This window comes from Metopolophium dirhodum, chromosome 7, assembly GCF_019925205.1.
Source record: "Metopolophium dirhodum isolate CAU chromosome 7, ASM1992520v1, whole genome shotgun sequence".
NCBI lineage: Eukaryota > Metazoa > Arthropoda > Insecta > Hemiptera > Aphididae > Metopolophium > Metopolophium dirhodum.
In genome coordinates, this window is record NC_083566.1 from 25773542 (window position 1) to 26017334 (window position 243793).

The window sequence follows — 243793 nt, forward strand, 5'->3', positions numbered from 1 at the left end:
TGGCAAGTCCCAGTTCTTGTACTTTCCAGAACGTTGATTGTGTTAAGAACCCCTGATTAGTACATATTTTATTTTTTACATATCTATATATGTTGTCAACATATATAGACAATCATAATGCAGAGTGTGTGTCGTAAGACGCTGCTACCGTGTGAACCGCTGAATAAGGGTTTTTTTATGTGAGACGGAGCACCGTCACGACAACACACAGGGAGTCAGTCAGTCGTAGAATTACCAGTGTTCGATTAACAGTTTGTAGCTATACTTAAGATTTTTACTACCAATTTTAATAAAAATACATTCATTATTTTAATTTTCAATTGGTGCGTACGTTTTATTTTGTGTTGTGCGTAAAATCCATAACATTTTTGGTGGCAGCGTTGGGATTTGAATCCACGCCTCCGAAGAGACTGGTGTTACGCTTAAAGTAAAAATTTATATTTAAGTGTTTAAATAGCTAAGTTTGATCGCGCACTGCGTCTGTGTACTCAAATACGACTCGCAGAAAATTAAAACACTCCAGATCAACTCAGACATTTCAGACCTTTAACATTCAGACATTCTACCGAACATTCCTGAAAATTACGTAAATAATATTCTTTTTATTATTATTACTATCGGCGTCAGCAAATTCTTGAGCGTGGCATTGGTGCGCCGCCTGAAGCCGACATCGGTCGAACCAGTCCAAGCAACATCAAAATCGATAGTCAAAATCGAAATAGATAATCACAATCGACATTGTTATCAATATTGATAAGAGTTGTCAAAACTGATAAGACTATTGATAACATTGTTTACAACAACAATCAACAATAACAGAGCAATAATCGAAACCCACTACCTCGGGGCAAGCGAACGTCCATTCAACAAGAGCTGTCGAAGAGGATTTACGTCGTTTATGATTCTTTTCATTGACTACACTCAGAGCCAACCCGATTCATCCAGACCCTTTCAACAACACACACTTTCAACGACAATACTCATGGTGGCATCAATACAGTTTGCGGTGTTGTGAGTAACAGAACATTTACTAACATACTAACAATTTAAAATTAGTTATTGAACATTTTTTTTTATTATTATTATAATTGTCATCAAACCTAGTAGTGATAACATTTAATAATTTATTTAACTGTTTAGCAACAGTAGTAGTAGTTTGCATAAATCGTTATTGTTTAACACTTAGTTGATGAGTGATCCGGGAGATAATAACAGTAGGACCCCTACCCCTGAATTGGAAGATTAAAAACGTCACTAGAACCCTAGCGAACCACGCCACATCTATATTTAGAACTCTATTCTATCAAACAGAAGAGTGATGAGGACGTCATGACATATTCTTCGCAAATTGAGGCCTTACAGACACTCATATTATAACAAGAAACAAACGGAAAATCCGCAAAGTCACCACAGCATTGGAGGACAGTTTGAAAGCTCAGACCATTCAAGTCTTTATAGAAGGATTGGGAAAATTGAAAGATTTCATAAAGGCTCGAAATCCACCAACACTTGACAAAGCGATTCAAGCCGCAAGAGAAGAAGAAAGGGTGAGAAAATCGCACGAAGAGTTCAAGTGTTTTTATGAACCTTCTGCCAAACAAAACAATGGAAAAACACTCACAAAGAAACCTAGTACTCCTTGTTTTCATTGCAGAAAAATGGGACATTGGGCCAGAGACTGCAGGTCTCTCCAAGTTAAGCCGAATAATGGGCATACACCTAAAAACGCCCTAAAGGCGATCGTTAATACAATTACTTGTCGTTATTGCAAGAAACCTGGTCACACCAAGGAAGAATGCAGGAAACTAAAATATGTGAATTCAAAGCGATCCGCAGAATCTACAGCGACTACCTCACAAAATTCAAAAAACTCTTCACAGTCGGGTGCCGACGGCGGGCGCACGGCAGGAAGCCTGAAAACAGCCGCAATCTCATTCGCAGAAATATCTGAGATAATACAGCTCGCCAGAAAATTGAACAGGATCATGTACAGTGGCAAAATCCTCAGACCATTCCAGCAGACAGCAAATTTTTAATCGACTCTGGCAGTGACTTAAATTTAATCAAACTCTCATTACTGCGCGATGAAGTAATAGTATACGACCATACCGTGTACGAACTCAAAGGAATAACAGAGAATTTTGTGACAACTCTAGGATCCGTCACTATCAAACTTCAAATTGGAGGTAAAAAAAGACGCGTTGAATTCCAAGTTGTTAAATCCGATTTCCCAGTACCCAATTAAGGAATCTTAGGCAAACCATTTATTATTGGACATAAAACCATAATCAACTACCAGTCCAAAGAATTAATCCTACCTCCTCTTGTAAACTTAACAATACAACCAAGAACAGAAACTCTCGTTGCCTTTCCAGCTCCCAATAAAACAGAGGATTCAAACATTTTAATTTCAAGCCAAAGTATTAAAAATGCCATCATCTGTGGAAATTGTGTAACCACAGTGAGAAATCATCTTATATACGTTCCACTTATTAATCCAACCGATAATCAAGTTCAATTGCAAATCCCTCAACTATCGCAACTTGAGCCCGAAGATTTCAACGAAGCTAACGTGCACCTACCACAAATCTCAGAAACTGTTGATGGAAACAGAATATCTTGCTTACATTCAGCCTTGCGAACAGAACATTTAAACTCAGAAGAAAAATCCTCATTGCTTACTATTTGTGAGGAATACTCTGATGTGTTTCAATTGTAAGGAGATAAAATCACAGCAACAACTGCCGTTACTCACGAAGTCAAGACTTCTGAAGCCGTTCACCCCAATTCATGATAAACCATACCGACTACCCCAACGACATCGGCAAGAAATAACCGAACAAATGGAGTTTTTAGAGCAAGAAGGTGTAATTGCTACTAGTGATTCTCCATGGAACGCTCCTCTTTTGGTTGTTCCAAAGAAACCGGATGTTAACGGAGTAGTAAAATATCGAGTATGCGTTGACTTTCGAAGACTCAATAACGTTACAGTGGGAGATGATTTTCCACTTCCCAATATTACGGACTTCCTGGATCAGTTAGGTAAGTCCAAATACTACAGTACACTCGATTTGGCCCAAGGATATCATCAGGTGCCAATGAACTCGGCAGACCGCGAGAAGACAGCCTTCTCTACGGATAAAGGCCATTTCGAATTTTTGCGGATGCCGTTTGGTCTAAAAGGTGCTTCTGGAACATTTCAAAGGATGATGAACAAGGTACTTTCAGGCCTGAATGGGTTAAAAGCGTTTGTATACCTTGATGACATCATTATTTATGCTAAGGACCTCCCAGATCATTCACAAAAACTCACAGAAATTTTGGAAAGGGTAAGACAATTCAATCTAAAACTACAGCCCTTGAAATGCTAATTTTTGAGGAAAGAGGTCACTTATTTAGGACACCAAATTACTGACGAAGGCGTTAAGCCTGACCCAAAATTGGTTGAATGTGTTCAGAATTTTCCAGTACCCCCAAAATGCAAAAGGTCTTAAATCGTTCTTGGGACTCTCTGGGTATTACAGACGTTTTATACACAATTATGGACAGATCGCTAAACCACTAACTTAGTTACTTAAGAGGGATGTGCCATTCAAGATGTCAACAGTCATTCAAAAACTGAAAAACCTTCTAATAAATTATCCAATCCTTCAGTACCCAGACTTCAATTGAAACACTGTGGTCATTAGACCCCCGTGTCTCATTTAGTCTGGGGGGTGTTAAGAACCCCTGATTAGTACATATTTTATTTTTTACATATCATATGTTTGTAAAGCTTTTCTTTGTAAAATGCAATAAACTTAAGTTAAAAATACATTTTTTTTTTTTAATCCGTATTACGTATAACTGTGAGAACATTTTAGAAGACAAACCAAAATTACAGTCTACATACCAGGCGTCTGATGCTGTAAATAGTCTTAGTTGAGCATCTGTTGTAAACTTCCAAACATAACTATTTCTTCGAGCGGCTCTGGACCATTGTCACTCAATAATAGTCTATCATAATAATTAAATGCCCATTCACCTATAAAAAATAATTAGATATAATATTATTTTATATATCATATATTAATTATATGTATTTTCCAATTTTCCTAAATATTATACAATATTTTATACCATGAATAACAATTTCTTGTATATTTTGAGGTTCTTTTGGATCACGATAACTTTGATGGTTTCTAATGTAACTTTTAATATGAGCTTTCTCAGGCAATTCAGCTAAAATATCTGCAGCCACATATTCGATTGCCTCTGAAAATATTTTGCTAGCTGTATTTTTTGACGCTAAGGCTTCATTTTTGGTCTTTCTTTGAATTTTTATGGCAGCTTTAACTATTAATAATAATTATTGTTAATATTTATAAATAGTTACTTATAATATTATAATATGATATTGCTATATAAATATTTATTTATTTATAAATGAGTAGGTACCTTTTAGTAATAATAGTATAGTAAGTAGATTCTCAATTTGACAAATATGACACTGAGATTAAATAATAAAATGTTTTAAATGAGTTAATATTTTTTAAATAATAGAAATTATTTATAAGAAAAAAAAATTGAAAACTGACAATGTCCTCAAACAGCTCAAGAAGAATAAAAAAAAATTTTCAACATTTTATGGTGTATAGAAAATAAAAATATAAACATTCAGTAAAATTTTCATGTATTTACAGTTATTCGTTTTTGAATAACAATAAAATAACAAAGCCGCTACATGAAAAATCGAGTGAATGTCCAATATTATAAAAATATGAATTTCAAACGCTCATAAAAATTAAATTTGATCTGCTTGTATACATTTTTTTTTGATAAAGGTAGAAAAAATTATGGATAATCTTGTATTAAATTTTCAAATCTTAGATTTAAAAAGAACATTTTTTATGAATTCTTAACTAAAAATAATTTGCTAATTTTCTTGATTTTTCCGTATTTTATCAAAATTTGAACTTAAAATGCTTATAAATAAAAACTGTGACTAAGGATTTTTAATATATTTCAAACGTCATAGTAACAATATAATAGAAACCTTGTATTAAATTGTCAAGCTTTTATATCCAACAAATAAAGTTTTAATGACATTCATAGAAAAAAAAGACTAATAAAATTAGAAACAGAAAATGTTCCTAAACAGTTCAAAACAAACCAAAATATTTTGAAAATTTTATCGTGTATATAAAATGCAAATATAAACGACCAGTGAAAATTTCATGTGTATACGTTCATTTGTTTTAGAGTTATACCAAAAACCAAAACCGATTTTGTGGAGACCAACTTTGCGTAAAAATTCCCGTTTTTCCTTAATGTTTATGTTGTTTTTCCTGGCGCTTTTAAAAACTTTTGGGAATTTTAAGATTTGACCTCCCGAATGCACTAACTAAACTCACTTTCCCATCGAACAATGTACTGTTGAAGAAAATTGAAACAGTTTTACTGCCCCAAACCGTGATAACAGACGCAAAAAAAAAAATTATATTAAAAAAAAAACACACACACATCATTGTAAAATCAATAAGTACATTTATCGTTCCACTCAGAATCTAAAATAAAAAATACTTATTTAAAAAAACTAAAAATTAGGTACGTAAATGGTAAATGTATATAATAAATAAATGTTATTGTATATTAAAATATATTTTACCATTTTGATCTGCAGAATGATTATGGTCGTGGATTTCCATTGGGTTTTCAATTTGATGTGATGTTTTTAAAATAGCTGGACATTTGAACGAACTATATTTTGAACATTTCCATCTAATAAAAAACTTGCAATTTTTTTGACGTACGTACGTATAAGCATTAAAACTAACTTTGTCATATCCATGAGTGGATTTAAATATTTCCATAATTACACAGTCACACAGATCAAAATTACTTAGAGACAATAGGTTACCCTCTATACTGCACTACTAATACTAATACCGTCTAAGGTGTAATCATAATAATTTATCATTAGCAATATAGGCGGCTCGCGGAGGGGTAATAAATAGACACCAATAATATTTTACTAGACTTTAAGCTCAAGAGATTTTGTGCCGATATTTTATCATTTTATTATTTGTTGATCATACTATTATAATGATTTCGATACGTCGATAACGTCTTTATCTGTCTATAATGCAATTAATAACAGCTGTTAGGCGTCCTGGACTCAGACCTGAATAGTGAATGGTTTGTACTGCAGTAAAGTTTGGTCAGTCAGTACCTGACTAACGATGTAATTCGTAATCACGTTTATTAAGCGGACGTTACACCGACATGTGTTGTCTCCGTTTAAGATGTAATATGTATTATACTATTGTGTAATTATATATAAGTACGACTGATGAGGGATGACTTACACTGCATTTTACATTTGCATATTGACGATAACGATTTAATAAGAAAACTGATGTGTTTTTAAATTAAAGATAGAACGACCATGACATAGGCTTAATGTACAGATTCAATATCGTTATAATAATTCTTAATATTATATTAATAACGTTATCATACTGAAAGTATTAAGTAACCTTACAGTTTTATACATATTAAATCTTGAGTAGTAGTTATCTAACTACTGAGCGAATTTGGATTAGGATTTAGTTACCTATACTATTTTTTTAAATACAATCACTAGACATTTAAATTACTCTATTACAATTTACAATTAATATGTTCGAATATCCGCACTGAACAGATAAATCGTTTTAATCTCGAAGATTAACCAATCAACTACTGGGGTTCTGGATTTATAATACATAATTATTAACATCATTACTTTTCGATGAACAAAATATATTTAATTTAATATACGTAGGTATTAATTCAAATAAAATACAAACAATAGGTACTTACTATTTTAGTACTTTTTTTGTAGGTAGGTATTGAATGGAGGAACATAATTAGGTTAAATCATTTAAGCTCAGCAAATATAATATTAATTTTAATTATTGGGTTTATAAGCTAGTTTCAAAACAAAAGGTGGAACTTAAATAAAACGTGAACCAAAATGAAAACGAAAATGAAATGTAATTGTTTTTTCGACAGGGAATTGCTATGTGCAATTTTACACTCGAAAAAATTAAATCACCTCATATAAAATAATTTAAAAATCCAGACAAAATTAGTTTACTATTCATGTAACGGTAGACTGTAATAGTTGAATATAGTTATTTATTTTATTTTTAAATATACCGTAATTTAATGTATTTCTATACAACACACTTATACCCTGCACACATAGTCATTCTAAATTGACAATAATTAATTTTCGTCATGTGTTCAGAAATAAAGTTGTTTCAAATTCATTACCTAACCTTGTTTTCTTCATCTAATTAATTTAAAACAAGATAAAATCTTTTTGGCTTTACGATGATACCACTATATTATTATTATTATTATTATTATTATTATTTTGTTCTTTAATTCCAAAATTACTTTTTCACCCTGTTTCCGGTCACAAACTTAGCATACAGCTTGAAAGATTTTCTTCAGATCGTAATTTAGGGTGCAATCTCCTTGAGTTTTCTTTCATAAGCGAACAAAAAGAAAAACACGGCAATGACAGAATTGGTACCTAGCTAAACGTTGTTTTTTCCTTTGTTTGGTCTTTTAAGGAATACAAATTGACTAAGTAAAATTATTATAAATTTCAGAAAATCGAAATTTTCCCGTCGTTTATAACTACTGTGTATACTACTGTCTATGTTAATAACATAGTTTAGGCTTTTACGGTATTGATATTAATATTTAATATTTTTTTAATAATTTATACATATATTATTTTAAATTTATTTTTAAAGAATCGTATTATTTAAACAACAATCTACTACTGATTTTTTAAAATATGTATCTACATTATAAATTAAGCACTAAAATATTATTGTAATATTATTGTAAAATATTATATTGTCTGGTTTAAGTGAATATTTATGACTTTTAGTTAAAAACGTTTGTATAAAATATAATATCAACAATATTCTTCTATACAAAGATTTATCGAACTACACGCGAGTACAGTATTTGATTTGTTGCATTTGAAATGCAGTACATATTGTATTATATTAACGATCCACGTATAAAATGTATTCTCACGATTATGCCAAATGCCGATGGTGGCATTGATACGGGAAAACAGAAACACGGTCGATCGTAAGTCGTAACCAGTGTTCGGATTAGATAAGTATTTTTTTTATCTAGATAGATATAACTCATATTTATCTAGATACAGATTAAAATAAATACTTTATAAGATAAAAAAAAAGGTACAATTTTTATTTAAATGGGTTTTAAATTTAGGCATCTTTTAGTTGGGCACTAGGAATAATAATAATAATAATAATAATAATAATAATGATATAAATAAAAATAATTTCATTATTTATAAACAATAAACTTGGTTTGAGAATCTGTATAAATATTTAAAATGCGTTTGTACAATGTCGCGATATTTAACAATAAAAAATGTATCTATATGAATTTATTTAGATTAGTAAAAAAACTATCTAAGATAAACGTTTAGATACCTTGTAACTATTTATCTAGATAAGATAAAAGATGAACAAATAATTATCTAGATAAGTCCGAAAACTGGTCGTAACATCCACAGTGCCACAGACGTGAAAAGTTTACACTTAGACGTCATAGTGACATACTAATCTGTATTACTATTTACTATTCTATATTATACGTCCAGTGTTGATTGTCGATATCGTTATAAACTTTATACGCTTATCAGTTATCACATTTGTTATAAGTTATAACTTATTTACTTATATGACTGTTATTAAGATTCAGCGACGGTGATTGACCGCGATTCTGCCTTTCGCCAGAAACACCGCTAAGAGTATTTTGTTCTTCTTCTGCTTTACCGGGCACGCGAACGCTCGCGTTTCCAGTCTATTGTTCGCCTTAGTCGGTCAGAGATTTAAATGAGAAAAAAACCACGGTCGGTGACAACAATAGAGACGGAGGCGTCGAGAAGACGACGACGAGGCGTGTGTCGTAAAACCAATTTCGGAGAGGAAAAAAAATAATGTAATAATAAAACCACTCGGCGGCACACACTACAGACGCTCGTCTCACGACAGCAATAATGATATCGGGCGGCGGCGTTGGGGTTCGGCAGGTATAGGTTATATGCGAAACGCCATCGGCCCAATCCGAAAACGATCCGATTGCGTTTGGACTATTTTTTTTCCAAATTTTTTTCCCCATCACTTTCCTCTATTTTGCTCGATGCGTTAGGTAATCGGACGCGTTCCGATTTTGAGTGGCTCGGCCCGTCCGTTTGCGGACAATCGATCCCGCTCCGCCGCGCCCTCGCCACCCGCACAATGACTCGCACACAACAACAATATGCGCGGTGTATATTTTTTGTGTAATACCACTCGGTCGTATTGTATGGGTTTACAATATACCTACAGCACGCCTATTGTGTGCGAGTGTGTGTGTGTGTGTGTGTGTGTCAATCACGCGCTCCGGATTTGATTGATGTAGGTGGCGCACGACGAGTTACTCGGCAGAAATGTGTATTTTTTCCCCCCGGTCCTAAAAAATAAACGATGGTGCTATACCGTATAATGTATGATAATATACAGACATTTTATTAAATCGTTCGTTTTACTCCATAAGGAGTTGGCGATTTTCACACGCGTAACACGGGCACGACACACCTGCTGCAGCGAGTTGCGAGATCCAAGCGAAATGCGCACGACCGCAGCAGTGCTACCGTCTCAGTGGGCAGACTACTACCCGGTTGCCACTCGTGCGTGGAGACTGGAGAATGGTGACGTCGCTCACGAAATATACGTCATTATTCAAACCTACGTGAGAACCCGTTTCAACTGCTAAGCACTTGCGCTAATGATTTGGGTCTATAGAGTCGAACGCATTCCGTACCACGATTAGAGATATAGAGGTACCTAGATGTAACTTTAATCGTGCGTTCCGTGCACAACGAATACGAAATGTCTACGATTTATCAGTGTTACCTACACGGAGATTTAATCGAACAGTCCCCAAAATACTAAAACCATATTAATATATTATTATCATCTACTAACTTTATTTATTTATAGTTAATCACTATTATTATAAACCGTCCGTTAGTTGACGATTATCATAGCATAAAAACGGTTATTTCCGGTCAACTACACAACTGTACGTGTATTAATCGGTGCAATACGATTGCGCACTTATACCTTTTTCCTGGAAAAAAAACACAACATGATTGCACTAAAAAAAAAAAATGTTATATCGGTGGTTTAAATTATTAGTTATAAGTTATTAGTTACTAGTTATTAAGAAATTCACCTATAGCCTTATAGTACTTAGTAATTTACCCACCTATATGTGTATAATATATATAATTAATAATTTTATATTCCTACCACATCGTAATTTCACAATACAATTATTACAATATAATTTATTTTAGTGTTAACGATTAATTGGTATTTTTGGTAGTGCCGATAGTTTGGTATTTCAAATTATGCACCTTTAATTAAAATATTTTAAGTTAGATTCAATAGGTTCTGAATTTGAAATATGCCACTTTAAATTATTCAATTGAAAATTTCAGTCTTCATGAAATATTTCAATAAAATTATATAGGTACGCAGGATGATTCACCTAGCATTCTTAACCCCTTTTTTCTTCAATAATTTAGTTATTCAAAATGTGATTTTGGAATTTTTATATACATATTGTAATTAAGACAAAAGGAGTGTTAATGTGAATCATTTACGAGGGTTTATATAGATTATTGCTGTTTGTGTTAACGTTAAATTCTCAATGTCACCAGGTCGGACATTCATAAACGTTCAGAATGCAAATTTCGAGCTTTAAGAGTTATCTTATTCCTTTACGATTATAATGTATTGTCCGCAATATGAAAATGATTTGTAAAAATTTGTCGAGATAAAACAAATCTATGATAAACACGATTACGTTGATTATTGCATGTGGTTTCTTAAATGAATAATAGTATATAATATATACTGCATACCTATATACATCATATCTCGTTAAATTATGTAACTATCTTTATGGTCTGAATTTTGTATGTCAGACAATTTCTATTATGTCAGTGAGTAAATGTAGAACAATATTAAGAGGAACACGGTTATCCGTTAGAAGGTTTTTTGACATTACCATAGTCCATAATTACTAAGTGTTTATTAATTTATATTATTGTTATTATTGCACTTCACACTATAATTAAATATTTACTATAGTGGTTTATCATTTGAATACAAGGTTCACACAACGTAATAATTACTTATTATTAAAGTCTGCGATTCAAATTCAATACACGTCGTGGATCTCGAGATTTATATGCTTCGAGTTGGTTTTAAAATATTGTTTTTATGTTTTTGTAAGTATTGTCATTTTAATAGTATTATTCTACTTCATTAAATAATACTACACATATCAATTTCGTAAATATTCAATTAACAAATGTTGATTTAATACAAATGGCTAACACCCATTCAGACAATCAACAATAGTCTAAAAATGGCCAAAAAACTATTTTGGCTGGCAAAAAAATTTATTGATTTTACTGAGATAGGTAACATTATACATAATATATTTTTAAAAATAAAATAAAATAATTAAATCATATTATTACACTATTTGTACATGATACATTTTTAAGAGACACCTTAAACAAATTGTAACTACTGACTTACAATAGTATATTAAAATATAATATTTCAGCAGTGTTGGGTAAATTACTACAGCGTTACTGCAAAAGTAATTTCGTTACAATAATGTGTAATCTGCGTTACGTTACTACCCAACATTTTCAACTGCATTTCAGTTATTCGGTGCGAGAAACAAGTTCCGATTGCTTTAACTAGCTCAATTTAAGCCACAACATATGGACGAATACGTTTAAAATAGTAAATAGGTACTATAGATGTACATACCTCACCTGATCGTACATTATAATTATGGGATTACAGTGTGTAATAAATTGTAATTATCATAATAATGTAATAAGTTATAACTCAATTAATTAAATACATTTTTTGAACAAAATAGATAAATAGTGTTTTGCAATCAATGACTTAATGTTTTTTTTGTTACGAGTGGATCAATTTTCAACTTAGGATTTATGATTATGACTCTCCTAGGTTATATTTGGATAAAACAAATTACTTGAAGAGATAGATGCTCTCGCGACGCCATATTTACGCAATGACAAATGGGACATTTGCACCGGGCCCACTCAAAAGAGGGGCCCGCCGACTTCCGACGTGCAAAATTAATTGTATAACTTTGTATGATACTTTGGGAAAACAAAATAGATTTGGATTTGACTTGGATATTCTGGTGGGTTATAATTTTATAAAGTATGATGGGTTTTCTCCGTAAACGATCGCCTTAATCAACATTGCCGATAACAAAGTCGAATTGCCGTTGTTATCGTCGTAAATCGTAATATTACTATTGACGTTATTGTCTTGCGTAGTTGCGTGATATACGCCAGTCGTATTTATTGTACAACTAATTGTAATTTGTTTATTAATAATTTGTTTTTAATAATTTTAAATAATTTAAAATTTCAAAAAAATACTTACCTAAGTAGTCCAATGAAGAGAAAATTAAAGGATAAACGAGCAGAAGATGCAAAAAACCTACATGGTAGTTTAGATAAATTTACGTCAATTTAGTTCCGAACTAGTTTATCTACTAGCGCACAATCGAAATGTTTGTGAAAGCTGCAGATTAGCTGAAATCAAATTCTACTTAAAACATTTAACTTAAAAACATTTAGTTTGATACCTAACTAATGATAAGTAATGATCAAAAATACTATTTTTTAAAACAAAAAAATAAACGATTGCTTTTTAATTTGTATACTTACTTGAATAAAGATTAATATTAGACACGTTGAAAGTGTTAAGTGTTCTTGTATATTAAATAATCACATTTTTAACGATACAATTTTATCCTATGATCCAACAACTTATATTATATTATATGCAACTAATTACACACGACATTAATTTAAAAATACATTATCCGTACATTTTATTTTAGCAAGAAAATAGATATGGACAATTTAGGAAACAAAATTGTACCTAAATTGTACTGGGCCCATGAATTGGTAAATCAGGCCCTGTGCACACGTATAACAAAGTACAGTCGTGTGCGTGAGAGTAGACACGTTAATAATGACAACTGCAGTTTAAATTCAACTTTAAAGCGCTGTAACCGTACACAACCAACTGTGTAAGTATAAATTGTTGTAGATGAGATAAAAAAAATTTCCTTCGGGCCGGATTTGAACCAGCGACCTATGGATGTCTATGATTTTAGCCACTACAGTCCACCGCTCTACCAACTGAGCTACCGAAGGATGTAGATAATTTTGCTCGTTTAATCATTTAAACCATATTTTTTTCTACTTTCACCATCTCGCCAATACCGAAATGATAGCTTGGCATATACCTAACCAATTATTCGAAAGTATACTCGACATTCGGTAATCACATAGCGCCGTGTGGGAGCGTGGCATACCGACTGACTGACTGATACGTATATGTACGTAGTATGTTGAATTTACGTAAAGGAGTTGGTAACTGTTTTGTTTGAGTATAATATTTAGGTGCAATGCTAACAGTCTATAGTTATGAAGCCTATTTTCCTATACGTACAATATAGGTACTATTATATGTATCGTAAATTGAACATTTCACGATTTGCTCTAAACATTTAATAACATGGCTGGGTTATATTAAATTGTATATAAATAGTACCTAGGTATTTTGTGATTATACATCAGTATATGAATAATATCCAATAATTGGTAGATATATATGACATTATATAATAATACAATTTATATAATTATATCAATCAGTGCCGCAAACAGAGGAGGGGGGAACTGAGGGCACGTACCCCCTACCCCCGAAATTTTTTTTTTGCTTATTTTGCTAGTGGTTTTACAATGGTGTTTATTTTTTTTTATTTTTATTATGTATACAAAATTTCTACCAGAAGGAGTGTTTCGATTTCAACATATAGTACCTTATCTTTTAGCAAATTGGATCAAGATGATACTTTAGAAAGGTAATTTTTCAATTTTCTCGACATTTATTTAATGTCACGGGAAAAACCATCTACAAATTACGAAGAACCGCTAAAAATGGGATTTTAATTTCTAATGCTTTGTGTATCACCACAGAAACGAATAAAAAAAAGCTGATAAGTGGATGTCACTTTGCTGTACAGTAGGATACAAGTGGGCCACTGTTTAATGGATTGTATTAAATTTGAATTCAATGATATCATATCATTATATATGAAAACGATTCTGAGCAGAGACGGTTTCTCAGTCTAGATAGTTTATATTGTTATTACTTATTATATTTCATTATAGCCTGTAAGTTAAATTAATATTATAAATTACAACAAAATAACTAAAAATTTTTTTATTCGTTTTTATGGTGATAAACAACGCGTTAGAAATTAAAATCCCATTTTTTGTGGTTTTTGTAATTTGTCGGTGGTTTTTCCCGTGGCATTAAATAACTTCCTGAGAAAATCTAAAAATGACCTCTCTAAAGTAACATCTTGATCCAATTTTCTAAAAGATGAGATACTACATGTTGAAATCGAACCACTTCTTCTGGTAGAAATTTTGTATACAAAATAAAAAAAATATAAAATAAAAAAAATAAACACCATTCTCAGCTCTGCTCAGAATCTAAAATAGTCTAATATATAAAATTCTCGTGTCACAATGTTAGTTACCATACTCCTCCGAAACGGCTTGACAATTTTTATGAAATTTTAAATGCATATTTAGAGTAGGTCTGAGAATCGGCTACTATCTATTATTCATACCCCTAAGTGATAAGGGTTGTCCAGAAAAAAATAAGAATAAAAATAATATTATTGTTAAAATAATAATAGTGTATTATATATTGGTTGCTATTGGTTAATCGGGCATGTTTGTTGATTTGTATAATTATTTGTTGTCAATATATATATATATAAATGAATGTTTGTGTGTAGATTAAACCTCTGGGAAGAAGATAGGCTAATTTAAAAAGGGTTAAATTTGGTTTTTTTAATATCGGATTTTAGTACGGTTAGGTTAGGTTAGGATTTTGTATTAATTGATTATATTAATCCACCGTAGGTGAAATTAAGTAAAAACGACAAACTTGGTATAACTTTGATACTCCAGAGTTAAATCAGATTGCCTACCTGATAATATACTGCTGCGAATCAGAATTTTTATTCCGGGAAACAGAAAAGTTAAGATAAATCTAGAAAATCATAAACCTAATTTTAAATAACGCATTGGACAAAGTTTGAGTCATATACAGTTTGTACATTTAACGGGTAACGAATTGCACGGGATCAGCTAGTAATGTTATAATATTAATTCAACTTACAGGCTATAAAATATAATAAGTAATAACAATATAAAAAGTCCAGACTGACAAACCTTCTCCGCTCAGAATCGTTTTTCTCATAATATAGTCAAGTCTCGATAACTCGAATTTTTTTTTGTCCTTAGGAAAATTTTTTAAAAAAATTTGATTTATGTAACTCATTAAAAAAATACATAAGTCGAATTAATTATTATCTCCCTTGACATTCGAGTTATCGAGACTCGACTGTACAATGATATTATATCATTGAATTCAAGTTTAATATAATCGATTATACATTGACACACTTGTAGCCTACTGTACAGCAGAGCGACATCCACTTACCCGCTTCTTGTTATTTTATTGTTATTAAAAAGGGAGACAATGAAAGTGAGTGACATCCACTATCCCGGTTTTTTATTATATTCTATTATTTTTTAATTTTTTTGATAAAAATTAAAACTTAAGGCTGTTAAAAGCGAACCATTCTTAAGGAAAATATTGTTAATCCGTCGTTATAGTGCTATGTGACTGCGCGTGTAGTGACTGATCATTAGCGTGCGTGAGTTCCCTGAACGCTTTAAATAATTAAAGATGATTAATGAACTATGGCTAAGATTCTTGAAACCCGAAACGTACATACGCGCAGACAAACTTTACTATATTTTGCGATAAAAAATTGTCAACTCCCGTGTGCCACAAAAGTCCCAAAAAGTCGAAGAAAAATTTAGTCCGTACCAAAATCCAGATTGTAATTTTGAAAACATTGATGAATTTCTTAATCTCTTTTGGTTTTTGTAGGAAATGGATTTTTTATTTGTCTTATTGTTTAATATACATAATATAGCACCAAATGAATTTTCTTTTTTTCAAAATTCATTTTTACTTTAGTATTACAAAAAATAAAAAATTCACTTCCCACAAATCAGACAAAAAGCTTAGAAATTCAAATATTTTTCAAAATTAAAATTGGACTTCTGGAAGTATATTTTTTTCCGCTGATTGGTATAAATGCACGAAAAAACGACCAGCTTTCAACAGCCTTAATATAGTCTTGTATTCTTATTTCTTGTTAGTAAATTGTAATCATTATCGAACAAATAATGAAATATCTTGTTTACAACACATATTGATAAAATAATATATTAATATACTTATATGTATTAACGTATACATTAACCTATGGTTCACAATAATGTTAGTACATTGTTATATACTAATATTAAATGTAGGTAAGTACCATAGTTGTTAACATAAATATTATATGGTCATAAAAAGAGTATATACACATTATGAATAATTAAGTATTCTAGCATTGCAAAAAATACAGAAAAAGTCCCCCTCCCCTTAAAAAGAAATTCCTGGCTATAGCACTGATTTTTTTTTATCACTGCATTAATTTTTAGTTGAATACTAAATAATATTTAGTAATAATAATATTTAGTATATTATACTGAAATTATGTTAATAATTTCTAATGTATGAGCAAGTACCTATAAAACTTTATATTAAGCAGATTTGTTGTTTGGTAATATTTGTGGTTACCTATTATATATTTTAGAATTCTAGATAATATTCTAAAACACGGTTTTGTACGGGTACATACTAGTAATATGCTACTAGTACCTATTTTAATATAACTAAGTTACTTACTTTATTGTTCTGGTTTAATTATAATAATGGAAAAAGTAGTACAAGTTTTAACGGTCGTTTAAAGAGTATCTCACGCACAGATAACTTTTTATGTGTACATACCTACAATATACATCAGTACACGGAGGTTTTATAATTTTAAATAATATTTTGCTCTGCGAATTAAACTAAAAATTGCTATGAACCATACAATTATTGTAGGAAAATTGAACTTTATAACTTATAACTTAATATAAATAATAATAAGTTATTATTATTTATATTTATGATTGTAGGCTAGTTATATAATAGATATTTATTTATAAAACGATTTATTCATAACTCCTCTTATTATATATAATTTGGCTTAACTTTTACTAAAGGTTTTATTTTATTTTATTTCTTAATATTCAAACTATTGTCGCTATTAAAAATTAAATATCTACTAGGTATAGGTATTGTTACAATGACGTATAGTATTTCAAATGTAATACCAGTTTCAATAACACAGTTTAACAGAATAGTTGAAAATATTACTTGATATTGATTATTTGTACCAATATAGTAGGCTATTACCTATATTATAATTCATTCACTACATAATATTTTTTACACAGCACAATCATTTGTACATTTTTAGTAATTATTGTGAAAAAAGTTTAATGGACTTTATGGAAGATGTGTTTTTATACATTTTAAATATAACGTGAAATGGACAATATACTTAATAGAAATTATATGATACCAGCTGTATTACCGACTTCACCTGGGATTAAAATCATTCTACTTTTCTATCGTTTAACGTTCTGCTTCAGTTGAAATATATAATACCGTATTTATTATTAATAGCTACAAACACAATTATTACAATAATAAATTTTATGATTTTCTACTTCTTAATAAATTCTAGACATATTTTAGATTCTGAGCGAAGCGGTGAATGTATTGATTTTATAATGATGTGTGTTTTTTTTTTTATTTTTCTGTCCGTCATCAACTTTTAGGACAGTAAAAATGCTTTGATTTTCTTCAACAGTAACTTTGCTGATGGGAAAGTGAATGTAGTTAGTACAAGGTTCCTAGGTTATTGTTTCAAAGGCAGACGAAATACAAGATTATCCATAAGTTTGTCTATCTTTATCAAAAAAAAAAATGTAATTTAAAGTTCAAATTTTGATCAAATTTATCAAATTTAAAATTTAATAATTATTTGTAGTTAAAAATTTATAAAATGTTCAACTTTTATAGCTAAGGATTAAAAATTGAAAACAAGGCTCCATGTAAATAGGTTATATATGAATTACTTTATTTACAATAATATCATCAAATATACTTGGTAATATCTTAGGCTGACTGACCGTTTTCGCTCAGAATCGTTTTTTTATGCAATGATATTATATCATTGAATTCAAATTTAATACCATCTATTACAGCGACCCACTTGTAACCTACTGTACAGCAGAGCGATATCCACTGACCCACCTTTTTTTATATTAACAATAAACTGGAGACAGATGTAACGAATGCTTAAAAGCCGACATAAATGAATTGATATCATTGATATTGGCGTTCGTCTGTAAGGGTATTTACATCAAAAATATGTCCAGAATTAAGTAAGCTAATCATAAAAAAAATGTTACACCATATTTCTACTAATTATTAATCTGTAACCAATCGACAATTGAAACCATTTAAATTAACAAAAAAATATACGATTTTCGTGAGCAAAAACTAAATTCACGTGTGAGCCACAGCCATTCTATAGCATCCTATAGGGGTTGAACGAAAAAGCTATGAACAGTGAACACCCTTTGAGTTTCGAAGAATCTACTGACATAACTTTTATTGAATGCTGCCCTGTAGTTGTTGAGTATAATATATAGGACAAACGAAAAAACATTTATTTTTATATGTAAATATTTATTAATAATAAACAATAGATAACTTATTATATTTAGATTATTATACCTAAATTGGTAAAAACTCGACTCCAATACAACAAAAATGTAATAATATAGCTTAAAGTATTAAATATGGGAAGCAAAACATGAATGACGTTTCAGCTATAAGAATTAATTGTAATGCAATATAATATTATCCACAATTGTGGTAGAATGGAATAATACAAAGGGTAGTTCGAATGTCGTAAAAATCGAACTTAACATAAATTTACTTATAAATCGTATGACTTATTTTATAAGTAAACTATATTATGATTATGATGTTTGTAGATAATGTCATCAAAAATATAATATAATCGTTAATGCTGTGACCTGCACATGAATAAATTTAAAATAAAAAATACAAATTCTCTGATGTATGCAATTTAACACGAGTATATTATTTTTTCGAAGAAAGTTTGCACAGACATTTTGTGGTAATAACCGAGGGATATTTTATTTATTCATTGCTGTGAGATTAAACAAAGTTGTATTTGACATGAACTAGAATATAATTATTGAGAGATACGTAAATAGAATTAAATAAATATGTAACAAACTCTCAGAAAAATGTGTATGCAAACTTTAATGATTTCGTATTTTATAAGCTTGCGTAAAAATATTGTTTTCATAACTAATCTAGGTCAAACTGTATTAATATCATAAACTTTAGTTAACACTTCAGAAATTCAAACAAAATATATGTATATAACAAGGATTGAACTAATATGATATGAAAGCTTGTATATACAATTTAATCATCAATAATAAAATTAAATATGGTGACCACTAATGCTGCAATAATATAAAATCAAAAATGATCAACAATATTTTTAATGGGTTACTAGACGATAACATTACTCGAATAAAGGCAAAAGGCTGTAAATAACTATAGGGAAATACATAGGCATAACATCTTTAACTGAATATATAAATATTAAAAAATATGTATCTATTTCGTTCAATGTATGTTATATGAATTAACTAACAGAGAAAAAAATTAGGAGATCATAAAGTAACATTTTGTAAATTAAGTACGAATATAGTATAGTATACTATATATTTTATTGTTTTACTACGCATAATACAATGTGGTCACTAGTCAGCCCACTGCTGCACAATTACAATATTATTTTCAACATCAAGTTATTTGACTAAGTGTATTATTTGAGTATGGGCTTAAAGTTTAAATACATTTAGCTAACTATAATAGCTCTAAATTATGACAAATTTTATATTATGTAGTAAAATAATTTAATATTGTTAAGTAAAAAATAATATATATAAAAATGTATAAAAGACTGGTTACTACATAATAATATACAATAAATTATTGTAATATAAATTTTTAATTAAAACCATAACAATAGTATTATTACGATTATCATATTCATAATTATTTAAATTTAAATGAGCAAATTGAAAACTATTTGAAGCGTCTAAGAAAATATTATACGTACCTATTAGATAATATTACCATGTATCACCTAATATACAACGTTTATTTTGAATAATATTATTATATCACAAAAATAGTAAACATCTAAAATCACTAAAACCTATTCGTTACAACGGTATAAGCGTTATACATATTAAATTAAATAATAAATAAAACAAAAAAGTTATTAAATATTTGTGAGACGTCGTGTACATAAACGCGAGCGCTCAAAATAAAAATCTGGCCTTCAGTTTATGTTCGTGGGAATGAGGAAGGGGGTGATTGGTACAAATTACCCATTTCACCTTCGGAATGACACGTTGTCGAGGACTTCGGTGGATGTGGTGGTGTTTGAAACTGACGGACTCGCGACGCCATCGAATTGCGACGAAACGGTAGCGAGATCGGACTTGTCCGTCTCGTCTGACGAATGTCGTGATACGGCGGCGGTGGCTGCAGCCACAGAAGCGTCCATGGACGGTCCAGCTGAGTACGACGAGAAGAACGTCAGTGCCTTCATCAGCTGATAGCTCTTCGATATGGGAATGTTGCTGTCATACAACTTCTTGGACGACTTGCAGTCAACGTAGAACCACCAGTTGCACTTGAGTATGGTCTGGTCGAACAGCGTCGACTCAGGGCACAGGAAGCTCTTTTGCGTCAGACCGTCATCGGTGAACGCGCACACGTGGAACACCTGTAACATAATCATAATATTATAAATTATAATATTGTCTCGTTTGCATCATTCACGTTTAACAATACTATTAAATTATAGACCAAACCTACAAAGACACTATCATGAGAGATAATAAGTCACCATGTGCGCCCACTGTTTATTTTATATTATACTATACAGAACATCTAGCCACAATATATACCTATTAATTATATGAATATACGTATCTATATGAATACTTATCACCTATAAGTGAATAATGAATATAAAATGAATACTTAGAATTGAAAACATATTTTGTGTCTAGGATTTTTGAGAAACTCGAAAATAACAATTTTGATTTTGATTTATCTACCAAACAATATTGTAAGCTATAACAATTATTGTGTCAATTAATACTAATATAATATTAGTTGTGTACAGTTTTATTTCTGAATTCTGACAATTCTGATTTTAGTATTCGCTTATATTTATTTTACACAACATTTTTTATTAATAATTTATCAGGTTAAGTTGATATTGTCTATTATCGTTGTGACTTATAATTCATATTTTGAAATATTAAGACCAATTAAAAGGATATATTTAGTGATCGTCGATAAGTAAACATTAATTTTTTAATTTATACATTTTAAATCGGCAAATACAATTATTTTTTGTCTATAATAATATAATATTATGTTCTTTTAGAAAACACTATTGTGATAAAAATAAGTTCATTTATTTCTTTTTCATTTTTGTTGGTCACAATAATTGGAATATTCCTATCTATATTTTCCCGTGAAATTCAACTATCGGTGCTATAAAGAAAACTTTGTTTACGACCTTGTGAAAAACTATACATTTGTATAGTTACCATGTAGACCTTTATCTCCTGCTATATTTTGTTGTCAAAAAATAATGCAAAACAAATCCATGTTATGGTTTTCATATATTTGTTTAACCTTTCAGAATTCCCTTTAGATTCTCGTTTGAACTATTTCATGCTTAGAATAATATGTGTATAAATGTATAATATATTATACATTGATGTGCGTTTCGAATAAACAAATATTTTGTTAAAAACAATCGTATCTACAAAGGTCATATCAAATCAATGAATAGTGAATATTCACCAACACCACGTCTATGATATGACTTGCAGCTAAATAAATTAATTAGAATTTCAAACCGTTCTTGCGATGGATGTACATTAATACATTGTATAATAAAGAAAACAATTGAAGAATATTTTTAAAAAACCTAGTCCTAAATAAACACGGCGTTATGTATATGCAATTTTGATACTTCTACGTCCATGACATATGGATAGTCTCAACTGTTTCCAATACAATATTGTATTAAGAGGACGTCATACAATAATGTTTCCGTCTTACTAATGCGTAAAAATTCAAATTTACGAACGTTACCTCAGCATCTTATCTAGGGTTCCAAATACGATTTTTTTGTTATATTAACTTTGAAGCATGTCATAAGAATATTCTAAAATTGTAGAATATGATTAATATTACCATAGTAAAATTGATTCGTCTGAACAAAAATTAATATGTTATGTGTTAGATGATGACAACTTATATAACGACGTCATCTTAGCAATAATACATTCATATTTAATACATATAATGTGTCCAGTCATAAAAACAACCAATTATTATGAAATTTCAATGAGTTAATTAAATTAAAATATGAACGTTCCATTTGAATGAACTTTAAATTGGTATGATTACGTGTACTTACGTAATGTATTTAGGTATTTAACGCTTAAATAAAATAACATAATGTAGGTAATTGGAAATTTTTTTGTCCCGTGAATAAAGAATTATTATTATTAATAAGTTCTATGAGATAGCATGTTGTAAGAATATAATAAAAATGAATATACAATGTTTTAGATATATGGTGTGACGATTATAAAATTGAACGTCATCGAATTTGGTTAAAAACTTAAACAATATACCGTAAGATTATGATTTAATAATTATCAGTCCAATAATAATAGGTACCTACTCTAAAGTCTAAATGTTGTCGTGTTTTATATACCAAATGTGACTTTTTGTGATCAAATGTTCGTATACTTGTTTTTACTTACGGTTTGTATTTATTCATGATCGTGAAGAAATACGTAAGTATATTAAGCATACCTTCAATGGCTGATTTTCACATACTAGGATATTAATTATTAGCTAAGTATTGGAAATATAATTAATGAATTCAAAAATAACGGATAAACTATTTTCTACATCATGTAATTTGGACTACAAATGTTTGATAAACCGGTACTATTTATATTAATATATTGTTTGTGTAGGAGCGTTTAAATACAGGAATGCACCGCTCATAGTGCGCATGCGCAATATGGTATCGTCCGCATAACTATAGTAACTGATAACTCAGTGATAACTGATAATGTGATATTATACCTATTGAACTTAAATAAAATTATTAATATTGCAATTTGCGAATTTAGTATATTTTAAGTTTTAACTGAGTTATACTGATACAATTTGGTACATTTAGTCTATGGTAGGTACAACATTTTTTAATAATATAGAAATATAATAGTTTTAGTCAATAGTAATATTTGTAAAAAGATATAATATATCATAAAGTACAAAAAAGTTTTACACTAACTAATATAAATGGAATTTTAGTATATCATATTCAGAAATTCCCACCTATTACGTTTTTATTATCTTACTTCAATCAATGTGTTGGAAATAGAACATGTCTAAATACTCTAAATTCCTATGTCATAAGCGTGTTACTGTGTCAGGTAAAATGTGTTTTACCAGTGACCTTAAATAAAATAGCATCATAAAGATAGCTAAAACCTGTTTGGGTAAGAATTGGTAAGTTTTGAATACCACACCATAATATCGTATTTATTCAAAATTTTAGTTTGCCGCTTAAATCACTGATAATCAATAATCAACATGTTATCTAATATCTATGTTATGCAGACGATACCATATTGCGCATGCGCACTATGAGCGGTGCATTCCTGTATTTAAACGCTCCTGTTTGTGTACCTATAACTTTAAGCTACCATTGGCAGATGGTGAAATGAAAAAAAAACTACCCAGTTAAGCTCGAAACAAAATAATATAATCTCACTGTATGATTTGGAACGATACGATGGCAGCCGTTGGGTATGGCTGTTATTATTATTATATAACGTGACGCGACGTTATGTACAAGTACAGCCACCCACAAAACATGTGTGTGCGGATTTTCGTTATCTGTGCAAAACACACCACCACTGAGTGCTCGGCGTGAATATTTCGCTGCGGCATCGACCCTTGTCTGATTTTCCAGTAGTGGAATCGAAAAGTTCACGTCATATTCGTATATGGTTAGGTTCATATACCGTCACATTTTCATTTGCCCGACGAAAGTAGGTACATAATATAAGATTTGAACGTCCAACCGAAATGTCACAAGCGGTGATTTTTTTTGGTCCCAATCAACAATAGGTATCATAATAGTTATATTTGTGTTATTATTTGCTCATAATACTATGCATGGTAATCAGTCATTACTTATTTGAAATTATAAAAAGCATTATAAAAGCATTATAAAAACCTAATCCATAAACAATTGGATACAATATTATACACATTTAACGTAGCAATAATACGTTTTCTGCAAGTACAGATTTTTTCGGAAAATATTATCCGTGTGATACGCTTAATATTGATTTTAAATTAAATACTAGCTTTACAACTCGACTTCAACTGTGAAAAAAATAAACAAATATAAAATACGCGGCTATATAGTATATAGGTATATCTCGGTCTTAGAGTACCTCAATTCATGAGGAATTGGCGTTCGTGAACCTCCCAGAGCTCCTTTTGTAAATTAAAACTATGATATTTTTTTTTAATTTTCGTATAAGCCAATTTATATGCCAACTCACATAACTTCCAAAAATCCATGAGGTAAACTTCTTAAGATATATTAAGTTACAACCTATTTGCTTCCAATTCCCATTAGTGAATTTTTAATAGGTATAATCAATATAATTTTAAAAGGATAAAATGTAAAAAATTATTCTAATGGACGTGAATCAAATATGTGCCTTGTACCTAGATCTTGATAAAAACTTCTTCGGAGATGTAAATCTATTTCTCCAAAACAAAATCGAATCAATCAATTTGTTCGTGAACGAGCACAAAACATGATTACATTTAGAATGTTCAACTCAGTTACATCCTGTCATCCATTTTCATTATAATATACTATTGACTACTACTGAATAGGTTCCCTATCTCCAAGAACAGAATACACTCGTACACGTATCCATTTATTATTTTATTATATGCAGACAACAATACGTTATCGGTAGGTAGTGACAAATAAATGACCATACATGAACTATTAATAAATTGTCATGAAAGAATCATGTTACAGATTAACCATCCAACGAGAAGTAATGACTTAAGATAATATTAAATTATCATGTGTATTAATTGTTATAGATTATTTAACTAATGTGTAGTGTCTGGATTTCTGTTTTGATACAATTTAAAAACGGAAAATGATTTAATAATAGTATTAATATAAATTGTAAATACGTCTCATTGATTTGTTTTCAATTCACTTAACAAAATTCAAGATACTCAATTTAATTTTTGAATCAAATTATAAAAATTATAGTTATAATAAATTATCAAATCATTATGCAAACTGAAAAATATTATAAATAATAGATAATACCTATTATAATGGTCATATTATTTTAGATTCTGAGCGAAGCGATGAATGAATTGATTTTACAATGATTTGTGTTTTTTTTTTTATTTTTTTTTGTGTCTGTGTCATCACCATTTAGGACAGTGAAAGTGCTTGGATTTCCTTCAACAGTAACTTTTCTGATAGGAAAGTGAATCGATTTTGGATTTTGGTGCAACTCTAAAACAAATGACCGTAGGTACATGCAATTTTGACTGAATGTTTATATTAGCATTTTCTATACACCACAACATTTTCCAAATATTTTGACTTATTTTGAGCTGTTTACGGACATTTTCAGTTTCCATTTTTTTTAGTTTTTTTTTCTATAAATATCACTAACTCGATTTCTCATGTAACGATTTTCTTATTTTGTTGTAATTAAAAAACGTATGAGTGTAAATACTTGAAAATTTTACTCAATGTTTATATTTTCATTTTCTATACACCATACAATTTTGAAAATATTTCGACTCTTTTTGTCGTTCGGACATTGTCAGTTTTCAATTTTTTTAGTTTTTTTTCCTATAAATATCAATAAAATTTTATTTGTTGGGTAAAAAAGCTTGAAAATTTAATAGAAGGCTCCTAGGTTATTGTTTGAAAGGCAGATGAAAAAAATGAAAAATCCTAAGTCACAGTTTTTATTTATAAGCATTTAAAGTTCAAATATTGATGAAATACTGAAAAATCACGAAAATGAGCAAATTATTTTGAGTTGAGAATTCATAAAAATTTTTCTTTTTAAATCTAAGATTTGAAAATGTAAAACAAGATTATCCATAAGTTTGTCTACCTTTATCAAAAAAAAAAATGTCTACAAGTCAAATTAAATTTTTATGACCGTTTGAAATTCGTATTTTTACAACATTTGATATTCACTTGATATTTCATGTAACGATTTTCTTATTTTGTTGTAATTAAAAAACGTATGACTGTAGATACTTGAAAATTTCACTGAATTTTTGTATTAGCATTTTCTATACACGATAAAATTTTGAAAGTAATTTGACACTTTTTGAGCTGTTTACGGACATTGTCTATTTTCAATTTTTTTAGTTTTTTTTTCTATAAATATCATTAAAATTTTATTTGTTGAGTAGAAAAGCGTGAAAATTTAATGCAAGACTCCTGATATATTGTTATAATAGCAGCTGAAAAATATTGAAAATACATAGACACATTTTTTTTTATAAGCATTTAAAGTTCAATTTTTACAAATTTTATCAAATTTATAATTTAATAATTATTTTTTAGTTAAAAATTTATAAAACGTTCAACTTTTATAGCTAATGATTGAAACTTTAAAACAAGGCTCCACGTAAATAGGTTATATATGAATTACTTTATTTACAATAATATCATCAAATATACTTGGTAATATCATAGGCTCACTGACCGTTTTCGCTCAGAATCGTTTTTCTTATACAATGATATTATATCATTGAATTCATATTTAACGCCATACATTACAGTGACTCACTAACTACTGTACAGCAGAGCGACATCCACTTACCCACCTTTTTTTAATTAAAAATGTTGAGTGGATTAAGCTATTTTTCTGAAGAAAAAAAAACGATTCAATGCAGTCAAAATAATAATAATAATATTTATCCTTTCTTCAATCGTAAGAAATTGACTCAACCCCATCTGAAGATCGTCATAATTGTAAATGAATTAGAAAATTGACTGTTATAAATAAATTAAAAAAAATAGAATATCTTAAAATTGTCTTTATTATAATGTACCTATATATATAATATATATATATATATAGGTACATTTTCTTAAAACCGATAATGTATACCCATAGTTTATTAATGAATAATGATATGAATTGATTCTTGAAAAACAAATCCACAATTAACCCAATAAATTTAATATAAACCGAGCACCTTTGTCATATATAATTAATACTTATTAATAATAATCTGGCACTCACCATGCAACCCAAATCCTCGTCTCCGTACAATCCGGGGAAATGTTTCTGGTCACCGCAACTGAATGTCGTGTCGGGCAGGTCCACTTTGGACACAAAGTTGTCGTCGAAGTTCTTGTCGTATCCGACGGGATAGTATTCCTTGGGGGCGTTCATCACCTTTTGGCTGGTCACGTATTTCGACTTGTACGGTTTGATGGCTATTTTCTTAGCGACCGTCTGTTGATCGTCCGAAAAGTATGCTGAGGTAAGTACTGGTGGCGGTAGTGTTGTGGTAGTGGTGGTAGGTAACGTGGTAACAGTCGTGGTTGGCATAGGTGTGGTTATTTCGTCGGTGGCTGTCTGGTAAAACGTCTGCTGCTGCCGTTGTCGGAGAGCCATGGCCAGCTGTTCGACGCTCACGTTGTTGGCGGCGGCCACATTGAACAGCGACATCATCGACGCCGGGTCTACTTCGTTTGATAGAGGCGAATTACTGTCGATTTGCTTCTTTCGGTCGTCAGCCACGGGCGCTGTGGGCATCACGATTATCGGTCGTACGTCTACTGAGTTTTGTGGACTTTGGCTGAACGCCTATTAAAAAAAAGGTCAAACATAAAACGTAAAGATGTATAGCCGTATAGGTAATGCAATGTGTATTAGCATTATATCATCACGAGAGGGGTCGGCCTGAAAATGTATAATAATATTTGAGAAATAACTCAATCTGCCGACAATTTGAGTGGGTAAAAACCTACTTTAATAGACGCGGATTAGTAGCACATACCGTGGTGAGCGGTATGGGGTGGAGTGGGACAAAGTGCGAGCATTATATGCAGAGCGTTTTAACACAAAATGGGTGAAATGTTATACGGTCCTGAAATGATGGGAAATTAAAGTACATGTGATACGGCCGATTACAAAGGACTATACATGAATCTAGATAAATTACTGTTATAGTGGTGCACTAATGGACAATCGCTGGTTGGATTATAATATAATAATATAACATGCATATAATATTATTGTAATATAGTTGATGATATGAAGAGAGGCACGGTACGCGTGTAGTGGAGAAAGGATAGTGTCAACTTTATTAAGCACAGGTATATATCTAATATATTTTTGGAGTAGGGTCACTTCGTCACAAAGCTCATGTTAAAATAGATGACGCGTAATATGATGCCAGACATGAAAGTTTCCAACCTTCAGCCTTCTATTTTCACCAAATTGTTGTTCACTACCGTTACAGTTATTACTTTTTATACACTACCTAATATATACCAATATATAAATATTTATGATTGACTCATAACTCATTAGTGAAAATCGTAAAAATGTTTGTATTGATATTAGCTTATATGATTTCAAGTGGTTAATACCTATTCATTTTTAGGTTTTAGGTGATTAGTAAAATAATAAAAAATAAATATTTTATACACAAAAATCCAAAAATCAAATGAATATACACAGCATTGTTTTGTAACGAAAAAACATAAATATACTATAATTTGTAAATGATAACAGTTAAACAACTTAAACTGTGTGTAAGTTTTAGATATCGCAATGGGTCAAACCATATTATTATGAATAATAATATTATAATACGAGTATGTTGTTCACAAATAACTTATAAAAGAATAATAAGTTAAACCTCAGAGGTCACAAACCACAGATTGTGAAACACTGATCTGTACTATTTTGAATTGCATTTCAATAAAAATTATATTTAAAACATGTACTCGAGTAACGATGCAAAATTAGAACGCGTTGCCTACTTACAAGTTATACATAATATTATAATATTATAAACAGTTCGATGTCGGATGCACTATATTATTATAGTCTATACATTGACCAAAAATATGTTTCTAAACTATTAAACACAATAAGAATATATTTAGTCATATAATTTTACCTTAAAATATATGTATATATTATATAAAAACATTACTATAAAAAGCGACGTAATTATTTACGACAAATAGTTATATTTTTTTTAAATTGATTAAACAGCAAATCACTTTGTTTTTTTATTATAAATTTTATTCCATTTAACGTTACTGGAATAATTGATTCCCAGCTATTTTTGCTGATAGACAAAATTGTGACATTTCCGATGATTTAAAAAAACAGGTAATTTAAGTGGTGTGTTTTTACGAATACTATTTAACCAATAAGTTAAGTTATTTTTAAATGAAATACATAATTTAAAATTATTATTCACATTTCATAATGTTAAACTATAAATGAAAAATGTTTAGGGGGATGTCCGCGCAATATATGTTATCCCTCTCAGACTCACATGCAACATAGATAAAACGTTTTCATGTAAAATCACTGTTTATGATTTTCGAGTAAAGTTACCTGTTTTAAAAATTATAGAGGATTATATTTTTGAAATTTCAACATATCGGTTTAATATTTTATTATTATTTTATTTATTTAAACGTTGTGTTATACTTTTAAAAAACAAAAAAAAAATGTAAATAAGTACTATAAATGATGATTAAATTATTTTGAGTATTTGAGACTATAGTTGGAAAATCGATATTTCATACTTTCAACGATATTATTCTCTATAATGTTTATAATGGGTGATTTTACTCTAAGATGCTTTTAGTAAAAACATAAAACGAAATTATTTTGTTTAAATGCTTTTAGTCTATGTTATAAGAGGTCAGAGAGATAAAAAAAAAACAGTGCGCTTCTCTAATTGAGTATGTAATTAATGTTCATCAAAATCTTGTATGTCGATTTCAAAGAAAATTAATGCATTTTATAAATATCTTTATTTATATTACAATTAATTAATTTAAAATCATTTAATTTCTATGGCCCAATACATCATAATCAAATTAACTTGAACAAAAAACTCTTTGTTAAGTACACATTTAAATTTTAATTAATTTGTAAAGTAAAAGACGTATAATATTATTTTATTTAACATTAGCACTCAATTAATATTATTAACATTGGTTAATTTACTGTTAGATTTCAATACAACAATATATTATAATAAATAATAATCAATATAATAATAAATATAAAAGAAATAGTACCAAATGAACCACAAACAATACCTCCGTGGTTAATGCAAATCAATACAAACACAGAAGCAACAGAATATAAAAAAAATAACACAAACCCTAATATCTATAAAAACCTTTTCCATGACATACTACAGAAATACTATGATAGAAACCATATTTACACTGATGCATCCAAAACAGCAGACAACGTGGGGATAGCAATAGTAGCAGAAAACATAACCATAACATATAAACTACCTACCGAGTACTCAATCTATACAGATTAAGCACTAGCAATATACAATGCTGTGTTATACATACTACAAAACAAAGAAACAACACCAAACAATTACCTCATAATCAGTGACTCACTCAGTAGCATCACTGCAAAAATCCAAAACACAACACACCCATCAGACATATCCGAACTAATCCAAGAGAAAACTCACGAAGCACGTAATATGGGGATAGATATATGCTATGTATGGGTACCCGGACACTGTGGCATACATGGCAATGAAAAAGCAGACTTAGAAGCGTCAAAAGCAGCCTCCTCTCCAGACACCCCATTTCTCATTATATACACATATGAAGACAAAAAGAAACAAACCAAACAAGTCCTAAACCATAAATGGCTCTAACTATGGACTAACCAGAATACAAAGTTAAACCAAATAAAAAACAACATACAAACATGGCATAACCCAGGACTAAAGAGAAAAGAGGAAACTATTCTAAATCGTCTACGAATACATGCACCTCATGGAAAAAAACGATACTCCCATATGCGAAATGTGTGGAGTGGACTACACAGTCAAACACATCATCACCGAATGCCAAAAATACGAAGACACGAAGAAAAATCACAACAAATCGGAGAAGCGCTCGGGACCTGACCCTCAATCAATCATCAACATACTACAATTCATAAAAGAAATTCAGCTATATAACTTAATTTAGGCGGCCATACAATACCATAAGTTAAATATACCTTTGTAAACTAATTTTAAGTTAATGTCAAACTAATGGCCATAGAAGCCAATGTTTTTAAAATCAATAAAAAAAAAAAAAAAAATATATAATCATATATTAAATTAAATAATGTAAGTGCACTTTTAACTTTTAAATTATAATAGATTAATAGTTTATGGATTTTTAATATTCAAACACGTTTTGTTATGCCTGTTGACCATTACTAAATTGTTTCATGTCGATTAGGCATGTATTGCAACTTACAAGATTTATTTCTACATTTAATAATAATTAAGACTATTTTTATTTTAATTTAGATATAAAGAATAAATAATATAAATAATTGTAAATATATTATAATAACCGTTGTTGTTGAAAATTAAATAATAATAATACAAAATAGTCGTTAAATAAATAAATAATTTATTAAATGAAATTAAGAGTATATATATCACCATGAAATAAAAATAACGTAACGTAATCACGTGCAGTCGGCTCTATATGTAAGTTTAAAATAACTGGTTCCAAATACTACAGTAAAATATAAAATAAAACTACTACAGATGTAAAAGTATGGTGATTATATTATCATTTATATTTTTGATCGCCGTATTATACTTACCATAACCACTATTCATTATAATAAATATAGTCATTATGCGATGACTTAGATAAATTATTATAGTTAGTACCTATCCTATCCGTTATATTATAATAATTGTACAAACGATTTTATAATCAAATAAATAACTACAAGCATAATATTATAGAATGTTCATTAAAATAATTATAACTCATATCAACTCTCTTCAAGAATTCAATTACTGTGAAATGTTGAAATTTATTGGGTCATAAACGCCAAAATCACAAGGTATCTAACATTCCTGTAATATGTAATAAATTATTCCACAATAAAATCATTAATATTAAATCACTCATACATTTAAACATCTAAATAAATTAGTTAAGGGGCCTGCACGTGACCTGTTTTTTTGCTCAAAAACACGCCTTACAGGAAAAACTCTCACGCCTCGTAGAGTGATCTGATTTTGATATTTATTATTTTTTTTTTTGAAAGAGAAACACTTCTTACATTGGCGCATTGGACTTAGATTTTCAAAATTATATTTATAAACCATATAATACGATTTTAAATATGACCAATTTCCACAAGATTTTGTTATTTTTATTATGTTTGAAATTAAAAATCAAAGACCAACATCGTGACCTGTAGAAAATTCTCCTCTTCTTAACGAAAAAATAATTAACCAAATCAGACCACTCTACGATGAGAATTTTTCCTGTAAAGCGTGTTTTGAGCAAACAATCATGCCTTTTATTTTTGGTGCCGTTGACATGTGCGCACATGCTCGGTACCCGTATCGTAGCAATCATACTCACACTAATCATCATTGACAACTAACACAAATGCCATGGGTGGCGGCCACGAAATTGTATATTGCCTAAATATTGCTCCTTATTATTATTCCTTAATATTCCTGAAACACAAGTATCCATAACCGATACTACAGAAACATAATTAATATTTTGTTTTGTCCAAATAGTATAGATTTATTTTATCTATATAATTATATTATAAGAATATAAGTTATAATATAATATACAATTCATATTTTATTAACTTGCAATTACGCATCTACTATGTACATTGAGTGGTTTTTAAATTTATATGTCAATTAAAATATATAAAAAGGTGTACATGTGCTGTACAGTGACGAATGGATGTGATGTTTGTGTTATTGTGTTAAATTTAAATGAAATGATATAATATAATTGTATAACGATTTTGAGCGAAGACGGTCTATATTACTTAGTATATTTTATGATATTATTATTATTAAAGTTATATAGGTATTTTACTATTTGTAATACAGCAAGTTGAATTTTTTTTTTCAGAAAACATTGTATTTAAAAAAGTCATTGTGTGAATAATATATTATAATTATTTTATACTTTAGAGTTTAGAAGCTTCAAGTACCTACCGTGTTCGTTTAAATATCTAATTTCATTCGAATTTGAACTTAAAATATCTATAAAATTAAATAAAATATCTGTACTTAAATATAATTTATAGATTTTTTTGATAGTATATATTGGTACTGATGAGAAACCTTGTTTAAATTTTCATCTTTAGCTATATAGGTTGAACATTATATATATTTTTAACTACAGAATGATTTGCATATTTCTGTAATTTTGACGAATTATGTCAAAACTTGTACTTCAAAGGCTTATAAAAAACTCATGCCTATGTATTTTCGATTTTTTGTAAATGGTATATTAATAACGAGGAATCTTGTATATTCATTGTCAATAAATTAAGGAAATAACATTTAAAAATCTAAATCTAAAATGTCTACTGTCTATAGTAAAAATCTCAAGAAGAGACAAATTATTTGGAACATTTTATCATTTACATAGAATACTGATATAGTGGGCATTTTTATTTTTGACCCTCAAAAAGTACCAATTACATTCAATTTCCAACCTAAACACTCTCAAAGTAAAAATCAAAGCATTTTTATTGCTCCAATCGGTGATGACAGACAGAAAATAAAAATAAAATTGTATTTTAAAATCAATACATTTATCACTCCACTCAGAATCTAAAATAACTATGATATCTATTTAACTACGCAAATTTTTATAATGTTCTTAAATAACAATAAAAATGATTTTTTGTTCATTGTATATAATTAAGGGTTTTCGTGAATTTAATGGGTCTGCAGGCCGGCCTGTTTTTTTCTCAAAAACATGCTTTACAGGAAAAACTTTCACGTTTCGTAGAGTGATCTGATTTCGATAATTTTTTTTTTTTGAAAGAGAAACACTTATTACAGGATGCATTGGGTTTGGATTTTCAAAATTCAATTTCTAAACCATTTTGAGCAAAAATCACGCATTTTATTTTTGGTCGGCGGTGCCGTTGATATGTGCGCACATTCAGTGCGTGCGTAGATAGCTCGGTACTCGCATACAACCACACTCAAACTAATCATCATTGACGACTAACACAAATTACATGGGCGGTGGCAACGAAATTGCATATTGCCTAAATATTGCCCCTTATAAAAGACACACGAGCAGGTCCCTTAAAAAAAACAAAAATTATGACAAAATATGATAGGGGTTATTTTAGTGGCTAAATAGGAACATTAATGGTATGACCGTGTTAAAATTGTTTCATTTAAAACAAAATTAGCATTACCATTGTATTATCTACTTGCTATTATGTTGTATAGTCGTATTTACGTAGATATAATATGATGCTTATTATAAAATTATGCCCAACTACATAATATGTATACTATATTATAGTATTACTGATTTAACCACTCATAAGCTAGTGTACAATGCGTCATGACATAGTAAGTACAGTTTGATATGTAGATTGAATTCTATATTATTTACTATTTAGTTCAAGAGTTGGTATTAACTTTATTAATATAGTGGAAAGCACGAGCGGCTGGAAAATTAGACGTGTGACGGGATGGATTTGATGGCCGACATACCCAAGAAGAAGAAGTATATTCAGTAAATTATTATATCAGTAAATACAATATTGTTAGATTGACAGATGTTTTTAATATGAAAACAATATTAATAATAATAATACTTTTTTATATATTTAAGATTTAACTAGACGTCTAGCCGTCTAGGGTAGCTTTTAAAACAGTTTGAAAACATTCTTGTTAATAATGAAATGTCTAGTTATATTTTATTGAACAACTTCTTATAAATTATAATATTTGTATCAATAACTATTTAATGTATTTACAATAATTTACAAATCAGAATTTTTAGCACATTCTTTAAAAAAACGATAAAAGACACACTCAAATAATATTTCACGCAGCATGTTATGAATTTATTTACGGTTAGCTCAAACTATAAAATGATTATATTTAAATAATGTACATTTAATGATTGGCCAGAGGGGATTTCTATAGAAAGCCACAGACACATATGTCATTAGGCATATAGGTGTCCGTTATTGTATAATAAAGCATATTTTTTTATTTACAATATACCAAGACTATAGACTGGTAAACTGATCACATTCGTGTCAATGTACACTATCGACGCTGTTAGGCATAGTCACGTCTAGTATTAATATAAATAATAAGTATATAGATAATCATTACTAAAATGGAGTTGTTGTTAACCGAATAAAAATGCTAATTAGTGATTAAAATAGTGAAAAATATATATGAATAATGACATAAAATTCACTTATAGATGGGCGACGCCCAAAAAGGAATTTGATTCCACCTGGTAAAACGTTATGCACAAGCAGTCATGCATATATAAACATCAGCATTAAGTGTTGATCACAAATGATTCAAAATTTTGTCATCTTATAACAATCATACTTTAACGTATTTTAATTATAGGAATTATGTAGGTACTATAATTTCGTAGGTACTCGGAAGCCTGGTAATATTAATTAGACTTCATCTTACGAAGAATGTTCATTCTATGAATCGGGGTCATACAATTTTTACTTTCTCAACAAAATTCACTAATGCACTTACAAATAAATTATTACATTTTTTGGCAATCTTACCATTAATTTAATAGTGACTGGCTGTGTCCATGAAAAAAACGAATTCTATATTTGTTATTTCCACGGGTTGAAAAAAAAAATATGAAAGTATTATACATTTATACCTAAGTAACCTACTACTACTTATATTCTAATTCTTTAAATCGATTATAGTTTACTAGAATTGTTTATGCATTTATATTTTATGAAGACTCTTTGCTTAAGATATTTAAAAAATAAAGGTTTTAAAATATAAAAATATTTTAATATACCTATATTAAAATTGTTCAAAAAAATTCTACTTTAGTTTTAAATGAAAATTTTGATAAATATATATTATAGTATTATACTATATTATATTAAATATATAATACAAGTTAAACCTAAAACAAGAATTTTTTTGAAAGTTTGAGGTATTTTTAATACAATTTCAAAATTATGGAGTGAAGTAGCACAAGAAAAAATATAATTTAAACTTAAACTTGTAAATGCTTATAATGGGTTCAATTAACAAGCTCTTTATATTTATAATATATTCAGTATGCCTACATTTGTAATTACTTTCATCTCCAGGGTCAAAAAACTCATTATTATTTTAAAACATTTATTCAGTGGTTTAAATTTTTTTTTTAATATTTAAAATATAAGAACATTTTATTAAAACATATTATGAATTCTTCACTACGGTAAGGTTTTATTCTTATGTAGGTAATTGGGAAGCGAGTATAATTTTTATATGAACAAAAAAATGTCTGGAATATGATTTCCGTTTTCTACAACTTACAATAAAATACATCTGATTAGAATTCGAGTAAACGTAAAGAGATAAAAACATAATAATATATTATATTATAACCGCGCATAAAGTAATAATATTCCGAGAAAACGTCGTTTTTGTAATTACAGATCACTTTAACAATAATTATTATTATTATTAAAACCATTTACAAACAAACATATCCATCTTAATTTCAAAATCCCTGTTTCAGCAGCCCCCCCTGTTTAAATTTGGTGTTCCCTGTTTAAATTAACCTATCTTCTCCCCGAGGTCTAATCTATCTCTGAACCAAATGTCATCGCAATCGGTTGAACGGTTTAGGAATGCATAAAGGACACACACACACACAATTATTCATTTTTATATACAATATAGATAATGGTCTAACATAATTTGTAAAAAACTCTTAAAATTGTATTATTTTTGAAGACATATTATAAAGTTTGAGATTAAAATATTGAAAAACGGAATTTGATGCAGCCTATATAGAATATTACCCTATATTAGTTAAAAAAAATTATCGAATTTGGTTGATTTTGCAGAGGAGGATCATTATTCCCTTGGAGCGTATTTTTGTGTAGAAAATTACATTGGCACCGGGCACCTGAACTACAACAAACAAATTATTCTCATGTGAGTTCCCGGGCATACGGACATCAAAGGAAACGAGTTGCCGACGACCAACAGCCTAAAATTGGCACTACTAATGCGGTAAAAACGCTTATACCAGGGCCTACCTACGATGATCACATAAAAGAGATAATTAACAATAAATGGCTCAGCAAATGGAAGCTTCAAACTACTAAATTAAACACAGTTTTAAAGAACTACAAACAGGTGGATAAACATTAAACAGTTATATTAAAATAAAAGAAGTACCGGTTCTGAATTGATTTAGAATTGGACACACGTGACTTACACATGGGTACCAAATGGCCAAGGAAGAAACTCCCACTTGCGAAGTCTTTGGGGTCAAACTGACTGTGAAGCACATAATAACCGAATGCCTCAAATACGAGGGAGACCGATAAAATATCGGGATGGTTCCGATCCTTGACGCTGCATTGGGACCAGAAACCAAAGAGTAAGATTATAAAGCTTTCTTAAAAACAACAGACCTGTACGTACAACACAATATAAAAATAATATGAAAACCTATATCATGAGATATTAGTTACTATAAGAATTAGTCTTTCAATAATATTTTCATTCTACTGATCACCTTTAATGTAATTCATATAAGTATAATAATTGTATATTTGTAAATAACTGTAAAATACCTAACTACAAATAATTGTCACAGATGCCGGGTTTTTTGAAATCAATGAAAACAAAAAAAAATTCTAAATTTGAGTCGTACAAATAATGTAGGTACCTGACTAATCATGCACATCTTACCTCGGCTTTTAATCGCAGGGAAATTGGCGACGTGTTTAAGCGGGCTGGAAATAATGCGGTTCGCAAATATAATACCATATAGATATTAATCATAAAATATAGTAAATACCTCCTCCTATATTATCATTTACCATACCTGTTTAAATATTATAATAATACGTACAAGTTTCGTTCCACCTGAATTAATCGCACCGCACTCAATACATAGTGATATTAATAATACGCATTCGAGGAAGACGACGTCATGACAACGGTTTGATCGAGGATCGAGGGGGAAACAGTCCGCCGCCGCCACCGCCGCCGACGACGGAGATGATCGCGTTTTCCGAGTACAACACTCACTGCACTCATTGCTGACGGTGACGCGAAAATGGTTTGTTATGTTATGTAATCGGACGCAGAACCAACGGAAAACAATTCACTGTTGTCAGATCGCGAGTATCGTAAGCTGCTTTATGATAATCACAAAATAGATAAATGTTATAATACGGACGGCGGTCGCGGTACATAAATACTTTCGCCACTCGCCTCGACCGTGGTATAATATTCAGCGACCCCGGTCCGCTATTTGTATACGCTTTGTTTACGCGGTTATACTTTTGATCGAGCAACCGCGGTATTTTCCGACGCAACCTGTCGAAAACAAGTTTGGAAAACGTGAGTGGCCGCGGATTGATATCTTTGCGGTACGCAGTTCGAATCTCGATCATATCGTTTTCGCGTCAACACCTTCGAGTGCGGCATAATAATATTATTGTAAATAGTGGTGTGCAGTGTGACAAAATTCTACAGTGTAACGGGCTTTGCACGTATTATCATGATTTATTATTTTATTGTATTTATAATTAATAAGGTATTATACATTATATAATATTTACGAGCCACATAATTTCTAGTCCGATGAAACGCGTCACCCATTTCCCGAAGATTAGAAACCGAATGCCGCGGGAAAACTTAAAGGATTTTCAATATAATATTTAAAATATCATTGTAACAATATATTAGGAGCCTTGTATTACACTTTTAAGCTTTTTTACCCAACAAATAAAGTTTCATTGACATTTGTAGAAAAAAAAAACCTAATAAAATTTGAAACTGTCCGTAAAAAGTTCAAAACTAATTAAAATATTTTGAAAATTTTATCGTGTATAGAAAATGCGAATTTAAACAACTAGTGAAAATTTCATGTATATTTGTTATATATGTTCATTTGTTTTAGAGTTACACCAAAAACCAAAATAGATTTTATCAAAAACCGATTTCGCGTAAAAATTCCCGTTTTTCCTTAAGAGGACTCTTTTATTTTTTTATATCATTTATATGAAAAATGTTCTTACTGTTTCAAAAACCATTATTGTTTGTGTTTTTCAAACTTGAAAACTTCTTTCATATAAATGATATCAAAAAAATAAAAACAACGTTGCACAACCAAAGCTCTCCTTTTTATGTGGTGAAAATCTCGTTTCTTAGTTATGACTGTAGCTTTCTCGGTTCTTTCCCGCACAAAATAGTTTTTGCTATGTTGTACATTTGTAAGACGGAGACAACACATGCGGGTGTAACGTCCTCTTAATTTCTATGTTGTTTTTCTCGGCACTTTTGAACACTTTTGGAAATTTTAAATTTTAACCTCCCAAATGCACCAACTAGATTCACTTTCCCATCGAACAAGATACTGTTGAAGAAAACCAAAGCAGTTTTAGTGTCCCAAACGGTGGCGACAGACACAAAAATAAAATAAAAAAATAAAAAACACACATCATTGTAAAATCATTAGGTATATTCATCGCTTCGCCCAGAATCTAAAATTAGATAGAATACGTAAAAATACATACCAAGAGAAATCGCAGAAATAAGATCCATTGTAAAATATAGTTTTTTACATATTATAATATAACTGAAAAATTTGAACAAATTCAACAAATAGGATAATAAATTGTTAATTTCTAAATTTCAATAAGCAAAGCAATATGACTAAAATCTTGTATACTCGGAAGAAATTATACACCTGTTAAATCTAGGCCTAAATTATTAATACATTAATAAATGTAATAATATTTCATATTATTATATATAGGTACAACAGAAATAATAAAATCAATTATTATTATAATAGCTAATATGAATTTCAATTTAATATTAACTGAATCACAGTTTTTTTATTTACATTTGCTATAGGATTATCCAGTGGGTAACTAGGTATTTACTGAAAGGTTCATTATAAATAATAATTAAAAATGTAAAAATGGATTTATTACTTATATAAAAGAAAAAAAATGATTAAAAATGCACGCTACAGTTTACACTATCCATAATATAGATTAATTATAATAGGTATGATAGGGTACATTAAAGAAGGACGAATCTTTATTTCGTGGTAACACACGGGTCATTTTATTCAAATACTTTTTTCCATTAACTTTACTGCATGTCATTATTGCATTTTATACCTACTAAAGCACTCAATTTAGAATGTATTATGCTAATATATACAAGACGCTTATAACTGAAAGTTTAGTATAAAATCAAATATACTTTGGTAGTTTTGGTAATGTATAAGCACATTATAAACTAAGAAACGAGGAAAATAAAAAATGCATAAAATATAAGAACCTACCTACCTATAATATTTAATTATACAATATATTATGATAATACATTAATGAATGTGGCCTGTGACCTTTCGAAGTTCGAAAAACGTAAAAGTGATATTTTTTTTAAGCCAATTGTTTGAAAAATAAATAAAACACGTATCTATTAACGTTTTGAAATGAAGGTAACTTATAAATAAAGGTACCCTATTGTAGTATTGTATATAAGATTTAAAAATAATAAAAAACTCAATCGATTCAGTGCATGTTATTTCAGCGGTTATTCCAACACATGACGTGACGTGCGTTATTCGTATAAAATAGTGGAAACAAAGTTATTTGCTCAACCAAGTGTTTAGACAAACACCCACACACCCTAAGTCTTATGCCTTTACCTCTTAATAACCCCACTAAAACTAACTGTTCAATAATTGTAAAAACTAAATGGCGATGACTAGAGAACAGTATAAATGCATAATGTAGGCATACATCATAATATTATATTATTCAGTATCCTCATTGGCGGACAAAGGTTAATTTATTACTGGTGCGCGTACACATTAGACTATTAGACAATATAAAATTATTTACAATGTCAGTTCTGCAGATAATGCAGTAGTTATGTACTGCAGAGAAATGGATGTTGCCAATATAGGTACGGTTATATTATTATGTTACTTATTAGAATATTCGTAAATACTAATTAGGTACATACAACTTCGCCATTTTCTGCTTCACATGGATAATATTATAATATCTACTGCAAATAAAATATTATTGCTGATAACTGTTTCTGCGTTTCTGTACCAACTGCAGGAGTTGAAACTAATGGCTTTTATACGTCATTTTTGAATAACTGTACTATTGTCATTGCGCAAACGTTTGTATTAGGTACCTTTAAACTTAAAACGGTAAAAATAACTGATTATACCTATAACTTATGAAGCCATTATGGTGGGAATCGGAAAGGGCTTGAGGTGGCTTAGCCCCCCCCCCACCCCTCCCACCACTGAAATTTTAACGGATTTCCACTTATGATGTTAATATACTGCACACTTACGTTGAAACGCCTGTTGGCCGCTTGCTGCATGGCGTTGTGGTAGTACACTGGCGAAAGTTGCTGCTGCTGCTGCTGTGACGTGACCACCGTCGGCTGTTGCTGTGGCTGCTGCGACATGACCACCGTCGGCTGTTGCTGTGGCTGCTGCGACATGACCACCGTCGGCTGTTGCTGTGGCTGCTGCGACATTATCCCCATAGGCTGTTGCTGCGACATTATCACCGTCGGCTGTTGCTGCGGCTGCTGCGACATGACCACCGTCGGCTGTTGCTGTGGCTGCTGCAACATTATCCCCATAAGCTGTTTCTGTTGCTGCGGCTGCTGTGACATTATCAACGTCGGCTGTTGTTGCGGCTGCTGCGACATAAACATCGGCTGCTGCTGCGACGGAGTCATAAAAACCGTCGAAGGCATTGTCTGACGTTGCGCTTGCATCAAAGCGACAGGCACAACAGGTTGCATCATCTGTGGCACGGACAGTCGGCCGACCATCGGCGTCACCACAGGAGCCATCGGTGATTGCCGATGACCACCGGCGAATGGCGATGGTTGCGCTGGCTCCACTGCGACTTTGGCTATGGACTCTGGCAGAGCGGCGAACGCTGGCACGGGCAGTGGCTTCAACAAGTGCTGTTGTTGCTGTTTCGGTTGTGGTTGTTGTTGTTGTATCTGTCGCTGTTGTTGTTGTTGTTGTTGTTGTTGTTGTTGTTGTTGTTGTTGCTGTTGCTGTTGTTGAGCGGCCAGTCTGACATTGCGTACCATATTGTTGGCCGCGGCCATCAGTGGCCGGAAAGGCGGCACCGTGACGACGCCAACAGCAGTCCTGCCGTTCATCTTGGCGTAAGCCGATCTATCTTGATTGTCATTGTTGGCTGCAGCGGTCGTCTGCGGAAAAATAAAACGGAAACGTTTTTGTGTTACAATATTATATTCTTACAATATTATAGTGAAGCGAAAAAGTAATTATCGTGTACACGCATGGGCGAGGTTATAAAAAGAGAAGGACTTTTTTTTTAACGACCTAGGAAAATGTTTTAATTGTACAAATATACACGCAAAGGCGCCACATACATTTTTAACGACATTTTTTTTTCACAATGTTAATCACCGTCAGTGTCGTCACCTGTTACCAGACGGGGTTTTGTAGAAATTTTAATTTAAATTTAAAAAAAATGAAAACTATTCTAGACGTGTTTGGAATAAACAATCATTGCTTGCAAATTTAATTTTTATTTTTTCGTGTCGAATACCTGTGACCATCATGTGGAATAATTGTAAAAGTAAAGGTAATTCGGCAGGGATGTGACGTTTGTAATTCAATTAGGTAGGTAGACAATTGTCAATATGCCGCCGTTATTATTGTGCATTTGTGCATATTTATTGTTTTACTCGCAGTATAAAATCAAAAATCATAATAATATATTTGATATTCATATCATATTATTTAAGTCATCAAAACTAAAAAATATGACGTATTTTACCTACTGAATGAAATAGTGTACCTATAACATTGTATTATTAAAGGTTACCTACTTATTAAATAACATTTAATGTATTTGAAAAAATGTATATATTCGTTTAATATACAAAATATATTATAATATAATAATAATAATAGGTATATCCACGTTGTGAAAATTAATATGATGCAAATATCAGGTGTATCACATCATTTATTAGTAGAACGAAATTTATTTATTGATTTTTTATGAATTTCATTAATTTACAAAGATTTTTATCTCTTTACGTACAAAGTATGTGCTTGTAATTACATATTTGTTTTGTATTATAATATAAGAATAAGATATAATATTGTTATGAAACTCGCAAAATAAAATCTTCCAAACGATTGGGTGGTTTCGTAATTCGGTAATCTGATGCGAATTATAATTGGAAATGGTGAAATCATTATTTAACTTAAAAAAATGTTTTCTTCAGTTGAATTTGTACATTATTTTATCATACATATTTAAACGTATTTATGCAGGTATTCTCACAATATATTATGTACAGTGACCAGTGGCGGATCCAGGGGGAGGTACCAATTGCAGTAGTTTTCCTTTGTCTTACACTGTGTATAGCCTATTTTGTAGCCAATTTTAGAACTTTTTGTACTATTACCCCCCCCTCCATGCCCCATGCCCTTCCTAAAATTCAGCCCTGGATCCACCACTGATAGTGACACAGTGTAGATATATGCGTCACTGTGGTAGCATTACGTCCATGTTACACAACAAACTGAACGGCTAACATAATAAATTGAAAAGTAAAAATACACAGACACACGTACAAAATTAAGATGATATATTGATATTTTTGTATAATACGTAGTGGGTTACACGGAACGAGATCATCAATATTGGTAATACATTTGGGAATTTCTTATTTTTTTCTAGCCCAACAAACGACCGAAAACGGATTTGGAATACGATGCAAGAGATTCAATTATAGGATTGATAATATGAAATTCTCAGAAAATGTGACCATGATCCGTGGACTGCACGTGTCGGATATCCGTTTTTCAAGTTTAATTTTGATTACAAAGTGGCTCTTCGCCTTGTAATATTTGAAGGTGTGCGATCTTTACGAGTTTACGACTTAAAATGGCGTACCACTGTTCATTTGGGAATTCCACTTCTATATGAATGCTGTGGAATCGTGTAAATAAATGGTTTCCAAAAGCTTTTACTTTTTAGACATATACTGATAAACATATTAATATATTATAAAACTAAATTAATAACAATTTAGAATATTATATAATTATAATATTGGAACCTATTAAGACAATATTATGTATGGTAATGTGTCAAGAATTTATTGTGTGTACCGTATTGTTCGTTGAAAATTCGATACTGGCACATGGTCACATGGATAGGTAATCACTCCGTATATTATTGGTCCACTACTTTGCTCATTTAAATTTATTTTAAATTCTTACAACTAATTATAACTACTAGTTCTAAATTAGATTGTGATGTATCGAAGTACTCTGAAAACTATTCTACTTAGGAATATAAAATATAAAAATATATATTATATTGTCACACATATAAAATAATTACGACAAAAATGTTTAGAAAATATCTTTTTTATTTTTAAAAATATTGTTTTGCAATGACATCTCATAATATATTATTTTAAAAAAAGTTAAAATTTTTGGAAATAATGAGTGACTGTACAAACCGGACCGTAAATAGAAAGTATTTCATGATTCATGTCGAGATAGGTTTTTTTTAAATTAAGTGAGCCGAGTGCGTTTGTCATAATTATAAATGGTATTATATTAAATCATCATAATGAATATTCCCTTCAAAGTGACACAATATTATCTTATTTAAATTGTATAATACACTCATTTTTAAAGTACTGATGTCTGAAACGTGAAAGGAATAGGTACAGTGACATCCAGTAAATTATTCACATAACTTTACTATATTAGGTGCTAATGTTCAGTGTATATGTATAATACATAAAATAAAATCATCTAAACAAAAATCACTTAATTCGTTCTTCATTTAATATTTACCGTATCAACTATCAATATAAATGTATAATGCATATTAAATAAAGCATATTTTTCACTAATTTTGTTGTTAGGAATACCGTCAACATGAAATTTATCGAGCATCTTTATTTAATAATTATTACCAATTAGACAAAAACAAGTAAGACTGTTCCTATTCGTAACCTGCAATCCATATAGGTATTCGAGGTAACAAAACTACGCTCCACTTATAACCAAACACTGATGAGGATTACAAATATTTGAAAAAAAATTATAAGCAGGTAGAGTTATGTATAAGAAATATTATACAATAATAGGAATTATCAAAACTGAGCAAAATCATTATTATTTTGCAGACGTGTTCGGTTTTACAAGACAAGTGAAATGTTCATAATAATTATTGTTCAGATATTATTATTATAGGTATATAATCATGAGTCATTTTGTGACTAATTTTGTGTCTTTAAGTATTATTTAGGTTATACTGTACATGATTTACAATTTCGTTCATTTAAGGTTTCTTTCTAAACATTAGTTTGGATTTTTGAACATTATATCCCCATTCACTATTATGCCCGTCTGTCAGTTAGTTACCAGCAACAAGAATATAATTATATAGTTACGATTTTTTGTATTAAGGTTTTAAAACGGTTCTATACTTCTATTCAAACTTCCAAGTAAATTCATACTATCCAGTACCTATTAAAATATATCAAAATGTATTTAATATAGATCCATAGCCAACATTAAAAATAGGTACAGAAATAAAAAGGTTACCAAAATTATTTTTAAATTGTGTAGGTATGTAATTTTAGTTAATTGCGTTGTATTAAAATATGTTTATAAACCAAAAATTTAGCACGTTCGTAGAGTGTGGTTCCTAACTTATGTAAGTTTACACATATGGTTGTAGGAAGAAATTAATCAGGTTCTATATTTATTTTATTCTATATTTGTCTGTGACGATTTTTTATTAGTAGTTACTAGATAGACAGTAATAAAGTGTGTAAGTACTCATTTATAAATTTTTTTTTTTATTTTCCATACATTAAATTAAATTCCAGACCAGAAGTTTCTCACGGATTAGCTGACGCCTGACTACAAAATTTAACATACAAGTTATGTAAATCGTGATTTCCGTTTAATTTTTCTACTTTCGTCACAGATATATTTTCAATTAAATTCATATACGTAAAATAAAACCGTAGGTATGTATCAATAAAATACCAAATTATCACAGTGAAATCAAATAAGCAGTAAAAAATTGTTTTAGGATTTAAAAAAAATGTTGAATGTTTAAGGTTGATAAATCAAAGAATTGTTTTCCTAAAATATACATACTATAATATTATTAAAATATTTATTATAATTAAAATGTGACAATTTAAGAAGATTATACATTAATGTTATTATTTAGGTATATATTATATTATTATAAAATAATTGGGGAAGTCGCTCTGCTATATAGTACATTGTATAAGCATTGTTTGATCCCCCTCACCTCACACTTAGATCTAATTTTCTACCAGAAACTACCCTTAGCGCTTAAGATTGTAGTATTTTTACTGATCTTACTGACAGACCAAAATTAATAAATAAATAAGAACAAACGCCAGTGTATAAGTAACCAAATTCCAAGAAAACATTGATATAGTATTTCATCTTCACAATAGTGAACTTCTGTAGGTGTAGGTATTCGTTTTTTTCCTGTGTGAGTGAAATGTGTCTAAAAACAACATTTGAAAATCAGGCGATATCTCAATTTAAATTTTAATATAATCAGAGTTTTTTTTTTTTAAAGAATAAAAAATAATGTCAGAATGAAAAAGTATAATACAACTAAATCACGATAAAAATATTGTAAAACGTATCGAATAATTTACTATGTTAAACATCGATTGGAGACGGTATTTCCGTGTTTCCGTATAGGTACCTCGACAGTATAACATGCAGTGGTATATAGAACAGGCACTAGTCGTGTTTTTTCATAGCCCGTGCCAACTGAATAATTTAAGACATCCCGGAACTTCGCAGCACCGTGACTGGAATATCGGAAGAGAATATATTATATAAAGTATTAGGGAATAATAATAAAAAGTGACAAAGGATTTGGCGAATGATCGCGTGGCGAATACGACATGGGTATATATTATTATCGTGGTATACGTAAATCTATGTCTACATTTCCCAACCACAACCGTTAGGTAAAATACTATCCAACTTATAATTTTGAACCTAGAAGTATGATAATATTTCATACCTATGACAAATGTGCGTATTGTGTTGTATATACTTACTGCGTGATTATTCTTTTGGGGTACGGACTGCAGAGGTTCGAACGATCCCGGAACTGGAAACCCATTGACTGAACGACGTTTACTATTTTGTTCCAGAGTCGAAAGCGACTCCTTGAATCCTAGTTCGTCGGCCAGTTGTATGCCTGAAAATCATAATGTTATACAATGAGAGTTCGACGTATTATTATTTGCCATTTTGTAAGTACGTGTCAAAAACGCAATGCTGACAATCGAAGTTTTGATAGTATTATAATATTTCAAAAACCGTGTACTGCGATGAGAGGATGTGAGCTTATAGTACAATTGCTAATAATAAAAACACATTTCAATCTCATTCAAAAAATAATCCATATTTCAGTTATTGCCATATTTGGACGATCGATAAACCGTTTTACTTGAATTACGAAACCATGTTTTTATGCCATATTTTGTCACTAGTGCGCACTTTTAAAAGTATTGGATGGTATATAATGGCGTTTAGATGACTCTATCAGTCATCTAGAATATCTCGTATAATAGCTTGATCACATAATATCATATACTATATTTCAACGCAATTAAATAGTTTACGAGGATTTTATATATATTATTATTTTATGCTCAAGCTCGGTAAGTACAATACCTTATACAATATTACAATAATTGTATAAACCAAATTATACCTATTTAGTCGAACTAAAGCCAGGTACAACTAAATTTGAGAGGGGATAAAATTGTCTCTTCTTATTATATTTTACTGATAACAACTTATGAGGATCTCTGTATTAAGTTTTTAAATTTTTTGAATGAGAAAAAATTGTTTTACCGACATTTATAAAAAAAAAATCCAAAAGTCTACTTATACAATATAATCCGAAATATTAAAACGATAACATAATATTATGTAGAAATTAAAAATGCTAATATGAACATTTTGTGAAAATGTCAAGTAGGTCTATTTACTCGAATAGGAGTTATGATCCTTCGTAGGTTATTCGTTTGAACATCGTTTGAATAACAACGAAATCATAAAATCGATGTTTTCAAAAACTTGTTTTGTGTGAAAATCTCAGTGTTTTTCTTTTTGTATTTGTATTTTTCCCAATTATTATTATATTTATCAGTCATTTTGACTTTTGACTACCCAAAATACTATCTAGATTCACATTCTTATCAGAAAAGATGTTGAAGATAAATCTAATAATTTTTACTGCTCTAAAAGTTGATAACAGGCACAAAAAAAGCACATCATTGTAAAATGAATACTCTAATCACTCCGTTTGGAAACTAAAATACCGGCTTTTAAATACGATTACATTAAAAACGTAGGAATTAGATATTTAACATAATTATTTCATACATTCCCGTACGGGTAAACTATTTTTGACGGGTTGCCTATCAAAGTATTTGGTATATACATACTTACAAGTATTTGAATTTCAGAATGGTAAAATTATTTTGAAATCTAAAATGCACGTTCATATTTTTCTTTTAAATTGATGACCCAGCTATAAAAGTTATATAATAATATTTGTTTATAAAACTCAATTATGTTTATTTAAATGTAAAAAAAAAATACTTGATTTTAATCATATATAAGCATTTATTGAAGTTTAATATATAGAAGTTTCCCATCTACTTTTAAATATTTTTAAAACGATCAATTTAAAAAATATATATAGCTCATCATTTTAAGCTGCAAGCACTAACAAAGGTAATAGTTATTCAAATATGTATTTTTTATTTTGGTATTACCTTTTGAAGCAATAATAATTCTTCTACAGTTCTACCTACAACTATTGGACGGTTTCTTGTAAAAACTTAGATCCAGTTGATACTTTAGCGAGTCATAACTCAAAAGTAAGTCAAAGGCACTCAAAGTCATAAGTAAAAGAAAAAAAACGATAGACCGCTGTTTTAGTTATTGATGAAAATGATTTTGTTATTTTGTTGTAACTCAATAAGTAATAATAGTAGATACTTCTTTCTTCAAATATTAATATTATAATAAAATTGTCTAAATATTCACGTGATATAATAGGTATTTAAAATATTTTCTAACTTTTCGAGCAATAATATTTATTGACATTTTAAATTATCGACTTATTTTAATTTATGTCGATAATTATTTTTTTTAAATCATAAATTTTGAAAATTCAATTCAAGATTCATTATAAATTTATGTCTTCCAAAATTTAAAAAAAAAACCTTCTTAATGACTGCGTACACTTCAAACTGCTACGATTCTGCAGAGCAATTTACCTGGCTTGTATTATGTATTTATTTCATTATTATTATTTAGACATATTTATAGAAGCATAATACTTTCTAACGATGTTTTATCTAAAATGATTTTTATATTTCATACTCATAACTATAATTTTGAATTTATATATAAATTTTGAGAACTTATAATATTGATTGATTAATGAAATTGTTTGGATTAAAATATTTGTTAATCAATTAATAATGGCCTATGTATTGACCTCAATGAGTTTGACATCACTATGAATTATTCGTGATACATTGTTCCCGATGTATTTGATGTCAATTTATTTATTTAATTTATTAATTATTGGCAATAGATAAAACTTATAATAGTACCCTCTCACCCTTATTAATAATAGGTTTATTACCTACTATTGCTTGGATAAAATGTATATTTAAAAATTATTTCAAATACATTTATAGGGTGAGTGCGCTTACCGACTCCAACGTATCCTTTAAGGCCTCCAAGATTTCTCACACGAAATAATCCAGACTTTTTTAGACCACAGTTGATTGACAGCCCAAAATCAGTTTCGAAAACACATGTTGATTGTACACATCTCCATGTCATTCCTGCAAACAAACGATCATAAAATACAACATTAGTTCTGGAGTTCTTTAGTGCTTACTACTATTATTATAGTAACGAGATGGCATTCATTATGCTAATACAAAAAATGCTTAAAATTGACATTTCAAACATGATTAAACATTTACGTATCCAATTAATTTTAATTACACCGATAATGTAAAAACGAAAGGACATAATATTATTTAGTTATTATGTTTTATGCGAGTGAAAGCTGTCGTACTCATGACCAGTATGAATCGACAATTTATTATATGATTTTCATACTGTGATCAATTTGTGCATATTATTATTCTACAGTTATACAGTTTCGTAGAATAGTAATTAATGTGTTTTACAATACTGTCAAATACTATGGCATGTATACAATGGGTACACAATTATCATTATGACCCATACAAAATACAAATTCTATATGTGCATCTAACTTTCCACACTAAACTTGTGATTACAATATTTATGTATAAAATACGGTACTTAAAAATAAGTGACTACTGATGTTACCTATCGAGTATCATAATTGCTATAATGTTTAGAAACTATCAAAATATAATGTATAGACTCCTGTAATTGTATAGACTCCTAGGCTCCTATAACTACAATAGAAACTATTATATGTTAACTGTTTTTTTATATATTAACTGTTTGCTTCGATAAAATAATATGTAGATGTTTCAATATTATTATCTAATGTAAGCTAATAAACTTGTAGTTGAAGCTCAATTAATAATAATACAAAAATAAACGAAACAATAACGGCATTGAGACTTCTAAAAAATTACATGTCTGCAATGTCATGGTTACAAATGTTTATATCAGAAGTGTTATTAGTTATTATTTTATTACAAGTATAATATTTATTTTTATTTTTTACAAGTAACATTTTTCAATTTAATATAACCATTTGAAGATAAAATTGTTGATAATTGTTTAACATGACGTGTAGAAACATGATAATTATAATAGAGGTATAGGTACTATTCGTCATTAATCAGAAGTCATGCTTTTAACGTGTACCGACAAAGTAGTTAATAATTATTATTAACCTTAAACTTGCATGCCTACACGGTAACAGTGGCATATTTATGGGAGGGGGATCATGGGGTCAGGACCCCCCAAAATTTGCCCCATAAATACCTATCTAAACATCTAATATATATATATTAATATATTCTGTAGCGAAGCCCAACCACTTGAATGTATTTGGAAAATTAGCTGGACCCTCACGAAAAATTCCTAAATACGCCTCTACGCGGTAACAGACTGAAACGTGAAAATATAAAATATTATGTACAATAAGGTTCAAGTCGATGCAAGTTGAAACTATTACAATTATACATATGAGGAGTGTTATTCTTTTGACCTGCATTATAGCCGGTTTAGCCATATAATAATATGTAGGCTGGCGCAAAACATATTCAACTCTATGTTTTATTAGTATTTACTTTTTATAATGTTTGATATCGTAGTCTGACTCGCACGTTAGACTTCTTCAATTAATCTTTTTTATTTAAATATTTAGCATCGAGCAAAAGTACACGAGTCAATAAAATATAACTCTGCTGTTTAATTCACGCTGAATTCATGTATACTATTTTAATGCTTTTACACTTGAAATGCAAAATATTATTTTTGAAAAATAATTTATACATTGGTATTAAGTATATATTTAAGAACATGCTTGTTTGAGTTAGTACACGACCTGACCCAAAGACGTACACGTGAACCGTAAAATTTGTGGAGTTTGACTTTTTCACACGCCTCGGGACAGGACACGTTTGTTGGTTGACTTGCACACACGTACACACATACACAAAATACAAAATCTTTCTGTTATCGGTTAGGTTAGGTTAGGTTAATCAGACAACATCTGAACAACGTGTAAAAGGTCATTCGTTTTGCGATATTGTACCTATTTACGTAGGTACTAACACTATTTTAGTTCATACGTATATCGAAACCGCGGTTAACGTCTTTATTCGTGTGGAAATCGTTCATATAAAGAATCTCTGGAAACGCTATCGCTATGAATACATACATTATAAATAAGTGCACCGATCCGTGTTAAATCTTGTAGTCATTACTATGGTTATTAATTTTTGGGAATCGCGGTAACGCTTGAATGTAGTCTGGTCAAAACAGCATTACCATTGATTATAAATACTAGTATACTATGGTATTACGTTTATTAATAATACCTACGTAGGTATGTATTTGCAAATTTTACTTAATTCGCTCACAAACAACTATTATACAGGTATAAGATATCCACAACCGAATGATAGTATTTAGAAATTGCATTTTTTCACAAAGTATATAATTTGTTGAGTGCTTACGACACGTGTTATCTTTATTTTCGGCATGTTAGCTGTATTATTTATAACATTGTTACGGTATAAGCATAACATAGCCTCCAGTCACATTCAAATGGGTACATTTTAGCGATAAATAAAACGCATAAAATCGTGCATCATTTAATAATAATAATAAAAATATATTGATGTAGGAAGTTTTTATTAATAGCTAAGTGTCTGTTTGAAAAAAAATTTGTACTAATAAACAAGATGTGGGTTTATTACTTAGAAAGTACAAAAATATTATTATACCTCGGCTTCGCCGACAATGTTGTTAAATATAACTGTTAAATTACCTTGGGTCAGTATTTCGAGATCTTATATTATAATATGCTCAATGCACATTAAAATATTTATAAGATTATTAATCGGTATGGCCATATGGCAATACGAATTAAATACGTTAAGCTCTCTTGAAGTGCTAATCGAAAGTAATAATTTTGGTCTGTATTATGCCATAAACCTAACGTGATGAAACACTCAAGACTGTTTAGTTATATTCAAATATAAAGAATAGCGTCGGGACAATCGAACGACACACAAAAAAATATCAGTGCATTAAAATCCTTATAATAGAATTAGGTTGAATGAACATTGCATAACTTAAACCATTTATCATATTAGTCCATTATTAATTTAATTGTGATTTAACTATTTAAGTTTCGGGTGTTTAATATAAAGTTAAACCACAATAATTACACATTACATTTATACATAACATTACATTTTAGAGTGCAATAAAATGGAATCGCTTCACAAGACAATGCTCGTGCAAATGTAATATTTAAATAATACATTTAATAAAACATTTAGAAACTTACTTTTCTTGTTCGAGTAGAACCGCACCGAAGGACTATTCTCGTAATTGGTGCACGGGATATATGTTGGCCAAGAAATTACAAAAACAAGATCGAATAATTATTCCACGATAAACACAATTCGTGTACGGACTATAGTTATGTGAACATGTTTTAACACTTAACAATTTCAATAAATATTTATTGAATTTTAATCTGTATGTTGAATAAAATACAATTCGAAGCACCTAGAGCTAACAAACTAGTACCTATCTCAATGTTTGAATTGTCAAAGATACGGTCACACTATAGGTCTTACTGCAACAATCGTCTCAGATATTGTGTTCGATGTGGCAAAAACCAGTCGCAGCTTTGTAACCTCACCAAAAGCTCGATACTCTTCACAAAATATGTTGAAATGCATCATCTGCAATGGTAATCATACATTATGGATGCATGGTTATGAAAAACGTACAACAACTTCGCAACCAATCACTATCTCAACGAAAGAATAAAAATGTTAACAAAGACAATCTAAATCCCGATAGGTACTAATATTATGCAAAAACAAATTTCTGACATCACGTCAAATTTAAATCATATTTCCTACTAAACTTATTTTCAAGTTACCAAATCGAACACCAAACACTCAAACAATAAACATTATATTATGCATCATACATATTAGTATACAACTTTTCTGTAAAATTAACAAATTAACAAATTTAGAATTCTTATTAAGTTGATAATATCAAACCATTTATCTCACTTCTAACAAATGTTATCTTTTATCAATATTACTATGGATAATAAATTAATGAACACAAAACCAAAATTGATTTAAATATTCATTGAACGATGTACAAAAACTTATTTAACAATAAATAAATTAAAATCAAATTGAGGTGCTGTACCTATTACTTGTTAGTCAACAGTTTCCTCGCATGAGTGTTTATAATTATTTTTTAATTATATGCTTTCTTTTATGCTCAAAAATTACTCATTTATAATAGCTCATTATGCACCGTTACTATAGATTGCAAATATTTTTTAATAATGATGATGATACAAAGTTGCATTAGATTGCACACACACACAGCAGTTTTAAGTTTGAACTATATGGTAATTTGAAATAATGAAAACTGTCATATCAATATTTTTTAAATGTTCAACAATAATATTGTACACATAATCGTATATAGCGAAAACAGTTTAATATTGTCATTATATTGTGTAAATAATTTTAAACACAAAATATTATAGTGTACGTAAACTGTAAAACTGTCAACAATTGAGTGAAAAACTAAAAAGTACTAAGTACACTATCTCAAAGTGGTCTCATATAAAATATAGGGTAATGATAATTTCCACTATAAAGTTTTTCTTTTCTCCTGATGAGAATCCAAACCGCATGACATGCCATATAATTTCACTCGTTTTGGACGTATCTCACGTGTGTGCGTATTATCGAACCATGGTCACCACAATTGGTTTGTCGAAAGTCTCGTACCACATTTTAAAACTACATTTATAAAACGTGCCCGTACCTGTGTGTGTGTATGAAGTGCAGAGAAAGTATACACAAATGTTTGTTTAGTGGTTAAAAATGCTGGTTTTAGTGAATTTTTTCTTCGACCCCCCTCCTTTTATCCGACAACTTGAAGTGAGGATGACAGATTGCAGTTTGGAATTTGGTTCACCAGGATTAGTTAGCGGGTTGGGCGTGTCCATGCAGTACAACTGTGTACTACTGTTCGTGTGCCCCGTATAGGTTATGCTTATATGAGTACGACGCGAGTCGTAAAAGAAAGTAGCGAGATGGGGTGAGAATAAAAATAAAAAATCAACACCGTACCAGTCGTAGGTATATATACAGCTGGTGTAGGGAAACTGTATGTAATAATAATATTATGTATATAAATATATTGTATAATATAATATGCGCATAGGTGTACATTGGTATACCTACCTACTGACTACATATAGGTATACCATGTAGGTGTAGGACATTATACACTAAGACGGCATTGCAGGCTTACAGCGTCAAAGTTTGTTGATGGGTTCATAATGTTATATTATTCTGTACATTTTTTACTTTCCGTAATATTTTATTCCGACGCAATGTCGACGGTTACGGGAATTCAGTAAACTTCAAACCGATTTACTATATTATAACCAGTTTCCGTAAATCGTGTTGAATATTCAAACGCGGGTCATGTATACTGATGTATCAAGTCATTATTATATTATAATCGTACTACAGTATCGCGATACAGATCATATTTTACACTTAGGTACTTATCGTCTATAGAACGTTCCACCGACAAATTTACTATAAAATATTATCCTATACCTGTCCTATTCGACTTTCCTTATTTAAATCTCACAAGCTCCGTACAAATTTACTTTCTATTGCAAGGACGGTAATAAACTAATAAATCATTAGAAAAACTTGGAAGAAAGTCAAATTTGAAAAATATATAGATTATAATATTTGGTATCTATAAGATAAGCACACTATACTTTAATCTTCTTATGAGACTAATCAAAAAACTTGTTGTACAATGTGCATTAAGAACAGAAATGTTAATACTTTTAGTGAATGTATCATTATGAGGTGAAGCTATATAAGTTCTAAAATCACGTGTATGATTAACAATTAACGCAACGATTCAATTAGCTGACCAGATTACCAGAATCGAAGGTCTAAAAACTGCTTTCACAAATGACGAATACTGTTCAAAAACAAGATAGTTAAAAACAAAAAAACCCGTGTCCGCCAGGAAAATTGAATATTTACACAATCGCCAGAGAATAAAATATCGGTTTTTATTATCAAATTAAAAACGTGACTGGATCAGTAATAGAAAGCTCTGATACAATACCACAGTTTAAAATTACATATGTAACTATATTATAATTTATATTTTGTTCTACAAATATATCGAAACATATGCCTTTAAAATTTGAATGCGATTGACCTTAAAAATTCTATGCTTTGTAAATTAATCATGAGAGAACAAACCATAAATGCTCAACTTCTATTTGTATATTACAATGTAGCGGATCAAATTACAACAACATACAAGTATAATATATTTTATTTATATACGATTAATAACATAACAAATATTCATTAAGTTAATAATTATTATTGAATTTTAATATGAAATATGAAAACCATAATTTATTCAAAACACAATATGTTATTATCATATGGTTAGGTTAACCTAACGCAATTATATATTTAAATATTTTTCTGATATTAAATAATATTGCGATAAATGATAATTTATTTTTAGTTGCGATTTTAAACGTATAAGTATATAATATGATAAAACTATTATAGTGATTATACTTATTAATTAATTTATATGTATTTTACTAAGAACGTTTAAAAAAGTTTTGAATCAGTTTACATGGGTAATATTATCAACTGTTTTAGTTGTACCTACACTCACATGGCAAACCAGTTTAAATCAATTGTTTACAATGTCTCTGTGTAAGCCTCGTTCCGGTTATAACGGTATACGTTCAACAACTCGAATTCCAAATTTCAATTTTTTTTTTCCTTGTGGTCCCGCTGCATGGGGAATTAACTGTTTGCACATTGCTTGGCCCAAAATTCCAATACTTAATAAAATAAAACCTAACAGCTGATGTAAACCTAATATTATTAACAAATACAATTAAAGTTATTTTATTTTTGAAACGTACTTGGTAATATGAATTGAATAAACGTTTATTTATTATTTGTTTTAGCAATATTATATTTTGTACCATAAACTATTTCAAATGGAAGACGAATAATAACATATGCATATTATGGTAGGTATCATATTATATGCACCTTAAAATATTCAGTTGAAGTTATAGTGACTTTATCAATCTATCCTAACCTATTATATTGTATACAAACTGAATACCTATAAATATGAAACTGGTTTTCAAATAACCACAGAGAATGAAAATGTTGTTTTATTTTGTCGAAACACTAGCTTTATGCATTATTTTCATATAGCTATTACAATTCACAGTTAGTTTTGAACACTTAGCTATCGCAAAGCCATGACTAGGTTAGTATTTTGTAAGATGCATCTAGAGAAAACTGTTAACCAAGTTATTGGAGTAGGACGGTGCGTACAACGAAATATCTACTAACTTCAGCGCTGCTTAGCATTCAAATAATATACTAACATAGTAACATACAATACGTATAATATATTTAATTATTTACAAATAGGATATTATAACAGATATAAAAAATCATAATAACTATAATTATTGAATAATATAATTAATAGAATATGTAAAAAGATTATTATAAATTATTTTTATTTTTTTAAATACCAAGTTAAAATATACATCTATAGTAAATCCACATTTAATATTAGAAAATAAGAATTATAAATTTTGTAAATTATAGCTATAAACATTTTAATAATACCATGTACGCAAAATAATGATATATTATAATACAAAACAATAATAATATCATTACTTGTTAATGGTTTTACTTTTGGAAAAGTATTTTATATCGCAATCAAAAATGATTTTTTATATAGTGAATCATATTATATTTCATTATTTTTACACGATTATAGTCTATATCCGAAAACCAATCAGGTCTCGTGTACAATGATGTTGCTTGTGAATTGCTATTAGATTTTCAATGTTGAGTTATTTCCAAAAGACGTGTATTATTGTACAAACATGTATCGATGTATCCAATATTTTCTTTTAAGGCTCATCGTATAAAACTGACTGTCCATATATTCAAACTATACTCCAGTGTACGTTTTACTATTACTCTGCAGTCTGTAGTCATAGTATGAAAAAAATATCCAGAACAACATAACAACATCTTAAAAATAAGTACATCAGTCATGACAAATTATATAGGTATTGTCACAGTTTTACTAGTTTCGCGCAGTATAAGCATCTCCTTCGCCTCGGGCTCATGTCGTAGTTCTCCACTTCTCATTGATTGATTTTGATCTATGTTATACAATAAGAATTAGTGGAAAACTGAAGGCGAAGTAAAGAGCGGAATATATGCGTATCAAAATACTGTAATGAATAATGATACCTATCTTATTTGTCATGATTTATATAATATTATGATATTACTTTTAACAAAATATACTAAAACTCATAAAATTGACTTTAATACAATAGGTCTATATTGTATAGACCTATGTATATATCTATGTAATTTGGAAAATATTATAAAGATTTATGTATATAAATTGATATACACTAGACAGTAACAATAATTGTTGTAATTTGTTCAAAAACATTGTGTTGTTTTCGGACATTTTGAGATAAACAGTGATTATTAATAGGTAGGTACTCTACTAGTTACAATTTTATTATTTATTATCTAGTAAAAGTACTATAGCGGCATTCTATGATATCAGTACCATTTAGGTTCACGAGTGACTCGTGACATAAGTGAAGAATACGATTGTATTAACATTGACTATTGACATTGCAGGTTATAGTATTCTGTTTGAAACATCGGAAGTTCGGGCGATCAGAATACAGGTAAAACGCCCGTGGTTATAAATATCTAATAGGATGCTGAATAGATTGATAAAAAATGAACAGGTATACCTACCACGTGTGGATACCATTTTAAATTACGGTACTTTCTCTTGGACTCCCACTAACTCCTGACACACACGCACACGGTAGGATGTATTACAGCTTATATATAATACTATGTATAGGTATTCACACAAGTCTACCGTGTGTGTGACGTATATGTTCACATACGAGCGAAATGGAACCTTGGGTTTTGCACCGATTTACCTCAAGGTTAATATTATGTACATGTTTTTATTTCGAAATTATAATAATAAATAACGACGACGACGACAAAGACGTGCGCCATAATGGTTTATGTCCATTGACCGCACACGCAATATGGGTCATCTTTTGACAATCGATATCATGTTGGACACGCGTCATTCATACAAACTGTTTTTTAAAGAACGATATTGATTACAACTAACTTCAACCAATTTTACTGCAGAATGGTATTATACCACTATTTAATTTAATATTATTTTTTATAATTTATGTTATTTAATACGATTATAATGAAACATTTTATACACGTAAACATAATAGTATAATATAATTTACACCTACACAATACACATATTATACTATATTATATTACATTATCGTGTAGGTATTATGTGTGTTTAGGTTTCCGCAAGTCAGATACTTGATCTAAATATCTAAATATTTAAGACAGTGTGCACGGACAATGTTCAAATTTATATTTTTCTCTCAATGGTTTATCTTCCAATACGAAATGTACAATATTCAAATGTAGATGACTATCTATAAGTTACCATATACGTGGTATGCAGGTATAGTATGCCACCAGAATCGCATGTAAACTCGAACTTCTAGGACAACATTCCGAATACGGTGACCATTATTAATGTAATATTATTGTCTATGCATTTCTAGACCCCCGAGGAAATGACGAGCAATGAATTCGGTCAAGTCGAATTGTTTAACGCAGTCGTGTTCGGTCACTCGTAGAAGTTTGGAAATAATTGTGGAGTTTTTTTGTGTTAATATTTTGTAAAGGGTTTTTTCAGTCATCATTGTCCCCAAATCGCAATGACCAACATTACATATAGCATTATAGCTACGATCGATATGCGCGAAAAGTGATTTGGGTAGCACGTTCATAAGTTAATTTGTCCACGCGTATAAAATACTGCAAGCCGTCCATATTCTTAAAGCAGTATCATCGAGTAGTCACATCAATATTATCGTGGCAGCTGCACTGATTCATAAAAAAACTAATGTAAATAACAACAATATCCGGATATCCGTTCGAAAATTGAACAATGTTTACCGTATACATTCGATTATTAATTATTATACGCCATGTTAAATTTGTGTTTGCGCGTGTTTTATCAAGTTGATTTATTAAAAGTAAATATTATTAACAACAGTTTCAAAAAATATCAAATTAAAATTCTGAGCATTGTGTATAAACAAAAATACATTCTGAAAATAACAATTTCTTAACTGTAAAATAATTTACAGTTGATTTTTAGAAATAAAACGGATATGAAAATGTATGTTTGCTTTTTATTATAAAAGTTAAAAAAAAAAAAAAAATTAAATACTCTAGTTGCATTCACTAAACATTTGATGAATCAATAGTAAGCTATGGTCACTTAAATAACATGATTTATTAGCCCATGATAGGTCAGCTACATTTTATCGGGCCATTGCATTAATAAATAGTTTATACCACGGCTCGGTATTAGTTATGGTACACCAATTAAAATTGTATACCCACAAAATAATGAAGACAATTTTGGATTTGAATCTATACTAAGACTGAACAATTTTACATTCACATTAATATTCAAAGATGTTTTATTTCTGAAAATCGAGTTAAATTCGTAATGTAACCACTAATCAGTGCAAGTTGACAACAACATTTTGATACAGAAAGTATTTATTAAAATTGTTGACCCTTGATTATTATATAAAGAAATAAATATACAAAATAGATCAATTATATTTATAATTATTCACTCATAATACTATGTACTCCAAAGTACAATCTAATTCAACTTTTCAAATAAAAATAAATGTGCAAATATTACATTATAATCTTAACAAAGGTTTGGCTTGGTGCGATGGCTGCTACCAGTCACGTAATGCGACCAAGAGCAAGTAACGCCCGCTGCTACTAGCTCTCGGATGGGTGACCACCCGGGTTCGTAATAGTAAAAACCTTGCCACACATACACGTATTTGCTTACCTACCGTAACAGCCATAACAACACCTCACCGCACCAACCTTACCAACCATAGTTCATAACCCCCTTAACAGCTAATGGCCTTAGTCGTCGGGTTTAAGATCAATAAAAATAAATTTAAAAAAAATCTTAACAAAATATAAATTCAATTGTGCTCATAATTATCATTTATTTTACGGTCGACATAATATTACGGTAACTTTTATATACATTTTACTTAACAGGGTTTTTTTTTATTGTGATTTTCTAAATTGCAACGTCCTGGCGCGTACTTACATTTGTTTGTTTTCTTCATACAATAATTCAAATTTTATGTCATCGAGCAAAGGTTTCTGACTTATGCGATACAACAAAGAATGCCATTGTTCATGAAGAAAATTACGAGTACTTACAGTGACAATTTTGTATCTTAAATTAAACCATTAGGTAGGTAATGTTGGTTATAAAATTGTCATAATTCAAAACATTACCGTGTTTATTGATTAACATCATTGTCCAAATAATTTTCATGGTTACGAATAATTATGCTATTAATTAAAAGGATATAATAACCATCTATATTTTAGTTAATTTTGTATTTATCCAGTTGATATATTTTATTCTAAAGTTCGATTTTAAAAGAATTTGGAATGAAAAACGTAAGTAATTAAAATAAAAATATTGCTTTCACCCAAGGTCTAGTTAAATTATTTGTATTTCTTTCTCCCTGTTTCTTTCCCTCACCCCTCCTGTACATATTACTGTTGTATGTCGTATATATCTTTCTATCGCCCTTCCCTCACCCACCCTTTCTATCACTCTCTCTCTCTCTCTCTCTCTCTCTCTCTCTCTCATTACCCGTTCAATTGTCGAACATACATATTTTGGAATGCATGCTATATGAATGACCGGTCACTTTCTCCGATGTCTTATCGGACACTTCTGAACCTAATTATTAAATAAAATATTGTACTGCCGATGACGATCACTTAAACTTTATCGTGGGACCACCTACACAATTATTGCAGGTTAATTAGGTACGTTACAAACAACTATTAAAATGTTGATAATATAAATTAAAAATAAATTCTGTATTATTTTAATTAAAAAATCAATCATGCAATTTTTTTCTGAATATAGAACCTATAGTACCTAACTAAATATATGTTTTCATATTATTATAACTTGTAAAATATCTATATTAGGTACCTATAAACATATTATTTCTTGGTAAGGCTTATTCCTTCTAACATTCACGAGTTCTAGATTAAATTTAATATAAGTTCTATTCTAATATTGGTTCTATCTGTTTATACTTTATATAATATATACAAACCCAAAGGCCATATGTAAAATATGTTATATTATGTGGTGATTATGCACCGCCAACGGAATTTGCATGGTTGTAAATATATTTATACATATTTGTAACTTTCTATATAATATATCGGTATTATAAGTCATAACCAGTCGATTACTGTAAAATAACAACATACATCTTAATAAAATAAACAAATAAATCCAATTAGATTAAATAAAAACATAGAACCATTATTATATATTAAACTTTTATATATTCGGCATATCCCATACCGATCATCTATAATCTATATCACAATATCGCACAATATATTATATAGGTAGCCGTATAGGTATCATATTGTGACCACGCATATCTGTTAATTGTTTAAGATGGTGCCTGCTAATTGAAAGATTTAAATACATTTAATACATTGTAAAGGGACATATTTTTTACTACGGGGAATTATAATTATCAGATATTATTTGTGACTATTGACTTAGGCTTTATTGGATTAAACATCCCACCATTAAAATATAATAACTATTAAGTACTTAATTAGCATTAATTGGTAATATATTATATACCTAATTGATATAACTCGGTTTTCATCTTTTATATTTTATTTATTTTTTAACATTTTATTTCGTAAATATATATTTCACGGACATTAGGTACTTCTGAACCGTTTTAAAGCAGTGGACTAATTAGATATAATCAGAAAACATTAATTATAATGATGAACTTATCGTTTGTAGATAGGTACGTCGTGCTACTTTCTATTCAAAATCATTTGGGTACGACATAAATAATCTATTACCTTCTATTTCTACATATATATATATATGTGCACATATTTTGTACTATTTTAATTGATACTATTGTACATTGTAAACGAATCTATAACGCGTGATAATATTATATTATATAGGTGCGTACAAATATAAACATTAGTAGAACACTAGAACGTCAGTATAATTTACTATTATTATACTAAACTTGATGCTTTTAGATTCTTGATATTCATAACGTGTGTTATAAGTCAGATTTGTTCGTGGTTATTTTTTCTAATTCTTAGAGTAAGATAAACTACCGATGAATTACGAAAAAATTAAAGACAGTTTAAAAACATTTTTAAATATTTCATGAAACATAATATCCAATAATAATCAAATTACATAAATAAATATACCTATTTTAAATTTATATTTACATGTTTTATTTTTTTATCAGGAAAATGTAATAATAAAATCGTAGCCATTTTTTCATAATCACATACAATCATGTCTGTCGGCAACATTGAATTTATCCAACACGGAAGATACAAATTGTAGTTATGTGTAGAACACTATAAAACTATTTTATATTTTAATAAGTGATGAATATTAGCGAGACTTCAATAAATAAAATACGTTTTATTTGTTCACAACGTTCAAAATTCTTTTATAATCCATGTCACATTTATACATTTTAACGTTTTAGGTTATGCAAAAGATAATCACTATAGTGACTATGGTAGACTTTGCATGTACAGCATTATAAAATCGTTGACACAGTAAATATTGTGATATTAACAACGACACAGCAGAGAGCACTTATTCCGTTAACTGTACTGGGTCGCTTTTTCTTCACATTACATGTGAACTGAATACTATGCACTTTCATATACGAATTGTATTATCGACCTTTAAATCTAAACTGATAAATGATAATAGTCTGTTAACCTAGATTACTAAAACGCTTCTTAAATTTATTTTAAGACTTTTAGAGGCGGCCTTGATAAAAATCACAAAATACAACACATAACAAAAAAAGATTTAAGAGTAATATTATACGGTTTATACATTGTATGGTTGTATGATAAATTCAGAAACAATCAATCATTTTGTCTGTCGAGGTAAGGTTAACGCATATATTTTCTTAACATATACAATTCCGTTTAATCAATCCTAAAAGCGAGTTAGTAGACTCATTTTCTTTCTTCATAATGCATTTTAAGTGTTTTTCATCTTTATTTTAATAATGAGAGCATTATAAATAATATCAATCTTTGGAACTAGACAAACATCTCTATGACTTTGATAATCGCTGATATTTCTCTACTATAAATCACATCAGCAAACCATCTTCTCGGAACGCTCTTAATGCTATATTTTGTAACGATCGGGTGCTCGTATAATTTTTACTTTTATTTTTCATGACAATATAACAAAGTAATGAATCCAAATGTAGTTTAACTATCATAGTTAATCTTATAGGAAAAATTACAGATTCTATTAAATAAAATTTGTATATAAATAGTAAAATCTTGTTTGAAAGTAGTTGATGATTCATGAACGGCTTATAGAAAAATGATTCTGTGGAAGTTTCAATTCATCGGAACACATGTTGTGGTAAAATAAAAAAATTAATATTTCAAGATTATATTATTACAATATAATTTATTTACCATATAAGTATTATATGACGCTGAAAATTATAAAATACTTTAGTAAATATAAATAACCTGAAATTAATCTGTTACATATACTATCAATCTATCAACAGATATTAATTACGCAAATATTTATACAATATTATGTTCTTATTGTACGAATTATATATCAATCTTATTGACATTAAAGTATAAAATAATTATAATAATAATTATAATTATATATTTAATATTTTAAAACCAATAGAAAATAATTTTTGATTGACAATTATTATTATTACTCTTGAAATCATTAAATTAAAATAGTAATTATTATACAATGGTTCCAATTGTTTACATCATTTGTGTAACTTGAATGTTTTTATTATTGTTGTATGTCATTATTTTATTAACTACTAATAATTGTTAGTCGTTAATACGTTTTTTGTGAGACTGACAAATGATTCTTAAACTTACGAAATATCTATTTCAAAACTTTAAATAGTTATTTTAAACCAGTTTGCATTTTAAATATTTTTTTTGGGTGGAGGCTTTGACAACTGAGGTCATTAGCCTGTGGAACTGTGGGGGAGGGTTCTGTAGGTTTTGAACACGTGTGTGTTTGTTTTGGCAGAATTTTTAAGTGGGCACCCGTAGAGGTATTGCCATGTCCGGGTGGGGGATGGCGGCCTCTCTCTCCGGACACCATGACTGCCCGAAGAAAAATGCCACCCATGGCCGAGTTCGAACCGGTGACGGTGCGCGTCTCAATCGACATTTTAAATATTGTATATGTTATATGTATATATGTATGTATGTATATGTTTATATGAATGTGTATGTATATGTATATATGAATGTGTATTCTATTACTTATGCTTCATGGCATAACTCCTATTCAAATAAGTTAAACATTTTCAGACTTGTATTATAAGGATATACGTAGGTCAAATATTGCGTTAATAATACGTTATTGTTACCATCGGGTATTTTTGCTTTAGGCCCTTACTTAACCTCAAGTTTAGAGTACAGGTCATAATTTATTTGTAATGCTGTACGCGTGCTGTAGTTGATATATCAGGACTATAATATTTTAACATATAATATATGCATTTTGAATATGACATGAACACTGCATTCTAAGTTCTGACTCATCTGTTCAACTGGAGTTCACAGCATGCAGTTTAACCATACCTAATTAACAATTATGTGCATACAAAATATGTATCTCAAAGTATCCCTGTACCTATATTGTTATAATTAAAAATAATATTATGACGGTAAACGCAAAAGGCGTTATTGCAATTATTAGCGTTTCGTTTATTGCATAATGTATATAATAAATAATAATAAACAATTTAAAAAAAAAAAACAGAAAATCGTGAACCAAAGAAACGTCCCACATAGTAGGGCGTGATAGATATTTAGTAGTTATTTCGTTGTTCTGAATAGCCATACGATTTTTTGTGCTAGAATAGAAATAAAAGGTAGACTTAAATTCACTATTTGACATAGCTAACGAAAACAAAACAATATTGCTAATATTAACAATTTTATACATTAAAATTGTTTATATTTAAATATAAACAATAATATTATGTTAAATAGATCGTCGTTAATAAATAATGACGTTTCGTATAGACCACAACTGCTGTATAAAATAACAACCGGTCATAATTCGGTCACCTCCCACCGTGTTTTCACGTTAGGTACGGACGAACATAATATAATATTAGTATGTCTGTGGTATATGAATCGTGTTTCACGAACAAATCGCAATTGTTTACATTTTTATGTGTATGGTTCCGACGGTTCCTTCTTTCAAAATTAACGGATGTGCTTTTGACACTTTTTCAACAGTTTCCGCACAAGAAAGTTCTACGTGATTGAGCGTTTTAGTATATATTATATGCACATAATACGAACATATTATATTTACAGACATTATTACCACAAAGTGTTAGTAAATGTCTGTGAATCTACATAATATTGCACATTTATTATTCTTCGCGGTAGTACACGTCCTGTATAACCACGATCGACATAACGATACCGGGTTTATAATTTACAGGTTAATAATTGCATATTATAATAATTATTTAGTGCTGCAGTGTGCTCATTAATCGAAAAGTTGTGTATATAGTTTATACCTACGTGCATTGATGATGTCAACGCAAAAACGGTGGGAAAACGTTTAGTAGGTAAGTATTTATGTAAAAAGAACGAACCGCGGTATTGGTAATCATCCGAGTTGACTGTACACACGTGTCCACAACAAGTTTCACAACAGTCATATCGACTACCCGGATCAATACGGTGTATTATGTGTTCACACTCTGACTCTCACATTCCACAAGATGTAGTACGTACACAGTCTGTATCTACGTTTTATTTTCTTATTTTCATCGACCTGCTCTATACAAATTATTTTTATATATTTAAAACCAAACACGTATATTAGTTTATTACCCACTCGTGTTGTTTTTAGTGTAAATTTACAAGTACCACGAGTTGTAATCGGTCCAAAATGTACCTATAGGTGTGTATTTAAATTTCTCACAGTTTGGTATGCATATTTTTTAAAAATCCACACCTTGGTTTGTCAACGTTAACGATATTCTGATAACACGGAGAGTAAGAAAATACCAAAATGGCAAAATCACTTCAATTTTGTATAAGTTTTATTTTGAGGTAGAATGTCATCAAACCCTAAAATATAAAGCCTCGAGCGTGAGTCGTTACATTCAGATAATTCCCGCCCGTCAAAAATGAGTTATACCTACGTAATTCGTAATTCGAATAAATATAATATTGGATTTTTAAAATTCCAAATTTGAGATTACAAACAACCAAATAAATCGATAATATAAATTCGGTACTTATAATTTCTGAAATATTAGAAATTCAACCTACATAATACTATGGGTGAAGTATAATTCTCTATTCTGTTTATAATTTATCTCACGATTCGTCACCTGCCAACTGCCGGGTAAAGACTTAAAAGGCCACTAAAAACGCCATTTCATGTAATTATTATTCCATGCATTGCTATATAATCATCGATATGACGTATTACAAACAAATCTTTCTATTTCTAGACATGGTAAGGCGTGTTGTCCGAAAAGCTCGCGGTCTATAATTGCCCATGACATGATAGCGCGTCAGCAATCGTAATAATTCCTATACGTAATGTGTGTCTATATATTGTATGTCGCACACTAAACGTATTATAATATAACATAATAGTATAATATTATATATTTGAGGACTAAGATTCCAAAACACTTGATAAGCGCACCGAATTTTAATGATATCTTTTACACTTAATACGTATAATATACGCACAACGTAAAATGTATAACGTTGCTGTCCTTCACGATTTGCGTGTACGAAAAAATCGTGCATAGTTATCAATGTACCCGTGATCTTATTTTAATAATGGCATCCTATCTATATAGAATTATAACTGTGTAGGCAACTGCACAGAGACTACTAAATAATATTGTATAGATCTAAGCTATACATTTTTTTTTCGGTCTGTTTGTTTGTTCCTTATACGTGTTCTGCAGCAGAAGTAGAAGTGACCATCCGACCACCATCGTTAAACAACTCCTCGGAATATAATTTGCTACGAACGTATTTCAGGTATAATAATATAATATACGAACACTATTATAGGCCAGTGTGCCAAACTATCATTTCCGATAACATCTCTACGGGTGTGGACCGAATACCGGTAAAATAATAAGACCAAAGTCGACAACCGTTGAACTGTCGCCACGAGTTTATTATTATTATTATTATAAAATATCGCTTAATTAATAATGATAAATCTAAAATAATATCTTGTCGCGTAAACGGGTTTAATGTAGTTATTTTTATAGCAGCTGTGATATTTCGGGATATCCATTAGACGTTATAATAATATAATATTATAATATTCATATTATATTATGTAGGTAGGTAGTAACTATCCGAGGTTTACATTTTTTCCCCTTTTTTGATAAAACTGATTTCATGTTCTCGTTTATCTTTGTACGTTGATTAGCTTTCTAATATAATTATACAGCAAAAACCAGTAATGCATTATGTTTCCATATACTTGGTTAATTTTCTCTAATGTTCTCAGAAATAAGCTGTTTTAGAACATCAAAACAACGTTAGTGACGATTATAGTTTTTTTTTTTTTACAAACCGTAAATTATTAAGTATTGTAATTTTTTATTTCAATGAAGTTACGGATTATGTATACATCGTAATATACGTATTATTATACTGTAACATTAAAAATACATAACAAAATAAGATTCTTATAATTTCAGATATACCTATAACAGTATTCTTTAAAAACTACAGGTACATTCTTTATAATACTACTGCATTGTAATAAAACGCTATTTGATAGCATCTTGCTATAAATAGCATGGCTAAGGTTTTTTTTTACAGAATTATCAAATTATAACTTAAAATAAAAATCATGAGGGGGTCGGAGTGACCGATCGGACTACGGCGTCGGTTCGAATCTCGACCACGGGCGGTTTTTCTCTCTGGGCAGGCAACTGTATAGAGAGAGAGGTCACCATCCCCCTACCGGGCATGGCAAAAACCTACGGGTGCCCAATTTGAAATTCTGCCAAAAACCAAAAACACACGTGTTTACCAACCGACAGTACCCTGCCTTACAAACAAACAAAACAGCTAATGGCAATAGTTGCCGAGCATTAATGATCAATAAATAAAAAAAAAAGTATGACTTGTTTATAAAATCAGTAAAATTCAGTATTTTGTAACTTTGTTTATTATATAACATGTATGCGTGATACCTATATATAATATATTTATATATATTATATATATATAGTAATGTTAATATTTTATTTATTTATTTACGGCCAAATTGTCCAATTTCCATGTGTATTTCCAATACCTACAGTTATAATAGAGACAATTGCGAATAAAGTAACAGTGAGTTAAATATACACTAATAATATATTTTAATGATATTCTTACATTTATAAAATATTTATAATATATAGACTAAATCATTATGTCAAGTGAAAATTATAAAAATATTTTTTTGAAAACTATCACCGTCAATTTATGTTAGTTTTTTTAATTTGTTTGACACTGATAAAATATGAGTTAATTATTCAAACTGTAGTTATTAATTATTATTCGTATTTGTAATAAAGTTTAACTTTTAAGTGTTCTTGATACGCTCTGATTATATGTATTATAATTGTATAAGTAAAGTTATAATTATAATTAAAAATCTGACACAGATAGCATCAATATACCACGTGCAGTATATAGGTACAATGGTACAATATGTACTCAATTTTTTTTACATTCATACGCATATACCATACATTTTTTTAAATATTGGCTTACAAGTCACTTTATATTATATGCACAAATTTATATATTCATATAACTTAGAATAAAATATAATATTATCTTAGTTCCGTACACAAATTATAATAACAACTCTGAGCAGCGAGCAGTCCAATCTCCAATTGTAATTGTAAGTGATAACACAAAAAATGACCAGTAATTGATTAGACATTAAAAAAAAACTGGTACCTATTGTTTCCATTAAATTGTATTTTTAGATTGTTTATTTAGAAAATCTTTAATTAAAAAAATTTAATTTTAAATTATATAACTGCGTAATTATTGTAAAATTTGCATATCATTTTAGACTTTTAGAGCATAACTGTATCAATAATATTATTTTGAGATGGACAATACAAATATGGGATATTCTAAGAAATATTTTGTAAAATAAAATTTTACAAAAATTGAAAGATGGGTTGGATAACGGTCTATTGCTGCATTTTACAGTAGTATAATTTGAATAATATTATCAATTTATTTGACCTATATTTTAAGCTTAACAAGTGAGAAACTAGTGTAAATAGTATAGTAGGTAGTCTGCATTCATTATGTGGCGAGGTGGTGAACGATAGTGAACGAACCAGTTTTCAGTTTACAGTTTGACCAGAACAAAATGCATAAAAATTGTCAAGTGAACATAAAATTATCATAAAATAAACAATAATATTATGGTAATAATTTTTATATTATTATATATCTGTGTAACTTAATTAATAATTCAAATAGTTTATGTAAAATACCAATACATATTATAGGTATAGATATAGTTAGGTATATTATATAAAATATGTTATCAGATGAACTAAACAATTCAGGTTTTTACAACATGTGGTATTACTTTTCATAAATAATCGATATAAAGTGTTAGTTTTATTTATTTAAGTTATTTTGACAAGGCTTTACATATTTCTTATGTGGTAGCAGACATTTACGAATTTTTCAAAGATACCGGACCTGCAGTACCTATAATAATATACATATTTGTCCGTATACACAGATGATAAACGACAACTACTTTTGTTAATATCTACTTTCACAAAATATTTTTGATATAGTTTCTCAAACAAAATCTTAGGGACTTCTTTTCAGAAAATGTAAAACTCATAATTTGGTCTTGCAGTATTAATAATGTTACTTGTTTTTGGTTATGTTCATTGTTCAAGCATATTATGATCAATGTTGTATTTAATTTAATCTACAACGGATATTTGAGTAGGTAGGTAGGTATACTTCTATCACACAAAAAATTACGAACATCAAGTTACAATTTTTTTCATATAATGTTATAATTGTTATATTTACTAAACATAATAAGGTTTTAAGCTATTTTTTTAAAACTCAGAATAGTATTCCTAAAATGTGTTTTATTATCTATATCATTGAATACCAAGAGTCCAAGTATGAAGTATGTACATACCATAAAATTAAAATATATACCTAACATGAACATTCATGATATTATATCTGATGTAACTATAATTGTACAGTATACATTCTTTCAATAGAGATGCTATTGTATGATGTGAGATGTATGATTTATCAAAACAGTTGTTTACCTAACATACTGATATGTGATTATCAATCAATTATTAAACATAATAAAACACGTCATAGCATAATAAGATTATTTTTTTATTCATACTATAAATATTAAAAATATAATAGCTAGGTATTAAAATTGAATTCAATGATATAATATCATTGTATAAGAAAAACGATTCTGAGCGGAGACGGTTTATCAGTCTGGATTTTTAAATTTTTTAATTTATTATAGGCTATAGCCTTTAAGTAAAATTAAAATTACAATATTATAATTTTTTATTCGTTGCTACAGTGATAAGCAAATCGTTATAAATTAAAATCCCATTTTAAGTGGTTTTTCGTAATTCGTCAGTAGTTTTACCTGTGGCACCAAAACACTCCATCTGGTAAAAATGTTGTAAACAGGATAAAAAAAAAAAAGCGAGTAAGTGGATGTCGCTCTGTTGTACAGTAGGTTACAAGTGAGTCAATGTATAATGAATTGTATTAAACTTGAATTCAATGATATAATATCATTGTATAAGAAAAACGATTCTAAACGAAAACAGTTTATCGGTCTGGATTTTTTTAATTTTTATCATTTATTATAGACTTTAAATTAAAATAATATTATAATATTAAAATTTTTTATTCGTTGCTACGGTGATAAACAAAGCGTTAGAAATTAAAATCCCATTTTAAGCGGTTTTTCGTAATTTGTCAGTAGTTTTTCCTGTGGCACTATTGAGAAAATCAAAAAACGGCCTCTTTAAAGTACCATCTTGATCCAATTTGTTAAAAGATAAGGTACTATATGTTGAAATCGAAACACTCCATCCGGTAAAAATTTTGTATACAGGATATGCTAATTTGATTACATTCCATCGATGGTACTATTATTGAATTAATCAGTGTTAAAATTAAGTCTTTTTTTTAATTAACTTTTAACGAAATGTTATTACAGCTCAAAAATTACCTACAGCTGATAAAATATAGATAATCTTACAAAGTTAATGATCAGAGCGTTTATTCTACCAGAAAAGTTGAGAAGTTGAAGTTATACAAACATTTTAAAATACCTCAAATAAACGTCTGAAATTATTAGACTCGACAAAATAAAAATAAAATAAAATTGTAATTAATTTACAACTTTACTGCCCCCCCCCCCTTGAAAAATCCTTCGTACGCCACTGATCTTACGCAGTTTGAAATCGTGCATCCTAGTTTACTATGTTTAAACTATGGATCAAATAATAATATATTTTGTTTTAAATAATGTAATGGATAATGCAAATAATGCATGGTAACATTGACGTTTATTAGTTTAAGATAGGAAGTAATACAGGTGCGATCCTAAATTTTATTTAAAAATATTTTTTTAATATTATAGTAGGTACTCTTGATCAAAACCATTAGTCTTGTCAGTTAAATAAATAAATAATTTTAATAGTGCTACGTTGATGATTAAATTTACTGCTTTAGAGGTATAATAATTATAAACTATATTATGAAATATTATATTATATAACATTACAATATGTAATACAGCGGTACGAAAATTAATGAAGTGGTTAAGAAATGGAGCAAGTTCAAAATTAAATTGCTAACTAAGTCTGTTAGTTTGGTTTTTTAAAGAATATAAACTATTGTACAATATAAAATATCTGCTTCCTTATACAATTTGTTTTCACAATAACATAATATAAATATTTGTAATACATGAATAATTATTGTTTTAGTCAAAAGGTCTGCAGCACCGGGTTTGTAATATCACATAAATAGAGTAATTTTTTTTTATATATATAAAATAAAGTTATTTAGCCTCTCATACTAATTATACTGCAAGCGTCAAGATTAGCTCGGCGAAAACAAAGACGATGCATTACATCCAGGTCGGTGGCTTAAGATTTTAAACAGGTACCCCTCGGCGCGTATTGAATTTCTGAAGAAAAAAAGACCAGCCATATTTTTTTTTATAAAATATATAAGATATAATTTTTTTCACGATTCACTGTATTATAACTTGGTGTCTTTAATCGTTAAATTAATTTCAAAATTGTATTTGTTTCAATAATTATTTCAAACAGATACTTCTTCGGAAGCTTATTTTATGACGCGCCGCTCAATATAATCCGACCACCTGACCCGCTAGTTCAACAATTATTATTGTTCGGAAAAAGGTTGTCAACATTATTAGTATACGTATCTGTGCCTGTATTTTATTTCCGTCCACATTTCGTCGAAAATTAGTAGGTACCTACGGTGAGAACACTTTCACAATATTGGAAATCGTCTACAACATAACTTATCAATAGTCACATCAATGATATATTTAGGTTCGGTGATCATGTCATGAATATAGGGAGCACGTGATTCGGACATGCCCATCAACGGTTTTTATTACTTGTCGTGCGTGTGTACTCTGTTTGTATTTTCCTATGATTCCATTCAATTCGTTTTCAGTAGGTGTCTACGATCTATGGTCGATTACGAGATTCTATTATTATTTAAATATCAGCTATTGTATTAAATCAGTTGGCAATGTTGGTGCTGCTCAAGAATCCTTGAAAACTGAAACAATATTTTCACAACTCACCCGAACCACACCCTTCTGCTTATCGTCACAATATTTTCATAACGAGTACCGCACTAGTTTTATGTTTGGCCGACTCCCTTCGACGTTTACAGCTCAGATCCGCCATCCGAAAAATGCTGGTTTCTAATAATTTATTATATGAACATTTATAATGTGCAATACATAGAAATCGATTTGCAGTGAGTAAAAGTCCGAACAATAGATTTCGATTTCGGCCGTTCCCTTGGGCATTGAGTAGGTACCTACCACAATACGCACGTGTATGGTAATAAAGGACAGCTATTATTTATCGGTGACATCAAACGGTAGTCGTTTTACCATTTCTCAAACCAATTGTTTCGGACACCGTAGCTATTAACTGCGTAAAATGAATTGGTAAGATACACCATTGAAAGTAAAATATTAAAACAAGTGATAATTATTGATGCAATTTTTTCACAAACACTATATGACAACTATATATTATTATATATTATATAGGTTAATATAATGACTGTGTAGTTTAAAATAATTATACATTATAAATACCTACATTAGACTAGAATTAAATTATAGGAAACGAATAAAAATATATTCCACGTTTCTACAGTAGGTGGGTCCTTACTAGATTAAACAATGTAGGTACCTATTTAATGTGTTCAAACCTAATAATTATCGTAGAAATGTTACAATATAGAAATTAATTGAAATAGTAAAAACTATCAGTTTTATTTTTCATATTTTTACCTTTCATTCAGTAGCGATTTTAGTTCGGTTAGGGATCCCCCCATTTACATAACTCCGATTTTTTTATTATTGGTTAAAACAAATAATAGATTTTAAGTTTCAAATTTAAACTACATTTAGAGTATATTTAACCTGATCATCTATAGATCATTAATTAGAGTACATTATTAGAACCTCATGAGACCGATATAAACATGGAATAATAATTGATACAGCGATTATGGCCGGCGCTTAGCAATATTTTAAAAACAGCCAAAAAAAAAACTTAAACTATGATTCTATTAAATATGACAACAGTTAATCTACTCTGTGTATTGATTATAGTAGTAAATAATTTTTTTTTTTAGAAAGAAGTAATATCAGGGGGGTTAGAACCCTAGAAGGCTAGAACCCTACACTTGCTCACGGCTCTGGTTTCATAACAGTGTCCTAAGTCAAAAAACATTAAACATAAACTAATAAGGATTTGCTTATTAAAAAATGAAATAACAAAAGATAATAAAATAAATTGCAATAATATCATAAAATATATTTTGTAATAAAATCTTTGCTCAAAATCGTTTGTTGTATACAATTATTTTATATTATTGAATTCAAATTTAACACATCCATTACCACACTACCTACTATGGTATACTTTACTATTCAATTCAAAATTAAAAAAAATATCACAATTCTAATCTTCCTACCTATTTTTACTTTGCACGGAAGTAGTACATTTGTATTCATAGTAACCAATAATTAAAATTATTATGCCATAACTATTACCAATTTTTTTGTTTTCATATTTATGAATACCAACATATTATAGGCTAAAATAAGTGGCTAAAATTGAAATTATAATAATTATTAGACCTTTCAAAATATGTGTTCAACCTGGTACATTAAAGTAATTAGCTATATAATAGTCTAATACCTAGTGTATATATGTAGCGCGTATGTCATATGTATTTACGAATATCATGTATTTAAATTGGCAAAATACAGTATATATATATATATATATCTTTTCTTTCTTTTTCACATATATTGGCTCTTCATAATTTAGTAACACTTTATAAAAGTACACAAATACCCATATTAATTAATATTTGTTATGATATTTTGTAATTGTAAAATAATTGAATTATTTTATGTGGATACATACTTATATATTCTATTTTGCATATAAATAAAATTAGCATTTAGAAATAAATTAACAATTTATTAACCTAATTAACTATTGGCCGTTGTTTAGAAAAATATTTTTTATTTAACGTAAATACAATTACTGCGCCTAATTTGGAAGTACATTTAAATATTTTAAATAGTACCTAATATCTATATGTATACGAGATACACTAATTAATTAGAAAAAACCACTCAAAATGTGTTTTTAATCTAAATACAAACGTATTTTCTATGAGAATATTTAACAGCTGGAAACAATTATAACCGAATTGTATCCAATATTGTATTTAAAAGGAACAACTTTTTAATATAATATTTTAAAATATGTATATTTTTGTAATCTATGACATTCAGATATTGCACATTGATATACCTAAATTAAATGGTACCTAACTATTAAAAAAATAAAAAGTGTATACTGATAAATATCTCACAGTCATTATTTTGATGGGTTGCTTTATAGTTTATACAAACCATTCTGAATAATGTGTGGTTAACGTATATTGTTTCTAGTATAGCGTGTTCACTCAATTAATTTTTTTTTACCAAATATCGTCTGGATACATTATTTAATTATACAAACACACACGCCATAATATAATTCGTGTTTCTGTTTTATCAGGTTAGTTTGTTATTTGGTATAATATCATAGAATATATCATTTTTCAAATCGGTAGCGTAAAAAAATAATTAAAAAATGTTCATCATGTATTCAATTAATGTTTTAAAATGCCTTAAGAATTAAAAAGTTCTTTAAAGTAAAAAAAACTGTTTTAAAACAGAAGTAAGGGGATGGTTGGTACTTTATTCTCTTTTCGAACTACGTTGAAACACGGGATAATAGGTACCTATTGGTGAGTTGTAATGTTAAAAAGTAACATTATTAATACCTCATTCAATTTTAAACAATTTTCAAAACCACGCTCCATAGCATCTATTAACAAACTATCGTTATTATTGAGAAATTCGAAAATTAACCGTTTAAAAAAATCTAAGTTGATTCTATATTTAAAATTCTAATGCTCCAATGACATTGTTTAGAGAACAAAATTAATATAATATATAGGCGTACCTGCATTATAGTATTGTACTTTTCTGGAAAGCTCCTGATAAAGCTGATACTAAAGCTTAACCTATACGACTACTATAGTATATAGTAAATGCACACGGACGTTAAATTATCATAGTTTAGCTTGTTTTCACACACGTCTGTAACGTAGGTATATCGATAATAGTATGTATCGCGCAGCAGACAACTCACCCATGAGCAGGAGGAACACGTACGGCAGAATCCTCATGGTTATGGCGGGTCTGACGGGTCTGGTCTGTCACTTCCGTAATTGCACTCGGTCCACGGAAATTATGGCGGGCGTGTGTTATCGACGGCGAAAATGTATCACTGGACAATAACAACGACGACGAATATCTCGACGGATACCGGAGACGAAAAATGTATACGAGAGAACCAATCGTCGAACGGATGTCACGAACGCGGAGGCGATTAGCATTCGAACGGTAACGGTTCGCTCCGGTGATAACGAGCCATTCGGACTGCGCGGCACAACACTGACCCGCACGCGCACACGCGGTCGCGTAAAAAATACGGAGGAGATCCGTCGGGATTCAAAGTTGGCGTTCGACAGTCGAAGACCGGCTCTCGGGTCAGTGCAGTCGGTTCCGAGCGGTAATTATTACCGTACGCTGCGGCGGTGGCAATAATATGGCACAGAACGTCGTCGTCCTTTCACCGCCGCCGCACCGTGTACCTACATATTATTATTATTATTATTATTATTATACATTATAAGACGCAGGTGGGTTTGGTCTATGTATTACGATTCGTATTATTTTGTAAATCATCGGTGAGCAGTGATGAGAAATCAATGCCGAACGACCAGCTACGGTATCGGATCTGCAGAGGGTATAGGCATGATGCCTATATTCATAATTTAGTGTTAACATTTTAAATTAAATAACTGGAGTTCAGACAGTTATGTTATCGTAGCCCTACATCGACAAAATACCGATAATATCGTCTAATATTACTCCAGGTATGAGAAATGTGGTTTAGAAAAAAAATTAAAATATTTTGTTAGCTTAATTTTTGATTTAAGATTAAAACACCTTTTATGAAAGTACACCTTTTTTAGACATTTTACATTTTAATTCGTTGTAAATAAGGTTATTCTAAAAAAATATAAAAAAGTTAAGCGTGAATACGCGTGCGGTATAATATATTATATTTTATATAATAAATTATAAAATCAACCATAAAAAACATTTAAAAGCTGTGTAAGCAATTTATTGCTTGCTTGGATATTTTAAAAATAGTTATAACATTGTTCTGGTAATATGAAAAAAAATATTTATGTATTTCTTTAACTTGTTTTACTAAATATTTTTACGCCCCCGGGACACGCCATCTTTATAGCAAGTTCCATCTGCCTTTACTAAATATAGCACAGTATATCCAAAATATTGCAGTAAATGATGCAGTAATACAGCAATACGATTTATACAATACTTACGAGTTGTGGGTGATACATATTTCTATTATAAGTAAAAAGGATCTATTCTCGTTTTTTTCAAAAAAAAAATTGGAGAAACGCTCTGAGATAGGGTTTTAAACAATTTTAGACAAAGTATTAACTATTAAGTAATACACACGTATAATGTTAGGCATCTACTTTGGAAATTGTAATTCTATTAATTGTGATAATCGTATAATAATAATATATACATCAAAATATTATATAAGCTATAAGCCATATATGACAGTACACGCACGTGAACATAAATTATCTAATAAAAGCAACAACGATTATACTTCGATAATAGTTTCATAATTTATTAATTAATCAATTTGAATTGAGAAATATTTTACTGGTTTATTACGGGTTATTTCAAATAAGAGTAAATATTCCATGTAACTCTATACTGTACAGTTATAACTACCTATTATAACTTATATGATTTATCTATTACTTTTTGTTGTTAAAATGGAACTTGGCCAAAGTAAAATTAAGAAGAAATGTACGTTAGATTTTCTATGATCTTATGTAGTTTATAAGGTAGGCATGTTTTTATGTTTGATTAATGGTTTAGTGCCTATTCAAACTTTATTTTTGTGTGTATCAGTTTTAAATATATTTGTATTGGTTGGCGAAGGCTCGACATCAAAAAACAAAGTGAGGGAGAGATCTTTGTTTGACCATGAAGAACTTTTGTAAAATATGATATACAAAAATAAACTCTATAAAATCTTCAATTGTTTAAAAAATAAAAAAAAAAAAAAGTTTTTTAACTATTTTACCAAAAAAATTAATTAAATTAAGAAATAAAATATGTGTAAAGTCCTTGTCTCTGTGAGTCTAATAAAAAAAAAGTGAGGCGCTCGGGGACTTCCGCGGTAAAGCTATTGCATAGCAATTTTGTAGATAAATATCATATAATTATAACCATTTATTTTTGTATGATATTAATTCAAGTTACACTTTTTGAGCGTGACGACCGAAAAGAAAGTGACAAAATAAGTTTTTTTGTTGATAATGGTAGATAAACACTGTACGGAAATATATTATTTGAGACTTTTTTTTGCTTAGCAATTGGTTAGACTGTAAATAGCAAAAATAATAATAACATCTTACGGTCAGGCTTTTTGTTAAGAAAATTTTTTTTCAGTCACTACTCCAGGCCCGCGATAAAAGCTATGTAATTTATAATATATTTATTATCTCGGGAGATACCGCAATGGTTAAATCCTCGCGGGACACTGTATATTATATTAATATTGCAATTAGAAGAAATATGATGGCATATATATTTTGTACAAATATATTTATTAAAAATACAAATATTTGGCCTGGACAACGTCGGATGGCAGAGCTAGTATATAATATATAAATTATAATATATATTTTGTATGTTTTCAATTAACTATAAGAGACGAATAACTTATGTGGGATCTTATATTAAATTTTCAAGCTTTTTAGTAAAAGATAAATTGTTTTATCAACGTTTATAGAAAAATCTAAAATGACTAAAAAAAATCGAAAATTTCAAGAGCCAATAAAAAGTTTACAGTTTTGAAATATTTTGAAAATTGAATTGTGTATATAAATTATTGATAGTTAAGTAATAATGAATTAATTGAGAAATTGTTATTTTACGTTTGAATATCCAATTTTTTCAAATCCGAACCTCGAACGCTTATAAAAAATATTATGGATTTACGCTTTACTCTTTTTTTTTAAATTACAGTAAGTAAAACTTGTGAGATATTTTGTATTCATCTTTCAAGCCCAGGTATTAAAACTAACAATTGTTTGGAGTATTAATTACAAGTAGTCAGGCATATTTTCACGGTTTGGACGAATTTCGTAGGAAATGTTTTGTTTGTGTTTATTTTTAACAAAAATGATAAAATTTCAGAATACTGGTAAAAATATACCCTAAGGTGATGTATCAATGATTATTATTTTATTACAAATCACAAGCTATAGTCAATTTCATACATGACCCATTGCATAATATCACGCACCGTTGAGTCTCCCGGAATATTCGTTCAGGTGGAAATAGAATTATTTATATAGGTATGTGCGATATAATATGTAATTTATTATAAGATCCGATCAATTTAATCTATTTCATATTACCTTTTATTATTTATAATAGTAAATAATTAAAAGTGAAATCAGCTTATTGACTTTCAAAGCTTTCTAATTTTCTCATTAATAATATTAACTCATATTACAACTATTTAATTTTTCACATAGAACAAATCGTAATATTGCAGAATTATCCAAGAAATAAAATCAATATTTATTTTATTTACCAGCCACCTCTGCAATAAAATAATAGTGGTATGATATGAATGTTTAAGGTAGGCAACCGTCTAAGTCTTTCTTTGTATTTTCATGTTAAATGTGCAAATAATAAATAAATTATATAATACATGTTTACACTTTATCGTTCACGTCAAAAAGTATTACGGCTGGGTAATTTTTTTAAACACGTCTTTCATGTCTAAATAAATTACCTACTCACATTTTATGCGTATTGTAAAATATATAATAATATTATGTAAGATAATAGATTATTTCAAATAAGTGTTAAAAAAAAAAAACATTCATAAAAAAAAAAAAAATATTTAACAAATTATAACAATTCAAGTTTTAATAATTTTTACTGTAAATATATAAAATATTTACTTAGCTGGAAATATTTCTTTAGTTGTTATTTACAATAATGCATCTATACCTAATAGTTGAATAGATATGTATAAGACGTAACGCTATTCATTTTATTAGTTATTCTATTATTTATTTTGTACCAATATAAATAAAACGAAAATTGTATTTATTTAATAATAATATCAAGATAGATCAAGGTAATACATTCTTAGACTGCCTAGACAAATTAAATTAAATGTTTTAAATGTTATACATTTGGAATCAATAAGATAATTTGGACTTTAAATAATCATTTGTTATAGTTTATCACGCGGGATTTTATTTTAACATAATAATAATTATAATTTATATTATTCATGATTTTATATTTAGGAGTTCTTAACATAGAAAATATGTTTGCTATTAATTTAAAATATCCTGTTTTCAATGACCTAACCTTAATGGAGTACACGAGAAATTTTCTATAACGGAAATGATCGCACAACTATGTTTAACGACGTTGATTGAGAACATAATATGCCGACAGTTCTTATACTAAATCTTAAGTGCTTCAGTTCAGAAATCCAATTTCGAAAATAATTCCGTAGTGACGTATTTGATAATAATATACTTTGAGTATAAAAACACATTTACAGTAAAAATTTTAAGAAATAATAAGCCTGAATAGTAGTATAATAATATTTTTGTTGTTTTTTTACTCAAATATGATGTTTGACCATTTTGCAGGTCAACAAGTAAGTAAGTCAAAATAAAGAAATAACTAGCATTCCTATCAAATATTATTCTATCAATTATCTGAATTTCGGTATCAGATTGAAGATAAATTAGGTATAATGTAAAAATTAGTAATATTAATAATAATTAAGTCGTTCAAAAAGTAAAGTAAAGTTTACTTTTTACGGATGTAGATTTATGATTAATAACAATTCGTATACTTATAAAAAAATTAGTGTTCTACTTTTAAGTTATCGCCGTACATGCATTGACAAATAAATCAATTAATTAAATTAAATAAAAATTAATTATATTTCATAATATTTTTGACACCATATTAGTATTATTACCTAAACAAAAAAAAATTGAGAAATAGTATGTATATATAATATAAATGTATAATTATCTAATTTATTTTAATTGGGGGTTATTAAATATTTTTTATAATATAAAAAACAAAATATTATAATTGGCTTAATGGCATAAGGATGTCATGTTGAAAAACAAGTAGGTGTTATACGTGTAATATTTTGGGTGTAGAATTGAATTTTCAACCACACTTTGGTATACAAAAAATTATGAAATTCATTTTAACGCTTTTAAGTTGTGCATAATATTTAATTTAAAGAGCACCGGGTTCCTGTTGTGACCTGATGATTGGGAGTTAGAAGCTTAAGACATTAACAAAACAAAAATTGTATTAATAATACAAAGTAAATTACGAGATGTTACTTAAGCATGAACAGTTTAAAAGTATGCAAGTAAGCAGACCTATCACGTGGAAAAATTGGTACTTTAATAAACCTCTTTTTATCCGTTTTGACGGACCCAGGTTTATAATTTGAACCGGTTTTTAAATATAATTATGTACACACATTTCATATATTTTTTTAATATTTTCGTCGAAACATAATTATTTAATTTCTCTATCATTTGTTCTCGCATAAAATGCATGCTGAATGCTGATAAGTTTTATTTTATACAAAATAAAGACTCAGCATCATGTTTGAAATGAATGTGTAAATAACAACATGACTGTTTCAACACAGACGTTGTAAATACATCATATAATATAATATTTAATATTAATATTCGTCTATAAGTTAAAAAAATTATAGCGAAAGCTTATGTTTATTTTAGATTAGAACATATTCTATTCCTATTTCTATTGCAATATTTATTTAATGCAGTTGCATTTTATAACAGTCTTACATATTAAAGCATTTCCATGGTATGTGGTATAAAAGTATTATACACATATTAGTTATAGAATTTTATATAATACCTATGGAAAATACATAAAATAATTTCATAATGTAAACTTGTATTACAGTTGAACGATGACATATAAGATAGGATATATTTATTATATTAGATAGGGAGGTAATACAATTTAAAAAAACACTACTTTTAAATTATATGATATTAAATAAATTACCTCTGTAGCTACTGTGGAATAATAATGACTGATGAGGATTGCTGCAAGTTATACATTATTTGGTTTTATTAAAAATTTTCGCAAATCAATTTGCTCTCAAATAATATAGTTATTAGACCAAGGACGAGATTGTCATTACATAGCGAACTGCTCTATTTTGATCGATAAGACGTGTTTAAATTACTAGGTATCCTTGAACACATACTTTCGCTAAAGTCCTGAAGTATCATTCATATGACCATTGATAAGAATTTCGATTTTTTTTTAATACGAATGTAGGTACTTATTATTGATTTTACAAAAATGATTTTTTTTTGCGTGTTAATACTTTTTATGATACAATTATGACATTTACTATAGGTGATAAAAAAATGTTTTTTAAACATTTTAAGTTAAAATTTTTACGAAATTATAGATATTTTAACGAAAAGGTAATAACTAATAACGTTTTAAGTTATTTTGTTGTAATTCGAAATTTTTTTTGCTGATTATTTCAAGTAATCGAAGTTTAGTTGGTTCAGCACTAACAACAATGTGACTATTTGACAACCTACAAATTATGACATACAACAACATTATGTCATAATGAACTCACGGAAGAAGTAGGTACGTTTTAATCCAGTATAACAAAAATTAAGGACCTCGGCAGGATATTTCAATGCACTTATTATGCATTTATTAATATGCTATTAGAGGAACTAAAAATTGGAAATGGTTTGTTGACCTTAAGAAAAAACCAACTCTAAAAAACAAATGAGTTTAAACTTTTTAGTAAACTTTCAGTATAGTAAAAGTTTCGCTACTTAAATGTTTTTTAAGTACACATTCTAAGACTACTTTATGAATCATATTACTTTTATTGAATAAACAATTCATTAGATTTATAGTTGTTAATGAATAAAATACAATATCAAATAGGTAAATATAAAATATTCATGTACTTTAAATCTTTAAAATTGGGTTGTGGACCAATATTATGTGAGTTGTATATATGTGACCAACCAGCCAAAATATTAACCTAGGTACCAGATTATTTTAGTCGTGGTATGACATGTGATCTACTAATATCTAATGATATTTTCTGTAATAAATATTATTTTATATTATAATGAAATCGCAATGATTGCTAATTAGGTTATTAATAAATAGGTAATCGGCTATTGCTTGCACATTAACTATAGTCTGTAAAAAAATTGAAATCTGTTAAGTTAAAACGGGGAAATATTTATTGTAGACAGTTTTAATTGTCCTCAAGTTTGTGTTTTAGTATGTCGTCTGATGAATGTGAGCTAAAATCAGGTAAATTAATATTGTGATTTCTTGTGTAAATTGTTGGTATAATTTTCTTTTAAAATTACATAATAATATATCAATCGATACATTTTTTGTGACGAATTATTGGGTGTAAAGTTATTTTACAAAAGAGAAAATTATTACTTCAATCGAAACGACAAAAATAAATAACGACATCGGATGTGATGGAAATTTAAAACTATTTGAACGTAAAAGCAAAAACAATATTTTTATATATTGTATAATATTATAGTTGTAAGTTGTAACTAATATTTTTTTCTTAACAATCGCTTTAATCATTTTAATATTCAGCACAGATGTATACAAATTATATAGTTCATGTTGGGATAATTACATTTTCCAACCTATAATATGATTAATGATTACTAAGTTCTATAGTTCTATTCGTGAATTCTTTACACTGTTCTAGACATTTACTGTACCCTACGGCCCTATTATTGAGAGAAAACGCGCATTCGTCATACAAACATTACAAAATAATATCTAATTGATGGAAACAATTTAAATGAGAAATACCGTAGTATAGTGAGTGATACTGGTGTTTGAAAAAAATGTACATAATATTATATATGATATAATATTATATACTATTCGAATATAGTACATTCCATTGTATTGAAAAGGATCGATTAGATTTACTGCACAAAGAAATTTAACACATTTCTGGCGTTCTTTATATCTTTTCAATAATTTATTTTTTATCCATCGGAAGATTTATGGAATTTTGATATTTAATCCCGAAATACTTTTAATAGTTCGGGGTTGATGTAATGATTTATATATTTCTGTAAGATACCTATATCCTAGGCAATATAAATCATTCATGTGAATTCATGATTGGAAATTATATCCATACCATCGACCAACAATGTATTATCAAGACCTAAAAAATGTATACAATTATTGTATTCAGCAACAAGTATTAATTAGTTATACGTTTTATGGGATTCGTCTAAATAGCTAGTTTCAATAATTATCATAACTTATCGTATTTATATATTATGTATGTTTAATTATTTGATTTTTAGTTATTATTCAATTTAAACTCACATATCAAGCGCTTAAGGGACCTGCTCGTGTGTCTTTAATAATGGGCAATATTTAGGCAAAATGCAATTTCGCTACTGCTGCCCATGTCATTTGTTTAAGTCGTCAATGATGATTAGTGTGAGTGTGATTGTATGTGAGTACCGAGTTATCTACGCACTTACTGAATGTGTGCACATGTCAACGGCACCGCCGACCAAAAACAAAATTCGTGAATTTTTCCTCAAAACATGGTTTACGAGAAAAACTATCACGCATCGTAGAGAGGTCTAATTTGATTAATTTTTTTTTCGCTGGAAAGGGTATAATTTACAAGGCGCATTAGGCTTCGATTTTTAATTTCGTTGTTTAAAACAAATATAATAAAATAACAAAATCTTGTGAAAACTGGTCATATTCAAAATCGTATTATGTATGGTTTAGAAATAGAATCTTAAAAATCTAAGTCCAATGCGCCCTGTAAGAAGTGTTACTTTTTCAAAAAAAAAAAATTTTTTGAAATCAGGTCACTCTACGAGTTCAAAAATATATTTTCTACATTAATTATTTGAATTTTAATAATTTTTTTCTTAAATATAAAAACTATTAATAATCTTTTTAATTAATTATTCATGTTTGAATACAATTTATATTTCTAAAATATATTTATATTAACTAAATCATAAAATTATAATTATTTTTTTTTATTTATTTATTAATTATAATTTATAATTTATATTATATACAATTTATTTTTGTAACGAATTAAACAAATTTAACGATTCGATATTTAAAAATCAAAAGTTGATTTTTAATTTAAAATTTTACTGGTCATAATGATAATAATATTATGATAATGTGATACTGTGATAGTGCTCTAAAAAATGAAAGTTATCATATTTTTTTTGTCATAATAAATAATTATGGAAATTAAAATTATATTATAACTGCTCAATGGGATCGTTATATAATATTACGGCTACAATGATCATAAACGGTGTAGGTATACTTATATATATATAATATACATAACTATATAGTCATATCGATATCATAAAGGTAATATTGCGTAACCACTAAAATGCTGATAATTGGGTTTCAGAGCTTTATACCTACAATTACAGTGGTGTATTGGTGAATACATTTATGGGTATACTTAAAAATATTTTGTGATCTAACATTTTATTTACCATCTAATGACCGTACACAAACTCATAATAACTCCCACTTAATAACTTTATAAAAGTGCGAATAAATGTAGGTTTCTGTAAGGTAAAAATGGTATAAAAAAAGTCACACCGTCAACATTGATTAAATACAATATAAAAAAATGAATAACTACAAATGTGAAATAACGATCAATAGTAGGTATTGTAACATTATGCCATTATATTGAATTTTTTAATATCTCGTTAAGAAAAACAATAAGAACATTTTAATTTTAGATGATATCTTGGGAATGATGACTACCAGCATATACCAACAGCATAGGTACCTATACATTTTTAATTAGTGTTTACTCACCCTAAATTTATACATCAGATACAAAATATTATAAACCACTGATCAAATTGTCTGATGACCTACAGTACGACTATAACAGTTATTCATAAGGCATGTATAATCTTTTAACATTTATTCATATTACCGATATCGAGCAAATAATGTGGGAAAACTAAATAACTATGAAAAACGTAGAATGAAAGATAATAATATGGTCAATATTGGATGATGTTTATCGCCTAAACTATAACAGAAATAATATATTATAAAATATATATAATAGATCCCAAAACCATATTTGAAGAGTTGAAAAAATATTAATCATAGAAATGACTAGAATCCAAACATAAACGATAAAATTGTTAATAAACTAGAGAAACTAGAGCATTTATTCGGAAATGATTTTCGGGATATTTGTGTAATTGTACAAAGTTTTAGGTTGGGCTTATATTATTACTTTTTTTTTATTACTCTAAACATCGATAACTATGGCCATTAGTATTTTGTAAGGTTTAGGGTTGGTTTTAATGACATGACGTGTTTATGCTGGGCGAGTCACAAAGATCCAAGGCCACCCATCCGGGAGCTTATGACGCTATACGATGCCTGCCCACAACAGACATTAGTGGCTGCGGCCCACCACCACGCCACAACACGTCACACTGAGCCTCATATCATTGCCCAACATGTGCAAAATATGTAAAAACTGATACTTACTACTTACTAGATACTAGATCCTTCTAGGTTTTTACTTTTTATCAAAAACAATAATTATTTAAGGATATAATTGACCTATTATGAAACTTAAAGGTAAGAAAATTATCTGTGCTTTCTCGCGGATTTTTGACGCTATTTACATTTTTAAACTTTGTGTATTATGAATGATAGGTTTAAAAGGTACAGGTGCTAATGTGTAATGCTGATTTGAAATTATAGCAATTGATTTTTAATAATATGCCATAATATTATCCAAGTACAATAATTAATATCTAAATAATAGACTAAACATTTATATCTTATAGACACAGTTTTTTTACTTAATGTAAAACCATTATTACAAACTATTAGATTTAGTAGGGTAATTTTAAATTTTAATTAATGGATATAATAATAGATAATTATTTTGGTGAGCATGCAGCATGAGTACTCAGTATAGTGTAGAAATTTAACTACCTACCTATTTGTATAATATTCATACTAGCTCAAATTTGTTATTATGCAGGAGCTTTGATATGGGATTTTTATTTTTATTCTGAATTCCAATGTGCATAAAATATCACCAATGGACAGTGACTATTGAATTTTAATTCGTTTTTGATCGGTTTTTCATTGAGTACCTATTATTAAGGATATTTAGTTCTGGGAATCACTATCATTAAATACAGGATAAGCACATAATAATATGAACTGAACTCGTACATACTTGTTAGAGACATGTCTTCTCGAAACGACAAAACCTATTGAACAATTGTAAACACGTAATTTACATTAATTTCTATTGAATTCAATGAAAATATAAAAACTGTATACAATACGAATAGACTTGCGTGGCTGTTGAAGAGCATCTATATAATATGAACGTGTTTAAGGTTAAAGTGGAATAGACTTTTCGTAATACCATTATTATATTATGTTTTATTTATTCAATTTTAAAAACATTGTGTTGTTATATTATGTTAATCAATATAATATCATCCTTGTGTTTAAAATACTATTGGTAGGTACATATTGAAGTTACCAATTTTCTCATAAACTTTTTACACAAATAATGTTTATTTTTAAAGAAACGATATTGTTTAATGTTAATTAAAATATAGGCACCTCGTTAGTTACTTTTTATATGATTTTTGAGTAAGCAGATATTTGTTGATAATTTTAATGTCCTTGTGAAATTAGAACTTTATTTAAAGTCAATTTAAAGAATTTATGAATTTATGGTGAAATGATTAATATATTATACCTAAATACCAAAAAATAAGATGCGCACACTTTATATATCTTTTCTTTTTTTTTTTTATTGAACATCATTTTATATTTACATATTTACATGTTTTACAATGAGTAAATTGAATGGGAGTTCATTGACGTGAAGGGGAAGTCGCCCATATTTATAACCCTATTAATTTCTTCTGATCGCCGTCTCTTTTTTCTTAGAGCAGCATGCCGGTTAATCTATTCAAATCATATTCCTTATTGAAGTCGTAGGTACATCCATTAATTAAATATACTTATATATAATACTATATTATTTTAATCGATGGTACATATGAGTGGTATCTCAATGGCGGTCTTTAAGCCAACGGGTTCTGTGTAATACTAAAATATGTGGTGGTCAGCGTGAATAACGATGTTATTCAACGAAATGTCGGTTTTTATATTTTATGACTGATCATATATTATCTAGGTACATGATCGTCTCCGGGGAACCGGAAAAGATTATTCAAAAATCGCACTAGTTAGACGTCAGATGGTCTTGTGCATTGAGCGTTCAAGTATTGGACAGAGCGTTAAGTTCGTAAGCAATCTCATATATCATGCAACTTTGTAACTCATAATAAGTTTGGAACCTCCCCGTATTTAGTATAATAATAATAATAATAATAATAATAATAATAATATAATACAGAAAAATTAATGCTTGTTTGTTCATCCTCTAATGACTCAACAACTATACTGAACCGTTTTAAAAAAAAGTTATATTAATAGATTCTATGAAACTCGGGGAGAGTTTTTAGCTACTTTTTTCAACCTCTACACACATTTAAATTTTGTTTTGGCTCACAAAAATTTAACATTGTTTTGCTTACGGTAACGTATTGTTTGCTAATGGTTACAGATAACACAATAGTTGTTAGGTATTTATTATGATAGACCATCGTTTTCCGTATTGTATAATATTTTGTCCTATTTTTTTTTCTATATATTTTTTATTCTAATAAAATTTTATTTGTTGGGCCAAAAAGCGTGAAAATTTAATACAAGGCTCCTGATATATTGTTACAATAGCAATTGAAAAATATTAAAAATACATAGGCACAAAGTATTTTTATAAGCACTAAAGTTCGAATTTTAACAAAAATTATCAAATTTAAAATGTAATAATTATTTTGTTGTTAAAAATGTATAAAATGTGCAACTTTTATAGCTAAGGATTGAAAATTTAAAACAAGGTTCCACGTAAATGGGTTCCATTAACAGTTTTTTCTTTTTTTCTTGTACCTTTTCAGCGCCACCCTTCTTTCGTTTTTCACCAGCGTCACGCATAATTTAAATTGCACAGTTCAATTGAATTTTTCTGTAAGTAATGTAACTGACTCGGTAACTCGTTAGTGTAAAAAGTTCAAAATCAAAATAAATACAAAAAATGATAAGATAAGGTTATCAATGTTATCAGCAACTAACTGAATTCTACCATAGACTATAAAATATAAATACTAAAATACCAATACCACGGATTTCTAAATAATACATTAGCATGAATCGGAAGGAAAATAGTGTAAATACCAAAATTCCTACTATGAATTGTAATAGTTTAAGATATTAAAAATAATTCCTTCGCAAGTAGGTATTTGATTTTTTAATATATTTTATGCTTAATTTATAAAAATATAATTTTTTTTTGTAATTATATATTATATTATAATAATTATAGCGGCCCCCACAAGAACCGGCCTCGAAGATTACCGATAGGCCAATCCGCCTCTGGTTATATAAGGAAAAGTGTATTGTAGGATCAAACAGATATTCTATACCGAATTTGACGGTTCGAGGAAGGTTTAAATAATAATATGTTCCCGCTATCAATAGAATTAAAATCATAACCGTTTGTTAGTTGTTACTTAGACTTGCAATTGGCGCAAGTGAGAAAAAATATATCCCCGACAATGAGCAATGCCGGGTCATGCAGTTAATACCTACAATAATATATAATAAACACGTGGCCAAATGGATTAATATCTTTTAAGTGTCAAGACATTTCCGTATTACCATGGTCGAGTGCTGTGGGTCATTACTCATTAGGTTGATTTCGTGTCGCCGTGACGTACGTTCCAGAGGTACATGATCGAGGACGAGCAAATTGCAATTAATAATGTAATTTCATCCGCCATCTACGTACCCAGGTTAATATTTTAATTGCTCTCCTCGCACGCGTTCAACATACAGAAACACAAGCCCGACTACGAGTAACAACGACGAATGATTGAACCTAACCATAATTCACCATTAAAATGCATCCGTCCATAATTTAATCAAAGTATAATGACATTGCAGGAACTATCGCGTCTCACGAAATCGACTTTTATCAAGCTTCATTTAGTCATTTTAGATTCTGAGCGGAGCGAGGAATGTAATGGTTTTACAATGATGTTTATCTCTTTTTCTTTTTTATTCTGCAAACACTTTTTCTCCCTGTAAACTTGCTCAAAAGTATGAAGTATAGCATCTTTTCTGAAAGATAATGTTCTCGAGCTGGTACTTTAGAGAGGTCATTTTTCGATTTTCGAAACGCTACTCGAAATAAAAGCGGTTAAAGGAGAAAAAACGTACGATTTCACGATTTTATAATATTAAATAAATACAGATGACGTTTTCTACCAGAAATATTGCTTCAAATGAAAAATGACAAGAGATATTTTTTATTGTATTTTGGATTTTGTTCCTTATGGTTTAAAATTCGGAAAGGATTTTAGCCATTGTTAAGCTATTTATAGACATTTTAATTTTGGGAGTTTTTTTGTTGTAATTCAGTTAAAAACATTCGTAAAAACTTGAAATTTGGGTTGTTTACTCATATTAGCCTTACCTAGACATGGTAAAATTTTCAAAACATTTGAGCGACTTATGAGTTATTTATTTTATATTTTTTTTATATAAATTATAATTATAATTATATAAATTACCTATTTATATAAATCGTTCTTAAGCTGTTCTTAAAACGCTTTGTTTATCAGCATAGAAACGAATAAAATTAAATAAAAAAGATTCCCTCGTCCGCTCAGAATCGTTTTTTATCGAATGCAATCATTGCATTCAAATCGAACACAGTAAAATTACACTATCCTGTCCGAGGGACGATGGACAAACATCCACCACCGAAATGTGCTAACCTACTTTTTAAATATTATATTGAATATAACTGGAAAACAAACGGGGAAGTTTATCTGCTGTGCACTAGTTTGTAGTATGTATCTCGTAATTAAGTAGGCCTCTTTAATGGATAATATACATATATTATAATAATATAACATATTATGTTAAATTTTAGTTCAAAGATAAATATTATTGTAATAATAATAATTTTTTAATTACCACAAAAAACTGAACTCGTTGTTTTTAGTTTCCAATTTCATCCAAATTTTAATTTGAGATGTCTATCGTATAGAGCTATTAAGTATGCACACCAAGTATATCCGATATTTTTTAATGACAGTAAGACAGCTTATGAAAGACCTTTTATCACAATATTTTCAAACATTTTGACTCGACATTTTTCATCAATATAATATTTTATATAACAAAAAAGTCGAACATTTCAAATGATTAAACATAGCTCAAAAAAAAAAACAAAATATTTTGATATATTTACTTATAAATTTAATGATATGAATATTCAGTGAACATTTTGAAGTATTTACTTTGTTTTTGAATTAAAATAAAATACCAAAATCGATTTTGTCAAATTTTTTTTGCCAATTTATATTTTGTTCCCCGATTATTAAGAAAAGCACAGTGCATTTTTCCTTGTCTTTAAGCTCCCCCCCTCCGTTAAATATTGAAGCATTTCTACTGCTCTAAAAAATAATGACTAGCAAACAAATATAAATATTAATACATATATACTTACATATATCGTTGTAAATTCAATGGCTCTACTCAAAATCTGAAATGTTTATGTATAATATAACTGCAAATAAATACCATACTAATATAGTGGCTTATATAGAGGTTATTAGTACAAATGAAAAAATATTATAACCATGATTCTACAAATCAATAGGCAGATAAAAAAGAGCAGTAAGTATGCTGTATGTATTGAGGAAATTTTTGGATATTATTTTGAATTTTTGTATTATACTTCTATTTTAATTTTAGTAACATATTCAATTATTATACCTACTAATTATTAATGAATTGGTGTATAATCTTACAATCAATTGACATCACACTTTTGTTGATGATGAATTACAAATAACTTAAAAACCAGTTATAGCCTTATAGGTACCTGTAATATTAATATTATGATATTCATGCCAAACGATACGATTGATTGAAATTAATATCAGCAGGGGCGATCCTAGGGAGGTGTAAAATCGGCAGATGTCATTTCAAGTCGGCATTTTTAACAATTCTAAAGACATGTAATACCTAAAATTTTAATATATTTTTTTTTTAAAGTTTTTTTTTCTTGAATTAACGATTGTCGTAAATTGTGATGACTGCAAATTGCAGTAGCTGTGTAATTGTGTAGATATTACGATATGCTCTTAATTAAAGCTATAATTATAACTATATTTTCCATGTATCTTATTTCATTATTATCACTTCATGTTAATATACTAATTGTACAATGTATCTATAAATTGCCGCTTGGCGTTAAATAAATAAATAAATAAAATAAATAAATAAATAATATAATATATTAATACACTGAAAACTGGAATACTCATTAGTTATCACTTATCATATGGGTATAATAAATTAATGTATAATAATATAAAAATTATAAATTAAGGTATAGCTATACAGTATAATATACAGTATATACCCATTAATAAATAATATCATTATCATTTATTTTAAAGGCAATCATGGAAGACTCGAGAACCAAAAATTATAATATTATTAATATTGTTTTCGGCGAATAACCATTTCTGTTAAAAAGATATTGTTGATTCAACTGACAAACCTTCTATTGTTACAAAATGGTCCTTGGCCAAGCAAAGAAGAATAAAAACTTAAACTTTTTAATTAACATCACAAAATGTAAAAGAGAGTTTCTAATCTAAATTGTAAGTATAAATTCAAAATACATTATAATTTTTTGATTATTTAAAAATAAACTTTCAATTTGTAAAGTGTTGGAAAATATGCCTTAGAATATTCATTCATCATAAAATACATAGTTTAACATATTATAATTTATAATAATATCATCCAGAAAAAATATGCTGAAATCCTCGGGCTTTAATAGTTTATAGGTCACTGTTTATGACAATCACAGTCAATTTTATCAATTGTATTGTTACCGAAAACTGTAAGTAGGTACAGCTGTATACAGGCTATATTATTATACGTATGTGCAATGAATATTTGTTCTAAAATATAATATATTATAAACTCAATGTTGTAAGTATGTGATTTAATTTATCATTAGGTTTATCGTTTTTGTTATCCGTTTTGTCCAGTACCAAAATTATTACATTAAGTGGCGACCCATATACAGTTAAAATACCAATCATCTGTGTATTCAGTCGTCAAATTATTTTATTGAAAGTCAGCAAGATTCACTCTAAACCACCCCTAAAAAACCCTAGGATCACCCCCGATTATGAGATAGTTATTAAGAGAGTCATAATGTATCTACGTAATTTGAAAATGTAAGGTATACTTACATGGAACTATGGAAGTCATATACTAAAAGATATGATCATTACACGTCAAATAATTATTAGGTATAATACGTAGAGAATTTTGAATTTATTGACATATCATCGAATAATCGAAATTGATTTTTAATACAAACAATGAGATTCCACTGTCCTTTGATAGGCGGGATACTTACTATAATAGTATACATGGCATTAATGTCGATTCCGTTAACTATATGATCAGAGTTCCATGATGTACATAACGTTTTAAAAATGGCTTATATTTTATTCTATATAGGTAGATATTATTTACTTTCCGAGCACGTGGATATGGGTGATTAAACGTGATCGGATTGTCAATAAACACAGCCCACAGGAATTTAACGTTTAGTCGTACCACAGATTACTCGTAGTAGTATTTTCTGAACCGTAAACTCGAAATTAAAATGCATGCTCGGCCTCTGGACCCCGCACTAGAATGCCAAAATAGCATCGCGATATTTATTATACGCTAGTACGCTATCTAGCTAAACTTACGCCTGCCTACAGGCCGCGGATAATATAAAATACACAAATACGGCATTGTGTCGCATAAATCCGTCAAAACAAGCATACATGTACCTATAGGTTATTATATATATATATTATAATGTGTGTGTATCCGAATGGTTCTAGTAAGAATGATTTAAAAATAATCAATGTCAATGTACCTATAGGAACAAATGCACAATATAAGATACATTTCAATAACTAAAGTCATTATAGGTACCTTACCTACCACTCATACCTACCGAAACTCAAATACCGTTAAAGTTATTCAATAAATAAATTATTGGTGAATCTTTCTAGCCTTTGAAAAAAATACAATTTATTCAAATAAATTAATAACTTATTATTAGGTATAAGTACTAGCTGTCCGCCCGGCATTGCCCGCTCCAATCGAAAAATTATCATTAAGCTAAATTTAGCGTTGAGGTGGTTTTTTTCGTGTGAAAATAGTTTTAACGTCTAATGCTTTTAGATAAATAATTATATGTATACCTCACCTACCTAAAACTCATTTATATAAAACTGAAAAATGGCCGGGCGGGATAGCTATTATATAATATAACTGACTGACTCACTGACTGATCAACGTAGAGCCTATAAATAATGATAGCTTGAGGTTCGACATTTTCACGGTACCTTCGTACCACCATGTAAATGTGCACAAAGAAAGCATCTACCAAATTCGCATTTTCACAAAAAAACACACATCATTGTAAAACCAATACATTTTTTCTCTCCGCTCAGAATCTAAAATTAAGACCCCAAACTTTTTTTTCTACTGGTTGGATCTAATATTTCAATAGTTTAAAACCTGTCCCTGACAACGTGAATTATTTTACATCAAACTAGTAAAAATCGGTCCAATAGTTTTTGAGTCTACATCGGAGATAATATACAAATACCTATTTTTATATTATACATAATATTATAATATGTACAGAAGAGAAGAAGATACAACTTAATTTAAATATATAATATTAGTATTTAATATTTTCTTCTTTTCATCTTTTAATATAGAACGTGTCAAAGTTATTACTATAATTTATTAGCCTGTAAGAAAAATGAAACTTTATAATTACCTATAACTTAGGTACTAATTATATGTTGATAACACGAATAAATTAAAAATTATTTGCACAGGAAGATAGGCTAAACTATTATTCTAAGTTAGAAATAATCAACAATAACAATTTAAATTTAAAAATACATGATAGGGACGCAGTGTGATGTCGTTTGTTGGACTTCCGTTTGAAGGACACTCGTTAGTGCAAAAAAAAAGTGAAAATGTACCTAATTCGGAAAAAAAATCAAATAACAAGTTGGAATTTATGTAACATAAGCCTAAACTATAATGTAAATATTGTTTATTTATATTTTATATGAACAAGTTTACGAGTACCTACCTATACATATTATATTATACGTATACATCGATATAAAATTATACTATATTAACTGTCTGAATTAATATAAATACGGTGTACGATATACCTAATATATGACTTTGCCTTTTATAACGTGATTTTTATTTAATTAATAATTTACCTAATTAATGCCTTCGAACACAATTACTTTTTAATCACATTCTTTGCCAGTGATGTTCAACCTTTTTTTTCGGTGACCACACCATGGTAAAAAAAATTAAATAAAAAATAAAAAAAACTATTATATAGTTCTATAATAGTAGTTTATTTCCACAATTTGTATAGTTCCAACAATATAATACCTATGAGCTTTTCTATCATATTATGAATTATTCACTATAAATTAAGTTATTTAGAGGTTATTTATTCTTATTAAATTAAGACTATACAGGTCGACTCATCAAGCATGCTCGTCCCCATTTTTTTTTTAATAATGCAGTTATTCAAAATATGATTTAAACCATATTTAAAATTCTTGAGATATTTTCGTGCTATTGAAAGAGTTTAGGAGTGTCCTGCGGAAAAGCTAACTTCTGTTTTTCAACTGCAAATCATTCAGTGTGTTATTTTTCTGAAGCATTCGACGAATCAAACAAATTTCGTACGAGTAGATGATTTTGAGTTATTTAACTTTACATTCTAAGCATAAGAGATCCATGGTAATGTTTTTGTAAGATACTAGCTGATCCCGTGCACTTCGTTGCCCGGCAACCAATAATTATTATAATAATAGCTTCAAAACCCATGGCAACCTTTTATAAGCTAAAATTTCCATCGGAAATTTCAAAATCCCTGTTTGAGCACCTCCCGGGGCCGGTCCTCTTCCTTTTTAAATTAGCTTATCTTCTGCCCAGAGGTCTAACCTATCTATATATATGAAAATATATTTTACATATTATAATGGCAACCATTTATATACAAAAAATTCCATCGGAAATCTCAAAATAATATATGAATGGTTGCCATGGTAATATGGACACACAGACACACAGACAGACAGACATACATTCATTTTTACATATATAGACGGGAGCACGGTGATCTTGAAATTTTAGTCATTAATATTAATCAATGAACATTAGTTATTTGTAAAAATGGCCCAAGTATAATAATTACTAGTTCCAATATTTATTTTCATTGTCACACATTAAATCTGGTCTCTAGTATCAGATATAAATTTTCGACAAATATTTGCGTTGGAATCTACATGTAAATAGACTACTTCTAGTCACTTCGGAGTTTGAGTTACAGTTTCTGGAGGTTAAAACAATTTATACCAGTACAAACATTGCGTATATAGTATAGTAGTGCTTATACCTATCTTTGTACCAAGCCATATTTCAGTACGGTCTATTAGTCTGGGGTGGGCTAGCTGATAACGCAATACTTCCTTTAGTGACTCAACAAAAACATTTTATCCGCATATGTTTAAGTAAGTTTACTCTTGAAGGCTCCACTTCAAATCATTTTATGACATTAAATGTCCTTCCAATTAAACTATTATTTAAAAAAATTGCAATTATATTCTTGAAAAAAAATATAAAATTGAAATCACTATTATTATTTTTTATATATCTATATATGAAGTAAGTTTTATAATGTATGACTAAATTATACAACCTATATAGTTACAAATTACTATATTATATAGGTAGTATAACATAAAGTAAAAAAGTATAAAACACTATGACAAATTTACTAAATATTTATTTAATTTAAAATAAATATTTTCTATATAATATAGATGTGCATAAATAATGTGACAAAATTAGAAATGAATAAACATTTCTAGTTATTCCTTTAAAAAAAATAAGTACTTATATTATTATCTATTAGCTATCATAAATGCTAAATTATATAATTTTCAAAATAAATAATTCTCAATTTTTCTGCAGATATGATTTTTTTTCTATTTAATATACAGTGAGTTTAAGGAGAACCAGAAAATATCGACACTATGGTGCTTATTTAAATGTCCCTTCTTTAATAGCACTCTATTCAGTAAAGTTGTGTTTTGTTTTTCTATAACGTATATAATGATCCCAAGACCATACGATTTTAAGTTAAAGTAAACACCCTCTTTAAAAAAAAAAAAAATAAGCAATAACAATACTCTCAGTTTATATTTTTACCATAAGTCATATTTATTTATCATTAAGTAAAAATGCTCATACATATAGAGTAACAACAAACTATTATTATTAATTTGTCTTCGTAAATCGATCATCGTGTTAAAAATAATCTATTTTTCTAAACACGAATAATGATAATATTTTCAATAAATTATAAATAATTAATATTTCTGTAATTGATAATTTTATATATTCAAGTTTGTTAAAATAAAAAAAAAAACTGTTTTTTCACCCTGAACAATTTTTACTGAAAGTGTAGTATAGCTATACTTAAATATGTATGTATGCATTATTCAAACATGTCACAAAACAATACACATTTTTGTTGTCTGCTTCATTTTTTCATATAAACCTACAGTGTATTATTTATTACAGTAACACTTAATTATAATTGAATAAATCGTTTTTGTGTGTGAGATTTTGATTTTCTTTACTTTTTGAATGCCAATTCATTGTAGTCATTCTAAAACGGCAAACGATGCATAGGTATTGTATAAAAACAATTAATGTCCAATGAAAAGTCATTTGAATATGATCCTTAATTTAAACTAAAAGGTTCTATGTTTAATAATTGACACTTAACCTTTTGGTATTAAATTGGAATAAAGATTAACACACATTTAACTTAAGGAAATTAATAGCACGTGTGCATATCCGTGTGCGAGAAGTAGGACAGATAGCACGAGACTAGTGTTAAGTTTGAATTTAATGATAAATCAATTTATACGGAAATGAGTGGAGACAGTGTATCACTTCTGTATCCACGGTTATTTTATAACGTGATATATTTTAGACCTATTACTATTATAATTTAGCAATTTATTTTTCTATTAAACATTCTATTACTTATTGCTCATATTAATATAAGTACCTACTATATTATATAATAATTTTCTATATCTACACATTACAATTTTTTAGACTGTTTTTAAGATATTTACGTTGGTATTTACTAATATAAGTAATAAGTTAATAAATGGTAATAATAATATGTGATATAAAATTATAAATTCTATATTTTTGGAAAAAATCAATTGAGCCTATCGTAATACTAATAGAAAAATAAATGACTACACTAAATTTAAAAGTTATGAGAAATTTCCTCAAAATTTGAACTTGAAATTCTTACAAAAAAATATGTGTGCCTTTATAGTATGTATTTTCTTAGTTTTTAATTGCTGTAATCATGAAATCTAGAAAATATAAATATTAATGTTTGATGAAATTGTCAAGTCCTACGGTAATTCCATTCTTAATTTATTACAACAAGAAACAAAAATCTATATGGTATAAAACTAGTGTTACGTAAATAATCCCGTTTATCCACTGTTTTTTGTTTGTATTTCCCGGTAGGTAACTATAGGGATACTCGGATTATTTATAAGAAACTACCCTCAAAGTTGAATGTTGGAGCTTTTTTTTCTTGCTCTTAATCGTGGCAAATAGTACTCACGAAACAAAAAACAATAATACATTTATCTCTCCACCCTGAACCTAAATTAGATCAATGGATTAAAATCACCTACGCCTATAAATTCAATAGAATTGAAACTTAATCTCTCAATATTGTATACGGTAGTTAATTTTGAAAACAAATATGAGTTCGTTCAATTTTTCAAGTACACTGCACATATAATAAAATAAGAAAGAGTATAAATTAATTTGTTGTCCTGTGTAACCTAATTGTATAATTGATTAAACATTACGTTTTTATCTTGGTTATTTTAAATACGAGTCTAAAATTGGGATAACAATCGTTTTTTTTTTTCAAAGTACCTACCTGTACAGTTTACACATGAATGTCTTATAAAACATATTCTGTATATATATAATGTATTAGAAATTTATTTGTAAACAATATACCTACCTATATTATATAATTTATGTTACATTAGGTATGGGCGTTGACAGTTATTCTTACGTAAAAAGTTTATCTACTTCATAATATAAGTTTTTCTAAATTATTTATAAAATTATTATTAAGCTCAACAGCGTTTCAAATTTTCCAATTATTTTAAATTACTGTTCATTTATATAAGCATGGTATAGATGATGACTGGGGTTATTATGAATTATGTTGCAATGACAATTAATGTTTTAAATACCCATTAAATAAATAGATAATAAAAAAAATACATATTATGACTTACAAACGTTAATTATCTATTTCTGGTTTCTATGCATAATTTATGATTCAATAATCAAGCAACATTTATAAATATTATATCTAGGTATAATATTAAATTATGTTTATATAATTAAAATGTATAAACCAATTAATTCTTCTTTAAAACACTTTTATAAAATATAGAATGAATACGCGCGAGAAGTATAAATAGTATGATATATTGATATTATCTAATGTATTGAATGTAATTATACAATTATTTTAAACGCTAATTTTATTGTTTCACTCATAATGTAAGCGATGACAAAATTATTTTTAAATATTTTTTGATAAATCAATTATTGTAGTTTAAGTACTTAACGTATATAACACCAGAATAAGGATATATGTATATACAATTTTCACATCTAAGTATTATGTACATTGTTAATTAAAGTATAGGTTATTGACTTATTGTTTTCTCAATCAATTGATATTTAAACAACGAGTAATAAAACAATAAGGGACATAAAAGACATTTAAAATGCATTTAATTTATTTATTTTAACTGGAATACCCTCAAACTGAATTAAAATCCACTTCAAAATCTTCCACTCTACACTTGACACTTCCGAAGGAGCCTGCAATTACTACAAATTAGGCACCAAAACTTATAACAGACACTTGAGACGTCCTCAAGACTTACTGCTCGCAGGCTACGAAACCGAAAGCACATCAAGTGAAAACTATAGATAATCCAATTTATTATTATAGAACTCAATGATATTATTATAATGCCCAACAGCTGCATTGCTCTACTTCTCCCGAAAAAAAATGAATAATTATATGAAATATTGTACTCAGTGTATTTTGATTTGAGTGTGTGAGTCTACCTACATCTAGCCCCAGTCCATGGGCATTTTCTCGGGCGTTGGTGTCCTTCACTTTGATTCCATCCAAAATAGGAAATACACCTGTAGAAGATTGGGTATTCAGCACTGGGTGTATCTAACCTACAGGGCAGACAGCGCTATGGGTGTATTTATATTTCCTCCCTAAATTTATCGGGGACACAAGTTGGATTTATAAAACTACGTCTGAAACCTGCTCCGTAGTGTGGTCTATAAATTTAAAAAAAAAAAAAAAATCGTTTGACGATTGTGTAAGTGGTTCCAGAGTCAACCCATGACAAAAATGCTCATTCCAACTCGAAAATAATAAATTAACAGAATGGATTTTTAAAATGGAACTTTCTGGCCCGTGGAAATTGGTATCAAGATAAAAATAATTAACCTGCTCATATTTTAACAGCCCTATTAAAAACTCAAATATCGCCATTGATTATTGATCGATCGTATTGGTTTAAGGTATTTTGTTGTTTATTGTTTTCGTAGATATTGTTGTTACTGCGTATACTATATTACATTACAATACATTGGATTGTACTATTTGTACTATAAATCAAGTATGAATGTAAATGCTTAGAATATTTTCATAATAACCGCTAACTATATTAGGCATGAGATAATAGTAAAAAAATCAAATTATGTGCTCCATATAAATTATTTATGCATGGTAGTTCGATTAACTAAGTTGGTACTACCGCGGCATCACATATTTTATAAATTCAGACAGTTTATTTACTTCATTATAATGAGTTTTCTTACGTATAACATTATAATGTTTTGAATGTGATATAACATAATATCTCTGCAGAGATATATTAAACTCTTAATGTATGTATTATCATGAATTCAAATTGGAAGGACGGTTAATGAGTATAACATATAAAATATATTATGTATGAATAAAAAAAAAAATAATAATAACAAGAATGAATTTCATAAAATATGTGTTAATTATTTTTCCCATTAGTACATTCATTTGGCGTATGGCTGTTGTTCCTTAAAATGTTTTCTTATATATTCTGGGTAAAAACGGTTTTGAAAGGAACAGATAAAGATACTTAGATACAAATAAATAGGACGTAGGTATACAATGTACATCATTCAGTTCACCCCATTAAATTTAATAATATAATATCTAAAATAAACTTTATTATAATAAATGATAATATTAAATACAATTCTACTCAGTATATTTGAACATTTTTTGGTTTTTCATAATGATTTCGTTATTAAATCATCGCGAAAATAAGCGAAGCAATGAATTTACAAGGGGTAACTTTGGAGATTGTTTTCAGGTAAGAAATGCTTTAAACTTTTAAAGCTGTTAAAGCTCTAATTACTAATAAGAAATCGGATGTTGTCAGGTCTAGCTACATAACATTTTTAATGATTTCTTGCTTTTTCAAAATATTAAATCACATACGTTTCTTCAAGTTGTGATTATTTTAAAATTTTACATTTTACATTATTCAAATATGCAATTTTATAAATTTTTATACAATTTTGAAATTTTTTTAGATTAAAATACCTAATGCATCTATGTTACAACCGATTAAATACTATAATTATTAAAAATTGGACAGTGGAGTAACATCAAATAAGAGCTCATATTATATTTCATGATATTATAAAGGAAAATAGCCATAGTTTGAAAGCTTAACATTTAATTTATGCTTAAACCCATGTATTAGTATTTAGTACACACTAATTTCTTAAAATATTAATTTTACCGACGGACCGACGGACCGACAGACGACAGTTGTCATGTATTTATGAATAAGAATCCAGCTCAACTCTCCGTCTATTATTTTATAGTAAATAATCTCTTTTAATTACAAAATGTATTACAAACAATTTTTAAAAAAAATCAACCATTTCCAAAAGTAAAACTCATATTCAAGTCACGTATTTGGCTATGAAGTTATTCCATTAGGAAGGGACTTATTCCTTATACCGGCAAGAACGTTACTTATTATCGTACAAACTAGTATCCACCGACAAAAAAGAAGCTATATACAAGATCCCCGATCTGGTCGTTGGACTCTTAATTACCTTATAGATTCATGGCAGTATGCAATTATTTCTATACAAATAATAGATAAATACATCAAACCACAGCATACATATAGTATCATCCGTTGTATACAAAATGTGCCTCTTCGTGTGAAAAATCTACAGATACTCCTGCTATATACGTTCTCTGCAGCAATGACTGTAAATCTAACTGCAGTTATTGTCAATTATATAAAGATCTTCAACGACCTAGACATGTTTCCCTTCACAACTACAACAATCACGTACATATAATATATATTAACATTAGAACCACCCAGATGGCTAACCATTTCAATAATCAAGAAGACAACCCTATCTCACACATTAACCCAGACTATCTCAAGTCACAATAAATCCAAAAATTCTAACTGTTCAGTATTAACCAACTCTATCAACGAATTTTCCATTATTAATCTACCCATCTCTCTCCTCAACAACTGTAATAGAACGTCTGATTTCTAAAAATTAGAAATAACCCTTTCACATCTCAATCTTTACTCGTTATAATATTTTTTATTTATTTATTTATATAAAATCAACGAGCCAAAGCCCTTTAACAAAGAAAGAAAAACATTACTTATGAATTGGCACAATATAAAAACTAATAGACAAGTGATAATAATAAAAGTAAAAATAACAAGAAACACAAAGACAACATTTTAGTCTATAAAACATTTTATATTTATCATAGTTTAAGGATAGATAGTTTATTTTACTCCATAACACAAGTTTATTTAAATTAGATTGCAATACATTTTGGTCAACAACATTTTTGATTTTACAGTAAATTTTAACAACAACATGTTCACTGAACTATCTAAAATAAGAGGAAGATCATTAATAAAAATAAGGAAAAGAAGTGGTCTCAAATGAGATCCTTGTGGAACTCCTGAGGTAACTGAATATTCATTTAAATAATGAAAAGAAATTTTAACAACTTGAGTTATATTACAAAGATAAGAAGATAACCAATTTAAAAAGTTTCCATCAAATCCAAAGTGTTTTAACTTTAAAAATAATAATGAGTGGTTTACTTTATCAAACGCCTTTTCAACATCAGTATATATTGAATCAACCTGATAACCTTGATCAAGACTGTTAATAAGAAAATTTTGATAAACTAATATTACATAAAAAATATTATGGAATGTCAATGGTATTTCTAATCACAACAATTAACTTAGGACTACACTAAACAATCAAAGAATCAACATTGATTACTCTCATAACCGAAACTCATTTTGTAAACGTCTCAATATTTTCAACCCTAGGCTACCATAGACTTATAATATATTATAATAGTCTATGCAGGCTACCAACTAATACATTTTCTTGTCAACCTGACAACACCACTCAGATCAAATCTTCCTCTTACACATAGATTTTCAAAATTAATGTTAAAATGTTAATGTTTATGAAACATATTTTAATTTTTTTTTACTGTTAATTGTTTTTGATACTTCTTACTTCATACATTTATAGTTTTATAGTTACAATGTGTCTCCAGTTTACTTCGTTAGAATTTACTTATTCGTTATTTTATTGTACTTTGTCAAAGTCAATTTAATCATGAATAAGACGTTTGTGTAATATGTATTTACAATATAATTTTTCCTTGGAAAACAACGGACATATACGGGCGTTGGATTTAATACGTGTAAAATATGATATAAATATTAAACAACTAGACAAGTGATAACAAAAAGGAATTTTCAATTTTGTAATAAATAAAATTGCCAGCCATTTTACCGGCATGTAATTTTAAATCATTCGATGAATCCAGTTTGATAAAATATTTCTATGCCGCATTCTTTTTTTTTTAATCGTAGCCTATCTCTTTTTTCCACTCGTCAGACATTGACTGTGTTTACTAATAAAATATTTCATGTACGAGGAACACAAGATAAAAATGTGTATTGAAACAGTAAGAATAGCATTTTAAAGGATGAAATATTTAAGTCGTCCACAAAATAGTCTTTCTTTGAGGTGTTATGTCATGTCAAAAGTAATTTTACCGAGAAACTATTTATCTGATTTCCGGGAACAATTTAACAATTTAACATATACTTACCTATCTATGGACACGAGTACACGACAATTATTTATATTATTCGAAGGATTTAGTATTATATGAATACAGAATTATTATTTTAGTTCAAAATCCGTTCCGTTGACCATTGGTATATACATACCTATTAGTTTTAATATTCAATACATTTCTTAAAACGATGTTATAGGTTTTTATTATTTTAAATCATAAAATGCATTTTATAAATTGTTTGTTTATAATATGGAGTATAGCCAGTAGGTATAGGTAACATTTAATAATTAATATATTCCATTTAATCGATGATGTAAGTAGATGAATAACAATTGTATTAATAACCAAATAATTCATAATATATTTGAAATTTACAAAAAAATAATTCCAAGTGCCTATTTAATAAAAAAAAATTTGATAATCTTGTGAAATATCCGTATATATTTTCTACTTTCATTCAATTATAGTAGACTCTATGCAAAAACATAATAATATAATATTACATATTATCATAACGTTATAATATTTTTACATTTCTCATATAAACATATCAAATTATTCTATAATATTTAAATTTATATAATATACCTAATAATAGGTATTATAAATGTATATTTACTTAAATATTGGCTTAAAAATGAACAAGGTCACATGTGGCAGAATACTTTTATAAATATACTCAGGTAGACGAATAAAAGTCATAGGTAGATACTACATAAAACAAGGTGATTCATTTAAGTGTCTATACTCTTTATTTCAAAAAGTTTATACTCTTCAAAAATATATTTTTAAATTCTAAGCGTACCGATGAATGTATTGATTTTACAATGATATGTTTTATTTTTTTTTTTTTTTTTGGTCTGTGCACAGTTTACACGATAAGTAAGTAGTTGACATATATTTCGATTTTCAACACTTCAGTATCATTAGCGGTGGAAAAGTGATTCTAGTTGGTGCATTTGAGAGGTTCATATTTTTAATTCCCCATAGTTCTTGAAGGCCCTAGAAAAATAAAAATTAAGGAAAAACTGGAATTTTTACGCAATATTGGGTTTCGACAAAATCGATTATGGTTTTTGGTGTAACTCTTAAAAAAATAACAATTGATAAATGGAATTTTCACCGAATGTATATATTAGTAATTTAAATGCACCAAACAATTATCAAAATATTGTGACTTTTTTTTAGCTATTTATGGGCATAAGAATATTTCGAGTTTTATTAGATTTTTTAAAATTATTGTCAATTAAATATTTTATGCTGTATCAAAAAACTTAAAACGTAATACAACGTTCCTCATAAGTTATTGTTAGTGGAAATTAAAAAAAAACGTTGAGCGTATATCCACAAAAAATTTTATAAGCATTCGAAGTTAAAATGTTAAGAAAATTCATTAAAATCACGAAAAATAGCTAATTATTTGGAGTTAAAAATGCATAAAAACTTTCTATTCATAGCTTTGAAAATGTAATACAAGATTTCTCTTAAGTTTTCCTACATTTAACATAAAAAAGACTTTACAGGAAAGTCAAATACAATTTTTACGAGCGTTTGAAGTTATACATTGGATATTCACCCGTAAATTAACAAATTGTCATACAACAATTTTCATATTTTGTTGTTAGGTATTCAAAAACTAATAAAATAATAACAATAGCTACATTAAAATTTAAATTTACACCAAATGTTTATTTTATCATTCAATATACCTACTTGATAAAATTTTCAAAATATTTTGACTCGTTTTTAGCTGTTCACGACATTTTCAATGATTTTAGTTTTTTTTTCTATATATGTCAATAAAATTGTATTCGGTGTTCATAAACCTTGAATTTTCTTGATATATTGTTACAATAGCAGTTGAAAAATATATAGTCACGTTTTTTTTATAAGCGTTTAAAGTTCATGCATGTTGACGAAATTTATCAAATTGAAAATATACAAATTATTTAGTAGTTACAAATTTATAGAATATTCAACTTTCATAGCTAAAGATTAAAAATGTAAAACAAGGTTCCACGTAAGTAGTTAATTCTCTAACCAAAAAATCTAAAAATATATACAAACAGTTTTTTTTATAGTTATTATTTTTAAGTTTAAATTTGGACGTAATTACATATTAAACAACCAATAATAACGATTATAGTTCTGGGGCTTGGGTCAAAAAGGGCGAATCTTACTTTTAATCAATTTGATCAAGAATAAAACCTCTTTTTTTTTGAAAATTCATAGCATTTTTTTTTTTATTGTTCATATTTCTGTTTTTGTGTTAGTTTACCCTACATTTTAGAATATGGTGTGAATTTTTTAGTTAAATATTGAAGGTATTCTATTTACATTGGCCCTATAAAATTATAATTTTATTTAAACTGTAAAAGGGCCACATATTTTGTAATTTTCATGACATCGGTCTTCTCAAATCTCGCTTTAATGATTATTGAGATACGCCCTTTTACCAAATAAATAAAAACGTATAAAGTTTTATAAGATTGACCATATACCTAACTCATTTTCGCCAAAAATTGAGATTGGGTCTTTTTGACCCAAGCCCCAGAGTTATTTTGTTGTAATTTAAAAATATTATTCGTGGCTACTTAAAATATAATATTATTATTATATAAAAATATTTAATTATGATAAAATGCAAATAATATTAATCCTAGGCTGACAAACCGTCTCCACTCAGGATCATTTTTCGTATATAATGATATTATATCATTTAATTCAAATCTAATTACATCCATAACAGTGACCTAATTGTAACCTACTGTACAACAGAGTGACATCCACTTAACTGTGTTTTTTTTTTAATTTAATTTACATTGCAATTTTAAAAAGCAACAATATTTTTGAAAAAAAATGGTTTTTATAATTCTCATCGATAATCAAATCGAACTTCAAAATAGTAGTTAATTATGATTATAGGTGTTTAGAGTTTAAATTAGCAGAATATAGTGGCACAGAGGTACCCGGTAAAATGTTGGCCATCACTCCGCTAGTCAAAACTTTAAATTCTTATCAGTTATCACCAATTAACTATACTCGTTCTAAATTCTATTTTTATGTATCGAAGTAGGTACTCTAGCAAATACAACAGCAAATAAATACATTTCTAGTAAAATTATTCTCTGATGGGCATAAGGCATTCAGTTAATTTTTGGTCTTTTGTTTTTATAGTTTCGTCTAATATAATATTTGTTTACTTTAATTGTTGGTCGAAATTGCATTAGTGTACCTACTTATGTGTATTCTAACAAATGTTATTTTACTGAAAATTAAAATCAGTTATTATGATGAACTTTTTGTTTAGAAAAAAACCTACTTACAACTATAATATTACGACCTAAACCATTTTGAAATAACAAACATACTTTATTTTTAATTGATGAATTTGGCTTATGTTAACTTACACTTTTTTTATTGTTTGAAAAAAGACATTTTTTACCTTATTGAATAAAAAATTGTGCCATCATATACATGGACTATTAAATGTGAAATTGTTTTACAACGAAAATCGAGATAAAATAAAAAACTTACTATAATGATAAAGTACAAATGTACTAATTATTATAGTATCTATCACGTTGTTTTGTAAATTTTTTAGTATCTGTTTAGTATGTACATTGTATACAGCGTATATAATTATTATTATTTTGAAGGAGTTTCGACTCCGTAGCGGTTGGGAACATTTGCTCGACGCTGATTAGAGCGGCCTCTCTCTATAATGGTACTTATTAAAGTTGTCCGTTGTCATCTCTTTAAGGAGTTTGGTGCTGGTTTTTCAAATTATCCGCAATTTTAAAAAATAAAAAAAATAAGGTTTATAATGTTTATATTTTATAATTTGCCACCTTCATTATAATACTTTTTCATTAATCTACTCCTCAAGATCTATTTAAGGGGGGGGGGGGGATTGATACGGTGTATTATATCGAAAAAATGACTTAACATGGATAATTCTCAGGCCTTGCAGAATGATCGGATTTTGATAACTATTTTTTATCTGAAAAAGAAGACTTCCTACCATTATTTCAAATAATGGTGTAATATAATTCGTAAAAAAAAAGCTTAACATTGTATTATTTTTAAAGACATATTATAAAGTTTGAAATTAAAATATTGAAAAATGGTGTTCAATGTAGCCTGTAGGATATTATCCTTTATTAATCAAAACAAAAATTACCAAATTTGATTGATTCTACAGAACAGGATCATTATTCTTGTAAATGTATTTTTGTGGTCAAAATTACATTGTCACCGAGCGCCCTAAGGAACGTAATAACGATGTCGCCGTATTCGGCCACCTTATCTGTAGACCTTTTTTTTTTGTGGTGTCGACGACGTTGCCGGAACTTCTTGCGAATTACGCGGGTTACGACGCCATCGTTTATTAATTAACTAATGACAAAAATGTACGAAACTCTCAGGAAGCCGGAGACTACTTTCCATAGCGATCCCTAGTGTATATATTGTGTAGACTCCGGGTGACCTGAGAGTGTACATTAAAGCCTTCGTTTCGACCGTCCTCTTCACGAACCTGCGTGCGCCCGCCGCTCTTGGAAGTCACGCACCCCCTCAGTTGGTGTTCACGGCCTAGCTCTCAACCCACCGGCCTCAAGTCACGTAATCAGCCTAATCCTCTCTTCCTCCTCCTTCAAGCACAGCGTATCTCTTTCACCATCTTATACAGCAGTCTGTATGTTTCTACTGGGCCGTGGCCTTTGCGGCGTGATCCTGCGGTAGGTATTCCAATACGGGATCACAAATTTATCTGTAGACCTGGCTCCCGGTATCATCAGTAGGTTGCAACTCTGCGTAGTACTGTTTTCAGTGTAATCTACGCCACCGGTTGACTTTTCCACGTCTCGTAAATTATCTCCACATCCATTCATTGTTCCCTGAAATCGATTACTTCATTTTAAAGGTCGTCTTTCTTGTCCCGGTGTGACCTTATTTCTTTCCAAGTTCATAATTCACAATCAAAATAATATTGATAGATTTAAATGTAAATGTTTAAATTTATAAATATAAAAAAAAAGGTTATAAGCATTTATATACCTCGATAATACGTTTATTGAAATTAAGAGTAAAAAATAAGTCAAAATCTCAAAATAGTGCAAATGTAAATAATTACACTTGTACACTTGTTCACTTGTACAAAACCAATGTTTAATCGGGAAAAACAACAACAACAAAATACAGAAAACCCAATTTTCGAAAAAATTAATTTTGCTGTAATTCAAAAATGGATTTTACTAATCGTAAAGGCTTATTGAAATGTTCTCCAAATATTAATATTAGCATTTTATAGGTGATAATATAATTTCCAAATTATTTTGTCCTTTACATTCTGAGCGAAGCGATAAATGTATTGCTTTTACGATAATATGCGTTTTTTTTTTTTGTATTCATGATATATTGTAAAAAAATGCTTTCATTTTCAACTTTAAGAATGGTTTCTGATAGAAAATTGGATCTATACATCTAGTTGGTACTTTTAAAAAGTCAAAGTGGAAAATTCCCATTATTTTTCAAAATAATCAGGAAAATAAAAAATGAGGAAATTTGCATGTCCGTCAAGTTGGCACCGGCACTTTCTCCAAACAACTCAAAATTAGTATCAACATTTTGCTACAAATTTGCTACATTTTGCTACACTATTTTTAGAATTTGCTACAATTTGGTTTTTCCGGAAATCCGGAAACAAACATGCCGGTGCTATCTTGACGTAGCACCGGCACTTTCTACAAACAACTCAAAATTGGTATCAACATTTTTTAATAAACATTTAAAGTAAAAAATTGGATAAAATTAGATATTTACACAATGGATAACAATTTTAGTAATACTGTTGTAATTTAAAAATATTTTTCCTGGACGATTAAAAGTTTTAATATAATATATTAGTATATTTTATACACATAATGACATTTTCAAAACATTTGGTTAGAAATAGTAAAATAAAATACTATAATCAATAATAATCAACATAAATATTTTTAAATGATAATAGCAGCTGGCTACAGACTGTCACCGTACATAATTGTTTTTCGAATGCAATGATTTAGAATTGAATTCAAGTTTGACACATAGATTATAGAGGTCAGAGACGTACTCAATAACGAGTTACATTCAACTTGGGTCGTCATTCGAGGTGTTGTAGGGTATGTTTACCTAAAATTGATCAAGGTTGCATTTTAAGGGCTGACTACAATTTTTCTGCGCTGGGAAAACATATTCGTTTTTTTTTTTTTTAATTTATCTTAAGTATCGGTAATTACGGCCATGTTATTATTAATGTATTAATTTAATGGAATGCAATAATTTTTGGTTTTCATTAAATATTTTATGTGTGACTGAGGATTTTAGGATTTGTTTTATGTACAATGCTTTTAGATACAACAGTGTCTATAAATATTTAAATTGAAGTACTAACTTAGTATTATTAGGTGCACAATATATTCATAATATATTAAATTATTAGATGGAAAATATTCAGATTCTCTAATCGTTGGGCGAGAAAAACATTTTTTTTTAATAACTCTAAATATATATATATTAATAGGGTGTTACCACTGGGTATCTTTCCTAATCTTATTATCATATCATTCTTACTCGTCACTCATCAAACCTACTTATTATACTAAGAACATATATAGATTGTAGATTACTTCAAATAAATAAAATAAATAAATATATACCGTGTGTTCACCAATTTAGGGAACACTGAATTTCTCGGCCGGATTATGTTTGAATAAATAAAATTTTTTTTTACAAGCTAGTGGTATATAAATACACATTTTCAGATAAATTTCAAATTTTTAACCCCTTCGGTACGCGCATGCGCAATGCAACTTATTTTTTTTTTAATAGCAACTGGTATTTTTGATACCAAATTCGGATATACTGAATTTTTTTAAGTCATTTTGACCAATTAACCATGGCTCTACAACCAAAATTGATTGAATGAGAGCCATTCAAATCTTAATAAATAATACATTTTTACAAGTGCATAAAACCATTTATAATTATTTATTATTGGTTACTTTTTGAATATCTACGTATTTTTTTTTTTTTTATACGTGTTATAAATAAGATTAACATAATATAGACATAAAATTATTTAATTAAAATAGATTACAACAGTTATTTTATATCAACACAATTAATTAAATAAATTGTTCAAAGTTTGCTCCTTGATTGTCGACACATAATTGAAAACGTAGACATCCTCTATTAGTTGCTGACATTATTTGACTTTCAGTAAGATTATTACACGTAACCAAGATTTTATTTTTTAAATCTGCTAGATTAACTGGTGGATCTGCGTAGACTACTGTTTTCAAATGTCCCCACAAAAAAAAATCAAGTGGTGTAATATCTGGAGATCTTGCTGGCCATTCAATGGGTCCATAAGTGCCAAGCCATTTCCCCTCATATACCCGATTCAAGTAATCTCGAACAATATGCGCATTATGAGCAGGAGCTCCGTCCTGCTGAAAATAGAGGGTTTGACGAGTAGCTAATGGTAAATTTTCTAACATTAATGGTAAAACATTTGTTAAAAATGATAAATATCGTCTCGCAGTTAAGTTTTCTTCATAGAAATACGGACCTAACAATTTTCCACCAATAAGTCCACACCAAACATTAGTACCCCATACAGTTTGGTAACGATTATCCACTGCCCAATGGGGATTGACATCTGACCACATACGATTATTTTGTTTATTAATAACTCCATTGTTCGTGAATTTAGATTCATCAGTCCATAATATCTGATTTAAAAATAATGGTTGTGTATCGATTTGAACTAGTAACCAAGCAATGAAATTTAACCTTCTTTCTGGATCTGCAGGTCGTAAATGTTGAACTAAGTCAGGTTTGTAAGGATGCATTTTGTGTTTTTTTAAAATTTTATGTACAAGGCCAAATGAGATTCCAACTTCTCTACCAACATGTCTAACCGAAGATCTTGGATTCAATCTAATGTAAGCTAAAACTTGAAGTTCCACATCTTCATTAATATTGTTTTCTCTAATTTGTTGGTTACGGACTACTTTTACAGAAAATGCTCCATGATTAATCAATAATTGTTCTATCTTAATAAAAAATGTATGCGGTGGATGGTACCGACCTGGGTATTGTTCAGCATACAGTCTTGCTGACTGCCGAGAATTTCTATCGCATTTACAATAAATTAATAGCATTTGCACTTTTTCTTGGTTGTTCATTTTAACCCAACTAATCGTACTAGTATGACAACCAGCATAAAAATGATTCATTTTATCTAAACTTTCAAGTATAAATTTAATAATCACAACGGTTTTTCTACCTATAAACAATTACAAATTAATGTATAGATTTAATTTATCGCTTAATGGTATTAAACATCTAATAATAGTGAATATTAATGTGCAATAAATGCATATTATTGTTATAACTTCTGATTATCTAGTATTAAATTATCTGAATAACTATGTAAATTAAGATTATCTTATTATTTAAAACCTCGATAACTTCATATTTTATAAAATAACTGTTGTAATCAATTTTAATTAAATAATTTTATATCCATATTATGTTAATGAATATTGTAAAAATGTATTATTTATTAAGATTTGAATGGCTCTCATTCAGTCAATTTTGGTTGTAGAGCCATGGTTAATTGGTCAAAATGACTTAAAAAAATTCAGTATATCCGAATTTGGTATCAAAAATACCAGTTGCTATTAAAAAAAAAATAAGTTGCATTGCGCATGCGCGTACCGAAGGGGTTAAAAATTTGAAATTTATCTGAAAATGTGTATTTATATACCACTAGCTTGTAAAAAAAAATTTTATTTATTCAAACATAATCCGGCCAAGAAATTCAGTGTTCCCTAAATTGGTGAACACACGGTATATATTGACCTGCTGTATTTCTTTTGACCTACCTAAGTGCCTAGTCGTCAGTATATCTTTCAAAAAATGTATATGAAGCCCTTGCATTCGACACCTATACTATATAGCAGATCGGTTACCTACATTCTCCCCTTGTTTTACTCTATGCTATTTATACACATTTTAATATTTTTTCAACTAATGTATGATTAATTTTATGTTCCTGAGCAGAAATAATGACAATTTTAGTAACCCTAGTGTACTACAACCAACTCTTCTACGGACCACAATATTGACTCAAATTGTAATTGTATGCAATGTATTTGGTGAAAATAATATATTATACTGCACGACTAATAGAAAAATAAATTAGTGATGGTAATATAATTTATAATAAAATATTCTTAGCCTATTCTAAAGTCACTCAGAAATAGAGACTGACACGTCATCTTCACTCAGAATCATTTTTTGTATTACAATGATTTATCATTGGATTTAATTTTAACACATCCATTACAGTGACCTACTCAATGACGAGGTACACTTGAAACCTACTATACAGCAGAGAGTGACTTTCCTGTTTTTTTTTTTTTTTTAATCTTTGAAAGAATGTCAAATGCTCTACACACAATACTATAATTTTAATGCGACCCAGCCTCACCGTCAACGTTCGCCTCGCATTCATAAATCATAAAAATGAGTAATGACTACAACAGACCACAAGTCTTGTGCAGACTACAATTTTCGAACGATTGTTTTTAGCCCAAAAGCCTTTTTTGTATAGTGTTGAGATCCAATATTCAATAAATCATCGAATTTAATGGTAGATTAGATGTTATGTGGTCAAATGTTTAGTGTATACTGTATACATTAAAACATTAAAAACACATATTGCTATTAATCATTCATTAATTGATTGTGTTGATGGGTTTCTGAGTTTCTATATACCTACGTATAATTAAAACTACCTAAATTGTTATTAAATAGTGTCCAAATTAAGATTCGTTGGTGCAATATAAAAAATATTTTTCATTATAAAAACTTATTTACAATAAGTAATTAATTGATTTATGTTTAGCATAATATTTTTAAATAAATTATTATGATGATGTCGAAACACGTCTAAATAGTTCTTAGTTTTCCAAAACATTATAACAAGATAAAACAGTTCTATGTAAGTTAACAGATGTCAGATTCAGAAGTTTATCATAAAAATTAATTATTTCTAATTGTGTAAGTATTTTTATTTAAATAGTTTTATACACATCCCACTATGCCACTATGGATATTTGTGTATACCTAGCTGTATGTTGGTATGTGTGACTGGCGTAACCCCAAAAGGCTTTTACAGAAAACAAGTTGAGAACTTTTTGGACGATATAATACCTGCTTATGACAATAAATTGATAGGTATTTTGGAAGACGTATGTGCATTTGACAAATTTAAATACTATGTATATTTGAACCTGAAAATATTTTTACACAATAAGATCGACCGGGGAGGTACCAACCTATAACGATTTTTAAAAAATCTATAAATCACTTCATTTTAAGCAAAATGTAGTTAAAATTGTTTTCACTTTTAAAAAGTTATTAACATGAAACAGTTTAGCTATCAGTTATCACATAACAATGTGCAATTTACAGTGAAAAATAATGTCATCTAAGTGAAGACCGTTCTTTTGCAAACGGTCCCGTAAACGAGTTGAAGGTTGTCTATACACCTGGGCACCTGGCTAGAATATTTTAGCTGAAATCCAATGAATTTCCCCTGTAATCGCTTGCGAAAAGGTCCTTAAGAATGCGACGATTTCCAATAATAACTTTCGTTTTGAGGTAACCCCAAAATATGAAGTTATCGCAGGCCATGAAACCAACGGCCTGACGCGCTCTGGAAATTAAATAGGATATAATGTGCTACTGTCCACACTCATATGGCAACTAAAAAAATCGAGTACATTTTATATACAATCTTATCAATATGAATATTAGGTAAACCCTGTTGATTTAACGAAAAGTTAAATTATGTTAAAATACTGATTTATATGTTGAATTAATTTGAAATATTATTAATAACAATATTATACATTACATTTTAACTATGAAAATACACAACGTTTTATCATTTAACATTTAGCATCAACCTGGACTGACATCGAATCTGAATTATCTCGTCACCCTAATTCATAATTGAAATAATTTTTCACCGTCAAAGTACATTTTAAATAATTCAAAACCCTAGTATTTGATGTATAGACTAAATTAATAGAATTATTTTTTAACTATAGATAATATTTAAAGTTTAATTATTTGTTTATTTCACCCAATGCGATAATTTTTAACTCTTGTTGTTCGTATCATATTATCTTAATCTTTCATGTGGAATAAGTCAAAAACCTCTAACGTTATGCGTTATAAAATGTTCTTAACACGCTTGGTGAAGCGTTCACAACTTACTAATCTAATACTTATATATATTTATTTATACAAACTTATCTCAAGATAAAAGTATCAGTTAAATAGAGGAAAAAACTAAAAAAAAAAAATAAATTTGTTCCAGCCATGGTCATCAGCATTTTACAAATATTTACCACACGCGCGGTTACTCAGAAACGGTCATGTGACAGAATAACTAAATTGATATTATAGACAGTAACTATCAGACGTCAGTACCTAGGTATACGACAGATACAACTTATCGTCCTATGGTATATTGTATACTTCATCGCGACCGTTTTATACCGACGCCGGTTAATCGGACGACATGCATTCGCCAAAATCAAAGGCTATTCCTCCGTAATCTGCCACATTGTACCTAGGTATACATAGCAATTAAAAGTTGTAATTCGTCCGTGCGAAAAATAACAAAATAATATAAATCCCGACGTGAATACGAAATATACGTAATCGTGGAATACGACGATTATATTTTAATGTTCGCGAGTTATATAATATTAAAGTGTGCGTGTAGAGTTGTTATGATGATGGAGGGGCTGAAAAAAAAATACGAAAAAATAAAACTGCGTGAAAGGGATTGATGAGAAAAAAATAAAAAATGTTAAGAAAAATAAACTGGTAAAAAGAAACTAACCAGCGGGTTGGATTCCGGGACGAGAACTTAAGCGTAGTTATACTATACTGAATAGTGTGGCGTTGGTGTCAGTGGCGGTGAGGTGGTGTCGTATCGCGATGCGCGCGCACCGCATTATCCTCCCCTCAGAGTAAAGGGACCGCCGAATAACCACTGCCGCCGACTGTGACGCCGCCACCGCTCCCGGACCACCGGCGCCGCCGTAGTGTTCCCAGATCGTGTCCATTGTGATGTCGTGAACCGAACGAGATTTTTAGCAGTACGCACCGGGAAGAGCATATAACAGGAAATTTTTTTTTTAATTTTGTGTCGGGGAAAAACCGACGCAGGACGATTTTAACAAAAAATAATATAATATTGCGTGCGTTGAATAAAATACTATACGCCTTCGTCGTGGTGTCGGCGAAATAATAGTTGTTGCGAACCGGGATGATCTGAGAGGTGAAACGAAAAAATATTCGCAGCCCGTCGTCTCCGTCCGTCACGTGTAGTGTCGTGTGCACGCGTGCAAATAAATCGTCGTCTCCGCGGGTCGTCGCGTAGATCTCCGGCGCCGGAGACGGACGTTCGAGCATTCCTGCGGTAAGTTTCAATAGGTAACATGTTAATATCAAATGTTTTCACCGTGTGTTATGTAATTAGAAAATGGACTCGCCGCACGATGCGACGACGCACTGTGATCACGTGTATTTGAAGAACGATTTAAAGTATAAATTAATGTGTTATAGCTAGGTGATATATTATGTATATTAGCACTATATTATTGTGGTGCTCATATTGGAAAAAAAATAAGTTGAGATAAACTCAATCAACAATATTTAAGGACGGCGGTCCCAGAGTAAAAATTAACGAACCTTTAGCCTTTTGGGTGGCTTTGAAACTCACATCCATAGGCCCAAAATATATAAATAATTTTAAAAGAATATATATTATCCAATAATATTATTGAGTGTTGGTACTTCTAAAAATAAATTCAAACAAATATATTCTGGGCTTTGATCGTTTTGATTAAAGTCAACTTTGACCTAATTTCACGATGAACATTATCATATTTTAATTGAATATACATCATTTCTGATTTTATAAAACAAAAATCAAAACAGTAAAATATCAATGAGACGAAATGCTTTTGTGAATTTCAAGTGAAAAATATCTTGGTAATTGGTGCGGTTTGGTACCATAACCATAATCAGTTGTATGATTCGTGATCAATACTATTATTACAATATACTTTTTAATAAAGCTTCACCAGATACGAATTACAAAAATGGTACATATTAGATATATTTAAGTGAAAAAAAATGTTGCAAAATATTATACGACGTAGGTACCGTCATGCTGTTTGACGAGAATGAAGAATTAGAGGAAATAATACATCGTGCGATCAAATTCGTAAATAGTTTCTCGCACACCAACATTTTGGACTCGGCACCGTTCGTGGAGGCGCATCGATAACACCGATGACGCGCCGGCTGAGATGCATCAGGGACGGGCGCGATGAAAACGCACACGTGCGTAAGAAAAAAACCGTTTTGACGATGATAATAGTATAATTATTTTATAATTGTATATGATAATTCGTTAATGACCTCCGTACACGGTTGCTCTGACTAATCCGGTGCAGTGTCGATTACAGACTGAGGTGAATAAAGTATATACTATTATTATTATAATATATAACACACACACAGGACGTGTTACGCCCTGTCCTCGCTAAATGGACGGCACAACGTTCAAAAAGTTCAATAGTATTAGTGCAATACGCTCCATTTTAAATAATTTCCATCGGGTAAAAACCCTGTACCTTAATATTATTATATCTGCAGCAGTGGTTCGTGCGTGACTGTCTTGTTGCGGACGCTGGTGTGAGCTGATGGCTCCGAGAGTTGTTCTTTTACCACGGTTGCTTACGTCACATTTTCTTATGGTATTTGTCGGTGTCGCGTCGTCCGGTGTAACACGACACAACAATATCAGCCCCCCCCCCCCGCGCCCCACGTTTACCACTTGCCCGCGGCCATCAACAGGTAGTGCACCGGACATTATTTCAGTAGTATAATATTATTGATACTGTTTACTATGTACCTGCTAAATATTATAATATATTTGGGATTATAAATATAAAGTATCGATTTCTTAATACGGTGTCCAAATGAAAGTGCTCGAGTGTCTTCGTAGGTAGCAATATCGATATCGGCGACTGGGGTTGTTATACATCTTAACAAATTATTAAAACTATCATCAAAGTATATAATTCTTCCATGCGATAAAACCATAGACTCATAAAAAACGATTAAGACGTATAGTAAACACAACTAACCACGAAGCAGCCGCGAGTGGATGCTGGTTAGTTTGTATTCAAACTAGTATAAAATATAATAATATAAGTCACATAAGTTCTATAAGTACCCCTAGTCTAAGTATAGCTGAGTTCATACGACTCGTGTATTTGATGAATATTATACAATGTGTACATGAAGAAAGAACGGCCGGCGTCATATTATAGTACACCTTAAGTTATGAAAAAAACACCTTTAAAGGGGAGTATACCGTTTTATTTTTTTAGTTATTGACAATTCAACTGTTTTTTAAACAAAACCGAAACTACTACACATTTTCTGTCGTATCTTAAAAACTTTTCAAATTTGTATCGCAATTTTTTTTTTGAAAAAGCTATATTTTATTGTATTATACAAATTATTTTTATTAAATTAAAAAAAAGTAAAATAAAGTTGGGAAAAATAAGGATTTTTAAAAGGAAATCACGTCTAATTCCAAATAAACCCCTATTTACCTACTAAAGTTTTAATTTACATTGTACTATTGTACAAAATTCTACTTTTTTTAAATTTAATAAAAATCATTTTTACATTTCTGGTCTGATAGTGTATGTTAGTTGATAGTAAAATAAAATAGCTTTAAAAAAAAATTACCTCCCCCCTCCCCTTAAGGGTTTTTTCATAACTTAAGGTATACTATCATAATTTATGACGCCGGCCTGTCACTTCTTTACCGGACACTTTGTATATACGAACACTCTAATAATCGTCGAGTTACTAGAATATAGTCAGCTAGAATGCTAGATCATTCTCGCTACTCGTGTATTTGAAGAATCAGGAATATAATATATATACATACTTCTTTAACTCTTGTCACTTTACCGATAATACGCGGGGATGGTGACGAGTGACGAATAACAATTATACCGAAATACCGAATATTTTTACAAGGCGTATTCTGTTCCAAGCGCATGGCGAGTATCGAATATATTAATTATTATCAAATACACGAATCGTGGGAACCAGTGATTATCTACCACTAATTACATTTAATAACGAACTATTAATACAACGTTATACTGAAAACATCCTTAAGTATACGCAACACATATTTATTCAAATTATTATGGGTTGTCGTGTAAAATAATAATACAATACAGTCATTAAATTATTTTTTGCCAATATAAAATTGGTTTTCAACAGAGTGGAAGAAATTAACATTTGTTTGAAATCATTAAAAAGGTTTGAATGGTTCATTTTATGCAAGATATATTTTGCATTTTACTTAAATCTGGTCGATTATTTTTTTAATGAGAAGATAAGTTAGTACCTTTTCGTTATTCTGCCTGGTGCACACCCATTGAACTAATTTTATTTCGTCTGATAACTATTCTATACTGTAAAAAATATTAACCGCATAATATACCGACTGATAATATCATAATGCATTTTAGGTAATTTAAATGAACGATATATAGTACACGTTTTTGTAATGAATCAATCGATATATTTTAATAATATACAGTGACATTAAATTATAATAAAAAAGTCCTCAAAAAGCAAGATATAAAAATTATAAAATTAACAAAATGTATAATATTATAAAATCCATTTTTATAAGTTATTTTTAATTTAACAATACATAAAATGATAAATATAAAAAAAAATATTTTTTACTATATACTTTATTTGTTTAGTGTACACAATAGTCAATAAGTCAATAATTATACTAAATAAAATAATAAAGGTTTACTTCTATACAATTATCCAAAACCTAGAGTATTTTTTCATTCATCAAATAAATTTTCAATTTTTAATACTATATTATAAATTATTATTATTTACATAAATATAAACAATTTAAAATAGTCAACTCTTTTTATTTAATATTCAAAAACAATTTTAAAGTTCATGTAATACTATTTTATATTTTCTCTGGTAATTATTACAAACACTTTTTCTTATTTATTAAATATTCTATAGTTTGACACCTATGTGCTTTGAGCATATTATAGTTACCTATATTGATTATATTAAAGTACAACAATTTTTAATTAATTTATAACAATTTATACCTAAATAATATTAATATTTATTAGAAAGTATATTTTATACTGTGTAAACTTATATTTTATATATTATCTACACTTTTCCATATTTATAATTAAACTCAATAAAAAATATACGGAGGTATAGAAATAAATCATTGTTATACGATTCAGAATTAATTAAATTGGAATAATTAAACACTGCTCAGACAAATCTTTGAAATAATGTTTTCTGGAATGAATAAAAAAAAAAATGTATTATAAATCTTTGAAGCATAATATAATAGATATATTATATAGGTACCTACAAACAATTTATCTTGAATAATTATTGTTTGGTTCAAGTCTTGAATACATGGGTGAAATTATAAATAGAAATTATTTTATACTCCAAATTTATTTAATTTAATTTTTAAATGTTTTAAATTGTATAAGTAGTATAACTTATCTAGCTTTATCTAATCTTACTAGTTAGTAACTATAATATTATCTGGACCATTTTGAGGTAAAGAGATTCGTGGTATAGGTACATTATAATAATAAGTAGTAATTTTATTAGTTGATTTAAAGTATTAGACCGATTAGAGAAATATAAATGTTTTTATATGAATTTTTTTTTTGCTATTTCTCAAAGTTTTATTCTTTATGTCATATACCTACTTGGATATTAATTCAAGTTTAGATTGGTGTAGAATGTTATGTAGAATAAGTAGAGTACACGTATATCCCTCACGCGTGTGTAATCTCCATTGACTTTTTTTCAATATAAAAAATATGCGAAAGTGTTTTTTCTAATATATATTCGTATATAATATGTAATATTATACACGGGATGATTCCCCAAACATGGTCACTCACATTGTTTTCTTTAATGGTGCATTTATTCAATTTATGATTTTTGAATTTTTTAAGAATGATCAGATGTTTTTAACATATTTTTAAGTACACTAGGTTTTTATACCAGTTAATGTATAATTTTGTGGCAATACAAACGTCTGAACCAACCTTTTTAACCATTAATAATTAAGGGGATGATTTTTCTGAAAATGTTGATCTATCCAAATCATAATTTGAACAAGTAGGTAGTTTCTGAGTAATTAAAATATATATGTACTAAAGATAATATATTATACAGTCCTTAAAAATTTAAAAATGTTTTTACAAAACACAAAAGAGATTTAATCGGATGTAATTTGATCTAGTATATTATTAATTATAATACTCGAACTATTTTTTTTCCAAATTATAAAATGTTGATTAAAGTTCCTAAAATCTGAATTTGAATAAATTTGTTATTACGGAATGAATCGGGCGAACATTCTTGATAATAATATCCTGTATATAATGTTTTTTTTATTTTTAATCCTCCCTCCCTTCCTTTATTGAACACATAAATGTACGCTACTGTCTAGAAGAAAAGATTTGCGTAAATACTAAAGACATAGGTATATAATAATATGATACCTACAACATTTACACCGAGTCTTAATGTCATAATCCTAGCTAAACTGTTTGCCTAGATGGGCTTGGGTAAGAATCTAAAATCCATGCGCAAAAATATATGGAAAATACTTCAAATGCACAATAGTTATTTGAGAGAATAAATGTTCGTTTATGTGCAGTAAATAGTACTTTAATACGGTTTATTTAAGAGGCCTACTCGACGTTTGTGTGTCTTTAATAAGGATAAATATTCAGGCAATATGCAATTTTGTTGCCGTCGTCCATGGTATTTGTGTTAGTCGTCGATGATGATAAGTATGAGTGTAATTGTATGTGGGTACCGGGCTATTTACGGGATGTGCGCACATGTCAACGGCGACGCCAACCAAAAATAAAATGCATGATTTTTTGCTCAAAACAAGGTTTACAGAATAACTCTTATGCATCGTAGAGTGGTTTGATTTGATTAACTGTTTATTCGACAGAAAGAGGATTGTTTTACACAGGGTGCATTGGACTTCAATTTTTAATTTCGTTGCTTCTCACAAAAATAACAAAAATTAAAAAAAAAAAAAATTATATAAATATGATCACTCTACGAGGCGTGAGAGTTTTTCCTGTAAGGCATGTTTTCTAGTAACACAACAGGTCACGTGCAAGCCCCTTAAGTGAAAATGTTTTATCGTAAGTAAATAATACAAAAAGGCATGCTTCTTTGATATAGTAACAAGTAGTTCTAATTGGGTTTTACTAATAGTTTATAGAAACAGAGCATTTTAAAAACGAACAACTAGGTAAATAAATTATTTTTAACAATTGTATTTTGAGTATTTTTGTTTAATAGTTTATCAAATACATAAACACAATTACATAATTTAGACCAATCGATCATTTTATTGAATGAATAGTATTTTAATAATTATTGTAACTATTATTGATGTGTACAAGAGTTGAAAACGTTTTCATTATTGTACTAGTGTAATGTACAATTGAATTATGTTTGGATATTTTTATTTTTAATAAAAATTAAAATCAGAAAATTCCCTCGGGGAAATATTTCATAAACGAAAACGATAACACATATCCACGATACATTAAAATGGCCGTATAATGAAAATTAATTGGTAAAATAATAATATTATTTACAATATTATTCATAATGAAATAATGAGTAGGTAATATCAATTTTGTAAATAATACCAATTACCAGTTATCATATTATACAACACGTCAGTAACGGTCTGGAGTAATTTGCATTAATTAATCGGCACTGCTATTATACAGGATATACCCACACGTCAAATATTATTTCATCGCTTAGGAAAAGATAATATTAATAATAATATAATAATATAATATACAAATTGTGTAATAAATTATTTAGACATAACAATATCGATCGATGAGTGTTTTTATTTATTTTTGTTTTTTTTATTTTCTAAACGTCAACCAAACTTCGTGGTGCGCATAATATACTACCGTAGTCCGTAGGTATATAATACAATAACATGTAATATATACATATTTGTTAGTCGTGCACTACAAACCCATATTTTATAGTAACTACCTACATATTATACGTTGTAAATAATATTCGATCATTCAACACGCAGACCCGACGGTTTTGTTTTTAATCAAACAGCGGTCCACGCCGTGAACCTTAATGAGCACTGTTCTGCCTAATAGCCACTGTGTCCAACTTATATATTATTATTATAGCAGAGCAGTATCTTGAATAAATTACCATTGTCGTCCGGACGATCCGCCGCCGTTAAATTATTACGGCCCCGCCAGAACGGTATAAGTTGCCGTGCGGAGGGGTGGGAGGGGAATGGAGGGGTAAAAATCGTCCGTAGGGGAATCATTATTATTATTGCGATATAAACGGATGTAAAATAGTACCTAAACACGGGCCACGGTGTGCATACATTCCACACCATATCAGGACGGCGATATAATTAATATTACTGCTATATATTATCATAACATCGCGTCGGATTACTATATAGACTTTATTTTCAGCGCATACACGGCAGCCGCAGTGTTGATGTGGTTTTTTTTTTCATGACGATTTGAACCCAATCCATTGCATATAGTTACCTACGTGTTGTACAGCTACGGCGGCACCCACATAATATTGCTTTGGTGCATTTAAAAATGAGTCACGTACTGAGATTGAAATTTATAAACCCGAAGACGTTGGTAATGTAATATTTAAATACATATTTTCGTGTCTGCTTGCACGCAGTAATGTAAAAATAAAAATCCGTTTTTCTATAAACACATATTACACACAAAATATATAATACAATAATGCTTATAAACATAATATATAATGCTTTGTAAAATAACCATCAGCGTTTTTCATAATATCATATTATACTTATAGTTACGGACCAACCGCAGTAATTCAAATTATTACAAACATCGCGCGTCTTGGTAAGTATAACGGCGAGGCTTGTATATTACCAATAAATAGTATTATAAGAATATACCATCACCGCGTTATATTATTATTATAATTTACAGTGGTAATATTTGTATACGTTTTAATGCGAGTAGTAATATTTTATTATAATATTAGTTTGGACATTTCGATCATGTCGAGAGCTGGACTGAAAGTACTGATGTGAAAGTATGTTACGGTGTAGGACTGCAGGTACCAGGTAACCAGGTACGTATATAATAATATAGTAACAGCACCAGTGGCGCGGTGAAGATAATTTTTTGAGGCCTGTGCCTCAACATAAATGGGTGGGTGGTGGGGTGTACTGATGTGAGGCCATGAGAATAATATGATAAATTGACTTGTCATAATAGAGAATTAAATGTTAACAAATAACAAACCGTTGGGAAGATAGAGGGGACTTGTAAATTGTACAATTTGTACTTATAAAAGTAGTGGTGGTGGTAGTAGTAAAATAAAAATGCATTGGGCCTCACACACAAAAAATTGTCTACACGCCACTGCAGCACCTAATATTGAACGATTCATCATTGACGTCATGACGTATTTTGAGTTATAAATTCAGAATGACCATCGAGTATGGTAATTAACTATAACTATCATACGTAATTATGATTACTTGTATACGCAAACCGCTTTCGTACGTAATGGCTGAAATGCATATTTCTATTCTGATCGTTTACGGTCAAGCAATCGAATTTGCGGACAGACAATTAATGCTTTGCTAGGTGCTAAAGATTGGCCCTTTAAACGGTTTGATGGTCAAATGGGGTGGAACCGAAAACGTCCACTAAGTGGTAAATAATTGTAATTCGCTTGGTGACTTATGTTAAAAATTTAAAAATACTATAGTCTATAGCATAATGAGTACGTAATATTATAATAATATAGTCTACACTATCATTGAAATACTTTATTGTGAAATACTATGTGCAGTGTATTCCTAATCAAGTGTTTTAAAGTCGCCAAGCTAAGTTGAATTATTTAGCAGACTATTTTAACATAAATGATAGTAATATCTTTAGTTCAAAGACTTTGCTATAAAATGATATCAAAACGTTTAGAGCATTTATTATTTGTATAGGTACTTGGCGATTTTTTACACGGAGTTTGATGGAGTGTTTTTGATGGGATTATTTTATAATTTTATTCATACGTGATAAAATTCACGTAGTTGGCTATACTGTGAAATTACGTTTGTTATAATACACTCGTATGCCTTAAAAATGCCTATGCGGAGCGCCGTCCTATTAAATATAATACATTCTAACAACTATACTAGGTACCTATGTCGTCGTACTAAAAATAATATTTGTCCACGACATTACGTCCCGCCTATGATGGCGCAAACACTACGGACTTTAATATTTACGTGTATTAAAATCACAGACAATTATTTTTGTTAGATTTTTTACGAATTAATATTATTATTCACCAAATATTACTATACTATTTTAGTGTATACTAATATAATACTTTAATATGAATCTAAATTTGTATTTAAGAGTTGTTAAATAAATCGTGTGCTGTAACTATGTAAGGCAAGCATGTAATTAAACCTAATTATTTTAAAACATGTATTTATTATTTTAATCAATGTATGTATAATGGCTTAAATGTCAAAGAAGAAACTTAATTTTCATGACCAATAAAAAAAATTAAAATTAAAAATATACTTTAATACAATAAATAGTTTTAGAATAATTTATGCAAGCTTTTAAAAATATACTAGCTCAATATCTTGGCTTTGCTCGTGTGCAGTTTTAATGTATAATTTTACCTGATCTTCCCAAATAACGGCAATAATTTGTATGAAAAAAAATTTAAAAATACTAATTTCTACTATTAATAATATTATAATATCTGCAACCAATGACGACCATGTATAAACAAGAAAAAAAGTTTCAATTTACACCGTGAATCTCAAAATCCTTGTTTGAGCACCTCTTTAAAATTTCAAATGTAGGAATATTCTTTCTTATTACACATCTAGATCATTAGAGGAACCACTATTCAAAGTTTCAAGTTTGTACGTTTGGTAGTTTTTGGGATGTAGCGATGAGTGAGTGAGTGAGTGAGTGGTATTTAATCATCAAAACTAACTCATAAATTTACATTTAATTTAAATCATGCCACCTTATTGTTATTAAAAAAATGTATAGTAAGTTATAATTATAATAATAATCAATAAAAAATAATATTTCAAAACAAAAATGTATAAAATAAGTAAAAGTTATCATTATCCAAAATAAGTTTTGTGATACATTTTAAGAGTTTCGCAGCAGATGGAAAAATCAACAGCCAATGGTTGGCGCTAACGTTTATTTAGGATAATGTTCCATTTGATAATTTGATCAAGTATTGAGTGTATAAAATAAAATTTACCACGGGAAACTCTAACACGAACTCATTACTCATTAGTTTCTTGATTTTATTTTTAGTTTATTTATATCAAAACGAACAGTAAAAATCAATATTTTTCTTTTAGCTAAAGCTAAATTATAAACTATTTACAGTTGCAAGGTAAGTTCTTTACTTATACATTTGATTTATAGTTGGTTATACTGAAATAACATTATTACGTTGCAAAATATAATACGTGCTTAAGAATTATTCAGCAAGCGTAGGTTATTATTTTAGTTTAATTATTAAACTAGATTTAATTTAATATTTAATTTGATAAAAGTTTCAAGAAGAAAATCAGGTTGTTGATAATTTAATTGAAAACAATCTTTAATATCGTCCAGCAAATTTGTTATGTTTTTATCAATTGATTATATAATTTTATAATATAGATTATGGACGTGCACTTTTAAAATGAGTTGATTTAAATATCAAAAAAAAAAAAAAAGGTTAATGATCACGCTTATCAATAAACAAAAGTATTAAAAGTAATATGTAATTATTTTAAATCAGCTAGAATGCTAGATATACATATAAATAGATTTTGCGTAAAAATTCCCGTTTTCCTTAATTTTTCTTTGTTTTTTACGTCGTTTTAGAAAACTACTGGGAATTTTTTACTTTTGACCCCCCAAGAGTACCAACTAGATTCACTTTCAGAAAAGTTACTGTTGAAGAAAATCCAAGCATTTTTACTGTCCTATAAGGTGATAACAGACACAAAAATAAAAAAATAATAAAAAACACACATCTTTCTAAAATACAATAGTATAATGAGTACATAATAATATATATAGTCTACGGTCATTGAAATATGTAGTGTATTATTACTAATCAAGTGTTTCAAAGTCACCAAGCTAAGTACAATTGCAGACTATTTATATAAATTATATCTATAATTCAAAGACTTAGCTATAAAATGATATGGCAACTTTTAGAGCCGTTTTTTTTATACTTAGTCATTTTTTACACGTAGTTTGACTGAGTGTTTTTATTAGGATATTATTTAACAATAACAAACTATGTACAGCACATATTGATTGAAAGTTAAAAAATAACTATGGAATAATTTGTTTTAAAAGAATTTGGATTTGAACAGATTTTTAAAATCTAAATTAACGTTAGTTGTTCTGTATATGTATATTTCGATTTTTATCTTAGAAATTACAATAATATCTCAGAGAAAATGTCGGATATATTTTTGGAAAATGTGCGGTACACGTTTCCATAAACCACAAATTGCTAGCCTTTCTTTCGTATAAAATACAAAAATAAAGACGGTTGTGCATTTGAATTTAGTAAGTTATTGCTTGACTCTTGTGTGTTAGAAGCCAGATATCTGACATAATGGTTCTTTGCGATCTAATAAATGGTTTTATTGATCTGTGAAATTGTTTTGTATGGTGTAAGGTTTCTGATTAACATTTCCACAATATTACATACAATATATTATACACCATTAAAATAATGTATTATTTGTCGTCATAAGAACAAAAAAATACATTAATATATATGAACCGCTAACATTTTTTCAACAAATTGTTATATTAATTTCACACATAGCGTACCTATACTCACACCGTAGGTATCGAATAACTTGAAGTTTTTATGAAACTCGACCTACGAGTAAAAGAATAAAATATTGTAAAATGTTACATTATTATTATTACATTTATATTTTCGACGTTCAGACGCCTATAACTATAGCGTGATGATAATTATAATATTCTTTGAAATGTTTTTATTTTTCCATCACATCAACGCGTGCCTAATTTATATCAGTATAATATTTATAATGCGTTCACGCAAATGTATGGCCTGAAAACGTTCTCGGCGATGGTCGGGTCATCAATCAAACAAAACTTACGACGAATTAATTCACGACCGCACATGCAAATATATATTATATACCTGTACCTAACCTATACTTGGCAGTCGTGGAATGGTGCAGGTCGTATTATACCACGTCACAAGCTGTAAACAAACGCAGCGCCCAACAGAGCTCCGCCGAAACCGTATAATATTATAAACAGAGCGTTTGGAATAAAACATTTGAAAAATAAAACAGCCACCAGCCACCACCCTCCCTCCGCGGACATAACGCGTGCGCTTACAATATTTCACGAATAATATATTATTACACACTTTTTAATATTATCGTATGCCTAACAGTATAATAATATAACATAATGTATTCGTTTTTTACGGACCCGTGACCGTTGTACACTAAACGTCGCGTCCGAGCCGGACTCGAGTATTCACTCGGTGTCACGGCCAGCGAGTGTATAACGTCCGCGTAACCCTTTTTATCGTCGCGGTTTTGGAAATTAGGCCGGTGGGATTACGCGCGTGGCGGTGAAGGGAGGTCGATTCTGTATGGAAAAAAAAAAATAATAAGGACGATTTATGCGCATACAAATAGTGTTATGATAAACCTATACGCTTGGTGGCGATGGCGGAAACCAGAGGGGAAAATCCAACTACAGAGAGCAATACGCGCATAGTTAAAAAAATAAATATAAAATACCGCTACGTAATTAAAATTTAACCACATCCCATATTATTCATCATCATAAAAATAATAATAATAACTGACGTTAGTTAAAACCGATTATCCGAATATGCGTGCAACTATAGTTCGGTGGGTTAACCAATACCTTTGCAGCAGGCCACGTTGAAATGTGCTTTATCCCTCGTCGTAAATATGATTAAATCAGACGTTTACTTTTTTACATACTAAGTTTATCCGAAATTCCAGAATATTGTTATTATTATAAAACGATATAAGTCGATAAAATCGACATTTGTAAAATATACACTAATTATTGGTCAGTGGTTGATATTTTTATGTTGGGGCTAATGTGGAGCCTCCCCTTGGTACTTATTTATTTTTCTAACAGATTTATTTAATATTATTATATTATATTTGAAACCGTGATGTATCTTGTTAAGACTTTATAATAGCTTTATAGTCTATTTCAATTTTTTGAAAATAAAAACAAAAATATGGGAAAGTTGATCTCAATTCTTAAGTAAATCTAACGACAGATAAATAATATCACCGCTTTCAACTCCTCTTAATACAACCATTGTCTTGAATATAGGTATCTACCTATAATGATATATTATAATATAAATACTCAAATATATTATATTGAAATGTGCTAAGTATTAAACTAATACATTATTGCTAATTAATAAAATTACTGTTTGGTATTTTTTAAAAAAATCCATAAACCATCACACAAAATATGAATAATATTTGTATACAAAATTAAATTAAACTTAAATTTAAAGAATATTTATAATATGGTATATGTTAAAGAGTAGACTATAGCTTAACTATGGATTTATACCTAACCTCATTCTACGATTGCAGAATACAATAATAACCTGTAATATTCTTTAAATTACACTCGCGTGCCAAATCAATGTATTATACCTATGCGATATGGTTATGTAAAAATAATTGAATTCGATCGGAGAAATAATAAAACGCAATAATGTTATATAATACATTTTTTTATTCGTTATATATATTTTTATTCGAAACACAATTTGTATACAATCCTTTACCAAAAACAATAAATATCGAAATATGAAATTGAACCTTTATTTTTAACTAATAATGGATTGTTAGCTTTTTTGTGTAATATGAGTATAAATGTATAGAATAATTCAATCCATTTTAATTAATTAAAGTTTTATTTACAAAGAATACATTTAAAAACCGTCCAATTTACTAAAACGCATATAAAAATTCCATCACGCAACAGTCCACATCATCATATTGTTATCATTAAATTAAACACTATATTAATTATTGTACATCGTCGTCTAAAAAATAGTATTATGTGAGTACGTCATCAGGATAGGATTGAGTACAATGGTTTGAGAAATATTTTAACAAAATTCCATTTGCATTTGTCAACCCGGGGAATTCTCAAATACATTCACCAACTTTTCTATACTTGAATCTAAATACATACATTATAAAATAAGAGATGGATCCCTGTCGAACAACCATCGTGTTTGATTTATTTTCACGCTCGGTTTGAAGAAACTAGAAATTCAATTTCTCTGCCAAGCTTGGAAATTAATGATTAGATAAGAATTTATAAAATTGAAAATCATCAGACTCAATAAAACTATTTGCACGGCGAATTAAGTTTTATGGGGTGACTTAACTTTTATTTAATATTATATGAAATTTTGTTCTTGTCATATTATATATTGTATTACGTATATAAGAACACGTGTATTTTTCATCGATCCGTAAATATTATATTATACCTATTGAGAATTCTTATAAAAGGCTTTATAATATAAATCGAATTTAATGCTGCATGATAAAATATTCAATGATAAAAGGTAAAAGATTTTTTTTAACTTGCATTTTACATTTATCAGCCATCGTTTTTGATGCATAAACTTTGATTTTCCAAATATAACAAGAAACTTTGTGAGACAAAAAGTTATCCAAAATAAACTATGTTATGAATTTAAATTCAAAAGTTAAGCAAAGGCAAAAAGGCAGTTAGTTTAATAATAATAATTGAAAAAAACGGCTTTCTCACTTCAATTTTCATAGAAACATATTCTAATGTTCCTTTTTTTACCTTTTACTAGTTGTTGCGCTGAATAAAAATATGGCCAAAATCAAGTTTGAAATTACCATTATGTTTAATATAATATTTCTATTGTTACGTAAATGAGGTTAGGTTAGGATTTACATAAAGGTAATACGTATACATATTATTTACGTATGTGCATAACGCGACGTTGGATATACTTTCTTACATACTCCTTGGCACGGCGAACAAGCACGATTTCGGTAGTTATATTAAGATTATCCATATACGACAATCGGTCGACTTCAAGTTCATCATAATATTATAATATATTACATGTTATAGTTTATCGTGCGACGCACTAATATAAATCTCGGATGTGAGGGTCCGACCAACAGACTAAATTACTTTAATGCTTTGTTGCACAGGGTCAACACATGCAAACACTTATCCGTGCCCAATGCAATCGCTCTGTCCGTACACAATTTTGACGTATTATATTACTGACGACACCTATACATCAAGACTGAAAAAAAAACAGAAATAGACATTGTGTAGGTATTTAGTTTGTTGCAAACAGGTGTCGGACGGTGAATACGTGGTTAGGAAATTTACATCGTAAACATGACGAGCAAATGTCTTGTGCGAACGCGACAACACACACACACACACACACATACACATACACACATTCACACAAAACGCGTACGAATCGTATTTGTTTTTAGACGTGAATTTTCCCGCCATACTGTTTGCACAGGTTCAAAAAGGAAAACGAATTAAACCACTTCTTACGCTACGAGCACTGTCGACCCGGGAGCTGCAGGGAATCCATTATAGACGTGATATATATATATATATGTATGTACGTGTATTTGGTTAGCACACGTTCTACAGCGGAAAAACTTTAAGGTAAGGTCAGAATATCAATAGTATAAACATATTATACAAATGAAAATACTTTTCCTGCCGGTGTGCATGGTTAAGTACGTTGCATAAGTGTGTACTTCTTTCTCTATCCGGTAAACTGCGCTATATATCATCGTATTATATTCGTATATATGATTATACTCAGCGAGACATTTTCATTTTATTTAACTTTGACTCGGTTCGTCCTCCATACTATTGTTGTTGTACTTGTTGTCTTGTGTCGGTTTGTAACACGTGTGTTTTCGTTTCGATTGATTTTATTATCTCGCGTTTACAACGGCGCTACCTGCTCTAACATAAGGGTGTTATGACAGAGCAAAATGCTGTTTCGTGACTTGTTCGACGACTGATGAAATAACATGCAAGATACAAACCACCGACCACCACATAGCTAGACGTCGTTTTTTCAACGAAATAGAATATTGTTCGTCCAAGTTTAAAATATATTATGTTTTTATCGTCAAGTGTATCTACTTACTGTGAGTTTTGCTTCTCCACACCCGGTTACTTTTAAATTATTTTGCCTCTTATACCATTTATCTATGGACCTATGGTAATATAAATACCATGGAGTATACAAATCATATGCAGAGTACGTTGTATTTAATTTTTTCTTCCTATATGACGCGTTACATTCAGTTGGGCCAATAATAATATTTACATCGAGACAACTAGGTATTTAATTAATAATGATAGAAAAAAAGAATAATGACGTGTCAATATGATATTTATTGGGTCAATATACAGTATTTTCAAAATCTAAAATATAGGTAACAATAATTTGTCATCTACGACGAACACGCATGCGCACTGTCCATGGTGATGGTGTAGGCTTACCCTACCAATCCTACATGTTGTGTAAGTACATACGGAAATAAGTTAGGTGAAATAACAAGTTTTATGAAAAATAATAATAGGCACGTAATCAAAAGCATGGATACAAGTCTGTCATCGCTGTGTAAATCAGCTTTTTAAGTTAATGAATAACGCAGTTCCGCACTGAATTCTCAAGTTTCACACTTGAGTTATAATAATGTATTAATGTGTAAACACTGTAAACGTTCTTAAACGCATTACCTACATAATTGTACCCCAGTACACGAGCCGACGTAACATTTTACCCTAAGTGTTATTAATTTTAATGACCGTGTGCATGTGTATTTAATCTTACAATTATAGTAATATTATCTTGGGAAATCTTTTCTTTGGCTAGTTAAATAAAATAAAATAAATTGTATACCACTTCCTAACTGTATAACCACAAAAATAAAATCAAAGCTGTCAAAAAGTAATAATGATTGTTATTGCATTACTAATACATAACATAATATTCTGTTGACACATTTATTTAGATAGCTAATATTAATGACCAATAATACTTTATGATACTAACTATAATGTTTATATTATAATACAAATAATTACGATGTAATATATTAAAATATTTTAAGACATGTACTTTCACAATCTATTCCACAGTTTTTTATTGAATAATATAAATGGACAAATATGTATATAGTATTACATATCATCTAAATAATTAATACCTAATACTTTTTCATATATATTTTGCTTTTAACAAGTTCACTTGTATACTTTTATAATGTTTTTCTCAAATGATTGCCTAGTAAACATTTGTTTCATATTATTTTGAAAACTTGTGCATTAATGTACTATAATATAATACAAAGATGGATTTCCACATACAAAATGTCAATATAGATATAAATAAATAATTTATTGTATTATATTATGTTCAGTAATTACTAATGGGTTTTAGACAAACGATTTTTTTTTTGTTTTTACTTTTCTACGTATAATTACACTATTGTACTTCAACTTGAAGTTGAAATGTAATTAAAATTGTATAATTGCAGTGTTTTAAACAATTATAACGACCGTCTGTAGGATTTATTAAAAAAACAGTTTGATGGTGGAAAACAAAATACTATATTATTAATCGAATTATTGTAAATCAAGTAAATGTAATGTTACAAAGTGCATTGTTTAGTTCCATCGATTTGAACATGTTAATTATAACAATGATTTCTATTGTGAACGTTCAACGCATATGTTATGTATTTTATTTTATATCCTCCAACCTCAGTGTATTGTTAATAGGTGTGTTTTTATTGAAATCGGAAGTCTGTTATGCGTGCGGGGTAGGAATTTCCAGGTAGATTATTTTCCTATTATTCCGGAAACGTCCTGGCTGCATGCTGAAGCTTAGGTTATACGTATACACATTTTACATTTTAATACATTTTCTATCCATTTGTTCACTGGGCAAGAGTGTGAAAGAAGCATACGTAATATTGTATTATTTAAATGCATAAAAAAACATCACAATAATAAATAATATTACGAAAATATTATGTGTAGTTAAATTGCCTATATAAAACGCCGTGTAATCGTAATAATATTAGTAAATTAGTATCTAACTTAAATGTTATTAGTATTTTTATCACTGAAATGTGTAAAAAAAAATTTATCGTAAGAAACTACAGTCTAGACAACAGAAACACAATATTCTAAATATTGTGATACAAACGCTGGTATTAAGGATGGAAAAATTTTCATTGAAAGCATGCACTGTTTATATCTGTCACGGTTGGCATAGAAGTACGCGTTTTACAGTGGTACTAAGTACCTACAAATAAATTAAATATAAAAATAAAATAAAATAAAATAATATAAAATAAAAAATACATTCATCGCTTCGCTCAGAATCTAAAAAAGTTAAAACGGGTTTAGGTACATAATTTATATATTATTATTTATTGTTTATTTGTCGTAGATTAATACATTTTCCCCGGCGAGCAGTTGATTCTTCTGTAGTTATGTTATACTAAGAAGATAGGAATAACCATTATGAATTCATCGTACGATATAACCATCGATTTATATAATATAATTATAATACGTCCTAGGTAGTAATCAATAAAATATTATACAACTAGTCGTATGCTATAAGACGTATCTTGTACATAAATTAAAAAGTCAACAATACCATTATAAATTTATAACGTAGGTTTAAATGGCCTTATGTTTTTAAAATATAATTATGTAACTCATAGGTACTCACTTTTTTAAAAATATTTATTGAGTTTATAACAAAAAATAAACTACAAAACCACGGTGTCATTATCATCTTAATACAATCGATAGTATTTATGTAAAGATCGTGCTAAGAATAATAATCGGTATCCAATTAAATGGTGAAATATTAATGATAATATTATAAATAATATGTAGGTAAAAATTTGTTATTCTCGTTGTTATTGGTCTTAATGTCAATGGCTACAGCTCATTTACGCACATTTATCTCTTAACAACTCTTAACAAAAACTAAACTCGTTCGCGCACAATTTACGAAAATAGAAATCTTTTTTTCAAAAAAATTTAACCACGTATATAACCTGCGTACATTCAAAATTTCGAATTAGTAATTGCAGATGGTGGAAAATTACTATACTCGTATAGCATTTTCCCTCGCCTTTTATAAGGCTTAGGAATTTCTATCTTATCATATCTAGTGTCATAGATGTCAGTATGTCACTAATAGTTTTAAAAATGTTGTTTGACCTATTTAATTTAGAATAACTTTGTTAGCCAGCCAGTATTCACAATTTGGTCGATTAAAAAAAAAAGGAAATCTAAAAAATAATTTTTACACTTCATTAAGTAATTATAATTTAAATCATTTTTAAATTTAAATTTATTCTTATTATTGATATGCGTTTGCATTAAAAATGTTGAAAATTAAATTTTTGTAGGTTTTTAATCAAAATATACTATTTTCATTATAATATAGTTTTGTTTTTTTAATAAAAATATTTCTATTCCACGAGTATTTTTAATTTTAATATTAATACATTTTTTTTTATTAGTCTTGACTTGAATTTCCATTGTTATTTGAATAATTTGGTGGATGTTAGGGCGAGAGGCATTCAATTGACTATTGAAGTGCATGTAAAAGTTTTCAGCTCCGTTCGTTGTTCTTGAGATATTATCTGGTTCACTAGCCCATAATTTTGGCCCTAAACCAATAGCTATAATTTGTCAATATAAAGACTGAAAAATCTACATTAATGATACATGGAGCTATTGAAATAATTTCATTAAATGCATGCGGAAAATCATTAGGGTTTAATAATGTAAACCGAAAAAGATACAGAAAATATTACCTATATTATTAGTATTATCTTTGTGCGATAGGTGTGTATATATTATTGTAAATTATGTTTAAACTCGTATGTAGGTATTAAATTATTTAAACGCAACTTATAGCATGAAATATAACATAAAACGTTGGGGAATACACGTTTTATCATGTTACGCATGCACATCAAATCCATAAATATTAAAAGTGAAATATTTATGAATAACTTGGTTTTCTTCAATATTCCAACGGGTTTTCATTGGATAATTGTTAATGTAATATATATATATATATATGTAGCAAATCAGAGGATATAATATAATATACTAGCTACTTTAGATTCATCATAGAGTAGATCACACATTTACCATAATTAATATAGAAAACTATAATATGTTAGACAACTAACCGGGTCACCGGGCAAATATTATGTACTTTAATATTAATAATTATAACGCAGAACAAAATACACATATCATACATAAATACATAATATATAATATATATGCATGCCGACTTTGTAATCTAATCCAGTTAAGTACAAAAATGTTAATTTATTTTAAATATCGACGATGATGAATGTATTTCACCGTCAAAACGTTAATAATGTATCTAATATTATTGGCCCAGCCGCCGGTGTTCACGTGACCATTCAAGCTAAGCCATGGTATTACACGTTATACCACTTAAACATAATGTGTATAGCCGTAGGACACTTATCTATGTGTGTTGCAAGAATGCTTCAATCTAGTTCAAGTGGTCTTCCGTTCTTAATAAATATAGAGTAATATCTTGCATTAACGACTGCAAAATTTTAATCAACTATAACAATCACTTTTAAAACTGAATCATGCACTTAAAACATACGTATTATAGGTTATAGTTTTAACTACCCTTTAGGTAATGGTATATTATTTGTTTGGTTTTTTTTTTTTTTTGTAACTTATGAGTAATTATTATTATGTTATAAAAATAATATTTAAGTATTTATGTTTGGAGTCTATTCACGCGTCTCACGTATGTTGGAGGTTTAAAAACAATAATTCGTAGACAGAACACTCTCGTAATTGGATTTAAATCTAATTAAACACAAGTTGGTATAAGACATAATATTATAAAAGTAATAAATAATAATTCATAGGAATGAAATAAAAATAGTACGTGATTTTTGCGCATCGGAATCGCATAAAAATACACGGACTGTACGGAAACACAAATACACGCGTCGCGTATTTATTGGGCTTAAGCGTAAGTTTTTAAAATACTTCTCGTCGTTAATATAATATTACCGGATAATAAAGTACAGTTCGTCATAGTATGTTTGTATGAGGTTAATGTGAAAAATCAATTTGGTGATTTATTTTTTGTCTTATCCATTGTTGTTGTTGTTGTTGTTGTTGTAACCGTCGCTGCTGCTTTTGACCTTTTCTCAAATGACTTTGATTGATCTAAATATCTCGTGTGGGGTACGAAAAACGACACTATCACGCCATCATGATAGGTGTATGCATTTTGTACCAATACCAGATATCTACTCGTCATCGTATAATAGTACTATCTACTATCTACGCCATTTATTTTATCCTTCAAAGCTACATTATTTTTAAATTTTTCCTCCCAATCCCCGACGTAAGCAAGTACATTTTATATTAATATAAAAAAAAATAACCCAGGGATAGTTACGGAGAAGGATGTAAGTACCTAAAAGGAAAAATAATTTACCACTTGTGTGTGCAGGTGAGTGTGTCGTATCGTTTAAATATTTATTATAATATTATATTTTACTTCTTAAGGGAAGTTCACATTACATCGAGTCGCGTTTTTAATGATCGTGTGGCTTCATGGTTCGTGCCATGCGTTTTTTTTTATGTTTATACCAAAATGCAATACCAATGATATAAATATTGTACCTGATGATAACATTTTATCATTTTTTTTAGTTATCACTTTTCTGCACATAATGAATGTAACCATGCAGCCAAAAGTTGAATATATTCAACTATATGCGGGTTTAAGGTCCAGGTTTCAGAACCATATGTTACAACCGGCTTGATAAGTGTCTAATATATTTGGGACTTTAGGTTTTTTTGGAAATTAATCTGGATTTTAGTAGCTTTGTCAGGCCAAAATAGCATTTATTTCCAGCTTGTATTCTCGCTTTTATTTCAATGTCTGTTTCATTCTTCTGTGTTATTAGTGCGCCAAGGTATTTGAAATGTTGTACGTTTCTGAACTTCGACTTCCAGGTACTTATTGCGGTTATCTATTTGGTTGCGTCTTTGAACTAACATATTATAATATACAGTCTTCTTGGAGTTAATATCTAAGCCTATACGTTTTGCAGCGTTTATGAGTTTTTTGACTATTATTTGAGTTTATCTTTACTTTCTGCCATGCATACTATGTCATCCGCATAAGCTAAGATTTCCATGTTGTTTTCTCCTAATTTTACAACTTCCTCACTTAAGGTTGCTTCTCTTTCTACTTTTTCCAAAGCTATGTTGAATAAAATAGGTGACATAGCATCACCCTGCCTTAGTCCAGTTGTCACCTGTATTTTCTCCGATAAGGTGTGTCCTACTTTTACTTTAATGTCAGTGTGACCTGTGCTACATTCTATGAGGTTTATTAGCTTTCGTGGCATTCCGAACTCTTCTAAAGTCTTTCTTAGAGATACCAACAACCAGACTATTCTACAAAAACAATTTTATGATAGAAAAATGTTTTTGTCACGTCTGCGCTGAAAGTTTGGTTTTCGATATCGGTTGAAGCGTTGGAAAGCGTTCTTTTTCCGTCCAGTGGACGGGAAAGTGGGAATCCCTTATAGTGCTGGGTGGTAAAATGAAAATCCCAAAATGTGCTTGGCGCACATATCACGCGCGTATCCCCATCAAAATCAGACACTGAAATATATACCACGGTCCTTACAAAACATAAACACTTTTGGCTACATCATAATATATTCATATTATAACTTCCATGCGTGACGCTTAAAATAAATAAAACCAAATCGTTTCTTTCATGAAATATTGTTGTCGTATAGAATTATAGTCTATAGTTGTTGCATAGATCCTTGCATTACTTCTGCCGTGATCGATTAATGCAGAGGCGTGACCAAAAATAGTATATGTGGCTCGTGCGGGAAAGAAATTTCAGTCTTGGGTGAAATATGGCCCTCGCCCGTGACTGAAATAGCTCACTTCCCGCCCTTGCCACACAATATACTATTACGCGTTATGCAAGGAGGTTATAATATCAATGCGAGATGTAACCAAAAGTTTACGTTTTGTAAGGACCGTAGTATAGATTTTAGTGTCTGATTGTGCAGAGGGTACTCGTGATATGCACGCTCAGTACTTTTTGGGATTTCCACTTTACCATCCGCTGAACGGAAAAAGGTCGCTTTCCAACCCTTCAACCGTCATCGAAATTTAAACTTTCGGCGGAGGCGTGACAAAAAATTATTTTACACTACACGACATAGTGTACTGTAAACTCCTCTTAATTCTTTTGCATATTCATGTGCCTATACGATGTAATATCATATAATATAATATAATTATTATTCGTGTACGTTCGTTGTGTATATACGTTTGTGCATGCTTATGCGTATTCATCAATCATTCTCGTAACGATGATCGAAAATATAATAATATTTCAATAACTGACAGTTTAACGAGAATAAATCCATAACTTGTGATCAATACACGAACGTGGAATCTTTGCCAATTCTGATGCAGTTTGCGTTCCACAGCTGTAAGTGAAAAATAATAATAAATCATAAATTGTAATATGATAATGAATAACATCGTGGGTGGCATTCTGTTTACGAAAGAGTATAAATATAATTCTTCTTAGATTTCAATCAAGTTTTAAAAACTGAAATTATCGAGAAGGTGTATACGGCGTAGTATCAGTGGAGGATTTAGGGGTTGGGAGTTGAAGCACCCACTGATCCACATATTGAACTTTTATTTTTCTTATAAATTATATAGATATCATCGCAATTATCACGTAGAAATAAACTAATTAATATTGTAGACCACAAATGTAGACTACTTATTACCAAAAAATAAGTTAATATTTTGTTTTTACGATGAAGAATGAAGATGTTCCTGATAAGTAGGAGCTTTATTATTACCATAGGGGACGTAGTGGTCGAGCGGACTACGGCGTCGGTTCTGACGCGCACCGTCGCCGGTTCGAATCCCGGCCACAGGCGGCACGCTCTCTGGGAAGGCAACTGTTTAGACGGCGAGAGCACCATCCCCCCATCAGGCATGGCAGAAACTTGCGGGTGCCCAATTAGAAATTCTGCCAAATAGGTATCCGAACTAGACCTACTCCCGGTCATTATTATTACCATAGCGCCCATATACAAAAATCCTAGATCCACCACTGCGTAGTTTGTTGAAATAATTGTATAATAGCAATGCAAGACTTTGATGCATATTAATTTTGTAAGAAAATTACTATTATTACAGATAAAAATAGGTGTATAATAGACTTTGACATTATAAATTTCAATTTTTAAGTATAGCATTTCAGAATTAAAAGTATACATTTATACAATTTAAAATGATTACATAAATAATATTATATCACAGGTGAAAAAGTTTGAAATAACATAAATTTTGTTTATAAAATTACTAGAGAAAAATTGACCTAACCTAAGCGTGGATAATAATAATATTATAATCTAATTTAAAATATTAATATAATATAATACTTGGTACGTTAATTAAATCACGATCGCATGCTGCAGTATTAATTTAAACGTTGACGTATATTTTAAGTCTTTCCAAACGTCAAAATCAAAATTTTCCTTTTGATTTGTGTTTAATTCTACTGTCATCAAACAGCTACGCCATAAGATCAAAACAACTTTTACGGTATTCCGACTAATACTCACTTAAGTGTAGCCTAACCAGGTGAATGCGTCATGCGATATGAAAACGACTTAGGCGATCTCTTTTCACCGATTATGTATACCTACATATTATTTTCCACTGTTTCTTTAGAAAGTATTCTACACTTTTTATATTGTTAGTACATTTATTATTTTACAGACTAATAGAGTTTACCATATTTTTTAATTACCGGGTAGCGTAATAATTATGAATAATAATATTTAAATAATATATAAGATAGCTTTCTGTACAAATATGATAAATTAATTTAAGCAATAAACCTACGACTTTATCAAAAATTATATTATTCAGCTCAATAAACTAATGATTTACTACATTAAAATTTGGTAAACAAATAAAATATAATTTTCAATAAATTAATATTATAATAATATCTATATCTACATGGCTACATAAAATTAAGATGAAGTGTTAAAATTAATTTAATTTTCAATTTAAGCATTTCTGCGATTGACATTATATTTAATTTAATCTATTGAAACATTTGACACATTTTAATAGCTGTTATAATATACCTATGACAATCAATATTTAACAATAATTAAATATTGACAAACCTACACATTAAACCTTACATTTTGATTTAAAATGTAATTTATTTAATATAATAATAATTTCTATTGTGTATACACAAACTGGGTAACTTGAAAACATATTTTTTCCCTTCAATCTTATAGTATCTGTAAAATTATAAAGTAAATTATGTATCATACGATTATGCGGTTATAAGTTTAAATTTCGTAATAAAGACACAAAATAAGTATTGATTTTTATTAAGAACTCTATTTAATGTTTATAACGATTGTACCTACCTCATAAAATGATTTTAATAGCTAATTAAAACTTAAAAGTCAATCACATTACATTATTTTTCCAACTAAAATCATTTTATAATATTCCATTCGACCATTTAAAATGCATGTAAATATTCAGTAAATATGCTCAATCTTGCATTCTAGCCTAAATATTTTAAAACTGTCATTGTGTCTAGAAATAGTTAATTTAAGTAATGGTCAAATGTTCATACGGTTAATAATTTTATATTACAATAAAATAAGAAAAACCATTTTAAGAGATTTTATTATTTTATAATTTTGAACTGAATTAAATTTAATACATCCATTTCAGTGACCACAATGTAAAGGTACATTTGACACTTAGTACACAGAAGAACAACTTCCCCTGTTTTTTATTTTGTGTTACCCGCCGGTTACATAAAGAATCTAATGTCAATTTTGTTTTTACTTTTGACACCTATTATAGTACCAATTAGATCCAATATGCTACCAGCAAACGCCGTATCCCAAAGTTGGAGACTGTAGCAATTTTAATTCTCCTGAAGATGACGTCAAGCATATTAAAATACATCACTGCATAACCTATACATTCATCGCTCCACTCACGATATATTAAAATATAATATATATTTCACAAATGAATATGAATACATTATATTTAGTTATTCAAAATGAATAAACAAGTGATTATTATTGAGGAAATAAGGGAAATTATGAAAAACCAAATTCAAATAGAATTAAATTAAGTATTTATAATCGTGTTTATGTATTCATTGCAGATATTTATTGATTTTTGCAAGTATAATATGAGTTTTTCGTACCTGAAAATACATCCAGTCGGCAGTGTTGTGCAGTAGCTAGATAATGTTATCTAGATAAAATAAATAAATACACAGTATATTTTAATCTTATCTAGATAAATAAAACTATTATCTGATTAACTGCAGATAATTGGATACCTAATATTTGTATTAATTTCACTTGATTTTTTCCGCTTTTTTATAACTTTTAATACTTAGAACAACAAACTAATTAATATCAACAAAAATCGAATTTCTGATATTTTAATGAATATCTACCATATTATACACCCTTCTCTTATCATAACACGTTGATAATTTTCCATTTATATCCGTTACACAATACAGCCTGGATTTTACACAAGTGGAATAATTTTTTTTTTGTTCTAGACAACATGACAGGTATTGTTGTCGTATTTACACATTACAGCCGCCATGGCCCCCGGATGGTCGAACAAAACTTATCATAAAGATATACGTAAACATACATATATAGGTAATATGAATATATACACTCACTCCCACCACTATGGGAGTTTTGCGTATATCTTACTGTCCGCCTTCATCTCACTCTTATTTTTTTTTTTCAATCTCACCATTGTGTATTCCCGTCTCCATTCCTCGGTCACTCTATCTGCATCCGCAATTATATTTAACCAGAAAACATTTTGTTTCCGTGATCAACACAAGGAAACCTTCAACGTCGTATTGATTTAATTTTTTTCAAAACAAAATGACGGAACAATAATCCACTAGCTCTACAATTTATATGTTGAATATAATATGTATTCCCTAATTCCGTTAGATAACTTGTAGTATGGTAAAATATCTTTAGTTTTAATTTTTACATGGAAATTATCAAATCCAAGAAACTAGGTATTCAAAGTGGAGCTTGGTTATCCAAATACTTGAGGATTAGTTAGTTAATCATTTTTTACACTTCTACACAGTAATTTTTGTTTAATTATATTATATATTAAGTTGCATTATGATTATTTATCACCCCGGAATGTTTAAAAATGATCAGATTTTAATAAGATAAACGTACGCTGGTTTTTAAATACATATTATAGTATTATACAGTCGACTATAATATGTATCTAGAAGTTCAAGGGTGAGGAGGGGAATTCGAGTCAATATATATGTCTATATGTATAAAAAACCAATTTAGTGCTATGGTATTTTAAGGAGATTTTTCGTGTTCGAGATATATAGAATGTTGAGGTATAATAGGAGTTGACTTTAGTTTGTGCATGTGGCTTTTTATTTCTTGTTTGCAACTGATCTTAGATGTGCCATGCAAATAGACGTTGTCTTCAAAAGTCAGGACGGTGGCTAAAATGTTTTTCACGTGGTTATCGCACTTTATCGATAAATGTATAATATATCTTTATTTTATTCAAATTAGATTCGATCTTGATGTTTGATTTTTGTTTTATGAAATTCTAAAGCTCAGAAATAAAGTTAAAATCGCGTGAAAAGTTATCCAATTTGAAAAGCTGTGATGTAATCGGTTCCTACGCCAGAAGGTATCGAAACGTGTAATAATGTTCAATAATTATACCGTTAGGTACTATTGTGTTTCATGTATATACATTATCTGATAAGCTTTGAAACTTCACGTAAAACATTGACAATTAAACGTCACGAGCTCTTAAAGGCCTATTATAGCCGTAAAAACAATTATTTGTAAATATTAGTAGTTTTGATATATTAAATTGTACTTACAATATTATTAACCACAGCATAATTGTAATAGGTAAACAAATGCAATTATTTACCTACTATTGTTCATAAAATGTATAAAATATAAAATTACAAACATTAATAATTATTGTTGATGATATTATCCTATAATATTAAATAACAACTATTAAGAGTTAGGTATATTATTATAATATTTAACGGAGTGATTATGGCAGCTGTGATGACGTGCAACGTTGACTTCATGGGTGGTGCTAGGGGAGCATGTGGGGTGGGGGGGGTCTAAGCCTCCCAAATACACAAATAGCCCCCTCAAAACTCACACTATGTTCATTATGTTATAGCTACATGTAATATATTTAAGAATTGTTATAAAATATATTAATTCATATTCATTTAATATTGGCGGGGCTAGTTAGAAACGAATAAACCTAATTTGATTTTTTTTGAATTATTTTGATAATAATTATTCGCACTATGATAATATTATACTTATAAGTTATAACAAAATCGCACGTACTGATATTATACTATCACCATGGAACAATGCTATCACAGAACAGACGGTTATTAATTTATTATATATTTTACAAATTTCAATGAAGAAGGTTCGAAATTAACGAAATTTATTCAAGCCAATTAAACAAACTGTTTTAATATTATAAAAAAATATAGCTTAGACTTTAGCCCTTCCAAAAAGTGTATTAAGCTCCGCCCATGGTCGACTGTTCAAACTTTGAACATAGGTGGTTTTTACTCTCTAATCTGGCAACTTTGGAGGTAAATGACTGATATACCACGATATAGGAGTCCACCAGAGACTACAACTGTTCTCAATGTTTCTGTACTTTAAGGCTGTTGAAAGCGAACCATTTTTAAGGAGGTTGGATTTAGGCGATATTCTATATCCATCATGAGTTATGTGTGACTGATCATTAGTGTGCGTGAGTTCTCCGAACGCTTTATATAATTAAAGTTAAGCTACGGCTAAGATTCTTGGAAATCAGTAACGTAGACACGCGCAGCCAAAGTCACTACATTTTCCGATCAAAAAAGGTGCAACATAAAAGTCCCAAAAAGCGGAAGAAAAATTCACCCAGTTCAAAAAGCCCGAATTTTAATTTTGAAAACCTATTTGAATTCATTATTTTATTTTCTAGGTTATGTAAGAGATGGATTTTCAATGTTGTGTATTGTTTAATTAGTATAGCACCAAATTTTTTTTTTTCAAAATTCACCTACTTTCCTACTTTAGTGTTACTAAAAAAAAGAATCCTATTATTAGGATTATTTTTATTATATTTCCTACATAACTTAGAAAATAGAATAAAGAACTCAAATATGTTTTCAAATTAATTTCAGGCTTTTGGTACTGGGTGAATTTTTTTTCTGCTTATTGGTCTAAATGCGTGAAAAAAAAACGATACACTTTCAAAAACCTAAGGAGTATAGCCGTATAAGGTTCTGCTTGTTGAAAGTGCACAAAGTTAACGAGTAAACTTAAAAAAAAAATTTTAGGTACTATTGACCAACAATGAATCTTAATCAAAACACAAGGATTGGCAGACCGAACAGGCAGGTATATTAATACAACCTGATAATGTAATTTCAACTAATTTGTAAAATCGAATATTCATTAGCGTATTTGTGTATTACAATAATATAATATGTCAACAGTCTTAAAATGTGAGATAATATTGTATTACAAAATAATCGAGTTAAAAATCATTTGTACAAAAATAATAATTTTATTCTTCAAAAGATCTAAATTTATTTGAACAGGATTTGCATTCATTACTTTTCTTATAAATTTGGGTAGGCTTTATGTGTATAACTATATTATTATCTCAAAGTCTTACTTACATGTAGTATTTACCAATTATTAACAGAACACTTCCTATCTACGATCCTTTCATTCTCAAAGTATCTGGTGTAATTATCTCTATTAGATAACGATTTTCTACATTATTTACGATCATTGTGATCCTATAATTGTTGATTCCGGAACTATGTTCTGTTAATTTACACATCAACTGCAAAGAACTTATTCTACATTTCTAACGCTTGTGTAGTTCATTTCTAACGCTTGTGCAGTTCATTTCCAAGGTTGGAAATCCAATGTAATGCAATCAAATCTTATTCACTAGATTAATTTCTAATATATTGTGTACCTACTTATTATATATCACATAAGTTACTCTGATTTAATATAATATACTTAGATTAACCCCTTATCACACTCATTTTCATTCAATGTTTATTATTTTGGTAGGTACAACATAAACTCTTAAAATGCTGTTTTAAAACAATCAAGTCTTCAAAATTTCGTCTTCCTCAATACCTATATTTTATTGACTTGTAGAAATCGTTGATAAAAATTCCTAAATCCATTTTCATTTCACTGCTTTGGTGTTGTTGCTCGATTTAAAAATGTCCACCATCATAATACCAATACCATCGTTGTCTTTCTAACCGAACTTAAGCTGAATTCCTTTGTATGTGTAGTTTTCACTCTCCCACGCGTTAAATTTGGTCTCGTGTGTTGGCCTCAAACTATGTTTTTTTTCCGTTTGGTTACTACTAAACCCCACCGGAATACTTTTTTAAGTCACAAACTTTTTATTTTCATTTATCGTTCACTTTCTTAATTCTATTTTTCTCGTCTGACACTTCACTCGATCCATCTTGTATTGTATTCCAATAATGTTCTCTACCATTTGATATTTATTTAAAATATTATTTTTACTATAACCATACACACGACGTTTGTACCACTCGTAAGCTATTTTTCATTCACGACATTAATCAAGATAGAGAATATAAAATTTTATTTTTACCCATTCCTCGCTATTGTGCTATAATATCTTCACTTTAGTATATTACTTTGTGTATTAATTGTATATGTTTTTAATTAATTATTTTAAAATTAATAAGATCTTCTTATTTGAATTATTTGGAAACAAATAACTTCATAATATAATATTATTTTATATAATTATAAATATTAGTAAACTAAAGTTGTATGTAATATTTATATCACTATTTATACGATCGATTATTTATAAAAAGCATAGTAAATATTATTAATTATTTTCTATTTAAAATACACGAGATATTAATATAAGTATTATAATATATTATTATTTTTATCGTGTATACTGTGTAAATCAGTTATATTATTAATCTTTTGTAATATCATTTAAGTAACGTTTCGTAATAAATTATTAAAAAATCAAAAAATCAAGTAGGGACCTATATTTAAAAAAAATAAATGAATTTATGAATTTTTTCAAAATCTACTTTTTTCTATTAAATGTATGTTATTACAAATGTATAGGTTATGTATAATCTTGAATGATGATCAATTGTTTAATAGACTAACAAATTTAATTACATCCAAAACACTTTTCAAAAATATCACTAAGTATAATATTATAACTTTTTTTTTTTTATTGCAAGATACATTATTTCAGTACCAGTAGGTCGATCCACTTTATATGAATTTATGGTAAATAACCATCAAACCACACTTCAGTCAAGTGACTTAAAGAGTGTACAGTTATTTTTTTTACAAGGAGCAAAATGAATACATTTTATAATTTGTATCTATATTAATATACTAGTACACACTTCAATATTTTAACAATGTATAATATTATGCATATTTTGAAATATTATAATAAATCACTTAAAAAACGAGTTGACATAAGAATAAATTATTGCCAATGTATAATAATAAATATAAACCTATTAAAATAATTATGTAATTAAATATATAACGGATGCAAATTTTGATACACACAGTTTCAAAGTATATTAATATAAATAACTAACTAAAAATATAAACGATTAATGTTGCCGCCGCAACATAACAGAAATAAGATATCGGCCACGGGGGAACAGCTGGTCACACACACACACACAATCACCGCTGTAATCATTGTTTTATTTTTGTATATATTATTCAAACCGTGTCCAGTGAATTTATTATGTAATTGTACCTACAGTATTATTATACATAATTATTTTTATTATCACCGCGTTATCGCACTTCGCCCGAGCTGGCTCCGCGAATATTATTTAACACACGGCCGCCGCGATTTTTGTCTCGTACCGAACGTTCTCGCAGCAGTATCCACGCATGCATTTTTGTACCGCAATATTATAATATTTTTTATACTAAAACGGTAAAGTATTGTTATTTACAGATTTTTGTTGCAGGCTCGAATAGCCAAGTATTTAATTATAATCTTATTATTGTGCGCCATAAGGGCCATTTTATTATACATATTGTAATTCAATTTACTTTAAGTTCCGCGGCGCAAATTGCCATATTATTATAATATATTGAGTGTGCGCGAATCGCCGGCTATTTAATAGTAAATAGTATTGTATCGTGGGCGCGAATCGCCACGAATTATTATATAAAATTCTTGTTATATTATTATTATTATTATTATTATCATTACCCGGTGCGTATCGCCAGTGTTGTCTTTTTTTATACATTATTGTTTATAGCAGAAGTATGAGACCAGCTGGCCAGTCTGCGCTCCACAAATTGTGAGTTATTCTTATTACTATTATTATTTTTACTATTACCCATTTCGTATTATAATTATTATTTGTTGTACCAGAAGGGCCGCATAGTATTATTAATTTATCATTATTCTGATTTGTCATAAGGACTACATATTATTGTAATATTATTTAACGAATTTATATACCTACAGCTCACATAGCTGCACATAATATTAAACCTTAACTCTGTTGAGCCAGAAGGGCTAATTTATATAATTTATTCTGTTTTGGGTGAGAATGGCCATAATAGCATACATGTATCTCGTTCAGCCCATAAGGGCTGCGATTCATTATATTATATTTTTTTTACACCATTATTGTGTTGCTGTGATTTATTGCCTTATTTATTATTTGTTATTTATTATTATTATTGTATTATACAGCAACTCATTTATACCAGCAACTGTGTTACCATTTTTCCTTATTATTAATTATTATAAAACACACCCACATATATACACACTTAACACACAGATAATACACATAATTACTACACTACACGCATTACGTAGTTCGACAGTATTTGCCCGGCGATCCCGACCACTGCTGTTCGAACTATTACACCATTACACACCCAGCTAGTGCTCGCATATTTAAGACCTAGGTGTTAGTGGTGAGCGATTATAAGGTGTCCGGGGTGCGCGTATTATCGTCATAGGCTCCCGGCCCGTACATTTTGGTGACCTCGACGTGATTTATAATATTATTTTCTTAGATTACGGATATTGTTATATTAATTTCATTTTAGAATTAATTATTTCTTATTATCTTCCGTCGTATTGATATTATTGCTTACATTTTCATTTTGTGATTAATATCTGTCTACGTCAGTTGATAATAGTCCTGATTGATAATTTAAAATCAAGCTAATATTGCCATTTTAATTATTGTTATTTAATTATAATATTTAATCAATTTGTATCGCAATTGAAATTTCAACTCTTGACAAATCAATTTTACCTCGTTGTATCGGTCACATTCGACCTTGATTTGTGATCCTTCATTTGTGCCAATATTTCTTGTAAGGACTAAACGATGTACAGCGAAGAGGAAATAAAATTGTTAGCAGAGCTTAAGAAGGAAACGAGGTGTTGTCAAAGCAGCCCTCACACGTGCCCAAACCTTTGTTTCAAATTTCGTTATCGGTGAGCAAGCAGTCTCATTACTCGAGTTCAGGCAGGAGGAGCTGCCACAAATAAACAGGAAGTTTGATGATATTCAGTCTCAAATCGAATTGATTACTATTGAAGATACTGTAGAAGCTGAAACCGAGAGGAATAAGTTTGAAGAACTATATTTTATGATAAGATCACAGATGCAAGAAATTATCAAGGCAGATAAGGCATCAAACACTTCTGTTCACAATGCTTCGCACATTTTCAGCAGTTCAGGACATCGGAATCAGCTGCCACCCAATACCACTGCCATCGTTCGATGGAAACATACAAGAATGGTCTTCATTCTTCGATATTTTCCGTGTTATAGTACATGAAGGAAATGAATATTCAGATGCTCAGAAGTTTTATTATTTGCGTTCGTGTTTACAAGGGGCAAGCATTAGACTTGGTGCGTTCTATTCCTATCAACGACGGCAACTATTCGGTAGTTGTTGAAAGGCTTAAGCAACGATACGACAACCCTAGTCTTGTAATTCAGTCGCACATACGATCGCTTCTTGAATGTCCAAGAATTGAAGAACCATCAGCATCAGCGCTGCAAGAACTTTATTCGCATGTAAGCACTCATGCTGCCGCACTGAGCGCGCTTGACCAACCAATCGAACACTGGGATGCGTGGTTAATCACTATAGTTACAGGACGTCTTGACAGAAGCACCGGGCACGGATGGCAACTACATCTGAGAAACACTGATTTACCCAAGTACTCGGACCTCGAATCGTTTCTGGCTAGCCGGTGTGTGGCGTTAGAAGGTTCAGAAGCAGTAAGTTTAAATCAAGGGGGGATCTAAGGTTATTCCAAATAATTCGGGCACAAGGTATTCAAAACAAAATCAATTGAAGGAAGCTCAACTCACCCGATCAGTGAGTAATAAGAAGTTCGGAGCCCACTCAAGAGGTGCTCTTGTAGCAGCATCCGAAGTAAAAGAAAAATGCGCATACTGCACAAGCATGCACAGGTTGTATACATGTAGCAGTTTTAAGAACCTTTCAGTCGGAGATCGAATTAATTTTGTACGTGAAACTAAGCTATGTTTCAACTGTCTTCATCCAGCACATGCAGCTGACAAATGCAGATCAAGATATAATTGTTTTGTCTGCAAGGGGAAGCACAATACTTTACTTCATTATGAAAGAAAAGGGGAATCTTCGAAATCTGTGAGTGACGAGGACACGCCCTGAAGAAGGTGTAGCTTCGTCTTCGAACCAAACTGGCTCAAAAAAGGTATTACTAGTTCATCAAGGACATGGCCACGTATTCTTGTCAACAGCAGTAGTTCTAGTAAGGGACCATCAAGGCGTGCGTAGGAAATGCCATGCCATACTAGATAGTGGTTCGCAGGTTAACTTCATATCCAAGGGACTAGCAAAACAACTACAATTACCAGCTGCAAGGTCGTCGATTCCAGTTAGTGGCATAGGAGCAAACACACTCCAGTCTAGTACCTATGTTGATGTACATGTTGAATCCAGATTTGGTTCATCGAGTTTCAACTTATCTTGTCATACCTTACCTGTTATCATGTCACAACTACAACCTGTTCGTCCTCCAGTGGAAGGCTGGACAATTCCCAAGTGAGCTATTACCACAGCTAGCTGACCCTCATTTCTGTGATTCCAAACAAATCGATTTATTGATTGGAGGTGGTGCATTCTTTGACATATTGCAGCCAAGTCGTATACAGCTGGATGTGAAGATGCTATATCTGCAGGACAGCAAGTTGGGTTGGATAGTCACAGGTGAGTTGAGCCACACATGTCTGCTAAGTGTTGGCAGGTCGTTGGAAAAGGAATCTAAGGCAATTCTCGGCCACGAGGATGTTTTGTACGACAAACAATCAAAGGCAAAACCAGTGTTCTATCGAAGAAAACCATGCGCTCGAACATTTTCAGTCCACATTTAGACGAAATGAGGAAGGTCGTTTCGTGCTGCAATTACCCGTCAAAACAGACCTAACTAATTTAGGTCAGAGTGTCAACTCAGCTACATCTAGGTTTCTCAGTATGGAGAGAAAACTACAGCAAGATGCAGACTTGCGAATTGAGTACACGAAGTTCATGAAAGATTATCTGGAGATGGGCCATATGCAAGAAGTTGTGAAGGAATCGAATATTCCTAAGCGATCATGCTACTTACCACACCATGCAGTATTCAAGAGCTCAAGTTTAACAACTAAAATTCGAATCGTTTTTTGACGCCTCAGCGAGAACTTCTTCAGGGTTGTCACTCAACGACGTATTGATGCGAGGGCCCAAAGACGCAGGAGGACATATTCTCAATTCTTACGCGTTTTAGAAAATATCAATATGTGATTTCGTCTGACATTGAGAAGATGTTCCGACAAGTAGCTGTGGCAGAACAAGACTGGGATCTCCAACGGATTTTCTGGCGAAATAATCCTAGTGAAGCTTTGCGGACCTATCGATTGGTCACCGTAACTTATGGTACAAAACCAGCCTCGTTCATGACAACGCAGTGCTTGGTAACGTTGGCACAACAAGCGTACGAACATTTTCCCAGAGCTGCGGACGCGATAACGAAGGATTTTTATATGGATGATCTTATGACGGGAGGTGAAACCGAAGCTGAATGTATTCAATTGCACCAAGAGATAACGTCAATTCTAGCCTCAGCAAAATTACCTCTAAGAAAGTGGTGTTCGAATTCCTCTTACGTCTTGGGACATATTGGTAAAAATGTCAGGGACCCCTTATTCACCTTGGAATTAGGAGATGAAGAAATGGTCAAGTCTCTCGGCTTATGTTGGAACCCAGTACTTGATGAGTTCAGGTTCAATGTCATACCAACTCCAGCACGATCAAAATTGACCAAAAGAACACTGCTATCCGATTTGAACAAGGTGTTTGACCCCCATAGGTTTTATAGCCCCAATACTCGTAAAGGGAAAGATATTTTTACAGCAGGTATGGGCTTTGAAAATTGATTGGGATAGTCCCTTGTCTTCAGACATTCATGATCGGTGGATGTCATTCCATAAGGATTTAGAGAAACTGCAAAATATATCCATCCCAAGAAAGGTTCTACCAAAACCAAATGAATTCCAAATACACGGATTCTGTGATGCGTCGCAAGAAGCCTATGGGGCTTGCATATATGTACGATCGCACTGTTCTGAAAATACGTGGCAGGTTCGACTGCTGTGTGCTAGGAGTCGTGTAGCGCCAATAAAGGGTTCAACAATTCCTCGTCTTGAACTGAATGGTGCCTTGGTATTAGCACAATTACTCCAAAAGCTAACGGATGCTTGGGAAATTGATCGTCATAAGTGTCATTTGTGGACAGATTCCACTGTAGTTCTTAGTTGGTTAAATGCACAATCCAATCGATTAAAGGTGTACGTCAGCAATCGCGTTAATCAGATCTTAGAGCTTACAAATGCATCGCAATGGAATTATGTAAGAACAGATAAGAACCCTGCTGATATGATATCTCGAGGTACTAATGTAACGGAGATAAGTGCTTCTAAACTTTGGTGGAATGGACCTGATTGGTTAGGCATATCAGACGAGTTGTGGGAAAAGGTCCCAAGAAATATATTGAAGGAAGAAGAAATACCTGAGCAACGCACAATACAATTTGCATTAGTTGGAGTTCAATCTAATCAAGAGTTGGTCCAACATTACTCCTCCTGGTCACGACTGAAGAGAGCAACAGCTTGGTTAAAAAGATTTGTAGAATATTTGAGAACAAGAGGGGTACCAAGTGAAGTTTATTTGTCTGTAAGAGAACTGCAAGCGGCCGAAGTATGTATACTGAAACAAGTCCAAGCCGAATGTTTCCTTGATGAGTTACTTACGATCTCTGGAATCTCAAGGGGAGTTGAACCTAAAAAGTAAACTGAAGTCCCTACGTCCATTTATAAAGGAAGGACTAATCTTGGTTGGTGGACGTTTGAACAATTCTGGGTTGTCAATGTTACAAAGGCACCCGATCGTGTTGCCCGCAAATCATAAGGTGACTCGGTTAATATTTGAACAAATACATTTAGAGCAATTACATTGTGGGCCTCAAGCTTTGCTTGCTGAGGTGAGACGAAGGTACTGGCCGTTAAGAAGTCGAGTGATGGCTCGTTCCGTGGTATCACGTTGCGTGAAATGCACCCGAGCCAAACCAACATTTAATGCTCCCTTGATGGCTCCATTACCCAAGGAAAGGGTCCAAGTCGCACGACCGTTCGCTGTTACTGGGGTCGATTTTGCTGGACCAATCATCATAAGAAGCGGTATAAGGCGAGTGATAGGCGTGAAGGCCTGGATAGCCGTTTTCGTATGTTTTACCACAAGAGCAGTTCATTTGGAGATGGTGGAAGATCTATCGAGCCAAGCCTTCCTGGCATCGTTGCGTCGATTCACGGCGCGTAGAGGCTTATGTTCAACAATATTTAGCGATAACGGTACAAATTTCGTTGGAGCAAGAAGAGAGCTGTACATGCATGTAAAGGCTGCTCATCCACAGATAGCCCAGAGAGGTATTGAATGGAGATTAAACCCACCATCAGCACCACATTTCGGTGGCCTATGGGAGAGTGCGGTTAAAAGTGCAAAACACCATTTAACCCGTATGATGAGTGATGCCAAGCTAACTATTGGTGAATTATCAACACTATTGTGCCAGATAGAAGCTTGCCTTAACTCACGACCGCTGACCCCAATGAGCAGCGACCCATCTGACTTAGAGGTACTAACCCCAGCTCATTTCCTTGTAGGCAGTCCTATCTCGTTACCTTCTGAGGTCGACCTGAGACAGGAACCATTGAATAGTCTTAAAAGATGGAAGTATGTACAGGCGTTAATGCAACATTTTTGGCGAAGATGGTCTAGCGAATATTTACCTCAGTTACAAATTAGAGGAAAATGGAGTAGTAATAAAACTCCATTAAAAATTGGTGATATTGCTATTATAAGGGATGAAAACACACCACCCACAAAATGGAAACTGGGAAGAGTAGTTAACGTGCATCCTGGTAATGACGGGATCATAAGAGTAGTAACAATGCGCCTCGGATCCGGGGCAGAATTGAAGCGTCCGACAGTCAAACTATGCCGACTACCAACAGACAAGGACATAAATATAGATGCAGACGAAGAGGTAGTTGAAAAATAAATTTTCAACGCGGGGGAGAATGTTGCCGCCGCAACATAACAGAAATAAGATATCGGCCACGGGGGAACAGCTGGTCACACACACACACACAATCACCGCTGTAATCATTGTTTTATTTTTGTATATATTATTCAAACGTGTCCAGTGAATTATTATGTAATTGTACCTACAGTATTATTATACATAATTATTTTTATTATCACCGCGTTATCGCACTTCGCCGAGCTGGCTCCGCGAATATTATTTAACACGGCCGCCGCGATTTTTGTCTCGTACCGAACGTTCTCGCAGCAGTATCCACGCATGCATTTTTGTACCGCAATATTATAATATTTTTTATACTAAAACGGTAAAGTATTGTTATTTACAGATTTTTGTTGCAGGCTCGAATAGCCAAGTATTTAATTATAATCTTATTATTGTGCGCCATAAGGGCCATTTATTATACATATTGTAATTCAATTTACTTTAAGTTCCGCGGCGCAAATTGCCATATTATTATAATATATTGAGTGTGCGCGAATCGCCGGCTATTTAATAGTAAATAGTATTGTATCGTGGGCGCGAATCGCCACGAATTATTATATAAAATTCTTGTTATATTATTATTATTATTATTATTATTATCATTACCCGGTGCGTATCGCCAGTGTTGTCTTTTTTTATACATTATTGTTATAGCAGAAGTATGAGACCAGCTGGCCAGTCTGCGCTCCACAAATTGTGAGTTATTCTTATTACTATTATTATTTTTACTATTACCCATTTCGTATTATAATTATTATTTGTTGTACCAGAAGGGCCGCATAGTATTATTAATTTATCATTATTCTGATTTGTCATAAGGACTACATATTATTGTAATATTATTTAACGAATTTATATACCTACAGCTCACATAGCTGCACATAATATTAAACCTTAACTCTGTTGAGCCAGAAGGGCTAATTTATATAATTTATTCTGTTTTGGGTGAGAATGGCCATAATAGCATACATGTATCTCGTTTAGCCATAAGGGCTGCGATTCATTATATTATATTTTTTTACACCATTATTGTGTTGCTGTGATTTATTGCCTTATTTATTATTTGTTATTTATTATTATTATTGTATTATACAGCAACTCATTTATACCAGCAACTGTGTTACCATTTTTCCTTATTATTAATTATTATAAACACACCCACATATATACACACTTAACACACAGATAATACACATAATTACACTACACGCATTACGTAGTTCGACAGTATTTGCCCGGCGATCCCGACCACTGCTGTTCGAACTATTACACCATTACACACCCAGCTAGTGCTCGCATATTTAAGACCTAGGTGTTAGTGGTGAGCGATTATAAGGTGTCCGGGGTGCGCGTATTATCGTCATAGGCTCCCGGCCCGTACAATTAATATCACCTAGCACTACTAACGCTTTAAATCAGATTATCGATCAATACAAATCAAAACTAATAAGATACAATAAAAATGTATTTTCTAAAGAAAAAAAATATGAATAAACTCAATATTTTAATTTGTATTTTTATTATTTTTTGAAAAACCTGAAAACATGTGACATGTGTGTACAAAATATACACCATTTGTTTTATAATTTAAAAAAACCATGTTAAGCTAATTATTTCCCATCGATATTTTATGTATAATTCATAAAATATGTTAATTGTCTACGACAACCATATTTTATCACTTTACAACTGTTATTATTATTTGTACACCAGATCGCCCTCTATGCGCTGCAGTGGTATATATCAATGTCACTAGTTCACACATATTACGATTCACACAATCGTATAAAACTTATCTCTATAATATTATATTACCGTACGTGCAGGCAGCAGATATGAGAGAGGGTGCGTATTATTAATTCAAAAGGAAAATACTCAAGTGCTCAGACGACGTTCATAATAATAGTATATCGAGTAGTGTATCTATAAACCAGTGCGGCGGACGTCCGGGTTATTATAATTATATTTTTTGTCGGATAAATGACGTCAAGTGGGCTCGTCGTATTACTATCACTGCGAACAGATAATGCCTCGTGTATTTTTTTTTTTTTTTTTGGGGGGGGGGGGGGGGAAATTACGGACACACGTACACATGAAATTAATTAGTCTCGATGAGGCCCCTGCTATGGTGATTGCGTGTGCTCGTGTGGGCTGGACGGTGGTCCGTTTATTATTTGGGTGTACGGGTGGTGAACGAGACGGGGACCGACGACGACGACGAAACGAAATCGATAATAACCCTTCAGACATATATACTGCGGTGTGGCGAAGACTACTCTCTCGGAAGACGACCCCGTTTACCCGAACTTCTCGCCAGTCGCCACGTACACCTATATAATACACACACACGCACACACACACACACACACACACACACACACACACACACACACACACACACCTTTTGTCCAATCCTTTCGAGGACACTCTGCTACTATATGTACACGAAACGTTTTGTATTCAAAACGTGTCTAATATAATATTATACTTACTCGCGATGCCGACTGCAGTGTAGACGCGCGGTGGTGTGGTCTTGTGGTTTTTCTCGTTTCATGCGCGCGCGTGTACTATAGCGTCATCGTGTTTTCTTCTCTCTGGTTGTCGATTCAGACAGTAATAATAACAATAATAATAATAAGAAGTAACTATAGGACCGGAAATTCGTGTTAGCGTGTGGTAGTGGTTCGTCGAGTGCAGTCTCGCAATAATAAATGTAAATAAAACCAACGAACCGAAGAGTTGTGTTGCGCGAGCCTGTAAGATTACTATTGCTCGCAAACTCAGATAAAGGTTAAAGGGTTTGTGCGCGTTGTACCTATATAAGATAAGCGCGTGTTTTTTGTATTAATGGAAGGTTACTTTTCGGTTTATAATTTGCACCGAGAGGAGAATTACTAGCAACGTTTACAAAATATGGTATTAGAACTTATGAGCAATGTCGTTTAGACATCGATGTTCCTCTACTATACACTATGTTAATATAGTACCTGATTATACACAATATTTTGTGTTTCGGGACTATTTATTTAGCCGACATTTCTACATAATCACAAACAAAAATGACAGGTGATTGACGCTTGCAATTTGCTTTGCGTCAATCTGTCTATCTTACAATAATATTTTTTTGTGCATATTGTGTAGGTATATATATTTGGGGTACAACAATCGATCGCTTTTGAGTGAATGCATAATGTATATACAAATATATATATTTATATTTATATAATATATGTATATTTACAATATATGGGTACTGAAACTTTTTTAAAATATATTAATACGATACGGATCGTCATTCAATTTTGCTTTGTTAAGATTTACGCACGTTTCAAGAAACCAATTTTTCCAACCGCTCCGTGAATTTAACTGTTAGAAAAATTCAGTGGTCGGGAGGAAATTATCATTATTTTGTCACTACCTACAATCTAATTGGTGATTATTAAAATATCGATTATGATTATATTCGTTTATTTATATTATGATAATGATTAGTGTATTAGTGAAGTATTTGTCCTGGGTTCTGTCCAGTGACCAAATGTCAAATCAGTACAAACTACAAACAGTAGTTTTCAATAAGAACATTTTTAAAAATGTAGCGAAAATTAGCGCGCTACATTTAGACAATATCGTTAGAAGCAGCGCTCTACATTTAAAAAAAAGTAGCGATAGCGGTAGCGAGCTACTTTTTTGGGGGGAGTAGCATGTGGGGTTAGCGTGCTACAAAAAAAATTGTAGCGTCCCCCCCCCCCCCCCGACCACTGGAAAAAATAATATGATAATATGCAATAGTTATAACTATTTTTATAACAAAAATGCATATGAATATGATTACATCTTAATAAATTGAGAGTTTATATTTTATAACTCGAGTGTCGCTGAAAATTATGTTCTCCAGCGTTAGATTATACGTGTTGAAATCTCACGCGAATCATTTGTAAAGTTAGGACGAAACTTAAATAGTTTAATTACTATAATGATATATACCTACCCTATTAACGCACCGTATTTATATTGTCATCTGAAACTTGAGTGCAAACTATAGTGCATAATCTTGTACAAATCAAAGATGAATTAAGTTCGGATGACCATTTAATTTTACACTTGGTGTTGGGTTAGGTATTTGTGTGTTTACTCGTTGTTTATGTGTGATGTTTAGATCGACAGCAATTTATGACATAACTCTTAAACAACCCCAGTGGGCCATAATAAAAATAAAAATATTTTATATTATGGTAAATGAAAGATTGACAGGTCAATGAAATCTTTTTACAGAGCAATGCTGCTGTTCACACCAAAGCGTTAAAATGCGTTTAAACTCGTCAACTTAGTTTACTTCTGTTAAACGTGGGCAAGGTAATCGGTATTCGCAAAATAAATATGATAACTACCTAAATACAATAATTATTTCGACGATGAGTTTTTTTTTTTTTTTAAACGATTTATCTAAAACTAAAATAAAAGAATAACACTTATCCTGAAATGAATTAATAATAATTATAGCGTAAATTCAATTTTATCCAATGATAATATGATTATTATATTAAACACTTTTGCTTATCATGATATAAAATTCCAATAAATACCTTCAACTATTTTAAAATATGTTAAAATTAAAAATCATATACATGTAAGTATGTAACAATGTAACATGACGTAGGGCTGGCGGTATTTAAAATGTTGATACCGGTATCTGGTATTTGTTTACTACCGGTATCTATGGTATTACCGGTTATACGGTATTTTTTAAATACCGGTTATTAACGGTATACCGAAAATACCACCGGCCTTAATATGACGTATAGTTACATAATAATTCGTATATTTTTATGACTGATGAATTTTGTACAATTTTGATCTTATTAATCGCTTATAAAAAAAAATTATTGTGAATATATATTTCCGATATTTTTCAATTGTGGTAAGAACCACTTATTAAGAACTTTAGATTCAGTTATTGGTCTCTGATTTTTCACTCATATTCAAATTTATTACAATATTATGTAATTCAAAAATAAACTTTAATAAGTTCAAAATTTCAAATATCTATATCTAAATCTATATCAAATATCTAATATAAAAATATTTAACTTCGACACATTAATGTACCAATTAGATCAAATGTACTAATTTAAACCACCCTCTTAATGAAAAATTTAAGTATTTTTACTGCTTTAAAAAGATGCTTCAGGAAAAAAACACACATCATTGTATAGTCGATCGCTGTGCATAAAATATAAAAACTAATTATTGGCACTTGTTTTTTTACAAATGCCTTTAATTTGAACCTATTATAGGTGCAAATTTACTTTTGACTTGATATATATACATTATACATATTCTCTAGAGAAAATATTATGTCGCTGTATCTTTTCATCGTCCAAGTAAATATTTCAAAGGTTATAAATCTGAATATTCTGTAAAAAAAAATAAACATTGAAAAATTCAAAGACTTGCGTCGCGAAATACTAAATTGTTGGTACAATATTGGGGGAGTGAATATTGCTCTGCAGTTTTTATATTGTCTTCGGTTCTTTTTCCCTATATTCGTTCGCGTAAAATAACTTAATAATATTACACAAATGCCCACGCTTCGAAGTAACACAAAGTACGTACTATATTGAATGAATAAATGATAACCATGGTCGTGACTGTATACTGGCCGCTGATGGAAAATCCATACACGATGCGCTGTAATATTACGATAATTTATGTGAGGATACGCACGTGAGAACACACTGAAGTCGTTTTGTAGAATTTAGCTACTTTGTAATGTTGATTATCTTGTACCCACAAAAAGGCAATTTTTTTTAAATTTGGGTTTTTACTGATTTCCCCCCTCTCTTGGTGGATATATTATTACGAGATTTGCGGAGTGTTGTTACGATATCGAGATAGAAAACGTTTGATGACGCATCCCAACGTTTTCGGTCCTGGTGGCTAGCAGCACTCCAACGCATGATGACGTGGGCTAGAACTGACCAAACGACGCATATTTCCCAAGACGTGCTCCTGCAGCAGTATCTTTAAAACGATATTTTAGTTATTTTCATAATAAGTCTATTTAATTCTTCGAAAATTAGTTAGCTTAACTATGGTATTACGCCACATTTAATATTACGTTCAATTTGTGTGGTAGAATCTTATAAAGTTCAAATTAATGTAGATAACAACTTCACAGTTCACAGTAAATAATATTCATCAAAATATAAATATCAAAAAATAATATTAACCGATATAATAATGTACTATACAATGACTTTTTCAAAATGTATACCCATCTGTATCCTGTGTATTTGTCACACTTTTTGTGTCTTCAGAGGTGTGGAAATCGATCAATATTATAAATATCACGTTCGACGTCATTGGCAATAAAATTGACCTTTGATAGTATTGTTATCCACATATTTTAATATTATCAAAGGCCAATCACTGGATGAATCAGCAGTACATTTTATAATAATATACATATAATATATAGGTATTGTACTGCTTGTTTTATAGGTTATGCGCTGCAAAAATGATAAAACTATTAGATTTTTACTTACTTATTTAGTAATACAGAAAATTCATGAACTCAAAAATTCAAAAACAATTTATATTTGTAAATGAAATACACATTGCATTTATTTTAACCTGCACAACACAAAAATCACAGTGGCAATAATTGGAAATAGTTAACGAGGCTCTAATACAATTTCACTTCTAATAATCGAATACTGCAATCAAACACGGAAATAGCGTATACGATTTGGAGGGGGGACTAAATCCTTGCTGTTATAACATTGAATAAGCTTAATAAAAATTTAGAAATTTTTGAGAACGATTTTTACACTTTTTGGGGGGGGGTTTAGCGGCAGATACCTACGGGTGCCCTAATTAAAAATTCTGCCAAAACAAACACACACGTGCAAACCAATCTACAGTACCCTCCCCTACAGTACCACAGGCCAATGACCTAGTAGTCGAAGCCTTAACCCTAATAAAAAAAAAAAAATTGTACGGTTTAATGATATATTTCCGACTGTTAATCGTTTTAAATGTCTGTAATTGAAATGTTTTGTACCCCGTATTCCCGTCATTCAGTTCGATTTTCAATCGTATTTTGATATACGCAAGGTTTTTTTAAGCCTCCGGAGACCGAAACGTCTAAACACAATAATATTGTAAATGTACCTAAACGAGAGGTTTAAAAAGTACATTTCAAGCAGAAATCCTATATTATGATGAAGGTGCTAGTGAAATGGATATAATAAAAGTGTTTGTTCTAGTATAAAACAATATGTATTTCATAACAAAAGAAAAAAATGAAAAACGAATAAAATATAACTTATTTAAGGTGTTTCTATACTTTTCTAAAAAAAATAGTAATTATTTCATTAGGATTCTGAAATCGTAAAGTACGTTTATTTTTTGAAATGTAAGTTTCGATTGGTATTTTTATTACTATAGCTTTATGCAAATCGATGAACTCGAATGCTCCGTTCATAGCACATTAAAACTTCAAAGTATATTATTGTAATGAATAAAAGTTTTTTTTATTTTAGATGTTTGGAATTTCGTTATTGCTAAACTTATATATTAGGTACCTACCGGAAACGAAACGAGTAATACTATCTTGTTTGTGCAAATTTGCTGTAAAATAAATCTCTAGGGGATGATATTATCGTTAAAAAAAACAAAAAAAAAATTCAAAGAACTCCTATTATTGCTTGTACAATAATTGTATACGCTTATTGATAGTATTAAATAACAGTTTCTATATAACAATATAGTTTGTATTGTGCACTGCAAACTATAATGTTATTACTTATCTACTTGCTGGCTGGCTGGCTGGCTGCAATAGCGCATGCAATTATCGTAACGGATTTATGGTGACATTTCTGATACACAGTACAATACATTGTATTATTATAGAACAGTACAACTACAGTCTACAATATTAGGTATGTATAATTTAATATGAAATTGTAAATACAATTTATATTATTATTATACGTTTTCACATAATATACAGCTGTATACCTACAGTGCGTATAACTTCTAAAAAACAAATCTCAAAGACTTTGTTGTGGTCTTTAAATAATTGATCGTTCAGTGCTAACATTTAGAAACGATTACTGTGTCGAGATTCCAAAACTAAAAAATAATATATTCAACGGGATTAGCAATGTAAATATGTTGTGAATTTAATCCACAACTCACTTGTTGCCTATTGAACGAATCAATTTGTTTTCAAAAAAAAAAAAAAAAACGTATTTTATAACTGATCGGTGGTTTTAGGTTCTGATTGAGGCGATGATTGTACTGATTGTACAATGATGTGTTGAAGAAATTCTTAAGCAAAATGATCGAAATCCTAAAAATATAAAATTAAGTACCTACCGTATACTGTGTTCATCCAAAGAGTAAATTATTATAGGTATAGGCAAAAAGTCTTGAAATTGAAAACATAATAACATGAATACAGATCGGTGCTCATTGGTATTAGGCAGCGGTCGGCAACCCGCGGGCCACACATATAGCCCTCATAGTAACTGTGAGTGGCCCGTGAGTAAAATTTATAATTTGTATAAAAATCATGAACTAAGATACTTCAGACTTTAGACTGTGGATATAACGTTGTTTGTTGTAGATACCTTGTTAAATTAATTATCCTAACAGATATGAACTTAAATAAACTAAATTCGATATGATTATACATTTGTGTTTAAAATAAAACATGGTATATCAAAAATTGTGGCCCATGAAAAATGTAAATTTATTTTTTGGCCCTTGACAGCAAAAATGTTTTTGAGGTTATACCCCTCATATAAGGAGTACTCATTTACCACCATACTAAAATAAATAGTTCATAGTTCTTACTGAAACACGAAAGTCTAAAAAATGTGCAACATTTATTTATACACATTTCATGTTCAAAATATGCTGAAAAACTTGGATATTTAAATGAATAATAACGATTTTAGTTATTTTGCTTTAGTTCGAAAATATTGTTCATGAGAAATTGAAACTTTTACGTACATATAATATTTTTTACTATACATAGTGACTTTTTCAAAATATTTAAATTAATAATAAGCTATTGTCTATTTTTATCACGAACTTATATTCCAATCGTTTTTAGGCAAGTCAGTATATTCTCAAAAGCTTATAACAATGATATATGACATAAATATATAAGAACTATGATGTGATCCGTCCTTAACGCCTTAGCGATGGTATTGGTAGTGGGTGAACGGAGGCGATACAATATTTATTATTAAATAAATGATTTACTAAGTTTCTCTATTCAATGGTTACGCATATATGTATTGTAACACGGGTTAAACATGGGCATATACTATAATATAATAGTATTATTATAATCATGAAAGAGGGGGACGGAGTGGCCGAGTAGACTGCAAGTCACGGTGTCCGGAGAACAAGTGCCGCCATCCCTCCACCCGGGGCACGGCAGAAACCTACTGGTGCCCCATTAGAAATTTTGCTAAAACACAACACACACGTGTACCAACCTACCCAATTTAAAAACCTACAATGCCCTCCCCCACACCCAATGGCCTATGTTGCCACGGGTTACCCAATAAAAAAAAAAAAAAAAAAATCATGAAAGATTAAAAAATCAAATTAAATTTATAATATACATATATATTTATATATATTTATATATATATATTTATTTATATATATTTATATATATATATATATATATTTATACACTATACATGTTACAATAAAGCGTGTCTTATCCAGAATAATAAGTCACGTGTGATTTACAATTTGGGAGATCGAATGGTGCAAAAAGAAAAAAAAACATCACATGAATCGTCCGGTATCTAACTAGCTCATGATGGCTGTCATCCGACACCACCGCGTTCTCCTCCCGTCATAGGTAAACACGCGGGGTACTGAATCAGTATCGGCTGTCGTGGACTGGAAGTTCTAGAAAACAATGTATTGATATTGGTTGGTGGTAGACGTTCGATAACTAACGACTACAATCCAGGACCCTATCAACTATTATAATTTATAAGAATACAATAAATACAATTTTTTCGGAAAAACGTATTTTACCTATATACTTGCAAAAGGGGGAATGGGGGAACACCGATCACCTCATGATCTAATAAGCCAATGCATTCAAAATTATGTTGAGTGTACAAGAGGATTAAGAAATAAGGATCATAACTAAAACTTAATTTTATCAAAACGATATTATCAGAAAATGTTATCACGTTCAAATGTGTGCAATAAATTTTTAGCGTTAGTTTATCCAAAAACAATATTTCTTGTAATCTCAAAATCAGGCAATATTGCATTACGGGACATGTCCAAATAAGTTTTTATTGCTTCCTTAACTTATTATTAAAATTTAAACATTATCTATAAGTGCATATATGCTGTATGTACCTTAAAACTAAAATCTACCATTTTTCAAAAAATTCTAAAATTTTTTCTTTGAAATTTACAACGTTCTTTTTTGTCTGTTGAACAATTTAAAAAAAAAAGATACCAGACGGTTATTGCCCCATATCTTCATATGCAATTTCGTGTTCCGAGCGCAAACACCAGCCGGTGTCACTAGTTCCCAGATGGATGATCATCCGGATTCTTAGTGACAAACAGCTAATGGCAATTAGTTGCCGGGTTTAAGATGAATAAAAAATATATATATATATAATAAGCTTATGATGAGGCGTCGACATAATGCAGTCAATGTGTTTATTGCATCCATTTATTGTAGTAACATAACATTTAGAGTCATAGAACCTGAGATATAAAAATTCTTGCTTAGGTAACTGCATGGTATACCCCTATAGGCTGACAACCGTGGACGCTCATTGTTTTTCGTATGCAATGATTTAACATTGAATTAAAATTCAACACGTCCATAGTTATAGTGACTTACTCAATGACGAGGTATACTCGATACCTACTGTAAATAAGAGCTGCTACTTACTGGCCCACTTATTTTCTTTTATTATAACCTTTGAATCTCTATTCCTAATTAAAATACTTAATTCCCATTTTCGTTTTTAAAAGCAATAATTTGTATTCTGCATCATTACCCAAAAATATTAATTTATTATAATATGTGGAAATTAATTCAACGTTTTATTTATTCAAAATTTGCATGTCTACATTTATTTATTTGAAATATTAATATTGTATTGTTTGGTCACACAATATAACATAATTAATAATACTATTTCGTAATTTGTACTGTCTTTAAACTAATTATTTCAATTATAATAAATTAATTTAAAAATAGAACGATGAATACGAGATAACCTAATTGTAAGAAAAGGGTGGTTTTGATGAAAAAAATTAAATTAAGGGTTAAAATGTTAAATGACCAATACGCACGCTGAACTAGCGTCATTTCAGTTTTGAAAGTATCTTATTATCGACGTAATTGATGGCACAGTCGTTGCCGTAGACTTTATGAATAGCTGACATTTATTTTTATTTTTTTCGTAGATTTATGTTATGATCCAAGTAATACCCGTCAATATTAGTGGATTAGTCGAAATTGAATTAACACTCCCTCCGAAATCCTTTATAAAATTATTAGTATACATTATTTAATATCAAATATGTTATCAGAAGGTTATTTCATACTAAATATAACCAGAATATATTTAGTTACCTACGTTCTGTAATTTGTAATTAATATTTTTATTTCGTCATTAGATACCTCACCCAACAGTATGATACAATAATATATAGATCGATTTGGATTTCGGAAATTTATAACCAAAAATGTAATTGGTATATAATATAAGCTTTAAGTGGATCGTTCTAAATTGGAAGGTACCTATACACAGGTAATAGTAATACAAACCAGTCAATAAAAACAATGATAATAACATATTATTGTCATTCCTGTGATTCTTGTATGGATAATACGGTTACTTTGCTGTTTCGTACAAATTCACAATTGTATGCTCCTAAAAAAAAAAAATATAAAAAAATATAACTTGCCCGGCTTTTTGTCTACTCGTCGACCTATATATAAGGGTCGTAACGCGTTAACCTTTATACGCATTCTTCCATAGTCATGATAAAAAATATAAAAAAAAAAAACACCAGAATCTCAGTTTTATAATAATATCGTATAACTGCTCCAATGTTATATTATTTGAATACGCTTCGCGTATGAACGGTTTTAGCGAAATCGCACAGACGCCGTTTACGAATATTATTATATTATTACGCTTCGGCGACGTATTTTACAAACTGTGTATATAATATTAGACGTAGTAATATTATATCCAGGCATTATAGGTGGTATTAATGACATCATCTCTCACGCATGGCGTTTTCTAGTCCCGAGAATATTGATCTATACATAATAATATTATAATATATTATTAAAACGACATTCCCTGCAGACTGCGCACGAAACATTATTCGGACGTCGGACCTTTAGTTTAATCCATTTCGCACGTGTCATCGTTCGTCGTTTTTTTACGCCTGCGGAAATAAATTATTTTTCAGTCCGTACGTACGCAGTGTGACGCAATTTTAGATTTTACACCGTTGCATAGTACGTAAACATTTTATTATAAATTGTATACATTGTTACGATATAATGATACGTTAAATATATTATATCCACTGATGCGCCAAGCTATGATTATTTACCGACAATCTTAGACTGTACTATTTATCATTTCGTTGCGTGTAAGTCATTCCTACAGACCAGCATTTCAACGTTGATAAATGACCTAGATTCAACTAACTCCTAAAGCTGTAATATACATAAATATTACATTTGTATATTATTATATTATACAGTCCGACGTTTGGATTACTATTCCTACAAGTGTGCAGCCTAGGTGAACGTTTAGAAGTACAGTATAATAATATGTGTCCGTGTCACAAAACCCAAATGAGATAGTTTGATCTGCGTCACGTCGCTGTTGGTCATATGAAGACAGGAAATATGATATTGTATATATGCAAGGTAGGATATCTTACACACAAAAAGACTCATATCAGATATGATGCGAATATCAGACTAAAACCAAAACAATGTCCACAGTAGGCAGGTACGTCGATATAAAAATATTGTGATTATCATACTTTGTTAGTTTATTGTATATTGACACAACCTAGGACATTTTGCATATACGTAATTTGATTTGAGTATTCCCAGCTCACTGGTGTCAGTGTCCACCCAGGTTTTTAGTGACAAATCCTCGCTGCACATATACACGTGTTCCTCGCCCCTCCTACCAATGCTCATTCCTATAACTTCCAATGCGTAAGATCAAATAAATATTCATACTTCATTTAATTTGCTTTTAGTAATTTGTTGTTATTGGTATAGGTATGCACGACGTACGTACATTGTACATATTGTGTATATCGTGTATATAGGTACGTATGTAGATATAAATTATAAAATACTAGCTGAATTATCCGGCGTTGCCCGGAATAAACATTCTGATTGTTCAACTCCTTTTGGGTGTAACACTCTGTGGAAGCAATGTCTTTTTAAATGTAAATTATATTATTTTTTAATATAATATAGCCATTTTGATCGGCGTTTTCCGTGAGATTCGCAGCAGTATATTATATAAGATAGGCAATCTACCTGCGGTAGATCGCGGACCTCGTGTGGTTTATACGTAAGTGTATAATTTAACTCTAAAGTATCGAAGATATACCAAGTTTGTCATTTTTACTTAATTCAAACTACGGTGGATTAATACAATCAATTAATACAAAATCGTAACCTAACTCTGTACACACACACACACACACACACACACACACATAAACATTCTATTTTATATGTATAAATTATATAATATAAGGTCGGTATATATTTTAATAATATAACATCACTGTAGTCTATAAATTATTAAAAATACAACTTATTTTGGTTTTATAATAATTATTTATTATTGTTTAATGATTAAAATATTAAGTAAGAATTAAAAGATTGTCTAAAATTGAAAAGATTAAATGTGAGCTGGGCCCATGATAGCAAGTAATTTATGATAATTTATCCGAATTAATTAGGTATATTTACATTAATTTAATCCGAGAAAGTTGAAAGATAATTGAATCCCCATTATAAACATGGGTAATTTTTCAAAAACAGGAATAATACAATTTTATAATTAGATAATTATTATTCCGTAACAAAAAAGCAAATTTTAAATTGCTAGTTACTTTCCAACCTAAGAATTATTTTTAATTATTTAATTAAATGTTGAAAACAAAACATATTATTGGAAGGTAATGGGAATCATTTCCTTTTCGTAATTTCATCTGGATAATGTAAAATATAAAAATTGTACCTGTTATACAATACACCTATTATTTAAACAAATCTGCAGGGTTATACGCGATGCACTATTAATGCCAAGCAAAAAATGGTTTTAATATTTTGGATGAAAACGTTGATAGTCGTTGAAAGGGGAAACTTCGGTTGGGTATAAAACTAGGCGTTTTTTTTTTTAAATATATATAACTGCTGTGGTAGAATATAGTTGTTTTTGCGGTAGTAGGCTAAAAGAATCTTGAATGAAAAATGACCTACGTACCGAACGTTTAACTTTATCCAGAAAACGGTTTGGTCATTAGCCGTTTTGTCTACATCATTTACTCGAAGCCATTCGAGCTTTTGATTAATTTTCAAGTAGGTTCTGGTGGCTTTAAAAGGATCCCCGTCAACCATTTTGTCGTCGTCACCGTCGCCACCGCCACCGCCACCATCGCAGCCGCTAACGTTCACCTACACCACAGAACGTTTCGTCCCGTTGACGTGATTTACGAACATAATAAGAGAAATCAATACGGACCGACAAATGCGTTATTGCTTGCGTAATTTCGACAATCGGCGATGGTGGTCGACAGTCATCTGTCATCGTGCATTGGTGAACACGACTGTAGCGTATAATATATGATTATTATTATTATTATTACCATACCCCCCGGACAGAGATGGAACAGATCTGTATAATATTATATTTTCTGTTACAACGACTAACGCATAGTATCATTGAATTTACGACTGGGAATGCGTTCGAAGACCCCCCTCCCTTTCGGTGATTTCCTCGATGCGGCAAAACCTCATATTAATTTAACTTCAATCACAACATTTTTCACGTATCAGAATATAATACCGATACAATATATAATATATTAACCATTTATGGCGTTAATTAACGCTCAAATTCCTTTGATAATGCCATATCCTACCAAGTACATATTATATTATAATATGCGTTCAATAAAATAATACATTTCCAGCAATAACACAGTTTTCGAAAATGCTCAAACGGAAGCGAATAACGATGGATAGTACTCATAACCTGAACGTATAATATTAATTTATTTGTATTATTATTTTTAGAAATACCTATATAAAATCTATATCAATAAGTTATTAATTCGACGAAATTATATTAAAAAAATAAGATGAATTTAGATTATTATAGAAATGATCTACTGTAGGTATGACAATGCAGGCGTGCAATCAGAAAGGTTTTTGAATAATTTTGATTTTAAGGGGCTGAAATGGGCAAAAACCAAATTTTGCATAGAATGAAACAATCACTAGCTGCCGTCTCGTGGCTCTATGTTGGTGACGGGTCGCTGTGCGCATCATGTCGATGTCTTGTTATAATCACGGCTATAGATATGATTATCTATATATTCATATCTACAGCCGTGGTTATAATTAATTTGGTTTAACTTTGAAACTTTATAGCTAAACACTTACGGTGGATTTACTAACTGAAAATATAATACTACTAGCATAATCACAAGCTAGTCTCAAGGGCAACGTCATGCGGGATGGCTATAATATAATATAATCGAACGTGTCTTGACTGACTCATTGGATGATCAACGTAGAGCCTGAAACTAAAAAACCATTTTCAAAAATACTCATTTTAAAGTGGTGCTTGCACAAGTTATTTGAGATTCAAGAAGGCCGATGAAAATATTTAAGTTTTGAACCTAACCATTTCACCGAATATTATATAATGAATTGAACAAAGTTTGAATCATATAGTGTAGAAATTTTAAATGATCAATGAAGTGCGTGGGGTCTACTAGAATATACATAAACATAATATGATAATTTCAAATTATTATCTTATAATAATTAAGTAAACAAGTCTAGACTGTTTTTTGTTAGGTGAATAGTTTTATTTATTATATCCAAATAGGAAGAATATTTATAGGATTGAATGTTATTATTAGAGTTCTGTTCTTATTGCAATAACATTTTTATAATAGCATTAAGAAATATTGATTTATTAATATTTAAGTTTCAACAATATCTTTAAATTTATAATTTTCTTCTTAATATTGAGTAACCAATTATCGCCTATCTGTACCTACCTTAATTTCACAAAATGTACAAATCAAATAAAATAATTTACCATAACTCATGCTATATCTAAATTCGACGAAAAAATTGATAATTTACGTTATTTAAAAAAATAAAGTAAACTATTAAAAGTGTATCAAATACTTCGGATACAACGTGAAAATTCGTCAATATGCTAAAAATACTTAACAATCAAATTGCCATTTAACAAATTTGTGAAATATAGTATAGTTGTAAATGTAATAATAAATAACTAAAAATATAGGTACTTAATAACTTATTGTTATAAATTTGGAAAAATTAATACCTACTATATATTTCTTACAAATACATCAAACTTTTTAAACTTATAAAACTAATTTATAAATTCAATAATTTGTTCCGAATCATAAATTAATATCAATAATCATCTAAACTATCGTAATTCTAATAAAAAAAACACATAGTATCCCTTTTGAATTCTTTCAACTACTGAGCACACATAACACTCCATCTTAAAACACATTATCATGATATTAATATATATGAAAAATAACTGTAGAGACTCGAAGTATAACGGATTAAAACGTTTGAAATGTCATAACGTCAAAATCATTTCCAATTTAACTGTACACGATTGCTTGATTAATTTTTAAAATATCGAAAAAAATTAATCCCAAACTCAAATTGTATGTTAAAAATAATTGTAAATGATTTTGTTATGAAATACATAAAAAAAAAGTATTATGATTATCTACTTATTAATAATTATACAAATATGCAGTGTTTATTTAATACTTTATTGATTGTAGAACATTTTATTTTATAATAATCAAACGACATTTTAATAAACTTTTATCATTGTCTAATACACTTGAATGAGTTCCTCTCCGGTTCATGGACGAATTCAACCATTCCAGATGAATCAATTTTTTACGTTTATTTTTGGGTTTTATTTTTCACAATATTGGTTGAAAATATAATATAAAAACAAAGCATAAGCTTTGCAATAGTTTGCATAAGCAACTGTCCTCTTTTTCAATCTAAAACGAAGTATAATAATTTATTAAAAACTTTAAATTATTACAATCTTAATCGACAAAAATTAACCTATTATTTTTGATTATCGATGAGTGTCAAATTTACTTACATAACTCAATAGTTAATTAGCTGTTTATCTACGTAATGTGTATGTTAATAAAATGAACTGCTTTTCGTAAACGTTACAATATATAAAATTACATCAATACTTAAAGACAAAAGATATTATATCATGAGTCTAAAATGTGCAACATTGTGGTTTGAGGTTTTGGCTTATAAAGTAATATAGTTATTAATTTAAGAAAACTATGGGCTGGTAGCCAAATGGTTACAGTTACAAATAGTATAGAAAGTTATTCTCGATATTTATAATATATTATATCTATTGGCCGGCGTGGTATATAGGCAATTTCGGTACACTGACGTCTAAATTACCATCAAACGGTTTTTCACGATATTTTTGGAAGGATAGTGAGTAACTGCTAACCATATATTCTCGTTGTGACAAAGTCACGTCAACTTTTACCATGAAACACGCGACTACTGTTAATACTGAATGACGTCAAATTAGGTAATTTTGACATTTTAATGGTTTTAAATAAACAAAATTACTTTATTAAGACGCCAATTAAATCTCTATTTTGTTGGCCTTATCAATTATCTACAAAAAAAAAAAAAAAATTAAATATTTTATTCATTGCAAATAATCGTATCTTATTTTATTTTTTATGTGTTAAGTGATGAATATGTCTCATCAAAAAAGGAAATAGTATCAGAATCGTTACTGAGATTTAATTTATATTAGGTATGTAGTAATGTAGATGATATGCATTTCCAAAATCTATATTCAAATTTTACCGATGAAGTTGAATTGTAACTCAATGTTTCCATAGCAATTGTCAATAACATGAGCGTTGTAATTTAGTTTTCATTGACTTTTCATAAAATATAAGAACTATATAAAAATACCTATTCTATATAGATCCTTTGGTTCATTTGTAATTTTGGAAATCGATTGTGGAAACTCAATACTAACTTATACAAGTTATTTAAATATTTTGATTGAAATAATGTGGTTTCTCAAAAATACCTTCGGAATTGTAACACTTCAAGTTGGTATCATATCATTCAGTTCAGTGTTTATCGTAAGAAAGTATTTTCTAAGACATTTTACAGCGACTTCAATCATGGAATTGATAAAACATTTTTTAGACTTTGGCAGCAAGTATTTTACTAGTTAACGCATTGTCTCTAGATACAGCAGAACCAAGTATGAAACATTTATTTATTTTCGTTAAAACACAAAAAACAAACTATTAATTATTGACATTTCTTTAAGCTGTTTATACCTACATTTATCTAGGCAGTTGTATATTCTAATAAACAATACTAATAATACTATTGTAATTACCATACATTTTATGATATTGCCTCCCAGATAAGCGTATTTTGCCTGAGACTATCTCCGCAAATGAGATATCCCTTTTCAATAGTACAATATTTTAATGAACCCTGTTATTATTATCTCTTTATAGTGGCATGGATGATTATGTTTGTGTTTACATTTACTATGATCATAATATGGTCCATTGCTTTCAACGGGGCTTCCAAAGTAAACTAAAATTTAAAAAAAAAAATGTTTTTCATTAATTTAATAATGGAAAAAATCTATTTAGGAACTACAATATTTAATTTCAATGGCCACGGTATTTTGGGCAGTTTATTTTGTACTATGGAATGTGTTAGTTATATGGTCATTTCTTCAACAAAATAAGTAAAAAGTCTTTAAGTTTGCTTTAAGTTTCAAACGATAACATACTGATTATAATATAATATTGAAAGGAACATTTGTATCGGAGCTAGATGTCCAAATGCGTTATGGCTAATAAACAATTTAGGGTATGAATTAAAACATAGTGCAAATGAAAAAAAAAACTCAAGTAATTATAAAGGATTAGAGTTAACAAGAGATAAACCGTTAATCGAACAAATAGAAGCTAATAATGATACAATTAGTACATTAAACGAGGCACGCATGGCGCAAATAAATCAACGCAATTTAATTTTATTCGCAATATTAACAATTTTGTATACAAGTATGTATTTAATTTTAATTTAATTAATATTTAATTATCTTTTAATATTATGTTTAAATACTAAAACAGTTAATTATTATATCCACTTCACAGTTGTATTACTATACTCATGGGCGATTTTATTCAGTTACCGAAAAGAAATTCAGTGCAAGATAAATTCACAAACACAATGAATAAAAGTTTTTTTTAAGATGATTTTTAATATTTAAATATATTTCATCAAGTTAATAAATAAATGTTTTATTATATACCTATATCACTGTACATGTATATCCTGACGATAAATATTTTTTTAGTTTCTGTTTGATAAATTTACTATCAACATATTAAAAAAAAAATTTAAGCAGAGATTTTTACTTTTTTATTTTAAGGACGTTTTAAAAAAAAATTCATATTGATATTTATCTTACATTTAATAGTTTATAGTGATGAATATAGTGTGACTAACCGTTAACCGTGCTTTAAATTATCTAGCCAAACAAAAGCTAAAAACAGAAATATAAAAAAAGCAGGTAAGTGGATGTCGCTCTTCTGTACAGTAGGTTACAAGTGGGTCAATGGATTGTATTAAACTTAAGTTCAATGATATAATATCATTGTATAAGAAAAACGATTCTGAGCGGAGACAGATTTTCAGTCTGGAATTTTTATATTATTATTATTTATTATAGCCTGTTGTTTGAATAAATTTTATAATATTATAATGTTTTATTCGTTGCTATGGTGATAAAAAAACGTTAGAAATTAAAATCCCATTTTTAGCGGTTTTTCGTAATTTGTCGATAGTTTTTTTTCCCGTAGCATTAAATAACTATTGAGAAATTCGAAAAATGACCTCTTTAAAGTACCATCTTGGTCCAATTTGCTAAAACATAAGATACTATATGTTGAAATTGTATACAGGATGAAAAACAAATAAACACCATTGTAAAACCACTAGCTTCCTTGCTCCGCTCAGAATCTAAAATATCGTAGCTCAGCGGTATAGTAGATTTTTAATGTATAGGTATCGTCATTGAGTAGATTAGGGTAAAATATGTGGTACATTTGATGGCAATGATAAATTGTTTTTTTTTTTCACAATATCAAAATGGTACTATTATAAAAAATATATATATTATTAAATCTACGTCATTTGACTAGATACGATTGAGGTGCATAATTAGGTTTCTAAACCAGTGTGTATTAACTATAAAATAGCACTCATTGGATTTTTACTTTTTTATTCGTAATAAACTAATAAAGTTTATTATTTTCAAAAAATCACCGTTTTTGGAACGTGGAAATGGATTTTCGAACTGCACCATACCTACAAACAGTTGAAGTTATAGTACCTAATAGTTTTAGTAGATCCATGCCTCGATATCTAACTTGGTGTAATCGGATTTTGTGTTCCTTAAAGAGACGTAGTCTGAAATGGTCCAGTTCATAGTTATTCCATTTTACAATAGAAAAATTATCGGAGTATTCCGATCTACAGGTTCTTAAATTCAGCTAAGAGCGTTTTAAACAAATCGTTATACATTTACGTTACGACATTCGAATTCAAACCAATTGGACATAACGTTTTGAGTGGATAATTTAATTTAAAACCAAAGCAAATACAGATCGGAAAATTGTTCACAAATCCATTTATCATAAAAGGTTTTCGTGGCGTCTCTAGTATTACAAAATGTATTTTGTTAGAAAAGAATATTTACGCGCTTTGGAGTGAAAGTGGAATATTCTCGACAAATTGTATACATTTAAATATTACAGGTTAAGCGTAGATAATATAAATAACATTTTATACTTTTTACAAAATTATTTATGTTTACATGGTATATTCTGTAGAAAAAACAAATGGAATAAATTCAATGTCATATTGCAGAGAGCTACTCGGTGTGTAAAATATTTTGCCCATAAGTTAGATTAATTTTTAAATACAAAAAGATTATTTAGAAAAATTACCTTAATATTTTATAACAGTCTTACAATTATTTTTCCAATTAACCTAAACGAATACATAATAAAAAATTATTTCATTTAATTTCTGAAACAATAATTATTATTAAATTGATCATAAATTTACAAAGTTCAATCTCTTAGCAGTAATTAAATACATATTTTTTAATACAAAGCAATACAGCAAAATACTACAGTATGTATTTCGATGGGAAAGTGAATATTGTTGGTGCATTGGGAGGTCAAAATTCAAAATTCCCAGTAATTTTCAAAAGCGCCGAGAAAAATAAAAAAAAAAATTAAAGAAACACTTGGATTTTTACGCAAAATTTATTTTGGTTTTTGGTGTAACTCTAAAACAAGCGACCGTCTTTATATGAAATGTTCACTAATTGTTTATATCAGTATTTTCTATTCACAATAAAATTTTGATTTGTTTTGAACTGTTAACAACGGATATTTTCAGTTTCCAATTTTTTACAAATGTCAATAAAATTTTATTTTTAGGGTTAAAATCTCAAAAATGTATACAAGGCTTCTAATATATTGTTACAATTATATTTGAGAAATATTAAAAATCAGTAGTCGATGAAGTATTTCACTATAGGTCTAATAATAATATGTTGGTATTCTATTTTATTTTGGTATAAAATTGTGTAATCTATTCTGTAACCAACCATGTAACGACTCAACGGCTATTTATTTCTAAAATATATCTATAATAAGATAACGCTTACGACAGACGGTATTGTCTTCACTATTGTTTAATTTCCCAAACGACACAGTGAGAATACAAATTGATCAGTGTTATCCAACTGACATCATACCGAAGGGTTGTCATTAAAAGGGTCACGTATCCATTATCACAGATAGCAATGAAAGTAAATCGTATTCGAAGTAAAAATCTATACGCTATTTTTGGTTGTTGGAATCTACTTATTTGCCTATTAATAATACTGTAGTGTGATACAATAGATCACTATTATAGTACCGTATAGTATGCAAAAACGTTACCTACAGTAAAGAAAAGTTTATCATATAATCGCATGGAGATTAATTTAATTAAAACGCCACCGAACATTTGCTGCATTATAAAAAAATTGTCACCACGTCGAAAGTTGTTAATAGTTATTTGTTTAAATTTCGCATTGTTTTTAGCCCGTTGGCCGTAATCATAAATATAACTCATCCGGTTATTGTATTTTCATAAAAGCATTACAACTTTATCCATTAACGCGTTATTAGCCGAGTTTGTATCCACCGAAATACCTGTCCGGTGACGTCAATGCTATCCATTTAATGTTCACAGTTTCGTGCGTTCAGTCAATGTATTATGATATTTATTAACAAATTATTATTAACAATAATATCGAATAGGTGTAAAGACGTGTGAAGACGTGTGACTTTTGTTTACGGTTTCACAGCAAGGGCGTCTGTTGTGCCACGTTGCTATTTTATCATGTTCTGATTGCCGATTGGTCATTATAATAATTTATAATCATGCGGTATAATCATTCACTAACCATGATCTCCTGTAAAAGGTGGGACAGAGCTCCACTTTTCTACACGACACGGTCACAAACGACTACGGGTTGCCGTGAACCGGCCTTACACATAATAATATTACTACACTCGGTTAAGACGTTACCACTCGGTTCACGTTCAGAGTGCACCCGACACATACGCTGTTTATTGACTATGTATCTATTGGTTTGCAGGTTAGGACCACAGCACTCGGTACCACCTGCACCTGAGTCTCGGGTGGCTGTCGTGCGTTGACGTGTCCGCCGCGCAGAAGGCGTCTGCGACCACCGGAAGTTGAGCGTCCCGGTGTCCGGTGCAGCGGAAGAGTCTGCGGGCGAACCGGGAAACGGGACGGGAGCGGGAGCGGGCGAGCGGGCGCGGGCGGCGTCGGTGACAATATACGACGGCGGTGACGAAGCGCTCACGCCGGCCCGTCCGCGCCCAACGGTCGTGATCGCGACGTTGCCCCGTGATCTGTGCAACGACGAGATGATCGCGCCCAGCTGCGGCGGTGGTACAAACAATGGTGAGCGGTGGTGATACCGCCGTGCCGGGGCGCCGGTCATCATGCGTTCCGAGCGGTCGGAGCGGCCATCGCCACTGTTGCAGCAGCTACCGCGGTCCTGCCCCAGAATCCGCACCGGGATACCGTTACCGCGGTCGTCGTCGTCGTCGTTGTTGTTGTTGTTGTTGTTGTTTCTAAGGGGTGGTCGTCATCTTCGCCGCCACCACCGCCGCCACCAGCACCAGCGCCGAGCCCGGCTGACCTTCACCGTCGCAGCCGCCGCCGCCGCTTGGTGTTACCACCATGCGGCTGGTGCAGAGCATCGCGGGCCGACGCGAGTCCGCGGACGCACAACCCGCCACGTCCACTAGCAGCACGCGCCTGCTTCACCACGGCCAGTCGGCCGACCTCGAGCAGATCAGCATCGTCTCATCGAACGCCACTCCGTCGCAAGTGACGTACGGCACTGGTCTGGTCACGGCCAACGGGCCCAGGATAGTACCAGGTAATGCATTTCGGTTTCGGTAGTTTTCATTTCTCGCTTCTTCTAAACTTGACGAGTGTCATTACAATATAATATATTGATAATTAGCATATAATTGCACTGGCCGTCTGAACATTTGCATTGATTGTTGATTTTACCTAAATAATTAATAATATTATTTTTCCAATATTATAGTACAATAATTTATTATAACAATTTTAAATTCCATTAAATCGGGTAACAAACACCCATAATATACTAACCATAATAATATATGCAATATGCATCAATAGTCAATACTCAAGCAGTCAGGCTGTTCTCGCGAAATTCATATTGAATTATGTTGATGATTTTAAGAAGTATTATCTATATGTGTTATTTCATCTTGGTCTAGCAAGTAGTTGGAGGGGTAAGAAGCCCGGAGAAGGGGTGGGGGGATACAACACAAGATTGAATATTTACAAATTCAGTACACCAATAACAGACGAATGCGATGATAAAACCCGTAACTAAAAAATGAATAATATCCTTCAGTACCTCAAAAATTTCCAGTCAACATAAATATGCCAACGATTAAATTAACTCGAGGTATTTCGAATTCGCACTTTAAAACTTATACCACTATAACTTTAAAAGACGACATAGCTTTCATAAACTAAATAAACTTTGTTATTGGAAATTCCAATTAATACTTTAAGCCTTTTTATAAAATAACCATATTCAAGTAGCTCACGCAGCTTCTTTGTATTCTAATACAGGAATTTAAGATCCACGATCTTTAACACGGCCAAAGCAAGAAAAATGATTCATTGCAGCGTTTTACTTTACAATATGTATAATGTATTTATAGGTTCTTGAATAATATTTCTTCTTAATTAAATTATTATTGTATAAAGTCATCTTAATTACAGTAATAACTAATTTCACATCCACTTAATTTAGTTGTATTTCCATTCAAATGTTAACTACATTCTGTTCAATTAAAATAATAAAAAAATTAATAATTGTCAAGCATAAGAATAACTGAAATGTGAATTTCCTTAAGCTTAAAAATAACAAAAGTACAAACATTATAAAAATATTCTTCGGAAAATTTAATGTAATTATAAAATTTAAAAAAAGGTCAAAAAGGAAAAATATTTAATCAATAAATTTCATTTTTAAACAAATGTCTTTAATAAGGAAGGAAATTTCTTATTAAAACTTTTATAAGCGTTTATTTATCATTATTTTTACTCATTTATAAAATAAGGAAATTATTTCGGCTTGGTAAATTAAATTGATGAACATATTATATTATCTATAATGTATAATATATTAATTTATCAATCTAAAAATCGTATTACAACATATTATATATTGTAGTCTATACTAAAATAAGTATTATTATACTATTTGTATGATAAATATAAGTCATAAGTGTATGGGAAAATAAAAGTTATACAACATAATATAGGTGTTTACGTTAGTATAATATTGTATAGTTTACAGTATACAAATAACAATATTATTACTAGTCGTGTAATATAAAATAAGTACTTAAAATAATATGCAGGCATCCGTTTTATATTATAGATACAAATATTGCGTGTGGATAAAACTAGGTAATACATACATAATACTATATAATTAAACTATTATATTTACAAGTTTGTACAACATAATAGTGTATTATATATTTATATATGGTATTATAAACTGCAATTTATTTTGTTGGAGAAAATGTTGGTATTTATAAATAAAATATTTAATTCGTTCGGTTAAAACCAATAAAAATTGTTATCAATGATTTGCAACTTTATTATAGTCAACAATTTATATCAGTATGAATTGCAAAAAATGTATAACTATTATTATATTTTTAAAACATTATTGAATATTGGTATTACATTTGTATTGTGTATGTGAGCAACAACTAGCACTCATATTACCACATTTTCTGTTTATTTACATACAATTAATGAGGCTCATTTAGTTTTATTATAATATACCAACATCAATAGATTATGATCACATATAAATTTGATCGTTGTATTAAAAATAATTATGTTAGAAAATAAAAAAGTATATTAAATAAAACAACAGACATGTTGGGGTTACGTTTGATACATTGGTGATTTTGAGTGAGCCGATCGTATTCCCATTGAACATAAATAAGTTAATTACTTTTAACGTGTTAATCGTAAATATTATAACATATAACAAGAATAAATCGTAAGTAAGATGGAACAGTCTTCGTAAAAAGAATGTAACCATTTTGTTTTTTTTTTGTACAATGGTACCTACTAAATTTCTCCTTCCCCTTGATGTTTGGTAAAAACTACTACTGGTATGATCTTATTAAAATATTTGTAGGTGCACATTTAAAATTAAATAATGATAGTAATACTATTTACTACTTACAAGAAATTGTTTGATCAAAAAGTGAAACTTATTAGTTGTAAACTATCAAAAATTGGAGAATCAACACATTGAGCAATACGATTTCCATACAAATCATAGTAATTTATCGCAATATTACATACCTACATTATTGAGTAAATAATATAGTATTTTTTTTAAGTTACGATAAAAATCTGTTGTAGAAGGTTTTTAACAAATATATAAATAAATATATCTATATAGTATTTATTAAGCATATTATATTATATTAAAAAATGTATTATCAATCGTCCATTTGATTAAACTCTACTTCAGGTTAGAGTATACATCTGCCTTATATTATTATAATATTATAATATTTAGTGGTATAGCTACAATACTGAGACATAATGTTTTAATCACATTATAACAAGATTTTTTTAATTAAGAAAAATATCTCTGATTTACTACCATTATATTTTATTATACTTTATTGATAATAGTATACACAATGCGTTATAATTATAATTTATAACAACTGAAAACGCCACCGTCGTCGTTCTCTTTTTTTTATAACACTATTGTTTTCGGAATTTCCAGTTTGAACAAAATAGACCCAACGCAATACTATTTTATGAACAATATTTTATAACAAGATCTTAAGCAACGTGTCATTCTTTAATTCATACTGTACCTAATATTTTAGGACGGCTTTTCTTTCCCTTATTGAACTCGACACGTTAAAACCTCTACTCTGAATACCGCGTATATTCGTGACATACATTTCGTTAGTTTAAACTCAGTAAAATATTTTAAACAATTTCGTTTTGGATCAATGTAAAAATAAGTATTTATTTTGACTAGTTACTGGTTGTTATTATTTAGACACTAGTACAATACCTACTTAGTAAGAAAACTTTTATTTTCACTATAAAATATTAATTTATTTTATAATGTACTAGTAGGTAATATAAAAATGTTAGAACCAAAAAAAAAAATGAAGTATTTAATTTTCAGAGATAAGGTATTGTGATTATTATATAAAGTATTTTCTTAAAATCAATGGCTCATAAGATAATGAAAAGACGAACATAACATTTACTATTAGATGTTTTTAGAACGATTATGAAATGTCCTAAATTAAATTTTAACACACTTATATACATGCATTTTGTAATTAAGTGTTTTTTTACTGCTTTACGTGTGTCAAAGTTTATAAAAAACACAATAAAAGTAATTATTTGTAATAGTTATAGGTAGTTACATAACATAATTATCTGCAGATATAATTACGTTTATTTTTTCAAGATTTTAATAATTACTTACCTACCAAAAACTCTCCTATATTTAACTTTTTGAATAAATGTAGTACCTAGGTACTTTAATAATATATAATACTCTTCAAACATTCAACGCCTGTATTTAATCAAAAAAAATTAAGTTAATGTTTAGTAGAAAAATATAATGATTGGATTAAGTCGACTAAATGCATGCAGGCATTCAGATATAAAGTTAAATACACAGAGGGTGATATGCTAGGCATGCACACGACAGCCATTTTTTCAATAATCTATATATTTAAATTCTGATAGTTGGAAATTTTTAGTATGTATTACCTACTTATAAAGTTATAAATACCATATTTAGATTTATACACCATTTAAGGAATATCATATAATCCTGTAAGCTGTAACAATACAAGCATTTTTTTTTTTTATTAATAATTAAACCCAGAAAGTGTACTTTTCAGAAATGAAATTCTCCAGCGGCATGAAGCTGGTATATTAATAAATTACGACGCGTTGGTACCTATAATATTGTATTAAATAAAACCATTTACCTAATCGTATTTCACATATTGGGGTTAAGTATAGTGTATCTACATGAGTACATGACATGTTATTGTATGGAGTAGATTGAATAATAAAAAAAACCATTGGACTCTTGCAGGCTTTTAAAATGGATTGAAAGTTGTTATTTTTTTTTCTTATTTTCCGTTGATATTTTAAGCCGATTGTCGAACGCACATATATTTAGTAAATTGTGTATTGTATTATAGTGTCTTTGTCCCACAGTGACCGATATAGACTATTGAAATAATCAGCTATGTGTATATAGTTACCATTATAAATCCTAAAGAATAAAGAAATTACATAATATCGCTACACAACTAAATATAAGTGGCCCGGTGGATGTCCTCGGTCGTAAACGTGTTCTGAGTGCAAGCACCGGCCGGAGCTACTGGTTAACTTAATTCCCGGACGGATGACCACCCGGATTTTAGTGACAAATCCTCGCCACATAATATACACGTGTTCAAACCAATCGTACCTACCCCACAGTAAAAAAACATCAACTTAAAAATTACCTTCACCCAATGGCCTATATTTCCACGGGTCAATTAATAATTTTAAAAAATAAACTAAATTTAACCCTAGAATCCTTTTATTGTTATTTATCGGTTGTATTATCGAGTTTAGTTTGAGAATTTTTCATCAAATACTGTTCATCTACGATACCTTTCGCTAATTAATACATTTTTCACAGTAAAAAAGCTCTTTCAACACCCATATTATTTATAATTCAAAAAACATATTAAAAAAAAAAAAAACAATTAAATTGTTACACGTTATTACTGTGTAGTTACGTGGGAGTAACTATAAAATGTTGTCTATCACTACAGTACGCAAATACGGTGTAACACTGTAACGCCGTATCGATTACAGATTAATACCATGTGGTAGAATACAACAGGATTTTGATGTCAATAATTATTAGACAAGACATCCGGTAAACACAGAGTACAATTTAACGTATACCTATTACCATTGATTATGAACTGGCTATAGGCGGCCAGGATACGCCTCCTAGTCAGTCCTGAAAAATAACACCAGGATCTCGCTAGTAGATTTAGCGTATCGTATTTTGCACCACAGTGAGCGATCTGTAGTATTCATGCTGTTACCTACCTATTTAAATAATGTGTTAACATGAACTGATTATCTGGCTGGAACAAACGATAAAACGAGACTGCTTCGGTGCACGTCTATTATTATACATTTTGTTAAGACGACGTTACACTGACATTATTGTTGTCTCCGTCTTACAAATGCGTAACATAGCACGTGTACCTCCGCTAGTTTACAAATTAGAGTGAATTGACCTCTTATACAATTTTAAGGCAATATTATTATCTGGGCAATCTCGTAGGATTTTTGTTATATTTTAATTTTACAGCGAGTTATGAGTGTTTTAAAATTATAAATTATTTGTACATCTTAAAATACTCATAACTTGGTTTAAAACTAAAATATAATAAAAAACCGATAACATAGCTTAGATAATAATCTTACCTTTAAATTGTATAAGAGGTCAATTCACTCTAGTTTGTAAACTAACGCGCAGCACACGTGTTCTGCTGAGCGTACAATTTGCTATGTTGCGGACTTGTAAGACGGAGACAACAAAATATGTCGGTGTAACGTAGGTACTCTTAAGTAATCAAGAATAGTTATATTTGTATACACTGTGATTGTCTGGACTACCGCATTTTATTTTAGATGAATGTACCACTGTACAAATTTTGATTTTTATTCATTATTAAATTTAAAACAATTGTATTGTATAATCAAACTTAAATTAGCTATTTACTATGTATAACGAACAATTGTATGTAAGTTTGTTGTAGAAAAGCTTCCAACTATTTTATACTATACACAATTATTTTTGTTTTTGTTACTGTACTATTTACCCCTTTGGGGTGTTAAAACAATAAATAAAATTAAAAATTAAAATAAAATAATACAGAACGAATCTAAGATAACACACGCGTCTGGGATTATATATTTATGTATAATTTATACACATGATTACAATAACATATAAATACACTACATTGGATTTCAAATTTCATATAATTATTTTAACAAATCATTTTTTTATTCAAGAATCAAACATTTTCACTTTATTTCCCAATTAATATTTGTAAATTTCCAACACAAGCCCTATTTTGAGAAAAATTACTTCATTTATCATGAGTGGTTATGAGGCATATAACTTTACTAGTGATTTTTGAGAAATTTGAAATATTCAATTAGTAAATGCATATCATTTAGGCATGTTCCTAAACGTATTGTTATTCAAGCATAACATATTAAATGCGATACATTAAAATGAAAACACAATAAATGTATAGTTTAAACTATTATTGTTTTATTTTAATCCTATTAGTGCGTTTTATGATTGAAACACGAAAAATATATATAGGTGATACAAGTGATGGTAGCAACTCACCTGATAGAGCCAGGGTAGGTGTGCCATTAATAATATTGAAAACATTTTAAACTTTGGATGAGAGAATCCGACTAGTTACGATAGTGTTATAATAATATTGGAAACTATTAAGGTTGATTTCCTTTTTTAATAAATAATAAATAATCACAATTGTACGTACTTCTATTGAAATAGTACTAACCAAAAATAACGTGCAATGTAGATACATAAAATGCCATTATAACTGGCAATAAATTATTATTATTATTTACTTATTTCGATTAAGTACATAATAAAATAATTAATAAATAATATGTAACTTTATTAGTGGACCGAAATCTCACCGAAGCCCAACCTCTCCAGTATCAACATAATTAAATTAACAAAAGGACATAGGTACTATTGTTGTATTATAGTGTTGATATTCATTAATTATTATTTATTATGCGCATTATTTAGCTGTTTTTTTATAGGTAATGTATAATACGAATTGCTGCTAAGCCGCACCTGTCAAACCAGTGGTGCAACCAGGATTTATTCAAGATGGGGACGGGGGTCCAAAAAAATGTATTAAACTACTGTTGTTCTGTTCTTTTTCCGAGTATATACATACATTTTATTTCTTAATAAACATAATTTACCGGGTTTAAAGCCAATAAAAGAAAAACACAATTACATTATAAACATTTTAGATTCTGAGCGGAGCGATAAATGTATTGATTTTACAATGATGTGTGTTTTTTTTTTTAATTTTTGCTTCGATTTTCTTCAAGAGTATCTTATTTGATGGAAAAGTGAATCTATTTGGTTAGGGAGAAAAATTTTAAAATTCTCAATAGTTTTCAAAAGCACTGGGAAAAACAACATAAAAATTAAGGAAAACGGGAATTTTTACGCAATATCGGTTTTTGACAAAATTGATTTTGGTTTTTGGTGTAACTCTAAAACAAATGAACGTATATAAATGCAATTTTGACTGGTTGTTTGTATTCACATTTTCTACACACGATAAAATTTTCAAAATATTTTAATTTGTTTTGAACTGTATAGGAACATTTTTTTTAGTTTTTTTTTTTATTAATATTAATAAAATGTTGTTTGTCGGGTAAAATAGCGTGAAAATTTAATGCAAAGCTCCTGATATATTGTTACAATAGCAGTTGAAAAAGTATTAATCAATCTAATCAATAAGTTTTGATAAACATTTCAGGGAAACTTTTAAAAATAAAAATAAAACTGACATAAGCCGAGGGGGTGCGCACCCTGGGTCCACCCCCCTGGGTTCACCACTGCGTCAAACTATATAAACTTGAATATACATTTCAATTTATTTTTTTTAACAAAACAATGTTACAGATTTCACAACATGATTTTTGCGGGGATAAATATCTAAAAGTTTCATAGTAATAATAAATATCACTGCTATGAATTGAAATAGAACATTTGTTTATACTTGCATGCTTTACGGTATAATAATAGTATTATATATTATTGGACTTTTGGTATCTTTGATCCGTTACCAAGTACGCACTTGTTACCATCAAATTTTATCAAGATCTGAATTAATATTGAGAAATCTCAGATTTCCTAAAGTAGGTAGTTTTTTTTATTGAATGCGATAGTTTCAATTGTATCTTTTAAGTCCATGTACCTATGTAATAATACAACATAACACAGCAACACAGTGATCAAAGTGAGACAAGTGCCATACGATCCAGTATATTATAATATACCTTAATACCTTATACACATCTATATATCATATCATCACATATTATGTTAGACTTACACAAAAGATACATCGAGTTACTAGAAATCGCACAAGACGAACTACGTCAAAGTACAACAAACTGTTTTCCACGATATATATTAACTTCATAACGGTTTGCAGTAACAATAAAAATACTCGAGGTGGTTAAATAGTTGTTTTTAAGCCGGTAAATGCGGTTTTTTTTTAAAGGTTCCGTCTCAATACGCAAAAAAGCATGAAATTATTATGAACTATGCTTTTTGTTATTTCTGTTTAACAAACAACAACAATACATTACTATACTTCTACTTTTGAATAATGAATCCATTACCTGCAGCGTAAAGTAAAATATTGATCTGTACAATTCGTATTCCAAAATGTTTAATGTAGTCATATAGGTGTATTACAGAGTTAGTTAGCTATATGTAAAAACCAAAATGTTATTATGTTAAATTCATATTTTCATAAATTTTATTGTATATGTTAGTAAACAAAATTAGATATTATTAAACATAATCCACAATTATTAATATAACTGTGAATTCACCATTTATTACATATTTTACAATAGGTCATATATTTAATATGATATATCACATGTTTCGAACATAATAATATTCACAAAACAAATGTTGTAGAATACTAATATTTTGGTAAATGCCTACCTATATAATATAGAGTAGGGCGTTATACGAATGAAATTTTATTTAGATAACATTTTATTGGAGTATTCAAATAATTTTCTTTCATTATTATACGAACAAAAAATTATTCGACTAAATTTCAAACATAGTTATTTGAATAATTTTTGTTTATTTTATTTTGGTAAACATATGGATATGTGCACATATTATTATTAACAATAATTGACATTGTATTTTAAGTTACACCATTGTAAATCTTATTTTATTCAGAAATTTCCAAAAATATTATAAATAAAACTAGTATAGATTTATAGAAGAAAGTAAAGAATTAGAATTTTTATTTATATTTTAATAATAGGTAATTTAATAATATTATAATATGAAAAATATTTAATGATTATATTTCGTAACGATTAAAAAAATCATAAATATTAGTAAATAATAATGGGATTTCATTCATTCTGTCAGACCTTTTTACACTAGGGAATAATAAGGTACTTTATCGATTCCGCCAGCATTATTGATTTCACAGAAAGTCCTTCAAAAATTATAAATCGTGAAATACTTAAAAATCTTCAAATTAAAAATATCATTCGAAATTACTAAGTTGACAATATTAAACAATGCATACACGAAGAACGTAGAAAAAAACACTAAATAATCAACTCTCCTCTGAACGGTCGAGAAGAATAAAATTATAAGCACTAAGTAACAAGCCAAAAAATAACCGTCCAAACTAAACAAAATGTAGTTTTTTATTTTACCGAAGCTTGTAATTTTCATTGTAGAACTAAATAATCTCGACGAAATAAGATGATAATATATATAATTTAAAACGTCAAGTTTTCACGGTACAATAATTTAATGCATATAATTTCCGTATAATTTTTATACAAATAAAAATAATATAATGTATGCATTACAATTAATTACAAATTTTTAAAGTCATTTCCACCGTTCGCCATTTAAGTACTTTGTAGTAACAATCATAAAATACATTGCACTTCGACTGCATTATACTATCGAAAAATATTCGATCAATATAATAAAAATACTTGATATTCCAATAATAATGCAATTTAGAACTGACGTAAGTAATCGTATTATATTCGGTTGTATTGTTTTTATAAAATTACATTTTAATGTTTAACTATTGTCTATTGTCTAATAACAATATACTTTTTCAATCGAGTAAATGGGTCGGATCACAGGATATATTATATCTACGTGTTTCTTCTGTTTGCACGTAATTTTTTGAACTAGCTCATTATTTTTCGATTAGTCTAATAGTTTACATTCGTGCTACCCTAGAATATGTTGTCCGTATATTGTTGTATAAGTTGAGGAATCGTAAAACAACACGAATAGGTATATTACATAGGATAGGTAATTAATTAAAATAAAATTCATCTGTTTTAGAAAATACATTTTGTACAATAAATACACGTTTTTATTGTTAAAAATAATATTAACGATTTGTGCTAAAGGGATAGGACAAACCTGTCATATCACATAGTAATAAATAAATTACAACTAAGATAATATCTAGACAACAAATGGACCGATCTATACATGTGTAGAAGCCTTTTCATTGTATTATAATGTAAAGTGTTAATTGAGAATATCATTACAACAAATTCTATTTGTATATCTCAATAAGAAAGGGAAGATTGATTTTAAACTATAGGATGAGTTCCAAGTTTATTACTATGGTATATTTTGTGTTAATGATTTTTAATCAACTTAATGACGTTTTCGGTTTTGAATAATTTTGACGTGAAATATTAAAAACATACTTAAGGATATATGTGAGTATATGAGTATAAAGACAAAACTATTGATTAAAAGACTTGGATATTTTACATTTACAAAGGCCTAAGCCTAAATTGGAATTCTATAGGCCCAAAATGGTCTTAGAAATGACTTAAATATACATTTTGTTTTATTTTTTTAGAGAAATAAAATTGTTTTTCATAAGTTTACTATTTTACTAAATTTTTCGTTTGGATTTTATAATATGTGAACTTCAAGTTAATATTTTATCGAAAATAATTCCCGGCTACTTGACTTTATAAGCTACTGGAATAGGGTGAATTCTATAAATAAATGGAGGGTATGTGTATTTTTCTTTTTTAGTGTGAACGTTACTGCGATTGTTACTGCGGAACGTATCTTTTAAGAAAAACAAACTCAACATTGATATGTATTGTATGTCCAGTCAGCATCTGAAGCATAATATGTTACAATTTACACAAAACTAATGGCAAATATAAATCGCATTTTATCCTGGTTGTTTGGAGTTATATGTAGATAGATAACGCATAGTTTGAAATTCACTCGACTTCGTCCAAATTATATTTATTAAATTAATTCATGAATTTACTAGCTCAAATTCGAAGTTCTTGTGTTCAAACAAATATTTTATTTCCATTCACTGTCTTACATTTTATAACTTTGGTGTGCAGTTTTCAATTCACCTATACTTTTTAAATTTTAAAGTTTCACGTATAAAAAATTGTTTTTATGTCGTAAATAAATTAATAACATATTGTACCCTGCTCTTTCTTGTTTTTAATTATGTAAACCAAAAATAAATAAAACAATAAAGGTAGCTTCATTGTTTTCAGTGTAATAACTATAGCAAAAGCGACCAATCAGAACGCTATTTTTATTTCATTACTCACGTGGCCACGTAATTATATAGGTGTTCGCATAGCGCATACGTCGGTTTATCTATCTGACTATTCAACTCAACAATGGTATGTCTTTACAACCATCATTGGGGCTATACAATTCATTTAATACCTAGCCGTAAATCGTGTCGTTCAGAAATTGTCTTCTAGTCATTCCCGTTTGAACGATAGTCAATAGTCTAAGATTTCTGAAGCATTCACACAACATTTGTGGAATTCTCTATAGTCGGTATTCTCAATGGAATATACCAACGTCTTAGTTCTGACTTCTGTGGGGGTAGAGCCAATGGTAGGTACGCATTATCAAATAACAATTCGATTACATACAATTCGATGTGCATTCAGTTTATATTATTATCGTCTATAAACATTACTTCGGTCCACTCAAATTAATACTATCATCGTAAAATAATGCTATCTACCTACCTATTATTATATGAGTATTTAATACCAATCACATGTTATAAATTATAATATAAATTACAACAAGTTAGGAGTCTATAAAACTTAATTTGGATTCGATTTATAATAAATCATAATAAATTAAAAACGAAATTCTAGAACCTGACCTGTGTTTTTTTTCTATTTTCATACGTAATATTTTTAAGCATTAAGTATTAATATTAAGAAGTACTTATTATTATCTTGTGAATTAATAATTATAATTATATATTTTACATAATATTATTATGTATGTAATGCCCTCAATTTATACCTAACTTAAGTCCCAACCTAATCGTGTGAACATATTTTACTCAACATTATTTCGTTATCAATTTTGTTAAAATAAGTTATAAGATTAGAATAAATATTAATTATTAAATTATTACCTATCACTGTATTACTACGTTATTATTAGCTACCACGTTATTATTTTATTACGATACATTGGCAATATTAAAAACTTGAATCTAAAATGTTAACATTATTTCAGTTAACTCTCTTGTTTATTATTGATTATTTAATAATTAATGGTTTAATAATATCACCTTATATAATGACCTGAAAATAATGTAATATAATGTTTATGCAATCTTATATTTATATCCAGAGTCCAGACAAAGTATTCAAATTCATTCATCGCATCAACATATTTGGCAAAAATTTACCATTTTAGGACTCTAGTATTTACACAAGTAGGACCAGGATTGGCGACGGTAATTTTGTGTTCTGCCTATTTTGGCAACCATCCAGTTAATAATAATCAATAGTTCTTTGAACGAAAAACTATATAGTTTCAAATAGAAGGTATCTTATAATCAAGTAAATAAATTGTCAAAACTACAATTGTTATCATAAAGATTATTATATGTCATTCTTATATTTTAGAACATCAAATGACCAATTTATTTGGGATGGAAACTATTAAATCGAATGATATCGATGTTTGTTATCACATTTAAAATACTACCATAATAATATTATAACACCGACAAACGTTCAAAAATTATATACGCCTTATGTTTAACCTTGTTTTTTATTCCGCATAAATCCATCGACTTGTATCTACGATGTTTTTATATGAACCTTACGTTTATATTATCTTTATTTAGTAATATAAATATTACTTGAGTTGATAATGATTGTACAAAACTATTTTACTTAATATATAATATATAATATATTATTTAGTATAAATAAAAATTATAATTTTAGTATATATTTAATATATTATTTATATATTATGTATTATTTATTATATATTATATAAACACACTAAATATATTTTGTTTTCATAAGCTTGACGTCAATCAGAAATAAAAACTGAAAATAGTAGGTACTTAAATATTTGTTATTTTGTTGTGATTCGATAAAGTAAAAAAAAAAACAACAACAATTGTCAACATGATCAACGACAACTTCACGTATATTTGTTGTACGAATATCATGTTTATTATGCTCACGTGAAATAGAATAAAGCATTTAAATTAAACGCTGTATTGTTATAATGGTTTTTTTTTTTATCCAATCTGTTAAATAAAGGAGTATTTTGAGTAAATAGGTTTTTTACATTTATACGGATATACCCGGAGATATAACTATTACCTAGTAATGCTAGTACCTGCAGTACTTTACTTCGAACGATAAACGCTTTAAACTGTGACACTGTGTATTTATTTAATATACCATCACATCATATACCAATATAACATTGTGTATAATATAGCCATGTCTTTTTTTTCTTCAATAATGTAGCTATTCAAATTTTGATTTTCTGGAATTTTTAAAAATACTGAAATACATAATATTTTTAACTATTGAGATTTTTGTACTAGGTACCTTTTACTATGTGCCCTGTGATGGATATCCACTATTTCCCTTTTCTACTGTAAATTATTTAGTAGATAATTTGTTTTGAAAATTATGTAGTTACAGAATCAAAATTTAAACATGTAGTTTTTTAGTTACTCAGTTTTGTTTAACCACTAAGGATAATAGTTCCGTGATTGTGGGCTTAGTAGATATGGTGGATATGGATATAGTATAGCATCACCATAGCAGTGATTTCAACATTTTAGTAATTAATATTAATCTATTAGCATTTTTAGTTTGTTAAAATGGTCGAATATTACATTTATTTTATTAATTACTAAAACCATTTTTAAAAACTGTATCCTCAGTATAAACATTTTAATAACTGAGAAACTACTCATTCAAATTTTGAATTAGGTTAGTAAATCAAAATTAAAAAAAAATACAATGATATGATATAATTTAAGTTGAAAAGTGGGTTCTTTTAAAAACACTGAAGTTTGTAGTATTACCGCAGTACACTTCATGCAGCTGTATAAAAATAATCAATAATTTTAAAATACAGTATTTTAGTAAGTATATTTACAGGAGCCTTGTATTCAATTTTGACACTTTTTGGCCCAACAAATAAAATTTTATTGATATTTTTTTGGAAAAAAAAATTTTAAATTTTAAATTTAAAACTGTCCATAAACAGCTCAAAACAAGTCAAAATATTTCGAAAACTTTATCAAGTATAGGAATTTATAAAATAAATATATGATATAAATCTCAAGTGTCTACGATTATTCGTTTTTGAATTTCAACAAAATAAGAAAATCGCTACATGAGAAATCGAGGAATATCCAATGTTGTAAAAATATGAACTTCAAACACTCATAAAAATTTAATTTGACTTTCTTAGACATTTCATTTTGCTTAAGTTTGATAACCTTATAAGAGATATTGTATTACATCTTAAACTCTTAGATTTAAGAAGTTGAATTTTTATGAATTCCTAACACAAAATAATTTGCACATTTTCGTTTTTTACTCCTTTTGTCAAAATTTGAACTTTAAATGTTTATAAAAAAAAAATGTTCACTATGGGTTTTTAATATTTTTCAATTGACATTGTCATAATATATTAAGAGCTTTGTATTAAACATTCAAGCGTTTTTACCAAACAAATAAACTTTATTGACATTCGTAGAAATAAAAACTGAAAATGTCCGTAAACAGCTCAAAATATTTGGAATATTTTATAGTGTATAGCAAATGCTAATATAAATGTTTAGTGAAAATTTCATGTATTTACGGTTTTTTGTTTTAGAGTTACATCAAAAATAAAAATCGACTTTGTCAAAAACTGATTTTACGTAAAAATTCCCGTTTTTCCTTAAATTTTATTTTGTTTTTCCCGGCGCTTTTAAATACCACTAAGACATTTTTACTTTTGACCTTCTTAAAGTACCAACTAGATTCGCTTACTGTTCATACTGCTGAAGAAAATCTAAGCACTTTTACTGTCCTAAAATGTGATGACACACAAAAAAAATAAAAATAAAATGCATCATATTGTATTGATCAATACATTCATCGCTTTGCTCAGAATCAAAATCTATCATGTATATTTTACATTTTATTACCTACATGGTGTCTAAAACATATGTTAATAAAAATACAAAATATTATTTTACATATGGAGTTACGTACTTTTGTGTCACTCGTTAATAAGGTAGCGCACATAAGGCACTTCCAAAACTAAATCTTCCGAGTGAGGAAAGGTCACAAACACAATCTTCTTTTTTGATTTGTCGGTCACCACAAAAACGCTGAAAATTTCATTTTTAGTCGACCAATATTATAGTTTTAAATATCATAGCCCATACAATGTAGTCTGTCAGCTGCGAGCACTCGAACTCATACATCCGAGGCGAGTGACAGATCGTTATTCACAGAGCGCTTGTGAAACCGTCAGTGGCAGAAACGCTACTCGATTGATCGACAATGGTTGGGACTTGGGAGTACTTATCAGTCGTCGGTTTTTTGTGTTGCTGTCACCTTGAAAACCCTCTAACCTGGGGTGGTACATTAAAAGATGACCGAACTTGGTCAAAATGGATGGCAACACGACCGTTGATTGTCTTACTCCTGTAGGTATTTAGGACAAGGACTGTTGATCTTTGCTTTATACAATAAGTAACCAGTTTTGCGTAAATACAACACGTCACTATACGAGTCATCGTAAAAATATCTGTGTATTTTAGACACGACAAAGAACGTTTTTAAGACAAAAATCAGCGCAGGTCGATGATCCAACTGCTATGAGCAGAGGACTCACTATTATCCGGTGGCTGATCGCTACCACCTAGTGGCAGAGTTTCCGTTTTTTTATTGCAAATGTTTTTGTTTTTAATTGAAAGAGAACTTTTCTGGGAAATTGTACGCATAAATTGTGACGGCTGTGTCTTGTTGTAAACTATGAATGCCGCATCAGATAGGCTCGTTGACAGTGGAAGTAAGTGCGGGTAAAATTGAATAACTGTATCAAAACTACAAGTCGTCTGTAAAACGGGACAGCAATGGGGTTAAGTTATCTCAAAGATTAAAATCGTCGGAAAAACGCTAGAGACATTTACGACATCCACGGTAGAATATGGTAGAGTGGTCGTAGAGAAAAAAAGTTACACGAGAAATCGTATCCCGAAGAGAATTTATCTGTCACCGATGTATCACTTCGGGCTACAGCTACAATTATATATACATCTGCAGGACGTCGTATAAAATGTAATATGATAAAATTAATTCAGAGGCGCCATATCAATTTATAATATGGCTGCCAAGTTATTGAGTCGGCGTCGGCCAAACTTTTCCACGGAACCACAGTTTTCGAACCACAGAAGTGAAAGTAAAAACATGATAGAACAATGTTGTCTGGGACATCATTTCAATTTTTTCATGGGGTACAAAGTAAATTCACCGAAATCCTACCGTAAATACCTTTTCTCGTGAACTTCTTCTTCTATTCAATTGTAACAGTAGTTGTTAGGAAGCTACTTATTGTTTGTATTTATATAGACAAATTTACGATGCCCACATATAACTATTCAAATATATACATAGATTGAAAATATCCTATTATTCCAACTCTCGATATATTATATAATGTTTACTATTTATTTTATTGCATGAATTACTTTAATTTTGGCTTTATTAGCGCGAGCTATTTATCGCTCGTACCTATACCACAGATGTCGTGGTTTTCATATATTTAATTTTTTTTTTTTTATCAGCGGTATTTCATTTTTACGACCTACACAACATTTTAACCAATGTGGTTTAGAAGTGACACGTTATTATTCTCTCGTTGGCGCTTTGGTCCTATGCACGTCTTATATTAGCCACTGAACACGTCGTTTTTATTATTATTATGTAATTATAACACGTCTTTGATCTGGTTGTGTGGGCGGGAGAGGCGTGTTCTTTGGCGACAAGACCCTCGTAAAACACGACGGATTATAATTATTACACGAGTCGTGTGCAGTTAGTCCAGCGATAGTTTATTGGAAGACGTGGAACGGAAGGAAAAAAATAAATTTTGGGCAGGAAAGAACGTCTGGCGCTGTTATTACGTGGTGTATGTGTGTGTGTATGCGCATGTGTGCGTGCGTGTGTGTGTCAGTGTGGCTGTGTGACACTATAATATAGACTGAGCGGTGAGGTGTGTATGTGTATGTGTAAGCCGAAAGATAGGGCACGTTAACCCCGGCGGCGTGGGCGCGTATTGATCCGCGGGGTATTCGACCCGCTGCTGCCACCGCCTCCAACGCCACCGTGGCAAAGGTCGACAAACAGGCCCACGATATAGCGTCGTCGACAACGACGGTCGTACATAAACAGTCTCGTGGTCTGACCTGCCGAGGACGTGTTATTATGATACTACTGTTGTAGTAGGTCTAAATAATATGTTGTCCGCGAACAGGCTGCAAGCGGGAGGAGACGTGCGTCTATTATTTTTGAAAACGAAAATCGTGTACTCACGCACGTGTACCGATCGGCAAAGTCGGGTGTTGGTCGCGCGGTGCAGTCCGTGCGGACGAGGTTCCGCGCGAAGACAGCACAAAGCGATCGTGACAGTCCTTCTACAGACTGCAAACTGTCGATAAACGTACGTAACCTGTCCTATTTATAGATTTTAGGTAGGTATAACGGGTACTCGGGGCTGATTTAATATTACTATAATATTATGTAAAACGGTAAACGTGCGAGCGTACAGTGAAATCAGGCAACGATATGATAATTTTATAAACTAGAATAATTTTTAATATTATTATTGGGATATATTATTACGAGCGTTCGAAACTTCGACCGTCTTACTACTGGATAGCACATCTTCATCTGTAATACTATAATATTACATTGTTTATGTGTGTATTTTACTATTTTATCTGAAAACGATTTTGAGATCTACGCGGAGTTGTATACATTTCCTTTTTTCGCATATTATTTTGCTAATACGCCTGCCGACCTACGGCAAAGTGAATTTGTTGTTCGTCATGCGCGTTCGTCTGGCCGTTGTCGATACAATACTACATAATATTATGATTCTAAGTATAATACATAGTATATGAGCACATGTATCCAAAAGCTTTTTACATTAAAATCATATCTCTCTCCACAGCCCCCGCCCACGACATATTATATGAATAATATATTAAGTGTATGCGCTATTCCGCGGTATAAATTATTTTTCGTTTCCGGAATAAACGTTTTCCGGGAAATAACGAGTGACTCAATAGTGCTGCCATATATTATACTAATATACCAACTCGGCTTTTCATTTTTTTTTTCAATCCCTCATCGCTTTACTCAATACCGATCCATCAACAATGTTCAATAATATGTACGTGTTTAATATTGTAGTGTTGTACGATCAATAAAACTTATCGGTAGGTACTTCAAAATCGAAACTCGCTTACGAGAATTTATGGTATATACTGTTATTGCATTTAAATTTAAAAAAGGAAGATTATTTCATTTTTAACCAACGTTTTGTATTGAATACTATACTCAAAAACCTTTAAAAAACCAAAACTTAAAACTTGAATTGACTTCAAAGAACCAGTGTGACATATCTCCGATGTGCATACCTAGCAAAATTGATTTTTTTGATCCTATTACAACGTTAATCACATTTCCTCGTTGTGTGACTATTATAGTAAATACTCTGCTAATCTTTACCTTAGTATCATAGTACCTTAGGTCATACGATCAGCATATTGTGCATACACTTGTTTGGGATTAAGTTGTACCTATTTATATTTTATTTTAAAGGCCCAATAACTCTGTACACTTTCTTTTCTTCGACCCATTCTATTTATTTCTCGACTGTCCTTAAAAAGTAATATTAATTTACTGCCTCATAAAAGATAAGATTATTGTTCTTTTTTTAATGTGGTAAAAAACCCGACTTGCACTACTGATATCTCATAATTTATTGGAATAGTAATATAAACTTTTCCATCGAAATAAAAACGTTTAAAAACGATATAGATGTAAATTAATTTTCTTCAGTAGGTAATTGTGTTGTATAATATTATTAAAACAATATGAATTAAGACATTTCTAGTTTGAAAAAAAAGTAGGTAAATATAATCGATAACGAGTTAAACTGTTAGTTGTCAACATTTGTTACACTTAATTTGGCCGCTTTTTGTCACACTTGTATTGTATGCTCCAAATTAAAATGCTACTTTAGTATTGATATATTATTATTTATTTTAAGTTTCAAATATTTTTTACCTAATTGCATTATAAATACTTGCAATTTTCAATTGCATGTAGATATGTCACAAATAAAAATATTTCTTTACTGCAATATTATTTACGACAATAACTATGTCATATTTTGATTCCGCGTTTGGGATATAATATTATGTTAGCTCTATGTGATGTATGCACAATGTGCGTTATATAATTATAAATATGCATAATGGCTGTGCAGACTATGCACAATTATATACGAGTACCTATACGGCTATACAACAAAATTCAGAACAATTGTTAATATCGTATTGAAAATGATTTATTTATAATTAAAATTGTTGAAAAAATAAAACAACCCTTTTTATTAATTATTTTATTGTTTTAAACTTTTGAGTTGGATAATAATAATTACAATATTGAATACACGTTTGACTCTGCAGTACAATATTATTACATAATAAAAAAAAATGTATGTAAGAAACCAACCCGATCATTGCAAAGTTTCAAAGGAACAAAATAATATGGATTTTAATATTTAGCTTGAGTATTGTCCGAAAAGAAGACCTATTGAATTTTAACGAGCGGTGTTGGTGTATTCCGACTATTATCATCAGAATCATCTTTGTCTTAAACATAAAACGTTTCATAATCAGTGTAACGTACCTAAAAATAAATATTAACAGTGCCTTTTCTATTATTTTTGTGTTGCTATTATATTATAAAACAGAACATAATGCGATCGTCAAATTAAAAAAAAAAAACTGTTTAGTCAGTATTGCGCAGGTAAATGATAAATATATGTATTCTAGACCGGAACCGATTAAATAATATTATAAATTCAATTCACAATTATAGAATAAAATACTTATATTATATTATATCAATTTAACTGAGAAAATAAAATTCTACAAAATGCGTAATATTCAAGATTAATAAATTTGTGCAGTCAAAATATTCCTGAACACGCAAAAATTATAGCGTTGTAAAAAAAATGTTACGTATAAAATATACATAGGATAGCTAGGAGTTTTGATAACGACATTAAAACATGCTCTGGAATATAAAATTACACAATACCTAAGTAATTAACTAAAATATTATAATATGTTATGTGTGTTATTACTTGTTTTGGGATTAAAAAGGAACTCATAACCACATGAACCCAAATACATACCTATTGCGGACATGACACAAGACATTCTTAAGTTCTAGAATTTATAACAATATTTTGGATTTTCATTACAACTAACTTGTACAAAACTACAAATATACATACAATAATTTAGCCAATAGTCCAATGAAATATATCGTTACCTAGTTAAGTTTTTTTACCAAATACAACGTAAATAAGAAGTGGGTGAACAATCGTCATCTATTAACAAACTATTGTTTTATTTTGTTCAACCCTCACTTGTTGACACATCACATGATCTCAACAGCTCAATATTTAAATAAGTATGCTATCATTTATTCTTGATAAAATATCATTATTCATTATATGTTATAACTTTTTATTCTAAACCAATCAAAGCATGGTTTTTGAAATAAGTTCCTATATAATGCTTGATTTTACAATTTGATATTTTAATAATATTTTGGCAGCGTAATACATATTTTATACCTGCTATTATGTTACTTTAGTTCAATTTAATTTATATACATCCTGGAAGCTGTATGCAAAAGTAATGATTCTAAATTTGCGAAATGTATAGGTTATGTTTTTGTGTTATGGCTAATACAACTATCATTGGCGCAACTAGACATTTGAACTAGGGGGTGCTTAAGTTCCAGGTTTTTTGTGACTCAATGGGACCTAACACCTAACGATTTTTTAGAGGTTGCTAATTTTTACTTAGGGGGTGCTAAGGACCAAAAGCACCCCCCCCCCCCCCTAGTTACGCCAATGACAACTATGTATCTAAATACTTTTAAAATAGGTAAGTCACTGAGCCGTGTATTTTGAAACAATATTACAATTGATATTATATATTGATGATATTATTATCAATAAACGAATTAAACTTCACTTTATTTTTAAAAGTTTAGTCTCAATAAAAGTTAAAACGTGACATCGCGACATCGAGTTACAATAAAGTAATGGATTTGTCTACTTTGCAGTTATGGAAAAGGCAATACTAAATAAGTAGACGTCCAATAAAACTAATTATCATAATAAAATATAAATATTCTTTTATGAGAAAAATGTTCGCATATAAAAAGTGTGAACAATTGTGAACAATTGTTTTAGAACCACATAATAATAATTATATAATAATATGGTAGTGTATAGTATTATAATCAATAAGGTACAAATAATAACGTGCGTGAAGTTGCCCCCCCCCCCCCCCGTGATAATTTAAATTTAACTCTATACGACTTCCTACTTGAAAATTTATTCTGCTGAACAATGTACAAAATTCATCAAACATAATTTTCCATGGTCGACTCGTAATGATATATTATGTATACCTTTACTTGTCCTTACATATTGTCCGTTGCCAAACAAACAGGTAAATGGTTTTTTTTTAATATATTTACGTATGAATATAATAACATAGGGTAATTTCATTTTCCGAGAAAAATTCATATACTTTTTCAAGCATTGAATTTATAAAATTAATTAAATGTTTAGAGTTTTAAATTAGTGTATTCATTCACCGAATTATCCTGAGAAATTGTTTACCGGAAGCAAAATGATAATATGTTCTATTTTGAATTTTTTGAATACATATTACCTATTGGCTATTGTTATATTATATGACCATTGAATACCAAAGTGGAACAAAACTAATGAATAATGATGTCAGTATTTTTTAAATCATTTTTTCTGTTGCTGCTTTTCTTACTTAATTTATTTTAAAAAATGTGTTAGGTTAAGCAAAAAAATATTTTCTGGTGTCCCTTAGATGATAATAATTGGATTTTATTGCGGATAAAATATTCATTTTTTTTTTTTTAGTTTCTCAGTTTGATAGACATTTCGTATAAATTGATCATTGATTACTTTTATTTTGACGACTCAAAAGCGTTTTCAGAATCTAATTTTCTTACATTATCAAACTTTCGATTAATATGTTGAATGGCTAGTAATAATAATAATGAAAAACAGGAATTGAGGTAAATTGATTAAAACTGTGCCAGTGACTAAATCTATTATGTGCATTGTGTGGTTCTCATTCTGGCCAAAAAATATCTCAATTATAGTGGACGGAAAATAATTATTCGTATCATTTAACCAGGTTTTCAGAATTTAATTTTTCTATTCATCGTATTAATTTACTGTTACAGTATAAACGTTAACGTTTAAATTGTAGAACTTAACATTTTTACTATAATTAATTCATCATAATATTATTCTATGATATTATAATATATCTAAAAGATTCATTGAAATTATTTGCCTAAGACATAGCTGGTTAGTGGTTTTGAGATTTTGCATAGGTTTCATTACGTATAAAAGTACGTAAGAATACACAGCGGTGTAATGTTTTCCGTCAATAAAATAAGTCATTATACCTAATTGATTATATTGTATGTATTTATATCCGTTGCATGATGGGGTAGGGTAATCTTTACCAATATAGAGGTAGGTGCATCGGTATGTAGGTTGATTTCAGATAATTTCCTGCGCATTTCTCCTAATTAGCAGACAAATTCAATATTTCGTTACGACGACAATAATAATATTATATGCTAACTAACCGTGTCTAGACATGCGTATAAGTACGACTACTATTTAAAATCAACTGACGGCAAATTTTAGAGTTTTCAAATGAGGCTACTACAATGGAGTGACAGTTTTAGTTATAATATTACAGTGCATTTTTCACAATAAGTCCATTATCCAGTCATACATTTAGTTGTAATATTATTATTTATTACTAACGCCATTTGTACGTTTAATGAATCGTCATAATATGAATAAATAACTGAATAAAACAGTCATCATCGTCACAGAGAACTGGACTTCTTTTTCGTTTTCGTTTTCATTAATTTTTTTTTTGTATAAATTATTAAAAAAAACTTTAATATATTTATGATGAATGTTTTAGGCGTATTACTCTAGTTTTCTTGAAAATTATGAATTGGAGTCTCTGGAAAAGAAACGTTAACCTATTTCAGTTGTGAGTCAATTGATTTTTCGTTTTTACTTACATAGCCTTATTGCTCTTATTTAGATATAGTAATTTTCACAAGATGAACGTGATTCGTTGATTTTTCGTAGATTAACCTTATCGATGGGTTTTTTTTACTTTATTCTTTACCAAAATTTAAGTGAATGATATAATTTGAAAAAAAAACCAAATACATCATAGACATATTTTTTCATAATTCATAATATTATTATTATTATTTATGTGAATAAATAGCCGTAAATAAAATAATACATTACCTATACATTGTTAGCATATTATGAACATGAACACAATGACATGTCAATTATTTTAATTATACGTGCATACTGCATAGGTACAATACATTGGATGAGAATTTGGTGAAAACCAAGGGTTGCTCGTAGTATATTACAATGCTTCGGATAAGACAAAAGCACAAAAGGGAGTTTTTTTATTACCTTTTTGATTTATTATATTTAATTAGATCTGAGTAAAATCGTTAGATTGATATTTCACATACCACATAAAAAAAGTTAGGTGATTTCATCAATAAAAGGTGATGGCAGGAATAAAAAAAAATTCTATTGTAAAATCAATACAATCGTTGCTCAGAATCCAAAAATAAGTATATAATGTGTAACATATATAATATGTAATTATTTATGATATACATTTTTATAGCAAGGCCAGAAATGTACATCCGTTACGGTATACCTATATGTTTTTTAGTAAGTCAGTAGACTGTAGACCAGATTATTCTAGTCGATTTCCAACCAAAAACTAATATTTGAAGACTTAAATGATGTGTTCAATATACTAATAAAACTACACAATGACGTGTGTTATATTTTTATTATTATTGTGTCTGTGTACACGATAAGTAGTCGAAATAATGCTTCGATATTCAACTTCAGTATCTTGTTTGATGGGAAAGTGAATATAGTTGGTGCTTAGGGAGGTCAAAATTTAAAATTCCCAGTAGTTTCAAAATTGCCAGAAAAAAACAAGAAAAAATTAAGGAAAAGCGGAAATATTTATGGTACGTTTCTCCAGCCCCCCCTCCCCCTGACATTTCTAATTTCAAAATTTTTTGGCTGAATATTTAGCGTGCAATTAGCATGATTTGGCGTGACTGGTTTTGAAATTTGTTTGGAACCAGGTCAAGTTTAAAAATGAAAACAAGGTAAGAAGAACGTTTTCAGTTTCAAATGTTTTTTTTTTCTATAAATGTCAATAAAATTGTATTCGTTGCGTCAAAAAGCTTGAAAAATGAATACAAGACTCTGTTACGATAATAATTGAAAAATATTAAAAATTCATAATTACAATTTTTTTTTTATAAGGTTTTAAAGATTGAATTTTGACGAAATATGTAAAAATTCTCTTGATATACCTAGGTATTGTTACAACAGTAGTTAGAATAATATATAAAAAATACATTCGCATAATTTTTTTTTTATAAGAATTTTAAGTTTGAATTTTGACTAAATCTATCAAATTTAAAAATTATTTTGTAGTTAAAAATGTATTAAATATTTATCTTTTATAGCTAAGAACTGAAAATTTAAAAGAAGGTTCCACGTAAATAGGTTATTCTGTAAACAAAAATTATAAAAAATATAAAAACACTGTTTTTTTTATAGTTATTTTATGTTTTAATTTGAACCAAATTAGATATTTAAACGAAGAAGAACAATTTTAGTTTTGTGTTATATTTAAAAAATATTATTCTTACTTGAAAGCTGAAGCTTCTAAAGTATATTATTATATACAAATAATATTAATTCTACTTACCGGCTAGCGTTGGGGTGAGGTAGTGAGGTAACCATGTGCGTAGCCCATGGTGTCAGACTAACAACAAAACACATTCTAACCGAATGCCAACGGTTTCAGGGCATCAAAACTGACTCGACATCGACATAATATGCGAAATTCTTGACTCATATATCGCACCAAACCTAGATTAAAACAATTTAATCATATTCAGTTTTTAAAATCATATGATTTAAGTATACAACAATATTTAAAAATGCAATGTTTATAATATCAAATGACTATATTTTCCCACTGTATATGTTTCTATTTATTAAGTAAGTACCATTATTGAAATATATCTAATCTAACATAAAACTAGCATGTAAATTGTAAATACAATGAAAAAATAGCCATTGGCCACTGAATTTGTAAAAAAAAGATCAATAAAATTAAATTACACTCTTACCTTACTTACGACTAGAGATTGTGATACTCAAACGTCATTGTTCAAAAAATATATTGTAAAAACGCTGTTTAAGAATAGCTATGAATAACGATGTCATTGTGTTTTTTAATGTATACCAAAGAAGTTATAAAACGTTAATACAATTTTAAAGCATTATATAAGGCGCATTCTCAATGAAAATATATTTATACATTTATTAAAACGCCCTTTATTAAACCCATTTTTTATGCAAACTACAAAAATGTGCATTTTAATTTCTCGTAATGGCTTTAATGCCATATTAATTAAGGTTATATTTAGTATTATGAATACGTAATTATAGTAACTATACTATGTTTACTAAATGTATTAAAATTGACAAGTATTGATACAGATTTAATTCAAAAACATTATTTTAAACACCGTTTTAGAATTATTAACGTTACGCTTATTATGCTGTACCTATATACCATACATTTATGAATGACCTGAGTATGGAGAATCATTACAATGTTTCAGGACTTAAGTTTAGTCAGAATCAGTGGTGGATCTACGGGGTATTTTCTATAATTTTTTTTAAAAATTGCAAGGACCTCATTACAATGAAAATTTGTTTTATAAAAAATCAATTATTTTTTGTGCAAGATTATTATTTTTTTTGTAATTTGTATTTGAGTCGAACAATTTATGCAATTTGTATATAGTAACTAGTAAGCTTAAGTGATGTTTGAAGTTTATCTGGAAGTCTTCATTGGAGAAACCATCCAATGCTGACACTACTGCAGAGCTATACATTAATAAACGTTTTAGAGTTAATTTAAATAAATATATAACTCAATACACTTGTGTATCACTTATATACACAAAACAATAAGGTAAATAGAATAATTATACTATATCATCTGCAACTATTCATTTATCTACGGTTGATATGTGTATAAATGTACTTTTAAACAGCACTAGTTTAGAAAAAAATGAATAAAATGTTTAACGCCAATAACAAATTGCTGGAATTTAATTAATTTTTCAAATTATCGTGTTCAAATTAATTTCTTTTGTAAACGACCAGCGATGCTCTCAAAACATTTTACCAAATTAGTGTGGCTATGAGTATGTCAGTTAGAAAGTCACTTGCAAAGACATAAAAACCTGCTTTCATGTTCAAAATAGCATTTCGAACCATAAGATAAAACGTAGTTTTTATATTTTATTAAATTCTACTTAGAAACAAAAAAAAAAAAGCTGAATTTAATAAACTATAAATTACAAAATAAATACCACGTTAGGTAATTAAAAAAATTAAAATAAATGTTGTACAATTTGATTCAATAAAGATAATTTTGTGGATTGTTTGACTGTAAATCTACAGTACAAACCAAAAAAAAACGGTCGTGTAGTATATCTAAGTATCGTTGACATCTTTAAATAAATGACAAATTTTATTTTGAAAAACATAGAAAACCAAAATTTTAGTTAAAACAATTCTACATGTTTATGAATTCATTTTTTTTGAACGAATGAATTCTCATCGAAATTGTATTACATCGTAATAATTAGTAACAATCATATGAGCGATGACCCTATAGATGATATTCAGGGATGATATTACTGCGGATGATCAATATGAGTTTTGGAAGTTAACTCCTAATCTGCAAACAAAACCGTACAAACTCCAAACAATTAAAATTACCATTACAAAGGAGGAAAGTAGCCAGTAGGTACAACTCTGGCCCACTGCGGTACAGCATCATTCGTTGAGTCACTTTAATGAATATTGTGTTAAATTTAAATTCAATGATAAAACATTATTCATTGCATACGTAAAACGATTCTTAACTAAGACAGTCTGTCATCCTATATTACTAAGTATATTTTATGATAATATATTGCTATTAGAATAATTTATTTTACTGTGCAGGCAGGTTAAATTAATTTTTGCTGTAAACATTGCATTTTAAAATGTTGAGTATATAAATATATAATTATATACGTTAAAAGTATCAAGTTCCTTTGAATAATATTTTTAATTTAGAAATTATAATTTGGAATATATCCTTATTCTTTGTTTAAATTTTAAATGTCCAATTTCATCAATTGTTTAACTTAAAATCTCTGAAAAAACCCGTGTTTATATATTTTTTACTTACCATAATATGAACTACTCAGGAGAAACTTTGTACTAAATATTTTCCATCCTTAGCTATGAAAATTCAAAATTTTTCAAATGTAAAAATACAAAATTATTTGCAAAGTTTCGTAATTTTGTCAAAATGTTAATCTTGAATGTATATTGTATATGAAAAAAAATTTTGCCTAACTATCATTAATAATATGTCTTAGTAACTATAATAAAAAAACAACCTTGTGGTTAAATCAACACATTCGTTTATCACTCGTTTCGTGCTATTTATTCTGATTACAATGAAATTTAAGTTAAACTTATCATTTATTTTTATTTATAAGTATAGCTGTGGCCCACGCATTTTGTTACCGATAAAAAATGACAACTCTTAAAAAAATTGTAATTATTCAACTCCGTTTGAGTGTAACTTACTGCAGTAAGTGCAACTCAGCCACCTTGGTAGGTATGCAATGTACGAAAATAATGCAACGTAATAAATGTTAAAACCAAATTAGTCCTAAATGTAAAAACCGGTCTAAAATTATATTCATAATAACTATTGTTTATTTTTTGTATACAATATCAACCTTATAAAAAACAAAAATATAATACCATTATTAAATTTATAATTTTCTGGATACATGGCGATCAACGTTATATTTTTGCCATCTTGGTTTCCTACTTTTCCGGGGTATTTTTCTAAAATTGTCTTTCATATAAACCTTGCACTGGCAAGATTACGAACAAAAAAGAATCAGCCAAATCGGTCAAGTAATTTTGGTGTTTATCCTGAACAAAAAAAGCGACTTAATTGTATTGATACATAATAATATAGTATAATACTATAGTGGGTATAATATATTTAATATAATATAAACATAACTACCATCATTCTATTGAAACTGTTTATATTTTTTTTATATTCATTTTTGAAACTACAAACACATTGTTTAAACATAATACTCGTTTGTTTTATTACTATGTATATAGTAATTCGCTAATTATTGTAATATAATTCTCTTAGCGTTGGACGTTAGTTAATTTTTACTACTTCCATTTCCGTGGAATCACCATCCTGTTCCTCCGTCTTTAAATTGTTCCAGTGGTATCTTGGCTAGGTATTTTCATTGTAGTTTTTAGCTTTCTCATAACGACAATCGCTTGTTTGAATTAATCCCCAAACTACCAACAGAAACATCATTCTCGAATTTCTATTATTTTATAATTGAATCCTCTTTTAGAAGGAGGGCTTTATTAATTAAAATACAAAAAAAAATATAAGATAATTTCACATCAAAAACTAATTTAAAATAAAAATTAAAGTAAACAAATAGTTTTAACGTAAAATATGATTACTGGTTTTTTTTTAATTTAGATTTACATAATATTATACCATATAATACCACACATAATATGTATATAATATAATATAATATACCTCATGTAATATGTATAGTAATTATTGCAATAATTCTTAATATTATACTTTATTAAAATTATTTCTACGTGGTAGTTAAAAGGTTTGATATTAATCTATATAGGACTCAGTTTTTTTTACGTTATGTAAACATAACTTTACAAACTTAAATATAGTTAGAAGAAAACAAAAAAAAAACATGTACTTGGGAATGATTTTCTAATATTCAAAAGCATTGATGCCAAATAAAATAGAAAATGTATTATTGCTTATATATTTTTTAAACTATTTATATATTTGACTAATTATTCAAATAAATTACGATTCAATAACATACATAAAAAACTTTATACATTTACACAATATATAAACAATACATATTTTTTATTAGGGTTAAGGCTTCGACTACTAGGTCATTAGCCTGTGGTACTGTAGGGGAGGGTACTGTAGATTTGTTTACACGTGTGTGTTTGTTTTGGCAGAATTTTTGATTTGGGCACCCGTAGGTATCTGCCATGCCCGTGACTTGCCCGAAGAAAAATGCCGCCCGCGACTGAGGTATCGAACCAGCGCCGGTGTGCGTCGCAACCGACGCCTTAGTCCGCTCGGTTACTCCGTCCCCCAATACATATTATAAATCAGTTTAATATCAACTAACATAATATAATTTAAATATGTAATACACATAATATTGTAATAATTACTACCAAAAATACAAAATAACTTTCCCAAGAAATGCATTTTTTCTTTAAACCTAATGTAGTATATACAGTATAATATTAAATTTAAATCATTGTTTACACACCAATTGCTAAATTTTCATGCAGTACGAATTCTCAATTGTGATATTTAAAAAAAAGTTTACTGTTGCTCACTTTATTACTAATCGATTATTGCCTAAAAATAACATATCGTTTTTCAAGTAAAACCAATGTCACGAAATTCTCAGTCTGACATTATTATTATTATAAAAAATGTAGTAAGATGCAATTTCCCATAATTAAGCATTAAATTATTGGGTATTATAGTTAGGCAATTGGTTAATGGATGTATACATTTCATTTTTTGATATTTTAATACCTATAAAAAATATCATACAGATTGACATTTTATAATTATTAATTAATAAATATCTAATATATTCCTAGTGCCTATAGTTCTACCTGCTGTTATTCTATACTTATATTGAATTTGTTTGATTGCATTTGAACTTAGGAGGGGAAGTATAAAGTTATTTAATCATAATCCTTGTGTGAGGGGGTAGCCTAAAAAAAAATGTACAAAGTACAATATGAAAACTCAGAAAAAATTACAAGGTCGTATTTAATACGGGTTTTATAACGGTGGTTTTCTTAATCCTCAATGTTTAATTCAGTTATTAATAGTATTAAAATGAAATACCGGAATACCTAAAGGTAGATACTTTAAATCAAATTAAATGTTTTTTGATTTAACTATTAGGTACTAATATTTAGTTTCCTTATGTTTTAAATTGTAATTATGTAAGTATAATTCATGTTGAAAATTGTAAGTAAAGTCTAATTAATAGCGAACACACATCTAAAGCTGTTGAGTCCATATACATTATACAATATACATTTAAGTCACCAGTTCAATATGTTATGTAATATGTATTATAGTTTTAAGCACATGCTACAGAAGAATTCTAATTGTTCTGAATAATTTAAATACAAACTGGAAAATTTTACAAAGTATTGAATATTGTAATTTATATTTGGTACCTATCAATTTTTGACGTACAAATTGTATAATGTACTTTTCAATGATCAACCTACATAAAATAAGACAATCATGGACAGAACTAAATTAGATGTCGAGAATAAATTGTGTGATGATATCAAATAAATTGTTCTTAAATAAATGTCAAAAAACAACTATTAGCTATTACAACACAATTTAATTTATATTATAGATTCTATAATATAGTGACACGTTCAAATTTATAATAAATAGCTATAGTTTATAGTTTCTAAACTAATAACGGTTTACAAAGTTTACACAAAAATAACTCACTTTGAATATTTTTAAATAAAAAAAAAAAAACGGTCAAAATAAAGAATTTTTATTTTACCAACAATGATTGATGAATGAAAAAAATGTGAGTACGTAAGTTTGAATAGAAAAGTTTTAATTTGTAAGCATTGTGATACGAGTTTGTATTGTATCACAATTCATAAAACATAATAAATATTAATATAATATGATGTACATTTTAATTTCCATAACAATATCTACCCAACATTCAACAAGGAATATTGTATTGATAAATATATTTAAATAAATTATACTTATAATATTTATAATAATTAAATTATTTCACGGAAAAATAATATATCGTGTTATATTATGTATTATGATTTTTCAACAAACATTAGAAAAACAGATCGGTGTTTACGTAATAACTTACACTACAATATATCAGGACCTAATCAGTAACCAAATAAAAATACTCGTATAGTTCTTAAAACAAACATATCTACGAAAACTTAATGTAAATAAATAATGTATAATCATATAAAAAGTTTTAAAAAAAAAACATATTATTAAAATTTTTGTAGAACATTTCATAACCAACGAGAATGTTCCTATAATAATAAATTATCAGCCTTTGTAAATAATCTGAAACTAATAACCGAAGCAGGTGCAGTTCGTAGAAGCTCAATCAATAAGAAAAAAATTCATATTTTCGTAATTTTCCAGTTACTTATTATAATGAAGAGGTATATAATAGGTATAATATATAATATTTTTTCACTGTTGACAGTTAATTAAACTAAATGTTAAGTTACTCACAAATCAATTGAATACAGAGATAATGAAAACGTGTCAAAAAAATGTTTTGTCCACTTGTCCAGATTGTCAGAATTTTTAAAAATGCTCATTTAATAATGATAAGTGATGAAGTCATTAAAACGTTTCAAATTTATAAAAGTAGATATTATAAGTATAAGTCAAGTACGTGAAAAAATATAAAAATGTAAAAGATAAATATTTTACAGTGATAACATTTTACAGATACAAAAAATGAATATGCTTATCAATGGAAATATTCAATGCCATTATGTATTTTTTAACCGACGAGAAATACATAGACGAATTAATATGATATTCTTGGAAACTACTGTGACAAATTCACCGAAAAATTAAAATGCAGGATAATCTAGATAGGCAGATGAAAATTAAAATTAAATAGGTAATCACATTCGACAAAGGATTTTAAGCCAAATATTAAATAGGTCGTTATATTTTCGTACTTTTACATTGGTACTCTGTTGCAAATTTCAAATAGCAAAATAATCAATTTATTTTACCTTCTATGTGAGAAAGTTTCATATAATATGTATTTATGTAAATATTTAATAATTTCGTAGCACATTTTAGATTCTAAGCGGAGCAAAGAATGTATTGATTTTACAATAATGTGTGTGTGTGTGTGTGTTTTGTTTTTTTTTGTGTCTGAAGACACTTTTTACAGTAGAAAAAATTCTTCCATTTTCAACTTAAATATATTTTCTGATAGGAAAGTAAGTCTAGTTGGTACCCCAAAAGTAAAAAATCTCTAGTACTATTCTTAATAATTGGTAAAAACACGCTGATTTATATTACTATTAGGTACCTATATAAAACTTATACTAGTAATACGGTAATAGGTACTAATTTTTGCCAAAAACATCACAAATATTAGATTACATATTATAATACTGTCAGCCTATATATTTTATAAGTGACAATTTATAGTATATCTATATTTTATAGGTTGAACTAATTTCTTCTAAAAACAACTCACATAATCTATTTACCAATAATTTTCATTCCCATTTTTTCATTTATTCAAATTCTGATTTGACAATTTTTTAATATAGTTAAAGTCCATTTTCCAATTCTTGAGATTTTCCATAGGTACTGAATAAGGAGTGTCCTGTGTCAAAAAAAAAATGATTAATTACTACAAAATAGCTAAAAAAAAATTATTTTTCGTTAAATATCCAATTTGTAAAAGTTTTAGTTGGAAATGTCTATAAGATACAAAAATTATGCATACTTATTATCTATATTTAAGATTTTAAGCTATCTGTAAAAAAAAAAGTATACCATTTTCAATTTTCAAGACTTAACTATTAAAATTGAAAATGTTAACTACAATATAAGTAGGAGACGAAGTAGAATTTCTTGATTTTTTTCTATAAATAATGATAAAAATGTAATGCTCGGCCAAATAAACACTTTTGAAATTTAATACGAGATACATAGATTTGTGTTATTGGAGTTAAAAATAAAAGTTAAATGTAAGCTCACATTCATTTTTTTATGAGTTTTAAAAATTCAAATTTTGATAAACTTAGATTTGATTATTGCGTTACATTTTTTTTTTTGTTATAATATTTATTTATACAATCTGTAAATGAGTTTTTTACAATATGTATAAGCGCTGTGAAAGTTGATGGGTTGGAGGCTTGAAGGAAAATTCCATCCAGTGATGGAACTTCTTGCGTTACAACATTTAAACGTCAAATTGTCTCCAATAATTGAATCATCGTCATCATAGGGGAGGAGACAACGAGGAGACAACGAGGAGACAACGTTGTTAACAGACGTCAGGTACAAAGATGTTGTACGCGCAATAAATATATTATTATGAATTTATGAATAGAATAAAACATGCCCGGGACTGCGGTATGTCCTAACCTAACCACATGGGAGAAGACTTGATTCTGAGGTTCTTAAATACGGGAAATGGTGAATGGGGTAAAAAGTGGTAGACAGGACTACAACACGAGCGTTAAAACGTTGATTAATCGCATGCGTGTGTGTGTGTGTGTGTGTGTGCAACTTAAATATAAAACAGCACCAAAGTTTCGGCAACGAGTTTTGACTTTGTATATATATATATAGGACCTATATAACAGCAGCAACAAAAACAACAACTAACTGTGTGTCGGTCTTACGTACGTCATGTACACACCATTATAATATATATTTATATATATACAATAAACGTATATAACGTACACTCGTTTTTCCTGATGACGTTAAACGGACGCGGCACCGGCACGTACGCACACTGCTGGTTTCCTACTTAAGTTTTTCACATAATATAAACTCGACAAGAAAAATTCACCGCGTCGTTAACTTTTGCCCAAGTCCACGAAAGATAAACGTTTGAATGACAAAGGCCACCGTGTATGGTCGTACATAATGCATCGCCGTCGAATCTGGACGATAATCGCATTGATCACATTATAGTTTATACTAATAGACCACGTAAATTATTATAGGTACGTCTATTATAATAATATATACTTTATAGTCTACACAAACATATTATTATAATATTATGTAGGTACGTCCAATCCAAATTACAATTGCAATTATAGCCACCACATTTGAATCAACTAAAGTTAGTCGGGTTAGAGCTCTCGCCGTTTTCGAACACTAACAGCTCGACGTACATCTCAGTATCAGCTGTTTGAGCCGCAATGGCGCAGAAGTAATTCGTGAGCTATATCGCTAAAATAGAATATTCAACCCGCACGTACTTACTGTAAAATACTCGTCTCAATTAATAAAAGTTAAATTCTTATGTAGTTTACCTAATGTTAATTTATAACTATCCCATAAATAAGCAGTTTGTTTTCAAAAAAAACAACATGTGGATTATGTTTTGGGTTAAACTAATGAATAGTATTTTTATTATGAATACCTACTCTTAATGAGTTATATTGTTTATTAGGTACTTGTATTCTTGTTTCAACTAAATACTGACTTATATTTAAATTAAACTATAAACAACTATAAAAATACCGCCTTTACTTATACTTTAATATTATCTAATAACCTAGTTATTTATTTATATTTCTATATTAAAAGTTACATAATTATGATAATTTATGTATAGGAAGAGGAAATTCTATAGCGGTAAACGTTGGTAACGTTTGATAACAGAGAAATTCGGATGTCTGTTTGCTAAGGAATATGAAGTAAACGTTTGCAAACGCCATGATCCAGCGTTTTGTCTGTTCAGTTCCAATAACCACGGACCGTGGTTGAGTTTGTTTATATTTTTTCCGCTTTCCGCTTTTTAACGCGAATCTCACGGGCCCTTTAGTAGTCTAGTTATTTATTATAATCAATACTTAACTTTACTTACTTGTCTATGATTTTGACTTAAGTTTGTTAATCAAAAGTACCTATATTGATTTTGTTTAAAATTATAACCGTTAGAATATCTATATTATGTCTCGAAATATAATATGCCACGATTAATTTACATACCGCACCAAGCGCTTACGAATTTCAACCTTTTCAACGTTACAAATGTTGGCGTTCGTACTACAAAACGTTTATCCTATAGAATTTCCTCTATATTATATAAACATGATAATATTTCGTCGATATATTTTATCTCAGTCAAATTATTTGAAAATGTAATACAAAGTTCCATATAACCTTACAGTAATTTATATGTATAGAAAATACATATTTTCAAAATTTTCCTTAAGACATTTGAAGATCAAATCCCAATAAAATTGAAGATTTAAATGAAAAATATTTATTTTAGAAACTTACAACATTACACTATTGCATAAAATAATAAAATCTGTTTTTGTTTCTCCGAATAAATTACAAGATTCCTTTTATTTTAAGATTATACAGATAATTAACAATTTTATTGTATTTCATAATAAATCATTTTTAGATTCCGAGTGGAATGATGAATGTATTGTATTTACAATGATATGTGTTTTTTTATATAAATATCAAATACATTTTTTTTAGGGTCAAAGCTTGAAAAATATTAAAGATACATGACATTATAATGCACGATTTCTTTTTATCAGCACTTTACAAAATGTAATAAAAACTTGCAAATTATTTTGTAATTAAAAATGTGTAACAGAGTTTCTAACAAGTAGTTCATACTGTCTCCAAAAAATCTACAAAACATAATTACAAAGTTTTTTTAATAGATTTTTTTAAGTTCAAATTTGGACGAAATTTGATATTCAAACAAAGAATAACGATTTTAGCTAGTTTGGCTATTAAAAATAATATTCGTGGATGAGTTTTAAAGTTTTATTATATTTTATACACATAATGAAATTTTCCTAATAGTCATTAGAGAATTATCATAATATTGTATAGGTATTATTTGTAGGAGTAATAATTATTTAAAACTTGTTACAGTAAAAAATCTTAAATTTACTCAAAAATAAATTAAATATAAGACTTTTTTTCAAATATTGTTTTCATAAATAGATTCTATCTGAAATAGTAATTAATTTATTACTCATCACAGTATAAAGAAGAAAATAATCATGTAAATAATAAATCTCGACCTAGTTTAAAATTAAATCACAGTTCCAGAACTAATGTTGGTAAAGTTTGTCTTAACTCTTAATACCCAACAACTTACAACAAATTAAAATTACGTCTTGAAATTCACAAAAAAATATCTGATAAAAACATGTTTACTTTAAATACTGTTTTAAACTTTTTCTTTAGGTCGCTATAAGTTAAATTTTGTTCCAGAAGCATCATTTTATAAAATTTTCCGATGCATTCTTTCGAAAATGTTGGTATACAACAACTCATATTTGACAGATGTCTAGCGAATCAAATCCACTGTGTTAATATTATTTGGGAGTGCTTTTCACGTCAGTGCTAACAACAATAACTCGTTGTAAAGAATAAAGATAAATCCTTCGATGATTTCGAATCTTCATCGAGCATTACCATTACGCTACATCAAGTATGTGTACTGTGTTTGAAACTGTAAAAACGGAAATAATGTGATATGATTTTACACAGTGATTAATAAACTACACGTCATAATATGATTTTCTAAATATTTGTGACGATTTAAATATCATAATTTTGAGTAGATTGGATAAATAAAATTATGTACTTACATCTTATTACTCTGCTAGTATAATAATAGGTAGGTATACTTACATTAAAATAGTAAAAGTCACCATAGGTATTGTACATTAGTGCCTTACAGTAAATTTGAAATTTATATAATATAACCATTTAAGTAGGTAGATACATAAAGTATTGTTAACGGTATTATTATATTTTCAGTAATAACTAATAAATATTATAATATTGATCCACAATAAAATTGCTTTTTCGATTATAATAGTATATGTCAAGTCTTAAGTGTAAACTTTTCACTTTCACTATACCTACTATTACCGTTTATAGTTACATTGAAATTATATAACAGATTAACACTATCGCCTATCAGATGAGAAAAATATGTAAAAACTATAATAATATGAGTAATACATAATATATAAATTATGTATTTACATTATTTTTTTAATATTACTATAAGAATAAAATATTATGATAATCCTTGTTTTAAATCTTCAAGCTGTTTGATCGTTATCAACACAGTTTATAGGAAAAAAACTACAATTTTAAATGTCTTTAAATGGATCAATAAGCGCCAATTATTTTGATTAAAATGCCAAAAAAAAATGTTGTGTACAATCTAAGTATTTATATCTACGATTACTTATTCATTTTAAAATTAAAACAAAAAACAAAATTGTTTTTGTTAAAATTAGTTGTTACGTAAATATTCACATTTTTGTATGGTTTTTTTTGTTTTATTTTTCCGACTATTTTAAAATTACTGAAAAATTTTATTTTTGACCTCCAAAAGTATCAACTAAATAAAATTTGCTATCAGAGACCTCTTTCTAAGTATGGTTAAAATTTGGAGCATAATTATTAATACTGCTACAAAAAATGATGTGCGATGACTGACAAATAATGACACATTTCTAAGATCATTGCATTCATAATTATTCATTATATATAACATAAAAAAATGAACTATGACAAAATTGTTACAGTCACTCCACTGACTGTTTTTTTTTTTTTTTTTGAGAAATTCGGTAGCACAAAGTTTTATATCCCAACTGAGAATATCTAAACTGGTATAATGTTTACCATTAAAATTATCAAAAATAATATTCAAATTGTAATAATGTGGCTATATTGAATACAAAAAATACCTAATTATATAGAATAGTCTCTTTTCCACCAGTTTATATCAGGATAGTGGTGCACTATTAATTATTATTTTACATTTTTGAAAACCATAAATCATTGGATTCAAAAAAGATTCTGAGTGGATCCCTGCTGTTTGCAATATTACTCTTATAGGATGTAATAATACAATTTAAAGTTCCATAAATAAATAGAATTTATATATGTGAACATTTTCAATATTTTTAAAAAAAAAGTCATGATAGTAATTAGTAATTACTAAAAATAATAGGACATAGCCACTTAGGTTATAAGTTATTGCCAATAAGTATTAACCAGTAACCCATAATTGATGAATACAATAATTAATATAGGCTATAAGGGTTGTTCTTGAAATACAAATAATTAGACCCATAACAACAAAATACGTCAAACGAAATGTACAAGTATTTTGTTTGTATGTTTTGTATTAAAATGCGTCAAAAACAAGGTGATTGACGTTGATTTACATAATTTGAATTGTATCTAAATTAATCTATATAGGCAATTATTATAGAATATTATCCACTGATGCACACGTTCTCTTTAAAGTGATTCGATACCGAACGTTTTTAAGAAGTTTATTATAGACAATTTTCTATTTGCGTGCATGAAGATCGTGTAAATGTGTAGTAAGTATTAAGTAATCATTAATGTGTTTGACTGTTTGAGTATGACTACTGTGTATAAATTATTTTTTTTGTATTTTTTGGTCAAAAGTATCAATCTTTTTTTTGCCAACTGTATCAACTAATCTATATTTTATTCAATACAATTTCTGAATACATATTTGAATTTGTCATGGCATTTACTTGAAAACTACTTTTTTACATTTTTTAATTAATTTTTCTAAAATATTATTAACATTTTAAATCTCTTAGTATTCAAAATATGTTAAATGTTAATAATATTGAAGTAAAAAAATGAATTAAAAATGTAAGAAAGTCGTTTACGAGTAAATGTCATGACGAATTCAAATATGTCTTCAGAAGAATAGTCCGTACAGTTGGCGAAATATAGGTCTATTTAGGTAGGAAACCCGGACAGGATCGAATCCATTTTATAAAATAGGACACACTGTTTATTGATTGGAACAGAAAACCGTCTCTAACAGTGTTTTGTAATAAAATGATGGATTCAAAATAAATTATCTCCATGATATATTATCCGTATAGGTAGGTATGTCTCCTAGACGAGAAATAAATCTACGACATGGCAAAATACTATAAACAGCCAATATGCGTAATATAATGGTTGAAAAAAAATATGACCCTTTTTTTAATAATACAAAATGTTGGTGACGAATTCTCACTGTCTAGCTATAAGAATAGCTGGTGAAGACTTCGCTCGTAATAAATATAAGCTGGTAGAAAGTTATCGAGTTGAAATCTTCTAGCCTGCATAGTGCAAACAATATTATTATGGCCATACGATGACAACGATGATGACGATGTTGATAATAAATTGACAACACACGCTGTAGCAATATGAAATCATCATATCTGATATCAGTAAATTGTATTTGGTGTTTGGATGATATTTTTGAGTTGTTCTTATTAAGTACTACTGTTATTAAACGAAAACGCAAAGTCTATGCTCCCTCCAAAGACACGACTCGTAGATCGAATTCTTACGTCCCACATGCCTCCACGGCCGGTAGCAGATGCCAGATACCAGTATAATATACTGTATACCACAGCCAACCTATCGTCCACCACTGGGTTTCAATTTATTTTGCTCACCGTCTGTATTATTTCCCATTCAAGATGTCGAACATTTTGTTACTATGCACAAAGAAAGGACAATAATTGAATATGTTGTGAATACGAAATACGTATGGATATGAACAGGGAAATATAGGTAAATATCTGTGTTGTCGGAAAGAGGAAAAATATTTTTGAAATAACCTAACGCGATAATATTGCAATATCATCAACTGCGATCGATTTTAAAACACAGAATTCAACCACAGATGACGATGATTTACATTACATTAAAAACTAAAATAGTGGAGAAACTAGTCATATTATTCTTTATTCAAACACGTTTTTGTAATTTAAATATGTTTTTTAAAATAAGAATGGGGTCACGTCAAATTGATTTTACGGATTAATATTAATATAAGGTACTGTCTGTATTTAGCAAAATTCCAATGATACTAAGAGTTTTACAAACAACTTTTAAAATAAATACCAAAGTGTTTATGATGGTAATATGTTCTTTATACTTTATAGTCTATATTACAAATTACAATCAATGTGATAATAATAAAATAATGTTCGTCATTTTGTTAAATTCAGAAATTTAAAAAGAAACTCAATAAATAGATGGATTACGAAATTTAAAAGTACAAATTTTATAAATATCATTATTTTAAATTAATAAATTGTTAAAAATGAACCTAACCTAAGACCTAACCTATTGTTTATTACCGTCACTATATACTTTCATATCACATAGGTATTCTTTTTATATATTTTGACTGTTTATTAATTATTTATTTGTTTATCTATTATTATAATTATTTAAATACTTTTACTTATGTTACTTACATCAGTCTTGTAAAGTGTTCGAATACTTTTTGAAGTATTTTTATGGTATTCTAAATACAATTTTTAAAAGTATTTTTTAACAAAATTTAAAAACCTTCTTGTATTAGATACCAAAAAATCCGTTTTGTTAATTATTTTTCACAACAATTTGATCATCAATAAATATAGGTAATATTGTTTTCATTGAAACGATATTGGTAATATAATCAATAATCATAATTATTCTCTATCCGTTATAGTTGGTTTAGATATTTCCGAGAGTAATTTATTGTACTAGGTATTGTTTTTTGGAAAAAAAGTTATAATATAATATAGTATAAACGTATAGTTTCACAGAATATAATTTATACAATTAATGAAATTTAAAAAAAGAATTATTGCTTATGAGGTAGATATTGGTATTGATATACCTACATAAATAAATTATATACATACAATTAAAAAAAAAACATGTATTTGTCTTCAAATAATTAGTGAATATTCGTAAAATATATTTAAATACTTGTTAATCGAATACTAGTATTAGTATCTTAATACTTCTTCAAAAGTATTTTTTATAAGACTGGTTACCTTACAAATAACTAATTTTTCAATCTGCCCAAAAGTTATTTCCTGAAATATAAATACAATTTAAAATAAATTACTGTTTTCAACTACTCACAAAACTTTAAATGTTTTAATTTTATCAACTTTTTAAAATTGTATCTACGAGTATAGTGACACTTGTATGTTTAAAATCAAATGATAATTTATGATATTTGTTGTTATATAATATTATAATCTACAGTGATACTTGACTAAATGAGCATGTCTTTGCTAATAATCATTAAAATGTATTCTTATTGCTATATACTTGAACACATTTAAAGCGTGTTATCTTATGCAGTACATCGTCTTGGCAACGGTTTCTCATTTTGTTAACCGTAACGGATTTTCTCTTTATATGTAAGGATTTTGTTGGCAGAGGGTTGCGATAGGGACTTTGATATCTCGTGCATTTTCTGCATAATTCTTTTGGCAGTTTGTAAATGTCCTAAAGGCTAAAACGCAAAGATATACTCGGGCCGACCATCAATCTCAGTAATTCCAACCTGCCGCAGAAAATATAGCTAAGAAGGCTTCTTCCTATTTCCTCTTAATGCAAATTAATAAATTACTGCAGTGACTTACATTTTTGATAAAGCGTTCATTGTCTCTATAGTTATATTATTCTAATTCAAATGAACATTTATCGTACTACTCGTTTATCGTTTAGACCTGCAGTCTAAATATTATTTTATACTAATAGTATACTCCATATTATCATGATCTGGTATATTAACAATAATAATTACTATATACGTATAGTTGATTTATTGACAAGTTTTTGTCAAAAATTAGTTCAAAATATTACCTAATAAAAAAACGCTTGCCAAGTCAGGGATCGGCATGTAAAAATCATTTTCATTGTCATTTAGTGAGATAGATCTCCGAAACCGGTGAGCGGATTTCGTTGTTTGAGGTCTTGTTAGATTTGCATTGTTTAGGAGAAATGCAGTGAAGATTTTCAGAACTTTATCTTTAATAGTTAATTCACTACAGAACATTAGAAAAAAAATAAAACAAATTTTATTGGGCGTTTTTTGATGTTTTTCAACTTTACAGCTTTGTAGTGAATTAACGATTGGAGATAAAGTTCTGAAAATCTTCATTGCACTTCTCCTATCCAATGTGAATCTAACAAGATCCCAAACAACAAAATCTGTTCTCCAGTTTCGGAAATCTACCTCGCTAAATGAAAATCTAGCGAAAAATAACATTTTTATTCCACATTTATCATTTTTATGAATTCAAGTGGTTTACCGCTTGACTGCTTGAGTTTGATATCAAATCCCTCTCATTAATATTTTATATTATAGCTAGCTAAATTATCTACCTACTTATCATTACTGAGTTACATATTTATTATTTTTCTATTTAACACAAATTGTTGAAGTTTTCAAAATTCAGACTTTTTTTATTTCAATTTCCATACTTACTTGATTAAAAATCAAGAAAGTAAAATACTAATAGTAATATAATTATAATCCAACATAAAATATCCTTAGAAATATGTGCGTGTCCACCCGTTACCATCATTCATTATCGTTTGTTCGAGTACAATAACTTTAAATTGAATTCAAATTTACCACACACATAACTAACTAAATTACCAGATATGCTCAAAACCTTCTCGACAACTAACAGCCACTGACGTGTGTTCCCGATCTTTTATAGTTATTATATTTTGGTTATTAATTATTATTTATTAGATAAGTCTATTGTAATAATAATTATGAAACAATATTGTGTCAACAATTTTTCTCTTGAAAGATCACTGATTTAGTTTTGTGTTTTATAAATGACTACACATTCTTTAGAATATAATAATTTTTCTGTGTTTATAATGAACTTAGTATTTATGAAGCCTTAGGATAAAAAAGACATATGCATTTTTCATTTCTGTTTTGGATCAATTTCCTCTTTTATATTATTTGTTATACAATTCTCTTTCCACCCCCCCTTACTACAAAAAATCACATTACAAACTAGGGCGAAGGGGAAAAACAACATAGGATCAAAGTTAAAAAAAAGCATGATAAATAGCAAAAAGCGCAAATAATAACGTTTGGCCGGAAGGGTCCAAAACGTTACGGTCATAAACCATATCCGTTTGTTTTTCCAGACCGTCAAAACGACTGGCAATAAATATGAATCCTTTCCATCTTTCTTTAGAATAAATACAACTTTTTCAATGAATTTCTTTTTCTTCATACAAAATATAAATTGATAAATTATTTTAAAGTCTCTAAAGTTTTTTACAAAATAATGTAATAATATAATGTACAATATGTGATTAAAAACTTAAATATAGGTAGGTATCTATTTTTAACACTGTTTTAAAAGTGCAATATGCAATATACAAAATAAATTATTAAGCATACTGATCGGTAGAAAATTAATCGCTCGGGCATTTTTTGATGAACAGATCTTTGAATGTAATGGTACTTAATAATTGTTTAGTTTATGTTTAAATAATAATATAATGAGACTTGTTATTATACCACTTCCAACTCTGTAATAAATTGATACTTTTTTATATCATTTCTAAAAATTGGTTTTCACTTTTTCAGGAACAATCACCAGCACAGGGCGGATTGGCGAACGACTTAGCATATCTGGCACGAGATTAGATACTGGGAGTCCAGTAAGATTCGGTACTAAATCCAGTGTCGAATCACTTAGGCTCTCTGCTGGCCGACAAAGCTTACTCGACTTAGTAGGATGTAGATTCGGCGTAAGTCGAAAACCACCTCAGGTCAGTTTAATCACTTTTTACGGTTTTTTTTTTTTTTTTAATAAATAATAAGTCTAAAGCCAACCACTTAAAATATTTATGTAAGTACTTACGGAAATGCACTCTGGTTATTTCAAATAATTTTTTTCTTATGATTTTAATAGTTATTTATACTATACTATTTACAAGTTATACAAAATATATCCAAATACAAAATAAATTAATATAATAACTACCAGAAAAAATGTATTCTTCAAAAATCGATCATCGTAGTTCATGGTAAACCTATTCATCAACAAATAAATAATAAAATTTTTAATCTAAATAGGTACAATCATATTTTTATGTCAGTAAATTATTAAATATTATTTTTTCTACTATTTAAAGGTTTTAAAATACATATTGTATATTAAATCAATGCAAAACATAACTATATGGTAACTGTATGGACTGGTAAATATTAATTAAATTGTCAGTACCAGATATAGTAAGTTTAATCGTCTTCAATTTATTTATATTTTGATTTTATAATATTTTAATTTCCAAACTGGTTTAAAATTTATTTTTGGGTTGTAAAACAAAATGTATACTATAATAATAATATGAAAAGTATTATTTGAAAAGAAAAAAAGAAATTTGATAATCAAGACAATTTCGATTAATTATTATAATATTACATGGACATTAGAGAACATCCCTTAAGTCTATTAATTAGTTACATTACGCCATTATCGACTTGAATTTATTTAAATATGAGCTAATAACAAAATTAAAGTATGAAATAGGTACATTAATGATGTTATCTTATATTGGTAGATTCGTTAAACTCAAAACGTTAATTATCATGATTGAAAAGTTTGAATACATTTAATCTTATTTTAAAATTGACGGAATTAAAAATTTCACGATTTTACATTAATAAAGGGTTGGTGTTTATTTTGTACCTACTCAGAAACAATATTGTTTTATTCGCAGTCAAGTTGCATTTGACCAGAGACTATATAGTGTTGGCGATTAAATCGAATCTAGTCCAGAAATCTTCATTTTATGGTGGAAAAAGAGAACAATAGATGTATTTTATAAGTTACTAGACCACGTTTTCCACCACTACTGAACACGATGCTGTACGTACGTGCCCGAATAACTTCTAGAATGAGTTGTGTAGGGAGTTGAAATGAATTCTCCCTGTGAACTCACTCTCTGGATACCATTAACCGCTGCTATTCTTGTTGACCACTCAAATAAAAACATAGATGTGTTATTATTTATTTGTTCAATACAATTATTTCTGTCTCGGGATATTTGTATTGGCAAAGATAAATTACTTAGCAAAAATATCAAATGTGAATCAACTGTAACGTGAATTCAGCGTATATACCACCAACCTACTAAAAGAGTTTATTTTCTACAGATTATAATCGTAGGTATTATTGTGTATAAACAATCTTATACCTGCGATAATAATAATATAACAATTTGTATTCTTTGTGTAAAAATGAAATATTATTTAATGCTCCTAACTATATTATATATTATCCAACCGGATAATTTAAATAGGATAATTAAAACATTGACGTATTTTGTACTATTATTATCTTTCGGTTAATAATTATAACTGATTAATTATATTAATGCGAAATTAGCGGGTTTACGTAACTAATTAATATCAAGAGGTATCGTTAAATTGTTTTTGAATGAGATTTGTATGTATCGAAAGGTTAAACATGGTGAATAAGCTGATTACGTTTCTATGTTTAATAATATTGTATTTAACCATTAGGGTTAATTTACACATAACTCATTTCAAGTATTGAGTCTACTTATAATTACTGTTTAATAATGAAGGTTATTGCGGGAAATTTAAACCACTATACTGGAATTAAATTATGTATCGGTTGTAATACTTCAGGTTATTATATAAAAATGTTTTTCTATAAATTAAAATCCTAATACCAAAAAATATTAAACGCATTGGCATATAATATGTATTATTTAGTAATGAATTCAGAAACAATGATATCCTTCAGTTTTCTTCTAATGGAACTATAAAGTGTATAATTATAGTTTTTATTATTAAACGTAGAAATGAAAAAAAATTTATTGAATTATTACGAGGTACAAGAAAAAAATTACTCACTCTTTGTTTTTCTCTTTGTATTAGTAAAATTAGTAAGAATACTGACATCAAAACCAACACACTTTGAGAAGTGATTATGCCTTATCAAACTTTTTGTGTTCTTCAAAAAATGTAAATTTGTTTGTCTTTGATAACTTTGTGCAAGTAGCAAAAATGAATTTACATTTTTTGAAAGGGTTCTTCTATCTTAATATTAAATAGTCACTTTCAGCTAACAAACATGAAAAAGAAATCTATAAACAGGTCAATATTATGAAGATTGATAGACACATATTAATACTATATTAGATCGTGATAAAACTGAGTCTAATAGGGTTTCCCAACGACACACAGTTATGAAAACTCAACTATTAAATAATTCACACCCAGTGGTCCAGAGCCCCGTGGCTTATATTTACACTTTAATACTATGAAACACATTGGCCAATAATCAATTTATTTTTTTTAATAATTGATCTTAAGCATCGCCAACTATTAATACGATTTTTCAAGAGGGTTACTGTTGGTTGAGGAACACGTGTATGTGGGGGGGGCGAGGATTCACCACTAAAAACCCAGGTGGTCACCCATCTGGAAACTAGCGATGTCGGCCGATTCTTGACCTCAGAACACGTTTGTGCCTGAGGACAACCACCGAGCCACACCATGCCCCATAATAATTGAAATTATAAATAATTTTATTTATACACTGTAATTGTTAAATGATACCTAGTATGTATTATAAGTTTTAACGTAATGTTAGATAACCATTAAATTATTTGTTACTAGTGAACAAATAAAAATTAAATATTACGAATTGCTTATTTTATTATTAGGGATCGGTCATAATAATACCTTATTAATGTAATACTTAAACTTAATGTAGGTATACCTATAATAAAATATGTAAATTAATGAATGTGATATTATTATAATATGACAAATATTATTAGGAAAACGATATCACCAGAAGCACAAATTAAATCCTTATCGATATGACCATCGAAAGAGTTATTATTATGAATGAATTTCAATTCTTCCATATTATGGAGAGCGGTGTCTGGTAACGGATGAAACGGGAAATCTCGTTTTATTCAGAAAATTATGATATGTCGCCCGCGACATTTTTTGGCATCCTAACTTTTGCCTCTAAGTGACAGCACGTCCAAACCGTCACGTACATTAATTGTCCCTTTTAATATCACGACTAGAGATAAGATAATATCAAATTTTTTTTTAATTATTTACCCGTTATTTTTACGCAGACCTGTTTCTCCCACTCCAGAGACTCGTTGACGCCGGTGTACACAAACCAGACTAGCAGTTGTCTGCCAGGTGGCATAGCCAGCTCGGATTCGGACATAGCGGCCAAGGCGGGCGGAAAATCGTCCTCCGGGCAGCACCGTCCGAGCCGGGTCAACTTTGATGGCACCGGCGCCGGGGTGGGCGACAGTTGTAGCGGAGGCGGAGATGGGGGTACCGCAGGAAGCGGAAGTGCTTCCGGTGCAGCGGCGGCGGCGGCGTCAAGTGGCGGTGGTGGAGCCGACGGTGCTGGTGGAGGTAGCACCACGACTGGTAGGGCGTCGTATAACAACGCCCGCGGTTCCATCTGCTTCGACGGCGGCCGGCAGAAGAACGGCGGTCCCCGGCAGTACAGGAACCGGACGTCCGACCGAGTCAAGGGCATACGGTGGTCGTTTGTGTTCGACCCCGCCGGACAGCTCTGCTACTACTGGAACATGGTCGTGTCCATGGCATTTCTCTACAACTTCTGGGTGATCATATATCGGTTCGCGTTCAGCGAAATCAACCGTAAGTCACAATAATTGTCCATCGCCATTGACTCATACACATGAGGGATAATTTTTAAAAATGTCACTTACAAATTGAACAAGTTTAGTGAATTTATAAAACCGTAATGGACAAACGTTGTGTTCAAAAAATGGGTCGAATCGACGTTCGGATGTGTAGGTATACGATACGTAGATTGGTAACGGCTGTAGAATATTTGCCTGTTCGATACGCATTACACATGAGTGTATTTTATTGAAACACTGCTAACACTTATTCTCAACACAAAATCCATTTTATAAGAGTTTTTCATTAGAACATTAGACTTCATTTTAGACAGAGTGAGGCTTATAGATTTGTAAGACAAAAAAAAATACGATTATCTAATAACTAAAATAATATCTCAGCGGGGAACCGATTATACACTTGGGCAATTCATGTCCATGAATGACATGCCAATCAAATAATGATCAAAAAAAAAAAGTAATAATTATATATATTATAACATTATGCCTTATTCCAACATCTGTAATCAAAACGTGTATTAATACATGTATTAACGAAATATTAACTATTATGCATTAATAAAGTTGAATACTGAATACCTACCTTACTATGGAGTGCCATACACAGATGTTTTAAATGGGAGGGGTCATATAAAAAAAAATAATATGTATAATATATCATATCAAAATATTTTTTAAATTTTATTAATTTTTATACATCTATACATATAGTAAGAAAATACCCCCAACCCGCCCTACATGTGTACGCCACTGATACTACAACTGTATACATATTTATATTAAATACCTATGTATTTGATTATATAAACAATAATTTATTTATCGTTTAACCAGTGTCACTACAAAATGTAATACCTAATAAAACATGATATGCATTATATTAAAGATCAATTCGGAAGCCATTCTCTCTTTAGTTTTTTTTTTTATCTCACCCGTTCTAGTATGTAACCTGTCAAGAATATGTCAAAAGTTCAACTAAAAAGGTGGAATAATACCGATGTTCTTTAAACTAATTGCATAACTTGAATTTCGATTTGACATTTAATTCAACATTTATAAAAGTAAAAGATCAAACCATTACTTCTTTCAGTGCCGAATTGTTTCCAGTGGATTTTCATTTTATTGAACCGTAAATTGTATTTGATACTAATATCGTTATAGACATGTTCTTGTGTAGTGTAACCGTAACGTTTTGATCACTTGATTTCCAATTGATAGATACATTTTATATACATTATAAACATGCCATGTATAACAGGAGTGCATGATCAGGTGACGGTAATTATTACTAATTAGTGTTCGGCCGCTCCTTTAATATCAAACGTATTTCTGTCGTAGTCATATTATAATACCGCAATGACGCATAATATCAAAACAATAACAACAATAAAAATGTTTGTCACAGGGAACACGATAGTGGTGTGGTTTTGTTTGGACTATATATGTGATCTGCTTTACGTGATCGACATATTATTTCACTTCCGCACGGGTTACCTGGAGGATGGAGTGCTGCAGACGGATGCCGCCAAACTGCGCAACCATTACATGAACTCGACTACGTTCTACATAGACTGCCTGTGCCTGTTGCCGTTGGACTTCCTCTACCTGTCCATAGGGTTCAACTCCATCCTCCGATCGTTTCGGATAGTGAAGATCTACCGGTTCTGGGCATTCATGGACCGGACCGAGCGGCACACCAATTACCCGAACCTCATCCGATCCGGCAGCCTCATCCACTACCTGTTGGTGATATTTCACTGGAACGGGTGTCTTTACCACATAATCTACAAGAACAACGGGTTCGGTAGCAAAAACTGGGTATACACGGACTCGGATACCGAGGAGACGGACACGGTCAAGCGGTACCTGCAGAGCTACTACTGGTGCACGCTGGCCTTGACCACCATCGGTGACTTGCCCAAACCCAGGAGCAATGGCGAGTACGCGTTCGTCATATGTCAGTTGCTGTTCGGTCTTCTACTGTTTGCAACCGTGCTCGGCCACGTGGCAAGTATAGTGGTGAGCGTGAGCGCGGGCCGCAAAGAATTCCAAGGTACAGTAACAAATAATAAATTACCCTACCCGACATTTTATACCTTTTACCGCATATATAATCAGTGGCGTATTTTAAGCTCGACTACATTAATCAGCTTATTGAATATTTTATTTTGACAGACAACTGTTGATTTTATTTTATATGGTATCTTAACAATTGTATGATAATATAAATCATTAATACACATCATATACCAATTTCCATACAGACATTGTGATCAATTCCTAAAATAATTATTAGTTAATTTAAGTTATCTAGATGTAATATTACAAGGACATATTCTTTGAAAATGTATTTATGACGGTATTTTCTTTTATTAAAAATTAATAATTATAGCCATTACACAAGTCACAAATATACAATAATGAACCCAGCGTGAGTAAACACTCTATACCTACTAGTATATACATTCTAACATTTAAAGCATAATATTAAAACAAAAATTATAAACATTTAACCGTTAAAATTAAAATCATGTCTTACTTAATATACTTATTCAATACAAAAATAGGTTACTTATTGTCTTTAAAAACGAATAAAACCTTTCATTTTTATTAAAAATATAAATTTATTCAATAAATACTGTAAAACTAAAAATTAAATTTGTGTGATTAATTCTCATTACAAAGTATAGATACTCTGCTCAAAAAACGATAAGTTTTCTATATTAGAGCCCATTAATGTGAGGCTAAGTAATGATCGTCGTCACAAAAACGCATTATAAAAGTTGAGGCTTAATGGTCCGCAAAAGGGTTTCCAAGAGCTTTTAATCATTTTCGTATTTCCAAGCGCACTGATCATAAAATGTTTTTTTTTTCAAATGAAACGCTTGAAAAATTATAAAAACTATAAACGCTCATTTTATTATATTTACGATAAAATTGTTAGTAATATTTTCAATTGCAAAACTGTGACGTGTATACAAACGTATATTTTATTTTAAACCTTGAACACATTATAATAAATATATAACTTTGCACACACATGTATGCCTTATTATAATAGTAATAATGTTATACAGCCATATCGGAAGCAAAATAATATGTATGGTACCTAGGTATTAATGTATTATATACGTATAGTAATATTTCTAATAATTTGTTTATTAGTCGATAGATTATCGTTTAGACTTATAACGAGAAAAGATTAGTAACTTAATTCACCCATAACGCAAAACAGTAATATTATTTAGTAGGTAAATACATTACATCCAAACAGAATACAATATAACATCCAATAGCATATAATTGTATTCTTCTATTAATTTATCATCTAACTACACTAATGAGAATGAATCACACGCTGTGTATCCTTCGCAGTACAAATATAGTGTAAGTACGACAGTAATATTATCCTTTAGTACAATACCTAAATATTTTAATAATGTCTATATAATTCCAAATAACCACTTCATAAAATCATAATTTATAATAACAATCCACATTTTTTTCAGTAAATAACATTTATGTGAATGGTTTGTGTAAATTCTTATAGGTACCAATTATTAAATTCTTTAAGTACATGGTTATTTTTCAATTCTAAGAATTTATCATTAGTGGTTGAAATTATTCATTTGACCAGATTTTAAATTTCAGTTAAATTGATACATTGTACCTATATCACAGTGAAATAAATAAAACAAGAATATATATAATTCCAAATAACCACTTCATAAAATCATAATTTATAAAATACACATCCACAACATTATATATCTATAATACAATTGAAATTGTTTTCATATAAAATTATCTTTAATTTTGATCCTTTATGCAACATATTGGTAGAAACATTAGACATAGTACGTATATTAGTATCGTAAACAATTCTTTTCCGAATACCGTGGTTTGATTCAATATTTATTTTATAAAATTATAAGAAAAAAAAACATTTTGATCACATTACAACAAGTCACCCTTGGTATTTTCAACTGGTTGCGCCTGGGTTTCAATTATACAGAGTGGTTATCAGCAATTCAAAACTTCTATAGGACTTCTTTGCTGATGTCTTGAATTACTTTAGTATTTGATAAGACCATAAACACTGTGAGCAAGCACACACGTCTTTAATTTAAATCTTTAACTTCCATAATATTATCCGAACCATTAAAACGAGTAATTCTTGTGAAAATAAATATACAATAGGGGCAGCGCATGCGTAATGTAAAACAATATTACAATAATGTTTTTAGTTTTTTTTTATTGATCTAGAAAATAGATTATGGCTATAAATACACAGAAGTTTAGAAAAACATTTGATGTTTTTTTAGAATTTTTTTATGTGTTATAAATAATATTAAATTATAAATATTTGGTATTTTTAAGAACTTCAATTTATTGCTGTTAGATAGGATATATCCGGGTCTAGTGTCGTTTATTCTTGTTTCCTCGTGCTTACGGAATTCATTGATAATGTGTTAATGCTTGATAGTATGTATTTGGTTATACATGATACTCATGTGAATGTTTCTTATTAAGTCATCAAGTAGCTGTGTGTAAGAATGTACAACGTTATATATGAGGTGGTTGGTTCATTATTGTTTCTTATTTCTTTTAAGTTCTGGGTGCTATATTGTTTTTATTTTATTTTATTTTGTCTTTGGTTTTCTCCATTGTTTCTTCATCAGCCGTTTAGTATAATTTGCTTACTTTTATTATGGAATCATTTTCCTCCAGATACCACTGTCCTCCACTCTTCATATTTCTCGACAAAAAAAAATATGTTTGGGCTAAAATTGTGTATTTTTCCTTCAAATATTAAAATTAATTTAATCAAAATTACCGGTATTAATTTATGCACCGATCCCCTTAACTGTTGTAGTGACTAATGTTGTACTGTTGTGCACAGTATTGTTAAGAAAGAGTAAGGCTCTAGAAGTCGATAATTTCGTAACTCTGATTAAGATTAAGACATACTTTTGTCAAATTATTTATCAACTATCAGAGATTCTGATGATGGTTCCACAAACGAAATGGTCTAGATTTAATTTTTTGAAGAAATGGACAGTTGAGGAAAATTGTATCTCATTTTTGGAGGGAAATGGCTACGACCGTCTTAATATTTGAAAAGGATGAATCTTCAGAAATGGACACGTGAGAAACTTTCTGATCGGCTTTTTAGTTTCCAATATTATATGCTCGTATAAATATATAGATGAATATATACCACCTATTGCTTTTTTACTAACCATGCAGGTTTTTTCTCCTCGAATGTGGCCATAATATTGTTCGTCTGCAGTGATATGCTTATTTTACGGAGATTAAACGGTGGTGTAACTGCAGTTCTAGCGTACCCCGAGGGCTACTACTGTTTATTATATTACATCGTTATTATTGGTAGTTATAATAATAATATATTATTCCAAACGCATCGTATGCAGAAGGCACAGAATGATAGTAGATGATTCGGTCGTGCAGGCAAAAGCAACGGCTCTAACTGCAGGAGGCCCTATAAATCTTGATTTTAATCCGTGCGTACACCCGGTTCACACACACTCTACACACACATGACACATAACATATATATATTCGTTATAGTATACTGTACTTACACTACAATATACATAATAAAACTAGATTAAGCCGCTCGTGTGACGACGGAGTTACATAATATGGTTATTCGTGGCGACGGTGGCGGTAAGAAACGTCTCGCACACAACACGATTTTGAATTAAGGTAAACCTCTGCAGCAGAGCTTATTGATTTTGTGTTTGTATTTTGTTTCTTTCTTCCCCTTCAGTCTCTTATTTTTTTTTTTTTTTGTACACACACGCTTGCTATTTATTTTACTACTATATGCGTGTTACACAACCTCCCAGCGAGAGCAAGAACATCGTTAATAACCCGGATGTTATCCCCGATATTCGTTAGCTTTGCGAACGCAAGAACGGTGCATTCAGAGAGCTTAATAGACGCGTGATATTCATAACGCCGAGTGTTTTTGTGTTATTATTATGTCATTATGGGTATCGTGTTTCGGAGATTCGATTGAAATAATAATTTAGAGCTGATGGAGTTTATATATTTTCTTGCAGCTTTGTCAAATAAAATATAATATGTATTTATAAGAAAACATATGAAAAAAAAAAAATGTTAAATGTTTATGTCAATAATGTACGATCGTACGATTCTCAAAAATGTTGAGGTAATAGTTATCAAAACATAATGGTCATCTACACAAGTGCAATAATTATCAAACCTTTCATATTATTACTTAAATATAATAGATAGGTAGTGACAATATAATAGGATCTATATAATATAGATGCCTGCATTAAGTATTAATAAATGAGTATATTGTAATAAATTAAAAAATCTATTTTTTAACACACGAATTCAGATGTATTTGTTGGTAGTTATTAAAATATAAGTTATTGACTATAGGAAATAAGTAAAATATATTATTTGTTTTCAAACAACGGTTAAATAGATATTTTAAAAATGGATTAGTTAGCTAACGTAATAACTTTAGATGGATAGATTTTCATCTAAAACTCAATTCATAGAACGTAAACAATAACATGAATTATACCTATTTCCATAAAAAATATCAATGTTACAACAGAATCAATTGTTTTTTTTATTAATATGACTGTAATTTTATTTTGCAGATGGTACTGCTCAATGTAAGTAAAGACATGTAATGTTTACAAAACTATTAAATTATTATTTTTAAATGTATTTCTTTCGATCTGTCGTCCAATATTCTACCTATCTACTCGTTATATTATTTTCATTTAGTGTTTGCTAACTAGACTTTACTTTTATAATGTTACCCACCTTATGTTGAATAAAACTGACAGTTTCACTTATTTTCTAAATCACTAAAATATATTACCAGTTGGTTGTCTATGATTTCGGGTTGATTTTTATTTTTGCGTTGTGTTGTATTCGAAAACTAAACAATAATAATATGCTTTTAGTGAATTTGTCTTATTTATTCGGTTCAATAAGCGCCTCGAGCCTCATTATTTGTTTGTCTTATGGTTTTATGCTTTTCATTTTAACTGTATATATCGAATTTGTCTGTATTCTGGATGGTTAATATGTTCTACTTTTTATATTTGGTCGACAGATGACTACGTGAATACCTATTTGTTATATTATTCTACTCTTAAAAAACGATACCCTAGGCTTATGATTTCCATAAAAAACGAATTAAGCCAAAGTAATTATTTTAATAGTAAACACTATTTTTTTTTCTAAAAGAATACATTTTTAAGACGTTTTCACTTTTGGAAAATAAATAATGGGTGCGATTTCAGTATTTTCAATTATTCTTTATGCTTGCACTATTATTTTTCACACATATAGTGTAAGACTTCTTTTTTAAATAGGTAATAATCTATACTTTTTATTTCAAAGTACCATTAAAAAATGTTGATGTTGCTTAAGCAAACATTGAACAAATAGTTTTTTTTATTGATAATTTATTTATAAATAAAATTAAAAAAAAATAATTTTTCTTAAAATAAGGTGTGTTTGCTGTTAAAAAGTCCACCCTGTATATTACCTATTTTATTAAAGAATATTATTAAGTTGTTTCTTTTTCTGAATTGTATAAAGCATATAAAACATATAGATAGACTACTAGATGTATATAGTTAAAAATTTTATTTTAAATATATTATGCAATTTACATAAAACTTAAAGAAGGTATTTATCTAAATTGGATGACGGTCTTTATTATGTAATCCTTTAAATAAATAGCACAACAGGAAAGTTGTAATCATTATTATATGTAAACTAACATTTTGAATGCGAAGTATATGTCAATAAATATAGATATATACAATTTACACATGCAACATACAATGTCATACATATTATATTATTTATCTTCTCTTGTCTCGTGTATGAACTATTCATATATTAGACATATGATATAATACCCAATTAGTTATCAAGCATGATGCTCGTATCCCTGCATTAATGGTGCTTAAAGTAAACAAAAGTTACAAACAATTATATGTCTTTACCTACTTGATGCATTCCGCTTATGTTTATTGATTATATTCTTGTATACTTTACTATATTATATTTTATTAATATTAGACTAGGGTAGCTTTATTTTGTCGTAATAATTATCAAAATGCAGCTAACTGAGCTCATTCTGTAAAGTGTACGATAATATAATAATATTATTAAATAGATATGTCAGTCAAATTTTTATTTAATTACAAATTACATATAATCGTAAAATGGCATTTTTTTTTCAATTATATACTTTGATTACAATTGTTATTTTTTAGCGAAATTGGACGGTGTTAAAACGTACATGCGAATGAGAAGAGTACCGAATCACTTGCAGACCAAAGTGATTAAATGGTTTGACTACCTCTGGTTAACGCAAAAATGTTCAGACGAAGAAAAAGCCATTAGCTGTTTACCGGGTAGTTATTAAATACATTATTCTGTTTTTAATTAAAATTCGTATGGTGTGAAAAAGTAACATCGCGTTTTGTTATAACTGCTAAAATACAATATAATATTAAGTGTTTTAATATCAAAATACACAACATTGAATAACCTTGTAAACAGTAATAACAAGAAGGAAAACGGTTTGAGAAAACGATAATATTTATTATTATAAGATCTTATAAATTATAATATCAATAAAGTATACTTACACTTACAATGTCATGTCTTGGTTTTTAATTTTTGTAACAAGATTACCATTTCATTAACAAAACTAATATGCTGGTATAATTTATCGCTTTTGTAGATAAACTAAAAGCTGAGATCGCAATAAACGTACACTTGGACACGCTGAAAAGGGTTGAAATCTTTCAAAACACAGAAGCCGGATTCCTTTGTGAACTGGTGTTGAAATTAAGACCCGTGTTGTTTTCTCCCGGAGATTATATTTGTAGAAAAGGTACATATATACCTAATTTTTAATTCATTGTGGTGTTTAAATATTATTATCATCATTGGAGGAAGGATTAAATTATGATTCGTTTACAGGGGAAGTTGGCAAAGAAATGTACATAGTAAGCAGAGGGAAACTACAAGTGGTCACCGACGATGGCAAGTCGGTTCTAGCAGTACTTCGAGCAGGGTCATATTTTGGAGAAATCAGTATACTTAATATGGGAACAGCAGGTAAATGTTTTCATCAGTACAATGTAAACGAGTGTGTGTATGTGTGGTTAATAACCCTTCCATGTTGTACAGGGAATAGGCGAACTGCTTCAGTCCGGTCAGTAGGCTATAGCGATCTGTTCGTTTTGTCAAAAAAAGACATGTGGGACGTGCTCAAAGAATACCCTACTGCCAGAATCAGACTAGAGGCAATAGCAACCAAACGTCTGGAAAAGTACAAAACTGAACCTAGTCCAGACGATAAATTAGAAGGTTAGTCGAAAACTACAAATCGTTTGAATACGTTAAGTATTACCTAAGTATGTGGGTACCTATGTATAAAATATAGAAGAGTTATTCATGAATTTATTTGGGTAATACAACTGTCTGCTTTACTTGTAAAGGATTAGTCGGAAGACGATGCAAATCGACGCCCGGAATCGTAGAAAGCCAAATTAAAGTAGAAGATGAGATGTGGTTGCAATCCAGCGAAGGTCTTTTAAGGCCAGCGGCTACATTTAATAGCAATATCAATAACAGGACTTCATTCAGTCCTACCGCAAGTCCTAGTTTCAGGTTAGTTACGACGCAAATATATCTATACTTCCTCGATAAAACCAATCTATATTATTATGATACAGATCAAATGCCGCAGCAACATTAGAATCCCCTCTGTCTAGTAAATATTCTCTAGATCAAGAACACCACCATCACCACCATCACCATGTTCAAGATGCTCAAAAACCACAAGCAACAACTTCAGGTGAATATCGATTTCGTTAACTATTACCAACGTTGTTATTTTTCGTGTGTTTTATAATCATAAAGTCTTTTACACATTAGGTGTAGGTAAAGATGCAACGATGGTGTCAGCATTGGAAGCGGAAATTAATAGACTTCAAGAACGTTTGATAGCTGTAGAAACAGAGAACTTGTATCTCAACAAAAAAGTTACTCAACAGCGGTGGGACATGGACCACAGGCTTGCTGAAATTGAGATGCAGATTTGTAAAGACGTTGGAAGTAGTGCAGATAGTAGTTGTGATGATAACGAAAGAAATAAAGAGTCGATCATCTAAGTGATTTTTCCGATTAAATTTTTAAAAAAAAAAACAGATTCATCTGCGCCAAAGACTGACGTCAATATTATATCGAGTTATAAATTGTATTTTTTTTTTTTTAACTACCAGGGTGAAATTTACAAAACCCAGGAAACTGCAATTATTTTGGTTCACATAATATAAACAGATGAATTTACTAATAATGCGCGTAAGATTCAGGCCTAATAAACATATTTTTTCAACTCAAAATAAAATTTCTTCATGTGATTAATTAATTATGATAGAATCGAATGAATTAAACGATTACCTATTAACAAAGTAAATGAATACTAAGTGGAAAATTTTTTTCTACTCAGTGAAGTATGTATTCGCGTTTTGCATTTTAGGAATTTAATCATAAGATATTTACATGTCATAAGCTAATTAAGATAATATACATTTTACATCTTCGGTAGGTATATATCTAAATGCATGATGTCATGTAATTATATTATTTTACCAACAGCATTTCGAAGCTGATACCAATTGTGCAAAATATTAGGAAAGTAAAAAAAATATTATTTGTTTGATGCCCACCAACGTTTTTAAATAGGTACCAATTATTTGTTATTTTTTTTTCAATTACAAAAATTGTTATCTTATCAAAGTCATAATTATATAATATATAGTTGCAGTGTTTTCCCTTATTGTAATTGCAGTAAGTTCCTGTACTACGTTTATTAGATAAACATTTCAATTATGGGGACCAAATGATTAAATCGGTCAATGACTTTGTCACCTTCATAGAATCGCAAAATCAATATATGTAATTCAAAACTTCTATTTAAAGTAATTATTTTCAAATTTTATATTTCCTACAATTTCCTATATTAGTGTGTTTATTGGTTTTTTTTTTAGTATTTAAGTAGTTTTTATAGACACGTTTTAATGGTAACACACGTCTAGTTAGACATACAATGTACTATGAGCTTTTTTTTTATATATTTTTTAAACATACCTATTAGACTATATTATTTGTTTAACATATATTTATTTTATTAGATTATTATAATCCTTACATCCTATAACAGCCAAGCTCTAGGTACACGAGCTTGACCCTTTTTTTTTTTCATTAAATTAACGTTAGGCCAGCATATAATACTATATAGAGAAATACTGTACAAAATATTTATTTGTGAAGAAATATATTGTAAATAATATATAATAATATATATTATATTACTGTCATTATGAAAAGTGTTGATTATCTTGTTGCTTTATTATTATTATTATACAGTTATAACTCTTATGCAAAGTGTTCTCAAAATAAATAATGAAAAAAAAATAATAATAACATTTGAATTAATAAATTAATAATTGAAATTGTTATATTTAAAAATGTAAGTAAACTAATTAAATAATATTATTAAAAGTAGTTAAGTAAAGCTGATTTAAAATGTGGAGTTATTTTTCTAGCAAAATAACATTTTTTTTTTTATATATAATATATATGTATTTAAAAAGACATAAAAAACTATTTTAAAATTATATTTTACCTACGTATGTAAATATACACCTATGTATATACATATGACAAGTATGCGAACACATTTTAAGACACTTTGTATAGTTTTATAACTATGAGTATTATATTAACTTTATTATAAAAATTAAAACTTTTATTCGATTTTTTTTTAATTATGTATATTTACCATTAAATTATTAAATTTATTTTCCACAATGTCATAGCATCATACATCGATTATACAATTAAAATAAAGTTCTTAAAATATTATTTACGATTTACAAATAATAATATACCTCGAGCCTATTCACACCGTCCTACGTTACATCAGTATCCAGTATTCAGTATACAAAAAATTAGTCCAACCTATTGAATACTATAACAAAAATAAATTACTTACAGTCATATCAATACACTTTAAGATATCTTTACTATTCCTTAAAAAATTGTGGCTTCAAGCACACCATCTCCATTCAGAATCATTTATCGGATTCAATGATTTACTGTTTAATTCAAATTTAACTGATCCATTGCACTATTACAGTGACCTACTTAGTGATGAAGTACACTCAAAGCCTAATATAGAGAACGGCGACTTCCCCGGCTTAAATATCTAGAATAATTTCAAAGATCCAATGACGTGTTATACGAATAGTACCTACAGTTTTACATGAACGTATAGCTTAAGTCACTTAAGCTTACAAATACAAGTATTTCGTGTACTTAGATTAAAATTCTGCATAAATTACCTACCTATAGTAATGATATTTTTATTCGTTGGTTGTCTAGGATAAGTAAAAATGTATACAATCAATCATCTATCTGGTAACAAAAAAGAAAAATAAAGCTGTGTACATTTTAATAATATTTTTCCTTAATTTTTATTTGGTTTTTCTCGATTAATTTAAAAAAAATACATATTTCATTGTAAAACTAATACATTTATGATTCATCTCTCCACTAAAAATCCAAAATTCACATTTTTTAACAACAAAATAATAAGAACATTTCCTGATTTTTACAAACCTTAAAAAATTGTTAGTATGAATTTTCAACTTTTATGATAACTTATTAGGAACCTTATAATAAATTCCCAAAGGGTTTGACATAGAAACACATAAGTCAAAAATTTAAAATGTCTATAAATACTTAAAAAAAAAAAAGAAAAAATACTTTGATGAAATTATATTACGTCTATATAGAGTTTTAATATATATAATTGGCGAAAATGTCAAACCCTTACAGTTATTTCTTAATGAATTACAACAAATAACAAAATCAATTTTGTCGAACACTAGCAAGTACGTAAATATTCTCGTTTTTCCACGATTATTTGTTACATTTTTCCAATTATTAAGTATTGGTATACGTAAAAATAATACATCATTCTAAAACCAAAACCTTCATCGTTCCGCTCAGAATCTAAAAAAAAATTAACTACATCGAGTACATGGTGTCCTTTTCAATATGATTACTTACTATATACATTAAATTAGAT

The 243793-nt window shown here is 29.3% G+C and overlaps 6 protein-coding genes and 1 non-coding gene across 8 annotated transcripts; 5 read left to right on the plus strand and 2 right to left on the minus strand.

The window, feature by feature from the left end:
* Positions 1-13267: 13267 nt before the first annotated feature.
* Positions 13268-13357, minus strand: Trnay-gua (transfer RNA tyrosine (anticodon GUA)). Its single transcript is given in 2 exon segments — positions 13268-13303; positions 13321-13357. It is a non-coding gene; the product is annotated as a tRNA-Tyr (tRNA).
* Positions 13358-19985: 6628 nt separating this feature from the next.
* On the minus strand, positions 19986-78485 carry LOC132948657 (daxx-like protein). Its single transcript, XM_061019230.1, has 6 exons — positions 78080-78485; positions 50610-50744; positions 47925-48067; positions 42120-43004; positions 27746-28315; positions 19986-21090 (listed from the first exon to the last, which is right to left on the minus strand). The coding sequence occupies exons 1-6, from the start codon at positions 78114-78116 to the stop codon at positions 20695-20697; spliced, it is 2166 nt and encodes a 721-aa protein (XP_060875213.1). The 5' UTR covers positions 78117-78485; the 3' UTR covers positions 19986-20694.
* A 40493-nt stretch (positions 78486-118978) lies between these two features.
* LOC132948352 (cyclic nucleotide-gated cation channel alpha-3) lies at positions 118979-243479 on the plus strand. Of its 2 annotated transcripts, XM_061018780.1 has the most exons (13): positions 118979-119366; positions 181362-182177; positions 226496-226680; positions 230041-230587; positions 231998-232645; positions 237258-237272; positions 238899-239039; positions 239372-239524; positions 239614-239751; positions 239824-240003; positions 240135-240306; positions 240372-240493; positions 240574-243479. In XM_061018780.1, exons 2-13 carry the CDS (start codon positions 181976-181978, stop codon positions 240807-240809), a joined length of 2739 nt encoding a protein of 912 aa, XP_060874763.1. In that variant the 5' UTR covers positions 118979-119366; positions 181362-181975; the 3' UTR covers positions 240810-243479. The 2 variants fall into 2 exon arrangements, with proteins under 2 accessions (XP_060874763.1, XP_060874764.1); XM_061018781.1 differs by lacking the exon at positions 237258-237272 and having other exon boundaries at positions 240574-243478.
* Positions 152933-154256, plus strand: LOC132949137 (uncharacterized). The gene is made up of 4 exons (XM_061019915.1): positions 152933-152985; positions 153074-153326; positions 153383-153838; positions 153918-154256. The coding sequence occupies exons 1-4, from the start codon at positions 152933-152935 to the stop codon at positions 154254-154256; spliced, it is 1101 nt and encodes a 366-aa protein (XP_060875898.1).
* LOC132949139 (uncharacterized) lies at positions 154535-155270 on the plus strand. Its single transcript, XM_061019916.1, has 2 exons — positions 154535-154918; positions 154968-155270. Exons 1-2 carry the CDS (start codon positions 154535-154537, stop codon positions 155268-155270), a joined length of 687 nt encoding a protein of 228 aa, XP_060875899.1.
* Positions 155408-158199, plus strand: LOC132949140 (uncharacterized). The gene is made up of 3 exons (XM_061019917.1): positions 155408-155935; positions 156000-156839; positions 156961-158199. The coding sequence occupies exons 1-3, from the start codon at positions 155408-155410 to the stop codon at positions 158197-158199; spliced, it is 2607 nt and encodes an 868-aa protein (XP_060875900.1).
* LOC132949419 (uncharacterized) lies at positions 175581-177799 on the plus strand. The gene is made up of 5 exons (XM_061020298.1): positions 175581-176748; positions 176816-176873; positions 177139-177215; positions 177280-177377; positions 177446-177799. The coding sequence occupies exons 1-5, from the start codon at positions 176674-176676 to the stop codon at positions 177720-177722; spliced, it is 585 nt and encodes a 194-aa protein (XP_060876281.1). The 5' UTR covers positions 175581-176673; the 3' UTR covers positions 177723-177799.
* Positions 243480-243793: the final 314 nt, after the last annotated feature.

Excerpts from the sequence above, each read along its gene's own strand:
- LOC132948657 (XM_061019230.1), bottom strand. The coding sequence starts at position 78,116 with ATGAGGATTCTGCCGTACGTGTTCCTCCTGCTCATGG. Across the intron at positions 28,316-42,119 it reads CGGCCAACAGGCGTTTCAAC|GCGTTCAGCCAAAGTCCACA; the intron begins GTAAGTGTGCAG and ends TTTTTTTAATAG. Across the intron at positions 21,091-27,745 it reads ACGAGGATTTGGGTTGCATG|GTGTTCCACGTGTGCGCGTT; the intron begins GTGAGTGCCAGA and ends ATTATGTTACAG.
- LOC132949137 (XM_061019915.1), top strand. The coding sequence starts at position 152,933 with ATGTACAGCGAAGAGGAAATAAAATTGTTAGCAGAGCTTAAGAAGGAA. Across the intron at positions 152,986-153,073 it reads GAGCTTAAGAAGGAAACGAG|GCAGGAGGAGCTGCCACAAA; the intron begins GTGTTGTCAAAG and ends ACTCGAGTTCAG. Across the intron at positions 153,839-153,917 it reads CGTTAGAAGGTTCAGAAGCA|GAAGCTCAACTCACCCGATC; the intron begins GTAAGTTTAAAT and ends AATCAATTGAAG.
- LOC132949139 (XM_061019916.1), top strand. The coding sequence starts at position 154,535 with ATGTTGAATCCAGATTTGGTTCATCGAGTTTCAACTTATCTTGTCATA. Across the intron at positions 154,919-154,967 it reads TGTACGACAAACAATCAAAG|TCCACATTTAGACGAAATGA; the intron begins GCAAAACCAGTG and ends GAACATTTTCAG.
- LOC132949140 (XM_061019917.1), top strand. The coding sequence starts at position 155,408 with ATGTTCCGACAAGTAGCTGTGGCAGAACAAGACTGGGATCTCCAACGG. Across the intron at positions 155,936-155,999 it reads TGCTATCCGATTTGAACAAG|GTATGGGCTTTGAAAATTGA; the intron begins GTGTTTGACCCC and ends TTTTTACAGCAG. Across the intron at positions 156,840-156,960 it reads GAGAACTGCAAGCGGCCGAA|GAAGGACTAATCTTGGTTGG; the intron begins GTATGTATACTG and ends CCATTTATAAAG.
- LOC132949419 (XM_061020298.1), top strand. The coding sequence starts at position 176,674 with ATGTGGTTTCTCAAAAATACCTTCGGAATTGTAACACTTCAAGTTGGT. Across the intron at positions 176,749-176,815 it reads CATTCAGTTCAGTGTTTATC|ACTTTGGCAGCAAGTATTTT; the intron begins GTAAGAAAGTAT and ends AACATTTTTTAG. Across the intron at positions 176,874-177,138 it reads TCTAGATACAGCAGAACCAA|TGGCATGGATGATTATGTTT; the intron begins GTATGAAACATT and ends ATCTCTTTATAG.
- LOC132948352 (XM_061018780.1), top strand. The coding sequence starts at position 181,976 with ATGCGGCTGGTGCAGAGCATCGCGGGCCGACGCGAGTCCGCGGACGCA. Across the intron at positions 230,588-231,997 it reads CGCGTTCAGCGAAATCAACC|GGAACACGATAGTGGTGTGG; the intron begins GTAAGTCACAAT and ends TGTTTGTCACAG. Across the intron at positions 240,307-240,371 it reads ACCGCAAGTCCTAGTTTCAG|ATCAAATGCCGCAGCAACAT; the intron begins GTTAGTTACGAC and ends ATTATGATACAG.